This window comes from Macaca fascicularis, chromosome 5 (genome assembly GCF_037993035.2).
Source record: "Macaca fascicularis isolate 582-1 chromosome 5, T2T-MFA8v1.1".
Taxonomy (NCBI): domain Eukaryota; kingdom Metazoa; phylum Chordata; class Mammalia; order Primates; family Cercopithecidae; genus Macaca; species Macaca fascicularis.
In genome coordinates, this window is record NC_088379.1 from 104034529 (window position 1) to 104322886 (window position 288358).

Here is a 288358-nt window from a genome sequence, read left to right on the forward strand (position 1 = left end):
ATTTTAACAAAAGCATCCTAAAATCATATTCGTGAGAGAAGTTACCATCTAGGCCAGCTACCAGCCATCGATTTGCTAATATGCTAGGAACTCCCATCTCCAACAAAATAAAGTGCAATTCAAAGTACTCATCATTGTATAGAAAGACCAGAAGGCTGTGATGGGGGCTACCAAATTATATGGTACACTGATGTGCCATTGCAGTGGATGGGAGAGTCTGTAGACTGTACTCTCCCTTATCTCCTACTAAATCTTAGTCCTAGAGACCACTATTAAGTTAGTTTGCTACCCACTAAGAGTACATTCCAAGGGAGACGACGGGAGGAAAGAATAGCACAACAAAGCTCTAACTGTCCATCTTGAGCCAGTACTAGAACATAGATGAAAAGCGCAGGAATTCAAGCAAAGAAGATGCCTGAGTGCAATGCACTAGAATACCCCTTTTCCCCCAGCCCTGTTAGCAACTTGGAGTCATGTCAACCCACCCGACTAGACTGTAACCTCATTGTGCTCAAAGCAAACACTAGCCCATAATCCAGTGTTTTCCTTGATTAAAAAAAACATGTTTTGAGCATACTGTCTGATAAGAATGGAGACACAGAAGAAAACTTTTTCATTTAAAATGATTTCTTGAATGGAATAGAATGCAGTTCTCATATGCAAGCATTAGTCTGAAGGGTTCTGAAAAATGCTACATGTGAAGAATTCAAAAAGAAATGCTCTTTGGTATAATTAGGAGGCTTATTATCTAATTCTCTTGAACATACTGGGTGAGGATATCTAGATGTTAAGACATTTACTTAGGTGAGCATTACCCTTTGTATCCAGCTGTTACTGGAATCAGTAAGCTTAAAAGCCAGTTAACATTAGGACACTATAACATTTGTATTATACAAGTGTCTATTAAAAAGCATGTAATAATATTTGGGATGAATCTTTATAGCTGTAGCCAGGAAAACTGAGGTCTTTTTTCACAGGTGTGATCTCTAACTTTGCCTACATACATACATACATATAAATAATATGCCATGTAACTTCGCTCTGTTGTCCAGGCTGGAGTGCAGTGGCACAATCTCGGCTCACTGCAACCTCTGCTTTCCAGGTTCAAGCGATTCTCCTGTCCCAGCCTCCCAAGTAGCTGGGATTACAGGCGTGCGCCCTGACGCCTGGTTAACTTTTGTATTTTTAGTGGAGACAGGGTTTCACCACGTTGACCAGGCTGGTCTTGAACTCCTGACCTCAAGTGATCCACCTGCCTCGGCCTCCCAAAGTGTTGGGAGGTGTATGTTTTATAGGTGTGTCCGACTCAAGTGTTACGTACTTTAAAAGAATGATACAGTGCGAAGAGTACTGTCTTATCTATAGTCATATCCTGGGTCTGTTACATACCAGCTGTGTGACCATAGCCAAGTAAACTTAAACTCTTTGGGCCTGATTCTCAATACGACAAGTTTAATAATCCCTACTTCCCTTAGGATTTTCATGACAATTGAAACTTTTAGACATTCAAGACAAGGTGAGATGGAATTGTGATATCTTAGGGCCTAACCTGTATACTCCTCTCTCACTGCTGCAGGATTCCCAACTAAAAGGATTCAAAAAACAACCCTCAAACAGAAAATAGTATACCTATTAATAGTTTGTAATGTAGAAACAAAACAACTCACGCCTGTAATCCCATCTACTTGGGAGTCTGGGACAGGAGAATCGCTTGAACCTGGAAAGTGGAGGTTGCAGTGGGCCGAGATTGTGCCACTGCACTCCAGCCTGGATGACAGAGGGAGACTCCGTCCCAAAATAAAAATTAAAAAAAACTTTTAATGAAATTGAGCTTTTTAGCTGTAGCCACAGAGATTCTGTCTAACACTTTGAAAATGGACAATACACATCTGTCTCCTATTTATAACACTGAACAGGAACTTAATATGATGACAATTCATTTTTATATATTGGAACCAAAGTATCAAATCAAACTTAAGCCAGGTAGGTACTGCTGCCTGCGGTTCTTCTGACCTTTGCTCTCTTGATCTGGTGGTCTTCTCTGGTCTACCAGCAGGAAGCCCAGAGAAGGTCAGCACCTCTGACCTTGACCTCCCTTCAGGGAGGTTCTGCTCAGCATGTTGGTGCTTAGTTCCTTTATGTCTAGCATAGGCACATCAGACAGATACCTAAAACACTTAGAACTTAGGAAGGAAGGGATGATTGAATACAATTATAAGATGATATGAGAAAATATTAACCAGAGGAGCTTTGACTTCAGACTCATCTTTGGAGGAACCCAAAATAGTTCCTAATTTCAGTTAAAGCCAACTATCGGTAGACAGTTCCGTTGCCCCACCCTCCCTTTTCTCAAGTTTCCAGAATGCAACCCACTCTCCACCATGCTTCTCCTACCATGACTTCCTTTTTTGTGTAGGTAAGAAAAGTAGAAGACGTGTTAATGAATCATATTCTGCTCTTTTCACCCACACAGCCTCATCCCCTAGTACCCAGCAGAAGTTAGAGGAAGTAACACAGCAGAGTGTCCATGTAGATACATCATATCCCAAAGTAATAACTATTAAGTCCTCTGCTTCCCACTTGCCTATTTCTTGTCCTCTTGTTACCCTATCACGATTGTGAAACGCAGCGACTTCCCCTAAGCCACAAGTGAGAACAAGATGTTCACTGACCCGAGAAAACCATCTGACAAAAATTCATTTCCTGTTAATAAGAAAACAGCCTGGCATTTGTGTTATAATATGATCTGACAGTTAGTTCATAGAAAGCATGCTTTGTTGTACCTGTGCCTAACGTCTGATGCAAAGTTTCAGAATGATGTTCTGGCATGCTTTCCCACAGCATTTGGCCAGTGTGTATTTTACATGGTTGAAGCATTGTGCCATGTGTAGCTATATCCTTTTGTTCCCCGACTTAAGAATTTCTCATGTTACTAAGAACTCAAGTTTTTATAAACCTCTTTTTTAATGGCTGCATATATTTTGTTCTTTGTTGTGTTCTTTGTGGTTTTGAGACGGGGTCTTGCCCAGGCTGGAGTGTAGTGGTGCAATCTTGGCTGACCACAGCCACAACCTTCTGGGTTCAACTGATACACCTCAGCCTCCCTAGTAACTGGGAACACAGGCATCACCACTATGCCCAGCTGCTTTTTTTTGTTGTTGTTGTTTTAATGTTGCAGAGATGAAGTCTCGCTTTGTTGCCCGGGCTAGCCTTGAATTCCCAGACTCAAGCGATCCTCCCAAAGTGCTAGAATTATAGGCATGAGTCACCATAATCCCATATTCTTTAATTATATGGCTGTACCAGAATCTTACTTAACCTTTTCCTGCATCTAGACATTCAAGATATATTCTGAGTTTTAAAAAAACAAACCCCAAATGCTAGGTTGTGTGTGTTTTCAGGTGCTAGGGTAGTTCCTCAACTAAAAACTATCTGACCTGCCAGTCCCTCTATTTTCTGCCCCTAATTGTTAAATCGAAGGCCCCAGTCCTTTCTTCCTCAGGGATCCTGATCAATTCCTCAGTGTGGCAGAGCTGCCCTGCCCTGCCCAGCCTCTGTGCAACCCTTCCTGATGCACCCTTACTTTTCGTCACCTCTTTAACACTCTACTCCAGCCAAGCCCTCCCCACTCTCCCAAGGGAACCCACAACAGCACCTCCTGGTGGGCAACCAAGCGTTACATCACTTATATTCACTCAACATCTACCACCAGCCCGTTACCAAATGTATCAGAGTGGGTCCAGAGTGTATCAGAAGAGGTATAGAGCACACCTACAAGTACCTATGAAACTGATGGTTACCTAATTGGAGTCTAATTGCCTCTTAGCACTGCCATCAACTGCTAGCGACATATTTGCACCTCTAACCAAACCTGTGAACCACCACTGATTTCTTCCAAGCTGATAAACACTCTCCAGGCACCACTCACAAGGAGAGGGGAGGGAAGGAGTGGAGAGCCTTTTCTTCCAAAAGAGTCATAATGAAACACTCTTCATGCTCTTCATGATTCTATCACCTGGCCAACCCGTTTCTTCCTCTATAGACTAGGGATGGCAAACTAGGGGCCCTCGCATGTGTTTTGTTTGGGCCACATGGTTATTTTTGGTTTTTTTTGAGACGGAGTCTTGTTCTGTCACCCAGGCTGGAGTGCAGTGGTGCCATCTCAGCTCACTGCAAGCTCTGCCTCCCGGGTTCACGCCATTCTCCTGCCTCAGCCTCCCAAGTACCTGGAACTACGGGTGCCTGCCACCATGCCTGGCTAACTTTTTGTATTTTTAGTAGAGACGGGCTTTCACCATGTTAGCCAGGATGGTCTTGATCTCCTGACCTCGTGATCCGCCCACCTCGGCCTCCCAAAGTGCTGGGATTACAGGCGTGAGCCACCACACCCAGCCTGGTATTTTTTTTTTTTTACAAAAAGGAAGAAGAAAAGGAGAAAAGATGAATAGCTTTAAACATTTATAATTTAAGTGATTTTGAATAAAAATCCATTTCTCTGGCTTTTCTTTTAAAATGAGGAGATCTGGCAACCAGGGACTCTACATTTCAGGAGAAGAGCATGTGGCTGGGGCCCCCTTGGGACAGAATACGTCTCTCTACCGGATTAGATCCCCACCTGGTCATTCAGCTAAACTGCATAGCCCCTGGAAGCCTATGCATCTGTGACCCTGTGGATAGAGGCTGTCTGCTTCCAGAGCAGGAGACAGGGAAATGGATTTTTAGGGACAGAGAACAGCACTATGGGAAAGGCCATGTTTAAAGGAGGTCCAAATATTTGACTGACGGTCATTTGTATGACCTGTACAAACTTGCACTGCCTTTAGCCCCCAGAGAAAAGACTTGCCATCCTGATAGTCAGTGACAGCTGCAGTCTGACAAGTGGCAGGAACATGAAAACAGCTGCAAGCCATGCCCAAGCCTGCACTCACCACATCCTGCTGATAGGAGGGAGCTGGTGCTGGCCCTCCTGTCCCTCTCCTCTCACAGGGCTGGCAGTAGCTTGTGGTGACTGCAGGAATTTAGAAAGTCCCTTAGCTGGGTCAGAAATGTAGCGCTTCTCCTGAGGCCAAAGGCATCTTCACCATCTTCTTTATCCCATGTGTCAGGGGATCTTATGCAATATGGAACCCTGCTCACCCAAGCTTACTGCACTCTGCTCTTGGAGGCCTCCCTTTGGAGAATTCCTAACACGATTCTACCTGCCAACCTCCCAGGCTAACCTATCAACCACAATTTCCTCTGTGTAGCCAACCCCACAGAAATGAGCCTCCTCATTTTAAAGGGCTCATACAATTAGAAGTTCTGCTCCATTCCAGCTAAGATTCCAGTGAAAAGAAACATTCTGCTCCTAAATGTTTCAACAACAGCATGTACCAAAGAACAGTATGTTCCCTATATACCCCGAGTGAGTAAGCCCCAACAGGCTCAAAGAAAGACCAGATAATTCTCCATGACTTAAGCCAACAAGGGTTACATAGACCAGGAGCTAGAGCATGACAATGGCAGAGGAATAGTTACCAAACCTTGCCTTCGCTCGGGGTGGCCAACCCATAGCCAAAAACATGTCAGAACTCCTACATCCCTGCCATATTTGAAAAAGAATATAGTATCAAAAAGTGTTAAAAATGTCTTTGTGGAGTGTCCTCGGGGCATAGGGGCCGACCGCACGCAGTCGCGCAGCGCTGCCTCCGCCTGCCAGTCTCGCCCGCAATCCCGGCCCGGGGCTGTGGCGTCGACTCCGACCCAGGCAGCCAGCAGCCCGCGCGGGAGCCGGACCGCCGCTGGAGGAGCTCGGGCGGCAGGCTGAGCTCCCCGCTCCTTGGCTGAAGCCCGAGTGCGGAGAAGCCCGGGCAAACGCAGGCTAAGGAGACCAAAGCGGCGAAGTCGCGAGACAGCGGACTAGCAGCGGAGAAGGAGGAGGAAGTGAACCCAGAGAGGGGCAGCAAAAGAAGCGGTGGTGATGGGCGTCGTGGCCATGGCGGCGGCTATCGCCAGCTCGCTCATCCGTCAGAAGAGGCAAGGCCGCGAGCGCGAGAAATCCAACGCCTGCAAGTGCAGTCCCAGCAAAGGCAAGACCAGCTGCGACAAAAACAAGTTAAATGTCTTTTCCCGGGTCAAACTCTTCGGCTCCAAGAAGAGGCCCCGAAGAAGACCAGAGACTCAGCTTAAGGGTATAGTTACCAAGCTATACAGCCGACAAGGCTACCACTTGCAGCTGCAGGCGGATGGAACCATTGATGGCACCAAAGATGAGGACAGCACTTACACTCTGTTTAACCTCATCCCTGTGGGTCTGCGAGTGGTGGCTATGCAAGGAGTTCAAACCAAGCTGTACTTGGCAATGAACAGTGAGGGATCCTTGTACACTTCGGAACTTTTCACACCTGAGTGCAAATTCAAAGAATCAGTGTTTGAAAATTATTATGTGACATATTCATCAATGATATACCGTCAGCAGCAGTCAGGCCGAGGGTGGTATCTGGGTCTGAACAAAGAAGGAGAGATCATGAAAGGCAACCATGTGAAGAAGAACAAGCCTGCAGCTCATTTTCTGCCCAAACCACTAAAAGTGGCCATGTACAAGGAGCCATCACTGCACGACCTCACGGAGTTCTCCCGATCTGGAAGCGGGACCCCAACCAAGAGCAGAAGTGTCTCTGGCGTGCTGAACGGAGGCAAATCCATGAGCCACAATGAATCAACGTAGCCAGTGAGGGCAAAAGAAGGGCTCTGTAACAGAACCTTACCTCCAGGTGCTGTTGAATTCTTCTAGCAGTCCTTCGCCCAAAAGTTCAAATTTGTCAGTGACATTTACCAAACAAACAAGCAGAGTTCACTATTCTATCTGCCATTAGACCTTCTTATCATCCATACTAAAGCCCCATTATTTAGATTGAGCTTGTGCAAAAGAATGCCAAGCATTTCAGTGAACTAAATCTGGGAGAAGGACTGCCAAATTTTCTCATGATCTCACCTGTACTTTGGGGATGATAATCCAAAAAGATTTTACAGCACTAATGCTGATCAAAATTTGCTCTCCCACCAAGAAAATTTCAAAGACCACAATTGTTCTTCAAAAACAAACAAAACATAACAAAATTAACTGCTTAAATGTTTTGTCGGGGCAAACAAAATTATGTGAATTGTGTTGTTTTCTTGGCTTGATGTTTTCTATCTACACTCGATTCACATGTACTCTTTTCTTTGGCATAGTGCAACTTTATGATTTCTGAAATTCAATGGTTCTATTGACTTTTTGCGTCACTTAATCCAAATCAACCAAATTCAGGGTTGAATCTGAATTGCCTTCTCAGGCTCAAGGTAACAGTGTTCTTGTGATTTTACCAATTTTTTTTTTTTTTTTTTTTTTTTTAGATTTGTAGTATTCTGGTCAAGTTATCGTGCTGTACTTTGTGTGTAGAAATTGAGTTGTATTGTCAACCCCAGTCAGTAAAGATATCTTCAAAAAATTATCCTCAAGTGTAGATTTCTCTTAATTCCATTTGTGTATCATGTTAAACTATTGTTGTGGCTTCTTGTGTAAAGACGGGAACTGTGGAACTGTGATGTTGTCTTTTGTGTTGTTAAAACAAGAAGTGTCTTACCTATATATGTATGAGTCCTCCTGTCATTGTATTTGGCATATGAATATTGTGTGCAAGGAATTGTTAAGACTGGTTTTCCCTCAACAACATATATTATACTTGCTACTGGAAAAGTGTTTAAGACTTAGCTAGGTTTCCATTTAGATCTTCATATCTGTTGCATGGAAGAAAGTTGGGTTCTTGGCATAGAGTTGCATGATATGTAAGTTTTGTGCATTAATAGTTGTTAAAAATCTGTGTTCCAAAAGTGGACATAGCATGTACAGGCAGTTTTCTGTCCTGTGCACAAAAAGTTTAAAAAAGTTGTGTAATATTTGTTGTTGTATACCCAAATACGCACCAAATAAACTCTTTATATTCATTCAAAAAAAAAGTCTTTGTGGCAAATATGAATTATTTCTTCAATATCCAGCTCTCCTTATTAACAGAACCCCGATTTTCTTCAGGGACTAGTATGCCAAGCTTCAAATAGTCCAATTTTCCAGCTTTCCAAGCTAGTGCTAAAGTTCTATAGAAATCCCCGGATATGGCATCCTTTAGTGAATAGAAAGGAAAAGACCTGCTGGACAAACACTGTTTGCCCCTTCACCTTTTCCTTTTTTTCCCTCCTTCTTGTCTCAGATAGGGACCCAAGAAGTACAGCAGCCCTTTAGCAACCATTAGGTAGAAACGTGAGGATGAAGGCCTGTACCTTAAGGACAGTGGAGCAGAAAGGTACAAAGAGCCTGGGCCCACAGGAGCATCAACGAGCTGGAGTAGCAGCCCTATGCTGAGAACCCTCATGCTGATGGCAGGAGACACACACCGGCCTGTTGAAATCCCTCAAGCAGGGTTTTCCATTATTTCAAATGGAATGAAATTTTGATTTATGAAGCTAGTTGTTAATGTATCAAAATCTCCCCCAGGACAATTTGTTCTGCTTAAAGGCCATGGCCACAGAACTCATGACAACAGAATCCAAAGGATTTAAACAACTGGGGCTACCAGTTTTAACCCTCAAAGTTCAAAAATACCCCAAACAGCCTGACTCTCTAAGTCAACAGCCTTCCTCACCACCCAAAGATTTACTGAACACTTACTATGTCAGGCACTGTGTTGGAAGAAGATAAACATGAACCTGACTATTGAGCAAACAAGTAAGGGCTTTAACCAAGGCATGAACAGAGTTATGGGGTTCTGTAGAGGTGACTATGGGTGCTCTGGGCATCCTGGGGCAGAGGGTACATAGGAAGGAAGGGTGGAAGCAAAAGAAAAGGCTGGGAAAATAGAGCAGCAGAGATGGCGGGGGCAGGGAGTGGGCATTCGCCATTTTAACTTTGTATTATATAATGGAAAAACCAAGGTTTCTACATAAAAGATGTGTATATTTGCTTTATGTTTTGTTCTAGAATCAGAATTATTACTAATGAGGGTGGGGCAGGCTAGCTTTCTGCTAATTTTCTTTCTGGAAATTAATAGGTAATTGTGATGAATTCCTAATGTTGAGAGACAATTCTCGATGGGTGTCTTGTGTTTCTATACCTCTGTGAAAGACAGCTTCAGCTTTTGTCTTTTTAACTACCTTTTCAAGGATGTTTACATACCAAATAGCCTTGTAAGATAGAGACAGTGTCTCCCTGGGACAGGCATTTATTTTTACTGTACAGAAATAAAGATAAGGTCTCCCTCGGGGGCAAAGGTTGGTCAGGATCGCTTGCAGGCCCCTTTATGAGACTGGGGTTTCCTAAACTCAGGGTTCCTTTGCTGGGTCATAAACCTGCTGTGTGTGTAGTATCCATCTGGGTCACTGTTCCCTGTGGGACTTGGGAAGCAAGAGAAACTACTGCAAATATGAGATTCATTTTACCAGAGGTGCATGCATAATAAAGTCCTTTTAGTCTGACCCAGGAGTCTCAAGCCTTCTCTCAGCATCTATGTACCTGTGGCAGGCTAACTTGTTAGCTTGCAAGGAGGGTAAAATCTCAAACACTTCACAATTTTTGATGCTTAAACTAAGATTTTTAGAGAGGAATGGTCTGGGATACTTTTATGGGGCTAGAGATTGGAAAAGAAGGTAATTCTGAAGTATCTGAGTTGGGTGACTGGGCAGAAGATGGTGGTGGTGTTAAAAGGAGGAACACAGAAAGGAAAGCAGGTTCCTGGAAAATGAGTTGGCTTTGACACATTTGGTTGGAGATGCCTAGAGGATCTTGAGGACAAGATAGGCAGGTGGGCAGGTTCTTATTCCAGCTGAACCATGAGTACAGGGGATGCTCCATAAACAAACTGAGCCCCCCAGGCCTCAGTGCTCCCCTTGGCACTTCCTAAACTCACACGTCATTGTGTTGTCTCAGGGTCCCCAGAACACACCAACAACAGATCCACTTTTTTAAAAAAGTATGCTTAAATCAGTCAGACATGGTGGTGTGCACCTGTAGTCACAGCTATATGAAAGGTTGAGGTGGTCGGATTGCTTGAGCCTGAAAGGTAGAGGTTGCAGTGAGCCGTGATCATGCCACTGCACTCCAGACTGGGTGACAGAGCAAGACCTTGTCTTAAAAGAAAAAAAACAAGGCGTGCTTTTCCCAACACTTAGGGAATCAAATTCCCGGAGCTGGAGCCTGGGCATCTGAATTTTTTTAAAGCTCCAAAGGTGATTCTGATCTGCAGCCAGAGTAGAAAAACGCCAACTATTAGAACCAAGGGCAATGACACTTTCCCTAAAGTCCTCAGAGTGTGGCCTGGCCAACAAGAGTCCTCACCTTGTTTGGTCAAGTAGGTGGCCGTTTCCTGAATTGGTAGCCCAGGATTTCTGTTCAACCTCCATCTTTTTTGAGGCCACTGAGTTCTGACTCAGGGACCAATTATCACTTGCCAAGTAAAGCACTGTACTTAAAGAGATCAGATATCCTGAGCCAGCCAGCTCCTAGATGCTGCTCTAAAGTAGACATTATCTCCCAGAATGGTTCAGAGATGTTTCTGCTCCCCTAAACTTTCTGGAATCCTGCCTGACACATCCTCTGGATTAATCATCAGGATACCCTCATGCCCAGCATATGGGGCATAGCCCCAGATACAACCATTCCCTACCCCCATCATCCTTATGAAAAGCCATGTTCTCTCAGACTTCTGAAGTCTTTTGCTGATAGTTTGAGACTTTGAGCTTTTAGAGAAGGCAGAGGGGATGGTTGTGTGCTTGGTTAGCTCATGGCCTTTCTCCTTAGCTTTCCGCGTGCCCATGTGTACCTCGTAGCCCTTCCATGTGCTGGCATGACTTCTTCCTGTCTTGGAAAGGCTTTTTTCTCTATATGATCATGTCATCAGCAAACAGCAACAGTGTGGCTTCCTCTTTACCAATTTGGATGCCGTTTATTTCTTTCTCTTGCCTAATTGCTCTGGCTAGGATTTCTAGCACTATGTTGAATAGAAGTACTGAAAGTAGGCATCCTTGTCTTGTTCCAGTTCTCAGGAAGAATACTTTTAACTTTTTCCCATTCAGTATAATGTTGACTGTGGGTTTGTCATGGATGGCTTTTATTATCTTAAGGTATTTCCCTTCTATGCCAATTTTGCTGAGGGTTGTAATCATAAAGTGAGGCTGGATTTTGTCAAATGCTTTTTCTGCATCTATTGAGATGACCATGTGATTTTTGTTTTTAATTCTGTTTATGTGGTGTATCACACTTTCTGATTTGCACATGTTAAGTATGCAGGGATGCAGAACACATCCCTGGTATGAAAAGCACTTGATCATGCTGGATTATCCTTCTGATACGCTGTTGAATTTGGTTAGCTAGTATTTTCTTGAGGATTTTTGTATCTACATTTATCAGGGATATTGGTCTGTAGTTTCCTTTTTTGTTATGTCCTTTCTTGGTTTTGCTATTGGGTTGATACTGGCTTCATAGAATGACCTAGGGAGGATTCCCTGTTTCTCTGTCTTTTGAAATAGTGTCAATAGAATTGGTACCAAATCAATCTTTGAATGTCTGATAGAATTCAGCTATGAACCTGTCTGGTCCTGGACTTTTTTTTTCTTGGTAACTTTTTTTACCATTTCAATATCACTGCTTGTAATTGGTCTGTTCAGAGTTTTTATTTCTTCCTGGTTTAATCTAGGTAGGTTGTATATTTCCAGAAATTTACCTATCTCCTCTAGGTTTTCTAGTTTATGTGCGTAAAGGTGTTCTTGGTAGCCTTGAATGTTTCTTTTGTATTTCTGTGGTATGGATTATAATATCTCCTGTTTCATTTCTAAGTGAGCTTATTTGGATCTTCTCTCTTCTTTTCATGGTTAATATCACTAATGGGCTATCAACTTCATTCATCTTTTCAAAGAATCAGCTTTTTGTTTCATTTACCTTTTGTATTTTTTTGTTTCACTTTCATTTAGTTCCAGCTCTTTGTTATTTCCTTTCTTCTGCTGAGTTGGGGTTTGGTTTGTTCTTGTTTCTCTAGCTCCTTGAGGTGAGACCTTAGATTTTCTATTTGTGCTCTTTCAGATTTTTTGATATAAGCATTTAATGCTATGAACTTTCCTCTTATCACCCACCACCTCTGCTGTATCCCAGAGATTTTGATAGGTTATGTCACTATTATCACTGAGTTCAAAGAACTTTTTTTTTTGTTTGTTTTTTGAGACAGAGTCTCACTCTGTTGCCCAGGCTGGAGTGCAGTGGCATGATCTTACAAGCTCCACCTCCTAGGTTCACGCCATTCTCCTGCCTCAGCCTCCTGAGTAGCTGGGACTACAGGCACCAACCACCACACCCAGCTAATGTTTTGTATTTTGTACAGACAAGGTTTCACCGTGTTAGCCAGGATGGTCTCGATCTCCTGACCTTGTGATCTGCCTGCCTCAGCCTCCCAAAGTGCTGGGATTACAGGTGTGAGCCACCGCACCTAGCCGAGTTCAAATAACTTTTAAATTTCCATCTTGATTTAATTGTTGACCCAATGGTCGTTCAGGAGCAGGTTATTTAATTTCCATGTATTTGCATGGTTTTGAGGGTTCCTTTTGGAGTTGATTTCCAATTTTATTCTACTGTGGTCTGACAGAGTACTTGTCATAATTCTGATTTTCTTAAATTTGTTGAGACTTGTTTATTGGCCTGTCATATGGTCTATCTTGGAGAATGTTCCATGTGCTGATGAACAGAATGTATATTCTGCAGTTGTTGTGTAGAATGTTCTGTAAATATCTGTTAAGTTCATTTATTCTAGGGTATAGTTTAAGTCCATTGTTTCTTTGTTGACTTTCTTTCTTGATGACCTGTCCAGTGCTGTCAGTGGAGTACTGAAGTCCCCCAATATTATTGTGCTGCTGTCTATCTCATTTCTTAGGTCTAGTAAGAATTGTTTTCTAAATCTGGGAGCTCCAGTTTTAGGTGAATATGTATCTAGGATTGTGATATTTTCCTGTGGGACTAGTCCTTTTATCATTATACAATGTCCTTCTTTGTCTTTTTTAACTGCTGTTGCTTTAAAGTTTGTTTCGTGTGATATAAGGATAGCTATTCCCTCTCATTTTTGGTTTCTATTTGCATGGAATATCTTTTTCTACAACTTTACTTTAAGTTTATTTGAGTCGGCCGGGCGCGGTGGCTCAAGCCTGTAATCCCAGCACTTTGGGAGGCCGAGACGGGCGGATCATGAGGTCAGGAGATCGAGACCATCCTGGCTAATACGGTGAAACCCCGTCTCTACTAAAAAATACAAAAAACTAGCCGGGTGAAGTGGCGGGTGCCTGTAGTCCCAGCTACTCGGGAGGCTGAGGCAGGAGAATGGCGTGAACCCGAGAGGAGGAGCTTGCAGTGAGCTGAGATCCGGCCACTGCACTCCAGCCTGGGTGACAGAGCAAGACTCCGTCTCAAAAAAAAAAAAAAAAAAAAAAAAAAAAAAAAAAAAAGTTTATTTGAGTCCTTATGTATGAAAGACTTCATAACCAAGAATCCAAAAGCAAATGCAACAAAAATAGAGACAAATAGATGCAACTTAATTAAACTAAAAAGCTTCTGCACAGTGAAAGAAATAATTAGTGAACAGATGACTTACAGAGTGGAAGAAAATATTTATAACTTATACACCTGACAAAGGACTAATATCCAGAATCTACAGGGAACTCAAACAAACCAGCAAGGAAAAAAAAAAAAAAAAAAAAAACGATCAAAAAGTAGGCTAAGGACATGAATAGACAATTCTCAAAAGATGATATATAAATAGCCAACAAGCATATGGAAAAATGTTCATCACCTATGATCAGGAAAATGCAAATAAAAACCACAATGCTATACCATGTTACTCCTGCAAGAACGGCCATAATCAAAAAATAACAGATGTTGGCATAGATATGGTGAAAAGGGAACACTTTTACACTGTTGGTAGGAATGTAAATAAACTAATGCCACTATGGAAAACAGTGTGGCGATTCCTTAAAGAAGTAAAAGTAGATCTACCATTCCTGGGTATCTACCCAGAGGAGAATAAGTCAGTATATGAAAAAGATACTTGCACATGCATGTTTACAGCAGCACAATCCACAATTGCAAAAATATGAAACCAGCTCAAATGCTCATCAATTAGTAAAGAAAATGTGGTGTATAGACATACACACACACACACGTATGTAAACATACATACCATGAAATACTACTCAGCCATAAAGAGGAATGAAATGATGGCATTTGCAGCAAACTGGATAAAATTGGAGACCATTATTCTAAGTGAAGTAACTCAGGAATGGAAAACCAAACATTGTATGTTTTCATTCACAAGTGGGAGGTGAGCTATGAGGATGCAAAGGCATAAGAATAATACAATGGACTTTGCGGACTTGGAGGGAAAGGGTGGAACAGGGTGAGAGATAAGACTACACATTGGGTCCAGCGTACACTGCTCGGGAGATGGGTGCACCAAAATCGCAGAAATCACCACTAGGCCAGGCGCAGTGGCTCAAGCCTGTAATCCCAGCACTTTGGGAGGCCCAGACGGGCGGATCACAAGGTCAGGAGATTGAGACCATCCTGGCTAACACGGTGAAACCCCGTCTCTACTAAAAAATACAAAAACCTAGCCGGGCGAGGTGGCGGGCGTCTGTAGTCCCAGCTACTCGGGAGGCTGAGGCAGGAGAATGCCATGAACCCGGGAGGCGGAGCTTGCAGTGAGCTGAGATCCGGCCACTGCACTCCAGTCTGGGCGACAAAGCGAGACTCTGTCTCAACAAAAAAAAAAAAAAAAGAAATCACCACTAAAGAACTTATTCATGTAACTAAACACCACCTCTTCCTTAAAAACCTGTTGAAATTTTTAAAAATGAAAAAAAAAAAGTTTGTTATCTCAAAAAACCAAATACCACATGTTCTTACTTATAAGTGGGAGCTAAATGATGAGAACTCATGAATATTGAAGGGAACAACAGACACTGGGGTCTACTTGAGAGTGGAGGCTGGGAGGAGGAAAGCAGCAGAAAAATAACTATTGGGTACTATGTTTAATACTTGGATGACAAAATAATCTATACAACAAACCCCCATGACACAAGTTTACCTGTGTAAGAAACCTTCACATGTACCCCAAAACCTAAAACAAAAGTTTTAAAAAGAAAAGGTTGTTCTCCCTTTCCCTTGCAGGGCCCTTGATGGCTAGCCATGTAGTTCAGCACACATATTCTTACTACCATTTGAACCTAAACTAATGAGATTCATAAGAATCTCTATTGGCAATATCACAAGAGTTTTCTCAGCTTATCCTTGATCCCACCTTCTAGTAACATAACTATTCCAAAATATGGTCAGTTAAGGAATCCGTCAAGCCTGGGAGAAACTCAGAATTTATTAGCAAAATAGTTTATTCAAAGGCTGAATCTTTATGCACATTTGTTTTTTCTATTTGATGCTTAAACATAATTGGGGAGGTGTAGGAAGGTGGATGTGCCCTAGGAGGGTGTATTAATCTGTTTTTACACTGCTTTAAAGAACTACCTGAGACTGGGTAATTTATGAAGAAGTGAGGTTTAATTGACTTGCAGTTCTACAGGCTGCACAGGAAGCGTGACTGGGAGGCCTCCGGAAACTTACAATCATGACAGAAGGTGAAGGGGAAGTGAGCACCTTCTTCACATGGCGGCAGGAGAGAGAAAGGGAGGTAAGTGGCAAGTGCCACACACTTTTAAACCATCATGAGAACTATCACGGGAACAGCAAGGGGGAAATCTGCCCCCCCGATCCAATCAACTCCCACCAGGCCCCTCCTCCAATTTGACACGAGGTTTGGGTGGGGACACAAATCCAAACCAGATCAGAGGGTTAAACATTTGCTATACTCAGGATGTAGGCCTGAGCTCATCCAGTGTTTGACTGACAGTTGCCAGGCTCAGTTCCGCTTTAAAAAATACATCTTGGTGGTTGGGCACAGTGGCTCACCCCCTGTAATCCTAGCACTTTGGGAGGCCGAGGTGGGTGGATCACCTGAGATCAGGAGTTTGAGACCAGCCTGGCCAACATGGTGAAACCCCTTCTCTACTAAAAATACAAAAATTAGCTGGGTGGGGTGGCACATGCTTGTAATCTGCTACTCAGGAGGCTGAGGCATGAGAATTGCTTGTACCTGGGAGGTAGAGGTTGCAGTGAGCCGAAACCATGCCACTGCATTCCAGCCTGGGTGATAGGGCAAGATTCCATCTCAAACAAACAAACCAAAAAAAAACAACAACAACTATAAACAAAAACCACATACACATCTAAAACATCTTACAGGCAGGTAGAAACACTGTTTTTTTGTTTTTCTTCGAGACAGAGTCTCACTGTGTCACCAGGCTGGAGTGCAATGGCGCAATCTTGGCTCACTGCAACCTCCGCCTCCTGGGTTCAAGCAATTCTCCTGCCTCAGCCTTGTGAGTAGCTGAGACTACACGCACGTGCCACCATGCCCGGCTAATTTTTATATATTTTATAGAGATAGGGTTTCACCATGTTGGCCAGGATGCTTGCTATCTCCTGACCTCATGATCTGCCTGCCTCAGCCTCCCAAAGTGCTGGTATTACAGGCATGAGCCACTGCGCTTGGCCAGAAATAGTTCTATTTTACAAAATAGAAGTCTGTCTTTTAGGTGAGCATATGCTCTCTATCCAGAACAAAGTTATTCTCAATATCTTGTAACATGCTCAAAGAAACAGCCTAGCTGTCTTACTTTAGGCTACTATAACAAATTACCATAGACTGGGTGGGTTAAACAAGAAACATTTTTCATGGTTCTGGAGGCTGGGAAGTCCAAGATTAGGGAGCCAGCATTGTTGGGTTTTTCATGAGGCCCCTCTTCCTGGTTATGACCTCAATGGCCTCCTTGGTGGGTACATAGAGAGGAGAGAGAGAAGAGAGAGAGAAGACAGAGAGAAGACAGAAGAGAAAGAGAGATCCCATCATACGGGCTCTACCCTCATGACTTTGTCTAATCCTAATTACATCCCAAAGGTCCCACCTCCAAATACCATCACATTAGGTACTGGGGCTTCAACATATGATTTTAGGGGGGACACAAACATTCAGTCCATAGTGCTACCAAGCATCTGGGTGCTAGAGACATAGAGGTTAACAACACAGGCCACTTCCATGGAGCTTGCATTTTAACAGAAAAGATGCCATTCAAGTTAGTTCAAATGTGATGAGTTCTTCTAAAGAGAAAGCTGCAGGAGCACATCTTAGTTGGGTGGAGAGGAGCTGAGTTCTGAGAGGACCTCCCTCAAAGTCAGCTCAGGTGAAATCTGAGGAATAAATGAGATTTAGAGAAAAGCATTTCAACCCTTGTAATCTTAGCAACACCCCTATAATATAGATATTACCATCTCTACCTTATAACACACTACATCTTATAAGGGAGGGCATCAAGGATGGGAAAGATAAAGTAACTTGTCTAAGGCCATGAAGTAAGCAGTGGTCAAGCTCTAAGTGTCACTCAGGTCTAACTGGCACACAGACTAGTCTGAGACTTTCTTAGGACCAGAACTGTTTTGGATTATTTTGAATTTTGGAATACAGCTGACCCTTGAACAACATGGGTTTGAACTGAATGAGTCCATGTGTACATGAATTTTCTTTCTTCTCTGCCATCCCTGAAACAGCAAGATCAATTCTCCCTCTTTCTCCCCCTCCTCAGCCTCCTCTACATGAAAATGAGGAGGATGAAGATCTTTATGATGATCCATCTATTTTTACCTAATGAATCCAATGTGTACTTAAAGTAAGTTAGAGAGAAGAAAATGTTATTAAGAAAATCATAAGGAACAGGAAAATGAATTATTCATTAGGTGGAAATGAATAATCGTGAGATGATCTTTCCTAAAAAGCCATGACATATACTTTAGAGTCATTTTCTTTTTTTTCTTTTTGAGATGGAGTCTCGCTCTGTCACCCAGGTTGGAGTGCAATGGTGCAATCTCAGCTCACTGCAGCCTCTGCCTCCCAGGTTCAAGAGATTCTCCTGCCTCAGCCTCCTGAGTAGCTGGGACTACAGGAGCGTGCCACCACGCCTGGCTAATTTTTTGTATCTTTAGTAGAGATGGGGACTCACCATGTTGGCCAGGCTGGTCTTGAACTCCTGACCTCGTGATCCACCTGCCTCAGCCTCCCAAAGTGCTGGGATTACAGGCATGTGCCACCATGCCCAGCTGAGAGTCATTTTCTTATTTCATTCCCTTTAATCAAGTTATTGTGGGGGAGGTTTTGGGTAGGGGTACTTCCCTGCTCTAAATGTCTCAGCAGCGATTAAATACCTCCATCACTACAGATTTTGGTTTCTGTAACTGGCATTTTAATATCTTATTAAGTTAGCAGAAATGGTAATAAAGACATTAATGAGGTTTTTTCCTCTTTTAATCTAGGCACAAATCTTGACTTAAAATTAACAATTTTCAATTTAAAACCTAAGTATCAATGATAAAGCATTAATTTTGCACAGCTTTAAATAAGGCTTAACTCTAGGTGTCACAAATTAAATGTTTTTAATCCTTGATCCAGTTATTCCATTATTAACAATCTATCTTAAGGAAATAACTAGAGTTATGTGCAAAGTATAGGAAATGCATAAGAAAGGTCATTGCAAGGATTTCCTATTTAATAAATGGTGTTGGGAAAACTGGCTAGTCATATGCAGAAAGCTGAAACCGGATCCCTTCTTTACACCTTATACAAAAATTAACTCAAGATGGATTAAAGACTTAAATGTAAGACCTAAACCATAAAAACTCTAGAAGAAAACCTAGGCAATACCATTCAGGACGCAGGCATGGACAAAGACTTCATGACTAAAACACCAAAGCATTGGCAACAAAAGCCAAAATAGACAAATGGGACTTAATTAAACTAAATAGCTTCTGCACAGCAAAAGAAACTACCATCAGAGTGAACAGGCAACATGCAGAATGGGAGAAGATTTTTGCAATCTATCCATCTGACAAAGGGCTAATATCCAGAATCTACAAAGAACTTAAATTTACAAGAAAAAAAACAAACAACCCCATCAAAAAGTGGGCAAAGGATATGAACAGACACTTCTCAAAAGAAGACATTTATGCGGCCAAGAAACATAGGAAAAAAAGCTCATCCTCACTAGTCATTGGAGAAATGCAAATCAAAACCACGATGAGATACTATCTCACACCAGTTAGAATGGCGATCATTAAAAGTCAGGAAACAATAGATGCTGGAGAGGATGTGGAGAAATAGGAACACTTTTACACTGTTCGTTGGAGTGTAAATTAGTTCAACCATTGTGGAAGACAGTGTGGCAATTCCTCAAGGATCTAGAACTAGAAATACCATTTGACCCAGCAATTCCATTATTGGGTATATACCCAGAGGACTAGAAATCATTCTACTATAAAGACACATGCACACGTATGTTTGAGGCACTGTTCACAATAGCAAAGTCTTGGAACCAACCCAAATGCCCATCAATGATAGAATGGATTAAGAAAATGTGGCACATATACACCATGGAATACTATGCAGCCATAAAAAAGGATGAGTTCATGTCCTTTGCAGGGACATGGATGAAGCTGGAGACCATCATTCTCAGCAAACTAACAAAAGAACAGAAAACCAAACACTGCATGTTCTCACTCATAAGTGGGAGGTGAACAAGAACACATGGTCACAGTAAGGGGAACATCACACACCAGGACCTGTTAGGGGTTAGGGGAGGGATAGCATTAGGAGTAATACCTAATGTAAATGATGGGTTGATGGGTGCAGCAAACCACCATGGCATGTGTATGCCTATGTAACAAACCTGCACGTTCTGCACATGTACTCCAGAACTTACAGTATAATTAAAAAAAAAAAAAAAAAGATCATTGCAACTGTATTTTAATTCAAGACAGCCCAAATTTCTAACAGTGATTGTATTAATCCATTCTCACACTGCTATAAAGAACTATCTGAGACTGGGTAGTTTATAAAGAAAATAAGAGGTTTAATTGACTCACAGTTCCACATGGCTGGGGAGGCCTCAGGAAACCTACAATTGTGGCAGAAGACAAAGGAGAAGCAACAACGTCTTCACAAGGCAGCAGGAAAGAGAGCAAGTGAGGGGGGAAGTGCCACAGTTTTAAACCATCAGATCTTCTGAGAACTCACTACCATGAGAACAGCATGGGGGGAAACACCCCCATGATCCAATCATGGTGTTAGGTGATTAGGGGTTAGGTTAGATCCCTCCCCTAACACACGGGGATTACAATTCGAGATGAGATTTGGGTAGGGACACAGAGCCAAACCATTTCAGTGATGAACTGGCTAGTAAAATTATGGTTTATCTATACCAGCAGCTCTCAAACTTTGTGGTCTCAAGACCCCATTACACTTTTAAGAATGTTTGAGCCCCTTGAAGAGCTTTTGTTTATGTGGGTTATCTATGTGAATATTACCATATTAGAAATGAAAAGGGAGAAAAGTTTAAGACAGAAATACACAAGCCCACATTCCATTAGCTGTCAGAGTGATGACATCACATCATGTAGCTGTCAGAGTGATGACATCACCACATCAGCATATCCAAAATTAAGAACAAAATGGGAAATAATGTCTTAGTATTAAGAAATAGTTTTGACCTTGTGAACCCTTGGCATCTTAGGAAACCCTTGAATCTATAAAATAGAATAAGATGCCACCAAAAAAATGTTGTATAAAACATTCACTGACACTGAAAAATGCTGATTTTAAAAAAGCAGACCACAGAACAGTACGAACAGGATTATACAATTTAAAACAAATTTAAAAAGCAATGGAAAGACACACTGTAACATTTTACAAGTATATACCTCTAGCTGGTGAAAATACTAGCTATTTTTTTCTGCATTGAGGTTTTTATTTATTTATTTTGAGACAGTCTTTCTTCGTTGATTAGGCTGGTATGATGGTTGATACTGTGTGTCAACTTGATTGGATGGAAGGATGCAAAGTATTGATCCTGGGTGTGTCTGTGGGGGTGTTGCCAAAGGAGATTAACATTTGAGTCAGTAGGCTGGGAAAGGCAGATCCACCCTCAATCTGGGTAGGCACCATCTGCTCAGCTGCCAGCGTGGCTACAATATAAGCAGGCAGAAAAATGTGAAAAGAGAGATTGGCCTAACCTTCCAGCCTACATCTTTCTCCCATGTTGGATGCTTCCTGCCCTTGACCATCAAACTCCAAGTTCTTCAGTTTTGGAACTCGGACTGGCTCTCCTTGCTCCTCAGCCTACAGATGGCCTGTTGTGGGACCTTGTGATCATATGAGTTAATACTTAATAGACTCCCCATATATATCTATATCCCATTAGTCCTGTCCCTCTAAAGAACCCTAACTAATACAGCTGGTATCCAACTCCTGGGCTCAAGTGATCCTCTCACCTCAGCCTCCCAAAGTACTGGGATTACAGGTGTGAGCCACTGTGCCTGGCCGAGATTTTTTTATAATCAGAATAAAATGCATTTAACAAACATATACTTAATGCCTATTTACAGTCACCTGTATTTTCCTTCCCAGACCCGAAAATTTCAGCTTAGTAGCTTTAGGAAAGGTATCACTAAAAAATATCATACAAGGTATTAGTTTTGCACAGCTGTAAACAGGGCCTACTTCTTAAAGTGTGGTCTGCAGACCACAGCATCAGTGTCACCTGGGAGCATGCTAGAACCATGGATTCTTCAGCCTCACTCAACACTACAGAATCAGGACCTGCATTAAGACCCAGATGATTTGTGTGCACAACAGAATCTGAGAAACCATGGAGGCACGTTAGAATGACCTGGGAGTTTTGGAAACAGTGTGGAAGAGAGCACGTGTTTTTTGTCTTTTCTTTTTTTTTTTTTTTTTTTGGAAACGGGGTCTCGCTGTCACCCAGGCTGGAGTGCAGTGGCAAGATCTCAGCTCACTTCAAACACTGCCTCCCAGGTTCAAGCGATTCTCCTGCCTCAGTCTCCCTAGTAGCTGGGACTAGAGGTCTGTGCCACCACACCCAGCTAATTTTTTGTTTCTTTTTTTAATAGAGACGGGGTTTCACTACGTTGGCCAGGCTGGTCTCCAACTCCTGACCTCAAGTGATCCGCCCACCTTGGCCTCCTAAAGTGCTGGGATTACAGGCATGAGCCACCACGCCTAGCCGTTTTTTGTCTTTTCTAATGCTCTCAGGCGATTCTAATGTGCATCTAGGGCTGAGAAAGTGCTGCGCTAATGCGGGGGCCTGGCTTGAATCTTAAAAAGAACAAGATTGTTACCCCAGTCTCTACCTACTTTAATACAACGTCCTCCCACTGCAACATGTAGTGACCTCCCTGCCAGCTCCCAGGGCCTAGAATTTCACAGGAACAGCAGAACTAGACGGAGAAAACAGCTGGTGTTTTAATTTGCTCAGGGTACTATAACAAAATACCGTAAACCGGGTAGTTCATAAACAGTTGAAATTTGCTCACAGTTCTGGAGGCTAGGAAGTCTAAGATCAGGGTGTCAGCACAACTGGAGTCCACGGACAACCCTTCCGGGTCACAGACCGCCTCCTTCTCGCTGTGTCCTCACATGGTGGACGAGGGCAAACGAGTTCCCACAGGCCTCTTTTATAAGGGCACTAACTCCGTTAATGAGGGCCCTGCAGTCATGATCTAACCACCTACTAAAGGCCCCACCTGTTAATGCTATCACGGTGGGGATTAGGTTTCAACCCTGACAGCACAGAGCTTGTACCTACATTGTCCAGTTTTACAAGAAATTCTACTTTTCACGTCACCTTCTGATATGGTTTGGCTGTGTCCCCATCCAAATCTTACCTTGAGTTGTAATAATCCCCATAGGTCAAGGGCAGGGCCAGGTGGAGATCATTGAACCATGGGGGTGGTTTCTCTCATACTGTTCTGGTAACGAATTAGTCTCATGAGATCTGATGGTTTTATAAATGGGAGTTCCCCTGCAAAAGTTCTCTTGCCTGCTGCTATGTAAGATGTGACTTTGCTCCTCATTCACCTTCTGCCATGATGGTGAGGTCTCCTCAGCCATGTGGAACTGTGAGTCCATTAAACCTCTTTCCTTTATAAATTACCCAGTCTTGGGTATGTCTTTGTTAGCAGCGTGAGGACAGACTAACACACCTTCACTGTAGATGAGGTAGTTACTAATCGCCTCAATTACCACTGCTGTCATTCAGCAAGCTTTCGAGTGCCTGGCGTATGCCAAGGACTGGGCCACAATTCCAAGACTCTCTATACTGGACCTTCTTACTGCTTACCTGAGCTTTTCCCCACTCTTTCGTCTGGAGGTTCTGGGCCCTCTCCAACCTCCCCAGCGGCATAGGCTTTATTATGGCCCCCTCCACCCTCCCCAGGGGCCCAGATCAAACCTCTCCTCCTTCTTGAGACCATCTTCCATTAACCCCTGTGTTCTTCCCGTAGCTCAACCAGGCACCATTTTGAGGAATGTCAGTTTAGTTCTTGAAGTGGATTTTCCACGTGTGGGGTTTTCCCCTCCATCAGTTGACATTTCCTTAGGAACTTATGCAGCATGCTTATAACACAGTGCCTGGAACACTTCTAGTCAATAAATGTGACCTGTTATTTCAAGGGATAGATGATATATTCACCCCTAGTACCCAGCCTGCAGCAGGCAGTCAGAGAACTAGTGGGCTGATTCAGTTGCAAAGTAACAAGACTAAAGACAGCACAAGTGTGGAAATAGGCTATTTTCTTTATAAAACTTGAATCACTCTAACAAGTTGAATTTAAGATAATTTACTTCAAATAAATACAGAATACAGACCATGACTTAATCATAATAAAGCATTCTTTATGTTTAAAATGTCCCACAAAATGTCGATTTTTTGTTTGTTTGTTTTTTTGAGATGGAGTCTCACTCTGTCATCCAGGCTGGAGTGCAGTGGTGTGATCTCGGCTCACTGCAAGCTCTGCCTCCTGGGTTCACACCATTCTCCTGCCTCAGCCTCCCAAGTAGCTGGGACTACAGGTGCCCGCCACCACACCCGGCTAATTTTTTGTATTTTTAGTAGAGACGAGGTTTCACTGTGTTAGCCAGAATGGTCTCAATCTCCTGACCTCATGATCCGCCCACCTCAGCCTCCCAAAGTGCTGGGATTACAAGCGTGAGCCACCGCACCGGCTGATTTCTTTTTTATGGTTTTTGTTTGTTTGAGTCAGGATCTTGCTCTGTTGCTCGGGCTGGAATGCAGCAGTGCAATCATGGCCCACTGCAGCCTCCCATCTCCTAGGCTCAAGCAATCTTCCCATCTCAGCCTCCCACATAGCTGGAATTATAGGCTCATGTCACCGTGTCCACCAATCAGAATATTTTTTTTTGTAGGGACAGGGTCTCACTATGTTGTCCAGGCTGGTCTCAAACTCCTGGGCTCAAGCCATTCTCAGGGTGAGTCTATAAAGTGAAAGCAAATTTATTCAGAAAATAAAGGAATAAAAGAATGGCTACTCCATAGACAGAAGAGTCCTGAGGGTTGCTAATTGCCCATTTTTATGGTTATTTTTTGATGATGTGCTAGATGAGGGGTGGATTAGTCATGTCTCCCCTTTTTAGACCATGTAGGGTAACTTCCTGATATTGCCATGGCATTTGTAAACTGTCATGGCACTGGTGGGAGTGTAGCAGTGAGGACGACCAGAGGTCACTCTCATTGCCATCTTGGTTTTGGTAGGCTTCTTTACTGCAACCTGTCTTATCAGCAAGGTCTTGATGACCCGTGTCATGTGCCAACCTTCTATCTCATCCTGTGACTTAGAATGCCTAGCCATCTGGGAATATAGCCCAGTAGGCTTCAGCCTCATGTTACCGAGGTCCTATTCACAATGGAGTTGTTGTGGTTCAAATGCTTCTGACAAGACCAAAGCAAAATCCAGGTGATTCACACCGGTGGTATGTATGCATGTATGTGTGTACTTCTAAGTACAGTGTGTAGAAGTAACACACTGGTGGTTCTAGAAGAAATATAAAGATGTTCTATTCCTTGTTTCTGGAGAGTTGCTTATGTTGAAGAGGAACTGAAGTGCAAACCAGGGTCCTGGGGCCTTTTGTCACAAAAACCTGTGAAGTTCCGATGGAGGGTGGTGTTCCCTGGGAGGGAGGGTGCAGAGCATTGCCCTCCCAGCCCCACTGAGGACTCCGTTAGGACAATGCCTCCCCTGGAAGATGAGCAGCTTTAGACAGTCACCATCATCATCTAGAAACCACATTTGGAAACTGGTGGGAGGGCAGGGCCCAGCTCCATCCTGCCTGATCAACTCCCAGCAGCAAGATCCCAAGCAGGATGGATGGTGATGGGAGCAAAACGTCCTGTTCTCTTATCTTTCCAAAACAAGCCTTGCCATTTTTCAGGAGCGTGTAAAGGAAATAAAACACCTACTCGCCCTAAGCAGGCAACATAAGCTGTGTACCTTCAAGTTTCTCCAAAGCACAAGCGCCTCTGAACATAGTGTTTTTATCCCTGAACTATTCCAACTCCAGTCCGGAGTGGTTTTACGCATTCGACACTAGAGGGCAGGCCATTAAAACGTTCCCGTTCAAACGAGTTGCTCTGCAAATGCAAGAGCTGACACTGCACCTGACGGTCCGCTCCACATCTGAAAAGTAGCTTTCCCCCACTGAGAATGTGTTCGGTGAGGGGCAAGAGCGTGGGAAGCCTGCTACTGCTTTCCTTTCGGGGCATATTTACAGTGAAAGCCCGTGAACTCGCCTGCTCTTCCCTTAGATTTACTTTACTTGGGAGTTCCTAGAAGTGGAGAAATAAATCACAATGGCCAGTGCGGGTCCCCAGAGGTTTAGCCTCGGCTAATGGATAACAGGAAGGGACTAAATCAGCGTCCTCTCGCTAGTGGCAAGTTTACAAGAGAACCACTCAGCATGAAAACTCCACAACAAGCTGTACTTAATCCCTCAAGAAGTCCTAAAAACTGTAGTTTTATTTTTATTAAGTTAGAGACGGGGTCTTGCTCTGCCACCCAGGATGGAGTACAGTGCTGCTATCATACATCACTCCTGGGTTCAAGCTGTCCTCCTGCCCCAGCCCCCAGAGTAGCTGGGAGTGCAGGTGCATGACGCCAGGTCCAGCTAATTAAAAAAAAAAAATTTTTTTTTTTTTAGACATGGGGTCTTGCTATGTTGCCCAGGCTAGTCTTGAACTCCTGTCCTCAAGCAATCCTCCTGCTCTGGCCTCCCAAGGTGCTGGGATTACAGGTGTGAGCCACCTTGTCTGGCCTAAAACTGTAATATTATAAACTCTGTGTGGCAAACCCCTCCAAACAAAAAGTCTAAGGATGGCTCTGCTCCAAGTTCACAGTTTGGCTTCTCTGCCCTGCTCCCTGCTGCCACACACCCCCCACCCCCCACCATCTGACTGCCTTGTCTGTTATCATGTGTAGATTTTTCTATGGATTTTATTGTGTCATCATGATAAAGCCAATGTTAATGTATTTTTCAGGCAAATGCTGTGTTTTCCTCCTCACTCAAAGACTAGGCTTCTCACTCCAGAAGCGGGCAGCACCTAGAAGCAGCCCCATGGCCTCACGGGAGAGCGCGCTGGCCATGAAACCCTGCTGACCAGTGTTTATGGAGGGCTTCCCAGTTCTTCATTGGAGGTCTAAACAGGATTTCCCTAGAGAAGGAGGGCTTCGTGGAATAAATGACAAGGAGAGCTGGGGTGGCCTGCCAGGTCACTGGGCTCCAGCTCCTCATTGTTCAGCCCACAGGCTTCCCAGGGCGCCTGTCCAAGTCAGCCAGAAACAGACGAAACTGCAAAATCACTCCATTCCTGCCCACACAAACACAGGGAAATGAATGATCACTTTGCATAAGAAACCTCCAAGAGACACTTTAAGGATCCCCTTGAGGAAAGGACAACTGGGACCTGTGGCAGGAGGAAGGCTGAAAGAAAAGTCCGGGTTTATTATTCCCTGGGAGAAGGAAGAGGAAGAACAAAGGAAATGCACTTAAGTACTTCATGATGCAAAATTCTGTTTAATTTCTGAGTTCACATTTAAAAACTGTTTATTTTTAAATTATAGAAGAAATGATGTTAGTGGTAGCCAGTCCAACAACAGAAATAGGGAAATTTAATAAGCTTCCCCTAAAGTCTACCTTCTACACACTGAAGAAGCTTCCTCCAAGTTTTTGAGTTTTATAGACAACGCATCCTTTTACTTCTGAGCTGTCATTTTTTCTCCTTTGTTAGCTTATAGTTTGCAACAAGCAAAGCGGGCCAATGTAGACAATAAGAAAACTCAAGAAGCAGGGATTGGCCATCTCCAATCATCACTGATAAATTTCCTTAAAATCAAAATAACATTGTTGTTTCAAATAGATGAGAAATGAGGCAAAATATTTCTTGAACAAGTCTGACACTATGCTGTCAGGATCTAAGTGTGCTATATGAACCTTAACATTTGTTTTCATTTGATCTTTGAAAAAAGTCTTTAATCAGTTCTAACGACAGAAGTCTTCTTCTGCAGTGATAATTCACAATGAAAGACATTTAAGCTGACATTCCTCTAATGGGTTTTTAAGATTCCAGCTCCAAGGGACTGTGAGAAATTATTTTCTTATAAAAAAGGTTGTGAATATTATCAACATTTATCTAAGCCCATAAGTCATAAATCCCACCAGGCATTAAATTTTCAAGGGAGCTTTTAAAACATATATACCCTGTCTCCCACTCCAGAACTGCTAGGGGTGAGGTCGGGGGAATCTGTATTTCACACGGTCCCCAAGTGATTGTAACCAGCAGATGACCTCATGGGCAGAGATTTCCTACATACAGGGCTCTCATCTCTGTGTCTTGTCAGTCAGCATTTGTAAGTACAAAGGAACCTTTCCCTTCCCAACTACAAAATCTTACCTTTCTGTTTTCCCTCCTAGAAAACCGGATCAGAACAATGCTTCTCAAAATGTAGTTCCCAAACAAGCCGCAAACAGCATCACCTACGATCTTACCAGAATACAAATTCTCCAGCCCCACCCCAGACCTACTAAGTTACAAATTATGGGCATGGAGCAAATGCACTCATGTGTTTTAACAAGTCCTCCCAGTGATTCTGACACCTGCTCAAGTTTGAGAACCACTGGATTCGAAAATTTCACAATTTCAAGAAAGAAGTAATGAAGAAAGACACAACTCCATGTAAGGTAGAACCAAGTTTATTAATGACAGCCTTTATTACAATCACTCTCAAGTGTAAAAAATAAAGGGTGATTAATTAATATTTAAAACTCACTCGGACTTGCTGTTTGGCCTTTCAGTGAATGTGCCAAAGGGCAGGGATCTTGCCTGATTCTGAATCAACTGGCCAGATGGAGTTCACTGGAGAATGAGGCAATCAACAAAAAAAGACAAACGATGCCAACTGGAGAGCTTGTGTCTTCTCCATGTTGGAAGGACATTACAAAATGGCAACTGTGGTGGGGGCAGAGATGAAGTCAGACAGCCTTACAGTCGGAGTAAGACGTGAACACCTCTACCTATACAGAGACAAAAACACACACATGCAGAGCCATACACACACCCAAACTGTGAACACAGTTTTGAAAAGAATTTCCTTTCTGTCCTTTCTCTGAGCAGACTGACACATTCATCAGCCACCACCACGCACCATGGGGCTGAAATGGAAAACCTCGCTTAATTTCCACAAAGTATGCTAGCTGGCTGCCCAGTTATGTGCTGGCAATTCTGTCCGCACCGAAAAATGTGCCTGTGGTTTTCCCAGCGTTCCACAGACTGATATCTGCTCCCCAGGAGGGCAACATCCGGTGGACACCAGCTGGGTTAAAATCTAGAGGGCAAAACTCGTTCCTCCCACCTAAAGTGGGGGCAGGAGCGGCAGCACCAGGAAGTGGTTTTCCACTTTGTGTTACACAGTACTTGCCCCAGTTCAACGCATTCCCCTCCAAAGTATTTGTGCTTTGATACCATCCTGATGGTTAGTCTGCAATAAGAGAACTGAAGGAGCTATGGCCATGCACTATTTTCTTTTTTTAATAAAAGCAAACTAAAGAGGAAGAAAAAGAAATCATTAGGAGCTTTTGACTGGGTCCATGTTGTTTCAAAATTGGGTTTAATTCCATTCAAAGAGAAAGAAGGGGAGGGTGCAGAAGAGGCCACTCAGATCGACTCTGGAAGAGATCACTGAGACCAAGGAAGCATTTGGATGGTACAGCTGGGCTCTTCCCAGCCAGGCTGGGAGGACATGCCACAACCTCCCAAGGCTGTGAACCTAGGAAATAAGTGTTGACCAAATAACATATTACAATGTTTGTAGAAAAGCCGGCAGGAAAGGGAGATGATAGATTCAGATTCACAGGTCATGCAGGTTAAGATTTTATCAAAAATTAATGCTTGAGCTGAGTAAGAAAACACTAAAATTTAAGTGGAACCATATCATAGCTTTCACCTTTGGAAGACGAAAAACAACAAACATACAAAACAAAATGACCCAGAGTATTCCAGAGTTTCCAAAAATTCAACTGCTAATTTTGGCAGGGTGAGAAGAAGCGGGTATTTAACTGATACCTCCTTCATTAACCTCATTTTCTCCTTGAATTTCACTGATAAAGCTCAGGCCTACTTAGAAAAAAGAGCAGTCCTGCTAGAATACAGCCTCATGAGGTCTTCCGATGCCCTTGCTCGGTGCACATGAAATACACAACTTCTGTTATAAGGAGACTTTCCAGGATAGACCAAGTGCGCTCGCCCGAGTGACTTGAATACCATCACAAAATCTGAACCCAAGACGAATTGTTTTCTTCTTCAGATCAGAGTGGCACGTGTTTCCTAAAACGTACATGGAGGGATGCCGACAAACCACTGCCCTCCCAGGTGAGGGGCTGGGTCTTTGAGGAGATGCACTCCTTCAGACCATGGAACAGAAGGTGGTCCGTCCAAGGTGTGGCGAAGAGCAAAGCTGCCTTCCCAGCCCTCCAGTTACGGAAGATGAGGACAAGACTGCATTTTCTGCACATTCAAGTACATCTGGGTCCCCCACCCTCCCTTTTTTTCTTTTTTGGTAAGCATCCAACTGTCCATAAATTCATGGCTACAGTAGAGATTCACGGCGCAACGACTTTCATACTGGTTATTTTTGTTTTTTAATTCTGTCAGTGAGCAGCATTTCCCAGTTTTACCCCACGAATGGCAGCTCCATTAGGCGAGACTGCGGGCTGCATCTGTGATTAGGTCCGTGCAGCTTGAAGATGAGTTCGGCACGTGGGAGGGTCCCAAAAGCTGGGTCTGTCCAGTGTCTTGCAGCAGCGGCTGCAGGGGCTCTACCAGCTCGCCCTGACAGCTTCGATATCGCTAACCAAATTCTGGGCCAGGCATATCCCAAAAATCTGAGAAAGGAAGAAAATGTGAGTCAAACAGTGACACTTGTAACTTTTACTCCTGGCCACTGTGTCCCATTTTTTAAAAATTGTTGATTTTTGAAATTTAAGATGTAATTCATATGTGGTAAAGAGCATCCTTGCAATGTGTATAATTCAGTGGCTCTTACTACATTCACAAAGCTATGCAACTATCACCACTAGCTAATCACAGAACATTTCATGACCCCAAAAAGAAACCCAGTACCGGTGAGCAGTCATTCCCATCCCACCATCCCTACAGACCTGGCAACCACTATTCCACTTCCCATTCCCATCCCACCATCCCTACAGACCTGGCAACCACTATTCCACTTCCTGCCTCCATGGATTTGCCTCTTCGGGACATTTCATATCAAGGGAATCATATCATATGGGGCTTTTGTGACTGTCTTTTTCATGTAGCAAAATATTTTCAAGGTTCATACACATGTACTATTAATTTATTCCTTTGGATGGCTGAATGATATTCCACGACATGGATATGCCACATTTTGTTTACTCCTCAGTTGATGGGTATTTGCATTGCTCTCACATTTTGGCAATTATGAATAATTCTGCTATGAACACGAGCATACGAGTTTTTGGGAAAATATGTTCTCAAATCTTTTGGGTACACTCCTAGGAGTAGAATTGCTGACTCATATGGTATCTCTATATTTAACTTTTGAGAAACTGCTAAATTGTTTCCCAAAGAGGTTGCAACATTTTCATTTCCATCAGCAACATATGAGGGTTTCCTTTTCTCCACATCCTTGCCAATACTTTGTTATTGTCCGTCTTTTTCATTCTAACCACTTCAAAGAGTATGAAGTATGTGGCTTTGAATTGCATTTCCTTAATGACTACTGACATGGGCATCTTTTCATGTGCTTATTAGCCATTTAAATCTTTTTTTTTTTTTTTTTTTTTTTTTTTTTTTTTTTTTTTGAGACGGAGTCTCACGCTGTTGCCCAGGCTGGAGTGCAGTGGCGCAATCTCGGCTCACTGCAAGCTCCGCCTCCCGGGTTCCCGCCATTCTCCTGCCTCAGCCTCCTGAGTAGCTGGGACTACAGGCGCCCGCCACCGCGCCCGGCTAATTTTTTGTATTTTTAGTAGAGACGGGGTTTCACTGTGGTCTCGATCTCCTGACCTTGTGATCCGCCCGCCTCGGCCTCCCAAAGTGCTGGGATTACAGGCTTGAGCCACCGCGCCCGGCCTTTTTTTTTTTTTTAGATGGAGTCTCCCTCTGTCCCCCAGGCTGCTGGAGTGCAGTGGCACGATCTCAGCTCACAGCAAGCTCTGCCTCCCGGGTTCACGCAATTCTCCTGCCTCAGCCTCCGGAGTAGCTGGGACTACAGGTGCCCGCCACCACGCCCAGATAATTTTTTTTGCATTTTTAGTAGAGACAGGGTTTCACCATGTTAGCCAGGATGGTCTCGATCTCCTGACCTCATGATCCGCTCGCCTCAGCCTCCCAAAGTGCTGGGATTACAGGCGTGAGCCACTGTGCCCGGCCTTTTTTATTGTTGAGTTTGAAAAGTTATTTATATTTTATAGACACTAGGAGTTATCTTTTCACGTTCTCGATGGTATCATTTTCAGCAGAGTTTTTAATTTTGAAGTTCCATTTATTTACATTTGTGTCGCTGCTTATGCTTTTGATGTCATATCTAAGAAGACACTGCTTAATCCAAAGTCACAAATATTTATGCCTACGTTTTCCTCTGGAGTTCTATAGTGTTAGCTCTTATATTTAGGTCTTTGCTTTGAGTTAATTTTTACATATGGCGTGAGTTAGGAGTCTAAATTCATAATTTTGCATATCCAGTTTTCCCAGTACCATTTGTTGAAATGACTGCTCCTTCCCTATTGAATGGTTTTGGTTCCCTTGTCAAAAATCAACTGACCATACATGTATGAGCTTATTTCTTCTTCTTTTTTATTTTTTATTTTTGAGACAGGATCTTGCTCTGTCACCCAGGCTAAGGTGCAATGGTGTAATCTCAGCTCACGGCAACCTCCCAGGCTCAAGTGGTCCTCCCTTCTCAGCCCCCCAAGTAGCTGGGACCACAGGCATGTGCCACCACATTGGGCTCATTTTTTTATTTTTACTTTTTGTAGAGACAAGGTCTTGCTATGTTGCTCAGGCTGGTCTTGAACTCCTGGGCTCAAGTCATCCTCCTGCCTTGGTCTCTTGAAGTGCGGGATTACATCCATGAGATACCACACCTGGCCTGGTTTTATTTCTTGATTTTTGAATTTTATTCCACTTATCTATATGGCTAATCTTACTCAAGTACACACTATGTTGATTACTGTATAGCTTTGTACTAAGTTTTTAATTGAGTAGTGCGAATTCTCCAACTCTGTTTTACTTTTGCAAATTTGTTTTGGCTATTATGGGTCCCTTGCTTTTCCACAGGAATTTTAGGATCAGCTTGTCCATTTTTGCTAAAAAGTGGTTACAATTTTGATAGGGATTACACTGAATCTGTAGATCAACTTGAGGAGTGTTGTTACCTTAATAATATGAAGTGTTGCAATTGTGAACACAGGATATCTTTATATTTACTTAGGTCTTCTTTAATTCGTTTCAACTATGTGCTCTTAGGAAAGGATCACACCAACAACATGAAGAGTCCAGCTCTTGAGACTGGCCAGGAGGAAAAGTTGGTGCTCCCTTCCTTCACTAGCACTTTGGCAAGGTGGTTCAGGGAGAGAAAGGGTTATGACATCTCTGTGAAACTCCCCAAAACCTTCACGTCACCACTGAGATCTACTTCTAATTATGCATGTTTGACTCAGTTGCCACAATGCAGTATTATTGAACCCATGTAAACGATGGAATGCCTGCAGGCAACTACTGATCTAATTAATGTCTCCATCTTAGAAAAAGACAAGCTTTCCTAAAGTATTTCATGATAGTAGCATCTAAACTCAGAGCTTTAATAAAACACAAACCAGGCCGGGCATGGTGGCTCATGCCTGTAATCCCAGCACTTTGGGAGACCGAGGCGGGCAGATCACAAGGTCAGGAGATCGAGACCATCCTGGCTAACATGGTGAAACCCCATCTCTACTAAAAATACAAAAAATTAGCCGGGTGTGGTGGCAGGCGCCTGTAGTCCCAGCTACTCTGGAGGCTGAGGCAGGAGAATGGCGTGAACCCGGGGGTGGAGCTTGCAGTGAGCCGAGATCATGCCACTGTACTCCAGCCTGGGCAACAGAGTTAGACTCCGTCTCATTCATAAATAAATAAAAACACAATGCCCACCAAATCGTTTAGGTCTGTTCCTCAGCCCTCCAATGTGTCTTAAATACTATGACAACCAAGGTTTTTAAGCAAAGCTCCGATCCTGGCAAGGGCTCTCCCAGGGCATTATTTCCCTGTGATATCCATAAAGGACCCTTATCTTACCTGCAGCAATGCAATGCCTATGAAAATACCAGCAACGATGGTTAAATTGTCCTGCAACCACTTCTCAAACTGGGGCACACAGCCTTTCGTGTAGATTACAATCTGCTGGTCAACTTCCTTCACAAGGGAAGAGAGCACACTGTCACAGATAGAGCACCAGGCACAGGCCAAAGCTCCTCCAACACCCTTTGTGCTAAGCAACAAGATGATATTCCACTTACTGGTTTTTGCCTGGCATCGTAGCCACACTGAGTGTTGATGACATCTTCCTGGTGAAGAAAGGAAAGAGAAAAGTGAAATTTACTCATTAGACAGAAAGTCCACCTAGAAATTAGCAGAAGACTCCTGTTACGCATTAGTAATAAAATGTGCATCTGAGCACAAAAACTGCAGCACTGTGCTAAACACTTTATATACATGACCCCATGTCATTATTGCAACAATCTTCAGAAGTAGGTATTAAAATATGCCCTATTTTACAAATAAGGAAAACTAAGGCTTGGGGAATATCAGAAAAGACAGCAAGTCTATCACACAGGAGGCTCAAGTTTCAAAGTGGTGCCAACCTCAAGAAGATTTAGGGAACTGGAGACACAGATAAAAAACGTAACTTAAAGGGCACCGTAAATCTTCATGTATGCTCTTTTGGATGGACTGCTACTTTTAATCTGTATACTTCTACGTTACCTAAATGGTTTTTCAATGAGCTTTTAATAATTAAAAAAACAAAACAATGCCCTGATTACATAATCACATGGACTTCACATCTAACAAGGGTCTGATCAGAAACATGTTTCCACTTTTTCGGGTTAGTTCATTTTCCTCCTCTGCAGGGTGTGGGGCAGATTTTATTAGCTTAGAGCGCAAGGAATGAACTAGCTCTACCCAGAGGATCTGTAGGTGAAAAGGGAAGCATTAATGCCTCTGAGAACACAGAATTCTCCCAAGGGGATGTTCACACGGGACAGGGACTGGCGACAGGAAGCGCGCTGTGCGGCACCCGCTGGCCAGTGCGAGGCCACCGGGATGAGCCCCTCAAGCTCTGAGCGGGCACTCTGCCTCCATGTGGCTCTCCTCAGAAGGGAGAGGAGGTTTGAGCTGGTGGGAAAGGGCAGCTGGCGGGGCAGCACAGTCCTTAGTGACTTTGTCTCCCCTTTCAGACCAAGAGAAACAGCCGAGGTGGTCCCGCGGCAGCAGCCTGCAGGGAAGTTCTGCTTTTCCACTCCAAGACCACAGCTCCTTTTAAGAGCTCCACAGCCTCCATCATAAGGAGGAGCAACCCCACTGAGCTCATCAGCACCCACTTGCCTCTGCTTCTGGGGGGTAAGGGCGAGCCTTGGGGAGTACATTTGGAGACCGCAGGGCCAGAGAACCGTTGAGGAGTCCCAGAAGGGCTCTGCAGTTAGAAGCACATACAGATGCACGGAGTAACCTCTCATGCTTGTCATTCTAACACTACATAGTTACTTTTTTTTTTTTTTTTTTTTAAAGAAATGTGGTCTCACTGTGTCACCAGGATGGAGTGCAGTGGCATGATCATGGCTCACTGCAGCCTCAAACTCCTGGGTTCAAGTGATCCTCTCGTTTCAGCCTCCAGAGTAGATGGGACCACGGGTGTGTGCCACTACACATGGCTAATTTTTAAATTTTTGTGTAGAGATGGGGTCTCACTATGCTGCTCAGGCTGGTCTTTAACTCCTGGGCTCAAGGGATCCTCCACCTCAGCCTCCCAAAGGGCTGGGATTCCAGGTGTGAACTACTACGCCGGGCTTAAGAATTGCATTTTAAGTCATTCTATATACCAGGCACGATTTGACCCAAAATATAATTAAACCTGTGGCAAAAGTGAAAGATTTATAGATTTTATATTTTATTCTTTTTTATAATAAAATGCAAACTGCATGACTGTAGTCATGATGGCATTCAGGAGTCCGGGCAGCTATGGTCTTCCCACACAGCAATCCAGCCCTATCTTGTCTCGAACTCTCCTCCTACTTCTAATAGTTTCCCTAGAACTAAGCCAAAAAGAAAAGGGTTACTAACCCCAAACCAATGCAGAGAGTTCTCATATGAGCCTGCCCCTCTCATAAAGAAAGGCTAACAGATGATACAGGCAGGTTGCCTGGGTCTCATATTCCACTCCATTGCCTGCTAGCAGTGCAAGCTTGGGAAAGTCACTTACACCTCATGTGCCTTGATTTCTTCCCCCTGAAAAGGGAGGATATTGGTGGTATCTGCCAGTAGGAATGTGCCCAACTTAAATGAGCCAACGCACATAAAGGCTTAGAATAGAAACCAGTGCACACTGCTAAATTAATGCCAGCAATTATTACTCCTACTAGGAAGATTTGAGCACTATACCCCCTACAGGAGCTACAAATAGGAGTAACCAGGTAAGAAAAGGTTTCAACAAAAAAATCACTCTGCTCGTCCCATGCACACTCTCAGCATGATGTACAGAGTAGGCCAATAGTTCGCTGGCATTCACTTACTGCGGGATCTTTAGTGCAGCAGGAGAATGGAACGCCACATCGCTCTCGACTTGCATTGGAATCTGTGCAATTGAAGTAAATATTTAGGTTCCAATCATCAGCTCCAAAAGCCCCACAGCACTGCCACTAGAGCAAACAGGAAAGAATTAGAACATCCCACCTTGGAGGCAAGCAGGTGCCTACACTCACACCCGCCGAACGACACCCAGCTTCTGCCAGCTCGGACCTTTTTTTCTGTCCCAGACTTTATTTTTAAGCCAAATGGAACCTAAATGGCCCATATAAAAGCTTCCAAATTAATTAAGGCTGAAGGTTTGTAGGGATGTGTTGGCACATGATTTAGACAACTGATGAGACCCGTGGTGTTAGGTGGAAGAAGGGCAGAGCAGCTATACAGCAGGGCTGAGTTAGAACAAGATCTGCTTGGCTTGGGCACGTCATTCTAGAAGGAGAAACAAGAACATTCTAGAAGGGTAAATAAGACACGAACAACAGTGGTAGTGACTGAAGGAGGCAACTGGGGTTATGGGTGGGCTACCTATAGGCTTACTTTTTCAAAGTTTTGATCTCCACATTCTAATAATTTTTTAAAGATCTGTTTTGTTTTATGGAGGTATAACTGACATACAATAAATTGCACATTTTAAAGTATACAATTTGATAAATTTTGACATCTGTATACGTCACAAAACCATCACCACAATCAATGGATATATAGTTGATATATCCATTACCACCAAAAATTTTAGAGGTTAACTTTTCATCATATTTGTTTCTACTCTGAATTTTTTTAAAAACAAGAGAATGTGTCTCACATTTTCAACTTTAAAAAGTCAGTCTTCCAATTAAAATATCATAAAACAAGCAGTTAAATTCAGTGGTTCTTAAATGGGGCCTGAGTGGTAGGGTTCTACAAACTTGCAGGTCTTTATATACCTGCACTGAAAAGTCGGGTAGGCTGAGCTTGGACTTGGACAGTGGTGTCTGTGGCATTTATGTATAAGGCAGTACCAGAGGGCAAACAGAAGCCCAGTGAATGGCAGCCTACAGATGCCCCTTCCTCACTTCCCTGGGATGCACTTTCTCTACTTCTCCGAGTTAAATAAATATCAACCCTCAACCATTTGAAGACCTTCTGGGCCAATAGCTACTTCTAAACATTACATTCCATGATGCAAAGAGAAAGTCACATGAAACTGTAGTATTTCCATATAAAGCACACAGCGTTCCAAGACAACATGGTCCCTCCAGGGCTTGGGTTGTGCATTTCAAGGTGTGCCCACAAAGCTCCATCAATGTGCCATGCAATCCAGTCAGGAATAATGCCTGGAAAAGGATTATTAGGGAGCCCGCACCCATTAGGACCTAATAAAACAGTGAAGTCAGCTGAGGACATGAATCAGGGCTTAACTTCCCACTTAAGGTACAGCTTACTCCAACGAAATGTTGCTGCCACTGAACAAAACCACATAACCCAGCTCAGTCCTGAGTGCCTAAGGAAGGGGTTGGCCTCCCTCATGACGCATGTCGACATGGCTGCTGCCTCCCGTCATCACAGGCAGAAAACTGTCCAACCCCAAGAAGGCTACCATTCACTGGGCTTCCGCTTGCCCTCCGGCCCTGCCACATACATAAATGCCACAGACACCGCTGTCCAAGTCCAAGCTCAGCCTACCCGGCTTTTCAGGGCAGGTATATAAAGACCTGCAAGTTTGTAGAACCCTACCACCCTAAGCCGAATATAAACACATGTATGTCTCATGAGTGTCATAATATCCCTGTGAGTCAGATAGTAGCTAGTAGTATTTCCATTTTACTATTCGGGAAATAGGTCAAGGTCCTGTGAGCCCAGGGTCGCTTATCAGATTTTGGCACTAGACCTGTGTCTTTTGGTCCCTTGCATTCTGAGTGAAACAGGACATCTGCTGCTTTGCTGGCACTGAAGGAGCCATTTCACAGGCATGCTCAGGGACCAGAGGGAGTGGCTTGGACTCCAATGCTCAGGGACCAGAGGGAGTGGCTTGGACTCCAATGCTCAGGGACCAGAGGGAGTGGCCGGGATTCCACCGTGCACATTCTTCACTTGTTAGAAGCTACTAGGACTTAGGAGTTTCTAAGCTTTTGCTTTTAACTGCATGTGGGATAATATTTGGAAAGGCACATTTTAGGAACTCTGTGGCAGATTATTCTGTTGATAAGTAGATTATTATGAGCTGTGAAATATCAAGGATTACCAAAAAAGGGGGCAAGGGATAAGAAAGAATCCATATTTGATAACCAAATAAAACTTTAAACCTGGAGCAAAACAATGTTCCTCAAATGCAAATAGGAAAGGACAGCCGTGATTAGAACTTTTTGCTCAAGCGTTTTCTTCTTTGTTCCTCTAACTTAACAGAAGTTGACACAAGCGAAAATAGGACATTTCCATTTAGAATACAAATCTTGTAAGTCATAGAGCAAGTTGGAAAATAATAAACAAACAAACACCCATGCAGAATAGTCAGGTAGTTTCCAGCTGGCAGATGCAGAAACCAGGAGGGATATTCACTGGGGTCATCGTTCAGAGAACTTTCAACTGGAAAACAAACCACTTTAAACTTACATATTCCTGGGTGAAATCTATGAGGTTTTGCAAATCAATGTCATCCCGATATGCTCTGATGTTGTTGTTTATAAAGAAATACAGCTGGTCTTTGATCCAGTCTTTGAAAACAAATGCTAGTACTCCGGCAGTGAGCTCCAGGAAGAAAATAATTCCCAGGAACACAGAAAACTAAGATGAAAGACACACAGAGAACAGTTATAAGGCTATTTTGATCATATATAGCTAAATGGTTACTCTCTAAACAGGTTTGTAATTACATTGGATTGTTATACATCTCCAAAGCAGATAATCTTCAGTTTCTGCTGATTCATTAATAGAATATTACACTCTAAGAAAGGACTTTTAAAAATCATTTCATAATCACATTTTAGGGTCTCTAGTGGTCCATTTGGTAATTAACCAACAAAGCCCATAAGCAAACATGGATAAGAATTTCTCATTAGACCCACATTAAGGCCTAATGAATTTCTCATGATTAATGTACTGCCAGATGCTTGAACAATGACCTGCCATCATCTCTAGTAAGCTTCTGTAACTTGAAAGATAGATTATTCCAATATTTTAAGATCGCCTGTCATTTGTTACTGTGGCCTTGATTCTCTATGCAATATATTTCTTTTATGGATTCAGACACCATTTTAATTCTCTTTTGCACCTACTATACAGGGTAAAGTAACAGATATGTTCATCTTAGATGAAGGGGTCAAAGAGGAAGTAGTGGGATGGGCAGTGACTGTGAAATGAAAGTTATTTCCCATCATAAAATCAAAATGAAACCCTCAGTTGAGGGCTTTCCTGGGAATGCTAGCTGGGCTTGCCTTCCTCTAGGAAGCATGGGCCCCAGCAACCTTTTAAGTGACATCAAAATGCAGCCAAAGGGAGACTCTGCTTAATGCAGACAACAAGAGGTCTGAAAGAAGGGCTCAAGACCATGAGGCAATGTGGTAACTGCCCGTAACTCTGGAGAAATTTCCCTTCCATCTAGAAGACTCAGAAGAGTCTCAGCTTAGTCATATCGACTTACTGCTCACGCCCACTGTTTTTTCCACCTCCTACCATCCTGTATTCTTAACCTTTTCAAAATTTGTTGTTAAAATAGATTATGAGAAATGAGCTGTGAAGGGTACACTGAACAGAGAAGGTACAATGAACAGAGGGTACACTGCGGGTAAACTTCTGGTGACAACAGCAGAGAGGGTGACATGGTGCCACAACTGCTGGGCAGAGGTCCTCAAGGCCACATGCAGAACAGTGAGCAGCTGAGGAGGCAGGGGGTGCTCAGGTGACCTGCGGCTCTACCTTCAGCAAGCAGACAAGGAGCTACCAGCCAAGAGAAAAACGTATTGGGGAGGGGTGCAAAGGAAACAACAGTTACTCATTAAAAGAACAAAAGACAAAAAACATTTATTCATTCAACAAACATCTACTGAATGACCCACAATGGGTCAGGCCCCGAGGGAGGTGGGCTTTGCAGAAGCAAGGATGAATAAGACCATACCCTTGCCTTCAAAGATGTCCCAGTCTTACATGATTAGGAAGGCTCGGACAGGGAGTGGGTATCTGCAGACATTAGATGTCTGCAGATCTCACAGTGTTTGTCTAGGGTGCCGAGTACTGCTCTGTGAGGGTGGGCATGGGAGGAGGGGTGGAAGGTGGAAATAAGCGCTTGGCAAAGTTTTTGGACTCCCAGGTTTAGGCCCCAATTCTAGACCCTCCGGCTCAGCCCTTCAAGTTTCCCTAGAGTTCCTGGTTATATATCCTTCATGAACTCACCAGAAATGGAATTTAAACAGTTCTTAATTATCATCGGTGATGCCAATAATTTCAATTTAAACTTTCCCCAATCTAGAAAAATGACCAGAAAAAATATCACACCATTCTGCTCAATGCCTACCCTACAGTGTAAATAACTCCTTGCCCTGTATTAGGTACCACCTTAAGCATGTAAATATGAATTATGAATTATCACAGTACAGAAATGACAAAATTATAGCTAGCATGCATGAGCACACGCAGGAAACACCAAGTCAGGGAAAGATTTTAATTTGCTTTTTGTTCTCACCTCCATAAAGGTTAATTGCATTTTACAGTTCCCCTGGTAAATTTTCTCTTCAAGTTACATAATATACATACCGAAAGTTGGGTCCAAATTCAATTCATATAAAATATTTGGCAGATACCTACACGCCCCAGGCCCTGTTGAGCTAATTTCCTCTATTTCCAAAGGTGCAGAGACTGACTCACAGGCTTCATCCTAGAGCCTCGGTCAGCTAAGAAGGTCTATTTCCATTTTGCAGTATCTTAGTTCCTGGATTTTCCCTCAGCAGTTCTCCTAGGGGCATCAGATCTTTGGAGCTATTTGGAGTCCTGTGGACATTTACTTACTACTTATCTCATACCTCCTGTTCGAAGATTATTCCAGGCCAGTTTTTATTGTTTATACTAAATGGAGAGAGGCCTTTTAAGATATTTTCCAAGTCTCAAAAGCCAAGAAACAACACAATTCTCTTCATTTCCAACATGAGACTTTATAAATTAAGGTGTTGATTTAGAGAAATGTGTAGTTTTCTGCCTATTCAGTCAACACTGGACATTTCAATTATAAGAAATGATTAAACTATATTAAAGGGGTTACCACTATAAATGAAACTATATTAAAGTAAATCACAATTAACGGGACTGAGCAGGTGCAGTGGCTCATGCCTGTAATCCCAGCACTCCGGGAAGCTGAGCCAGGTGGATCACTTGAGGTCCAGAGTTCAAGACCAGCCTGGCCAACATGGTGAAATGCCATCCCTACTAAAAATAAAAAAATTATCCAGGGATGGTGGTAGGCTCCTGTAATCCCAGCTACTCGGGAGGTTGAGGCAGGAGAATCACTTGAATCCAGGAGGCAGAGGTTGCGGTGAGCCAAGATCATGCCACTGTACTCCAGCCTGGGCAGCAAGAGTGAAACTCCATCTCAAAAAAAAAAAAAGGATCCCACATTTTGGGGCGTGGAGGCTGAAACCAATAAAATACTGGCAACAGATGAGTATGACCAGGACCCAATGAGGCTACAGGAAAGGTGGCAAGGTAAGCTGGCAAGGTGAGCACTGAGATGCCTCATGCCAAGAAGACTGGCAGGTTGGCAGGTGGCGATCAGGGACAGAGCTCTCCTGGGGGCTCCCCAGGTTTCTGACTAGGTGAAGAATGAAGCATTTGGTTGTGTGTGTATGTGTATGTGTGAGAGAGAAAGAGAGAGCGAGAGAGACAGAGAGAGAGAGAAAGAGAGAGAGAGAGTGTGTGTGTGTATGTGTGTGTGTAGCAAAGGAGGTATCTGGCAGATAAGGCAGATAGAGTCTTAGGAAACTAGCTACAGCCACTGTGGTCCAGTGTATTCACAAGAGAGAACCAGCTGCTTGTGAACTTATCTGTAAGACCAGGTACCCCTCGGTTTTCCTTGTTAGAATGAGTCATGCTAATTTTCAGGTTAAATAGCCTCCAAAAGCTTCTCTGAGCCAGAGCTGCTCAGAAATGGGCTGCCCTGGGTGGGGCACAGCATGTACCCTCTTCTCAGGGATGTTTAAGAAAAGATGCTGGAGGATGATGTGTGCTGGGGAAGACAATCACACATTACATGACTATTGGACTACTTCTTGGATTTTTTTTTTTTTTTTTTTAATGAAAATGTCCCTGGATGATGATGTGTCAATAAAAGTTGGGAATAATTCTGGTAACAGGAAATATTACACTGCAACCGTTCTCCAGAAATGTCTACCATCCTTCCTCAGCAAATGAAGGTGGGTGCTTTGGATCCTTTCTCTGTTCTTAGAAAGGGGAATGGATGCTTCATATAGAGGGCTATGATTCAGACGCCCACCAGACTGCCAAGCTCCATGCTGACAGGCACATTTGGCTACATTCAACAACCCTATTTAAGATACATAAATGGCACATGCCATTTTCTTCTCCTTTGAAAGGAGTCTCCAACACAAAGGCTTTCACTTTTCATTCTCTATTTTAACTTTAAATACCAATGAACCCCCTGGTGAAACTTCTCCTCTACAAACATTCACTCAAGACAGTGATCACACCAACCACACCACATCTAAAAATTACAAAGGAGAACTTTGTACCAGCTAACGACAAAGGAGCTTTACCTTTTAGTGTTTTGCCATATTTAGCAAAACCTACTGCTTAACAGATTTAATCTGGACAGGCCACAGTCACTGTGCTTTTTGCCTGGTTTCTCCAAACCAACGACCTGCACAGTTCCCCACTTACTATGTGCATTAAAACGGTGGGGAGGAATCACTTAGAAGAAAAATATATACACCTACCTTAGTCCTGAAGATATCTTAGGGAATAGAATCTAAGTCTGTGATATATATGCACGAAATCTCCATGGATGGCACGGTGTGGTCGTGGGGGTGGTGGTGTACTTATTAAGGAGGCACGACTGGGAGTCAGGGCTAGAGAGCTCTCTCAAAAGAAAATAATGACCTGGGCCCTACTTTTGCCAGTGCCTTTGGTACAGCTCACTGTCTTGCCTGTAGATAGGGTGACCCCCTGATGGAAGGTGACGTTTTGGCTCTCAGTCTGAGAGCAGACAGTGGGATACTTACAAACTTGAGAAGGAAAGTGTTTTCCCGTAGCGCTCCAATGCACCCTGCAAATCCCAAAATGAACATCACTCCTCCCACCACAAGGAAGAGCCAAACTGGGTCAAAGCCGCCGAGATCGGTGATGGAAGAGATGTTGGACAGAACTCCCTGGGAGCAGAAAAGAACACACAACAAGGCACCAGGATGTGGGGTCAGTTTTCCAACATGTAAAGACTATCGCATTTGTCCTTTCCCCTCCCAAAGAAAACCTGCAGAGGGCATCTGATTATCAGGTATGTGATTAATACTCAAGAGAGGAAAGGAAGAGAGAAAGAGAAAGAGAAAGACAAAGAGAGGGAAAGAAAGGGAGAGAAAGAGAGAGAAAGAAAGATAGAGAAAAGAGAGAAACAAAGAAAAGGAAGGAAAGGAGGAAGGCAGGAAGGGGTGGAGGGAGGGAAACTGCTTTCTTTCCAACGTCTAAATGTGTTCATACTTTCAGGAAAACTATATGTAGAAAAAAAGTTGCCAAGAAACAGTCCTCAGACCCTGTAAGGAGAAGATGTGGTGTTACCTTTGGTTTCAATGTCTGCAAATATAAGTGGTCTTCAGTAAAAACAAGCAAAAAAAGACAGATGCATAAAAAACACACATACCCCATGACCCCCCAGAAAGCGGGAGGTCATCTTTAAGACCCAGGACACGCAAAAGTTAGACAAATGCCTACTGCAAAGCCCTTGGCATTTCTCTGGAAATAGGGTTGAGCTAGAAGCTGAAAACTAACACAGCAGCCAGTCCCGATTACAAACACCTACAAATTGTTTTTGTTTTTGTTTTTTTTCCAAGAAAAAAATTGTACCTCAGGATCTACTCTTGAGCTTCATGGGAGACCTTTATTAGCCTGAGATCCCAAAAGCCTTGTGTGGTTTGCTCTGGTGGCTGTTCTGAAGCTTGCTGTTGGGGTATTTCTTACCACCTTCCTTTGAGTTGAAATTTAAAAGATTTACAAATCAAAGTTTACTTCCTCACTTTCAACTCTTATTCTTCTGCCACAAGAACACCAAACAGACCCCGAGTAATTTCACTTTTCCACAAACAATGACATTTCTTTACTGAAATCCCCTCTTCCCTTATGTGTGATACCACACCAAATACCACCCAGAACCTATGTTACAAGATTATTTTGAAACTGTGGATGTGCATGGGCCTTAAACAGCCAATATCACCAATATTTTAATTTTATTAAAGTTGTTTGGTACTCTCAAATCAAAATATCTCCAGAGCATCATAGTATAGTTTGCTGTAAAGCCTTAATAATTTAAAAAATTGTTTTCAAAGCACTCCCAATAACCTGTAAGAACAGGAAGCAATCATCTGATTTTATACTTGAGGAAAATGGAACTCAGAGTAGTTTGGTGACTGGCTGAAGGTGACAGACGCCATTGCTTCTTTGAAACCAGTACACAATGTCTATTTCAGTACCAAGCAGGGGCCATACACTTGCTTCCCAGTACATCCCAGTCAGCACTAATCAACATCTGAACTTAGGAGTTTTAAGTTTTAATCCATTTAAAGGTTGCAGGTAGGAACATTTGGAGAAGCATATTTCATTTGTTCTATTTTTCTGCCTGTTTCTTCCTTTAGGGGGGTGTCAACTTACGAACAATAGGATATTAAGAACAGAATGCATATGGGGAATAAAGAACTCTTAAAATGTAAAACTTAAACCTAATTTTAAAAACTCTAAGGTTTAATGTCACAGACAAATGGCTGAAAGGCTATTAAAGCAGTTGGGATTGAGGGTGTATTCATTAACTTCTCAGGTGACATCAAAGAAGGCAACCACACCCTTCACGAGGCTGCATAGACCCAAGGTTTGATCCAGTTTTGTTTCTTGGGTTTCCAAGCAGCGAACTATGAATATTTACTCCAGGGGGAAAAGGCTGAAGGAAAACACAGAAATACCTATACACATGATGCTGAGAAAAAACTTGCCAGAGAAGTCAGACAAAACCCAACCAACAGGCTGGGTGGAGTGGCTCACACCTGTAATCCCAACACTTTGGGAGGCTGAAGTGGGAGGATCGCTTAAAGCCAGGAGTTTGAGACCAGCCTGGGCAGTAGAGTGAGACCCTTTCTCTATAAAAATAAACTTAAAATAAAAAATCCAAGCAACAGTGGTAAAGGCCCAGGATTGTTAGGATACCAGCCTCTCCCCCAAGAATGCCTTTAACCACAGATGTTAGTACCTGAAGTTTTCATGTTATGGACCTTCTCAGTCACGGGAAGAGAGAGAAGACTTTGGGGATACATGAAAACATTCTTAAAAGATTTTAAGTTTAATTATGGGAGAATAAGACACAGTTAACTTGGCACCAGAAAGAAGAGGTGGCAGTAGTAGAATTGACAGAAATGTCAGTTCCATCATAAAGAGGCATTTCTAATACTGAGAGATAGGACTAGCTGGATTTCCTAAGCCAACTAAGAATTCCTAAGCCAAGCTGGGAAAGGTGACCGCACCCACCTTTAAAAACGGGGCTTGTAACTCAGCTCACACCAACCAATCAGGTAGAAAAGAGCGCTCACTAAAATACAAATTAGGCTAAAGCAGGAGGTAAACAAATAGTGAAATCCTATATCGTCTGAGAGCACAGGGGGAGGGACTGTGATCCTGATATAAACTCAGGCATTTGAGCTGGGAGTGGGCAACCCCCTTTCAGTCCCCTCCCATTGTATGGGAGCTCTCTTTTCACTCTATTAAATCTTGCAACTGCACACTCTCTGGTCCCTGTTTGTTCTGGTTTGAACTGAGCTTTCGCTCGCCCTCCACCACTGCTGATTGCCGTCATTGTAGACGCTACAGCTGACTTCCACCCCTCCGGATCCGGCAGGGTGTCCACTGTGCTCCTGATCCAGCAAGGCGCCCATTGCCGCTCCCAATCGGGCTAGAGGATCGCCATTGTTCCTGCATGGGCTAAGCGCCCGGGGTTCATCCCAAGCAAGTTGAAGAGAGTTATAACACGCACCACATGGCCCAAGATTCCATTCCTTGGAATCCCTGAGGCCAAGAACCCCAGGTCAGAGAACAAGAGGCTTGCCACCATCTTGGAAGTGGCGGCCACCATCTTGGGAGCTCTAAGAACAAGGACCCCCTTAACAATATCACCAAGTCTGTTCAATGCACCAAAGAAGGCTGCCCTGAGAAATACGAGATTCCCCAACAGGGGAGCTGATGCTGTGAACCTTTGTCAACAGCGTTCTAGGAAAGATTCCCAAAGTGGATGGGAAATTAGGCCTTAATGACCTTTAAGATTCCTTTCAACTTTAAGAGTGTTCTATGATTTCATCCATTTTTAATGGGCTTTTTAGTTGCAGCTCACAAGTCTGAACAAAGATCAGATTGCTCCCAAACCCTCGCCCATGATCCATGGTTGTACACGAAGAGCTCCGCGGGTAAGACAATGATCTGCGCAACTCAGCAAAGCAAGCAGCAAGCTAGCAAACATACCTATGCCCGAAATATCAAAATAATCCCTGCCCCAAAGACAAAGAAGTATGATCCCAACTGTCAGGAGATTCCTAGATCATTTGCACTCTCTGAGTTTAATTTGGAGGATTAAAATTGCCTACTCAGACAAACTCATTTTAATACTTACTCTCCCTAGTCTGCAGAGGCAGTTTTAATTGAGAGGCCTTCAACTGTTTCCACGGAAACAACAATCATTTGGGGACTGAGCTGGACTGCAGGTTCGACTTATTTAATCCTAAATTCTGGCAAACATAGAGCTGCAAACAGATACTACAGAGTGGGAAGGGGAACTAATCTCCCACAAAGCATAGGAAAGACTACCAAGAACTGTATTTTTAATGAATCCAGAATAGACCCATGTAGTTATCAGTTGAAAACTAACTCAAATCTTTTTTTTTTCCTGGGTGGAAAGAATATATCCTTTATCTATCTATTTAAATTATTTTAAATTTTTAAAAAACTGAAATGGACGTAAAATTGTATGTATTGGCTGGGCGCGGTGGCTCATGCCTGTAATCCCAGCACTTTGGGAGGCCAAGGTGGGCGGATCATGAGGTCAGGAGATCGAGACCATCCTGGCTAACACGGTGAAACCCGGTCTCTGTTGACAATGCAAAAAATTAGCGGGACGTGGTGGTGGGCGCCTGTAGTCCCAGCTACTCGGGAGGCTGAGGCAGGAGAATGGCGTGAACCTGGAAGCAGAGCTTGCAGTGAGCCGAGATCCTACCACTGCTCTCCAGCCTGGGCGACAGAGGGAGACTCCATCTCAAAAGAAAAAAAAGAAAATTGTGTGTATTGTACATGTCCATGTTTTGAGGTGCGTGTATATATAAATAGTGGAATGACTAAATCTGGCTAGTTAGCACATGCATTATCTCACATAGTTACCATTTTTGTGGTGAGAACACTTGACATCCACTCAGCATTTTTCAAGAATATATTATTAACCGTCATCACTACCTCAAATCTTGAAACACAAGAAGTGAATGTGGAAGTCAATGCCCAACAGCCAGTATTTTTTCCCCTTGGGATTAGGCTTACTTACCTAGCAGGAGAGAAAAAACAGACTTATTCTTTCATCTGTGCACAATTTCCCAACATTCCCTGAAGAGCAGCAGTTTTATTGCTTTTGACTACATGGAGGGATTGGGAGGCCAAGGTGGGCGGATCATCAGGTCAAGAGATGGAGACCATCCTGGCCAACACAGTGAAACCCCGTCTCAACTAAAAATACAAAAATGATCTGGGCATGGTGGTGCGCGCCTGTAATCCCAGCTACTCGGGAGGCTGAGGCAGGATAATCGCTTGAACCCGGGAGGCAGAGGTCACAGTGAGCTGAGACTGAGCCACTGCACTCCAGCCTAGCGACAGAGCAAGACTCTGTCAAAAAAAACAAAACAAAAAACAAAAAAGCTGAACATAATCCTGACAACAGTGATTTGGATTACAAAAATGATGGGGAGTTGACTGTTCAGTCTTCTGTTGTCCTAAAGATGGGGTCTCTCTCTGGACTTTTTCATTTCATTAAGCTCAATTTGACAGATGAGTAAGAAGTGCTAGTATATGCCTGCTGAAGAGTAATTATAATTAAACCTTGTTGTTGACAAGAAGCTGTAAGAAAAAAAAATCTAAGATTACAATTAAGTCTGCCAAGTAATTTAAAACAGGCACTCAGATTCATGGTAAATCCTTAGGAATGTGCAAGAACACCACCAGCAGACACCTAGTCTTCTGGGAACCTGAGGCCCCCCGCTTCTTCTTCTGGGAACAGCACCACCTCCTCCTTGTAAGGATGCCTTTGCCCCTCCTTTCACTCCATGGCCCCTCAGAGCTGCCAGGATCTCATACGATCCCACTGGCCTGGTGAGGCCTGAGAAGCCTGGATTCCCTTCCTGAAGTGCCAGGATTTAGAACAGGCACCTTTCTCTAGTGGTTGAGACTCTAAAATGCCAAACTCCAGAGCCTTGTGAAGCATGTCATATTTCTTACCACGTGAAGAAAGTCAGATTGCAGTGAGAAGTAGAAAACCAGTGCTCAGGAAGAAACAAAGAACAAGAGTAGGGAGGGAAAATCCAGATGGCATTATAAATTCCCAGACCAGTGGTTCCTGAGGCCTGCCCTAGAGCTCCGTGTGTCACTCCAGGAGCCTTAGATACACTCCCTTGATGGCTTACACCCCTTCTCTTTGGGTCTTCATTTGCATCTGAGAAGTCCTGCACAACACAAAAGCTTTGAATAAACTATGCTTCAGTCCTCCATGCATGTAAACACACACACACAGGCATGTAAACATGTACACACAGACATGCACATAGACACACAGAAACACACACACGTGGCCAAAGCTGGGAAAAAATGTGGGTATAGGGAGCAAAGGGATACACCGGGTTTTAAACGGTCATTTTCCCCAGCTGGCTGATATTTCAAGTCAACGTAGTAATTAAGCCAGTGTAAACAGTCTTCATTCATGTTAACTCACTATGAATTCAGCGTCATCAATGAAATGAGCAGTTCTGGGGAACCTGTGTGGAACTTTTAGGTGCTTTGTCTGTGTTACTGACAAATAATGCATAACATGGTTTAACCTCCAGTTCTGCATGTAAACTTGAATGTTCAGCCCTTGAGTTTAAATACCAACTTTTAAAATCTCAAACACGGAAAAAAATCAATACATTGGGAGGCTGAGGTAGGGGGATTGCCTGACGCCAGAAGTTCGAGACCAGCGTGGGCAATAAAACAAGACCCCATCTCTAGAAAAAATTTAAAAATAAGTCAGGTGCACTGGTGTGTGCCTGTAGTCCTAACTACTCGGGAGGCTGAGGCAGAAAGATCACTTAGGCCCAGGAGTTGGAGGCTGCAGTGAGCTATGATCACGTCACTGTACTCCAGCCTGGGCAACAGAGTGCAATCGCATCTCAAAAAGTAATAAAACATAAATAAGCAAATAAATACAAAATGTTATCCGACTACTCTCTTCTGTACCTGTTTATGCCACAAGGGCACACACAGAGCTTGGCATCTATATTCCATAGGAAGTTCTCATCCTTCTCCTACCTGAATCCTAAAAGCAGAGCAAGCCCTGGGGGCTAAAGATGTCAAGGGTACTAGACTTTGCACATAACGTCAGAAAATAGCCCATGAAGCTGAATCTAACTGGAACAAGGATAAATGAGCAAGAAGCAGAGTAATGGGCCACACAGTTATTTCCATCTGTTTTATTTGACATACGAAAGTGAGATTCTGAACAGTAGTAGCAGAAAGAGAAAGATTCAGAAAGAGAGAGAGAGAGCCAGAGACCAAGACTGCAGGTGATGAGAAAAATATATTCAAGATGATCGATTCAGAATGCTGTGTGGGAAGAATTCCTATACATATATCTTATTAATACATTAAGATTTTGTTAGTAAGAACTGATATAAATGAATGTATTCATAAGAATTCTTTATATGCAGACTATATGCTATGTCAATATTCTTCTTAGGATCCTTAATCTTCTCTTCTCCTGCCTCTAAAGTCTACAGCTGTTGTTGCAGCAGGCAGCAGAGGCAAAAAACAAATTGACCATAACATAAAATGCTGCTATAAAGACAATATGAATAGCAGTCAATTTAAAAAGTTGAAAGAAAAAATATATTCAACAAATTGTCCATTCTGCAAATTAGCTCTTGGACAACTAGCTCTGGCTTATCCATTTGAAGCCTTTAAGAGATGATTCTGCAGTAGGAGATTTCCATTATCCACTAGGAACCAGACAGCATCTCTCCTAACTTAGCAAAAAGACCAGTATATGTCTAAGAAGAAGAAATAAGACACATTAGTGGTCCATGTCTGAGGCAATAGCATTATAACAGAAGTTTAGAGAGCCAACAAGCAACAGTGTATCCATTTGCACCCATCATGGTACAAGGGAGACTGTGATATTCCAGCCACTTAAGACTAGCCTGCTCTAGAGTGGCGCAGAGAGAGCATTCCAGAGTCAACCTCCTACTGAACTGTACTTAAGCCAGTGTGGCTCACCTCCAGTATCCCCTGGGATCCAAGTAAATCCAAAACTCAGTGGGGTAGCCTGGACGATGAGGAAGACAGACAAACAGACAGACACTATAATACAGACTAGCTTGTCTTGAAACCCAATCCTAGGCTCCACTGAGGCTTAGGCAGATGAAGTAACCTGGCTAAGATCACACTTACTACCCGTGTCATCTTAGGCAGATTACCTCATCTGCCTAAGCCTCAATTTCTATATCTGTGAAAACCGTACTCTACGTTCTAAGGTTATAATGAAGATGATAGAGACAATCCAAGTAAATCCAAACACGATGTGAAGTGCTTCGAACATAGTAAGAATTCAATAAAAGTGTATTGCCATCATCAGTTATCACTATTATATTAATAATATAATTATTAGAACAAGAGGAAGACACCAGACACTGTAGAAGCACCCAGGAGGAGTGTCTAACCCAACTGCTCTGGAGAAGAAACTGTTTTGCTTTGGGTCCTTGCCCTGCCTGACCCCCTCTAAGGAAAGCCATGGCCACACCTGATGATCATGCCTAACAGAGGTGACCATCACTGACTTGTTAATAAGATCTTTTTGGGGGGAGAATTGGAAATAATCTAAGACATGGAGAGAAAAGGCAGAAGGGGGAGGCCATGAAGAAGCTGAAGCCAGGAGTAGGCAGAAGTCATGAGTGGTGGAAGCTTAGGGTACTGAGAAGTGGTGCAGCAGAGAAGAGAGCAGGGAGGAGTCAGTGACTGCAGTAAGACAGCAGTGGTGTTGCCAATTAGCAGTTGTGTTGCCCCGATGGTGGCACATGGAACCAGGAGAAAGGACACCTCTGTTGCTGAGGTGCTGACTGGCACACTGGTTGTCAGTCACCACTCCGGAGTGACCTTCCAGTGGCTAAACTATGTTCTATCCCCTTTAGATCTGGCTGTTCAGTGGTTTGATGAACATAGTATGTCTCAGTAAAAATGTGAAAAACCAGACAACTGGCCAGGCGCAGTGGCTCATGTCTGTAATCCCAGCACTTTGGGAGGCCGAGGCAGGCGGATCACGAGGTCAGGAGATTGAGACCATCCTGGCTAACATGGTTAAACCCCGTCTCTACTAAAAATACAAAAAATTAGCCAGGCATGGTGGCGGGTGCCTGTAGTCCCAGCTACTCGGGAAGCTGAGGCAGGAGAATGGCGTGAACCCAGGAGGCAGAGCTTGCAGTGAGCCAAGACCATGCCGCTGTACTCCAGCCTGGGTGACAGAGATAGACTTTGTCTCAAAAAAAAAAAAAAAAAAAAGACAAACCAGCCAAGCTTCCCTCTCCTCATTACTGCCTTATTCATTCAGCTGTCTCTGGAATTTAAGCAGCTTCTTCCCCATGCTTCTGCAATTAAAGGAATATGTTATGAGCAACTATTTCTTCTTGAAAGAGGTTTCTATGCACATGCAGAAATGAAAAGGCAAACAAAACTCCAGAAGGGTTCCACACCAATAAACTTCAGGAGTGTCTGTGGTTTTTTTTCATCACCAGCACAGAGGAGCCTCAGTGTGCCACCTGGCAAGCTTCTTCTCTCAACCCACACAGAAAAGAAATACAAAAATAGCATTAATAAACCCCAAGGTCTGGGACTCTTCTGCTTTTGCATATACAAGCACATTCCTTCCAACTGCTGGATAAGAAAGAGAGAGAGAGACAGGCCTATGAAATGTGCACCCAAAGCTAGGCCAGATGGACCCCTCTGAGATTTATGAGACTGGCTCTTGATTCACCCATCCCTCCATGAACCAGATCCTCCTGACAACAGCTTTCCTAGAGTAAGAGATAGAGAAGCATTTCCCTAGCGAGAAAGGGTAACAAGGAATGACATTTCAAAGGAAATACAGCTACTCAGAGAGGGGTGGTCCTGGAGAGTTGGAAATGTGGTTCTAAACAGTATACACAGGAAGACCAAATAGAGACCACAGGGCCACAGAGGAACCTGTCCCTATAAAAACTTGTCAAAGATGCTCCGCCGCTCTGTAAAACTCCAAACATCCGTCTATCTAAGGAACTGCTGCAGAGGCCAGAGCGACGACTAGGAATGAGAAGAAAGCTTGTCAGGCCCTGAACAGTCCAGGGAGATGTAAGGGAGCAAGAGCAGCTTAGTTCATGCCTGACAAAGAGATACGAGGATAAAAGACGACTAGCAGTTTCAAAGATGCATGGCTCCTTCCCATTTTTTCTTGTCAAAAAAGGTCATCAGTGAAACTCAAGTAATGCTTTTTTTGCAGATTAAAAAGTGGCCATGACCTGCCTTTGAGGAGAGGAGGAGGAGGAGGGGCGGTCATCTTTCAGGTCTCTATAAAATCCTGCAATCAAGTAGCTGTTGGGGAGGCCGGCGGTACCAAGTTCCATCAGCTGGCACTGCTCACAGGCAGGGAAACCACCATCCCTACTCACTCTGGTGGGAGCGACTGCCCCATCAACACGGAAACAGCCACATGCAAAAGGGCAGCCTTTCAGAAATCACCCCTGCTCTCAGCCATTCCAGATAGTTTCATTTACATTCAGAAGACGGGAGACATACCTAGAAACATTCCTGCCTAGGTGTAAAGTTTAAGCTGAAAGATTTAATAGAGGCTCTGGTATGGACTGAATGTTCATGTCTCCCCCAAATTCACATTTTGATACCCTAAGCCCCAGTATGGTAGTATTTTGAGGTGGGGCCTTTGGGAGGTAATTAGGTTTGGAAGATGTCATGAGGGTGGGACCCCCATGATGGGATTCATGTCTTTATAAGAAAAGGAAGAGGCCGGGCGCAGTGGCTCACGCCTGTAATCTCAGCACTTTGGGAGGCCGAGGCGGGCAGATTATGAGGTCAGGAGTTTGAGACCGGCCTGGACAACACAGTGAAACCCCGTCTCTATTAAAAATACCAAAATTAGCCAGGCATGTGCCTTGTAGTCCCAGCTACTTGGAAGGCTGAGCAGGATAACTGCTTGAACTCAGGAGGCGGAGGTTGCAGTGAGCCGAGATCGCGCCACTGCACTCCAGCTTGGGCGACAGAGACAGACTCCATCTCAAAAAAAAAAGAAAAGAAAAGAAAAGAAAGAGACCAGGGCCCTCCCTCTCTCACTCTACCATGCCAGTACACAGCAAAAAGGTGGCTGCAAACCAAGGGCCCTCGCTAGGAACTGAATCTGTCACCACCTTGATCTTGGACGTCCCAGCCTGGCGAACTGTGAGGAAGAAATATTTGTGATTTAGGCCACCCAGTCTATAGTATTTTGTTACAGCAGCCTGAGCTAAAACAGCATCTGATCATGGTGCCCCAAAACTCAAGTGAAGAAAGGTGAAGTCTGGACTAGCGGCAGGTGATCCTCTATTCTAGGACCTCAAAGATACGCGACTCGTTCATTTATTGAGCAAATACTTTCATGAGGATCACCTGTGAGTAGCCAGGTATTATGTTAGTCAAGGGTATTTCTAGCAAAACATACAGCGGCACCCTCAGGAGCTGAGTCTAGAGGGGAGACGGTTAAGAACAGAGTGCACAGAGCAGAGGCACAAGCAGTGGGTGTTATGGGGGTGCATGGGGAGGGACAGAAGGTCCTACCAGCAAGACTGGAGACAAAGTGACAGGATCTGGCCCAGTGGGGCCTCTACATGACAAGCGGTGAGAGGAGATGAAGAGGCTGATTGGGCGAGGCTGGGTTTGCATCTGAAGGCGTTTGGAGCAGAGGAAGCTCCAGGCCATTCTGAACTTAGAAGCCCACTCACGTGACAGGTGCTATGGAAGCAGCTGTCAGGCTCTGGGGTGATCCAGGTGAGATCTGCTGAAGGCCCGAACAAAAGCGGCACCAAAAGAGCTATACTGCTTAGCAGTGACTCCAGCCAGGCACTGGGCTACGTGGACTATTTCACCCTCACCAGAAACCAGCCAGGCAGGCACTCTTACCCATGTTAGGAGACAGACACAGAGAGGAACTAACACGCCCAGGTAGCCCAGGTCAGGAAGTGACAGAGCAGGGATCTGAGCCTGGGCCACCTGACCCCAGAGCAGGGTTCACACCACTCCCTGTGATCTACTGCAGGAAGATGGGGTAGCAGCGGGCAGGAGGATTCTTATTTCCAACGTAACATCATACATGTGTTTCCAAAATTTTAAGAAAAATACACAATATGATGTTAGAACATTCTTGCCTCCAATTTCACTGATCACTATCTGAAAACCAAAGTGAGTAGGAGTCAAGACCTCCCCTCCATACCCCACCTCCACCACCACCGGCAAAGGACATCTTTCTTTTGTGTGCCTCGGTGAAATATGGCAGGGACAAAGGGGTCAGAGGAGGACTGAGAGGGGAGGCAAGGTTTCTCTGGAGAAGTAGTTGCTGTGTTGTGACAGCACTGCCGGGGGCCTCGGGGTGGGGTGTGGACAGCCTCTTTCTCACCCTAAACCTCAGGAGGAGTTCCAAGGGCACCTCCCAGGAGCTCTGAAGTAGTTCTCTGCACTTTACCCACACAGCCATTAGGGCCCGACTCTGCCTAGGAAGGGCCTGTGGGCTGCTGCCTCCTGCCCTGGCAACCTACAGAGAGAAGGGCCGGCCGGCTGCTCTGGTATCAGAGGCAGGCGAGGACAGGCACGGGCTGTTCTGGGGGGACTGACCTCGCTCCCAGATGAGTATGTCCCGGAGAGAACACGGGGGCAGCATGGAAGAGGTGGCCTGAGGTCATCCTGGACGCTGTCACATAGGGCTGCCCGCAGGTATGTGAAGAAGTGACCTCAGAGGGCAGAGCTCAGAGGTGCACTGGCTGAGGAAGGTGGCCAGGTACGAGCAGGGCTGCCAGGCGGTCACCTAGAATTGAGACAGCCACCAAGCTCAAGGAAACCACTAGGCACAGGGACTCAGCAGGGGAGCTTCACAAAGACCAGAACATCCTCCTCTTTAACTTCCACCAGGCCCAGAGAGCACAGCCCACCCCAGCTTCTGCCCGGGCAGGCGGTGGGCAGAGGCATCTGGGGAGGGCCAGGGGCCAGTAGGAGGATACAGAGGGCAAGGGCCCATGTTCCCTCCCCTCCTCAGGGGCCAAGGCACATGGGTTTGGCAGGGAGCACATTTTAATGCAAAGTTAGGTTTGGAGTTTTATTATCCAGCCTGTCTAATCACTGGGCCTGGATCTGTGCCTCACAGTGAGAGGAGGACTGTGATATCTGAGAGTGAACAACAAAGTCATTGAAATTTTGACCCAACTAAATTGGCATCCCTGAGAAATACCACTGAATACAGTTTAAAGGGGAATACACAGAGAAACATTAAATTTTCTTCCCATATACTTCATGTGTGTGTGAAACATTACTGATTAGAACACATCAGATCACATAGCTTCCAGGTACTGACCATGAGCTGTTTGGTTTCCAGCTCTTTGTTTTTTTTTGAGACGGAGTCTAGATCTGTCGCCAAGGCTGGAGTGCAGTGGTGCGATCTCGGCTCATTGCAAGCTCCGCCTCCTGGGTTCACACCCTGCCTCAGCCTCCCCAGCAGCTGGGACTACAGGCGTCCACGACCACACCCGGCTGATTTTTTTTTTTTTTTTTTTTTTTTTTGAGACGGAGTCTCGCTCTGTAGCCCAGGCTGGAGTGCAGTGGCCGGATCTCAGCTCACTGCAAGCTCCGCCTCCCGGGTTCACGCCATTCTCCGGCCTCAGCCTCCCGAGTAGCTGCGACTACAGGCGCCCGCCACCTCGCCCGGCTAGTTTTTTTGTATTTCTTAGTAGAGACGGGGTTTCACCGTGTTAGCCAGGATGGTCTCGATCTCCTGACCTCGTGATCCGCCCATCTCGGCCTCCCAAAGTGCTGGGATTACAGGCTTGAGCCACCGCGCCCGGCCCGCACCCGGCTGATTTTTTTGTATTTTTAGTAGAGACGGGGTTTCGCCGTGTTAGCCAGGATGGTCTCGATCTCCTGACCTTATGATCCGCCTGCCTCAGTCTCCCAAAGTGCTGGGATTCCAGGCGTGAGCCACCGTGCCTGGCCGGTTTCCAGCTCTTTAGATACAACAGAGAACTTGAGGGAATCACTGGGATAATTGAGGAAGACAATCGCAATCTACTTTCAGTCGATAAAACCAAGTCTTCTAGAAGTATTTTCAGCATCTCAGAAATGTCTCCTTAAATAAGTTTCAATGCTAAGAAATCCATTTTTTTTTCTGCTCAAGTCATCGGAGTAACCATTTTCCTCTATTGCCTCCCTCTGGCTATAGAAACTGGCCTGTACTGCTATGACATTCCTGAATCAATGAATTTCACTGAGTTTTCCTTTCTGGGCAAATAAGCAAAGGCTTTCCAAGATGAGTCTCCTGTATAATTGTGACAGGAAGAACTGGAGGGTTCTGCATTGAGACCTAAAATCAGACAGTGGGCTGGGAAAAGCCCTCCAGGAAGAAGAATCGTTATCTACAGCAAAGCAAAGCCAAGGAGAAAAGCAATATGGCAGCTAGAGCTCCTCAAATTTCCCATTCTCCCTACTGGGATCAGCAATGGGCACCAGCTCTTTCCTTTCAACCAATCCTAGAGAACCCAGCCTAGGGAGTGCAGTGGAGGATGATGGGGGACTGGCCAGAGGACTGGGAGGGAGAGGGCCAGAATTCCAGTTTAACATCTCTGCGCTTTGGTTTCCCGCCTATGAAACAGAATGTCATTCTCTTAAACTTAACTCGAGGGGATCCAGAAGTCAGGGAAGTGCAAATGCAACTCCTTTATAAAAAGCAGTATTTTTTTCCTGTGTAGCATTTTACAATGTATAAAGCTCTTTTTGCATATTCTCATTGGCTTAGTCACAAACAGTTTCTGGGCATCCATTGTGTAGGAGGCACTGTGCTAGGAACTGAGAATAAAGGGCAAAGACAGGCTCCTGTCCTCAAGGAGTTTCCAGGCCAGATAAGCCAGGAGTAGGTATCTGCTCTGCCTAGTGGGCTAAGTGCTGTATTAGGGAGGCAGGGGCAGAATGGGAACATTCAATTCACACTAAGGATCAGGGAAAGGCGTTTTCCCTCCTCTGAAAAGCTGAGTCCTCCCTTGCCCCAATACCTTTACTTCTAATTGTGAGTGATCACTCTCCCTCTTGCTCCCACTTAAGAACTAAGTAATAAGCATAAGAGTAGGGCAAAATGGAAAAGGAAGGCATCCCTAATTTTTCCATGAAATGAGATAATCGTATATAGATTTCCACTTTTGCAACAGAAGTAATTTTTTTCTTTTCTGATATAGACAATATATGTATTTTGTTTCTAACCCCGTATTATTCTCAAGTCAGACTCTGGAAACCACACGTATTCACCTCCTTTTATTCCGTAAGTATCGCTAATATAGTATGCTTACTGGAGATGTGAGGCAAGTACTGACTTCTATAACTCCATGATAGAGCCAGTGTTTTAAAGAATGCTGTCATTGCTCACTTGCTCATTCATTCTTTCATAAGTAATACCTCTTGAATACTTGCTACGTGCCATCTAACGTTCTAGATACTAGAGTGTAGGGGTAAACAAAAGTCCAGGCAGTAAACTTGTTAGCATCTAAGTGATGAGTCCCATGAGATGGAAAAACACAAGGAAGGGGAAGAAAGGGTTTGGTCAAAGGTGACATTTGAGAAGAAACCAGGAAGTAAAAGACAGCACTGATGTGGTTTTCTGGGGAACAGCATGCCCAGCAGGGGCAAGTGCAAAGGCCCTGGAGTGGTGGGGTATTTTTAGGATGCAGGAGGAATAGTAAGTTGATAAGTAGGACCAGAGGACACAGTGAGGAAGGACACAGTATAAAAGCAAATGTCACACAGGCCATGGGCACCATATATGGCTTTGAGCGAGAAGATAAGCTCACTGGAGGGCTAGAAGCAGAGAAGTAACAGGATCTGTCTTACATTTCCAAAGGATTGCTCCAGCTGCTGCATGGAAACAGCCCTAGGGTGAGGATTGGGGTGCAAGAGCAGAGGCAGGGAGATAATTGGAAGGCTTCTGCACAAATGCAGGCAAGATGTGGTGGCCACTTAGACCAGGGTATAACAGCGGAGGTGGTAGAAGAAATCAGATTTTCAATATAGTTTCAAAGACAGTATTTGCTGATGGGCTGAATGTGGTATGAGAAGAAAGCAGCGTGTCGGGAATGAGCAAGTAGAAGACTGGAGTTGTTTCTTTACTGCAATTGGGAAGAGCAGGTTGGGAGGGCACGAGAATCAGGTGTGTTGTTTTGAATGCGTTAAGTTTCAGAAGCCCACTAGGCATTTAAGTGTGGATGCTGGGTAGGCTACTGGCTATGCGAGTCTAGAATTCAGATGAGGTTGGAAGCAAAAATATTAATTTGGACGTCATCAGTGACAGATGGCATGTAAAGCTCCAAGTCTAGATGAGATTTCTTAAGATGAGTGAAGGCTCAGACTGAGCCTTGGGCACTCCAAAATTTAGAGGTCAGGGAAATGAGGTGGAACTAGCAAATGCATGTGAGAAGGCACCACCTGCGAGGTATGGAAACCAGGAGAGTGTGATATCCTGGAAGCCAAGTGAGGAAAATGCTTCTAGAATTGAGGAGTGATGCATTATGCCTTAGTCCTTGCTTTGCTGATAAAGGTTCCCAAGTACCTGGATAAGAAAATGATGTGCTTCAGGACCCAGCATGGGTTCAATAAGAAAGTGTTAGGTTCAGTTAAGTGCCTAGGCCAGTTAATCAGTGAAAAAGTGAAAGATACCATCTATCTACAAAGACAAGACACAGAAATATAGTCTGATGTAATGAAAAGTAGATGGATTAGAAACTGCTTGACTGATGACACCCAAGGGCACACATAAGTGAATGAGTGTCAACCCCAAAGGAAATTTCTAGTGACATGTCATTGGGCTCTGTCCTTGGCCTGCTCAGAGGCATATCACTGGCTTTTATCAATGATAACTAAACTTGACTGCAATCACAACAATCTAGGAGGTTTGTTAAAATAGAGCATCCCAGTGCCTATCCTGGACCTACTGAATCAGAATTTTCCCAGGTGGCATGGTGGGGCAAATGGACAGTCTGCCTTAGCAGAAGGAATAGAGAGAGGAGGTTGATCAAAATGTACAGCTGAAACCAAGCTGGGCGGAATGGGGAAGATGCTAGATGGAGGCTCTGGAGTGATCTCAGCAGGTGGACAGGTGGGCTGAAATATCACTGTGTCATCGTGGCATCCTGCGACTGCCTCTGAAAATCAGCCATAGGTGGGGTGGATGGGGTAACCAGTTGGGTCTGCAACCAACTTGGGATTCTCAGTGAGCTGCAGACACCGTAATCTACAGTGGATCCCAAGCTAGATTGATCAGGGGAGAAAGGACGCAATCCAGCCACACAATCTACAGCCCCTAAAGCTTCCTCTCCATTGTGCAGAAAACACACCAGAGTGGGGCCAGATGAGCACCAACAAAATGGACAAGGGGCTCCAGCCCACATCCTGCAAGGACCACCTAGAGAGAAGCAGATGTTTAGCCTGGAAACTCAGAAGGAACCAGGACTTCACCCTGACATACTTCCCGGGTTAACATGTGGAAAGACTTATTCTGTGGGATCCAACAGGGTAGATCCAGAATCAGTGAGTGAAAACTAGTGGGACATGATTCTAATTTGGTGGAACGAAGGTCTTTCCAACAGGAAGGGCAACCTAAAGAGACGGAAATGGTAAGCACTTTGCTGTGGGAACCATTAAACATATATACACCCCTAAGTAGCATTTATTGCAATGTATTATTTTATATATATGCACATACCCTTCCTACAACTGGATAAACTCCATGAGGACTGAAACTATGTCACTTCATCCACATTTCCCTAGAATTCAGCACAAGCCCTGCCCATGCTATGTGCTCAATAAATGTTATTTGAATGAATGAGCTGACTATCACTGGATGTTGTCAAGGATGTTGTGGAGGTGATTCATGTCACATAATTATTAATGATCCTTCCAAACAGCAGATCCTATGATCACTGAACAATTGCACATAAATCGGCTTCCCGTGGAGACAGTCATCCTTTGCATCTTTACAGTTGATTTAAAACTCAGACAAAATGAATTCTTTAAATTATTATGTTTAATGTTGAACTGCAATATTAGCCCTAGGTTTAAAACTCAGACTGATATTAAGTGTGGGGTAATCATTTTTGCTTTCAATGCTTCTGTACTTCACATGAATATGTTGAAAGTCCTATCTGTTAAGAAAATGTGTTTCTTCTAGTGGAAATCTCATCCTTCCAGCTATGATCTGGTTTGGGGATTTACCCTCCAGGCCTCTTATAAGTAAATGTCGCCACATCTGGGTCTGGGGGATGTACTGATTCATGGGCTGGTGGTGTCAGCTCAGCAGGTGCACAGTGTCCACCACACTGTCTACCAGGCTGGGGTACACCTTGAAAACTCACTCCAGCAGAGGCCTGGCCCAACTCAGAAATTAACCCAAAGGGCTTTGAGAGAGCAGTCACTGCAGTTACCAACGAGATCAACACACTTCACATCCTCCTCAAGAGACCACAAAACAAAACCAATTCACTGGTCCATGGATTGGAGTCTGAAACTCTCCCAAAATTTGAGGCCGCTTTCAAAACTACCTTTGTGTTCTTGCCCCATATTAAGAGTGGACAGCCTATGGTCATGTGTCCAGGGAAGGAAGCCATGTCTCCAGTGGGCATCTGCCTTACAGCAGACACTGTGTTGAGGGAGGTCTCATTTAATCTTCACAACAATCCTATAAGGTGAGAATAGTATACCTATTGCCAAACAAGGAAAGGGCATCTCAGAGAAGTTAACTCAGTTGGCCAACATCACACAGATGAGATGTGTGGGTTCCACACATCTCAAATACTGGAGGAGCCAGTATTTGAACTCAGGTCTGTTTACCCCTGTCTTAGTCGGCTGTATAACACTGATCACAGACTGGGTGACTTAAACAACAAACATCTGCTTCTCATAGTTCTGGATGCTGGGAAGTCCATGATCAAGGTGCTAGCAGATTCGGTGTCTAGTGAGGGCTTTCTTCCTGGTTATGTCCTTGCCTGGCAGACAGAGAAATAATCTCTCTTGTCTCTTCTGTTATCAGAAGGGCATTAATAATCCTATTCATGATGGCTCCACCCTCATGACCTAATTACCTCCCCCCTAAAGCTTCACCTCCAAATATCATCACACTGGGGATGAGGGCCTCAGCAAATTAATTTGGCAGGGTGGGGAGTCACAAACATTCAGTCCATAGCAAAGCCGCAAAGCTGTGCTCTTTTCCCACCTAGCAACCAGAGTGGTCTTAAAACAAAAGTTTTATTAGACTTTTCAAAATGCACTAGTGGCTTCCTCTTGTACCTAGAATATATACAAACTTCTTGCAGGGCTCTGCCCAGTCCGGCCTCTGTCTGGCAACACACCCCACCTCTTCTTGTCCTTGCTCTCTCCCTTCCAGGCCTACTGGCCTTCCTGCTGTTCCCTGGAGTCACCAAAGTCCCTGCCTCAGGGCCACAGCACTTGCTATTCCCTCTTCCTAGAATGTTCTTCCCCCGGTACCATGCAGATCCTTCTTCCTTCATCCAGGTCTCTGCTCCAATGCCACCTCCTCAGAGAGGCTGTTAGCAACTACTTCATCTAAAAGACTCCTTTTCCCACCACTCTCTAACTTGATGTTTCCTGCCCTCACTCACCAGTACCTGGACAAACATACTTGGGCAGTGACTGCTTCTCATTAGTGACCCAATAGAATGCAAGCTCCATGAGACAGGGACTCTGCATCCCTCATTGTATTCCCCACACTCAGGCCCCACATGGCCAGCACTCACCAAACTGGGCTAGTGCATGGCTAACACCGGCTTCACCCTCTGCTGCCTCTATTTGCTCCCTGCTTATGGAGTTCTGCTACACACAGGTGGGTAACCTTGGCCAGGTTAACTTCGGATCTCAAGAGAAATCTTCTATTGGCTGATGGTGGCCCTTACAAAAAAGGAACTGCTATTTCATCCGTCCCTAAAGACCACAACATCCCCTTGCTCTGATATTTGTATGACACTGCCAGTTTTAGAAGTTTGTGATTTTATCAGAGAAGAGGCATTTGAGGCAACTGATGAAACAAAAAGATAATTATATTTCATAAAGAGAAAATTTTAAAAACTTCAAAATTACCAACTGCTGTTTATTGCTAGAACAGACAATTAGTTCATTTAATGCCTTCCAGCATTTTTTCAAAGCAGATAGAAATGGACTCTTATTGAAGGAGTTATAAAAAGCTATGTTATCTGGCATCTAACCAACTTCCCAGATTCCACAAATTTCCAAGCTCACAATAGGCTTGAGGCAAAAGGTAACCATAATCCAAGACAAGACCAACCGTTATTCAATGTAAAAGTTTCTAGAGATGAAATTATCTCGGTTTTGGGAGCTTAATTTGTCTCATCTCATACGTAATTACTGCCCTGCCTCAAAATTCCAGGTAGCCCCAGTTACTCTTGTTGCTAAGAAGTGGTTCATTTTCCATAAAACATTTTACATTCTGTAGAAGAATTCTGTACATAAATACAGGATGGTTCATTTGCAAAACTCAGGATTTGCTTTGAGTTTTGTTTTATGTGGTCTGTCCGAACATTATTTCAGTTGTGGAAATGCCTACTGGCCTCTGAGGGGCTTTTGTTCACTGGACCTTCCCAGTTTTTCTCTCCTTTCTTAATGCACTTGCCACTTCAAAGGAACTCTCAGCTTCAGACCAGGGTCAGACTAGAGGGTGAAATACCTATGGGATCAAAGAATGGTCTTCTGGGAAAATTTAAGCTAAATTTTAGTTTATGGCAACTTTTAACCAGTCTATCCCTCCCCTTGCCCTTAGGGTGGGAGATAATAAAGCTTTTGTGTATAGCCAGATACAAGGATAGATAAAATGCTGCAGGTGATTTCATTTGCAAAGAAGGAAGGAAAAAGGGGAGGGCGGTTTATATTCATTGCTGAATTCCAGTGGTGGCCTCAGTAGGGGAAGCTGTAGAGAAAAATCGAAGGTGCGATGGGAAGAGAGGTATGGACACAGGCGATGTCTGCATGAGTGTATTTCTTAGAGCAGAAACTGCCCAGAACACTGTATCTTCACTGTCACGTAGATTACTCTGTATTTCCAGATTTCTCTTTTATTATACTGTATTTTATCATAAACTGTATATTTCTTAATACTTGCCACCAGCAGCTATTATTTACATTAGCGATGAGTGTATCTGATACTCAAACATGAAGTTATATCCCACTTCCTTCAATCCACATGCTAATAGTTTATCATGTAACATACTAAAAAAATCGTTTTTTAGGGCTTGAGTTATCTTCCAAAGGGTTAAAGAGAAAAAGCAGAAGAGAAAAAAAGGCTACAGGTGGTTTAGTGATATTTATAATCATTACTGGAATTCTTGTGCCTGAGTGAGAAAATATCCCATAGGAACATCGATCTTTGGCTAACTGATCAAATTCCAAGGTACATTCTCTGTTGAGCACTTGTATTGTTACTTCAGTAATTATTTTGATGCAGTCATCAATTTAGGCACAATTCCTAAAGTGTCTTTGAGAATATGACATTAATCTTCCACCAACACTTTTTCTCGTTAAAGAGCCATGTTTATACTCTGTGGCTGTCAAAGAGAAACGGGGATAATACATAATATGGTGTGCAGCCTCTAACAACCACAATGTGTGCATTTTCATATTCAACTTACTTTTTCATTCCATGCCCACAGTCCAATTCCAAGAAACGTTATTCCCAAAAACTGAAAAAGAAAGAAAGCAGTGTAAATATAAGGGAAAATGCCGCTAATATAAAGAAGAAATTTTTCAATCAATTCTTTTGTCGCTCTACCTGGCTGGGAAATAGCTTTTCCTAAAGTGTGGGCACTCATCTTTACCAGGAAAATAAATACCATAATCCCTCTGCTTAAAATTTTTACAGCACTAGGGCTGGAGACACACAGTTGGTTAGAAGTCATTCAGATTATGAAGAATAATAATTAGGTAGAATCCTGAATACAATGAAATTATCAATAACATTTAACATGCTGCCTTTTAGGGTAGGGGAGGAAACGGATTCCCCATGGATCTGAGGCCTGCGGTCACTGGAAAACGGATAAGCAGAGGCATGAACTTAGAAGAGGTGGCACGTTCTCTTCAGCACTGAGCCATTACAAACGGGTCAGGTCAGGGAGGGGCATGCAGAGCCTCAGATGTCCCTCTTTGATCATGCCTTCAAAAGGTAACAAGAATCTTATCAATGTAACGCAAAGAAAATTCCTAAGTTCTGTTTTCAGAAACTTCGATTGTGTAAAATTTTAGTTCAGAGGACCTCCCACCACCCTTCTTGGTTTCAACTCAGTTCCACAACTTCATATATACACAGAGTATACAACACATGGGACTGAGCTACACATTCAGCCCCAAGGCAGAGGCACATCTCATACATACCCACACCTCTCACCATTCTGTCAATTAGCTGTGTTGAGGACTCGGGGGATGCCAGGAGAGGAACAGGTGATAACCAGGAGGACTTTCCATTTTACTGTTTTTCTTTTTCTTTTTCTTTTGAGATGGGGTTTTACTCTGTCGCACAGGCTGGAGAGCAGTGGCTCGATCACAGTTCACTGCAGCCTCAACTACCCAGGCTTAAGCGATCCTCCTGCCTCAGCCTTCCAAGTAGCTGGGACCATAGGTGCAAGCCACCATGCCTGGCTAATTTTTTAATTATTTGTAGAGACAAGGTCTCACTATATTGCCCAGGCTAGTCTCACACTCCTGGGCTCAAGCAATCCTCCCGCCTCGGCCTCGTAAAGTGCTGGGATTATAGGTGTGAGCCACCACTCCCGGCCTAGGGCTTTCCATTTTAATTAATTCTCACTGTATTCCATCTGCTATAAGATACACATATTTTCCCCACATTTGAACACATCTGAAATTGGGATGTATCTTAAAATCCATGGTATCTCATAATTTGTTTTCTCCCCCTTGATATAGAAAACAATGGAGTGTTTTGTAACTGGGGTGACACAGACTTGATGACACATTGTACAGGGCTGTCCACCCACTAAAAATTCAATGATCAGGACTCTGTGTAATTGGCCATGAGTAAAGATATGCTTCATGTTTATTATCAATAGCAACTCTCAATTTCCTTTCTGAACACTGAAAAGAGACAAGAAGTTTCAGTCTGATGGCAGCACACTGTTTATTTTACTAACATCTTGATTAAGTTAATGTGGAGAAAGTGGTCCACTGAGAGGGGTATGCAAGAAAAACATGAGCGAGAGGGGTTATTTTTTACAGTTCCAGGGAAATCTGAGACGTGCCCACTGGGCGAGGGTTTCATGGTTCTCAGCAGGGAGTTCCTGATACTTTGTAAGCAATGACTAATAAATCCAAATGGGACTTGGACAGATGGCAGAGCAGAAAGAAAAGGGGACTGACAAAAGACAACCAGCTACTCCGAAAACATAGTGGTGTTTTCAAAAGCAGACCTTCCCAAAGCTCTGGACACTCATCTGACATTGAAGCAAGGCAACACACAATACAATCTGAGCCCTATACAGAAAAGCATGTCCTTGATTTGGCAAGAACTGAAGACCCCTTTCTTCCTACCCCTTGCTCTTATAGCGGACTCTTTGGAAAGTGTTCAGAAAAATTTCTCGTTTCACTATCCCAACAGAAAAATCATGCTCAGCCCTGGTCGGAGTGCTATTTCATTTTACATTTCAGATCCAAAACAAGTGAATCCCCAAATGACTCAAAGGTACTTAGGGCTCTGTAGTACAAAAATAAAACAATTCAGCATGTTCTTCTCATATTTATAGGTGCCAGGCAAAAGAGAACGACCACTGACAAGTGAGTGTCCAGGCTCCCATGAGACCTAGGAAGCACAGAAGCACAGAGTTAAGGCTTTGACTTCAACGCACTGACATCAAACACAACCCAGTGAAATGGCTGACTTTCCAATGCTGAAGCTCCTCATGGATAAATGTTTGGTTATTTTCCCTGATGCAGTATTCACTGTCCCTCCCACTGCTGATGGGGTGGACACGTTCCTGCCGAAGACCTGTGCCTGATCGCTAAGAACTGTTTTTATTACTTTCCAGGCATTGCGCTTAGTGCTTTGTGTGCAATGTCTCTGTTAAGCGTCACAACAGTTTTACTCTGAAATAGGCGCTATTATTATCCCCTTTTTAGGAAAGAGGAAAATGAGGCTTAGAGAGTTTAAATAACTTGCTCAGAGGCACATAGCTTCTAAGTAGAGGAGCAGAGACTTGAACGAGAGAAATACATATGCTTACCAGTCCTGATAAATTCCCCTTTGCCCCCATGATATAAAAAGTTGAGGCATTCAGGCTGGAATTACATGGTACATGATCAGCATATCATATATTCCGCCCCCAGCAAGCAAAGGGGTGTGGAAAAGGTAAAGAGAGACAACAATCTTGCCTTCACATAAGCATTGGCTGTGGAACTTCTGTTCCCTACTTTGGTGTCAGCAATGGAGTTAAGCAGAAGAACAGAGAAATTCAGTGGTGGGTCCACATTCTCCTTTTTAAATAAAGTTTTCCTCTCTCCTCTTGGCACTTTGAGACAACTTTTTTCATTCACGAGCCATATAAATAGCTTGGAAACCAATGGTTTTCCATAAAGAGGAGAGAGAAAAAAAGTAGGGGATTTAAAGAAGACTCACAATTTCCTTTACAATCTTGCTCCTGTATTTCCTGCTTTCACTGTGACTTTCCAAACAAGGGTTTAAGAACTGGGAAAGAACACAATTTGAAGTGAAGGAAAATACTCAATACCTAAGCAAGCAAGTGGTGCAAGCCTGGGCCTCAACTTGATACATACCTTCAGTGCTACATCACTAGCAAATGTCCTCCCAATTACTCTCAGACCATATGTTTTGTTTTAAAATCAAGTTGTTCCAGTTCCAAATAATTAAACAGAGAAGAGCCAAAAACAGAGACAGGCACGCAATACTTGAGGCACATTCAGTTTCCCTTCCCACCTCCCAAAGAAAAGACGACCATAAACCACCAAACTGACCTCATTCTGAAACCCAGGGAGGCCCACTTGCAGGAAATAGCTGAGAACTCTTAAAGTCAACCCCTTACTCTTTTGAAATAGAAAAAAATGTATCTGAGGCATCTTATCTGAGGTATCTTCCCACATGGCAATATACGCAAATGTGCAGTACAAATGTTTGTCAACCCAAATTTTGATGTTTTAAAATAAATAACAATAATCTTGCCAGCATTTGTTGAATGCTAAGTATGGCTAAACTACAGCCACGTGTTGCTTAATAAAGGGAATATGTTCTGAGAAATGTGTAGTCATGCAAACATCATAGTGTACTTACACAAGCCTAGATGGTATAGCCTACTACGCACCTAGGTTATATGGTATAGCCTATTGTTCCTAGGCTACAAACCTATACTGCATGTCACTGTACTGAATAGGGTAGGCAACTGTAATACAATGGTAAGTATCTGGCATCCAAACATATCTAAACATAGAAAAGGCATAGTAAAAACACAGTATAAAAATCTTATGGGACCACCACTGTACATGCAGTTGGTTGTTAACTGAAACATCATTACATGGCACATGACTATTGTTTCAAACTGAGCTGTGCCGTTAAGTGTAAAGTGCAGGCTGAATTTTGAAAACTTAATATGAATAAAAAGAATGTAAAATATCTCACTAATATTTATTATTGATTTCATGTTGACGTGATAACATTTTGGATATTCTGGGTCAAATAAGATACATTAAAATTAATTTCATTTCACCTTTTAAAGATAGCTATGGAAAACAAACTACATAAGTGGTTTGCATTATATTTTTATAGAATAATGTTGGTACAAAGTATCCCACAACAATATCCCAGGCACTAGATATTGTTTTAATCCCCATTTTATAGATAAGGAAACTGAGACTTAGAACTTTTAAGGTCAGGTGCGGTGGTTCATGCCTGTAATCCCAGCACTTTGGGAGGCCAAGGTGGGCAGATCACCACATCAAGAGATCAAGACCATCCTGGCCAACGTGGTGAAACCCTGTCTCTACTAAAAATACAAAAATTAGCTGGACGTGTTGGTGCGCACCTGTAGTCCCAGCTACTTGGGAGGCTGAGGCAGGAGAATCACTTGAACCTGGGAGGCGGAGGTTGCAGTGAGCCGAGATCGCGCCACTGCACTACAGCCTAGTGACAGAGTGAGACTCCATCTCAAACAAAAAAGAAAAAAAAAAAGAATTTTAAGTATTTCTCCCAAGATCATAAAGGTGCCTGAGCTACATTGCTCAGAAAATCTCAATCCTTAGCCCAAGATCAAAACTATTATACTTTCCTAATATGCATAGAATGTTTGTCCATAGAGCAAGCTCAGGGATGGAGAACTATAATGAAACTCATGCCCTAAGACTCTAAATTACTCTTTTAATTTCTAGGCATCAAAGGTACGTTTTTCCCACCTGGGAGTGAGAACGGCCCTCGAGCAGGCTGACAGCGGAAGGAGAGGCAGCAGAGTTGACCCTTGGGAACAGCTGGAGAGGAAAATGGCCCCAGGGTGTGATGAGGGTGATTAGTTAATTCTGGAGGGACACATCTGCCCCACTTTTCTCTGAGTTCTACAAGAGGAAGATCCTTTCCTCCCTATCTGGTGGTTTTCATCCTTGCTGAACCTCCAACATTTTGAAATTAGTACAGTGCCTTATTCTAACTGGTATAAAAATGGATACTTCAAGAAGCCATTCATCCATTCATTTATAATCTGCAACAAATATTCTTCAGTTCCTATTTTGTACTAGACACTACTTTTCTCTTGGGATAAATGAAGGTAAGAAAACAGAAACAGTTCCTGCCTACAATGGGCGTACAGTCCAGTAAGAGAGAGAGAGACAGCCATCAAATAAAGAGTAAAATGTAAAATCATTCCTGATGGTGCTACAAAGGAGAAACAAATAAGGCCAAAGAAACTATAACAGGGGGATTTGACCCGGAAGGGCATCTGAAGTTTTCCCTGAGTGAGAAATGCGCACAGGGAGTCCAAAGGATGAGAAGGAGTTAATGAGCAAAGAAAGGAGGAAGAGTGTTTCAGGCAGAGAATGTACAAAGTCCCAGTGGAGAGAAAAGCATGACAAGTAAACAGGTCTAAAAGGCAATTGGTATGGCTGGTGCACAGAGAATGGGGGAAGTGGGGAAGGTACAGCAGGTTTGCAATTAGAGACACGAGCATGGATCAGCCCATGCAGGCCTTGTAGCCCACCTTAAGGAATCCAGTCATTCCCCTACAAGTGCCAGGAAGCCATTTAAAGGCCAGCTATATGTGGTGAGCAGGGGTGGATTAGGCAGGCAGGTCTTTGCAGATCTGGGCTTTGGAAAAATGAGGATCTGGGCTGCAGAAAAGATTAGAGTCTGAGTGGATCTACAGGGACCAAAAGGAGGTGACTTTGGTAATACAGGCAAGATCTGATCATGTCCCGGGCTGAAACATGATGAAATGGATGGAATTGAGAGCTACTGAGAAGTAAAACTGACATTTTCAGTGGGGGTGGGAGAAAGGGGAAGGAAAAGGAGGTGTTAAGGATAATGCCTACATTTCTGGCATCTTCTACAGAGACTATGGCTCTTCAAAATTCCGAAGACTTACATCCTCTCTGACAGAAGTTATTCTCAGGTGCCAATTTCATAACTAGCTTGATCTAGTGGCACTTCTGAAGGGCAGTTTTCTTCTCTGGGTATTTTGGCTGCTATCTGAATTCTCTCTGAAATAAATTTCAGTTTGTATACTTTTTAAAAATAAATTATTTTAAAATCTACATATAATTCCAACACCCCTGCTTTTATTCATAAAAAGTTTATATACATATATAGTATACATCAAGCTCCCAGACAATTCTTAAATTGACACTTTAAATCCTCTTTGCTTAAAAATACAGCAATTACATCGATGGCATCTGCCCAGGATCCTGTGAACAGACTCAAAATAACAGCACACAAGGTAAATATGATAGAGGAAAATAAAGATCAAGTTAATCTTCTCACCTAAATTGGAGTCGCAAAAATATCATCCTAAATAACAATGAATGGAAAAAAACCCAACATTCTGATGAAGTCTTTAAGAAAGTTTTAATCTCTGCCTGAATAAACAGGAGAAATGCATTTAAAAATTTGGCACGAAAAGGAGGAAAGGGGGGAAGTACCATTAGGAAAGATGTATTTTCCTGAAACTGCAGCACCTGTACTTTCTATTATATATTTTCTGACACTTTAGTCTGAACAACACTCCAGTTTTAGCAGGGGTCCACACAAATGTGCTAAATACTTATAATAACAAAATAAGTGTCTTTATAGAGGAGGGACTTGTTTCAGGAATAAAAAACCTCTGGGCACAATTCTGGACATGTCAAAGGAGTAACTAACTGTGGGCTGGTGGAAAATTCAATATGCAGAAAGTCAATCCCAGTTTTCCCACTGGGTCTCCATGTCCCAGTTTGTGCATTCAAACTGTCCGGAGTCCTCATGGTAAGATGGCGTGACTGATAAAGCTCAAACTGTAAACAGGACATGTCCCATCCGGGCCAGGGTCACCATCTCTCACGTCACTTAGTCCTGATGGCCTCCTTTCAGTGTGGCCCGAGTGCACCCTGCCTGCTGAACCCTGACTCCAGTGCTTCGTAGTTTCATGATCTTGGGGAAGGGTCTTCGTTCATTTGGCAAATATTTATTGATCATCTACCACGAGCAAGGAGGTCATCTAGGGGCTTTGGACAAACTGGGAAACAAAACAAAGTGACTGGTCTTCTGGGGTAGACATTCTAGTTGAAGTGCGCTGGAAGAGAAAGGCAATATAAAGAAACATAAGTGAGTAGATGCAGGGAATTTTTAAAAATGGGAAGTGCTGTGGAAAGAGATCAATGTCAGAGGCTTGTCATGTGGCAGAAGACAGAGGAGACACTACAATACGAAAGTAGAGAAAACAAGGGAGGTCTTCACTAAGAAAGTGACATATAAGCAAAAACACAAAAGACGTGAAGGAGTGAACGGTGGGTGTCGGGGGAACAGCATCACAGGGAAAGTCTGGAGGCGCAGCCACAACAGAGGATGATAGGAACCAGGCTGGGTCGGGCTTTGCAGCTGTGGTGAGGACTCTGGTTTCACCTGAGACAAACAATCACTGGAGGGTTTCTTGAATTCCTAGAGCTCTGGTGTCCTTACCTGTCACATGGAGATAAGAAGGGCACCTCAGAACTGCACAAAGCAATTGTGTGTGTTGATGTGACCATGTAAGCACTGAGTGCTTGGCACAGTATTTTCATTAACATCAGTTCCTGCCTCTTTCCTGACACGTTTCTCAACCTGCCCCTCCATCCCTGCCATCTACAACTGGTCAATATGAAATGCAGCTTCACATCCTGCCTCCTCCAAGTACAAGAAAATATACTAGTTCACAGTGATCAGAGACTCTCTCTCTCTCTCTCCCTCTCCTGAACTTCGGTATCACTCGCTGCATGTGCTGTTATTTGACATTTACACATACACACACCCAAACACAGAGGATTATGAAAGAGTGATGTGACCTGGGATCAGATAACAGGGATCAGTGATGCGGCCTGTGCTAACCAGAGAGCATGTGCTCATAGGAAGTGGCAGCATCCGGCCTCCCATTCATCCTCTCCTCAATTTCAGCTTGAGGGTCCTTCCAGGAAAAATGTATACAGTATCCCATGCGTTTAAAAGAAACTAACACACTCTAGTCAGATATTCATATGGTACTTAATTTTACATCTTTTCCATTTCTTTTCTTAGCAACCTAGTTCATGAATTCTGGGTGACTAGTCTTAGAACTTTTAAATCCACTAATTTTGATTAATTTAATTTCCGCATTAAAGAAGTTTCTCTCCATCAGGGCTTTTAGATGCATCTTTCTTCTCCCTAACCTTATTGCTCCTGGTTTTTGCATGATATCCTATGTGAATGGGTTTGGTTTCATTGTACCTATTTTTTACAGAATCCTTTCAGAAGAATGTGGGATACAAATAACAACCAATATTAATCGAGTTAGCTCCTCCATCCACATCCCCCTTTATGAAAACTGGCCCTGCCCCATCGGGGGCTCCCGTAGGCATATTTGTGGAGGATGGGCCTTCTCCCACTCTCTGGACAGATGAGTCATTAGGGTCAGACACATGACTCAGGAAAAGCTGTTCCAATGAATACCAGGCTGGGCCAGAGTCTCCCTTTTCCCAAGTGTCTGGTATTGGATAAAGTGATTTTTGTCAACCTTCCTCATGCTAGAATAGACTGGGGGATATTATGTAGACATAGACAGTAGAAAAGAGACCCAAAGAAGCTTATGTTCCTGACTGCTTCCGGATTCTTATCCTGGGACCTGTGGCTGCACTCCTTGTGCTGGGTTCCATACAATCCCCTGGGGTCCTATTTTAAGTAAGTGCCTCTCATCTTAGCTAAAGCTACTTTGGGGGCTTTCTGTTACATGCAGCCAAAAGTATACTGCCATGGTTTGGACATGGTTTGTCTGCCCTCACCAAAATGCACATTGAAATTTGATCCCCAATGTGGTGGCGTCAGAAGGTGGGGCTTAGCGGGAGGTGTTTGGGTCATGGGGGCAGAGCTCTCATGAATGGCTTGCAGTTATTCTAGAGGTAAATGAACACTTGTATTTACAGTAGTGAGTTCTCGCTCTCCTGAGACTGGATTAGTTCTCTCGGAATGAATTATTTCCCAGAAGAGTTGGCTGGCATTAAGTGAGATTCCTTCTCCTGTTTGATCCCTCTTTGCACGTGTCTGTCTCCCCTTTGTGCATCTCTGGCATGTTATGATGCAGCACGGAAGCCCTCGCCAGAAACCAGGGCCATGCGTTTGAACTTCCCAGCCTGCAGAACCGTGAGCTAAGTCTCTTCTTTATAAATCACCCAGTCTCAGGTATTCTATTGTAGCAACACCACAAAACAGATTAAGACTGGTCCTAAGACATAAATAAGAGACCAGATTAATTGCTTTCATGCTTTAATCCTGTGACAGGCTTACAGTGAACTACAAGACATGCAAAACAGGCATGAGACTGATGGTGCTCAGAGACTAATCGTGCTCTGGCAGAGGGAAATTTCTTTCCAAATAACTGAATGGAGATACCAGTTGTTCTGAACTACTGGACAAGACGTTGTTACTTGCTGTGTGAGAAATATATAATTCAGCCACACATCCACCTGCAGGAAAGAGCTGCCCGCTGCTTGCTTGTTGAATTATGGAAACAGAACGACATGGCTAAAATCCAATGGTTCTTGAAAAACACCACACAGCAGAGCCTGGGAAAGGGGTGAGGCAGGGGAGGAGGTCTCTTTGGAGGTATCCAAGCATTTTTGGAACTGTGTTCTCTGTTTTCCCAGAGGATGAAAGGGCTCTTTGCCTTTGAACTTGCACTACACCAGAAGAAGGCCGGGGCACCCCTTGAAGAAGTGTCTACAATCCAGGGACAGTCTTGTTTGGAAACTCCTTTGTTAGGGTTTGGAGCTTGACATTTTGGCAGGAACTAGTCATCTGAGATGGGGAGGGGAGAAAAGGGAGGGCTGTGCAAGCAATCAAACTGATACTCTTCTTGGAAATTACCCAGGCAATGCAGGCACGTAAAAGGGAAAGTGAGGGATGAGACATCCTCTTTTGGATGGAAACATGGAGGCTGCAAGTTTACAGCCCACTAATCTTTGCTTGTCTCAGTAAAAGAACGGCTTGCACTATTCCATCTGTAACTCCCTGATTAGATAAATCCAAGGCTGAAAAACATACCAGAGAAACGTTCTGAAGGCTGAGAAGGACTGAGGAATTACTCAAGCACTTCAAATCAGAGGCATGAGAAGTAAGTTATCTATAGACAAACATCAGCCTTTGTAGGAATAAACTGCTGTTTGCATTAGAGAGTTGAGCTATAAGCTCTCTCTAATGGCAGCCTCTAACGTTTAATACTGTCAGATGCACACTGTTTTTATGTTGAAACATCTTGACTTTTTTTTTTTTTAACTTTTCCTAGGCTCAAGTGATCCTCCCCCCTTAGCTTCCCAAAGTGTTGAGATTACAGGCATGAGCCACACCACGCTCAGCCTATCTTGACATTTAAAAACAAGGTATGATAAAGGTGGACACAAATAAAATCCAAAATGGAATTATTTTTTTAAGGTAAAAGCAGGATTATATCATTCCATTTATTTAATGAATATCTGCAGTATATACCAGCCACCATGCTAGGTGCCAGGGATAGAAGGGTGAAGAAGAAAATAGATATCTTTTCTTAAAGAGCTAATGTTCTGGTGGGAGTGGGTGGGAGATACATAAATGACAACTCAATTACAGAAGTGGAGCATTCCTAGAGATGCACACGGGTTGCCACAGAAACTACGAGATCACTGCAGGGGTCAGAGGAAGCTTCCTAGGAAGTGACACTTGAACTGTATTTTAAAGAGAAGGCGATAGAAAGACTATCTCCTGTAGAGGCAACAGCTTATCCAAAAGGATCAAAGCCTGAAACAGCATGTCCCTTCAGGAACCAGCATGTGGTTCCAGGGCTGGAGCAGAGAGAGCCAGACAAGGCACTAGGCAGGCTATGGTCCCCACACCAGTGGTAGCACCAGGGAACTTGTCAGAAATGCAAATTCTGAGGCAGCTCCAGACCTACTGCATCAGAAACTCTGGGGGCGGAGCCCAGCAAGTTCTGTCTTATTAACAAGCCCTGCAGGTAATTGTGACATGTGGTAAAGTTTGAGAACCTCTGGGCTAGAAGGGCTAAGTGGGGGCCTGATCAGCATGGCTGTATGTGTTATGGGTACCAAGGGACCAGCAAGCCATGGGAAGCCAACCAAGGATTTTAAGCAAAATAGTTATCAGATTTGCATTTCAGAAACATCATTCCAGCACAGTACAAAGAATGAATTGAAGAGAGATGAGACTGCAGGTAGCAAGACAAATTGGGAGGCTACTAATTTGGTGAGAATGACACCAGCTGAAAAAGGAAGAGGCAGCCGCAGCAAGATGGAAACAGCAGATGAAAAGGCGGAGACTCTATGGACTCAGTGGCAGGAAGCAGCAGGGTGCAAGGTTAAAACGATGGGCCTTTAGGTCCAGGTGCAATGGCTCAGCCTGTAGTCCCAGCACTTTGGGAGGCCAATGTGGGAGGATTGCTTGAGTCCAGGAGTTTGAGACCAGCCTGGGCAACACAGTGAAAATAAAAAATAAATATAAAAATAAAATTTAAAAAATCAGCCAGGCGTGGTGGTATGTGTCTGTGGTCACAGCTACTCGGGAAGCTGAGGTGGGAGGATTGCTTGAGCCCAGGAGTTCAAGGTTACACTGAGGTATGATCACGTCACTGCATTCTAGCCTGAGTGAGACGGTGAGTCTGTTAGAAAGGAAAGGAAAGGAAAAGCAAGAGAAAAGGAAAGGAAAAAAATGAATGGATGAAGGGGAATGTCCTGGGAGGTGAAGAAAAGAGTGCAGTCTAAGAAAACGTCCTAGTTTTTAGCTTAAACAACTTGGTAGGCTTTTGGTGTCACTTACAAAGTTAGGAATACTAGAAGTGGAGAATATTTTGAGAGAAATTTCAGTTTTAGGCATTATTACCAAGACAGATGTCAGACACTGATGTGGAAAGATTCTGACTCTTGCACAAGGAAATTTGGGGGATGGACAGCAGTTGGCTTCAGAGTCAAACTTAGCTTAGCATTCAGGTTCCACCACTTACTGGCTCTGTGACCTTAGACAAGTAATTTAACTTGTCAGTCCTCTATTTCTTCCTCTACAAAACACAGAGATAAGTGGAATCTATGTCGTGGGGTCATTGTGAAGACTAAATGAGATAATGCATGTGCTGAAAGTGTGTGGCACATGAAAAGGTGCCTGGCACATGCCTGGCTCAATAAATAACTGATTGTGGTTATCACTAAGGCCACGTACAGTCTGGAGGAAAGAGAATCAAGGCATTGTCTTAGAGAGCATGAAGATTTATGTGGCAGTGCACAGAGGGGACCCAAAGGGGAGATTCAGAAGAATTAGATAAAAGAGCAGCAGGAAACCAAGAAAGAGGTGACACCAAAGCCCACAGAGCAATTATGCATTAAGGAGAGAAAGGGGCCAGCTCTACTAAGCAAAGGGGTGGTAACAGTGGAGGCTGTGTTCCATTAAGTGGACATTAAAATATAGAGCAACAAGAAAGCATTTAGAAAAGTAACTTCTCTCAATTCAAATGAGTCCATCATGACCACCAGACACTGTGCATGATGTGGCTGGGTAAGATGAGTTGGGAGGCATGGAAACTGCCAAGAAGGAACTCAGGACTGGCCTGGGGGCACTTCTGTAATATCTAGAAATATCCTTTACCTTATGTAGGAGACAAAAAGGAGGCAGAGTTACACAATGTGTTCCAACGACCATCAGATGGGGAGTCAGGAGCCCCCAGGTGTAGTGGCGAGCTGCAGAGTAACTGTGTGTGACCTTGGTCAAGTCACTGAATGATAGTCTGTCTCCTCAAGTGTAAATGGGTAATAACTCCCGCTGCAATGTCACAAGACTGTGATTGTCAAACACAGGGAAGACATCTGGAAAAGAATATGTTGCATAGATACAGGATAAATTAAAATACCACCTTTTACCCATCAGTTAAAATAACAGAGATACAATGCTGCAGTTATGGCTGTGTCATCTGGTACCTGCACTGCCTTTAGAAGGCAGCGCAGATCAGCCATTCATGGAATCGGTACTTATCTGGTGCCTATTTGCAGAACAGTTCATGTGGGGAGACAATTCTCACATCTACACTTTTTTGGGGGGTGGGGGGAGAATTGAGTCTCGCTCTGTTGCCTAGGCTGGAGGGCAGTGGCGCAATCTCGGCTCATTGCAACCTCCATCTCCCTGGTTCAAGCGATTCTCCTGCCTCAGCCTCCTGAGTAGCTGGGATTACAGGTGTGCACCACCACGCCTGGCTAATTTTTGTATTTTTAGTAGAGACGGGGTTTCACCATGTTGGTCAGGCTGGTCTCGAACTCCTGACCTCGTGATCCACCTGCCTCAGCCTCCCAAAGCGCTGAGATTACAGGTGTGAGCCACCTTATCAGCAAGGCACTGACTGACATTACAAGTGAGTCCTTCATTACTATCTTTTCAAGAAAAATTGAACAGCAGATAGCCTTGAAAGATACAGTATTTCTTTACAGAGCAAGGGTCAGGGAGGCTTACTGCCCATTATAAAAGATCGGAGTTCCTTAAGTTCAGGGTTCCTCTCCTAGAATACAACTCACTATGTATCACCTGGCCCTCTCTGCACCACCCTGTAAGAATTAGGGCTCAGGGAAAGTGTACAAAAATATTGATCCTCTGGTTCCTGGCATTGCTGTGATGAATAAAGTCCTATGTCTCTGCCCCAGCAGTGTGATGCCTTCTGCCGGGACTTGTGACACTGTGGCAGGATAACTTGTTTGCCGGCATGCAGGGTGAAATCTCAGACCCTTCACAGTCCTTGACACTCAGTGTTATTGTACCACAGGAGAGTCTGTGTCTTAGATTGTTCTCCAACTCCCTGGCTTGCTTCGGTTTGCCCTGTGGGATGTCAGCGCCATCAGAGCTGAGGGGGCTGCTGAGATATTAATAGCTATGTTTAAAACACTTACCACAAATGCTCTCTCTCTGTCTACATATCTGTGTGTGTTTTTGAATTTTATTTTGTTTTTGTGGGTTCTGGTTTTTTTTTTGTTTGTTTCACTGATGAAATCTTTCTAAGAAATATAGGACATTTATACATTTACAGAGGGGAAAAGTGACCATTTTTAAACAGATGTCTGTGCTACAGCCAATGTATCATTCTTTCACTTTAAAGTATCCTAATTTAACTGTCAATATTAAAAGTTCCTAAGAAATAACTGCATGTTGCAGGTACATTTTAGTAAACATCTTGCCTTTGAAATAATTTAAATGCCAGGAGAATGTAACTTCAAAGCTTCAACAGAATGAGCTGAATGGTGTTTTCTACACTTACAGGCTCCCGTGGCCTACGTGCCCCACCTCCCACATGAGGCAAATCCACTACAGAAAACTAGACTGAGAGCACACTGGCTTCTTGTCAGAATTCGGAAAGCTTCTTTAAAAGGAAACCTGATTGATAACATTAGCAACAAAGTCATCCAAGAAGTCATCTGTGAGAACCTCAAGTGCACGCTGAAACAGGAACTGAATTTTCTCCTGGTGGGCCTTTTGAAATAAATGCTCCATCCTGACCTTCTTCATAGCTATCACAGTGGTTATACCTCTGATCAAATCAACATTTACAAAAAGAATGATGACAGGTGCCTTCACTTCAAGCTCTGTTTTCATATTTCCATACTCCTGTTTAACATTCCCTTAATAGTTGCACTGAACTGATGTCATCTTTCTGATGCTTTATAAATTCAATCAAAACCTAAAACATCTTGAGAGATGAATGCAGGATGCGTGGGACACAATCAAGAGATCCCAATCCATTGATTATCATGTGAAAGAAGGCACAGAGGCAATTAGTCCTTTGTTGTGGATGACAAATAACCTCCACATAAAATGTTCTATCCACTGAGGCATCTTTGATCCGTCTTACTGGCTCAGTGACTCACAAAGGAGGAAGGAGGGGGGATGTCTGAAAACAAAAGGGCAGCCTGATGGCACCATTTAGTTATTTATTCTGTATGTTCAGCTCAGTTTTTCCTCTTTCCAACTTTTCATGACACTATAAAAAGAAATGGAATGGATTCCTTTCAACCAAGAACATCAGCACTGCATACTAAGAAGTAAAGTACTGGCTTAACGCAGAGCCCACAGAAGCCACCGAATATCAACCTCTCTCCTTAGTTAGGTATTTTTAACAAGGAAAATGGGTTTTGACAAATCATTCCTTTATATGTTCTTTTATATAAGACTTTATTGCACAGACTCTTGGAAATTAATTTACATATAAGACAAACTATTCACAGCTTCAGGAGAGAAGGCTGGGTTCTCAACAAGCACTGCCTTGGAAACTATCCATGTGTATGCACTCTGGAATTTTCCTTTTCTGTTAGAATTGTTTAGAAGAGTCTCTTGATGAACAACAGCATGAGGGATGTGAATAAGCTTCCCTTATTTCCTCTGGTTTAAAGACATCCATAATTTTTTGTTCTCTGAATAAACGTGGCATGACATTAAAGTGATTTGAAGACATAAAAGGATGTGCTAGAGATCAACAAGCTTCTAAAATGATTTGTTAATTCAGATGAACATTAAAAAATCAACATGGAAATAAAAATTATGTCTTTTTTTTCTGAGACGGAGTCTCCATCTGTGGCCCAGGCTGGAATACAGAGGCGTGAGCTCGGCTCACTGCAATCTCTGCCTCCCAGGTTCAAGCGATTCTTTTACCTCAGCCTCTTGAGTAGTTGGGATTGCAGGTGTGCACCACCACCCCTGGTTAATTTTTGTATTTTTTAGTAGAGACAAGGTTTCACCATGTTTGCCAGGCTGGTCTTGAACTCCTGGCCTCAAGTGATCCACCTGCCTCGGTCTCCCAAAGTGCTGGGATTACAGGCATAAGCCACCTCACCCAGCCTTTATCTTTAAAAATTAAGAGGACTGCTGATTTCCTGAAGTTAAAACAGAAAGTACAAAGGGATCATACAAAGTATAAATAGTGACACAGCCAAATGAGCCTGACCTCTGATGACAAACCTTGGCTCAAATCTGGGCCCCAGCATTTAATGCATGTGGCCTGGGCAAGTTGACACCCTCAATTTTCTCACCCATAAATACAGACTATTGCCTAGCATTCACACAGCACTGATATGAGGATTAATGAGTTAAGGTATGTGTGTTATATATAGTAGGCACTCAATAAACACACTATTATTGCCATTAAAAGTGTAATTAAAAAGGCTCTTACCTAAGCACAACATAAGGTCACTTTTCAGATAACAAAAAGAAACTATCACGTCATCTGTGCGCTATTCAGCTAATCTAGCAGATTTTTATCAGAACTGAAATAGCACATACTGTGGGGAAAAAAGATTGCAAAGAGGACTTAAAATTCTTTTTTCCTTTTGCAAGAAACTTCTTTTCATTTTTGATACAAGATTTCATTTAAAGCTGTTTAACTAGAGAGGGTCGCCCTGGGAAAGTAAACCGCTGACAGAATATATTAGGTTCACATTAATTTATAGCGGTAGCATAATGCTTATGAAAAATAAGCTGGCTGCAAGCCCACGGTTTGCCCTTGAGCCTCAGTCAGCAGGGAAGTTTTGTGCAATGTGATTAGTAAATGAGGAGACCCTAGGTGATTAATTAGTCTCCATGTCATCCTATCAGACAGGCTTTCAGCCAGTAATGTAAATAAGCCACCTGATTTTAAACTTCCTCCTCTCAAAACTGACATCCATGTGAGCATGACTTTGCCAGACACTTAAATATTGAAGGAAGATTTTCTCCAAATCGCCTTTAAGACAAATCCTGCTTCCTTTGACACACACTTTAGCTCTGGTAAATGGCAGACTAGATGGGAAAGAATCTAAATAAGGAAGCTTGTCTGTGAATTCTGAGTACTGAATTAAACAAAACTCATTTCATAAGTCCTTGTAACTGTTCAACACTCAAAAGAGAAAAATTTGACTATGAATAGATTTACTGCCTACACCTGTGTACCAGTAACTTTTCCCAGACTTTACTATGCAGTTATGTTTTTAAAAATCTTTTTACTGTTTGTATCATTAAATTGTTAAAGATGTTTTTTATCTATAATTTCCTAGATATTTCTGATGCGCATTTTACAAAGGTATTGTCCCAAGATAGATGTTTCTATGGCCAGGTTTGTTAGTCTATGGAGCTGCACAGTCACTTTTCTGGTATCTATTACTATTTCAGTCGAGCTTCTTAAATTAGATTAAAAAGAGAAAGAAACAGCTTTCCTAAATTAAATCAGTTCCTTAAAATGAGGTTGACCCTTGAGTAGGTAATTTGTGTAAACATAAAATGGGTCCTGCTCTTCTTGAAATCTTATCATTAGGTTCTCAAAACTGGGATCTAAATGTGAGATGTGGTGTACAGCAGGTCTTCGAGAAATGTCATTTTGTTCAACGTCGTTTCCTTCAGTAACACTGATGAGAGGCCAGGGCCATTGTCTGTGTAGAGTTTGCACATTTGCCCCATGTCTGCACGGGTTTTCTCTGGGTACTCTGGTTTCCTCCCACATCGCAAAGATGTGTGCATTAGGTGAACTGAAGTGTCCACACAGTCCCTGTCTGAGTGAGTGTGGATGTGTGATGGAATGGTGGGTCCAATGCCTTGTGCCCTGATATACCAGGACAGATTCCGACCACTCTCAACCATGAACTAAAATCATTGAATCACTGAGTAAATAACTATTTTGCTTTTATTAATCCTTTCTCTTTTTTTTTGAGACAGAGTCTTGCTCCGTCACCCAGGCTGGAGTGCAGTGGTGAGATCTCGGCTCACTGCAGCCTTCACCTCCTGAGTTCTGTATACATAGCTCACATTTATTTCAAAGTTTAATATTAAAAGTGTTTTGAATCTCTACTTAGAAGTTTGCTGATGTTTTTGTGACCAGAAATATGTCCTAGCAACTTAACTTTTGTTTATATCAATTAGCCTACGGTAAAATTAGATTTCTTATATATACATGTCATTTTGCTTAAAGTCACAGTTTCCAAATGGATGATATTAAGTGAGGACTTACTGTATCTGTATAATTAAGATATAAATATTCCATTCTGGTCTGTATACTATTTTCTCATTGTAGATGAATGGTTCTATATGAATAAAATACCATATGTAAATATCCTCACATATAGAATCTACAGATCACCGTGTACATACACAGACACATCAAAAGGTGTCCTAGGCTATAAAGTGCAGGTCTCATAGGCTAAAATCATTAACTGGTACATGCTGCAAAGGTTCAAGGTTTAAAGATATCAGGCTGGGCCTCATCAGAAAGGAGGCTGATTTTTGCTCAAACACTGTTAGAACTGAAAGGAGCCTCTGAGGCCCAACAAAGTCAAGTCAGGAAACAGGAAAATTGAGAATCTCCATTTAGAAGCTAGAATACCAATCTCAACCTAATGTCATTCTTTTTCACATACACAAGAAATCCAAGGCAGACCCGGTGAAAACGTCCAAACTAGATAGTATTCATGGCGAGAGGGAACCTGCTCCCAAGGGTAAACACACTAACTCTAATTCTATGACTTTCAAATGTCAGCACAAAGGTAAGGAAGCATCCCAGACACCAGGCAATTTCCTAACAAATACTCTGAGGGCTTCAGTGGGCAGGATATCCTGCTTTGTTCAAAGGTTGATAAATGACGGCACAATGGAGTTCATGCCCTGATGGTACTTATCATCTCACCATAGAGGTAAGTTATGAATCAATAATGAACATTAACACCAATTTGCAGTTAATGCCATAAATGAGACTGAGAAAAAATAAGTTCAGAGAAGGCCACCAGATGCCAAGATGAGGGAAGATTTCATGAGGGGGTACAGGTCTCAAGGGAGGCAGGGGGTAGAATTCTAAGAAATGGAGATGCAGGGCCTTCTAGACCACTGTTTTTTAAACAGGTTGCAACTTGCTTGATATCACAGTTTAATGGCCATTTGCTTCCTCAATGAAACGGAACAGAATGCTATAGCATGTGGCAAGATAAAGTACTACTTCATGAAGCTTTTTAGCTTCATGTAAATTGTATTGGTCGTTCTGCTTCATGAAAAATGAAGAGTGAGGTTTTGTCTTTGGCTGGAAATTAAGAACTCAGTTATGAGGTGATTTCAAGCCAGCATCTAAAACATAGCATCAAAGAATCTGGATTTTGTACTGTTTTTCGCCTTTTTAAAGCTTTATTGACATCAACTGTGCTTAGTATCTCACACACATGATCTCACTTAATTGTAACCACCACACTTTGAGTTGGGTATTATTACCTCCATTATAGAGGAGGTAAGCGAGAATCAGACAGGTTATATAACTAGCCCATGAAATGAAGTCAGGTCTTTTGAATCCAAAGCTCATAGTGTTAAAAAAGACACAAAAGAAAATTATGAACTGATCAGAGCTGGGCTTTAGGAATATTAATCTTGCACCTTCAAAGAGTTACACTGAATAGATGTTAGACAACTATATCATTAGAGAGGTTTCTTTTGATCACTCAATCTCAGAATTTAAAACCAATTTAAATATACTCCAAATTCTAGGCAAAAATCACACCCAAACCAAGAGTTAAAGCTGCTCTGAACGACCCTAAAAATGTTTCAGTGAAGGTTCTTATTTCTCAATAGCTACATTAATATCCCCTTACTTCATTCTGCAGCCATGAAGCTAATGACTTATCACTTGAAAAATGCTTTGAAGAAAATATGAAAATAGGTGGAAATGCAGAAGTCTGCCTAAAGCAGAAATGCTAACATAAAAGAAGTAACCTACTGCTTTTCTCAGATTCACTCGCCCCAGCCCTCTGTTCTCACCCCTGCACGCTCTGTGTGATCCTACCTACCTCCGGGAACAACTGTGAGGACTAATGGTGTAATCTGTGAAGTGCACAGAGCTCCCTGGAAAAGCAAGGCTGTAAAAAGCCCGGATGTTATCACTAGAGGCAGCTGAGAGAACATGCCAACAGTCGATTGCTAATATAAAAGTGTAAAAAAGAAATAACAGTAGATGGCATAATGTTGTGTCTAATTTAAAGAAGGAAAAATAATTTGGAAGTAGCTATTTCTGATGAATATGAAATATCTGGGTATTGAGCAATGAAAGACAAATATCCTTCCTCCCTTTTCTGCTGAAAGCATCCCTCACAACAAGAATCAAAAAAAGCTCCTCCACATACCCAGAATAACCCGATTGCCCAACGGGCAGACACCAGGAGGGTAAAGTGTTCCACCATCCGGCATATGAGCTGGATAGAGAAATGCACACTAAATACCCAGCAAATCAGAAAAGCCAGCTGTGCACAGGATTCTGCTCTTCTTCATACACTCTGAACGATCTATTCAATGGTTATGGACTAATGTATGAACTTTCTTTAAAAGAAAAAAGTCATAGATCCTCAAGGTTGATTTATTATTTATTAAAATATTCCTTAAATATGCAGAAATAGAAAACTGGCATAAAATCCCAAGCAAATTCATATGTCAACGAAAAAGAATACTATCAAACCAACAGAACTCAAACTGGCCAAAATAATTAAATGTAACAGATGATGGGTTTTTTGTTTGTTTGTTTGTTTATTTTTGCTGTCACTAAAACACTGATGTAGGCATCCAGTCTAGTTCTATATTTAATCTGCTTCGGTACTTTAACTTTCACAAATGTTTACATAGAGAATACCTGTTTACATAATTATGTTGAACAAAACAGCAAAAAATTTAGTGGACAGACTGGGATGATTAGACCTCACACTTAAACCCAAAGTTAGCCATACTTAACCCACGTGTCACAATAACTCTACAAAGCTCTCTTACTAAATTGAACAGAGTTAGTACCAGAGCATTATTGAAATTTGCATTAAATGGGTGTCTCATCCAATCAGGTAGAAATGAGGAACAGGAACTTTTTTCATTGTACATTTACTAGCTATGCTCACTACTATAAACTATTCTGCAAGTTGTATGTGCAAGGGCTAGATCTGCCCACCACTCCGCTGGAAATGGGGGTACGATACTGACTGCTCCCATTTTAGTATGACCATACTGCAAACAGTTTTTCATTTATCTCATTCAGCCTTCACAAAAAAAGAGAGATACTATTATTATTCACATTTAACAGGTGAGCAAACAGTTAAGTGACTCACCCAAGGTCACACAGATTGATAATCGTAGAGCCAGGATGCAAAACAAGGAAGCCTTACTCCAAACTCCAAGCTCTGTACCACAAATGCTTCTTGACCACCGTAAATCCCTGCGTGGCATGCTGTGATACCACGTGGCCCCCTCCACCCACTGAAAACACACACACAGATGCAGGTCTGCCCTTACATCCAAGCATTCATTTATAATGTGGTTGACCACATGATCCCAAAGATGCTAAAACTTCTAACTGCCTACTACATATCTCCATTTGGTTATTACTCATTCAACTAAGGCATGCACCCTCGAAGATCAATGAAATTAGAGACTTTTCTTTCCAGCCAGAAGGGTGTAGGAAGCCTGATTTGAAAATGATTACAACTGCTTCTACAGGGTAAAAAACTGCCCGAAGTGGGCAATGAGTTTAAAAATTATATACTCGTCATTAATAAAAACAAGAGCTAGCATTTATTGCATCCTTACAATGGAACTGGCACAGTTACATACTTGTGTCATTTCAATAAAGTTTCACAACAACCACTGAAGTAAACTCCATATTGTCACTTTCCAATTGTGGAAAATGAACTTATGAGACATTAAGTAGCCCGGACTAGAGTGGCTACCTACCTAGTGACTAGGAAAACCCCGATTCAAACCCAGGCATCTGACTCCAGAATCCCAACCACTCCAAATGCAGGATGAGAAGATCTACTGGCAATATGGTTTCTCCTCACTACGTCTCAGAACTTAGGGATTCATTTTCATTTAGACTTCTGCAGCCAGTTTAATCTCTAACCTACTCATCTTGTTTGGTTGGTTAAGAGATGTTACATTGCCACAAAATAACACAAGATCTGTAATAATTCAGAATCTTTTGGCTTTGACACCAAAAACTGCTGTAATCCTAAAAAGAATCACCAATTAAAAACTAAGATTTTGGGTATGTTCAAGCAAAAGAATCTACACTGCCATAAAAGCACAAAACGCAGCTTTGGTCAGAAAGCTAGACTACAGTTTCTGCAGCCTCGACTTCAGACTGAGTTCCTTGATGTAGGTGTTGTATCTTGGACATGGCACCTGGCAGGAAAAAGATGGCGAAATGATTAAGCATCAGGCATGGGCCTACTCTGCTGCTGTTCATCAGGCCATCCCCTAACTGGGGAGGCAGAAGGGCCTGCATGCACATAGCCAGGAGCTAACAAGGTCACTGGAACCAGAGCAAATGAGAGACGCTGAGCACATCCTGAAATGGCCAGAGATGCTCAGGGATGAAATGTCCCCTTGATACTGAGAGAGTGATAATGGTGAACTTTTGTTGCTCACCAGCCTGTGCCAGGAGCTGTAGGTGCCTTCTGTATACGACTAACTATCATCACCCTGTGAAGGAGACAATGATATCCCCATCATACAAATGAGGAAACAGGCTCAGAGGCAACACAACTCCAGGAAGCAGCTTGATTGAGGCCAGGGCTCCCTGAAGCCACAACCGTTTCCACTTTCCAAAAGGCACACTCCACCCCACCTGCACTTCTGCCATGAAAGTTGAAACAAAGAGACGGGATGTGCATTGGACTTGGGAATAAGGGAATGGGAGCTAAACTGAGGCAGAGATACTTAGAACCAACAAAGATTTCAGAGGTTGTCTAGTCTAACCTTTTCATTTGCAGAGTAAACTAGAGCAGTTATTAGATTCACTTAAGATTACACAGCATATACACACACATTACACACACACACACACACACGTGTATATTTACAAACAGGATCTCACTCCATGGTCCAGACTGGAATGCAGTGGCAAGATCACAGCTCACTGCTGCTACAAACCCCTGAGCTCAAGCCATCCTCCTGCTTCAGCCTCCAGAGTAGCTGGGACTAGTGGCATGCGCCACCACACCTGGCTAATGTTTTAAATTTTTTTAAAAGACAGTCTCACTATGTCACCCAGGCTGGAGTACACCGGCATGACCATAGCTCACTGCTGCCTTGAACTCCTGGTCTTATATAATCTTTCTGCCTCAGTTTCCTGAGTAGCTGGGATTACAGGTACACTTTCCTATTTTTATTTATTCTTTTTAAAATTATACTTTAAATTCTGGGGTACATGTGTAGAACTTGCAGTTTTGTTAGATAGGTATACACGTGCTTTGCTGCACCCATCAACCTGTCACCTACATTAGGTATTTCTCCTAATGATATCCCTCCCCTAGGCCCCCACCCCATGACAGGCCCCAGTATGTGATGTTCCCTTCCCTGTGTCCATGTGTTCTCCTTGTTCGATTCCCACTTATGAGTGAGAACATGCAGTGTTTGGTTTTCTGTTCTTGTGATAGTTTGCTGAGAATGATGGTTTCAAGCTTCATCCATGCCCCTGCAAAGGACATAAACTCATCCTTTTTTATGGCTGCATAGTGTTCCATGGTGTATATGTGCCACATTTTCTTTATCCAGTCTGTCACTGATGGACATTTGGGTTGGTTCATTGTGAACAGTGCTGCAATAAACATACATACATGTGTCTTCATACAGTGATTTATAATCCTTTGGGTATATACCCAGTAATGGCATTGTTGGGTCAAATGGTATTTCTAGTTCTAGATCCTTGAGGAATCGCCACACTGTCTTCCACAATGGCTGACACTTCCCACCACAGTGTAAAAGTGTTCCTGTTTCTCCACATCCTCTTCGGCATCTGTTGTTTCCCGACTTTTTAATGATCGCCATTCTAACTGGTGTGAGATGGTTATCTCATTGTGGTTTTGATTTGTGGTCTAATGACCAATAACGATGAGCTTTTTTTCATGTTGTTTGGCTGCATAAATGTCTTCTTTTGAGAAGCGTCTGTTCATATCCTTTGTTCACTTTTTGATGGGGTTGTTTTCTTCTTGTAAACTTGTTTAAGTTCTTCGTAGATTCTAGATACTAGCCCTTTGTCAGATGGAGAGATTGCAAAAATTTTCTCCCATTCTGTAGGTTGCCTGTTCACTATTATGATAGTTTCTTTTGCTGTGCAGAAGCTCTTTAGTTTAATTAGATCCCATTTGTCTATTTTGGCTTTTGTTGTTTTAGTTACGAAGTCTTTGCCCATGCCTATGTCCTGAATGGTATTGCCCAGGTTTTCTTCTAGAATTTTTACGGTTCCATGCGAAGTTTAAAGTAGGTTTTTCCAGTTCTGTGAAGAAAGTCAGTGGTAGCTTGATGGGGATAGCACCGAATCTACAAATTACCTCGGGCAGTATGGCCATTTTCACGATATTGATTCATCCTATCCATGAGGATGGAACATTTTTCCATTTGTTTGTGTCCTCTCTTATTTCCTTGAGCAGTGGTTTGTAGTTCTCCTTGAAGAGGTCCTTCACACCCACATCCCTTGTAAGTTGTATTCCTAAGTATTTTATTATTTTAGTAACAATTGTAAATGGGAGTTCACTCATGATTTGGCTCTCTGTTTGTCTGTTATTGGTGTATAGGAATGCTTGTGATTTTTGAACATTGATTTTGTATCCTGAGACTTTGCTGAAGTTGCTTATCAGCTTAAGGAGATTTTGAGCTGAGATGATGGGGTTTTCTAAACATACAATCATGTCATCTGCAAACAGAGACAATTTGGCTTCCTCTTTTCCTATTTGAATACACTTTATTTCTTTCTCTTACCTGACTGCCCTGGCCAGAACTTCCAATACTATGTTGAATAGGAGTGGTAAGAGAGGGCATCCTTGTCTTGTGCCCGTTTTCAAAGGAAATGCTTCCAGTGTTACCTCATTCAGTACGATATCGGCTGTGGGTTTGTCATTAATAACTCTTATTTTGAGATATGTTCCATTGATACCTAGTTTATTGAGAGTTTTTAGCATGAAGGGGTGTTGAATTTTGTCGAAGGCCTTTTCTGCATCTATTGGAGTAATCATGTGATTTTCGTCTTTGGTTCTGTTTATGTGATGGATTATGTTTATTGATTTTCGTACGTTGAACCAGCCTTGCATCCCAGGGATGAAGCTGACTTGATCGTGGTGAATAAGCTTTTTCACGTGCTGCTGGATTCGGTTTGCCAGTATTTTATTGAGGATTTTTGCATCAATGTTCATCAGAGATAATGGACTGAAATTTTCCTTTCTTATTGTGTCTCGGCCAGGTTTTGGTATCAGGATGATGCGGGCCTCGTAAAATGAGTTAGGGAGGATTCCCTTTTTTTCTATTGTTTGGAATAGTTTCTGAAGAAATGGTATCAGCTCCTCTTTGTACCTCTGGTAGAATTCGGCTGTGAATCCATCTGGTCCTGGACTTTTTGTCAGTAGGCTATTAATTACTGCCTCAATTTCAGAACTTGTTATTGGTCTATTCGGGGATTCAACTTCTTCCTGGTTTAGACTTGGGACGATGTATGTGTCCAGGAATTTATCCATTATTACAGGTTTTCTAGTTTATTTGCATAGAGGTGTTTATAGTATTCTCTGATGGTAGTTTGTATTTCTGTGAGATGAGTAGTGATATCCCCTATATCATTTTTTATTGTGTCTATTTGATTCTTCTCTCTTTTCTTCTTTATTAGTCTGGCTAGCGGTCTATCCATTTTGTGTGTGTGTTGTTTTATTTTTTAAACTTATTTCTTGTCTTCTGCTAGGTTTTGAATTTGCTGTTGCTTCTCTAGTTCTTCTAATTTTGATGTTAGGGTGTCAATTTTAGATCTTTCCTGCTTTCTCTTATGGGAATTTAGTGCTATAAATTTCCCTCTACACACTGCTTTAAATGTGTCCCAGAGATTCTGGTACATTGTGTCTTCCTTCTCGTTAGTTTCAAAGAACATCCTTATTTCTGCCTTCATTTCGTTATTTACCCCATAGTCATTCAGGAGCAAGTTGTTCAGTTTCCATGTAGTTTTGCAGTTTTGAGTGAGTTTCTTAATCCTAAATTCTCATTTGATTGCACTGTGGTCTGACAGACTGTTGTGATTTCCGTTCCTTTGCATTTGCGGAGGAGTGTTTTACCTCCAATTACATGGTAAATTTTAGAGTAAGTGTGATGAGTTGCTGAAAAGAATGTATATTCTGTTGATGTGGGGTGGGGAGTTCTGTAGATGTCTATCAGGTTCCCTTGGTCCAGAGCTGAGTTCAAGTCCTGTATATCCTTGTTAATTTTCTGTCTCATTGATCTAATATTGACAGTGGGGTGTTAAAGTCTCCAACTATTATTGTGTGGGAGTCTAAGTCTCTTTGTAGATCTCTAAGAACTTGCTTTATGAATCTGGGTGCTCCTGTATTGGATGCATATATATTCAGGATAGTTAACTCTTCTTGCTGCATTGATCCCTCTACCATTATGTAATGCCCTTGTTTTCTCTTTTGATCTTTGTTGGTTTAAAGTCTTTTTTATCCGAGGTTAGGACTGCAATTCCTGTTACATTTGTTTGTTTGTTGTTGTTTAGTTTTTGCTTGGTAAAGATTCCTCCATCCCTTTATTTTGAGCCTATGTGTCTTTGCACATGACTTGGATCTCCAGCACACTGATGGGTCTTGACTCTAAATAATTTGCCAGTCTGTGTCTCCTAATTGGGGCATTTAGCCCATTTACACTTAAGGTTAATACTGTTATGTGTGAATTTGATCCTGTCATTATGAAACTAGCTGGGGTTTTTTTGCCCATTATGTTGATGCAGTTTCTTCATAGTGTTGATGTTCTTTACAATTTGGCACGTTTTTGCAGTGACTGGTAACAGCTGTTCCTGTCCATGTTTAGTGCTTCCTTCAGGAGCTCTTGTAAGGCATGCCTGGTGGTGACAAAATCTCTCAGCATTTGCTTGTCTATAAAGGATTTTATTTTTCCTCCACTTATGAAGCTTAGTTTAGCTAGATATGAAATTCCGGGTTGAAAATTCTTTTCCTTAAGAATGTTGAATATTGGCCCCCACTCTCTTCTGGCTTGTCGGGTTTCTGCAGAGAGATCAGCTGTTACACTGATGGGTTTCCCTTTGTGGGTAACCTGACCTTTTTCTATGGCTGCCCTTAAAATTTTTTCCTTCATTTCAATCTTGGTGAATCTGATGATTATGTGTCTTGGGATTGCTCTTCTCAAGGAGTATCTTTGTGGTGTTCACTGCATTTCCTGAATTTGAATGTTGGCCTATCTTGCTAGGTTGGGAAAGTTCTCCTAGATAATATCCTGAAGAGTGTTTTCCAACTTGGTTCCATTCTTCTTGTCACTTACAGGTACACCAATCAAACGCAGATTTGGTCTTTTCACATAGTCCCATATTTGTTGGAGGTTTTGCTTGTTCCTTTTTATTCTTTTTTCTCTAATCTTGTCTTCTCTCTTTATTTCCTTAAGTTGATCTTCAATCACTGATATCCTGTCTTCTGCTTGATCGATTCGACTATTGATACTTGTGTGTGCTTCATGAAGTTCTCATACTGTTTTTTCAGCACCATCAGGTCATTTATGTTCTTCTTTAAACTGGTTATTCTAGTTAGCAATTCGTCTAACGTTTTTTCAAGGTTCTTAGCTTCCTTGCATTGGGTTAGAACATGCTCCTTTAGCTCAGAGGACTCTGTTATTACCCACCTTCTGAAGCCTACTTCTGTCAATTCGTCAAATTCATTCTCCATCCAATTTTGTTCCCTTGCTGGCGAGGAGTTGTGATCCTTTGGAGGAGAAGAGGTGTTCTGGTTTTTGGTATTTTCAGCCTTTTTGCACTGGTTTCTCCCCATCTTTGTGGATTTATCCATCTTTGGTCTTTGATGTTGGTGATCTTTGGATGGGGTCTTTGAGTGGACCTGCTATTCCTTTCTGTTTGTTAGTTTTCCTTTTGACAGGCCCCTCTGCTGCTGGTCTGCTGGAGTTTGCTGGAGGTCCACTCCTGGCCCTGTTTGCCTGGGTATCACCAGCGGAAGCTGCAGAACAGCAAAGATTCCTGCCTAATCTTTCCTCAGGAAGCTTTGTCCCAGAGGGGCACCTGCCAGATGCCAGCCAGAGCTCTCCTGTATGAGGTGTCTGTTGGCTCCTACTGGGCGGTGTCTCCCAGTCAGGATACACAGGGGTCAGGGACCCACTTAAGGAGGCAGGCTGACCCTTAGCAGAGCTCAAACGCTGTGCTGGGAGGTCCGCTGCTCTCTTCAGAGCTGTCAGGCTCTGACAGCCTGGGTTGAAAATTCTTTAAGAATGTTGAATATTGCTGAAGCTGAGCCCATAGCTGCCCCTTTCGCCAGGTGCTCTGTCCCAGGGAGATGGAGGTTTTATCTATAAGTCCCTGACTGGGGCTGCTGTCTTTTTTTCAGCGATCCCCTGCCCAGAGAAGAGAAGTCTGGCAGTCTGGCCCTAGCAGCCTTTCTGAGCTGCAGTGGGCTCTGCCCAGTTCCAACTTCCCAGTGCCTTTGTTTAAACTGTGAGCGTAAAACCGCCTACTCAAGCCTCAGCAATGGCGGACGCCCCTCCCCGAACCAAGCTCTAGCGCCCCAGGTGGAGCTCAGACTGCTGCTGCGCCGAAAGCAAGAATTTCAAGCCAGTGGATCTTAGTTTGCTGGGCTCTGTGGGGGTGGGACCCGCTGAGCCAGACCACTTGGCTCCCTGGCTTCAGCACCCCTTTCTAGGAAAGTGAAATGGTTCTGTTTCTCTGGTGTTCCAGGTGCTACTGGGGTATGGTAAAAAAGAACTCCTGCAGCTAGTTCGGTGTCTGCCCAAAGGGCCGCCCAGATTTGTGCTTGAAACCCAGGGCCCTGGTGGGGCAGGCACCAGAGGGAATCTCCTGGTTTGTGGGTTGTGAAGACCGTGGTACACGCGCAATATCTTCGCCAGAGTTCCTCAGGCTCAGTCCCTCATGGCTTCCTTTGGCTAGGGGACAAAATTCCCCAACCCCTTGTGCTTCCCGGGTGAGGTAGCACTCCACCCTGCTTCGGCTGGCCCTCTATGGGCTGCACCCACTGTCCAACCAGTCCCAATGAGATGAACCGGGCACCTCAGTTGGAGATGCAGAAATCACCCGCCTTCTGAGTCCATCTCGCTGGGAGCTGCAGACTGGCGCTGTTCCTATTCGGCCATCTTGCCAGCCAGGAGCCACTTTTCTATTTTTAACTAGAATTACTGAACCCTGACATTGTGCCAGAAACAGCCCTAGTACCTTTAAATATGCTAATTTTCACAACACCCTCATTAGGCAGGTGCCCCATTTTACAGATGAGGAATCTAAGGTGTAATGAGCTCAGGTAATTCACTGAAGATCTGTCTGCTGGCAATTCCCATGCTCTCAACATATGCCTCACCGCCCTCCCAGAGAGCTACTTCAAGAGCTGATGCTCAGGCCTCCAGTGTTCGCTGTCTGCATTAGGAGGTGGCAAGGACCTGGCCCAGAGGTCTGCGACAAGCCAAGCTAGGCCATGGCTTCCATCCACATCCCTCTGCACTTAAATGCACTGATCTTAACAATGAAGAGCTGGCAAGGTCATCCTGGTTTTGCTCCATTTTCTCTGTGGCACTGTCATTTGAGGTGCTGCTCCCCATGGTAGGTGGTGGGGTTCATCTTCTTCCATGCTGAGCTAGGCTGGACACATTCCAGCCAACAGCAGGACAAAGGGTGGTGTGACCACCTATGAGGGACTCAGCCCCATGTTCTGTGATCAGGGTCTGGGGACTTTGGCACCTGAGGTGCTGGATGATGTCACTACTGGGCACAGTTTTCCCTGCATCAGCAGCAATAGGGGAATATATGCACACAGGAAGGCTCAGGTTCCCCAAACTCATATAGCGTCTGGACTGAAAGGGAGGATTTGTGCAGGGCTCTAGAGGTTAACTGTCGGTTATGTAGTTGCTCCACTTTAGAACAATGACTTTGGACACTTCAGGGCATAGCCAAAGAGCAAAGCAGTTACTTTGTGGCTGTCCTACCTGCTCCTCACTCTTGGCCATCAATAAGTCTGGCTTAGGATGGAGAAATCCAAAGGTCTCCTCTGGCTGAGGGAGGCAGGTCCAGAAAGCCACATACCAGCTGCACCAGTTAACTGCATCAGCTCCTCAGTCTGCAAAAAGGTCCACAGGATGGACAGGGACAGAGATCAACGGCCACTCTGCCACCAGAGTAGGGCCATTCCTCTGACATCTAAGAGTCACATCCATATGACTACTGCAACCTGTGGCTCAAAGTCAGCTGAAAAATGGTTATACACATTAGGTTAGAGCCGTTTTGTGAAAACTAATTCAGTTTTTTTCCCGTTGCTTGGTACACACACATTATTCAGTGAAATATTAGCTTTTATTCAAGGCATGACATAGGAATTCCTTCAAAATTAATATTTTATGTTATACTTTGTATCAGTTTATGCTGAAACATTTATCAACATGTACTGTGATTGCCTGTGCAGGAATTTATTCAAATTTATTCCATTTTGCTGTTTGTTTTGTACTGATTTTCACTGATAAATTCCCTTTGACTGTAGGTACTATAGAAGAATTCATTCAAATTTATTTGATATTACAGTTTGCCTCTGCATTACCTTTATTCACCAAAATATCATACAGGTATGTGCTTTTCAAAAAAAGCTCTGCCGTGTCTGATATAAAAATGTTCCCTATCTATAAATGCTTATATTACCTACTACTTATTTACCCACAAGTTTCCTCTGTTATCTGGAACAGTTGAGGGTGGGAGGCTGGGGATTACTACTGCTTGTCCAGATGTTAAGATCTCCTTCTAGATCTCTGTATCCTGTATTTGCAAAAACAAAATGCTTCTCCCCCTTACCCCTACCCAAAACAAACAAAAAAAACCTTTTACGTCACTTTCAGTGCTTGCATGTTTGAAGTAGTCAAATCTTTTTCCTCAAATGATTATTAGTAAAAATTAGAATATCATTTACAAATCTCTGCTTCTTATCTGCATCTAAAAACAGAATAAGGAGGTCCAGGAGCCATGAGCTTCTCCCAAGTTTCAGCCTGGACCGAATCCTAAACTCCTTATCTTTTCTCAGAGGCAGTGGGGCTGTAGGTTCACCAAAACACAAATGACGTCAGGACCACAGCGCATCCACATGCTTCTATCCACTCTATTGCCCTTACTCTCCTCTTTCCCAAACCACACATTTTGACATGGCAGACTTGGAATAAAATCAAGAAGCTCCTTTAGAATGAGAGCAATAAACAGCTTATTGGGACATTCATGGCTCAACATTGCATTCCCTTCAGATTTTTTTTTTTTTCCTGGTGATCTTCTGTATTTTGCAATACTCTAGGGGGGAAAATAGGAGAACTGTGGGCAAAAACTTATGTAATTTTACTGCAACATAATTTTGATTTACACACTGTGGTAGGCAACCTTCAGTATGGCCTTCAATGATTCCCATCCCTGGTACTCACACCTTTGTGTAGTCCACTCCTATAATATTATACCAGGGTTGGTTGTGTGACCAACAGAATATAGCAGAAGTGCAGGAGCATCCTTTCTAAGATCAGTGCAGAAAAGATTGTGGCTGCATCTTGGTTGCTCTCTAGTGAGTGTTCTCTCTCTCATCAACCCGGCCGTGTGGGAAGCCATGCTGAGGGCAGCTCCATGAGGCAGACCATATGGCAAGAACTGAAGCCTCTTGCCAACACTCACGTGAATTTGAAAGGAGACCCTGCAGCCCCAGACAAAGCTCCAGATGATTAGAGCCTCAGCTCACAGCTTGACTGCAACTCCATGAGAGAACTACCCAGCTAAGCCACTCCCAGAGTGCTGACTCTCAAACTATGGGAGATAAAAGTTTGTTTTAAGCTGCTAAATTCTGGGGTAACTTGTTATATAGCAATAGATAACTCATACATATAGATTTTCAAATTCTTTCTTGAGCTTTCTTCAGTGATCATGAGTTTTCTTCAGTGATCAAAGTTTCTACTATAAACATGAATTACTTTTGCAAACAGAAATCAAAGATGGCATACGTGTGTATGACTTCCTGGGGCGAAGATGGGATGGGCTAAGATGGTGACTTCCCTCTTTTTTTTTTTTTTTTTTTTTTTTTGAGATGGAGTCTCACTCTTGTAGCCCAGGCTGGAGTGCAGTGGCGCGATCTCGGCTCACTACAACCTCTGCCTCCCGGATTCAAGCTATTCTCCTGTCTTAGCCTCCTGAGTAGCTGAGATTACAGGCGCATGCCACCATGCCCAACAATTTTTGGACTTTTAGTAGAGATGGGGTTTCACCATGTTGGCCCAGCTGGTCTCGAACTCCTGACCTCAGGTGATCCGCCTGCCTCAGCCTCCCAAAGTCCTGGGATTACAGACGTGAGCCACTGTGCCCGGGCCCCTCTTTCTTATTTCTCTTAATTTCTGGACTGAAAACTACCCAGCACAGGCTTGGTGGAGATGCTACAGGGCAAATGTGAGCAGGGATAATGGGAGAGTTGAACAAAATTCCTTCTATCCTGGGATTATTTGATGAGTACTACTGACATTCAAACACTGCCAATCTGTGTCTTCTTATACCCTCTCAAATAGGCTGATCAATCGCTTCTTTTGTTGACTAAGGACTACAGAAGGATAAACATTTAAATTCAAGAGATATTTAGGGTTAACCTTAGTAAGAATTTCTAGCCAAGAAAACTGTGGTTAAACAACTGCACAGGATGAACAATTAGCATGGCATAAAGATCACGGGCCTTAGCTTTAGCAAGACCAGGCTTATGTCCTGGTTCCATTTCTTTCTAGCAGCATGACTTTGGATAAATCATTTTCTCTCTCTAAAGCTCAACTTCCTTACCCATAAAATAGTGACAAAACCATCTACCTTATTGGTGCTCAGCTGGCCTCATTCCCTCCTTCCCTAGACAGGGGTGGATAAAACCACATTGCTAGACCCTTTCCAGTCCTAAGATTCCCTGGTCCAAGCTTTACTCTGACTGGAGGAGAGATATGTGGATTTGGTAACACTAAGGTGGTCCTTATCCACCAACCTTCTTGCTCTCTTGGCACACTCTGGGAGGCTCATTTCCTGAATGTTTCTCTCAGAAGATTATACATACACTACAATGCATCCTTTTCTTCCATAAGAAAATGTGGGACAGGCTGGACACGGTGGCTCATGCCTGTAATTCCAGCACTTTGGGAGGCTGAGGCAGGCAGATCACTTAAGGCCAGCAGATCGAGACCAGCCTGGGCAACATGGTGAAGCCCCATCTCTACTAAAAATACAAAAAAAATTAGCCAGGTATGGTGGCACGCCTGTGATCCCAGCTACTCAGGAGGCTGAGGCATAAGAATTGCTTGGGCCGGGCGCGGTGGCTCAAGCCTGTAATCCCAGCACTTTGGGAGGCCGAGGCGGGCGGATCACGAGGTCAGGAGATCGAGACCATCCTGGCTAACACGGTGAAACCCCGTCTCTACTAAAAATACAAAAAACTAGCCGGGCGCGGTGGCGGGCGCCTGTAGTCCCAGCTACTGGGGAGGCTGAGGCAGGAGAATGGCGTAAACCCGGGAGGCGGAGCTTGCAGTGAGCTGAGATCCGGCCACTGCACTCCAGCCTGGGTGACAGAGCAAGACTCCGTCTCAAAAAAAAAAAAAAAAAAAAAAAAAAAAAAAAAAAAAAAAAAAAAAAAAAAAAAGAATTGCTTGAACCCCGGAGGTAGAGGGTACAGTGAGCTGAGATCATGCTACTACACTCCAGCCTGGTTGACAGAGCAAGACTCTGTCTCAAAAAAAAAAAAAGAGAGAGAAGGAAAACGGGGGATAAGTCAGGAAACTAAACTTTATGCCATACTTTCTTGGGTGCCTGTGAAGGAAATCACCTCACCTGTCTGGGTCTTGGTTATCCTGTTGGGATATGCAGGGATATGTTAAGGTCATTTCTACCTCTAAAAGCCTAGACTCTAATTTTAGAGAGATATGGAGAATATTTCAGAAGTCTTTATGTGTTATGGTGGGGTTTTTTAAGGGATTATCTCTATATAGTGTCTCTGTGCTCTTAATTTACCTCCACACAAAATGCTCTCATTTCCTTCACAAAACATATTGTCGAAAGCCCAATGCAGGCTGAACGCTGGCAGCTAGTAAGTTACTCTGAAGCAAATCTCTTGTCCTCTCTGTACGTAATTTCCATCATCTGTGTAATGGGATAATAATACCTTACCTGACGGGGTACTGTGAAGATGAAATGAGTCAATGTATATAAAGAACTTAGAAAACACAGCCCCACCTAAGTGTGAGCTACCAGTGGTCCTAGTGCCAACACATTTGCTCACATCCTTTCCATCCATGGAGCTGTGTGCTTATTCCAGGTGAGCTGTGTTTCCTTTCAAATATTTGTGCCAAATGTACTTGCTTTGCATGTATACTGTGCAAGCATTATATAAAATCAATTAAATATGGAAGTCAAGAAATAGTTGTTTCTATAAAAACTAAGCTAAATGCCTTATAAAGACTCCATGAAGGCAGACTGGGCATAGTGGCTCATTCCTGTCATCCCAACACTTTGAGAGGTAGAGGTGGGAGGATCGCTTAAGGCCAGGAATTCAAGACCAGCCAAGGCAACAGAGCAAGACCTCCATTCTCTACAAAAAAACTTAAAAATTAGCTAGGCACAGTAGTACATGCCTATAGTCCTAGCTACTCAGGAGACTGAGGCAGGAGGATTGTTTGAGCCCAGGAGCTCAAGATTACAATTAGCTATGATCGTGCCACTGCACTTTAGCCTGGGTGACAGTGAGACCTCATCTCTTAAAAAAAAAAAAAAAGACTTCATGAAGGCAAACCATAACAAGTTTGCCGCTGAATGAGGTGTGACAGAGACAACTGTATAACACTGGAAAAATTCTGGAAAGACCTCCCAACTTAGATTACTTTGCAAGTATTGCTGAGTTCTAGGTCCACCTTAAAAAAATGTAAATGGAAGTTGTGGCTGATAAATTATGGCTCATGTTTACACAGGAAGATACTTCAGTCAGAGGACACTTAGACAAGAAAAAGGTCTTGGGCCTAACTCAAAACATTCCTAGAACTCAAAATTTTACAGCAAGTGACAGATCACTGGGGGAAATATATCAGGGTCTCTATGCACACAGCACGAGCAGGGAAAAACTCAAAATGCTAGACAACATGCTACTTCAAAATCATATTTTCATTTTAAATAAAATGTGTAAAGTATGTGTCATTTTACACACACCCTCATCATTTTCACTGACTCTTTGAGCTAACTGACCAATTATCAGTCTTGATTTAGTTTGGCAACAGCGTTTCAACTCTGTGTGAGCCTGTGTTCTCATATGGTGGATGTGCCTATGGGGTCAGGGGTTAGAAAGCTTCCATTAGATAACATGTGTAAATCCCATCTGCACTTTGACTAGCATTTCTTAATATACATACGTATACATCCATCCATAAATACATACATAAAAATTCTGATACTTTAGTTTTTTTTTTTTTTTTTTGAGATGGAGTCTCCCTCTGTCTCCCAGGCTAGAGTGCAGTGGCGTGATCTCGGCTCACTGCAACCTCCGCCTCCCTGGTTCAAGAGAATTCTCCTGCTTCAGCCTCTCGAGTAGCTGGGATTACAGGCTCCCGACACCATGCCAGGCTAATTTTTTTATTTTTTATTTTTTTGTATTTTTAGTAGAGACAGGGTTTCACCATGTTAGCCAGGCTGGTCTTGTACTCCTGATCTCAAGTGATCTATCTGCCTTGGTCTCCCAAAGTGCTGGGATTACAGGCATGAGCCACTGCACCCAGCCTACTTTAGAATTTTTTTAATGTCTGTAGGGAATTTCCTAATTTTCCCCCAAATAATGCATACATTGAGACTACCTGAATCCAAACCTTTGTCTATATGTGAACTTCACAACATTTGATTTATCCATCCTATACAGTTATAGAGTATTAGATCACAATATTGGGCTTAAAAAATGTCAGCTAGGTGCAGTGGTGCACACCTGTAATCCCAAATACTTTGGGAGGCCAAGGCAGGAGGATTGCCTGGGGCCAGGAGTTCAAGACCAAAGTGGGCAACATAGTGAGACCTTGTCTCTGTAAGAAATTTTTAAAAATTAGCCAAGTGTGGTAGTGCACGCCTGTAGTCCTAGCTACTCGGGAGGCTGAGGAAGGATTCCTTAAGCCCAGGAGTTTAGGGCTACAGTGAGCTATGATCACACCACTGCACTCTGAGTGACAGAGCAAGACCCTGTCTCTGAATGAATGAATGAATGAATGAATGAATGAATGAACAAGCAAGTACTCACCTTGTTCCTAATTTAATTAGCAAGCTAAACATATCTTGCACATGGCAGATGTAAGGCTCTGGAACGTGCCCTCAACTTCACTGGCTCCAGACCCACAATTCTATTTAACTCCCTGGCAGACACACTTCACCATCTGGAGTCCCTACTGCAACCAAACTGTCCACTGTCAACCATTCCATCTGTGTGTGTGTGTGTGTGTGTGTGTGTGTGTGTGTGTGTGTGTGTGTGTACAGGGGAAGCCATGGCCTGTCCAACAACTCACAGTCCCAACCTCATGTAGTCTGGAATCAGGGACCCTCATTCACAGCCAGAGAATAAAGAAGAGCTGCAGAATGCAGTTCTGACCCCTGGGCTGGCTAGAGCACAAAATGAAAAGGAGAGACTGCTGAGGAGGTGGGGTGTCACATCTCTGTATTTTGCTGTTCATAACAATGGCAACAAGTACTAAAAGTGTGGAAAAGCAGATTAGAGAGGGAGGGATAAAATGAGATAGAAGGAAATGATGACTGTTAAGTGGCAATACAAAGATGGGGTGACTAAAAAGAACATTTTAGCAGTGATCGGGAAGGAAAGGATGACACATCTTTGAACATAGCTGTAACATAAATTAAGAGTGGAAATGAGGTATAGCTTGGAATAAGAACTATCTAGGTGTTAACACTACTCTCAGTTGAATTATTCAAAGAAAACATCTATGTAGGAAGTCTATGTTCAGGGGAGGGATGGTGGAGGTGTGTGATGGGCATCTGCTGAGATGCCCCCATGGAGCAGCCCTCCTCCATTCTGACCATGTGGCTTGAAAGGGGCTGAGCCCACAAGGCAAGTACATGACCCAGGACATCCAATGACCAGTGCCTCTCATGGCTCCGTGACCAACAGTGGCAAAGAGTCAGGAGGGGTGAGCTGAGCTTAGCCCATCAAAGTCCATGTCCATCAGATGTAAGACTAAGCTGAAACTACCAGAGAAGAGGGTTTTTCTTCCTGCTAGTGGAACAGAAAACTAGAGCAGCTGGTGGCTGTTTCTGCCACTGCTTGGGGGCAAGCTTGCCTGAAAAAGAAGCCAACAGAGAAAGGCAGAGCAAGAAACAAACAGAAAAACTGCTGATATCTTCAGAGCAACTGGAAATGGCCAATGCCAAAAGCAATATCCCTAGATGTTTCTGTTATGTCGATCAGTTAATTCCTATTTTTGCCTAAGTCAGTTTGATTGGGGTTTCCATCACTTAGAGCTGAAAATGTTCTAATTCAAAATCTAGCTATCTAGCTGCAGTATTTTTTTTTTCATTTAACCACATTGCTTATAGTTCATGGTTTTGAACATAGGGGTTATTTCTACACATACGACAACTTTTTTGTTTTTGTTTTTGTTTTGAGACAGGGTCTTGCTCTGTCACCCAGGCTGGAGTCTAACGGTATGATATTGGCTCATTACAACCTCTGCTTCCTGGGCTCAAGTGATCCTCCCACCCCAGCCTCTCAAGTAGCTGTGACTACTGGTACGTGCCACCATACCCGGCTAATTTCTTTGCATTTTTTGTAGGGGCAGGGTTTCACCATGTTGCCTAGGCTGGTCTAGAACTCCTGGCCTCAAGCGATATGCCCGCCTCGGCCTCCCAAAGTGCTAGGATTACAGATGTGAACCAGCATACCCAACCCACATATTCTTAACAGGCTCAATATAAGTTATTTCAAAGGGCAAAAGGAAAATGTAATCCAACTGGGGATACATATAAATATTAAGATACAGTATTAATAATGTTAATAGCAAACATTTGTTAAATTTACCACAGACACATAGCAGCATTGAACAAATGTTTGCTATTAATATTAATTCTGTATTAATGTGTATTAAAATAAATGTGCATTAGGATATATTAATAATGTATTAATAATATGCATCTCAATCTTCACAATGTTTCGCTGTAAGTATTCGACTTTTGTCTATTTTAAAGAAGGGCAAACTGATTCAGAGAGACTGAGAAACTTGCCCAACACCACAGCAGGTGGTAGGTCAGAGACCCAGGACCAAGCGCGCATTCTAACTAGAACATTCGCTCTTAAACCACTATGCTCTACTCCCTCCAGAATATCAGAAGTATTACTGAAAATACATAAAGTTGGTTCTGCTGTGCCACATAAAGAGGTTCAGCCATTATACGGTGCCCTGAGCCATCCCTCACCACAGTGATAGAAAGGATAGATCCCTGAGTATCCCTGAGAGGTGTTTTCCAAGTGCAGGGTGCAAACCATTAGTGAGCCATGAAAATGATTTAATGAGTGAAGACCAGCAGTATTCCCCCACAGAATAGAAAATACCAGAATATGGTATATAAGGATAAATATTGCCTTGGAAAACCCTTTTGCTTATATATATATATACATATACATACATATTAATATCCCAGGTCATGACATGAAATATACTTTCCTATAAATCAGCAAGTTTTAAGGCCACAAATGTAGAGCAGAAAGTTGTGTGAAGGCTGGCTGTAAAATCCCCTAAACCTGGACTCACAGGGTTGAGATGGGGAAAGAGAGAGAGGGAGAAGTCAAAACTAAATGGCCTCAGGAATTGAGGAAAATTAGAACTGACCCATGCTGCAATGCATTTTCAGGAGGAAATCCTTTCAGCCAATCTATCTGATTCCCTAAGAGGGCTTTTTTCCTTAACTAAATATTAGAGACTAAGGATCCTTTCACAAAACCCCCAATATCTGATGTTTACGTGGTAACTCAAAACTGAAAAGGGTGAAGCAATATGAAAGCAATATGAAAGCAATCTGCTGGGTGAGGGCTAATGAGGTCCATGCAGCAGACAGCACCAGAGCCCAAGCTCGGGGCAGCTCCCCAGGCACACGGCTGATGTGGGAACTCACAGGACAGCTTGAGTTTGCTGGGGAAAAGTCAAATTGGCAAGCATAACAGTAGCCTTGCCTGGACTAAAAGAAACACCAGGCTCGCTGGCTCTCCCTTGCTCTTCTCTTGTGTGGCAGCGTCAGGTGGCCCCAGGAGATGCTGAGGGGCTTAACATCCCACGTGGTGCTCCCACTGAGGCTCCTCGGCTCCTCTCCCCACCCAGGGAGAGGACATTTCTTAAGCTTTTATTAAACTGTTGTCATAAATTGCTTATGAGAGCAAAGTAACAAACTATCACTTTCCCTTTCCTTCCAAGTGGCGAGAACTGGGCCTGTGCCTGCTCCAAAGCACTGAGCCAAAATCAGCCGGCAGCAAATTGCCAGCCATCATTAACTGTCGGACTCGCAGGGCCGAGGAAGTCCATTTTTATTAGAGGCTCATCCATAATATATTTTGTTTGAACCCTGTACAGACTGAATTCATTAACATAGACTAACAATTCATCCTTGAGCTCCAATTCCTTTGTGCTTCTCCTAAGTGGCATCACTCTTTTAGCTCCTCCCACTCACAATAAATTATTTAATCGCAAAATTCAGGAACTATTTTCTGTCAGTGTTAGATATTTTCTATCAGTGGCTATGACCTTCTGTGGATTAAGGATCTCTTTTGAGCATTTAATGAAAGCTACAGATCCTTTCTCAAGAAAAATGCACAAACAAACCGGGTGTGGTGGCTCATGCCTATAATCTCAGCACTTTGGGAAGCCGAGGTAGAAGGATCACTTGAGTCCAGGAGTTTGAGACTAGCCTGGTGAAACATGGTGAAACCCCGTCTCTACTAAAAATACAAAAATATGCTGGGCGTGGTGGTGGGTGTCTGTAATCCCAGCTACTCAGGAGGCTGAGGCAGGAGAATCGCCTGAACCCTGGAGGTAGAGGCTGCAGTGAGCTGAAAGCCGAGATCATGCCACTACACTCCAGCCTGGGCGACAGAGTGAGACTCTGTCTCAAAAAAAAAGAAAAAGAAAAATGCAGAAAAGTGTGCACACACGCATAATTTTGCTAGGATTTTAGGGGTGCAGAGGTACCCAGAAACTCTCCCACGGTCTCTTAGAAAGCATATGAATTCCCAGTGAAGATCCTCAGTTCTAGTATGTATCACCTTTCCTAGTGCTGAACACATTCATGGCAAAAACACTAGTCCACTTACGGAGTTAAGTGTTTCTCTCAAACACCTACTGAAAAACAAAACCAGCAAACAAGCAAAACAATGATATTAACATTTCCTACTTATCTGTATTGTACACTTCAGAAATGAACAATCAGTTAAGTGTTTAGGGTCCCGTTATTTGCTTAGTGCTGAGAGGAATATAAAAAAAGTAAAAGACAGTCCCTCATCATAACAAAACGAATGTGATGAAGCAATGATGGAGAAAAGAGATCCATACACAGTTAAATGCTAAATTACATGGTACCAGGTAATGGCATAGTGGCAATTTTTTTTTTAATTTTTAAAATTTTAAAAATATATGTAGGGAGTTCAAATGCAGATTTCTTACATGCATATATTGCCTATTGGTAAAGTCTGGGCTTTTAATGTACCCATCACCCAAACAGTAAACATCGTACCCAATACATAATTTTTCAATCCTCACCTCCCTCCCATCCTCCCACCATTTTTAGTCTCCAATGTCCATTATTTTACTGTCTGTCCATGTGTACCCATCATTTGGCCCCCATTTACAAGCGAGAATGTGTGGCATTTGCCTTTCTGTTTCTGAGTTATTTTACTGATGATAAAGGCCTCCAGTTCCATCCATGTTGCTGCAAAAGACAAGATACCATTCCTTTTTATGGCTGCATAGTATTCCAAGGTGTATATGTGTATGTGTGTGAGTATGTATGTATGTATATATATATTTCCTGTTTCCAATGATTCTTCACCGATTAACACTTAGGTTGATTTCATATCTTTGTTATTGTGAACAGTGGTGTGGTGAACATATGACTTGAGGTGTTTTTAAATATAATTCCTTTTCCTTTGGTTAGATACCAGAAGTGGGATTGCTAGATCCAACGGTAGTCCTATTTTTAGTTAAGAAATCCCCATACCATTTTCCACTGAGGTTGTACTAATGTATATTCCCACCAACAGTGTATAACCGTTCCCTTTTCTCCACGTGCTCAACAACATCTGTTATTTTTAGTCTTTTGAATAACAACCATTCTGACCGGTGAGAGAAGGTATCTCATTGGTTTTTTTGTTTTTTGTTTTTTTTTTCCCTTGAGACAGGATGGAGTGCAGTGGTGTGATTTTGGCTCACTGCAACCTCCGCCTCTTGGGTTTAAGCAATTCTCCTGCCTCAGCCTCCCGTGTAACTGGGACTACAGGGGCCCTACGCCCGGCTTTTTTTTTTTTTTTTTTTTTTTTTTGTATTTTTAGTAGAGACAGGGTTTCACCATATTGGTCAGACTGGTCTCAAACTCCTGACCTTGTGATCCGCCCACCTCAGCCTCCCAAAGTGCTGAGGTTACAGGTATGAGCCACCACACCTGGCCTCATTGTGGTTTTAATTTGCATTTCTCTAATAATTTGTGATGCTGAGCATTTTTTTCATGTTTGTTGGCCATTTGTATGTCTTCTTTCGAAAAATGTGTGTTCATGTTTTTTGCTCACTTTTTAATGGGGTTATTCGGGGTTTTTTTCTTGTTGAGTTGTTTGAGTTTCTTGTAGATTCTGCATGTCAGCAATTAGCTGGATGCATACTTTGGGAATTTTTTTTTTCCTCATTCTGTAGGTTTACTCTCCTGATTTTTTCTTTTGCTGTGCAGAATCTTTTTAATTTAATTAAATGCCATTTCTCCATTTTTATTTTCATTGTGTTTAGTTTTAAGGACTTAGTCATAAATTCTTTGCCTGGGCCAATGTCCAGAAGAGTTTTTCCTAGGTTTCTTCTAGGATTTTTATAGTTTTAGGTCTTCTGTTTAGGTCTTTAATCCATCTTGAGTTTTTTTTTTGTATATGATAAGAGGTATGGGTTCAGTTTCATTTTTCTACTACATACATCCAATTTTCCCAGCACCATTTATTGAATAGGGTGTCATTTCCCCAGTGTACATTTTTGTTGAATTTGTTGAAAATCAGTTGTAGATATGTGGCTTTATTTTTGGCTTCTCTATTCTATCCCACTGATCTATGTGTCTATTTTTATACCAGTACCATGTTGTTTTGGTTACTATAGCTTTGTATATAATTCAAGTCAGGTAATGTGATGTCTCCAGATTTTTTCTTTTTGCTTAGGATTGCTTTGGCTATTCTGGCTTTTTTGGTTCCATATGAATTTTAGGATTGTTTTTAATTCTGTGAAAAATAATGTTGGTAAGTTTGATAAGGATTGTATTGAATCTGTAGATTGCTTTGGGGAGATGGTCATTTTAACAATGTTGATTCTTCTAATCCATGAGCATGGGATATTTTTCGATTTGTTTGTGTTGTCTATGATTACTTTCGTCAGTGTTTTGTAGTTCACCTCCCTGGTTAAGTGCATTCCCTGCTGGGTTTTTTCTTTTTCTTTCTTTTTTTTTGGTAGCTGTTATAAATGGGGTTGACTTCTTGATTTGGTCCTCGGCTAGATCATTACTGGTGTACAGAAATGCTACTGATTTCTATATGTTAATTTAGTATCCTGAAACCTTACTGAATTGATTTATCAAATCTAAGAGTTTTTTGGTGTAGTCTTTAAGGTTTTCTAGATATAAGATCATATCATCAGTGAACAGGGATAATTTGACTTCCTCCTTTCCCATTTGGATGTCTTTTATTATTCTCTCTTGCCTGACTGCTCTGGTGAGAACTTCCAGTGCCATGTTGAATAAGAAGTCATGAAAGTGGGCATGCTTCTCTTGTTCCAGTTCTTTAGGGGAATGCTTTCAACTTTTTCCTATTAAGTATGATGTTGACTGTACATTTGTCATATATGGCCTTTATTATGTTGAGGTATATTCCTTCTCTGTCTAGTATGTTGAGGACTTTTATCATGCAGAGATGCTGAATTTTACTGAATGCTTTTTTCTGCATCTATTAAGATGATCATATGGTTTTTGTCCTTAATTCTGTCTGTATGATGTATCACATTTCTTCATTTGCACATGTTGAATCATCCTTGCATCCTTAGGATAAATCCCATCTGATTATGGTGTAGTATCTTTTTGATGTGCTGCTGGATTCAATTTGCTAGTATTTTGTTGAGAATTTTTACATATATTTTCATCAGGATATTGGCCTCTAGTTTTCTTTTTTTAGTTGTATCCTTGTCTGGTTTTGGTATCAGGGTGATACTAGCCTTGTAGAATGAGGTGGGGAGAATCCTCTCATCGGGTTTTTTTTTGTTTTTTGTTTTTTGTTTTTTTTTTTGGAATAGTTTCAGGAGGATTGGTATTAGTTCTCCTTTGTATGGTTCTCTTTTTGTTTTGTTTTGAGATGGAGTCTTGCTCTGTCACCCAGGCTGGAGTGCAGTGGCACAATCTTGGCTCACGGCAACCTCCACCTCCTAGGTTCAAGGAATTCTCCTGCCTCAGCCTCCCAAGTAGCTGGGACTACAGGTGGGTGCCACCATGCCCGGCTTTTTTTTTTTTTTTTTTTTTTTTGTATTTTTAGTTGAGATGGGGTTTCACCTGTTAGCCAGGATAGTCTTGATCTCCCGACCTCGTGATCCACACACGATGGCCTCCCAAAGTGCTGGGATTACAGGCATGAGCCACTGCACCCGGCCTTCTTTGTATGTTTGGTAGAATTTGCCTGTGACTGCATCTGGTCCTGGGCTTTTTTTGTTTTGAGATTTTTATTACTGATTCGATTTCACTACTCATTAGTCTGTGCAGGGCTTCTATTTCTTCAGTCTCAGGAGGTTGTGTACCCAGGAGTTTATCCATTTCTTCCAGCTTTGCTAGTTTTGAGCATATAGTTGTTAATAATAATAGTCTCTGATGATCTTTTGCATTTCCATGACCACTTATAATGTCTCCTTTTTCATTTCTAATTGTGTTTATTTCAATCTTCTCTCTTCTTTTCTTGGTTAGTCTAGCTAGTGGTTTATCAATTTTGTTTATCTTTTAAAAAAATCAACTTTTCATTTCACTCATGTTTTTTGGTCTCTAGTTCATGTAGTTTCGCTCTGATCTTTGTCACTTATTTTCTTATAACTTTGGATTTGGTTTGTTCTTATTTTTCTAGTTCCTTCATGTATGATGTTAGGTAACTTGTGATCTACTTTTTTGATGTAGGCATTTAGTGCTATAAACTTCCCTCTTGGTACTGCTTTTGCAGTATCTCACAGGTTTCGGTATGCTGCATTTTCATTTTCATTCAAGGAGTTATGCTTCATTCGTCATTGACCTTTTTAGTGAACACCCAGGAGATTTTCCTGTATGCTTGGAGTCTGCCTCCCTTTTTCCCATTACAACACCTTGGTCTTTCTTTGGGCAACACGCTGGTGTTCTAGAGTAAGATGGTAAGGATGTGACCCAATCCTGGCAATCACAGCATTCCACCTATCTCACAATAACAACTGATTTGGGAATAGTGGGTGCTTAAGGCCTGTCCAGTGAAACTCATTCCTGGGATTTCTACTCAAGTATTTTGAAAGAGAGATTCATTTACTACAGTTATTAAACTCATGGGAAAGGCAATAGGAGCTTCTAGTAGCTACCTTGAAACCACATGAGGACACCCTAAGAATGAAGCCAGTCCAAGAGAAAGCACAGGCAAGAAATGGACAGATCCCTATGACATGGTTTGGTCACTGGATATGTTTTTAGGTATATGAAGCTAATGACCTCAATCTCACGGAGCACATGACTACCCACAGTAAGTTTAGGGTTCTGTGCTTCTCCATCCCTTCTCCATAACTAGTTTACCTCTCAAAGGGTATCTGGAATTTCAGTTGTCATGTAACATGAAAGATTTGAAATGATGAATGGCCCATTTACTGTTAATTTTCTTGACACCTCTATGATGCTAGCCAACAATGGTCTTTAATTAAAGTCACACATTTTCAACATTTTATATTTATTTAAATTAAAAGCTTTTTTGTGAGCTAACATCTTAAAATGGAAGTTAGCAAAACATATTGTTAGATAACACTAGTATAAAGTTAGATAACACTAGTATAAAATTTGCTGTCTAAAAGTATTGGAGTAAATTAAGCAAGAGTTGAAACAAGAAGATAGCACTTTAGCATCAACCTAAATCTCCAAGAGGAAGGAAAACTAAAGTTCAAGGCTAAAATGCTAAATTGCATCTTAAAGGAAGTGAAAACAATACATTAAATATCAGACAGCTTAAAAACTACTATCTCTAGGTGGTGGTATTACAGAAAATTAGAACAAAAATAATCGTATGCATTTCCCAAATTGTCCGTCTAGAATATGTTATCTTGATAATGGGGAAAAATGAGCTTTTAAAAATAAAAGACAAGGAAGTAACACAATTTGAAGATAATGATAATGTTTCTCCATTAAAACTTCCTAAGAATGGTCTCCCTCCATGAAAAATTACCCAGAGGCCTTTACTGAAAGAACCTTTAAATGGTAAGTTACATCTCTTATGTGTTTTCAGGTATGTTTACAGAATGTTTCTTAGAATCAACCAATCAGAAAGTCACAATGACCAACTACCAGCTTGGGCAAGACCATGCAAAACCAAACTTCAGATCTCAGCTAATTGTACCCCCAGAAACCTCCTGAAGAAAATGTGAAAAGCAGCTGGGCACAGTGGCTCATGCCTGTAATCCCAGCACTTTGGGAGGCTGAGGCAGGCGGATCACTTGAGGTGAGGAGTTCGAGACCAGCCTGGACAACATGCCAAAACCCTGTCTCTACTAAAAATATAAAAATTAGCTGGGCGTGATGGCAGGCGCCTGTATCCCGGCTACTCAGGAGGCTGAGGCAGGAGAATGGCTTGAACCGGGAAGGCAGAGGTTGCAGTGAGCCAAGATCGTGCCATTGCACTCCATCCTGGGTGACAGAGTGAGACTCTGTCTCAAAAAAAAAAAAAAAAAAAGTCAAAAGCATTCTTGATGAGGTGTTAAATCCTAATAAGGTCTTGCAATCAAGTTTTTCTCAAAGCATAACTTTAATTCCATTTTATACTTGATCCTTTCAACAATAAAATTTTCCTTTTATTATAAAAATAAAACATGCTCTTCCAAATCCTCAAAAGAATATAAGATATCTGGTTATATAGCTGTCTCTTAACTTTTTAGTGGTATTTTTAAAAATAGGAAACTATTTGAAAACATTAACCTACTGACTCCAAAAGCCCTGCAATGATTTAGTGAAGCTCAGTGTCTCATAATTTGTTTGTTCATAGCATGAACCATTATGGAGAAAGCTTATTAAAAATTTCTCATTTCACATTATAAATCCATAATCTAACACACTAATCATGCTCATTCAATTGTTGCACATCCATAAATGCCATTGTACACAATCAGTAAAATTCACTGTGGAATAATAACTTTTAAAATCTCATCTTGAACACAAAGCTATTTGAAATTACCATATTATCTTTATTTCTAGCTTAAATTTCATTAAATGCCTCTGCAGGCTTTTTAATATACGAATCTAAATATAATGGGGAAACAACCCCTAAAATATTCCATTATCACAGAAAATATAAACTGTTAATACACGCATAAATTCCAAAAGAAAACAAAAGCTTCAGCTTAGACCTGAAGTCCAGATCCACAAATATTATAAGAATTTTCTGAAAGGACAAGCTTTGCTTTCTAAAGGAGAGAGTATGAGCCAAGCAAACTTGGAAAACAAATTTGCATCCTATTTACCAAAAAATTCCATGTATAATACATATCCAAGGTGGCGGTTGGGGAGAGGAAGTGACATGAGTATAAAAATCCCACAGAAAGATACTCTGCACAGAGCTGGAAGTGTTAGGCCTTGGATGGGAATAGAAGAAACAGCGTGAGAACACCAGAAGTTTTCCTGAAATGTGAATGGATCATACACACAAGAGAGTTAACAGCGTGGGTGGTTACTGCTTCCAGCAGCCCCAAACTGTACTCCCAATGGTACTGAACACGTCCAGCTTCATGATCTGGGTGCTGGTTATGCAGTTTCTTCTGTTTGTGAAAATCCATCAGTATGTGCACCATACGATACTTCATAACCCCTAAGGGTCTCTGTGCTCTCCTTCCTACCACCTCTCCAATTTCATGTCATACTACTCTCTCCAGTCACACGGGCCTACTTTCTATTCCTTGACTATCTCAAGCAATTTTTCACCTCAATCATCCTGCTAATTGCATCTCTTCCTTCTCTCCTTTATAAAGATGGGGTACTCTTACTCTAAGGGTTCATTTCAGATGATAACTCAGTGAAGTCTTTTCTGGCCACCTTTGCGAATTTATTCCCCCCCATATTACTAACCACACTTCCTGAAATTATTCCTTCTAATTATATTTGTAGTTTTTCTCAGCTCTCTCCCCTAGTAGGCTGTATGCATCATGAGACTGGAGACCATGTCCATCTTACCCACTTGTGTTTCCCCAGCACAGTGCCTTAAATACAGAAGGTATTTTTAAAAATTGGCTGTACGAATGATATTTCCCAACCCCCAAAGTTTCAGGTATTATGCTAAAAAGGTAAATATAGAAATAAGTAAACAAGTAGTTAAAAATTTAAAATTAGCTTGAATACAAATTTTCAGACTGCTTTCATGTGCCTTGCTTTACCCACAACCAGCGGTAGCAGCTTTATAGCACTGATGACAAAACAATAAACGAACAGAGCTCGTCAGTAATCTGACCTACCCTGTTAAACAAAAAGGATCCACCACACTATTAGGATATCCTTAGCAAAAGCGAAGCTACTGATTCATTCTTTTCTCCTCCCTGAAAAAAGACTGAAAAATCACTCCACACGTGTGTGCACACACACGCGTGCACATGCACCCCCTCTCCCCCTCCACGCACATACTCGGGCAGGAATGGCTCTCCAGCACTGAACTGGCAGCTCCACCTACTACCCAACCCACGGGGACTTCACAGTCCTTACACACTGTCTTGGCCCCAGATGCAGACATTTTATGCCAAATTTGTGGGTGGGAAAGTCAATTCCATCCTTCCTGTAGAAGGATACACAGATGATTGTTACACCACTTTAGGATGACCTTCCTGTCTCAGGAAGCTCCCAGAGACTCCCTAACTGCGTCTTATTCACCCACGTGGTGGGTTTCAAAGTTGCTCTGATGATAAAGCACTGGCAAGAAGTGCTGCCCATTGAGGAAAAATATGAAACACTGAGATACTGTGTTTCTTTTCATGAACCAGGAATAATTTTCCTGGCAGAAATGGCAGTATATGAATGCCACCTAAAACCACAGCTTATACTTACCTGGCAGGAGAGATTATTTCAGCCCCAATAAAGAATAAAAAAAACCATAGCTTAAACTTGCGTGTTCTCAATAAAGTAATAGAGTCATTAAACTAACTGGCTGTGTCCGAATTTTTCTGTTAACATTCTTTTAGTACTTATCCATTCATTTTCACTAATACTCACCAAAAAAGATGTGGTAGCAAATGCCAAACACTTATGAAATGTTGACAGGAGAAAAACATGAAACTGGAAAAGTTTCTATTAGCCCATTTTATTTTCCTTCTGTGGACTGAGATAGGCCATTATTCATTTTTAGCAGTGGGACTACTGGGCTGGGTCTTTTGAAGTCCAATTATTATCATTCTTTGCCAAAGATAAGGAAAATAGATTCCCATATTTTAAAGAAGTTTCTAATTCTCACTAAGTTTATACTCATCAAAAAGTGAAATGATTATTTTAAAATAAATTTAAGAATTATACCAATATTTTGAAAGAGCCAAGAAGCAAAATGACCCTTATTACCACATTGTATTATAATATGCATAAATGTTAAACATGAAGTAGTTTAAACATTGACTAAACAGAAAATCTGGAATCATATACTTTTATTGACAGCAACCAAGTCAAAGCCAATTATGAGACACTAAAGGATGCCTTTGATAGTAACGCTTTAAAAATAAAGATATTAAAATAGCACATTTTATCATAATAGCATTTTTATTTTTCTAAACAGAATACACACTGTATAGTAACATATAAAATATAAACAGGTCTGTGGTCTCCAAAAATGACACTAAATCAACTGAAGCGGAAGAAAACGCACAAACGGTATTAAATCATGACACAGAAAAAGAGAGGGTAGCATCTGGCACTTCTGGCGTGCTACTAAGAACACACTCGGGCAGGAATACAAATTCTACAGTCTCTGAACTAGGTTGGGTGGCTGCAATTTGGGACGCCGTTTTTTTTCCTTAGGTAGAATAAAATGTCCATCAGACCACATTTGTAAGTATTCACTCAATAATGAATACAACCGTAACCATTTTAACATCCAAGTAGTTTTTAAAATCACACACTTAGAAATACAACTGAGAATTCCAAATAATTTATGTAAATATTCTGCCCACAATTGGGAAGGGCAAAATTCCCCATTCCTTATGCAAGGGCTGTACGTAGTGGCTTCCTTCCAAAGGAGGTGGGCGGAGTCACTTTACAGTAGAGAAATCTGGCAGCGAGTACATTGGCCACATGATCAATATTATGTTGACGTGATCGTGTCAGTGATAAGTCATGTTGACAGGATGTACCCCTGATATAACAAAAATGGCACTTAACCTCTGTGGGCCTTCCCTTAGTCTAATCATGAGAAAAACACCAGACAAATCTAACTGAGGAACGTTCCACAAAATACCTAAACAGTATTCCTCACAATTGTTAAGATCATTGAAAACAAAAAGGTCTATGAAACTGTCACAGACAAGAAACCGTTAATGTAATGTAGTGCCCAGGGTGAGATCCTGGAACAGAAAAGGACATTAGGTAAAACTTAAGGAAGTCTGAATAAGGTACAAACTTCAGTTAATAATAATATATCAATATTGGCTCATTAGTTGTAACAAATGCAGTATATTAACATGTAAGGTGTTAGAAATGCTTGTTCCCCACTGACGCAAAGAAATAGCACTTGAACATCAATTTAATTCTCTTAGCAAGGCCGTTTTTATTAAATTTATGTTCGAGTGCTATTTCTCTGCAGCACCAGGGAACAAGCATTTCTAACATAAGGTGTTAGTAACAGGGGAAAGTGGGTGCACAGTAAATGGAAACTACTATCTTTGCAACTTTTCTGTAAATATAAAACTCTTCTAAGTCTCACACTGTCCCCCTGGATCTCAATCTGCTGGCTAAGTAAATCTATACTGAATTTAGAACAGAGATTATTAAGCAATAAGTTTTTAAAGTTGCAGAGAAGGGAGGGTAAATGGCTTGTGCACCACTGCTAGCTAATATGCACAGCTTCCCCGGGGACTTTAATGCGGTGGCACTTTAAGAGATGAGTTTGCCAATCGATGGGCTGCTTTTGAGGCTCCTGCTTAACATATGTAGAGTTCCAAAGTGCTTTGAAAGCTTTGTATTATCTCAGTACTCAAAATGCGGTTTCTAAATGCTGATATTCAGTTTCAGCTTTTTCCAGTTTCTTCTTCAGCCTTCCATATTCATGATCACCTGTTCACCCTTAGCGAGCCTCAGGGTAGAGTGGAGTTGCTTGAAACCCATGTGGGCAAGCTGACCTGACTGTGGAGAGGCCAGAGTCTAACTGAGAGACAGCAAGATTTTCAGATGGTCTTTAGACAACAAATTGAACACGGCAATTCCTTTTCTTTAGCAGCAGGGCATAACCTGTGAATGTCTTCTTATTTAATCTCCCAGCACTCTATGATGTAGGTCCTGTAAATGCCCCCACTTAAATAACAAAGACACGGAATAAGCAAGAAGAAATAACTCCCTCCAGAGTGGCAGAGCAGAATCCTAACCCATGCCTCTTTGCCTAAAACCTATATCCTCTCTGGCTTGCATGTTGCCTTCCATGAATATAATGCAGTAAAACACCATGGGAAACAAGCCCTTCAAGAATTCAAACAGTAAGCAGTAACGACAATGAGACAATATCCCTCACATGTTTTCTACAGCAAAAAGGCATCACTATTCTCGTAAAAATTTCCATCAGGCTGGGATCTTCCTTTCCAGCATTTCAAATCTGAAAATCAAAAAATAACTTCAAACACAATACAAATGGCTAAACATGACTGGATATTCAATATGAATATTACTGGCATAACAAGCTAATGGGGTGATACAATGAGGGGGAAAAGTTGTTATCTTTATTTATCTCTGTCCTTTTGCAGAAAGGAAGGAAAATTTATAAATCTGAGTAAGAAGAGGATAATAAAGAAATTGTTAAGTAGGAGTTCACAAGAGGGTTTAAGCCTTTCTACGTGCTAAAATACTACATACACACTCTATTTTCTTGAACACTATTTGAAGGCAACTATTTTACTATCATTCGTTACTGATTTTCCTTGAATTACTTTAATAATCACTATTGGAAATACTCCATAACATAAGTAGGCTCCAAAAGCTTTTCTGCATTTGCAAAAGCTGTAACCATAGACAAACCATAGCCCCTGTATCTTCAGACAGAATCTGAACATTTTTAGCCCCTGTGTCTTCAGACAGAGTCTGAACATCCAGGTGCTCCTCCAAATTAAGGCTTAATTTTCACAATTGGTAGAAAGCAGAAATTTGAGTCAACCAGCTGTTACAGTCCACAGAAAACCAGCAAGCAGTTTTAGTTATTTTTTCCTTAGTGTAGAATAAATTGACTGACTGTATTGAGCTGTTTTTGTGTTTCCCTCTCCAGAGATGTCACTTCCCTGAAGAATTTCCACCAACATATAACCAATCCTTTCAAAAAACAGGCATTCTCTTAAAATTAATTCTTATCATTTTCTAATCCACCACATCTTAAAGTTGTGCAATTTTTCTAAGCAGAAGCATGTTTCTGTTTGTCTCCAAGTAGATTCTAACTTCCAATCAGATTTAGTCCAAATGCCACTTAATGACTTTGTGTTCCAACCCAGATAACAAGACAAGCTGCTAACTTACCATTTGGTGACAAATACCGCTTTCTTCAAGTTTCCCCACTGGTGTTATTATTAGCAATGAAGAGAGTGGCTTATAAGTAGACTTTTTCAAAAGCTAAAGCAGAGCAGGGTAAATTTTCATCCCTCATGTTTTCCCCATAATTCGTAAAATATTTCACTTAGATTATCATGATTTTCTCAAAACTTTAATATATTTGCTACAGTGAGATTTTCTAAATATGCTGTTAATTAGTTTGTTCATTCCACAAACACATATTTAATTGCTTCTAAATGCTAAGCACAGAGAAATAAAATTGAATAAGACTGAAGAGACTAATATCTTCAATCGAGGAAGGCAGGGTGCGTGTTTTCCTTGTTCAGGATGTGCCTCCAAGGCCTGTCTAGCATGAGGCTCTGCTCAGCAAATATTCACTGAAATGTGAACAACAAAGCTCTGCCTTCAAGATGTAGATAATCTTTGAAGACAAGTGCCAGGCACTCTTCTAGATTCTGTAGATAAAGCAATAAGCAAAACAAATGCTGTGCCATTGTGACACTTACATTCCTGTGCAGGGGAGCACAATAAACTATATATATAATAAAATGTGTGACAAGGGCTCTAAAGAAAAAAAGGCAGTGTAAGAGGATGGGGAGCTTTTCCAGACTGAGTGTTCTTACACTTGGAAGAAGTTTCACATGAACTGAGATTTAAATGAAGTGAATGGCAAATGTTGCAAATATTCTAGATAAAAGTGTTCTAAGCAGAAAGAACTAATTAATATGCAGGCAACTAACGATAACACAGCTTGCAGGTAGTATAATGAGGTATGTGGCTGAGTTTGGTAGCTGTCTACCAAAACTCCGTTTTGTCTTTCTCATCACCCAGCTAGACCACATGTCTCAGTTTGAGTGGCTTTGTGACTTGTCTTTACCAACGAACTGTGAGAGATAAGGTACATGTCACTTCTGAGGCAAGGCTTTAAGAAACAAATACGTCTGCTCCATGCTCTTTTTCCCCTTTTCACAAAATATGGAACACAATGGGGTTAGCAGGGCCACAACATGGAAAGCGCCCGGGCCTATACAACATTGCATAAAGGATAGCCATCCAGGCCAGGTGCAGAGGCTCACACGTATAATCCCAGCACTTTGGGAGGCCGAGGCGGGTGGATCACCTGAGGTGGGAGTTCAAGACCAGCCTGATCCAAAGTGGAGAAACCCTGTTTCTACTAAAAATACAATATTAGCAGATCTTTTTCCATTGTCATATCTCTAGGACCTGGTACAAATCCTGGAAAATGGTAGATATTCAGTATTTATTGAATAAATGCTAGTGAAAGCATGAAAAAAGCAAGTAGGTCAATAAGTAATTGAGGAAAGGGAAGGGTTCAGCAAGTGTTCATGACAGCGGCACTTTAAAGAATGGGGCAAGTGGCTTATAAGGGCCTGGTAGGATGGCTGGGGTGGATATTCCTGGCAGTGGAAAGAGCATAAGCAAAGAAAGGAAGAAAATACATGACACGTTTGAGGGACACGAATCCCAAAGTGTTTCCATGCTTGTGTGCTTTTCATTCAATAAACATTTAGAAGCATCTGTCCTGTGCTGAGCACTACTATAGGTGCTAGAAACACAAAGCTTGGTAAGGCTAGGCCCTAGTGAAGAGGAAGCTTGAAGCACACAACACAAGGAAGACATAAAAAAAAGAGTGGTAATGCCAGCGGGGTCACTACACTGTCACTGCGTCCTGAAATTCCAGCAGACACTGTCCAGGAAGCTTAGCTGTGGGCAGGCACATTCCAGCAAAGGTATGAAACAGCGTGGCAGTTCACAGAACTGCGATAGTCCAGTCCCCTCGAAAGTAGGCTCCATGATGGCAATGACTTTGTTTTATTCATTGCTGAGTCTCCAGTGCCCAGAATAGGCCCTGCACTTGGCAGATTTTGAATGCCTAGACATTTGAGGGGAGGGAATGAGGTTATAAATAAGGATATAAAGGAGGCATAAACTATTGCATAACAGAAGGAATTCAAAGAGCTCTGATGGGAAACAGTAAGGCCAGATTTGTGTTTCACAGGAGCATTCTAGTTGAAACATGCTTGAAGGGGTGTGATACCTGGACAGGAAAAGCAGGTAGTAGATGACTGCAATGGCCCAGGCCTCAGGAGAGAGGAGACGAAAACTGAAATAAGACAACAGGAGGAAAGCAGGGGTAGAAAGAAAATCACAGGCCAGGCGTGTTGGCTCATGCCTGTAATCCCAACACTTTGGGAGGCCGAGGCGGGCAGATCACAAGGCCAAGAGTTCGAGACCATCCTGGCCAACATGGTGAAACCCTATCTCTACTAAAAATACAAAAATTAATTGGGCATGGTGGCACATGCCTGTAGTCTCAGCTACTCAGGAGGCTGAGGCAGGAAAATTGCCTGAACCCGGGAGGGTGGAAGTTACAGTAAGCCGAGATCACACCACTGCACTCCAGCCTGGCAACAGAGCGAGACTCCGTCTCAAAAAAAAAAAAAAAAAAAAAAATCACAGGATTTAAAAACTATACGGGGAGGACTGAGAAGGCTTGTGATACACGCATGTGTATATGTATATTGTGTATGTATATAAGTATATAAAAAGGGAGACTAAGATGACTCCTAAATTTAAGAAAAACCAGGCTTGGGAGAACAGTAATTCAATTTTGCATATGTTACATTTGAGATGCTTTAGAGTATTCTAGGAACAATATGTCCAAAAGGTAGCTTGCATAGGCATGATGTTCCCAGAAAAGGTTTGGTCTAGGGTCAAAAATAGAACCAACAGCATTCAGGTGAAAACTAGTATCATGGGAGGGAATGAAACTGACCAAACATAGCCACCACTTACTGCTGTGCAAGCTGCGCACTGCACAGCTCCTGGGGCTCCAGTTACCCTGGGTCACCGCAGTTTTGTACAGGTATTATGACCATTTTTTGGTAGATGACTATAATGTATCTTGAAAGAGTGGTACCTTTTTGTAATTCATCAAAGTCATCACATAGCAATATGTTTGTTAAAGGACCTGCCAGAGCAAGCAGAGATGAGAGGAGGGAAAGAGAAGAAACCGGGAGAAGGTAGGTGAGGGTGAAGAGGGGCAAATCTATTTCATTTTTGCCTGGGCTTCATTTTAAAGCCGATCTATAAAAAATCTTACATCCTCTACATTTAAGATCTCAACGATTTTATTAAGCCCTAAGCTTTCAGGGTCTTAACAGATTCTGTTAATACAAGGAATATCAGGAACTTCCTGAAAGCAGTCCTCACCCTGCTTTCTCATGGGCATCTCAGTGTTTGTCCTTTGGCTCGTACGTTTGAGGCCTCCATTTTCTTCATAAAATAATGATGACAAAGATGAAAACAGCCCTACACATACACATGTACACAGACAGTTAACAGACAGAACAGTTAACAGTTCTCCTCTGCCTTCCACACACTTTTCAAGAATTATGAGAAAGGAATAAAAATCACTTCAGGGCATTTTCAAATGGCTTTTCCAAAACTAGAAATAAGCATAAGTAACTGAACAGCTGTAATGGCAAAGAATGCTAGTGAGTTTCTATAGCAAGACGTGCTGTGTCAAACCAGTGGTTCCAAAATGGAGGCAATTCTGTGCCTCCCTGAGAGGACATTTGATAACATCTGCAGACACTTCGGTTGTCACACTACTGGGGAGGGGTACAGTGGCATCTAGTGGGTAGAGGTTGGGGAAGTCGCTAGATGTTCTACAATATACAAGACAGTCCCTACCACAAAGAATTACCTGGCCCACAATGTCAACAGTGCTGAGACTGAGAAAATCTGTGCTAACTCAAAAGCTCCTTGAGGCCTAGAACCAGTAAGTACTTCTTGGCAAAAGCAGACACTAAAAAAAAAATGTGTGATGAGACAAAATTAAATGGGAGACAGTTATCACACTATATTGAAGAAATGGGTAACAATTTCACTTCCCCCCGCCCCAACTCCTGTTATCACTGCCTTCCTTCTAGACTCCCAATCCAAATTACATGAAAGCCAATAACAGGCATTAGAAACCTAAATGATACATACAGTTTACGTGCTTTTCTATAAACCAAATCCCAGCATTTCTATCAAATTCTTACCCCAAATGAGTAAGATCTTTGAAAAGTAAAAGTATCTTTTCCTGTGTAAAATCCATTATTTTCCAAGAATCACATAACAACAATATAGCCTCCTACGAATACAAACAAAAATACTTCTTGATTATTGTTCTCCTACATACTAATAAATGCAATTCTGGCAGTTAATTTAGACTAATGAAAAAAGCAAACAGAATGAAGTAAAATCAGAAGCTAAATACAGGTGACCTAAGTTAATCTCACTGAGTCCTTTTACCCCATTACTAATTAATGCTTCCCATGCCTAACCTAAATAGCCATTCATTTGTTGCCCCCCAAATTTAAATGAGGGTAAATAACTTTCACACATTTTTTAACAAGGCATCTGATTTAACAGCCGAGGCTTGGGTCCTGACATTGAAATTGACTGTGTTACTAATTTTTAAGGCTCTACTTTAATTTCTACTGTCACTAAATAAAAAAAGAACAAAAGCTTTTTCTTTTAAAAACCCTAGACGTCATGTTCCTGCTTTTACTGGAAAAGGAGACAGGATATCACCATCTCAAACCAGCACCTTTCAGCAACTGAAGCCTTTTTGTCCTCACCCTGAGTGTTAAGACAATGGCTCCCTTACGCGTCACATGCCCTGGAAGTGCTACAACAGCTGAATGGGTTTTCATGGGACATAAATCACTTTCCCACTACCTGCCACTTACAAACCTGCTTCTCATGAACCTTGGAACCTGCACAATATGGCTTGTCATGTCCTTTGTGACGGCTATGAACAAGGGGACTATTTGCATGAGTAGATAAAGGGCATTTTTCCTTTTGACACTTGGTGGGTTTTTTTTCCCCTTGTTCCTTGAATTTTTTTTCCATTAAAATCACAGAAACATTCAATGTCCACATGTCAGTTAAATTTTCAACTTATACTTGCATGTTTCATATAACTGTTGAGCATTTTAGTCGGATTCTTGAAAGCATATTTATCTATTTGTTTCCTAATATAGCTCCATATTCTTATAATTTTGCATGAGAGCTTTTGAGCAACTTTTCATCCCATTTTGGGGGCCTTGAACTGAGGAGAAAATATACACAGTAGACTGCACATTTACTGATAGACAATGTTTCCCATATACAAATTTCCTAAATTCACTTATTCCTCTTGAAACGGAATTGTTGAAAAGAATGATGATTAAAGATATTCTTGTGGATGTGACACCACCCACATACATCTCATCCCATTGCTCTGTATTAAATTTGGACTGCTTAAAGTAGGAATTATATATACTTGTTATGGGGACCAAAAAGCTGCCTAGAATTTTGTACCTTTTATCACAAACAGCTGAGGGGCTGTCTGAGCGTCACATAAGCAACCACCCCTGCTGAGTAGATCACAGCTGCCAATGGTCAGTCCAGGTGCCTGTGTTCCCTCGTTTTTCAGTGGCCCAGAGCAAATGCTTCACCTGCATGCCCCACTCAGACAAGAACAGATGCTGTTGCAACAAAATGGTCCAATCACAACAAACTACACTTCCCTGTGAGCCATGTTACGCCAAAGCCTCTCCAGGCACAGATCATGGAGCAATTTCACACAAGCTTAGATAAAAAGCCAGGTGAACAATCTAGAAGCCAAAAGAAAACACAAGGGAAAGTTCCTTAGTTTTAGCGAGGAGAAGAAACAGGCAGAGCACATCTCCAGGGGAAATGAGAGGAAAGGGGAGGGGAGGCAATAGCTGTCCACCAGGTCTATTTCAGGGAACCGGTGAAAACGTATTTCCCTCACTCTGGCAACTGAGATTATGAGTCCTTATAATCCGTGCTTATAATTCTCAACTCTTTCTAGCGTCAGGAGAAGCAAGTGACATTGAACAGAACCCAAGCAGAACAAGAGTTACGTGTGCTGACTGTGCTAAACACGAAGTGGAGCCCCAGCATTTTTCTGAAAGTGGCTGGAAAGCAATCTCTAGCTTGGCCTGTAAAAACCTTATGGCAGGTGGGGGTGGGGAGATGAGGGATGCGTCTCTCCCCTAAACAAGTCTCCTAGGAAAAAATATCCATTAATGAAAAGACCTTTGCATTAGAAAAAGGTGGCAGTGGGGATGTGTGCTGACAACCTCGAGAATAATACCAAAGGCTAGAGCCAAAACATGTGATTCCAGTGTCAGGCCAGAGCCCAGCTGGAGCGGCCATGGGAAAAAAAAAGATACCATACAGAGGAGAAGCAGGGGCCAGGGCTGAGTGAAGTGGGTGACAAATTGGTGCTAAGGCACCACAAGCGGCAGGCTTGTTTTCTCCCGCCTGATGTTGTAAGAGGCTTTTACACTGGAAGCCTGGATGCTGTGGAGGAGGGCGGGTGGCATCTATGCAGCTGAGCTTTACTCTGAGACAGCAGGATGCTGTCACCACCAGCAGAGCAGGGAAAACATGACGCAAACACCCATCTGGGACAGGTGAGTGCACAGCCCTTGGCAGGGGCACAGCACGCAGGACAGGAGATTCAAACCCAACACAACACATTCCCTGGGGCCAACGAACAAGCCTTGGCCTCAAGAGGAGGAATACAAATACTGGAGCTCATTGTAGCAGAAACAGCTGTGCTGCAGCCTACACGGCCAAGTGCAGGAGACGCTGGCATGATGTCTTCGAGAGGGTGCAGGCTCCCGAGTAGTGCAGCGACAAAGCTGCCCCCAGGGTTTTACTGGCCAATTCTTGCAAAGGGGCACTCAATAAATAATTTGAAATGTGCATAAGTCTCTCCATCCTGCCTATTTCCAGCACAAAATCCATCAACAGACTGAATCTTCTCATAACCTGTTAGGCCTATGAGGACACAGAAGTGCAAAATACATTCCCTGCCCTCAATGGGTTTATTGTCATCTGGACCCGATGTTTTCTTCCAAATTGTGGGTAGCCTCCTATAGTGGATAGTCAAAGTCAATTCAATGGGTCAAAATAAACACTGTTTTTTAACACACACAAAAAAAGAAGAAAATGTACCTGTGGAACTCTTCATTAAAATGTATGTGCCCATCACAACATTAAAATATATTCCTTACTATGGGACAAATTAAAAATAAGTTCAAAAATAACTGATTACTGAAGAAGCCAGGAACATCTAACCATTTACAAAGAACTTTTACACAATTGGTTTTATGGAATCCAGAAATCCCAGGATCCAGCTGTCATTATTATGCTTTTTTTTTTTCAGTGGTTCGGAGAGGTGGCTGCCTTGTTCAAAGCAACACAGTGTGGTTGGGATGTAACTGCAGATGGGTCTGCCTCCAGTATGTCCTCAAGTAGCACAGGAGGTCAGAGATGATGGTGAACAATGAGGGCTAGACACAAAAGGAGAGAGAGGAAACCTGAAAGGGGCCTGGAAAGGTGGGGAGGACTTTGGTCAGGGCAGTGGGTCAGAGAAGTAGAAGCGAGTTAAGTTAGTTGTGGGCGGGGGGTCAGGCAAGTGTTCAGTCTAATATAGCAGTAGGTACTAGAAGTTCAGAGCAGACTATAGGGATTAGACAGACCCATCCGGTCTCCATCAGTCCTGAGACTTCTCTAGCCTCTTTATGAGTTTCCCTTTCTTCATCTGTAAAATGGGGATGACAACAGGATCTCCTTGAAAGGACTAAATGAAATAATATATGCAAACTGCTTGGGCTCAATATATAATAGCTTAAAAAAAAGGAGTCACATCACCTATGCAGAATCTTGCACCAATAGAGAAAATGAACACTTGCCACTGTATTTGGCCCTCACAACAATCCGATGAGATAGGCAAGATGGGTTTTTAGAGCTCAGGAAACTCCAGCAGACAGACAGAATGACTTACACTGGGGCTTCTGACCCCTACTTGTTCCACAGGGAAACAAGTAGAAAATAAGTCTGGAAGCCAGGCATGGTGGTTCCTGCCTGTAATCCCAGCACTTTGGGAGGCCAAGGCGGGCAGATCACGAGGTCAGGAGATCGAGACCATCCTGGCTAACAAGGTGAAACCCCGTCTCTACTAAAAATACATAAAATTAGCCAGGCTTGGTGGCACGTGCCTGTAGTCCCAGCTACTCGGGAGGCTGAGGCAGGAGAATTGCTTGAACCTGGGAGGCAGAGGTTGCAGTGACCTGAGATCGTGCCACTGCGCTCCAGCCTAGGTGACAGTCCCCCCCCCCCCCCCCCAATAAAAAGAAAATAAGTCTGGATCACTCAGGGAAGCAGACAGAGGACCTCCGAGGCTAGGCAAAGAAAGTTAGACTCCCACCAACAAGAGTCAGGGCTTAAAAGGGGTTTGAGGAAGAGATGGTGAGTGAGGGAGAGAAAATATAAAGGCTTTGAAATAAAGACAACATACTGCTCTTAAACTTTAAAAAGCCAAGACATACAAAGTCATCCTAGAGAAACAGCTCCAAGCGCTAAAGAATTGAAAGTGTTATATCTAAGGGTAAAGAATGTCAATCAGAAGTGCTTGGTCAGATTTGAAAGTGGAGGAAAGCAGATATTCAAAGAGAACAGCAATGGCCTTGCCACTCCCAGCAATGTGTAGTGAGAAAGGGCCTGAGGCAACCTCCTGAGCCATAGAGGGTCAGGACCCACTGGCAAAGTCAGCCTCACTGTGGAAAAGGATGCAGGCAGCCGAAGCCAACTCACTTTGGGTATTCCCACTGGCAAGCCTCCTGACTGTGAAATGGATGCCTCGGACTTAACCTGATGCCATCTGACACTTCTCTTCTCTTTGTTTTATTCCATACCAGCCAAGTAAGCATCTGATTATGATTTGGCTTCCCACGCAGGCCTGACTACAGGAAGAAAACGTGTACTAGTTGTTCCCACACCAGAATCCCAGGCCATGAAATGGAAATAGAAACAGTTCTATTCTCATTTTAAGGCAGTAAGCAGACAATCTAGTTTTATATATCCACTTCCTGAACTGGGATAACACGATGGAGAGATTAGCTCTGGCTATGCTCATAAAATCAGTTTCTGAGCCTTGGTCCTCAGGGGACCAAGGATGTCCACTGGAACACACTGCCCTGTAGAACTCCTTGGGAAAACCCACTCGGACCATCTGCAAGGACGTCCTGCTAGAAGGGATGTGGGAGGCAGTCTGATCTGGCTGTGGCAGAGTGCAGGATGGCTGGGGGTGCTCGTGTCAGCAAGCTAGCTCACAGGCTACAGACATAAGGTGACCAACAGTGTAAACTAGAGTGGAGGCAGTAGGAATGGAGAAAAACAGAGGAAAATACAAGAGACACCAAGGAGGTAAAAGATATGCAAAGATGACTGAGTTTCTATCTCTGGGACTCAGAGTGGGGCCCCCACCTCGGCAAGACAGAGAAGAAAATTTGTTGAACCCGGATGTGATTCGAGATATGTTCATTAGAGATGACACTATCATAACTATACTCAATCCAATGACCGGTTGGGACCATGATAGGACCATATTCATTAGATTGCTTGGTCACTCTATTCATTTGACAAACATTTACTGAGTGTCTACAACATACCAGATATTACTCTGCCAGTCACTAGGGACCCCTGCCTTCAAGGAACTTACACAGTCCAGTTGTGTTGGCAGAGAGGTTGATCTACTATTTTAGTAAATATAGTAGGTGCTATGATGGGGAGGTGCACAGAGTCCAAAGGGTACATCTAAAATAATGAACACCCAGAGACAGAACAAAACTTTGTCAGCCAAAGGAAATCAATTGTCTTTAAACAGAAGAATCACTGGTATCCTTTCATCTTCTTGAATTTTTGAATTCATGGAAATGTTGATTTTTAAATCAAACATCAAAATCCTATCTAATTTTACTTCCTTTCACCCTATAAGTGGTAAAAAAACAAATAGCAAGAGGACTGAAAAATACTCTTAGCTGAGAGATTGCAGCAACACATGTAGAAACTCCCAATAAAATAAAGGTACATGCCAGATCTGTGACAGCCCACAGAAAGGCAAACATCTAGTACATGGGCCAAAAACCAAACCATATGTAAGGCACTACCTACGTAAAGACCACACATTCATTCAGTTTCATCATCTGGCACAAAGTTTCCAAACCGCAATTCATATTAACAATTATTTTCCATTGACCGAAAATGTAAAAGACCACAAAATGACAAGAAAGGTAAAATTAGAGAAATTTGTATTTAGGGCATATATAAATGCTGACTGCAAATTTCAGCCCTAGCAAGGTGGAGGGAAAAAAGAAAAATGTCATGTGAAAAGACACAAACGCAGTGTCTGAACCAGCTTAGAGCCAGGATAGGTTAGGCAGAGGGAGGAACAGAAACAGAGAGGGATGGACTCAAGAAAGTATCCACATGAAGCTGGGTTTGCCTTTGAGTACCTGATATGACCTACGCCCTTGACCAGGTAAATGCTCTCCCATTTTTTCCTCTTTCATATTCCACCCCGCTTATGTCCACATCCCACCTCCTACAGACCTAAGCCAAATTGGCTGTGAGCAATGCATGCTGGGGCGTCACCTACCAGTACCCTGAGGAGGCCTGAGAACCAGGCCTCTCAGGGCGCCTGAGAAGCAGAGGTTGTAGCAAGTCAAGATCGTGCCACTGCACTCCAACATAGGTGACAGAGAAGACTCGTCTCAAAACAACAACAACAACAAAAAGGAATCCATGTAGTAAAAGTTACTGCAGCTCACTCAGTGGGCAATAGACCACCTGTCTCTTTTCCTCATTCTAGCAAGTTCTAGCATCCCTGATCATCTGGCTTTCAGACCAAAGGCTTATTATAAAACAGTAAATTCGAAATGGAGATGGGCTGGCCACTAGCTATACTGACCAAAGCAAAACCAGACAGCCAAAGAGGGGACACACATCATATAAAGGGCGGTGTGAAGAACCGCTTGGACCCCGAAGTCCATGGCCACTCATGGAGGGCAGGCTGCATGGGGGAGCACAGAAAGGGCTGCTGGCGGGGAGGAGGGAAGTCTGAGGAAAGGGGGAGTGCACAGGCTTACTGTAGGGGGGCTGGCAAACCTCAGGTAGACTGAAGCACTGCAATCAACAAGAAGTTCTCCCACACACTGTTCCGGCTTTTTATTTTTATTTTTTTTTTCAAATTTACAATGTTAGTATAATGATTAAAAACAGTAATTAAAAGCACTACTAAACTGATAATAGCATTTTTATTATACCATTCTGGATGAGTTAAGTAAAAAATACACATACTATGCAAGGTCAGGAAAATTTGACACCAAAAAGGGGGCCCTTGTGTGTGTAAAGGTGAGAAGCTACCCATACGGTGGAACGTAATCCTTGAGGCTGACAAACCTGGATGCAAATCACGGCTGCTGCTCTCAGCTGTGTGTCTGTAAAATGGGCATGAAACTATCTACATCATATGATTTTGTAAAGGAAAAGACCCAGGGCAGTGATCATTTCCTTTGGTGAATTAGTTTGTTCACACATTCAAGAAACAAGTAATAATATGTACTACCAGACATTGTGGATATAACAGTGAACCTCCAAAATTTCTGCTGTCAATGATGTTACAGTCCGGTGATGGAGAGAGACAAGAAAAGGCAATTACAATATAATGAGAGGGACATTTTATTTATTTGTTTATTTTGAGACACAGTCTCAACTCTGTCACCCAGGCTGGAGTACAGTGGTGCGATCTTGGCTCACTACAACCTCTTCCTCCCGGGTTCAAGTGACTCTCATGCCTCCGCCTCCCAAGTAGCTGAGATTACAGGTGCGTGCCACCACACCTGGTTAATTTTTGTATTTTTAGTAGAGATGGGGTTTCACCATTAACAATTTTTTCCAGGCTGGTCTAGAACTCCTGACCTCAAGTGATCCGCTGGTCTTGGCCTCCAAAAGTGCTGGGATTACAGCCATGAGCAACTACACCGGGGCAGAGGGACATTAAGACCGTAAGCATAGGAACAATGCACTCTAGGGTCCCTGACCAGTTTACAAACATGGAGAACAAAGCCTGGACAGTGATACAGTTGTGAAGATTAAAGAGCTTTAATTAATTCCCACTTACTTCAGCAAATATTTAACGCTGCTGCGTGCAAGCACTGTTCCAGGGGCCAGGGTCACAGCAGAGAACAGACTGTTGCCTCTACCTTCATGAAGCTTACGTTTGGGACAGGAGGTAAAGTAAGATAATAAACACTATAAAGCCTACTGCGTCTCAGACATTCTGTTTTCAGAGGGCAAGGAAGACTTCAGAAAGAGTTCAAAGTGATTACAAGAAAAACGTTTATGCTTAATGGGGGAACCCCTCAGCTATCGGAAAAGTTAGCTGTCCAAAGTAACACAATCCTAGCACTAGCTGAGGTTTTAGTGTGCTCCCCTTTTAACTTCTTGACTTCCTTTTCTCTTTTAGCCATTAAAGTAAATATGGAGATGAAAAGATGTTGTAAATACATTTCCCTCACGTAGCACCTCTTCCTCATTCACCTGGAACATGTTTACCTACTGTGACAATAAACAGTCCAGATTGTCTAACTCATGAGAAAGGGCCATGTCACAATCACAGTGATTTGTTTAAAGAATCTTGCCCACTGCATAATTAGCCTATAGGTCACCATCTGTCTCGAAGTCCTCATAAAACTAACCATATGTTGTTTTCATCAAGGGCTGAACTAAAGTAACATAGACCCTTCTCCAAGGAAAATGCTACACGTTTCTTATGGAGAAAGAGGGTATTGAGAGAATGCTTGGCTTCTCAGTTATTACCATAGTTCCTTTATATTTAGACAACTTTTATTTTGTTCTGTTTATGCTTTGACCATGGCTATAACCCAAGCAACACTAACAACTGCTACAAGTTTCTAAAGGGGGCTCTTCTAGGAGACATTGGATAAATAGGCTTAGAGCCCCCAAATTTTATTTTTCCTCTGTGGTTTAACCTGGTAATACGAAGAAAAAAACATACAAGCAAATATGTCTTATAAACAATTCTATCTATTGTCCATTGCATTTAAAAATGCAAACTCATGAAATACCAACTTTTAAAATTTTTTATTTTGTACAGATAGAGTCCACGTTGCCTAGGGTGGTCTTGAACTCCTGGGCTCAAGTGATCCTCCCATCTTGGCCTCCCAAAGTGTTGGGATTACAGGCTTGAGTCACCATGGCCCAGCCAAAATACCAACTTTTAAATCATAGTAACACTATTCTAAAGTAGATAACAACTACTAGAGAATCTAAATCAAGTTTCATCTAAATGAAACTGTTTGAAAACTGTCAATGAATACTATTTTGATTTATGAGAGTAAGAATTCTCAAACTGTTAAGTACTGATCTTCTCACATCACCCACCAAGGACTAAACAATCTTAATAAGAAGCAGAAGTACAAAATGTTATGAATTTTAGTTTAGTTTAGCTCATTTTTTAAACAAAATATGGATAAAAATTATCCCAAAAATGTGCATACAGCTTAAAATTATATGGCAGGGAACACTGAAACATTTAGGTAACTCAAGAATGTTAGAATCTCATCGTACAAGTGGGTCATTAACACTGCTCTTAGGACGCAGAGAAACCAGTTCATCAGCTGCCTTCCCTGAGGGCATTATAAAATTAATTTGATCCATGGTCTACAGATTCACGCATCAACTAAATTTACAAAACTGGCCACAATGTCATCATTTTAAAAAGGCCAAGAGTTTCATACAAGGCTAATGATTCCATTTGGCCTGGGAAAGTATTTGTTGAACTGAATTGAATGGTTCAGAGAAGGGAAAGTTTAACTTTCCATATATCCTGACTTATTAATCCTCAAGTTAACCCTTGTTAACCAAAAATAGCCAACCTCTCAAACCTTTAAAGGTTTATGCATACATCATATTTCACCTCCTTACTGACCTTGAATTGCATCTCTTTATTTTTTCTAAACTTACCGACAGTTGATGGGCAGGGTTCCTCCTCATAGTTTCATTAAAGGTTTATTTTACCCCCTGCCCTGAGAGCACTTACCTTTCTCATGTGTATAATTTAAGCCTAATTCTTACAGGATTTTTAACAGTTATCCCTCAGAGATCTTGAGCATTCTCCTAGAGACCTCTTTGCCTTACAGCACTAGGTCTTACAATGGATGTTTCCAGTCTAACAGGGCCTTGATCATTTTTAGCATAAGCTGCAGTTCTTCATCCAAGCGCCCTATCAAGGTTTCTCCCCTTCCCTCCATGGCAATGTCCTAGGGATTCACAAAGAAAAGTAACAGCAGAGTGATCTAAGGACAGAGAGACAGACCTGGCTTCCCATCCCAGTTCTTACACTACTTGCAATCCTGGTTTCAACTTTTCTAAATGGGAATGCCATCGCCTCACCCTTATTCAGGGTAGCTATAAACTATTACGTAAAAGCATGAAGGGTGCCTAGCGACGGATCTGATCCCAACAGACACATGGTAAATGGCAACATTACTGAAGACATTAGAGACCGCTCTGCCCAGTCAAGTCTGCTTTTTGCAATCCAGTTAAAATGGTTTTTGTCCACTGTCCAATGCATTTAAGTCCTCCTAAATAAGAAAAGGGCACCACGAAGATTAACAGCTAGCCAGGTGAAAAGGGTGGAAGCTGGAATGTTCTGGGCCAGAGGAAAAGCACAGACTCTGGAGTAGGAGTAGGAGCTGAGAGGTGCAGACAAGGGCCAGAGCCGGAGCCGGAGCCGGAGCCAGCGCGCTGAGTGGAGAAGGAAACAGTCTTGCGAATCCCCTCTGCAAAGAACACCTCATGACCCAGGGAAAGCTTACGAAGTGGCGGCAAATTTTTAAAAATAAAGTACAAACTCAACATGAACAAAGTGGATCCATATATACAAATATCCGGAAAACAAAAAAATAGAGAAAATTATTTAAAATAGGTAAGTCATCAGAGATAATGACTACTCACACACACATTCTCTCTCAGATTTATACATAGACTTTCTAAATTTTCACAAAAGTGTGTGAGCACATAGTAGATCTCTAATGGGCTGGGGGACTTTTTTTTTTTTTTTTTTTTTTAAAGCCCATACTGTCAGTCTCTTTTCAACGAGACAATATAACTCCTAATCTTTCAGATCCAAGCTCTTCAATACACATAATACCTGAGGAGTTTGAAAGCCCCCAGTGAACCTTGTTCCCCAGCTCTTTCTGCTGATTCTCTTCTCTTTCTGCTAATGAGATGTCTATGATTATTTACTGGGTGATTTCACCAGCCAGAGTCACTGGGGCTAATCCAAGGGTTTCTTTTCCTCAGAAACAAAAACAGCAGCAGCAAAATCTCCTTATTTATAATATTCAACACCTCACACAACAGTCACATAATATTCTAGAAACCTTCCCTCTTTCATCTACAATATTCTGAATGTTGTATTCAATGCCATTCCCATCCACCTCCGTGGAATGGGTGTGGTGGCTCACGCCTGTAATCCCAACACTTTGGGAGGCTGAGACGGGCAGATCACAAGGTCAGGAGATCAAGACCATCTGGCCAACATGGTGAAACCCCATCTCTACTAAACATACAAAAAATAGCTGGGTGTGGTGGTGTGTGCCTGTAATCCCAGCTACTTGGGAAGCTGAGACAGGAGAATTGCTTGAACCTGGGAGGTGGAGATTGCAGTGAGCCAAGATGGCGCCACTGCACTCCAGCGTGGTGGACAGAGTGAGACTCCATCTAAAAAAAATAAATAAATAAAGCTTATTTGATGTCCTTTCTCAGCCTCTGATGACTTAGGTTATTCTGTTGCCTTTGGATATTTACATTATTTACAAGAAAATTTAAAAAACATCAAACAGTATTAATTTCTTCTTTCCCCCTCAATTCATGTACACAATCCACTTTGCCAATGATTTAAACTTCAAATGTTTCAATTAACTCAAAATCAACTTGCAATGTTACAAAACTTAAACTTTTGCCAAGTCTACAATCGCCACAAATGTTGCCTTTTTCAAAACCGGAAAATCTAAAAACACATAGTTCTATATCGACCAAATTAGATTGTCTGAATATGTTGATTATTTTTTATTATCTAGACATTTTGATTTAAAAAATGTCATGGGCCATGAGAAGTGGCTCACACCTGTAATCCCAGCCAACACATTTTGGGAGGTCGAGATGGGAAGATCACTTGAGGTCAGAAGTTCGAGACCAGCCTGGGCAAAAAAAAAAAAAACCAAAGAATTAGCCAGGCATTGTGGCATGTGCCTACAGTCCCAGCTATTTGGAAAACTGAGGATAGAGGATCACCTGGGCCCAGGAAGTCAAGGCTGCAGTGAGCTGTGATCATGCCTAGGCAACAAAGGAAGACCCTGTCTCAAAAAAAAAAAGCCAGGACTAAGAATGATTTTTCTTTCAGCATACACCTATTTATTACTTTATTCTGTTTGTTTGTTTTGAGACAGTGTCTTGCTCTGTCACCCAGGCTGGAGTGCAGTGATGCGATCGCAGTTCACTACAACCTCCACCTCCCAGGTTCAAGTGATTCTCTTGCCTCAGCCTCCCGAGTAGTTGGGACTACAGGTAGCCGCCACCACATCTGGCTAATTTTGTGTATTTTTAGTAGAAATGAGGTTTTGCTATGTTGACCAGGCTGGTCTTGAACTCCTGACCTCAGGTGATCCACCCACCTTGGCCTACCAAAGTGCTGGGATTGCAAGCATGAGCCACCGCACCCGGCCATATTTATTGCATTTTATAAGTCTCCCCTCCCGGTATTCATGGAAATAGAAAGTAACTTTTTTATTCTGCTGAAAAATGAAACCCCAAATCTAAAACCCAATTTGAGAAAAAATTATTTGTACTTCTTTCTCATATTTCTGTTACCAGAGAAGTCAGAAGCAGTGCCATCCCTGCTTTCGACCCTAAGGCTCACACATTATATTTAAGTTTTGTGAAGTACCTGGCACTTCTCATGCAGAAGTTACTGATGTACTGATTTAAAATGTTTACCACCCTTACAATTTGCCAAGAAACTTGCCAACCAGAATCTTTATTGTTTTCCCCTCTGAAACTCCAAGTCCCCTCATCGTTTGCCTTCTCCCAGCCCAGAGACGTCTATCTACCTTTCCCTCACGGCATCGCTCCACAACTGACCTCCAGCGCAGCACCTACCATTACACGGGCGATGTCATTTGCCAACAACTTTACCTTTGGTACCTATCAGGGTCCATTTATTTTGGACCTGTACTGTATCAATTTTCGCTGTTTATCACATTTGACAAGAGTGCCAGCAGGTAGAAAGCAGCAATGACGAGGCCCTGAGGAAAACTGGAACACCCCAGAGAAAGAAAAGAGAAGCAATGTCACATGGCCTTTAGGAGCACTGGCTCCAGAGCCTGACTCTTTCAGACCAAATCCAGTTCTACTATTCACTGGCTGTGTCAACTGGCTGTGTGAGTGACTTTACCTCTCTAAAAATGGAGATACCCATAATACTAATTCTCAGGGTGTCTGTGATAATGAAAACAGATCAAGGAGGTAAACTGGGTAAAGTCCTCAGCACAGTGCCTGGCACATGGTAAACATGATAAGGATTAGCTACTTTCAGAGATCTGTCTACCAATTCAGGAATTAAGAATTCCCTCAGAGATTCAGCATTATTAATTATACCTTAAATCTGTGTGAGTTGGCAGCATCACATTAGATCACAAGATTCAACACACATCCTATTTTTTGGCACTTATTAATTCTGGAGAGTTAATTAGAAAGTGAAATTTATTTTAGGAAAGGAATGCAAGCAGCTATGCAGAATTAATCAATTATGCAAAGCTGTGTGGTCAGAACACAGTCCAAGTCTCACAGAACTTCCCCTTGAGACATGAACTTGCAACATGAACTGGAAACCCCATCACCTTTATCCCTGCAGAGCCAACACATCTGTGAAGGAATTCATTCACAGTACCCTCAAATACACTTAAAATGAAAGTAATCGTGGGATGATATTCTGTTTGCCTATTCACAGATGAATTCCTCTTAGCTCTTTCCCAAATAACTCCCTTAGACTTTTTTCCTTCTTTCAATCAGTATTTATGAGTACTTATTTTACTTTTTTGAGACAGAGTCTTGCTCTGTTGCCCAGGCTGGAGTGCAGAGGCACAATCTCGGCTCACTGCAACCTCCGTCTCCTGGGTTCAAGAGATTCTCCTGTCTCAGCCTCCCTAGTAGCTGGGATTACAGGCACGCATAACCACGCCCAGCTAATTTTGTATTCCTTCATCAGAAATGCCTTCAGTCTCCATCACAGGAAGAGAAACAATACTCAACCTCTACAAACCTATGCCCAAGTGCAGCATTTTACCTATAAACCAGAGCAAGGTACATTGCTAGAGCCCTGTACTGTTCTTTTAGGTGGACAGTGAATAAGCTGAGAGAGAGTTAATATTAACCCATGCAACTGTACAGGAAGGATTCACGGTTCTGTGTTTTAAAAATAGAGAGAGAGCTGAGTAAATGATTGTTTAACCAAAGGACAGGGCTCCGCTTTCTATTAAGTTTGACTATTTTTTAACCATTTCTTTGAAATAACATTGTTATTATTTTTCCCAATAAAATTGTAAGATAACAAGGCAGACAAGGAAATTGCATTACAAGAATGCACTTCAGCATTAAGGCTTTCACACACAGCTATCACTTCCTATTACCAATCCTGCTTTTCAAGAGCTTCTCTAATCCCAGCTGTCTTATGCAGCATCAGGAAAGATAGGCTTAGCTATGGAAGGTGAAAGCTCCTGACTTGTTTATCCAAGTCAGGTCTTTATAAACAATGTGAAAGAGACAAAAGACAGCAAACAATTTGGTGGCAATTACTATGTGAAAATTTATGTGAAATTTTTCACACATTCATATTAGACGCCGAATAGATTTTTTTAAAACCCTATGTACCCAAAATAATGTTTAAATTATCCTTTAAAAGAATGAACATATCATATATATGACTATAATAGTAACTGTTTTGTGATATTTTAACAGTACACAACAGCTTTCTCTTCTTATTAGTGATTCTCTCCAGGTTTTCATCTAGGAGAAAACCTTCCATACTCATTAGTGGAGAGAAAATAGATGTGTTAGTTGAAATCAAAATTTCCATTATCTTCTTTAAGCAAAATAAGCTCTTGCTCATCAAAATTATAAACATGAACACATTTATATGTAGATTTCACACACAAAAGTCTCTGAGAAACTATTTTAGGATGTGGCCACCCACCATATCAGGTCAGTGCAGATGGGGGCAGACGACGTGGGCTGCGCAGTTGAGTCCATCTGACCCCAACGAAACAGTTCATGGAAACATCATCTGACTCTGACCGCTCGATCCCAGCGAGGCCAGTTGTCCAGCTGACCTTTTTTACTCTCATACACACTGTGGAAAGATGAGGGTAAAGTTACTCTTGGCTCAGACTTCCAGGGCAGGCAGGAAGCCCCATCTACACCAGCTTCAATCTTCCTTCACAGGGAGGTGGGGGATAGTGGAACAAGCCGACCTGGAGAAGGCTCCCCAGAGAGAAGCCAGTGAGAGACAAGCAGACAGCAGAACACCAAGTTGATGGCCGTGAAGTCCAAGATGAGGAAGGGGGAGAACAAATAATTAAAAGGAAACTAGGAAGGGTGTCTAATCCATTCATAAAGAGAGTTATTTATTTGATTTTAAAGCCAAACCACAGACTGTTTAATAATTTAGCATGAAAGCCTGTTTTTTGATTCAAAAATGAGAAACCTGCCACTAAGAATGCTTATAATGTCAGCCAGTTGGAGACTCGTACAGGAAGAAGACAGTTTCCTCTTTGCTGCCTTGGTAGGGGCTACAAAGGACAAGGCCAACAGAGTCTGATTCCTATAGTCTTTTCCATCTCTAATTTTTGTGGAAAACAAACGATTCTGGCTAGATCTCCACTTTCTCCTCTCTACTGCCTCTTCTCAAACCACTCCTGTTTTGGTCAAAGTTAATAATTCCAATCTGAAAGCACAGACTGACCATTAGAAACCCCAGAGTCAATACAAAGGGCAAAAAAAAAAAAATTAACTGGAACAATCTGTTGGCACTGAGAGGCCCACCATGCTCTGATATAAAAACAAGTACTCATTTGGGGGAATCCCTCCTTATTTTGCTTTCCTTTTCTAGGATTTGTGCAGAATAAATGACCAAAAGACCTCTGAATAACACATAATAAAAAGTAAGTAAATTACAGAGGTGAAAAAGCCATTCTGAACACACAGCAAAGCACCAATCGAGGACTGATGGCTTGGCTGGAAACCAAGCTTAAAGGGAAAAATCTGATCCACCTCAGAACTCCATCACTTCTATTAATAATATGTTTTACCTATACCCAGTTGAGTATCACTACTCGATGCAAAAATGTATAATTAGAGTCAGAAAAGGTAAAAAAAAAAAAAATCACCTTAAGCAAACTCTAAGCCTCAGCACTTTCTAAACGCCCCTGTCTTCTAGGCAACTCTGCTCTTGTCTCCTTGTTCTTTTATCTCAATCTTGACGGTTAATCCCTCTGCAGGGTATTAATTACTCTGTCACAATTACATCATTCCACAAACAAGAAAAACACAATACAATGAAATCCAAAATGGATTAACTTTTTATCTATTGTATTAACAACTTAATATTCTGTGATTGCACCATTAGTGCATATTTTGCTGCACATTAAAAAGGGTAATTCCTTCCCTTTGTCTCTGATCAGCTTAACTGACTTTTTAAAAAAACACCAGAAATATTTCAAAGTAACCTATGCAGCCAGTAATTTGCATGCAGATACAATTTTTGTCTAAGAGACCCTCTGCATGAAATCAAATTTCATTAGACTAAGTTGAAGCCACTTAGGAGTGTATGGTAAACGCACCTGATAGCAGTAACTTAAGCGTACTCTTAAGAATGATTCCGTATGGCAGACGCCCCTGAATGTGTTCAAAGTTCTGAGCTAGGGATCTGGAAGTGGCCACCCTGGAGATTTGTTCCTTGTCTATGAGGAACATCTGAGCTCCCAGCCCATCGTATGGGACATGGGCTGTAGGGAAATGGAGGCCCTGAGTTCTGGCATGAATGAAGGTTGCCAAGTGGAAGTCGTTAAACAAAGAGTGCTAAGTAAAAATGCAATATAAACTACATACCTTTTGCAAGTGATTGCACTTCTCTTGTCCAGCCCACAGCTGCTGGGCCCTCTCCCCTGTATGTAAGCCCCCAGCACAACCCCATGTTGCATCTGCTGGCTCTGGGTCTCTTCTTCAGCCTCCTGAACCTAGTGCCATCCCCACTGGAGCTGATGGCACAACAGTGGCCCAGAGGACAGCAGCTCAGGTGCTGACCAGGATGCTGAGCCCTATACCTAACCACTCGAACTCAGATTCTGTCTAGGACTAAGTTCACACAAAACTGCAAGGAGAAGAAATGCTCGTGACATGTGCACTAATAGAGAAAATGAGATAGAAAATCATGCAAAGAGATTTGCTTTCCATTTTGACAGTCAGTGCAAGAAGGCATTCACCACACGTTGACTTACTACAGATGTGAGCATAAATCTCATCTCCAAAAAGCTCACTGTGATCTAAACACTAGACTTCAAGTCACAAATATCATGGCAAATAAGTCTGCAGAACAATTTTTTGGGGAGTTCAAGCTGCTTGAAAAACGAAGTCCAAGGTATCTTTCTAATAGCTTATTTTCCACATCACTGAAGTTCGGAGATGGATTCATACACTAAGTTCTTCCTCAATGCCTCCCCAGCCCTGACCCTACGATATTGTAATCATGTGCCCCCCTCATTAAACTGCAAGCTCCCTGGAGGCAAGGATTATGTTGACTTTATTCTATTAAGGCACACCATAGAACACTGGATTTATCCATACATCACTCACCTCCTACCCCCATCCCCTCAACCCAACTTCAACTTGTCAACTGAAATAACTTAAGGCAAAGTGGGTTAGAAGTCAAACTTATGTATGTGATTCCTTTATTTTCTACTTCATTTTATGATTTTAGTCCGACATCTTCACTTTTATTCTTAAGGCTCCAGAATGATTTTCCTTCATTTTATCTCCCCTTTTTAGGCCTACTTATTTACTGATATAAAGTCTTTCTTTTTTTTTAAAGTGCAGGTTTGTTACATAGGTAAACTTGTGTCATGGAGGTCTGTTGTGCAGATTGTTTAATCACTCAGGTATTCAGCCTAGTACCCAATCGTTGTTTCTTAATCCTCTCCCTCCTCCCACCCTCCACCCTCCACCAGACCCCAGGGTGTGGCTGTTCCCCTCTATGTGTCCGTGTTCTCAGCATTTAACTCCCAGCCTTTCTTGTATCAATAATCTCTAACAGGCAAAACAGAGATTCCCATTTGATGATTAACAGGAGGAAGAAAATTAACTTCATGGTCCTGACCCATGTTCAACTTGATATGAGAGGAGACAGCACTGTGTGAAGGCAAGAGCTGGTGAGCTCAGACAACAGAGAGACCAGGACTGACTCCTGCTCATCACTTCACTACACAGCCTTGGCCATGTCACTGATCTTCACAGCATCAGGTTCCTCATGGGTGATTTGGGAATAGCAACTGGACCAAGCCTCACAGGGTAAGAAAGAAGAAGTGAGAGAACGCATGCAAAGTGCCCAGGAGGAGACGTGGCTCCTGCACCTGTGATTGCTATTATTAATTGCTTCCCCACTCCCTCTTCATCTGACATCCACTACACAGTCAATGTAGGGTTTTGTGACTTTCACACACATACAGAGAATCTGGAACTTTGCCATGCTTGTCCCTGACTCCCCCTCCCTCTCCCACTCCCATCTTCCAGTTTCAAATAACTCCCCTCCCCGACCCCCCTTCCAAAGGCCAGGGGACCCTACTATATACCCTATATACCCTAAGGCACCAGAGCTTGTTTTGAGGAAAATAAGAGGTGAGATTTTTATGGAGACCTTCTGAATTATTTTTTCAAAGAGATACGGTCTTGCTTTGTGGCCCAGGCTGGAATCCAGCTCCTGGGCTCAAAGGATCCTCCTGCCTCTGCCTCCTGAGTAGCTGGGACTACAGGTGTGTGCCACCACACCTGGCCTGAAATACTCTTACTAAAATAAGGACACTTGAACTAATGCCATCTTATGGGAAGGTTATTCAATCATTCCCATTATATGCAAGCAGTGAAAATACTCACTTCTTTTTATTTTAAAATGTCCAGTTACTGAATAAGCATATATGCCTAAGTATTACTGAGGTCAGAGATTGTGTACAATACTCAACTCTGTTTCCCAAGCACCTTCACAGTACACAGTTGAACGAGCAAACAAATACACTGTCAGTGCTTGAGTCAGCAGGTAAGAAAACATATTTACAAATGAGGAATGAATACACAAAAGTATTTGCAAAGGTATTAAACACCATTTTCTACTTCTATATGTAAACTTTCCAGTTCAAAGTCATGCCCCAAATCCTGTACTATATTTGAAAAATCATTCCCTTGCTAAAAGTCTCTTTATAAAGACTCCATGACTGCCTCAGGCTAACTTGTCCTTATCCCAAGTTTTTAAGAGGAAAAAGCCTAAAGGACATTTTATCTCTTCATGCAATAGGTCTATCGCCACTGCAAAGCATGGTAAAAGGAACTTCAGAAAAAATGGAGCGACCAAGAGAATTGAATGTGTCTTCAATGAGAAGGTGCAATTTATCCTCAGAGTGCTCAAAGTTCCATACTCATTCTAATTCCTTTTTTTTTTTTTTGAGACGGAGTCTCGCTCTGTAGCCCAGGCTGGAGTGCAGTGGCCGGATCTCAGCTCACTGCAAGCTCCGCCTCCCGGGTTCACGCCATTCTCCGGCCTCAGCCTCCCGAGTAGCTGGGACTACAGGCGCTGCCACTTCACCCGGCTATTTTTTTGTATTTCTTAGTAGAGACGGGGTTTCACCGTGTTAGCCAGGATGGTCTCGATCTCCTGACCTCGTGATCCGCCCATCTCGGCCTCCCAAAGTGCTGGGATTACAGGCTTGAGCCACTGTGCCCGGCCTCATTCTAATTCCTTCTATCCACAACAAATACCACTAAGAAGGGATTTCATATTTGAGGATGTACTGTGTCCTCCTTCCACTGCTTCCCAAGTAAGCTGGCTGGTGGTTGGCTTAAAGAGAATAGCATTTTTCTCACAATTTCTTCACCCAACTTTACCTCTAACAGAACTCAAAGCAAGTGACTTATCTGTGTCAGGACTAATGTTGAAAGAGCACTAGATTTGGAATGAAGAAACCTATTTTTTTTTAAAGTTTTTTCAAAATGTGTATACATTTAGGGGTACAAGTGCAGATTTTCTGGTGTGCATATATTGCATAGCAACGAACTCTAGGCTTGTAGTATACCCATTACCCGAATGGTGAACACTGTAACCAACAAGCAATATTTCAACCTTCACCCTCCCACCTTTCGTAGTCTCCAATGTCTATTATTCCACTCTCTCTTTTTTTTTTTTTTTGAGGCAGAGTTTTGGTCTGTCACACAGGCTGGAGTGCAGTGGCGCGATCTTGGCTTACTGCAACCTCTGCCTCTGGGGTTCAAGCGATTTCCTGCCTCAGCCTCCCAAGTACCTGGGATTACAGGCATGCACCGCCACACCTGGTCATTTTTTGTATTTTTAGTAGAGACAGGTTTTCACCATGTTGGCCAGGCTGGTCTCGAACTCCTGATCTGAAGTGATCCGCCTGCCTCAGCTCCCAAAGTGCTGAGATTACAGGCGTGAGCCACTGCGCCTGGCCAATTATTCCACTCTCTATGCCCATGTGTATCCATTGTTTAGCTTCCACTTGTAAGTGGGAAACATGTAGTATTTTACTTTCTGTTTCTGAGTTATTTCACTTAGGATAATAGCCTCCAGTTCCATCCATGATGCTGCAAGACATGTTAAGAAGTCTGTTTTCTAGTCTAGACCGCCCCAAACCAGATGGATGCCCTTGGCAATTTATTTCACCTCTCTGGGTACCAATCTCCTCCACTGTGAAATGAGACACTGTAGAAGATCAGTAAAGTTCCTTGCTCTCCCAGGACTTGCAGGCTACATATTCAGGTGGGAAGATGGGTTGAAATTTTGCTCTCTAGCTGCTGACTAAATCCTATTTTATAATTCTGCTTCTCAGACTCTTGAAAAGTTGGCCTGAGAACGTAAGACACCACCAAACAATCTGGAAGAACTAGTGCTATTACAACAAAGCAACGAGAGAGTCAAGATTCCTTAAAGGTAGGGTTGGAATTCAATGTCAATTGACAGCTGATCCTTTTCATGCCAGTGCTGCCAAATGCACCAGGAAAGTTCTTTAAAAGCAGACTGAAGTTGTAAGAGGCCACACTATTATTTTCTTCTTAAATCTAGGTAAAATCCCTTCCAATTAGTTTAAAAGTAGTATTTTGAAAATGTTACCAAAATAATACATGTTTTTCACTTTTTCTCCTTCCTCTCCTTTTTCTACTAACCACTGAAGACATTTTGGGAAAATCTAACCTTTCCCCATTAACTAACTTGTCCATGTGAAGAAACCAGACTGCAGATTTGCTGTTGGCCTTGTGTTAATTTCTGAGCCAGGGCATCGTTTCCAAGGTAACAAGTTCCCAAAAAAAAGAAGGCACAAATAGGTCTAGCACATTTAATATGTAAATGAACTAGGTCACTCAGTAGTATTTCACTAACAGGCAAGATGATAGATTAAACCCTTCTATTCTTTTTCCTCCATTTACCCTAGGAGGAATTTATTTGGGGCTTTTCCAGCAGACATAATGATTTTCCTTTGGCAATGCAGTTTCCAAAATACAAAACTCCAAAGAGAGTTTGTTATAGTTAATCAAGCGAAAAGCAGCTTCTGTTGAGGAATCTAAATGGAGAAAGGAGAGGGGGTCCTGAAGCACTGAATCTAATTCTAGACACTTCTTTTTGCAGTTCTCTTACAGATAACACACAATGGCGCAGCACATGCACCCTTGCCAACTCTTCACACAGCGAGAGTTAGAATTCCCATTCTCATATCCCACCAAGCCAGCGGCATGCACAAGAAACTCATAGTTCTCAAGCTGGGGGAGTGACTTTGGCTTCCCAAGGGAAAAGGGGAGCCAAAGTGGTCGTGCCCTGTCCTGCCCCTTGGACAAAGGCAGGGAATTGAATGCACTGGCAGCTGGGAGGCAGAGTGGGGCAAAAGCCAAGGGTGAGAACTAAGGGAGAGCAGCTTTTCCTGGGATGGACATCCTTCGATGGCCAGCATGCGGCGCAGCCATCACACATGCCAAGGGCTGCTTCTTAGCCTGCCTTCAGGAAAAGTGGAGGGTGCCAAAGAAGGGCATTTATAACAATGCAGTAACAAAAGCAGATAGATGCTCTGGGGAACATGGTGCAGAGAAGAAGCAACAGCACTGTGTGTGCCAGCGATCCAATTAGAAAGCCCAGCTTCCACACACAGGCTGAGGCTCCCACAGCTCAAACCCCGTGGTACCCAGACACCATGATTTCTAGAGTTCTTAGTTGCAGACAAAGGCCCATTGTGTTTTCCTGGGGGACCATGCTGCCAATTTGTCTCACACCTTCCAAAGAAGCCTAATTATTAGCCTCTTCCTCGGCTGTCTGCCTTTTTCTCAGCTCCATGAAGACTGAACATGTATTTCACTGCTCTAAAGAAGGTAGGCAGGGTTGGGGAAGACAAGCAAGTCTGGAACAGAAACTCCGCCCATCCATACCCCAGTGAAGCAGGGCACACCGCCATCTCCATAAAGACCAAGGTGCTGGCCTGGCGCGGTGGCTCATGCCTGTAATCCCAGCACTGTGGGAGGCTGAGGTGGGCAGATAATGAGGTCAGGAGATCGAGACCATCCTGACCAACACGGTGGAACCTCGTCTCTACTAAAATACAAAAAAATTAGCCGGGCGTGGTGATGCGCACACGTAGTCCCAGCTTCTCGGGAGGCTGAGGCAGGGGAATTGCTTGAACCCAGAAGGCAGAGGTGGCAGTGAGCCGAGATCACACCACTGCACTCCAGCCTGGCGACGGAACAACACTCCGTCTCAAAAAAAAAAAAAAAAAGGATCAAGGTGCTTGGACCTGGGGCCCCAAAACCTATCCAAGTTTTCAAATAACAGTTGGTCTCTTCGGCATTTCCCTGAAGGTGTTCACTACACTTCTTGCCCTGTCCTTTCACTTTGAGTTCCTAAATGAAACCCACCGTCAGCCGTCCTCCCGCCCTGCACAGTCTATTCTGCAAACTGGATATTCTGTGTCACACTTTTCAGAGTCCTTTCATTTTCCTGTTTTGTAAAAGTGGTTGTGTCTCGGAAAGTTAAAACGAATTAACTTCATCATGGCCTGCAGGATGAAAGAGATAACATGAAAAGGCATTAGGCTTTCAAGACATCACTGAGAAGCCTTTTAAATGAGCCAACTGTGCCGATGTCACATGAATGGGGTGGCCAGTAACAGAGACCGCAGAGGATCACAGAAATCTGTTTCCACCATATGTCTCACTAAGTAAAGAAAGGACGGTGTTGGGTGCTAACTTCGATTCAAAAAAAAACAGTTAACAACATCCCTCTTCTGTTCCCAAGTCTATTACTTATAAAAAAAATTTTTTTAACTTTTCACTACTTTTTGAAGAATGTCTTTTCTCAACTTTTGCTTTGAATACACTTAATATAATTTATTCTCTCTTCCCATAGGTCCTTCATATTATTTCCACTCATTATTGTTGAAATCTTCCAGTTTTCTCATTATTCCCAATGCTCCAAAATAAAAGAGAAATTTAGTAAGATTAAATAATGGAAAAAGGAAGCCAGAGAATATCCAGTTATGATGTTCAAAGAGATAAGCTGGCCCTGAGGCATATTTACCTATCCTAAAAGAGTTTCACCAAAGAGAAATTTAAGCTCTACAATAACTTGTGTGTGGCCTAGAAGACTTCAAATGTTGTTTCCCTAATGTGAATGTTAAAATAATGTCATTGAGTTTACATTTAATAGCATCTTAATGTTTGTAGAGTGCTTTGTTTTTTAAGGTGTCTTCATCTATAATGTATCATTTTATCCTTTTGATAAAAGGATAGATTAACAACCCTAGAAAGCTGGCTAGAAATTAAGCTACGATTACTGCATTCTATACATGAGAAAACTGAGGCCCAGCACAGGTTAAGGGCCTGGAAAGGGACACACAGCAGAAAGGTGACAGTGTTGGGAGCAGACTCCACACTTCTGACCCCTAATCCAGGGCTCCTTTTTCAACACCTTTGATGCTCTCTACGTGTGAAGAAAGTTCACCCTAGATTAGTGCATGCTGGAAACAAGTGGAAACAAGACCTAGGTTATCCTTAATGCCAGACAGTTGCATTCTCCCACACTGTGAATTCCAGGACAGCAAGCACTGGTCAGCAAATTGGCGCAAACATGTATTTGCATTATAATATTTCTTATGGGTCAATTAATCTCCTGGAACTAAGACCAATCCTGGTCTGGAAGCATGACTGATAACCCAGATGTTGGTGCTTAACAGCTGCATTACTGGCCTGACTTAGAGAAGAGGCTGGAAACACTCCCAGAGTTGTTCACTTAAGGCCTGTGATGATGGCCCTAGCAGATAAAGGAAAGAGAAGGAGGGCAATTACCAGAGAACTTAATTTGCTGTAAACACCAATTGGAGTGACTGATGAGGGCATGAGGGGCACCTTTCTTTCCTCCTTAGCAGGATTCTTTACATTAGCTGGATAATTGCTTCTTTTCTCCAACTGCCTAGACCCACAACTGGCTCACCAGCTACACGCAGACTACCAGAATTAGGCTCAAAACAGAAACAGCAATAATGTAATTAAGCTTTTTACAAACATGATACCATGGCACACAATTTTTCATTACCTTGTGTAAATGAAAACCATTTTCTCTGACCAACGGGTAAAATGTTGGAGCAAAATAAACTGAATTGTCTATCTGCTGTTGCGGTGTCAGTGCAGGCCTAGCCTGGGAATGTCTCTGTGGCAGGTGGTGGGGTTTTCCTCCCCTTTTACTCTTAAGAATCTGCTGAGTTATTTCAATAGCACTTCTAGCTCTATTTACATGGTCACACTGCCTCTCTCCTGTGCTGCAATTACAGGTAAGGTGCCACCAATGATCAGATTTACTTTCAGTATCCCATCCTACTGTATGCAATTCCAGTCACATCACTGCATATCGCAAAGACATGTTGCAAAGGTACACAACACAGACTATGAAATCAAACGGCATCACCCCCACTTCAAAAGGTACCTTTAACAAACACTTAGCAGATGGTCCCAAACTCTTATCATCTGATTCTCATATTCAATTTACAAAATGAATAGGGTGCTGCTAGGCATACAATTTATGTGAAATATGGACCTGAGCCAGGAAGTTGCCCAATAAAAGAAAGAAATGAACTCAGGTTTACCAAGTGCCTATGATGTGCCAGGCGCAACACCTATCACTCTCACTTATTTCATCTCATCCAATTTTCCAGAAAACTCTGTAACGTGGATATTCCCATCTTACAGGTAAGGAAACTAAGGCTCAAGAGATGAATTGGCCAGGCGTGGTGGCTCACACCTGTAATCCCAGCACTTTGGGAGGCCAAGGTGGGCAGATCACGAGGTCAGGAGATTGAGACCATCCTGACTAACACGCTGAAATCCCATCTCTACTAAAAATACAAAAAATTAGCCAGGTGTGGTGGTGGGCGACTGTAGTCCCAGCTACTCCAGAGGCTGAGGCAGGAGAATCATTTGAACCCGGGAGACGGAGGTTGCAGTGAGCTAAGGTTGTACCACTGCACTCCAGCCTGGGCAACAGAGCAAGACTCCGTCTCAAAAAGAAAAAAAATAACCAGAGAGATTAATTAACTTGTCCAAGGCCACAGTGCTGATCAGTGTCATGTTCTGAACACAGCTCAACTGAACTCCAAGTCTACTCTATTCAATATCTCAGTAAGACCCCACAAGGGTGAAATGGCTCCTTTAGCCTAACTACCAGCATTAAGATAACCATGCATCCACACAGGAATCTGAGAAGGCAAGCAGGAACACACACTTTGGGTACCTGTAATCAGGAAACCTCAAAGACTGCTGTGGACATCAAGTAGGAAACCAACTTCTCTACCTCTTTGTTCTCAGTCATAGCTCAACAGAAATGAGCAACTTTGCCCTGCCGTGCCTTTCCTTTTTCTTTTTTTTTTTTTTTTTTTGAGACAGTGTTTCTTTTCACTCCTGTCGCCCAGACTGTAGTGCAGTGGCGCAGTCTGTGCTCACTGCAACCTCCTCCCGGGCTCAAGTGATTCTCCCACCTCAGCCTCACGAATAGCTGGCACTACAGGTGTGTGCCACTATACCCAGCTAATTTTTGTTTTTGTAGAGATGGGGTTTTACCACGTTGCCCAGGCTGGTCTCGAACTGCTGAGCTCAAGCGATCCATCCGCCTCAGCCTCAGTCTCCCAAAGTACTGGAATTACAGGCATGAGCCACCATGCCGGCCCCTCCTAAATTTTTTTTTTTTTTTTTGCCTTAGTTTCAGGTATATGAGAGGGAGTCTCATTTTCTATGTTCAAAGGCAGGAATAACAGGAACTTAAGAGTTATTGAACATAAAAGACTCAGGACAAGAGGAAAATGCATCAGAAAGTAATTCTGTTCTGTTGTTATTTATACTCCTTAAACAATAAAAGGACAAAGTTTGCCAAAGAGCAACAGGAAAATCCTGTTAAAACATACACTTCAAAAAATCTCCAAGAGCTTTCTGAAAATAACACACAATCCAGAGGCTATTTAGAAAGAAGTAAAATGGACTAATAATATAAAAGTGCAAAACACCACCCAATTTCATATACATTACAATCTAAAAAGCCATTTTAATTTTTAATTTTTGTTTTTAAGAGACAGGGTCTCACAGTGTCACCCAAGCTGGAGTGCAGTGGCATAATCATAGCTCACTGTAGCCTCCAACTCCTGGGCCCAAGGGCCCCTCCTGCATCAGCCTCCTGAGTGTGGAAGACTACATGCACATGCCACCATGCCCAGCAAAAGTCATTTTTAAACTGGTCTTTTCAAACTTGGAAAGTCAAATCTATAGAAACAAGCTCATAGTCGGCAGTAAAATGTACAAGAAGTGCCACAAATGTCTTTAGTTTTTAAAATAAACTTTTTTTAAAAAAATTCAACTTTGAGGTATAATTTACATTAAATAAATATATTCGTTTTGCATTACCATTAAGTGTGTTTTGACAAATGCATCCAACCATATAACCATCCCCACAATCAAAATATAGAGCATTCCCACTACCCCAAAAAGTTCCCTTGTTAGTACCCCCATGCCAAACTCCAGAAAACCACTGGTTTGCTTTCTGTACCTACAACCTAGTTTTGCCTGTTCCAGAACTTCATATAAATGAACATTGTATGTGGTCTTTTGAGTTTTATTCCTTTGACTGCACAATTTTTCTGAAATTCATGCACGCTGTTGCATGTATCTGTAAATTTGTTTCCTTTTGTTGCTGAGTAGTATTCCACTTTATGGATATACCACAATTTAACCATTCACTAGGTGATAGATTCTTGGGTTGTTTCCAGTTTTTGGCTACTGTGAATAATGTTGCTATGAACATTCACATACAAGTCTTTTTTGTGGATATGTTTTAACTTATCTTGGGTAACTGCTAAACAGTTTTCCAAAATAATCACACTATAGATATACCCTGGAGATATGCAGGTTCCATTCTAGACCACACAGTAATAAAGCAAATAAAGTGCAAAAAAATTGCAATAAAGTGAGTCACACAATTTTGTTATTCAGTATACATGAAAGTTATATCTATACTATACTGCATCTAGTAAGTGTGCAATGCCATCATGTCTAAAAAAGTATATACCTTAATTTAAAAATACTTTATAGCCAAAAAATGCTAACAATCATTTAAGCCTTTAGCAAATAGTAATCTTTTCACTGGCGGGGGGCCTTGCCTCAATGTTGATGGCTGCTGACTGATGACGGTGGTGGTTGCTGAAGGTTGGGGTGGCTGTGGCAATTTCTTAAAATAAGACAACAATGAAGTTTGCAGCATTGACTGACTACTACTTTCACAAAAGATTTCTCTGTAGCATGTCAGATAGCATTTTACCCACAGTAGAACGTCTTTTGAAACTGGAGTCAATCTTCTCAAACCCTGTTTTATCAACTAAGTTTATGGAATATTCTAAATCCTTTGCTGTCATTTCAACAATGTTCACAGCATCTTCACCAGGAGTAGACTGCATCTCAGGAAAGCACTTTCTTTGTTCCTCCATAAGATGCAACTCCTTATCCATTCAAGTTTTATCACGAGATTGTGGCAATTCAGGTCCATCTTCAGGTTCCACTTCTAATTCTAGTTCTCTTGCTATTTGTATCCCATCTGCTATAGCACATCCACTAAAGTCTTGGATCCCTCAAAGACATCCATGAGGACTGGAATCAACTTATTCCCAACACCAGTTAATATTTATATTTCTACCTCTTCCCATGGATCATGAAGGATCTTAATGGCATCTAGAATGACGAATCCTTTCCCGGTTTTCAATTTACTTTGCCCATATCAATCAGAGGAATCACTATATATTCTATGGCAGCATTAGATAATGTATTTCTTAAATAATAAGACTTGAAAGTCAAATTCCTCCTTGATTCATGGACTACAAAATGGATGTTTTGTTAGCAGGCATGAAAGTAACATTAATCTCCTTGTACTATCCATCTCCATAGGAGCTCTTGGGTAACCAGGTACATTATCAATGAGCAGTAATATTTTGGAAGGGATCTTTTTTTTAAATAAGCAATTAAGTCTCAACAGTGGCCTTAAAATATTCAGTAAACCAAGCTATAAACAGATGTGCTGTCATCTGGGCTTTGTTGTTCCATTTATAGAATCAGCATCATTCTTAAAGGCCCTAGGATTCTCAGAATGGCAAATGATCATTGGCTTCAACTTAAAGACATCAGCTGCATTAGCCCCTGACGAGGAAGTCAGCCTGTCATTTGAAGACAGGCACTGACTTCTCCTCTCTAGCTATGAAAGTCTTGGATGGCATCTTCTTCCAATAGAAGGTTGTTTCATCTACATCAGAAATTTGTTGTTTAGTGTAGCCACCTTCATCAGTTATCTTAGCTAGATCTTCTGGACAACTTGCTGAAGCTTCTACATGAGCAGGTGCTGCTTCACCTTGCACTTCTATGTTATGAAGATGGCTTCTTTCCTTAAACCTCATGAATCAACTTTGGCTAGCTTCCTTCTGTAGTTTTTTCTCCTCTCTCAACCTTCACAGAATTGAAGACAGTTAGGGCCTTGCTCTGGATTAGTCTGTGGCTTAAGGGAGTATTGTGGCTGGTTTGATCTTCTACTTAAAACTTTCTCCAAATCAGCAATAAGACTGTTTTGCTTTCTTAGCATTCATGGGTTCACTGGAATAGCACTTTGAATTTCCTTCGATAACTTTTCCTTTGTATTCACAACTTGGCTAATGGTTTGGCACAAGTTTTTGGTCTATCTCAGCTCTCACCATGCCTTCCTCACTAAGCTTAATCATTTCTAGCTTTTGATTTAAAGTGAGAGACATGTGACTCTTCCTTTCACTTAAACACGGAGAAACCATTATTCATCAGCCTAGTGTCAATACTGTTGTGTCTCAGGGAATAGGGAGGCCTGAGGAGAAGGAGAGAGACAAGAATGGCCAGTCGGTGGAGCAGTGAGAACACACACAACATTTATTAAGTTTGCCTTCTTACACAGGTGTGGTTGGTGTCACACCAAAACAATTACAATAGTAACATCAAAGATCACTGATCGCAGATCATCATAACAGATATAGTAACAATGAAAAAGCATGGAATGTCGTGAGAATTACCAAAATGTGACACAGAGACATGAAGTGAGCGCATGCGATTGTTAAAGTGGCACTGATACTCCTGCTCGATGCAGGGTTGCCACAAACCTTCCATTTGCTAGGAAGCAAAAACCCAAAAACCAGAACACAGTATGTGTGAAGAGCAATAAAGTGAAGCAGAATAAAACAAAGCATTCCTGTGATTAATGGTAAAGATTAAAGGTTGACCCACAAATGTCTTTTTAATCTGCAGCATGTCTGATACTATCACTATTGGTCTGATAAGGAGGAAGCTGGTGGTATAAGAAGGTTATTGAGAATTTCCTCTCCTTTTTTGCCAAAACCAGAAACACTTTGAGCATTCCAAAATTTCTTTTTGACAAAGCCCCACTTACCTCTCTTCCACTCCCTCATCTCCATAGATGCCTAGGTACTCACAGCCCTCATATTAACCCTACTCCAAATCCCTGAGGAAGCCACAGAACCTGGCCCACCCTCATTTGAAGTGTTCTGTTTCCAAAACTACATTTTTCTCCTTTCCTTCTCTTCCCCTACAATCAACACTTTTGCCCCACAACAGAATTGCTCACGCAGAAGATTAGGAAGGCAAGCTGATTAAATGGACCTTTATGCAAGGGATTGGCAACCCCTTTCAATGAAGATGCTCAAACACGGGTGCAAGAGATGGCTGACTTATTATTCTACAATGCTGCTCTTCTTCCAAACGGGCTCCTAACACATATGACATACAGCAATGCAATAAAGTGAAGTGAAATAATACCAGGTATAATAGCAATGAAAAAGTATGGAATATGGTGAGAAGGTGGCTGTATGTTGTAAAGTGGGGAAAGATTTATTTTACCATTGCAGTGTGGGAAGCTTACTATATTTACAGTCTAGACCTACCTAGCTAAATTCTCTGTCCCTCAATGTTATGTCTGCTTTTCACAGCTTCTTTCCTTCTTCCATATCTTTGAACTCAAATATTCTCAGTCTCAGGTTCTTTTCATTAGAACCCATAGTAACAGTGGTGGCAAGGAGATGTCATTTGTAGACTGCATATCACCATCTGTACTACAGTAAGCTCTCTAATCATTTTACCTACTAGTTCCTTTAGACTTCCACCTACCCTTCCAAAGGGTACCCATCACCCTTCCAAAGGCACTTTGCTTTACAGCATTCTCAATCCTAGGAACAAATACAGACATCCTTTGCTGAGGAACATTTCCCCATCATATCACTGATACCACATGTGTTCATGATGTTGCTAAAGGACATTTACCCTGGGCCTTTTATAAAAGATCAGATTTCTCAAGTATAAAAGCAATTTTGCTATCAAAACAAGTATGTTGTCAATACATTTTGAGGCTAGGTTGGCCAGCTCAAACTAGGGCATGGAAGAAAAACAAAATTAGTGCCTTGGATACACCAATGCCACTGCGGTGTTTGTCTTCTGCTATCTCAATTCATGTGAATAAAGTTACCCAGAGAGCTTACCCATCAGGCAGGAACTGGACAGAACAGTTCTGGCCTATGCAACCGTCTTAGAGTGTTAGTGGAACACACTCTTTCAAGTGGATCACAACTGTCTCAATTAAACAATATAAAGTGAACGTACCATAAGAGTCCAATTTAATGCAATGGTTGATCTTGCTGCGGGTTACAGATGCTCATCTCCTTCACAATGGAAAATACAATTGATGTCCACTTCAGCACCTCAGCATTTCTTATCTTACTCTCTGGCTACTTACTGTGAAGCTTGAAACCAGCTCCAGTCATCACAGAACAGAAAAGCCACAAGACCCCTCTAATCACTTCCGAGTTATGCAGGCTCTAAGGCAGCCCAATCCTAATGCGCACTTGAGAAACAATTACTTTCTTGAATTTCTGGAATTACTTTGGTCATTTTCAACGACCGCTCTATTGGACTGCCATTTCCTTTTCCCTGTTTGATGCTTACTGAACCTTTGGAGCTGTATGAAAATAGGCTGAACTAGCATGGAAAAAAAAAAAAAAAAAAGAATATCAGTCATTTCAATCACGCAGCACTGCACTGAGGTCTTGGCACTCTGTGATCTCGTAGTACTGCGGCACCCGGTAAACTCATTACCATCACTCTGGGAAATGAAGGCAAAACTCAGTTCATATAACTTTCCCCATCACCAATCATCCAGGCTTCAAATATGTTCTATTCTTTATACCAAACCCCTAAAAAGGGGGTGGTTATTCTAGTCAATTCCTGGGCTTCGTGAAGACTTCTTTCCACAAAAATGAATGCTTTGTAATGCTAAGCAGATTCTTACACTGAAAACTGTTCTAACATCTCGTCACCAAAATGACAGAGCCACTGCATCCTTGACACGGTGCCGTTCTGAAACTGAATTGTTGAGATGAATCAGCAATGAACTGTCTTATAAAACAGCTAACATGACATGATATGTATTAATGGGAACAAGGCATGCAAGGACTATAAAGTAATCTCTTTACCATTATCTAGGCAGTAGTGGGATTTATACTTGAATACTATATTTAGTCTGAGGTTTCAATTTTTAAGATGTATGAACAAACTAGAATAAGCCCAGGGGGCTTACATTTAGAGAAATAACTGTTCCTGAAGTGGGGAAGAAAATTTTACAACTACAACTACCTTCATACCTCAAAAAGAGGGAGAGAGAAGAGAGAATATTTACTGAGCACGTACTACAGTCTTGGTACTCCTTACATGACTATTTAATCTCTAATACAACCCTGAAGAGCAGGTCTCATGCCATTCTTCAGATGCGAAAACCAAGGCTCAGAGGTATTATGCAGCTTGCTCTGGGACACTCAGCTGAGATTCTTCAACCCTTTTCTCCCGCTCAGACTTCACTCTTCCAACATCCAACTGCTACCAGGTGCTATGACTCAGTAGATCCAAAACTGAATTCACTCCCCATTCATCTACATTTTAAATTATATAAGAAATTAAATGTAAAATAAATATTTAAGTATTTACACGAAAGCAGTTTGTGAAGGTTTAAAAAACAATAATGGTAAGTTATTGCTTATGTGTTATCTCTTTTCTTTTCTTTCTTTTTTTTTTTTTGTTGTCATTGTTGAAACAAAGAACTATTTTCAGAAAGTCTGGTGACCTACTGACATATCAAAAACCGTAAGGTTTGAAAGAGTCAAATATTTTAATCCAAACTTGAAGCAGTAACTGGATTATCAGCATATCAGAAAAAATGTGCCAATTATCAACCAACAACTTGGCTAAGGGTGCACTGCGGGGGCACTAATCAGCTCACTGAGCATAATATCGCATCACCCTTCCAAAGTTGGTGCCAGAACTGTTTGGTGGACAAAGTAACCAACACACAACTGGTCAGCTGAGAAGAGCAGAAAAATACCTCTGCCCTGCCCTACCTCCTAATTCAGCAGGTCACATTCTTTGGGTGACCTCCTGCATGAATCACTTGAGTCTCCGACCCAAAGAATGTCCCAAAGATGACAAGCATACAATTTTTAAGAAAAATACTCTATAGGATACTGAAGTTCATTTATAAGACTAATTTAAAATACCCAGTTTATACAGCCTTTTAAATAGCTCAGCCCCAAACTGTCAGTCCCTCAGAATACTTCATCCCTGTGAATAATCACACAGGAGGAACTAATTTTTAATGGCTTCTAAACAGTCTAAAAATTAAGATGTACATGTGGCTATTTAAAATTCACCCATTTATAGTTAATGTGTTTTTGATGCTATATCTTAGCTGCCCATTCAGCATTGCTCAAAAAAATCATGAACCACTGTGAAATAAACACCTCCTTGTAGCTCCTCTCTGCTGTGTGAACTTCACGGAGTTGTCCCCACACAACCCTGCCTCTGGAATCCAGCTTGTCCTGGTTACCTGAGGTGGGACTCATGTTGACACCACCATTTGCTTTCTCTGTCTATGGCATCTGTATGCACACGGCACACTTCTCTCAAAGGGACACTGAACACATGTTTCTGCACAGCAGTCACAGCTGCTCTGGGCAATCAAGACCATCTAAAATTATGCACATCACAAGAGCCTACATTTTAAATCAGACCACCCTAAACAAACTCCAATCGAGTGAAAATCTACCTAACCATTTTCATGTGATGCAGTCACAGAGCAAAAGAAGCTTGATTTTATTTCTGCAGATTACCTTTATCTTTGAAGCCGTCTTTGCTACATAAGGCAACTCATCAAGTTCAATTCTAGTCTTAACCCATTCTGAAAGGTTTGCCCTTGGATCTGTACTTTTCAAAAGAAAACAGGACAAACACAAAACACTCAGACCATAAAGATGTCCAAAGCATTCTTAGGTTTACCTCATAAGCTGCTCCAGGAAGGTTAAGGAAACATCTTTCCACAGTACATGTTATTTCTGGATAAAACTATAATGATATACAGGTAGATAATTCTCAAACATAAACTATGTAAGTGTCCAAATATTTGACTTCCCCTCATCCTCCACCCTACATCAAACACCATTATTAAGAAAACATACTTTGAAGTATTGATGTATTAGGATACTTGTTTATAGTTTTCCAAAACAACAAAAAAGCTATTATTAGCAATAGCTTAAGTGAGACAGCGTATGCAATTATCGAACATATATGAAAGGCAATGAGGAATTAAATGCAGAGGTTTTTTAAATTCCTGAATTTTTGTGACTCTTTCTGAAGAAAAGGAGCAGAAAAGAAAGCTCTGCAGTTTGGTAAAGAAACGTCATTTGGTTCTATAAAGGCTTTACTGTGATTCTCACTCCAACTTTTAAAATATGTTTTCATCTTTAGGGGGCATTTATGAGTAATCACAAAGTAAATTATGTGCAAGAAGGTGAAAGAAAGAGTACTTCCTAAAGGGGCGAGGTGCAGACGGATGGCTGCAAAGGGCCTCCTCAGCTCAACTCCCCCATGGCGGGGCGGGGGGTGGGGGACGGGGCGGGGAGGGGAGGGCGAGCGGGCAGTCGGGGTACCTGCCATCCCAGCAGACATTCTGGTCAGCATCCTCCATTTCCATAGCAAAAAACCATCACTGCGTTTGTTAAGTTGTCATTTCCTGAAGGAAAGCACCTGTCGCCCTCCTCATTTGCCCTGCTCTGGGCAGTTCCACAGAGTGTAATCTTGCACTGCGATTCCCGGCAGCTAAGATAACTGAGTTTTCAGAAAACCAGGGGAGAGAGTTCATCAAAGAACCACACATCCGGAGATGGGTATTCCACACAACTAGTTTTGTGGAAGTGGAAAGCAGTCACAAGACAGGCATTTCTGTAGGTTTGGGGAGTGTTGAGGAATGTGACACACGATAAAGTCTTAGACGTGAACCCCAGAAAGAGTGTCTCACCTAACAAAAGAATTTGCTTTCTTTAAGTAGAAATTCTAACACCCACTGTGTTTCTCCTTTTAATTTGGTTTCCAGGAAGCTCATTATAAATGTAATGCTCAAATAATCTCAGTAGCCTAAGTTATTTGGCATGATTGCCCCCTTCCTCCATATAGTTTTTGTGATTTATTTGTATTTTATCAGTCCTATTGCCTACATATACATTTTGTTACAACCTTCCTTACATGCTTTTTGCCTGTATTTAGAGTACAGTTGGGGAAAAAAAAGAAACAATCTGTGATGCCTTAAATGATTTTTTTTTTGAGACAGAGTCTCACTCTTATCACCCAGGCTGGAGTGCAAAGGCGTGATCTCAGCTCACTGCAACCTCCGCCTTCCAGGTTCAAGCGATTCTCCTGCCTCAGCCTCCTGAGTAGCTGGGATTACAAGTGCCCGCCACCACACCCAGCTAATTTTTGTATTTTTAGTAGAGACAGGGTTTCACCATGTTGGCCAGGCTGGTCTCGAACTCCTGACCTCAAGTGATCCGCCTGCCTTGGGCTCCCAAAGTGCTGGGATTACAGGTGTGAGCCACTGCGCCAGGCCATGAAATTTATATATACTATACCTATTCATAAGATGGTATTTCTTCCTGAAGATTTCTCAAAAAATAAGTTTAATGTTGGAACCCTATTCGTTACAGCATAACACGCTAGACATAAGCTGCGGGAGTGTGAATGAACAAAGTATCTATTTGAATTCACAGGATTCTAGACTACATTAGGCAGCCATTGCCGTTCCCTATGACAGATAAAGATACTTATGATAGGAATTCTTCACTTCCTTTTTTTAGTCACTGGGATCCTTTAGGACTCTGCTTTTTAAAAGCCATGAAACTTCTTCCCCAGAAAAGGATGTGTACTCTCACACAACGTTTGACGTATATTTTCCGGGCATTCACAGATCCCTGGCCCCATCTAGGTTCCTTCTTGCTACAGAAATGGCAGGTAAAATAAGTCTCCTCTGGAGTCAACCACATGGAATCCCTTCTGAGCCCAGCACAGGGAGCTACAGGTTCCTAACCCCCTTGTCTCTCCCCAGTCAATCACCACGGAGAGGAACAGTCTTCTGTGACAATCCCAACCCTGGGAGGTGGCAGTGGAAGAACAAAGCCCAGGTCTCCTGATCCCAACGAGGATGCTGATGATTTTCATCCTCTCCACCGTTCAAAGGCAGCATGCTTCTCTCCAGGAAAAAGAAAAAAAAAAAAAAAATCCACAACATGTTGCCACCGTTAGGGGGGAAACAGATTATGCAAATGCAGTGCTGTGTTTTTAACTACTATAAACCTCACTGTGCCTTCTTCATCAGTCTCTCTCCTCGACGGTTCTCTCTGACTTGAAGTTGAGGACTTTTCCCACTAAGTCCACAACCTTCTACTCACCCTCAGAGAGATGTTAGTTTCTTCTTTTCCCCACCACACCCTCTAAATTCTTTTCTGTCACTCGCCCGGGGGAAAAAAAAAAACAAAAAAAAACAAAAAACCTGCAGTTACTAACGCATGGCACTTATTTCTGCTTACTGAGCAAGGCATCTCTTATCATAAAAACCAAACTTTACCTCTCACTGCCTTGCACAAGACTTACCTACATTTAGAGGGTTTTAGGTAGCAAGTCAGGATTAGACTAAGAAACCACAGTGGTCTAGAGGGTAATAACAGGAATGGAAGCAAAAAAAAACGAAAAGAAAAAACCCAACAGCTACCACCACTAGACTAAGATTTTGAATCCCAACTGTAACATTGAAATTCAACTAAAAAACCTTAAAAATACATACACCCTGCTGCCCAAGCCCCATGCCTGACTATTTAGGTCAGATTTGCTGGGTGTGAGCTCTGGGTGTTGGAGTTTTTAAAGCTCCCGCGTTACTCTGTTGTGCAGCCACAGTGGGGCACACCCAACCCCGACCACTGGCTAGGGGAGAGGGCCAGGGTACTGCTGGGAACGCTGGAGGGAAAACCAGAGGGCATCGCTGCTTGTCCCTTTTTGCTGGTCCTCCTGGGTAGACATGATCACCCAAGTCAGGTGTGTACAGGCAGCCTATTCTCTGAAAAACAGTGGCAACAGCCAGCAGCCCCTGTAACACAGCACGCAAGAGCGGGGCAGTGAAGGAAGCTCCCCGTGAGCACTGCCCCAAATCCAGTCTCCATCCTCTCGTGTCCAGGTGCACGTCTACTCTGCTCAGGCTTTCCTTTGCAACGTAATGAAGGGCAACGTCTCTAGGCGCTTGATTACTCTCATCGCCACCACCTCTCAGTTCAGGGGTAACGTCCCAAACTCCCCTTCCCTGGGTGGTCAAGGCATTATCTGTCCCTTACCTACGGAGGCAAGAAGACCCCAACCCCAGAAAGGCAGGTCTGGGAGAGACCAGGGGAGGCAGGGCTGAGCCTGAGGGACAGTGAGTTGAAGAATTCTGAGCAGAAGGGGAGGACAAAGGTAAGTCAGAGGCTGCCTGACTGATTTCTCTGGCTTCATGAGCACCATGCCTTGCCTCTTTCAAGCAGGAGGGCTCCTCATTTAACACAAACAGGCTAATATACTTCACAGAGGCATTAGCCCAGCCGCTGTACAGGAGACGCCCCGGGCCTACACAGCCCTCTCCCCCTCTGAGCTCGTCTTAGTCCACTCTGTGTCACTGTGACCGAATACCACAGACTGGGCAAGCTGTAAAGAAATCAACTCATTTCTCACAGTTGTGAAGGCCGGGAAGCCCAATCCTGAGGAGCTGGCATTTGCAAAGGGCCTTCTTGTTGCATCATCCCATAGTGAAAGGCAAAAGAGGAGAGGCAGCAAGAGATCGAACCCAGCCTCAAGCCCTTTTATAATCAGCACTAATCCCCTCATGAGGGGGAGCCCTGACGACCTAAATACCTCCCACTAGGTTCCACCTCCCATCACAGTTGCACTGGGGAGTAAGTTTCCAACATATGCTCTTTGGGGGACACATTCAAACCATAGGAGAGCTCCATTCAGTTGCTACCAGTAGGAAAAATCTTTCTTTAACAACTTAATGACAGGTAAATCAACTCCAACTTCCTTCCTATTTGAGGTTCAAAATTATCTACATAAGTAGGCCCTTCATGGTGAGCAGGGCTGGCCCTGGCCATCTTACAGGTACCTTCAATTACTACCCCACACAGCACTCAGGCGAAGAGCTGGCGCTCAGCACGTATCTGTCAAGTGAATGAACTGGTTCCAAGAAGCATATTCAAGCGTATGTACAAAGAGAGGCCTATTCATTGAGGGCTACAGTAGGAATATAAAATGCTCTGCGGTGGCCCTTCATTATACATCTCTGTTAGCTAACAACTCACTTAGGGCCGCTAACCCACCCTAATGCTGTTCAGGGAGGAACAAGGACTAATGTGGTAGGCAGTACCTTGGCATCTTCCCCCATGCTCTTTTTAGTACTAAACTCCCCCAGTTCTAGTCAGGCATGTGATTCCCCCTACCCTGCTCCCCAGGTATAGACCATATTTCCTAGGCTCCCTGGGAACTAGGTTTGTTCCTCTGACTATACCGTGATGTGATATGACTCGACGTGATGTGTCCAACTTCGAGGTCACTCTCTTAAAGACATAGCCACTTGCACCACTGGCTGAGACATGGTGACAAATGGAGCCATCTGGACAGCCAGGCATGGAGGAAGGCAGAGGAACTCCCCCAACCCTGACTTCTTACCTCTGGACTATGATCTGAGGACTCACTGTACTACTCAGGGATGCCCTTGTCACAGGAGAGATTAGTCCACACCCTAACATATTCCAGAAGGAATATGAGAACCTGTTTTCCAACCCTGAAACAAGCCTCTCATTTGTCTAGGGCAAGTGAGTTAGCATCCCCCTTGCACAGTTTCCTCCTTTATAAACTGGAGATGAAAGCACCCGGTCAATTTTATTAATACTAAGAATCAACTATTAAAGCACAAATGCATTGAAATGTGATGTGAGGCAGCCTCTGTGAATGAAACTATATCCAGGCAGCACACACTGGTGGGAAGTACTGCCCCAGAAGGAAACCTGCCCTACAGGAATATTACTATTCTTGACAAGAAGCTGAAATGTGAGCTCAGCATAGCATTATTCTAAAATAATGAAAACATGCCAGATGCTTACCAACATGAATTGTACACACTGATTGCACAAATATGTCCATTAAAACTAATAACACACCAGGGGAGAAAATAGGCTGCCTCGTCTGTGAAGTGGACCAATCATGGTTTCAGTTGTGCTTTACCAGGTAAGAACAGGGCCTTCCCAGGCAAGAACGTGGGACCCAGGAGTCACTGAGGTTTGTCCCAGGCAGGGCTATCACCAGCCCTTTTGGCACCTCTGAAGGAAGGAGTCGAGAAACGGGCCTGGTGATTTGCTTGCATAAAAAACAGAAAAGAACACCGTCGTCCTCCAGACTGACCCAGCTCCATCCCCTGGGCTGGGCTGTGGAGGGTGAAGAGGGGGCTGCATTTCAGTGGATTCCACCCTCACTTGCCCTTCAGCCAGGAGCCCTTGTGTAGGGAACCACCTCACAACTGCATGCAGGGCCTGGTCCCAAATTTACAATGCACGTGGCATTATTATCAATAATGTAGTTAGAACTAATGTTTCCTAGGAATCCTAATTCTACAGAGACACTGTCACCTGTCAGTAAATCTGCCAGAATTCCCTCACTGGACACTGAGGTATATTTTATTCCAAAGAATAACTAAGTGAACGCTCTTTCCCATCTCTCTTCCATCTGAAGAGAGGAGAAGCAGGAGGAAGAGGAGGGGGAGGAGGATGGGGAGGGGAAGGGAGGAGTAGGGAAGAGGAGGAGGAGGAAGAAGAAAGCAAGTTCCAAGAAATACAAAAGGGTTGTAGGTGAATGAAGGCTTACAGCCCAGTCCTACAAGCAGCAGACAGGGTGAAAAGGCTGGAAGACAACAGCCAAACATCAAGGGATTTGCAAGAACAATGATATACCCTTCAATTAAATTCTTTTGCTTAAACTAATCTTTCAGTTCTTGTCGTGTTCTCAAATGAAATCCGTTTACAACTCCCAACGCAAAGCCATCAGACACCCTAGAATTTGCTTAGCAGACCTAAACAGTGGCACTGCTGTAACTGGCAAGGACCCCTTTTCTTTTAAAGGGACATTTTGGCAAGTCATTTCACAACCATGACACTAAGGAGCACAGAATAGACACAGCAGGCCACCTGCCATCTCTGCTAGGAGCACCACCCTCTCCCGCTCCCTGCGGGGCTCCCCCGCTTCCCCATCTCTGGCCACAAGTCCCAATCATCTCAGCTCTTCAAACCCACCAAGCCCTTCCCACATCAGGCCTCCCCTGCTCTGTCCCCTCAGCCTGAAATGCTCCTCCCTCCCCTCACAGGGATAACCTCTCCACCCCTGAGTTTTCAGCTGCAGTCTCACCTCCTCAGAGCAGCCTTCCCGTCCATCAGAACTCCATTCTTCCTGCCAGTCTCTTGCCCCGTGTTTTATTTTTTCTCCATAGCACTTATCACAATTCACAATTATGGTTTTTTCCCCTGCAGTGTTTATCATCTGGCTTCCTCACAGACGTACACACCAAGAAGTCAAAAATCATTTCTGTCCTCTTCACTATTTTAGACAGGTGCCCAGGCCCAGAACTGGAGATTAAGTCACATACACATCTGAGCTGAGGTCAAAATCTCTTTTTTTTTTTTTTTTTTTAATTCCACAGGTGATTCAGATGCACAATGCCCTTTTGAGATGAGTACTAACTTGACATTTTCCTAGCAAATTAATATACTGAAATACCGAGTAAATCACTCCCTATGAAAGAAAAAATTTACAGTAATGCTACAATTTCTGATAAGCACAATCTCTTCATAAAGCAGCAGGCTTACAAATGTTGCCTCTGCTCTCTCTTACGGTATTTCCAGATATGTTTACTAGACCATAAATTATTGTAATAAAACCTACCCAGGATATTATGGTTTCAACAAGCACACAGAAAAGGTATTTTACAAATGAACAAGAATCCATATATACTAAGGTAGTTTAGTAGTTGCAACCATTTTATCCATAATCCTGTGCTCTCTAATTATGCAAATATGGCCTCTGCAAAACAACAAGGTCCAAAATCCCTTCCCTTATAATGCAGCAGGGTCCCAGACTGCTTACTTCAATGAGTGTTCATATGCCAACCTTGCCCCATAAAATTTTCTAGTCCCTACTGTAAACATCAAAGTATCTGACAAACAACCAAAAAAAAACAAAAAAAAAAAAACAAAAAAAAGGTGACTGATGCAATCCAGTCCTAAGCTACCCCTCGGTGGTGGTTACAGCATAAATTATTACAGGTTGATATTGAGGGTGGGGAAGAGAGATGCTGGTTGATGGATTTTAAAATGCACGGTCGCTGTTACTACTAAATACCAGTTTTCCATTTCAAAGATTCCCCGCCAAAATGACTCACGCTGTATTTTCACATTGCTTTCCAATTTTATCCCTCCCTAAGTACAACCAATTATCACTTCCTTCCTTTATCTAGTTGGCTAAATGGCCCCTTGCATCACTTTATCCTCTCCTTATTTCTGGAACTCTTTTTCTACCAGAGCCCTTCACTCTGAAATTTTTCCAAACCACCACCAACTGCCTAAACAATGATTTCATTTTCAAGAAAGTAGTTTAGCAGTGGCTTGATATCTCAAAGCACAAATGAGTTTTACAGTCTTCAGAGTTTTCAAAAGTCATTTGGTGTTATTCATCTGCAGTTTGTAAGTGTAGATGCAGAAAACGGAAAAGAACTGCCTAAGACTGTGGCGTCTCATGTCTAAATCAAGAATTCTGCCTGGGGCCTTACTCTTTAGTCCCATAAGTCAGATTCCCAGGCTCCCCTTCTTCAATTCAGTCATCAGCCTGCCACACCCACAGCACTTTCTGAGAGAAATGGACCCAGGCTGTTCTACATATGGGGGACAAAGGTTTCCACACCTTGTGAAACCCTAGGCCCAGCCAACTGGACCCAAAGTGAACACATAACCCAGAACAGCCAATGCAAACCCAGCTTAGCAGGGCCCTCCAAGAGGTCAAGAGGGGCTTGAGCCACTCTTGTTTCTTAAAGTTCCCAATAATGTTAGAAATGAGAAAATGACAAAACATTTTAATGCCTATATTGAACAAATTAACATTTCTACCATCCAAACACTTATAACTAATTATGCTCTTCATAAGGCAGTTACAAGATTTATAAAACGTATTAATTCATAGTGCACTGCTGGCAGAATGTCTATTAATAAGAAACATATTTAAATCTGGATGATGAATGCCATCTTCTTTCAATCTTGCCAGTTTGTCTCTGTGACTAAATGTACAAGTTCATGTGGAAACAACATGAAGGAATAAATCTGAGGTCCTTCATGAATGTGAGGCCCAAGCTAAAGACCATCACAGCCAACAGCTGCCACCATCCTCCCTGATATATACACTATGCCCTGTTGGCCAACAACATAGGGTAACATATTTAATTCAAACGTCTACTTCAACAGAGATGATGGCAATTAGCTAGGCCCATCACAGTCACTGTAGCAGAAATTTCAAGGAGGAAAGAGTCACCAACCCGCCAGCATTGCCTTGGATCTGGAACCACCTGACAGCCCATACCTGTGTGGTCCAGCCATGAGCCACAGTTCATATCCTCAGATATTCTCAAGATTCTCATCTGCCTTGCCACATGTAACCTGCTATGAAAACCCCCGCTACAGAGTTTTTGTGCCTTGGGACCAAGAGAGCCTAATGCCACAACCTTCCTACAACTGGAGAGGCTGCCCCTGTGCAAAATTCACACAAGCCTGGAAACCTCAGGGACAATGACGATACAGTACTTTTCCCTCTCTCTTAGCAAACTCTTCCCACCTTTATGGTTGTCATCGCCCCTTCTTTCCAATCATTTTGTTCTCAATCCCTCAGCTTATCGTCACTAAAAGTGTCCCATGTTTGACTATCGTTATTTCTGGATCCTCAAATGCAGAGATTTCCGAACAATGCTTTTAGGGAAAAGAAAAAACCTGGCATTAAACACACACGTTGATGGCCAGGTGCATGGTGGCCCATGCCTGTAATTCTAGCACTTTGGGAGGCCAAGGCAGGCAGATCACTTGAGGTCAGGAGTTCGAGACTAGCCTGGCCAACATAGCGAAACCCCATCTCTACTAAAAATACCAAAATTAGCAGGGCGTAGTAATGTACACCTGTAATCCCAGCTACTCAGGAGGTTGAGGCAGAATTGCTTGAACCCAGGGAGCGGAGGCTACAGTAAGCTGAGATCGCGCCACTGCACTCCAGCCTTGGCAACAGAGCAAGACTCCGTCTCAATGTGTGTGTGTGTGTGTGTGTGTGTGTGTGTGTGTGTGTGTTGTGTGTGTGTATTGATTGTTAGACTCATCGGAATTCCAGTCATGTTTAGTTAATGCCTTAGAATGAACCAAAGAAGGTAAGTGTGTCACACTTACAATGAGGGGGAACAGGTGGAATTAAAGGAGAAATGGCCAAATCTGGATGGCAACAAAGTTCTGCGAAATGTCAGGGCACACAGCAACCACAGCAAGAAAAGAAGCAGAACAAATGAAATCAAAAGGAAACGACGAAGATGCTAAGATTCAACTGCCAGCGCACACACCACCCCAGAGAGTGTTTCCAATTTCCCAGGGCTCTGCAGAAGAATCTTATCCAAGCACCAGGTGGTTCTGCAAGGCCCTTCCTTCTGTTTGCCCTTTTCCCTCACTATGGTTTCTCAGTCCCACATTAGCTCAACCCACTTGGCCCTGGCTTCCCTTGCATTCCCCGGAATCCACATCACTCCTCAGAACCATACCTCTGCTTCCCTCTTGGAGATTAAAACCTCAGAGAAAAGGAATTGTGGGGGCAGAGATAAGAGGTGACCTCTTATGAAGAAAACTTCTGGGGCTTCAGCCCGCCTCTGAGAAACAACCCATGTTTACACAGACCACGATGAAAAGGAAACCCACGGCTCCTGGAGTTTGTGCTATCTTGAAATAATGCTTTGAAACATGGGTGATGGCATTTCAGCATCGAACAGGTCAAGGGGAAGTTAAAGTGAGATCTTTACCTAGTGTCACTCTGACAAGAGCTGTTTAAAAACAAAACAAAACAAAACCAGCCCAAGAGGCGCTGGATGTCAAGATGAACAAGGCAGAGCCTACACTCTCAAGGGGAGCATAGCGCACAGCTTCAGACTCACCCTGAAACATTTTTGGGCCTCAATCTCCTCCTCTTAGTATGAACGGCCTCTAGTGCCACTGTAATAATATGTTTCTATAATTCGACACCACGCTTTTCATACTTTACCTCTCAAACAACAGTTGCAACCAGTATTTGTTCCAACAACAAATGGGACAAGATCATTTACAAGAGGGAGGGAAAATATGGGTCCTTCTCTCCATAAAATAACGACACACTCTAATTCCCAAATTCTTGAATACTAGATATTGAGAAGTTCCATCTAATTTTTTTTTTTTTTTTTTTGAAACAGAGTCTTGTTCTGCAGCCTCAACCTCCTGGGTTCAAGCCATCTTCCCACCTCGACCTCCCGAGTAGCTGGGACTACAAGTGTGCGCCATCATGCCTGGCTAATTCTTCTTATTTTTTGTAGAGACTGGGTTTCACCATGTTGCCCAGTTTAGTCTTGAACTCCTAAGCTCAAGTAATCCACCTGCCTTGGCCTCCCAAAATACTGGGATTAGAGTTCACATATATCTTTAAGAAAGAATTTATGAACAAAAGAAAGGGTGTAAGTTTCGCTTACACAGAAGTAAAATTTGGGGGACTCACTATTCAAAAAAAAAACAAATACCAAAATACATGTATACCTAAAAATGATTTAATCAGATTTGGACATCAGAGATCATCTCACATCTATGGTATCATCTAGTCTGGCCTCTTCATTTTATACATAACGAAAGCTAGGCACAAAGAGATTAAGTAATTCGTCCAAGGACACCCAGCTAGTAAGAGGCAGGACAAACAGCAGAACCTAGCCAAGAATGATTTAATCATTCCAAAAAGGTATCAGAGGATGTTAGCAAAGTCTGGGATAAGCTCCTAGTCTTTGGAGGCTAATGTCAAAGAGGACAGCCAAGGCCTCCCACAAAGCACGGCTTACTGCTCTATACAAGCCAGAACTCAGGCTGATCAGTGTAGGATACATGTATCTTTGGCTCCCACATTCATGCATTTCCATCATGCCAAAGGTGGCACAAGTCCTGCAAGGCACAGTAGCTGTGACACCCCTTCTAAAATAGGCCAGCAGCTCCAAAGTGGTCACAGCCTTCTCAGATTGCAGGCCCCGTTTCCCACCTCACTGTTGTTATTGTACCACACAAAATCACCTCACCAAACCATAGGAAGCCAAAGCTAGTGGTGCCAGCCCACCAGCTGAGCAGCAGCAGCTGCCCCAAAGACATCACCCCAGGACCTCACTTCCTGTTCTGGCACTCAAGCCTGTATCCATGCCAATTCAGGGTCTGGCCCATCATTTTCAAAGCTAGAGCTGGACAGGCCCCAGATATCCAAGAAACCATCTGTTCTAGAATTCTCCCTCCTCCAACTTCACTTCACAACAGGCCATGGCATCTGCCACTGTCCTTGGTCTTCTGAACAGAGGGTGTGGAGCTCTTGTACACAACCTTGGAGAGGACCCAGCTCATTCTGAACCTGTCCAGAAAGGGAAGAACCACTGTTTTAAATCAAACATCCTGAAACAAACAGGTCCATGCATTCTATCTGGCAACTTTAACCACCACAGATGTTAGAAAAATGTAGAAAAGTGCATTCAACTTTCCAAAGTCCGAGAATTCTGAACCATTTCTCCTTTACAATTTATATTTATTCTTTAATAAATGCTTTTCAAAAAAAAAGTCACCAATATAAAACAAAGACAAGGTAGGAATAATCACACTATTAATGTACTAATACCTCAGACCTAAAGCACTGTGAACTTACTTTCCAATTAAGAGCAAAACCAGAAAAAAATCAAGCATTCTTTGAAAGCCATTCAAGTATTACTATATACAAATTCTAAGTAAACCCCTAGCAATTACATTTGTATAATACCAGTCGTAATAACTAATATTGATTGAGCTTCGCTATGTGGCAAACTGTACTAGGCTCTTTGTATGTATGATTCACTAAATTCTTCTAACACCTCTGTTATTACCCCCTCCTTTTTTTAAGCAAAGGAGGCCTATGGAGGATAACTAACTTGCCTAAGGTCATATCAATAAACGGTGTCAGGGTCAAGGTTCAAACCTAGGTCCACGGGACTCCAAAGCCAGTGTTTTTCATATTATACCACACTGCCTTGAGGTCTGCAGTGTGTAGGAGCAAAAACTAAAACTGCATTTTAATTTAGTGAGCAGCATCACCTTCCATTTTAAGAGGTTCTGTGTAACTGACTACCCTGAAAATTTACAGGCAAAGATGGGGAAATTGGCCCTCATCTAACAAGTCTATAGCATAGCTATAAAGCAGCTGTGCAGAAGCCAGGGGGGACAAGTGAATCGTGTGCTTGGCAAGGCTATACGTGCCTCTGCCTCAGACTTGAAATTTTTTTAAAAAAATGGGGAGCCAAGGAGACGGGAGAGATAATCTTTTTCTAAATTCTAGAGGGAGTATTAAATAAACATGATCAGCTCCATAAAGCTCTGATAAAGTCAGTCGTTAAAAATAAGAAACAGTATCTCCTACTACCTCCCATTCTTCACCCAACAAGTATAAAAATCCATGAGCACACATGCAAACTCTATTAGTATTAGCCTATTTAAACCTTAATTTTTAATTCTGCTTATTCTCTTTTGGGAAGTTCATTCAGGAAACATTTGGCTTTGCTTATACTTCTGTTGCTGTACTTTATTGCATTGGGTGGCAGCTCTCAGACATCTTGTGCAGTATCAATAATCACAAGGCAGCCTCAGATTTACTGCTAAACTGAGATCATGAGCATGAAACAATAAACCTACAGGCCATTGGGCATATTTGCTGTTGATCATGCTTGGATCAGCTGCACAAGCTTGCGATGTTTATGTATAAGCAAATGGCTTTCCTTGATGCTCTACCTTTTCTAATTCTTCCCAGTCAACTTTCACTTCAAAGTCTTACAAACCATCTATGAGCCAGCTACTGTGCTAGCTGCTGGCAATACTGTAGTGAGCAAAATAAACTTACTGCCTATTTAAAAAGGCAGAAGTCAATCAAATAATGATGCAAAGGAGTGAGTAATTAGAAAAGGGTACCGTGAAGGAACACAGATTGACGAGTGTCCATCTGTTCAGGCTGCTATAATAAAAACACTATAAACTATGTAACTTACAAACAACAAAAATGTATTTCTCACAGTTCTGGAGGCGGGGAGGTCCAAAATCAAGGCTCCAGGAGACTGAGGGTCTGGTGAGGGTCATCTCTGCTTTTCAGATGGCACCCTCTCACTGCGTCCTCACATGTTGGAAGGGGCAAACAAGCTTCCTCAGCCTCGGTTATAAAGGCACTAATCCAATTTCACCCTTAAGATCTAATCACCTCCTAAAAGCCTCATATTATTGCATTGAATACTAGGTTTCAACACATGAATTCCGGGAGACACAAACATTCAGACATAGCATGGAGAACTTGGGCAGTTTTAAAACATGGCTGCAAATTCTGAAACTCCTCCTGCTGAGAGGTGAGGTCTATGTCCCCTAACTCATGAATATAGGCAGCCTTATGACAGCTTCAACCAACAGAACATGTTGGAAATGATGCTATGTAACTTCAACGCTAGGTCATAAGAGGCCACGCAGCTTCTTTAGCTCACTCTTGGAGCCCTGAACTTCCCTGTGAGAAGCCCGACCACCCGGAGGCCGCCCAGCTGTGAGGAAGTCTAAGCCACATGAAGGAACCACAGTAGGAGCCATGGTCAACAGTCCCGGCTGAGGCTGGTCTTGGAATCATCCCAGTCCAGACACCAGGCATACACGCCTGAGGAAGCTCCCTTATGATTCCGGCCTCCAGCTGTTCACATTTTCCCGTCATGGAGCACAGACAAGCCTTCTTCACTAGGCCGTCTCTATTCCTGACCTGCCGAGTCCACGAGCGTAACAGAGTGGTTGCTGTTTAACACCACGGTGTTTAGGAGTGCTTTGTCACACAGCAGTCGACAACGAGAACAAAAGTGCTGCATATAACAGAGGCTGCCTTGTGCCGGGAAGTCACGCGAGCACTCTCCATGAAAGTAGCATTAGGGCTGCGATCTGAAGGGTGAAAAGACCTCCATCAATAGAAAGAGAGGGAGAAGCAGGCTGTAGGCACAGGCCCTGCAATCAGAGGGAGTGTGGCTGGCACAGAAAAAGCAGCACAGAGGGAGGGGAGAGTAAAAAGGCTGACAAGGTAGGCAGGGGTCAGACCACATTGGGTGCTTTGCTGGTCTGATGCTTGACAGCACTTAGAAGTCCCTGGAGGGGTTGTCTATATTTTTTTTTTATTGAAAATTCATATAACATAAAAGTCACTATTCTGGGTTGAACTGCATATCCCCAAAATTCATATGTTGAAGTCATTACCAGCACCTCAAAATGTGACTTTATTTGGAAATAGAGTCATTGCAGGTATACTTAACTAAGAGATCGTTCAGGGCAGATCCTAATCCAGTATGACTGTGTCCTTATAAAAAGATGAAATTTGGACCACATACACACACACACACACACACACACACAGGGAGACCACCATGTGAAAATGAAGACAGAGGTCAGGTGACAGGTTTATACACCACAGAATGCCAAAGATGGCCAGCAAACCACTATAAGCTAGGCGAGAGCCACGGAGCTGGTTCTCCCTGCAACCCTCAACCCTCAGCAGGAACCAACCCTGTGACACCCTCATCTCAGAGCTGCAGTCTCTAGAGCTGGGAGGCAATACATTTCTGTAGTTTATGCCACCTAGTTTGCAGAACTTCGTTACAACAACCCTAGGGAACCAATATGCCACTTTTTAATTTAATTTAATTTTATTTTGAGACAGAGTCTCACTCTGTCTCCCAGGCTGGAATGCAGTGGGGCGTGATCTCCACTTACTGCAAGCTCTGCCTCCCAGGTTCACGCCATTCTCCTGCCTCAGCCTCCCGTGTAGCTGGGACTACAGGCGCCTGCCACCACGCCCAGCTAATTTTATTATTTTTAGTAGAGATGGGGTTTCACCATGTTCACCAGGATGGTCTTGATCTCCTGACCTCGTGATCCACACGCCTCGGCCTCCCAAAGTGCTGGGATTACAGGCGTGAGCCACTGCACCCGGCCAGATGTCACCATTTTAAAGTGCACAGTTCAGTGGCTTTTAGTACCTTCATAATATAGTGCAGCCAGCACTACTGTCTGATTGTAGAACTTCTTCATATCCCAAAAGGAAACCTCATTTCCACCCCCCGCAGCCCCCAGCAACCATTAATCTTTCCGTCCCTATGAATTTGCCTATTCTGGGTGTTTCATATAAACAGAATCATACAATATGTGGCCTTTTGTGTACGGCTTGTCATTTAGCATAATGTTTTCCTTGTTCATCCATGTTGTAGCATGTATCATTACTTCATTCCTTTCTATTCCATTGTATGGGTACACCACAATTTGTTTACCTATTCATCAGGGACAATTATCTGAGCTGTTTTACTTTGGGGCTATTATGAGTAATGTTGCTATTGAACATTATGCACACTTTCGTTTTTTGAGACAGAGTCTCACTCTGTTGCCCAGGCTGGAATGCAGTGGCACGATCTTGGCTCACTGCAACCTCTGCCTCCTGGGTTCAAATGATTCTCATGCCTCAGTCTCCCAAGTAGCTGGGATTACAGGCGCCCACTCCTACGCCTGGCTAATTTCTGTATTTTTCGTAGAGACGGGGGTTTCGCCATGTTGCCCAGGCTGGTCTCGAACTGCTGGCCTTAAGTGATCCACCCGCCTTAGATCCCCAAAGTGCTGAGATTACAGGCATAAGCCACTATATCCAGCCTCATGCACACATTTTATTTGAACATCTGTTTTCAATTCTTTCGGAAATGTATATCTAGGAGTAAAACTGATGAGTCATATGGTAATTCTTTAACTTTTTTGGGGGTCCACCAAAACATTTTCCACAGTGGTTGCGCCATTTGCATTCCCATCAGCAATGTCTGAGGGTTCTCTGGAGGGCTTCAAGCAAATGAGGTAAAGAGTTGTGGTTAGAAAAAAAAGTCATAGAAACCAGCATTCATGAGAGAACATGAGTTCAGTTTTGAACCGATGGGTCTGACATGACTTTTACAACATTCAAGTGGGCATGTCAGGTAGGACAGTCAGTCTGAGGCTTAAAAATGAGGTCAGTCAGCTCTAGAGTTAAACTTTGAGACTCAGCAGGTCATGGGCATGGAAGAGATTCCATGAGAGAAAGAGCAAAGTATAGAAAAGAGGGGCTTCTGAACTTTTAGGAGCTCTGAAAATGAGTGGTGGGGCAGAAGAAAATGTGTCTGCAGGAAGGAGTGTGATAAGCAGAATTTAACAAAATTATAAAATTGGTGGACTAAGAGGAAGGAGACTGAGCAAAGACAAAAGCGATTCATCACTCTGTAATAAGAAACAGATCTGTAAACGGTCTAAATCGTGACATTTTAACAGAAAAGGATAAGCACCATTTTACTTCTTTCTACATTTTTTCTTTTGAAAATTCCTTTCCTTTTTTAGGGGAGAGGAGGGTAGTACCGGTGGAAAGGAAAGGTTTTAATTCCTTTAGTTGTATGTGTAAGAGGTTAAACTACTTGACCTGTTATCAGAACTGGTGAATAAATGCTTTTCAGACTGGACATCAAACCTATCTAACTTAAAATAGACCTCCCCCAAGGGAACTGCATGCAAAGAATCTGGTTATGTACTTAACAAATTTCTATTGTTTCATCAAAGCGTCTGAAAGCTGGAGAAGACAGTTGGACACCACTTCAAAGTATCACTAAGAAATCAACAATGATTAAAGCAGGAGAATCATAATTCCTCCACACACCCTCCCCGCTGACAAGAAGGTATTTAATTACAGAGTCCAATCAAAAGATGAGAATCCTATGAATAAACCTGTAATAATATCCTCTGTCCCACTTCAAAATTATAGCTTAAATTATTTTGTTCCTCAAAAGCCATAGTTCCAGACATTATAAAACTCTCTTTACATATCAGTCATGAGTGTAGCTAATCCTTTCAAGTGTACAATGCAAATAATTAAATTTTAACTTTGTAATCATGAGAACAAAGGACTCTTGGGATTAAATAAACATTGCCTTTAGAAGAGTACAGGAAACAGTTTTAGCTCAGGCCCATGGCCTTTTTGGGATACAACCCATCCCTTATTCCTTTGGTGGCTTTCAACATTAATACAAAATTAGGAAATTTAAAATTCACTGTAATTCATTACAGTGAGTTACTTTATTTGAAAATAACACATGCGGGTGAGGGGAGGAGGGAGGGACAGCATTAGGAGATACACCTAATGTAAATGACGAGTTAATGGGTGCAGCACACCAACATGGCACATATATACATATGTAACAAACCTGCACATTGCACACATGTACCCTAGAACTTAAAGTATTATAATGACAATAATAAAAAGAAAACAACACATGCATACATGCATATATACAATTCCATGTTCCCTCTGTATTCACATACTTTGAAAAGTTCACTTTTACCCACTGACAGAAGAGGTGTCCTCCCAGAGCAAGTTTGGAAATTAGTTATCTAAGGTAAGCCTATGTCAGGTGGAAATACCATTGATATTAGGGCTCTATAAATACCTTCTTTTGCTTTATATGAAACTATGAAATTGGTTCTAATTACATTATCAAGTTGAATCATATTGAAAAAAGTAATAAAATCATTGCATTAGTCACAATCAGCCACATTTGCTGGTATTCGTGCCTGGTATTTGACATATATGTTATTCCAAAGCCTTACAAAAACCCGAACAGAAGATATTACTGTCCCTGTTTTACAGACAAAAGTTCAGGGGCAGAAGATCCAAATCTTATCTCTAGAAACACAGAATCGAAATATAAACCTTTAAAAAAAAAAAAAAAAAAAAACACCACAATGCTAGGACTGCCTCTACCACACTATGCCTTCATAGAACTGTTATGAGAGCTTTTAGAACATAATTGCCAGGTATAGACGTAAGTGCAGCGTAATGATGAGGAGATAAAGTGAAGAATGAAAGATAATTGTTTCCCAGAGGAAAAAAAAAATACTTATTAACATAAGTAACATTTCATTACTAAGAGCTCCGTAAGAAGTTATTTGATTTAATCTAGGTTGGGTTTTTCTGTGTTTTTTTGTTTGTTTGTTTTGTAGAGGAGGTATAAAATTTTAGATACAGGAGTGATACTCATGTTGTAAAAGTAAGAGCAAATGTTTTACAAAACACTGCTTCCCCACAGTACATGAGAAAAAGTCTTCTCAATCAATATCCCCGTTCCTAGTTCAGAGAATCGGTGTGACGATAGTACTTGGAGAACTAGAAGAGCAGTAACTTACATTAATTAGTAATTAATGGTGTAGAGCCACAAACATTAACTTATTCATTAATTCTCAACATACTTCCCTGAAGCAAGTCTAAGCATTCCTCTTTGATAGAGGGAAAGAAAGTCAATGTTACGTAAGTGATGGCAGCCTACTTCCAGAAAGTGATCATAAACACACAGGACTAATGCCACACTTAAGACTTTAGATACCTCCTATACAGAGAGGCATTCGTGAACATATTTTCAGACACAACCAATCCCAAAAAACAATCATTAAAAATTTGCAGGATTCCAGAAGGCAAAATATGATTCGAAAGCACTGAAACATAATAATGATAATAACAACAATAATAATAGGAGAGGGAGGAGGAGAAAAAGCTAATAACTGTTAAGTGCTTATAATACACCAGACAACTTTGTTAGTGCCTTATGGGCAGTAGCTATTTATGCCTAGTGTTCCATTATTGGAACACTAAGCATGTGAGAGTTATATATATCTTTCTGCTACAGGTTGTTGCCAAGGTCTGATTGCAAAAATTCAAAAAATTGCAACCTCAGGCATAAATGGGTTAACTCTCAATCCTTACAATGAGCTTGTGAAGCAGGTATTATTTCCCGCCTATGAGGAAATGAAGGTGATGTGAGTTGCCCAGTCACACTGATAGTTTCGAGCACTTTGGTTCCAAAGCCCATGAAACTGACCAAGACATTACCTAGTTAATCAAAGTAAGACTTGTTTTCATGTTCAACTCAAGATTACTCATGCAAGATTGAAGTTACTTCACCAAGGAGAAAAAACAAAAATCTGTTAATGTTTTGCCCTTTACATATTTCCAGGGCCAGAGGGCCAAACCGCTTCCTTCCTGTGAACCTCTGGTGCAATGAAATGTCAAGCCAGATCTGGTCCACTCTAAAATACGACTCACTTGCTATTACTATCTTTAATGGCTTCATCCAACCTACTCCCTGAAACCAATTTCCTCTTGAATACATTCAATAGCTTCTTTATGAATGAACCCTATTAGTAGCATTTATTCATTCCTTCTGAAAACCACATGTTTAAAAGCAAGAAAATAGAATGTCAGAGTATTATGTTTATTTCATCAAATACACATCTTCTCTCGGGAAAAAAAAATCACTTTGACTATTAGATCCTTCTGTGCCAGATAAGTTTTTAAGAGAAAATTTATACTACCACATATTTTTAAGTTGAGTACTATGTTTATAAGAAATAAAGCAATGAGTGGAAACACTTCATAACTAAGTATCTCTAAAGGATTTTCCATAAACCAATTATTCACTCATTCCTCACTTGTTACTATATTTATCAACATCAATATGTGGTTCAAGCACCATCCACATGAGAATCACCTGGGGCTGGCTGTTGACAATACAGGTGAGACCTCATGACTGCTAGTTTCCCAGTGAAGAAATCTGCATCACTCACAAACAGCCCAGGTACATCTTATGTATTCTAAAGGTTGAAGACCACTGAGTCCCCTTTATGTGCTAATAGGACAAACAGATACACAAACGGCTTATAACCTCCCGTAATTGGTCTTAAATTGGTCTCTCTGCTTCTACCCTTGACCCCATCCCTACATACCCGCTGATTCTGTATACAACAAGGGGATGTTTAAGGCATAAGTCAGATCATGTAACTTCTCTGCTCAAAATTCCCCAAGTGTTTCTCATCTCCCTCAATGGCAACAAGCCTAGAATAATCTCCCTGCTCTGCCTTTCTGACTCATTTCCTACCACTCTCCTCTCCCCTCCTGCTTGGCTCCAGCCACCAGGCTGCCTCCTCCTCACCCGTGGCCCACCTGGTGCAGCAGAGCCTTTGCCCCTACAGGCTCCCTCTGCCGGGACCGCTTTCCTGCAGCTAGCCACACAGCCTGTTCCTTCCCTTCCTTGGGTTTCCTGCTCCACAATCACTAGTGTGGGAGGCCTTCCCTGGCCACTATCAAGAACCCACCCATCCCTTTTCCTGCCTGATTTGATCCTCTTTAGCATTTATCACTATCTAATGTACTTGCTGTTTACTTATTTTCTTGTTGGTTATCTGTTACCCTCCACTAAAATGTAAGCTTCATGAGAGCAGGGATATTTTCTTTTTAATCTGCTTTGTTCTTAAATATATCCCATTTGGTACATAATAGACATCAAAAAGTATTTACTGGCTAAAAGGATGAATGAATATCATCAATGCTCCAAAAAAGGGTACTTGATTAATAAGACCTTTAAGAGAGAGCAACCAGCTTGGGGTAGGGGGCAGGGCGTCTAGCTCTCCTTATGGCAGGTAACACTCGTGGGGTTTTCAAGGAAGGATAGAGAGCATCTTCTAAGAAAAGGAAGAACATTCTACACATCAGCTGGCCTGTAATTAAAAATGTCGGTGTCATGAAAGATGAGGGAAGAATGAAGAACGCTTCTAGACTGAAGGAGACTAGAAAGACAGGACAGTTGGGTATGAGTGATCCTGAACCAGATCCTTTGGCTATAAAGGACATTACTGGGATAACTGGAGAAATCTGAAGGGATTTTATCAGTGAAGGTTTATAGGAGTTCTTATTTTAGTATTTTTGCCATTTTCTTATAAGTCTGAAGTTGTTTCAAAAAAAAAAAACACACAAAAGGAACCAGAGTAACACGAGTAAATGCAATGCATCAAATGATCTGTGAATAAAATGCCCACTGAACAAAACAGGGAAAAACAAAAACTATTTCTTCCAAATGTTCCTATTCCCCTTACTCCCCCATTCCTCCATGAAAAACTTTGGGCCTGTATCATCTTGGTTTAGAGTCAGTCAAATATGGTCATTCTTCTTTAAGCATAAACGCAAATAAACCCCCTGGATTTCAGTGGGAACACAGCATGCAGCAGAACATTTGTCTGTATAAACTCTGTAGTAAATGACCTCTCTCTTCTCCCTACAGAGTAGAAGCTTGATCTCCATGAATTGCTGTAACTCAAAACATACTTTTTACACAAAAATAATGACGGGGTTGAAAATAGAAAAAGTAAATCTTTGGACTGGACTGCTGTTGTGAGCCAAAGAGAATGATTAAATATAAAACAAGGGGGAAAAAAGCAACAGCACTAGGTTATAAAAGAACAGATTGACATAGATTTTTTGAAACTGGAAGTTACAGGCAACATGCCTAGAATTTAGATACCAGTATTAAGGACTGAACACTCATCCAAGCATCTACAGCTCCCCTGACAGGTCAAATTCCATTACAACAAACACCAGTGCAATAATAATCTGAGTGATCCAAAGCATTCCTGGTTAATGACCTCCTTAACTCAAGCAGTATGCAATACCTAACACCATTCCCCATTTTAAACACAAAAGTACAAACATAAATGCAGCAAGTGATTGTTTACTGAACAAAAGAACTCATCAGAAGGCTCCATAATAAGGTATAAGGCTTTTTTCTTCCAATATCTAGACTAGTGTTTGTGGGGCCATTTTTTAAATACGGAAAAAAAAATTAACTTACATGCAACTTTTGAAGGACATGTCTAGATACAGTGGACCCAAAATGTTAACAGCAACTGAAAGCAAGCACAAGTTCAACATGACAACAGGAGCATCTATAGATTGACTCATGTACCTCCCAAGTCCCCTACTTTCCTCTGTAATGTGGGGTACACCACATTGCCTGATATTGGTTTAATTTGAATTTTCTTCCAAATTATTAAAGTCAACAGATTCTCATTTTTTTAAATATGAAGTTCCAGCCTCTCCTGGAAAATGGTTAAATCTGGCAACACAGGTACAGATTCCTGGGTCAACCATCAGCTAATGGAAGCCAGCTCCCTAAGAGGCACACTCCCCATCACTCCCTATTGCATTCCCAGCATGCTTAATGGCTTGTTTTCTGCCTGGTCCTTCTAAGCATAGGAATCTGCAACACCAGCTTTTAAAACAACTAAAACAAACAAACAAAAATTACTACTCAACTTGTTAATATATCAAAACTGAGCTGTATCATACATCATCCTATGATACATTGTCCATTGCAGAGAGAAGGCATGCTAAGATAATATTATGGATAAATTACTTTAAGATTTCTCTAAATGACATTCTCACAAGCATCCCTGGCAAAAGGCAACATTTATTTTTTTTTAATTTATTTATTATTATTATACTTTAAGTTGTAGGGTACATGTGCATAACGTGCAGGTTTGTTACATATGTATACTTGTGCCATGTTGCTGTGCTGCACCCATCAACTCGTCATTTACATCAGGTATAACTCCCAGTGCAATCCCTCCCCCCTCCCCCCTCCCCATGATAGGCCCCGGTGTGTGATGTTCCCCTTCCTGAGTCCAAGTGATCTCATTGTTCAGTTCCCACCTATGAGTGAGAACATGCGGTGTTTGGTTTTCTGTTCTTGTGATAGTTTGCTAAGAATGATGGTTTCCAGCTGCATCCATGTCCCTACAAAGGACACAAACTCATCCTTTTTTATGGCTGCGTAGTATTCCATGGTGTATATGTGCCACATTTTCTTAATCCAGTCTGTCACTGATGGACATTTGGGTTGATTCCAAGTCTTTGCTATTGTGAATAGTGCTGCAATAAACATACGTGTGCATGTGTCTTTAGAGCAGCATAATTTATAATCCTTTGGGTATATACCCAGTAATGGGATGGCTGGGTCATATGGTACATCTAGTTCTAGATCCTTGAGGAATCGCCATACTGTTTTCCATAATGGTTGAACTAGTTTACAATCCCACCAACAGTGTAAAAGTGTTCCTATTTCTCCACATCCTCTCCAGCACCTGTTGTTTCCTGACTTTTGAATGATCGCCATTCTAACTGGTGTGAGATGGTATCTCATTGTGGTTTTGATTTGCATTTCTCTGATGGCCAGTGATGATGAGCATTTTTTCATGTGTCTGTTGGCTGTATGAATGTCTTCTTTTGAGAAATGTCTGTTCATATCCTTTGCCCACTTTTTGATGGGGTTGTTTTTTTCTTGTAAATTTGTTTGAGTTCTTTGTAGGTTCTGGATATTAGCCCTTTGTCAGATGAGTAGATTGCAAAAATTTTCTCCCATTCTGTAGGTTGCCTGTTCACTCTGATGGTAGTTTCTTTTGCTGTGCAGAAGCTCTTTAGTTTAATGAGATCCCATTTGTCAATTTTGGCTTTTGCTGCTGTTGCTTTTGGTGTTTTAGACATGAAGTCTTTGCCCATGCCTATGTCCTGAATGGTACTACCTAGGTTTTCCTCTAGGATTTTTATGGTATTAGGTCTAACATTTAAGTCTCTAATCCATCTTGAATTAATTTTCGTATAAGGAGTAAGGAAAGGATCCAGTTTCAGCTTTCTACTTATGGCTAGCCAATTTTCCCAGCACCATTTATTAAATAGGGAATCCTTTCCCCATTTCTTGTTTCTCTCAGGTTTGTCAAAGATCAGATGGCTGTAGATGTGTGGTATTATTTCTGAGGACTCTGTTCTGTTCCATTGGTCTATATCTCTGTTTTGGTACCAGTACCATGCTGTTTTAGTTACTGTAGAAAAGGCAACATTTATAATCTTTAACTGAAAACATTTTGCTTTGGAAATCGGAATGCTTTGAATGTACCTTAGCTTATCAAAGCATAAAGTTACTTGTTTTTAAAAATGAGTTCAAAACTAGCCATCATAGTTATTTATGTATATATTACTACAATTAAATAAAAAGAAAAACACTTATAGACACACATATATTATCCTAAAACAGAAATAAGCATAATTACTCTAAAGTAGCAAAGAATGGATATTATAATTTGTCTACAAACTATTTCACAGTCTTTGAGTTGTACTGTGTATTACACATAACCAGAATATCTTCAGTCTCAAAGAGACAATTTCTGAGCACACAACCAAGATTGCAGGCAAGTCACACAACCCCTCTGTGCCTTGATGTCCTCATCTGAACAATGTGAAGAATAATATTGCAGACATCTTAAAGGATTACTGAGAGGATTAAATGAGCTGATATATACAAACAGCACTTACAACACTGCCTACCACTGTTGCCCAGCCTTGTATTAATTGACACACTAGCCTAAAATGCTGATAAATTACATTCTCCTAATGCAAACATTCTCATCTCTGCTCTGGTTTGCAGAATGAAGCACTGTCTCCTGGTCTTTAATCCAAAGCACACTCCATTATTATCAATTTAAGTTGCTGCTAAATCTCAAAAGTCATTAATAAAATGTGGTGATTTCTCAAATGGTGTATGGTCAGCCACTCTAAGAGATACTCAATAGAAAAGAATTAGCTCAAAGCTGTTATCCAAATGATTTATCAAAACAACTATCAGGTTTAAAGAAAATCCCCAGGGCAGTAAAAATGCAGCATTCAAAAAACACCAATGAAGAAAAAGACTGTTGCTATTCACAAAGGTACAGACTGTTAGTGAATGAATAAATGAATAAATGAATGAAGATCATTTATTTGCTGCTGACCACAAACTTACGCTTTCTTTTTTTAAAAAAATGTTTTTAATCAGATACTCTGCTTATATTTGTGTCTTTGTTAAACTCTCTTGTCATACTTTACATAACCAGGTAATAATAATCTATGAAAATACTCGACTAACCAACCCAAACGCTTTCCCTAAATCTTGACATATGCACTGACTGCATTTGGTGTGGTGGAAGATGGGCCCTGTCCTGAATTCACACTCGAGTTGGGGAACAAAACTAACAAACAGGGATTAAGTGGTAACCTCTGAGTATCTACTAAACAGCATCAGAGTTCCTGGAGGGTTATGCCCAGGGTAGGCTGCAAGGGTGCTCAAAGTGAATGAGAACAGGGCAAAGGCAAGGCAGAGGAGGCACCAAAGGAAAAGCACTGCACCTGTTCCAGCCACGAGGCCTGATGGAGAAAACAACATGGCACACGTTCTGCTCAGCAAATCCCTACCTGCCTCCAACACACACAGCAGCACCACCTCCTCTGAAACATTCCCTCATTACGCGATCCTTAGGTTTATACACCACTTCTCGCCTATGTGTGTATTTATTTATATGTTTTTCTTCCATTGGACTGAGAGTTCTCAAAGCACAAGAATCATCTTAATCCATCTTGTATTGTCATCCGAGGCATGCATATTCCCTAAACACCCCTGGATTGAATGAAGATGCCTTAGCAAGGGGAGGGATTCTCTCAACCCAGGAGACTGTGCATATAACTAGAAAGGAGGGTCCCACGGAATCCAACGCCAAGCTTCCTGTGCATTGGTGCTATCCAGGAGAAAGGAGTGCCCCTGTCCTCAAGAAACTTAAGTCCACTTAGATCGCAAACAGTTATCTGAGAAAGTATGTGAAGGGTTCTATTTAGACAGTCATTTATTACTCGGAATTTGAAGCCCTCTCCGCCTTGAAATAAGGCCTAGTGGCTTAAGGGCACTGCAGAGCTAAAGATGTGAGGGTAACTTACCACTGGTGCTTAGCACAAATAGCAAATGAGAGTTCGCTGGGAAGTACAAACGAAGGGAATCAACTTACTCATAAATCTCAACACCCTTTCTTTCGCTCACTGGCTGAGAAACTGCCATCTGGAAGGCTCAGCAGAGAGATGAAAGGCATTATCACAGTTCTACTGGAATATTTCTGGTTGGCAAAGAACACAAGATGCCAGAACCTGAAAAAAATCATGTAATTCTGATGACCTCGTTTCACCTTTCTTTTCAGCCAAACCAAATTCAGCCTGTTACAGATATTTAACAATTAGAGAAACCTTGGAATTACTTTGCTGAATCGCTCAACTGGCAGAACGTCCACAAGGCCTGCACATCTCCTACATTCTAATGCTCTGGTGGCTGAGACCCACGGCAAGCACGGAGAGCACCCCTTACAGACAACATTCACCCTGAGAAGTGGCAGGGAAGTGAGGAAGACAATTCCAGGTCACTGAGTCCACCACCAGACTCTCATCAAGTTCACCCCAATATCTGGGAAGCATGTAGCCTTCACTGCACGTGTTCCATCCCTGACTCCGGGTGGGTGCACCTGTACCTGTGAAACGAACACACCCACACACAGGCAAACACAGCATTCCATCTTTTTTTTTTTTTTGGCATTTGTTTTGTTTTCTGGCATCCCTCCAGACTGCCTGGGCCTCCACAAGTCTTAGATGCCTGACCCTGCAGGGCCAACATGAAGGGAGCCACCACTTCAAGGTCCATCCAACTGCTGTACAGAAGCCAGGCCTGAGAGGGCCTTTTTACTGTTGTTCTAAGACCTCAGGCTATAAGATCTGATAAAAGTTATCTTCAGACTAGTGTGATAAAAACCCCTTTTCCCCTGAAGGGACCCAGCCATTTGAAAGTGCCTTGCAAAGCATGTTCTCCTAGATTCTTCAGAGCCTTTCCTGAGGCAGACGAGCATCTGCTCCAAGTCAGACAGGAGGTAACTTTGTCTTTGGGGACTCGGCCATAATAGGCCTTAGAAACTAAGATCTTAGGCCACTTTTTAGTTTTTCACTGTTAGTAATTCAACAAGATTCCCCTGGCACCGTGCCCACTACCTTCTTTGAGTCTTTACATCAGTAGAGAAACGGATGCACAGCTCATCTGTGTGCCTCTCACCGAGCTCCCGCTAAACACACGACTAAAACCGGCTTTCCCCAAGAATGCATTTTGTTTGGCCAAACACAATGCAACAGTGTCCTTGACCCCTTCTAATCGAAAGTTTGTCTGCCTCTGACTGGCAGAAGTACCTACCCTCTGTCACCCTGCGTTCATTTTCCATTTCTGTAACAGTCTTGGTGCCTCCCACTATCATCTTCCAAAATCCCAGGTGCACGGGGAATGTTCTTACCTCTTAAAATGTTAAAAACAGGCACATCGGTATCTGCTGCCAGAGTTTCAAGAAGACACATTATCTTCAGCCAGAATCAAAATTCAGCAACAGCTCCCCTCTGACTCCCCCACGCTGGAACCAGGCCCTCCCACTCTGGCAGCCTGACAATAAAACCTTTTACCTGAATGACTACATATCACTGGGCTTTAGAAAGGATCATCATATATGCTGTCATTCAAAATGAGAGTAACTTTGAAAGTGAAAGGGGACACTATTAATAAATTACATGGGGACTTCGGGTATATACCAGCACTGTCACGGAAAACCAGGACCTATGGAGCACTTAGAAAACCCTGCCCTGAGTGTGGGTGCTACCATCAATGCTGCATTAAAAAGACAGCCACTCCCCTCTGCAAGTTGTCTGCCTAGCACAAGATATAGACAATCAAATAATCACCCAAATATGCAAAATAATGACCTCACCTAATTATGATGTATGCTCTCAAGGAAAAGTCCTGGGTGGTATGACAGAATATTCCAAGGGTTAACTTGACTGGGGACGGGGAGGACGACTGGAGTGGAAGAGAAGGAAGAGGAGAAAGGAATAAGTCCGCAGGTGGGCCCTAAAGGAGAAAGCACAGACCGGGAGGATTTGAGGCTGCACCAAAAGCAGTAGAAGCTGTGGAGGTCACTAATAGCATGAGGTGTCATGATCAGACAGACATGAAGGACCATTGAGGCCCAGGGCAAAGCATGAACCACAGGCAGGAACGTGGAAGGCAGACAGCAAGAAGCCGGGAGGATGGAGGCTCAGACCAGGGTACTGGTTGGACTCGTGAGGGCAAAGGGAGAGCTGAAAAGGTAATACCCAAAGGTGATGGGTGAAAGGGTTACCAAGATTCTGGCTTAGCCAGAAAATAAAAGGGCCGGTACATAAAACAGCAAAGCCAGTTCCTTATATAACCCTAAAACGCCTTAGGGTGGCCTTGTAATCTCCTTAGTACAGCATGAAAAATCCCTCGCAAGGTAATGTTAAAATGAAATGCAAACACTAAAACTATGCTACAACAGTTTTCCCTCACCACAAATCAATGAACCTTTCAACAGTCTAAACAAGACAGACTCACCTCAACAACTCAATAATTCTCAGTGTTTGCAGCGACCTATTCAGTTGTGTCACCCAGTAATACAACTGCAGATGAAGTTATGAGTTCTGAATGATATAGGAAGTTTGCCTTGAGTCTACAGAGAAGGTATTCAAATCTCAAATCCTCTTCAGGATTCAAAATCTCTAAAATCATATCTGGCCCCCATTTATTTCATCATTTGGATGAACAATTTTGTTTTTAAACAGAATTTAAAATGATCAGCAATCACCCTTTGAGAAAATCTGATAAATAAACACACAGGAATGGTTTAGGTTACAGTGGTTACACTACCCTGAACCACTGCCCCCAAAGACTGGATTTTCATGAAATATATCACAGACAGGAAAAGGAACGCTGCCCATCCTCTTTTGTATGTCATGCCAAGAATTCTCATGTACTTGAAAGTGATCAATCACCGCCAGGCACAGTGGCTCATGCCTCTAATCCCAGCACTTTGGGAGGCCGAGGCGGGAGGATCCCACCTGAGGTCAGGAGTTCAAGACCAACCTGACCAACATAGAGAAACCTTGTCTCTACAAAAAATACAAAATTAGCCAGGTATGGCGGTGCATGCCTGTAATTCCAGCTACTCAGGAACCTGAGGCAGGAGAATCACTTGAACCCAGGAGGCAGAGGTTGCAGTGAGTGGAGACTGTACCATTGCACTCCAGCCTGGGCAATGAGAGCAAAACTCCATCTAAAGAAAAAAAAAAGGAAAGAAAAGAAAAAAAAAGTGATCAATCACAATAAAGATTACTAACAACTTTTATATCATACTCTTCAATTCACAAAGCACTGATCTTTTTCAGTGGCCTTGGCAGCACAAGCAGGCAAATACACATGGGAGTATCAAGATTCATCACAAGGGCCTGACTGGCAAGGAGTGGGAGGGCTCTTTCATATGCTATCTCTATAGCAGACGGGTACAATGGGCCTTTTGCCTTGCCCTACCTAAGCCACCAAAGGAAATCTGTCTGCGACGAATGTCTGGATTATAGCATATAAAGTTTCCTTTCCTGAGACTGTCACCTCCCAAATTTTCTAGAAAAATTTTCATTTCAAATACTGTTAATTGACATGCACCAAAATGTACTTTTTGGGGGTAAATGTATTATTTTCAATAAAACCCATCAAATGTGGTTTGCTTTGCATGCTATTATAAAACACTTGCTATAAGTCCACACATAAGGAGAAAAAAATGCTTTGTCAGATGCTTTGACCGAAATTAAATTGTGTATAATATATACCACCTCCTTTTCTTGTAAGACATATTCCCAACTCACTGAAAAAAGGGTTCCAGGAGGTATCCATGAAACACGAAGGAAGGATCTGAGAAAAGATAGCATCCTGAATACCCAAAATGGTGACAGATAAATTTCTACAGATGAAGACCAGAATAGAGGTGGGAACAATGAGGAGAAGATAATGAAAGGGATTATAAACCTAACTGGACAGAGTGGGAGAAGAGACAAAAGATGTCCATTCTTTAGAAAGTCCTTTGGGTTGGAACTGAAATGGATCACAGAAGTGTGGACCCTATACTACTTAGGATTTCTCCACAGACAGACCTGTGAGTGATCTGACAGACCGCAGCCTTTCAGGGTGAGAGGCAAGAGAGCTGGACAGAAGCACCGGTAAGGAGGCAGCCAATATATAACAGGCACTTTCCATTCGCCCCAGTCTCCACCATCAGCTGCCCACTCCTGCACCTGCATATCTTTCCACATCATAAAAGGGAAAAAATATTAGTTGACATTTAGCTAATTTTACAGTTAACTAAGCACTCTCACATTTTCTTAGTTAGTCATTCATGCATTCAAAACAATTTATGGAATGCCTTCCAGAAGCCAGGCCCTGGCAAAGCTTGGGATAAAACCCACTTCAGGTCCTATCCCATGGGGAACTCAAAGACCAGTGAGAAATGGGTCCTCTAACTGACTCAACACCAAAGGGGTCACGGTGACAAGCTTGGGCCTGATAGTACACCCTGTGGAGGTACTATCCCAACGATGAATCCCTACATGAGGAAGGGATTTATTGACTGATGTCTTTTATCTTTTCACCATGGCTTAGAATAGTTCCAATGGTGGATCTAGCTAGATAGAACTCAGCCCATATGATTTGACAGCTTGTAAAACTCACAGTTTAATAGCCAGCTTGTATTTGAACCATTTAAACCCACCTTTGATTTATCCTTTAGAAAACAAACAATTTGCTGTGAATCAAAGACCATCAGGTGGAAAATAAGGTGCTGAACAGTGGGGAAAAAAGAGACTACAGCAAAACAGATTGCCTAGAGCCATTCAAACTGAAAAAGCACAACATGCCAGACTAGCACTCTTTGGCTGAGAGCATTCCACAGCCCCCTCTCTATAGATGCCATCCAACTGGCCAGAAGAAAATTTAACAAATACTCCTTCTTTTTAGTATCATTATAGATTCAGGTATTCTTTATGATTTTAAAAGTATTTCCAAAAAAAGAGCTATAAGGAATATATAAAGACTGAACAGCTAAATAGGGTCTCCCTAAACAATAGGGTAGGGATAGAAGAACTGTAGGGAAGAGTACCCAAAGGGTATAATTCTGGAACCAAGTCTTGTAAGAGTAACAATAATAGCAGCAGCAGCTAATCAAGCCCTGAGGTAAGTGCTTTGTATTCATTACCTCTTTATTCTTTACAATCTTTTATTGTAAAGGTAGACACCATACCTTTGATGGAAGGTAGATAGAAATGGCAGAAATGTAACTTAAAGCAGAGGTTAAATGCAAAGTTACAGAGTCAAGACACGTAAATAAGTACGTAATGTGGCAGTTCTCCAAGTCCCAATTCCCACAGGATGGTGGAGAAAGGACCGACACCTGCATACATAGTGGACTGCTTTACAGCGGAGGACCCTTGAACCCAGGGAGCCTGAATATTTTATAATGGACATCAAATATGCCCTACACCTTTGCTCCCTACAGGTAAGACTGTGGAACAGAATATGGATGAGAAAATATGAGAAGTGACAAGTAGGCAAGGTTCCTATAATGGTGCCGGGCTTTAATCTTTTCCAAATTAAGAATATTTAGCTATTTAAAGCAGGGGAGTATGACACAATCAGAATTGCCACTAGAGAAACCTCCTGCAGTAGAGTGGGGAGAGTGGCACTTTGGGGAAGGATGGGAGGTATTATAACAAATGCAAGTGAGAAATTACTCCTAGAGGTATGCAATAAAAATAACTTTACATATAAAATTTATCTCTATTAATCTGTGCACTTAAACTAACACCTTGTACATAAAATTAAAAGAAAGTAAAGTAAAACTGCTGGAAAAAAACGTGGCTGGCAGCTTCTTCATGACAAATATACTGGACTGAAGTGTCAAATGTAATTATAGCCAGACTATTAATTCACAAACAAGAGTTAACTATTTTGAACATGAATGATCAAGCTTATTCTTTAACACAAGTGAACAAATGGTTTACTTGGCTTCACAGGTACAATAACAGAGGTTCAGCAACTGCAGGGTCTTTTGGTCTCCCTAGGCCCAGTGGAGACCAGCTGGAGAGTGGACCCTGGTGTGAGGTTTCTTAGCCCAGTCTACAGGATACCAAAGTACCCGATGAGCAGTCCTTGTCAGGCTTAGGAACCCTCCCCCTTGGCAGGGAGCTTCCTAGCTCCTTCTCCCCCTGAGAAGCCCTATCATCAGCCAGTTCTTCTTCAAAGAGTGAGAGGCACAGGCAGTACTTACCACACTAACAGAAAAGTCTGAAGCCACGCAACTTAAAAGGACTGTCCACTTTCTATGCCACTTACTTAAGTCTTTGAAGGACTGCCGTTGCTCCTGCCCTTGATGCACACAGCACTGCCACACTGCACAACTCCAGGGAGTATCACACACATTCCAGGGAGTTGTGCAGTTCACCTCCTGTGTAGCTGTACATGGCAGCCCTCAGGGATAAGAGGTTACTCTCCCACAGATACTTCCCCATTAAAATCTATTTATTGATCCATTCTTTTTTCAATCCCTGTATCCCTGGATTCCAGCAGTAATCATGGGTCTCAACTGATGACCACAAGCAGTTAATAATTTTCACATATTATTAAATATTATTTAGAATTTGGTTTTAACTAAATGTCAATAAGATTCATTTTGCAAACAACAGGAGTGGCGCTTCAACATCTTGTCTCCTATATTTGAGCCCTGGGAGTCCTCTTTAAATCCAGAATCTTAATTTCAGGCCTAATTACTAGATAGATATGTTATTCTTTTGAGGGGAGAAGGAGAAAATCTTGTTGAAGTTAACAAGTAAACACACTTTTACAGCTCTATCACAAAGAAAAGGCACAAAAATAATTGTTCTGAACAAACGTTCTTACTTGGCTTTCATCAACTGTATAACTTAATTATAAATGCTTCTCTAGCCCAAAGTAGCATCAAGGTGATCTAAGTGTCACTCTCCAATAGGCTGGTTAACTGCTTGAAAGCATTTTATCCTATAAATATCAAAAAGTAAACTTAGAAATTATCTTTCCTTCAAGTCCAACAGAGCTGAAAGGTCAAAAGAAACAGAAAGACAGAAATTATCTGCCTCGGTCCAATTCCCACAGAGCCAGCCTGTTTCTGAGATTGGCTCTTCCTGCTCCTCCTTAACTGTGCTCCATGGTCTTGGCATGGACTTTCCCACCTGTCTCTTCTTCTTTCAGGGCCAGATGTCTGACCACCCTTGCGCCTTGCCTCTGCCTGAGCTGTAATTCGTGCCCAGTGGGGCTATCTAGACTCCTGATGCCATGAGTTCTCCTGCCCCTGCCACCAATAACACTGGACCCTGTTGCTCCACACGCTCAAAAATCAAGCACTTCCATGTGTCAGTTTTACATCTTGCCTCACTCAAGATACAACAATGTCAGTAAAGATGCCTTGGTCTCCCTTGGCACTCAGTTCCCTGGAGATATACTGGCCAGAGGCCAGATATGAAATGCCCGTGAAGCCTTCATCAAGTCTAAGAGAGCTGAGATGCTCTGAGGAGCCACCCACCATGACCCTTTGAACCACACTTTGTGGGGGAGGCTGGGTGATTATCTCCTAAACAGGACACATCTGAACGCATTTAACTGGCTAGGTATCAACTTACATGTAATACACTGGCATCTGGTTTCTTTGTTTTGGTTATTTTACATTTACTAGTTTATTATTTGTAAAAAATTACAATGGATACAGATGAAGAGATTCACAGGTAAAGGTATGGGGCAAGGGACATGGCGCTTCCATGCCCTTTCTAGAGCGCCACTCTCCAGGCACCGCCACGTGTTCAGCTCACCTGGTAGCTCCACCTGTATCTGGTCTTGATTTGATTTGACCCTACTCACAAGGTAATAAGTTAGCCTGTTACTGTTTCATGGAAGCTGGCAGAAGACACGAGATTCCTGGGTCAAGGACAAAGGACTTTATTATTCACAGCATGATTCAGACAACACCAGCATCATGTTTACATCAGTCCAGTGGAGATAGTGTTGAGGGGCCCCGATGGCAGCTGCATAAGCAGTGAGTGTTTGTCCCAGAAAAAGACATTACTTCATCCCTCAAGGCTGCTCACTGCAAACACAACACTAAGAAATGGCCCAGGTAAAGAACATTCTTGGTGTACTCAGTAAGACATGCAGGAGCACAAGAGACCCATGCAGAAGTGTCTCCCAACAATCTGTGTGTATTCCCAAACTTAGATGACTATCCTTACGGGGTTCATGGTCTCAGCAGCTCCTCCACATGAACCCCCTGCTACACTCTCCACGTCATGGATTACAAAAGCAGCAGCACAGGCCTCTCACTGGAAAGGAATTTTGAAACACTGATCTTATCTATTTTATCTATCTATCTATCTAATCTAATCTATCAAGACAAGGTTTTGCTCTGTCGCCCAGGCCAGAGTGCACTGGCACACTCATAACTTACTGCAGCCTTGAACTTCTGGGCTCAAGTAATCCTCCTGCCTCAGCGTCCAGAGTAGCTGAGAAAACAGGCACACCCCACCGTGACTGGCTAATTTTTTTCTTTTTTGTACAGACAGGGTCTCACTTTGTTGCCCAGACTGTTCTTGAACTCCTGGCCTAAAGCAATCCTCCCACCTCAGCTTCTCAAAGTGCTGGGATCACAGGCATAAGCCATCTCACTTGACCTCACCCCATAATTTAACTGTTTACTCCAACATCACAGTCTAAGATTCCCCACAAGCATATCCTTCCCTCAATATGGTGACCCAACCCAGCTTTTGCTTCTTTCCTTCCTTTCTGTTTCACCTTCTTCACCACTGGAAACTGATCTATGTTTAGAAATACACCAGAAATCAAGAAATGAATGAATAGTGGATAGGACAGAAGCTGGTCTCAATCTGGTCAAAACATTGTTACAGAAATCTTAGTTAAGGGAAGAAAAACCACTTATGATAGTTAAAGGAAGAGAAAGCACTTATAATAGCTCAGAAAATGAAAAAGGATCAGACAGAATTCCACTTGACAACTGCTCACACTCTGAAAGGCACTAACTTGGGGAAGGGAGGGAGCGTTCCTTTACTATAACATCAGTGATTTTTTTACACAAATTTTTACTTCTCAGACAGTGAGAACAATTTAAAATGCCAGATTCCTTAAAGTTCAGTAGCCCATAAAAATCGTTTGCCACAACAACAAAAAAAAACGGTAATCATGCAAATATAAATTCAATTAGAGAATCTGTAATTGCCATAAAAATGAAGTATATATTAATAAATTAAGCAACTTCCTAAACATGCCTATTTTTACACATTACAAATTTTTGCAGAGACCCAGATGGATGCTAATTCTGTTCCCAAGCTAAGAAAATGACTTTAGATTCAACTAACGTATTTCAATTAGTAATTATGGGACAGCTGCTATATTTCAGGTAGTTTTCTAGGCGTATTGATATACATGATTTTATGGAAACTGTAATGTTCCGTACATACTACCATTTTTAAAAAAAACAAAACAGGTAGGTTTGTGGCCTCAAAATGATCCCCGAGGTAAGACATAAGAAATGTTGGCATTGTTATCCAGAAAGAAAGGACTGGCCAGGCCACACCAGGAATGGACATGGTGGACAGCTGTGGCTACACAGGAGAGGAAATTATGGTCCAGGAGGAGAGGAACATGGTAGCTGCCCGGATGAGAAAACCGTCAGATCCAGTTGCCAAAAGAAAGCATGGAGATACACTCTCCTCCAATGGGTGGGGGAGAAAGGAAACGAAGCATGGCATTAGTGACAAGTTCTATTATACAGGGTACACTTTCCTAATAAGGAAAGTTGAGGGTCCGGACACTGACAACACCTTTTCCCAGGTGACAGTGAACTCCCCTGAGTGGTCACCTACTAGTTCCTTAATTATCACGTCAGCATTCACTGAGTGCTCAGGGTTGGATGTACATCATCTCATGGAATCTTTGCAATGATCCTAGAGGTTGCCACTAATATTACCCACTTTTTGCCCAAAAGGAATAGTTCAAAGTGATGAAGTAACCATCCACGGTCACACAGCCTGGACACATCAAGGTCCATGTTTGAACCCAGGCAGTCTCACCCTTAACCACTGTCTTACACGTTGTAATATTCTCTGCCTAGCATTGGGAAGAGGAGGGGAGAAAAAGCTAAATCACAGAAGTAAAAAGTAAATATCCCCTCTTTTTATACAATCTCCTACTATCTGGAGCTCATCAGTACAAAACAATAAAATAAATTCCATGGATATCTGCATTCTGTAATAAAAAACCAAACAGGACATATGTGAATGTGTAGGTGATATTCATCACCACAGAACCTTCAAACACCTAATAGCTTGTTTAAATGAAATATAAACAATATTAAAGATGACAAAGAATTTCAAATAATGCCTATGCCATCAAGCTTAATTTACTCAATATGCAACTTTATGTGCAAATTAATTGGAAACCTTTGTGTTTCTGCTAACTTAAAGGCCACATATGGAATCCATATGAAGCAGAGGTTTTTGAGTCTGCTCATTCCAAAGCATGAGAGTAATGCATAATAAATAACCTCAATAGTTTCTTAACATAAGCAAGGTTGATGTTAATCAAAACGACTGCGCCAAAACCATTTAGCGGAACCAAATGGAGTCAAAGTGCTGGGACTTGGCAACTTGGGCAATTCAGCGTGCACACATCCTACAAAGAACATAGGTCAAGTGCCAACTTCATCCTAATTCAACATATAAACAGTAAGCAGATGCCTTATCCACCAGTCTCAGCTCAAACTCCACCCATGGGTAAAATCCACAAGGACTCCCCCTGTCCCCTCTGCACACTGTTCCTACACAGTGATACCAAGAACAGCTGAGGCACCTAAGATGCTGGGTTCCCAGAATAGAAGCTCTGTTCCTTGTTTTATAAACTGGGGTCTTTGCTTAAAATTTTGGTTAGGAAAACAAAGGATTCCACTATGAAAAGGGTAGGCAAAGTGATGAAGAGTAGTAAAAACTAGGACCCAAATAATTTGTAAGGTCTCTTTCGACATGTAAGTCCTAAGATTATACAATCAGGGCTGCAAAAGACCAATTAAAGCATAGTTTTAATACTTGGGTGCTAAAAAGATTTGCCAAAGAACAATGAAATAAGCATTTGCACAGCTATTCCTGCTCAAAAGAAGTCCAACCTTCTGTTCTTTATCAGTAGGTCAACCTTTTTAGAGCAAGAAAGAGATTGAGCTTCCCTAAAGGTAAAAAGCTCTGTCTTCTCAATTTGTAATTAGAATCACAGAAAGAAGGGGGCAGGTGAGGGAAAAAATTCCAAAGAAACAACACTTAAACTTTAAAACTGGATTTTAAAAGATTCTTAGCAATAATTAATGATTTGTTGGGGTCTCTAGCTAAGACTTAGTAATTTCATAGTTCAAAGAGTTGCTTTTCTAGCCTCCAACTAATAACCACAAAAAAAAATTTTTTTCTGCTTATGTGTTAGATTCTAAAACAGATCTCTAGCTTTTAACTTTAAAACAACTTTCCTTTAGTTTGCATATTCATAGTATACTATGGTAAGGAAATTTTAGTCTCTTATGAATGAAAATATTTAGAGATGATATGGTCATTTGGGTAGTTTCTCTTCTTTTTTCCTCCAGAGAGTGCATATTTACAGTCCCACACTACATAATGATTTTTTTTTTTTTTTTTTTTTGAGACGGAGTCTCGCTCTGTGTCCCAGGCTGGAGTGCAGTGGCGCGATCTTGGCTCACTGCGAGCTCCGCCTCCCAGGTTCACGCCCTTCTCCTGCCTCAGCCTCCCGAGTAGCTGGGACTACAGGCGCCCGCCACCTCGCCCGGCTAGTTTTTTGTATTTTTTTTTAGTAGAGACGGGGTTTCACCGTGTTCGCCAGGATGGTCTCGATCTCCTGACCGCGTGATCCGCCCGTCTCGGCCTCCCAAAGTGCTGGGATTACAGGCGTGAGCCACCGCGCCCGGCCTACGTAATGATATTTTAATCAATGACGGAACAACTGTGGCCCTATAGGATTCTAATGGAACTGAAAAATTCCTATTGTCTAGTGATGTCTCGATGATCTTGATCCTGTGTAGGTCTAGGTTAACGTGTGTGTTTTTGTCTTCGTTTTTAACAAAAAAGTTTTAAAAATAAAAATTTTTTTAAAAAAAAAGGCTTACAGACTAAGGATATAAAGAAAATCTTTCTATACAGCTGTACAATGTGTTAAGCTAAGTGTTATTACAAGAGTAAAAAAGCTAAAAAAAGGTTAATAAAATAAAATGTGACAGTAAGCTGACGTTAATTATTGAAGAAAGACATTTTTTGTAAATTTAATGTAGCCTAAGTATAGTGTTAATGAAGTCTGCATTTGTGTACAGTAATGTTCTAGGCCTTCCCTTTCACTCACCAACTCACTGACTCACCCTGAGCAATTTCCAGTCCTGCAAACTCCATTCATGGTAAGTGCCCTACATTGGTGTACCATTTTTTTATCCTTTGTATTTTTACTGTACCTTCTGTATATTTAGATACACAAATGCCATCGTGTTGTAATTGCCTACAGTATTCATTACCGTAACATGCTATACAAGTCTGTGGTCCAGGAGCAACAAGCTACGCCATACAGCCTAGGTGTGTAGTAGGCTTCACACCGTGTATGTTTGTGTCATATACTCTACGATGTTTGCACAATGATGAAATCTCATAACGACTCACTTCTCAGACCATATCCCTGTTGTTAAGTGATACATGACTGTACTTTTTTTAAAAAGTCCAAGGACAAAGAACAGTATTTAATAAGCATCAAGGATATATATTGATAATATATATTTCAAAAACCAACTATATCAATATTTAAGTGGAATACATATGTATGTATTTCACAAAATAGATTTCAATTTGTTTTGAGACTCCTATCCCTTCACTTCTAAAATAATGATTCTGTATCTTTAAAAATGACAAGTAAAACACCATTTTCAAATTTTGTGCAATTGTTTCAAATCTTCGCTGGACAGCAAAACTCTCAAAGCATATAGTGAGAATATTAGGGATTATTAATCTTGCAGGGTCAGGAAAAAATATGAAAATGCCACATAACAGTTGTATCATCTAGATAGCTCTTCATTCAATTTATTCTTCCAAAACCCAATAGACGAAGCCAAAAGAACTTGGTACCAAAGAAAACACTATTTTCACTAGGATTCCAGTTATGAGATTAAAAACAAAAACAGAGTAGGCTTTCTCACAGGAGTTGCCCTGTGGGCAGCTGTTGCTCATCCTTGGATAAGTAGGGCACCAATAACGAAACAGGTCCTCAGCAAGTTCCCAGCCCCAGTCTTCTGCCTCTGTAAGGTCATGCTGAAAAACATCTAAAACTAACAGCCTGGTTTCTTCGGGCTTAGTTTTCCTGTTACTGATTTATAACTCCTCCCTTTAAAAGTACAGTGTTTCAAATGCCTAAAGGAGATTTATTGATTTTTTTTTTTTCTGGTTGTGTGAAATTGATGTTTATTCACAAGGTATTTGCTCTGTATGTTGAAAACACTTATTTTAAATGTTGTCCTAAGGGGGAAAGGCCGGTAAAGTCAGAAGAAATGCTTAAAAGCCACTAATGTAACAGAACATTTTTCCTTTCACAAGTTAATTAACTAAGGTTTGCTAACTTCAAGTCCTCATAGGGGAATACAACTGAAACTCTAAAATATTTTTTTCATTTTAAAGTGTTTGTTCACTGTTCTCGGAGCACTTGACGAAGAGTTTCCACTTTCAACACAGTTGAACCGAAAGAAAACATTGTGGTAAGTTTCCTTTAAAAAAGCAATATTGATGTTGCCTTATTGTTTTTGTAATAAAAAGCACCCTATTTTAAAAATGCATTACATAAATAGACTCATTCCAAAGCTGACCATAAGCAATACCTATAGCAACTTGGAAAAGGAGAGGAGGAAGCCCACTGAGATACAGTTCCTAAGCATTTAAAATTGACTTCCTGCTAGCCTGAGATACAATCTCCCAAAGCATTTTCTTTCTCATAACTAAGATGTAACTACTCACTGGGCCTAGAGTTAGCAACTTTTCAGAAATGGGGGATGCCCCTCTTCTTTCCCACACTCCCAACAGAAAACAGAACACGGAGTATGCAAACATTTAAACACATTCCCCAACAATTTTACCTCTAGGGATCCATCCATCTCACTAATAGGTTTCAGTTTATAAATGCACGCCTTGCTGCAAATTACTCAAACACAAGTGTTCCCCAAAGTGAGATTCCCTAGTGACGTGGGGTACCAGAAGAGACAGTTTTAGAACGTGACATTAAATATCCTTCAATATAAAGTCACTGCTTTTCAATTATCTTTGAATCTCTGGACTAGTTAAGGAGAAGGTCTCCATTTGATGCCAGAATGTTGAACACCTGGTACACTTGTTAACCTCCACTATAACAAAAGAAAAGAGGCCTCTGACTCAGGCTTACCAGCAGGCACCAACAGCTACCTAGAAGTTAATAAGTCATATTATTGTCATTATATGCATTTGAATAGTGATACTCTTTACGTTCCTTTTGAAATATATGTATTTAAGATTTCAAATCAGAGTCAATTTAAAAGAAAAGATTGTTTCAGACAGACTATATCTTTGCTATTCAAAGTGAGATCAGTGGGCCAGAGCCATCGGCATCACCTGGGCATTTGTTAAAGATACTGGATCTTTGGCCCCTCTCACTCCTAGTGAACCAGAATCCGCATTTGAACAACATATCCCATGCTACTTATATGCATAATAAAATCTGAGAAACTATGGGGTGACACAAGAGTTTGTCCAAAACCATGCAGGTAGTTTACGAATGGCTGAACTTTTGGACTTGTTGCTTTAGATCATCAGGTAGCGACCTAAGTCCTGATACTCGCTGAAATCAACTAGTGGAGGTCAGGAGGACCAGGAGGTAACATGGTTGGTGTTTACGCAACAGGGAGTCACAATCCATCTGAGGACTGTAAGGTTGATTAATGAATCTAAACCAGCAGTTTTAGGGGTGTTTCTGGTAAGCTAGAGATGACTTTAAATATGCTTCTGTTCCTACGGTGCTACGTACATCATTCTTTTTTACTAATAAAAACTATAGTAAAAATTCTACTTAGACTTCTCCCTTTATCCCCCACTTCCCCTTGAAGGGCTGGGGTTTTCAGCATGCCTTCTGCATGGGAATGAGTGACAAGGCTCCCTGTACCTACTAATTTAGCATGCCCTGGCGTTCCTCTCAATGCTGAGCCCAGTTATATGGAAGATGAAACTTGGAAATGTGACAGCCTGCGTCTTCTGTATCAGAGGACAGTACAGGCGGCAAAAAAAGCACAAGCTCTCATTGCATCTCATTATGCCCTAGAGGAGAAGCCAGTGAGTCTCTCATTCACCAAGATGATGAGTCAATGATCCAGGTAGTTCAATCCAAAAATCCTAGCTCTGCATCAGCTGGAAGGAATATAAGGGGAAAACCCAAGTTATCTGGATCACTGACTCAAGTTTCACCTTCATAATCTAAAGAATTTGTCTGAAATACAGAGTAAAAAAAAATGACCCAAATATGCAGGATTTATGATACCATAAAGAACTAAAGACACTTACTTACAGCCCATCTAGATAGTTCCAGAATGCCCAGACTTAACAGATGTTGATAAAGGTTTCTATCCTCCCCACCCCACCCAGGTGTTGAGCCTAACACCACAGTTATCCATCAGAAACTCAACTTCCCAGTACAAAATACTAATAGGAGACACTTTGATTTTGCAAAGAAAATAGTGAACGTAACTGGGTAAAGAAAAAAGGGAAAATTAACAACAAACAATAGTTGCGAATTCATGGTCTGGTATCCATGATAAGAACTGCGTGCCACTCATTACAATGAAAAGAACACTGTGAACATTTGTTAGATCTTTTTTTCCTTTTAGTTATTTTGAGAATGCACTTATGTAGGCAGAATATTACAGAGAACAAAAAATATATGTTACAATGTAAGATTATTTTAATGATTCTGAAAGGGAAAATAACCAAAAGAAATTATGAGGAAAACAGTATAATAATTGCTAATACCTATTGACTATTCCAAGCAGTTTACACACATTAACTCCTCAAATCCTCATGATTCCAAGATAGACGTTATCTTAATACTACTATTAATAATATTAATACTACTAAACGTGCCATTTTGCAGATGAAAGGGAGACTTAACTGCAAGGTGGGCAAGTAATGTCTAAGGTCACAAGCCTGGGAACGTAGCTGGGTAAAAATCCAGACACACTCCAAGTCTAAACTTCTTAACAGCAGACTTTCTGTTCTCCCACCACAAGGGTACCAGAATGCCCACGTTAGGATGAATCTTTCAATACTCTCTCATACTGAACCACACAAAGAATTCTTCTAAAAGGTCAGTGACCTATGGAGTCTCCAGTTCAAAGGCTGGGCCATATTGATACAACTATACCTTAAAACAGAACTAATTTTGGCATTAAATGCATCATCAGTGATTAGACTACTTACTTGGTAGAATTAAATTTTAAGGCTGCTTAGGGGGAAATATCAACAGTTGAGGAAATTTTTGTTGGAAGCAGAACATTATGCTTTGAGAAATGCTTAAGTATTCCTCTTTTATTAGGACTACTTAATTGAGTACAACACATTAAAATAGCTGGCCTGAATATTTATTAGAGCACCAGCTGTTCCCTCCAGATTTTTAGAAATTCAAGCCTTAGTGCCAAGTGTAATTTAGAAAAATTTTCCAACAAGTAAAAAGAGCCCTATGCCTTGTAATACCTATCAAAATAGTAAATAGTAGCTGGAAGTGGTATAGAACATCACTTTCCCCTTCCAATGAAGAGAGCCAAAATGTTTTGCCATTTGTAGATGTTTTGCCATCCACAAAAATTCCATTTTGTAATTGGGCTTAGTGATTACATTACTTAAAAATTATACCTTGTGATTCATAATTAACAATCTTCTATGTACATATGGATAATATCACAGTGCTAACCATAGGGTTTGTATACCATTCTGCTTTGGTTTTGTTTGGTTGGCTTTTCTGTTTTGTTTTTTTGTGTTTTTGTTTGTTTGTTTGTTTGTTTTTCTGTTTTTAAAAAGGACTGGTGTTAGACCCAGTAAAACAGCTCAGAGAAATAATATAGGGTTTTATTCAAAATTGTATTTTTCAAGATTTCTACTTTAGGAACCCAGCCATAATCAAAGATCTAACTTTCTTTTAAAGGGGGTGAAGGAAAAAAAGAAAGTTAAGAAAATAACAGGAAAACACTACACATAACCCGGATATTCCACACTGAAGCTTTCTAAAGAACACTGGTGGTGGCCGGACCGGTGGCTCACGCCTGTAATCCTAGCACTTTGGGAGGCCGAGGTGGGCAGATCACGAGGTCAGGAGATTGAGACCATCCTGGCTAACACAGTGAAACCCCGTCTCTACTAAAAATATTTTAAAAATTAGCTGGGCGTGGTGGTGGGCGCCTGTAGTCCCAGCTACTCGGGAGGCTGAGGCAGGAGAATGGCGTGAACCTGGGAGGTGGAGTTTGCACTGAGCCGAGATGACGCCACTGCACTCCAGCCTGGGTGGAGGTGGAGTTTGCAGTGAGCCGAGTTCGTGCCACTGCACTCCAGCCTGGGTGACAGAGCGAGACTCCGTCTCAAAAGAAAAAAAAAAAAAAAGAACACTAGCAAATATCATGTCTGGGTCTTCTGCATTTGCTTTACCGTCACCTGTCTTCATGACAGTGCTGCAAGTTTGGATATGGGAAAAGAAATGTCCCCTCTACAGCATTATAGCAGAGGGAATTCAACGACCTGTCATGCAGACCTTGACGCAGAAACCAATTCCCCTCCCACAAACTGAGCACAGTCAGGGCTGGAGGCCAACGAGAAAGCCCCAGAAAATGGAGGCTGAAAGGAACAGGGACAGTGGACGGGGAGGCTGATTTTTTTTGAAGGAGAGGGGTGGTCTGCTCTTGATAAGTGTCTGTAGTTAGAGCTACTCAACTGCATTGACACACGCAGAGTGGTCCAGGAGAAGCAGGGCAAAGGAACCAGAAGTCTAGCTCTTCACTGTGCCTATCGAATAAATGGCTAGCTTCTAGCCCTATATGATGTTAACTGTTAGCATACTAATTGCAGCACTAGAGGTTCTCTTTCAAGAGATTTTTCTCATTTTGTTTTTAGGGCTTTCAGGTTTAAAAATAAACTGGCATTTTGGGATTAATAAAAAATTCCCTGAGGGATAAAATGGGTCACCTTTTTTTTCCTCATAAGCAAATAACGGTAGCTTCGAGTGCTGGTGAAATGGTCACCGCTCTACATCACCCACGCCCAGCTCTCCCCACACATCCCCTCCAGGGAGCAACGGGAAGGAGAGGCCACATCTTCCCAACAAAAATAAGCTAGAGCGTCTCAAACTAGGTTGGGCATCACAATGACTTGCAGGAAGTTTTGATTTTTTTCTTAACAGAAATTCCAGGGCCCCATCCTGGACAGACCTACTGAACCAGATCTCCCAGTGAGAAGAATTTCCTAACTTACTAATTTCCTAACTTACTAATCAGGCTGCCACACTACATGCATAAAGGGGTGAAATATCAACTAATCCTTGTTGGGGTCTGCGTGTTTCCTAAACAAAGGAATGAACACACAAGACAACACAAGACAAGACAAACATGGCGGCCACCCCAAATGGTACGCTCCGCTTTATTTTATATAGTCGTTTGTGGAATGTTGCCAAGTCACAAGACACATTGTTGTTTTTCTGACCTTTCCTTGACTTTCTGGATTTTCAAGATGTTTACACATAAACAAACCCCCAGGGTCTGCTGTTTGCAGCTGGCTCCTTTGTCCTCCCTGTTTGCAGGGAAGGAACGCCCAGCTTCGTTTGCAAGAGCAGGACTTATCCGGAACGTCTGGTTTGCCAGCAGGTAGTCCTCTACAAATCCTGCAGAAGTGGCCCCTAGTTAATGAGAGGGACTTCCCAGGCATGAAGAAATTCCAAGAGATAGAAACCCACACGAGCAGTAATTTCTTTTTTTAAACGTACTTTGGCCATCAAGACTCAAAAATATCTAAAGGCTAGAATACTGGTTCTTTTCTTTCTTAAGTGGTGGGACCCCTTTTCTCAAGCAAAATCTTTCTTAGTATTCCAAAATATCAAACTAATAACCAAGCTTTTCTTGGGGGAAAGAGAGGTACTGCTCAGTCCACACCCCACCAGTACAGACCCACCCACCCACATACACCTCAAGGAAGCCTAGGATTGCTGGTAGCAAGTGTGAAATCCAATGGGCCAGAATAAGACATTTAAATGGGAGAAATAAACAGAACTAAATCTAAATTCAAATAATTAACTGGAGGGTTAGGGCACATCGCTTAGGGGGATGGTTTAATAGAGTTCACTTGAAAAAGTGAAAGTTTTATTTCACTAAAAAGTCAATCCAAGCCAACAGTGTGCCTTGGCTGCCAGGAAAAGCAAGTGCAGTTTAGCCTGGGTTAATAACTAGTATTTGTATTTAGAGATTTACCCTTTATGAAGCACTTTGATATGCATGATCTCTCATAATACTGGGTAAAAACTTTGCAGAAAATTATTTTCCCAGTTCTTTTAGATGAGCAACTGAGGAGCTAATCTGTAAAAGTAACTTACTCAAAGTCAATTCCAGACAGTAGCAGAGGCTTCTGCCACCAGACACAGCATAGCCTAGGGACTGAAGGGAGAGTTCAAGAGCCTGCTGCTCTTCAGATGGTTAAAAAGCCTGTGAACAACGTGTTTCATTCTGGTTGCTGCATTAATACAGGTGTGTCCAAATGGGACCCCAGGCAGAGCACCATGACCAGGGCAAAGAACAATCTGGAAACAGCATATGTAGACCTAACACTCTAAAACCAAACCCTGACATGCTCTTCGACACCTCAAAAGTTACTCCACATCTCTGAACTCCAATTTCTTCATCTGTCACAAAGATATAATATGTTTGGAAGACTCTTTGAGATGCTTACAATAAAAACATCATTAGTGTAAACACAAGGAGGAACTAGGAGCTTTTAAAGGTGGAAAACAGAATGTTTAGGAATGATATAATGGCTATTTTAAAATAATGAAGGACCATCGGGAAGGAAGGTAAGTCTTATTTTATATCATTCAAGAGTAGCCTAGGCTCTTCACCTTCTCCTTCCTGAAAATTCAAAGCCATTAGGTAAGTCAGTCCAATCCGGTAGGCCTCTGTTTACAAAAAGGTAGGAAGAGGAATGCTGTGGAAGTCCCGAGCAGGGTATCTCAGGGAGAAAGGTATCCATATGGGTATGGGGTGGTGGCACAGGATGCTAGAGCACTAACAGCTGAGGAGGGCAGCCCCAGGAGGAAAAGTGGTGGCAGCTGCAGAAGACTGGTTACATATGGGGAGATTTACCAAATAAGTAAACTGTTAAGAATAATGGGAACCAGGAATCTCACTGTCAAAGAAAGCATTTATAAAATATGGAGAGGAAAAAATAAACCCTGTGGTTTCAGACAGGAATTTCAGGTATGACTATAAACTCATGGTTTTAAAAGTACATAGATACAGAAATACAGATGTACATGTGTATATACATACATGGAGTAGCAACCCCTAATAGCAATGAGCACACCAAGCAACCAGATCTTGGCTTCTAAATTCCATTCTCCATTCAAAAGCTCCTTGGAGAAATGGCTGATACAAAAGATGACACCAATAAATCACAAAATAAGTTTGGAACATCTTATTCCGCCAGAGAGCAAGATGGTGCTCAAAGACTGATGGGAGTTAAAAGAGCACAGGAGCCAATGTGAAAAGACTGCACTGGCCAAACCTAGGGCCATTTTAAATAAAGTGATGAGAGTAACATTAAAACACACTGAAAAAATGAAGACCATAAGTTCTTACTGATATAAATAAGTAACAGATTAAAAATTTGATGAGGAATAGGCCATTTACATAGTTTCAATGTAATTTGCCATAAAATATTTATAAATTACAAACAAGGTGTTGCCTGGCAGACAACACCTTGATCAAGTGACCATCATCAGTAATGGGACAAACAGAAATCAATGCCACCTTGATAGGGTACAATGAGAACACAGCACCATTTCTGTACAATTCCTACCAAAGATGCACAGCCTGAATCTAAGCTTGTGGAAATGGCACAAACACAAACTGAGGGGCATTCTACAAAATAACTGGCTTATAATTGTCAAAAGTGTCAACAGCATGATAGTGAAGGACTGAAAGAGACTAAAAAGATGGAACTAAATACAAAGTGTGGTTCTGACCTGGATTCTTTTGCTTTAAAACATTACTGGAGCAACTGGTAAACTTGGATGAAGTCTAAGGATTAAATGGTTTAATGTATCATTGGTAATTCCCTGGCTTTCATGGTTGCACTGTGGTGATCTAGGAGAATAGTTCAGTTTACAGAAAATACATACTAAACTGTTTGTGTGATAGCCAACATGCTGGCAACTTTTTCTCAAACAGGATTAAAAACAAGTTCTCTCTACCACTTGCAATTTTCCTATAGGTTTGATGTTTCCAAATAAAAATTTAAAATGAACAGTAAATTAGGAGGATGGAAATTATGAGGAGACAGATTACATCTAGTTTGAAAACACATGAAACTCTACAATTAAAGCGGTCCAAAAACAGATCCATGCTTAGAAAGGTCGGCAGGATACAACGGAGAATGCTTCACTAGGAAGTTAGAGGAGATGATTCCTACGTACTTTGATGATTTGTAATTCTTTCCTTCAACACACTTTTTTTTTTTTTTTTTTTGAGACAGGGTCTTGTTCTGTCACCCTGGAGTGCAGCTGCAGCCTCAACCTCCTAGGCTCAAGTGATCCTCCCACCTCAGCCTCCCAAGTAGCTGGGACTACAGGCATGCATCACCACACCCAGCTAATTTTTAAATGTTTTCTTTTTTTTTTTTCTTTGTAGAGATAGGGTCTCACTATGTTACCCAGGCTGGTTTCAAACTCCTGGGCGCAAGCCATTCTCCAGCCTCAGCCTCCTAAAATGTTGGGATTACAGATGTGAGCCACCATGCCTGGCCCAAACGTTTATTACAACATCTACTGTGTTTCAGACAATGTGCAAGAAACTGGGCTTATGAAAGTGAGACAGCCCCCACACTTGAAGCCCTTATAATCCAGTGGAGTATGATGATTTGGAAGTTACAAATTTTAAGACAGTCATCAGTATTACACACAGAAAAAAACATGTGATTCAAGAATGCTGTCTATAATACTCCAATTTTCGTTTATGAATTTTCAATAGGCTACAATTATTCCACCATATTCTTGAAGAACATTTTCATCCTAACTCTTTTGTGCTTGTGGGTGGTGGTAATCGTGGCATATGCAAAAACTTTATCACTTTTCGATTATGAACAGATGTAAATGACTTACTTGATGTTTTATTTTAGAATAACAAGCATCTTCTAAAATAAGTCTCCACCCAAAAAGCTGAGGCTATCATTACGGAAGAGACTTAACACTCTAAAACTAAACCTTGACATGCTCTTCAACACCTCAAAAGTTACTCCACATCTCTGTACTCCAATTTCTTCATCTGTCACAAAGATATAATATGCTTGGAAGACTCTGTGGGGTGCTTACAAGAAAAACATCATTAGTGAAAAGCTCTGTTAAAAATGCAGATTGCTTTCACCTTTTGCCAGGGACTACCTATTACTGTGGACATTAAAACAAAGTGACCCATCTAAATAAGTGAAACGTTTTGGCAATTTTATGGTGGGTGAAACATTATTTGGTTTTCCAACTTCTCCCCACTTGGCTTCATTTCAGTCTGTGGAGTATATCATCAAGTGAGAACGCTTCTGCGCCTTCATACTGCCCCACAGGGGGAGTGGCCAGCCTAAGCAAGCCTATATTCAATTACTTTCCCCACTTTATACCTTTCTTACACTTTTCCCATATGACACTTTCATAACCATACTTAGCTTTCTTCCTACCATCTCCCTGTAATTCAAAAGGCAATTTAGATTCCCATATGGTTGCTATCGAAGCTAACAGATGTCTAGCAAATTAAAACAAAAATTATGACTTATAAACTGCTGATGTATCATCATTCCAGAACATCTTGCAATTTATAGTGAATCATAAGATAAGGCTTCCTACTTGATGCCCGCCCCCCCTCCCCACCAAAGTTTCCTGAGTCTCCCTCCTCTCTGAATTAAGCCCCGTGGAAGCAAATTAGAGGCAAGATCCTGCCATCAACCCTGAATAAACCTGCACTTAAAGACACAATGTAACATCTGAAGGCATATCAAAAGAGAAATTTGGCCTCAAGTATCTGAAGCTTTTCTAATCCTTTGTAGCAAAGAAAATAGAAAAATGACTTGGTTCTCCCAAATCATTCCACGGCTTCCATCGAGTTTTTTCCTAACAAGTCACTATAAAATCTATTGAATCCATTTGCCTCATCCTCTTGCCAGACCTTAAAGGTATTATCATTACCTAGTAGTAATGATGCCAAAGTACTAGACTAAGGCATTCTAGAAGTTCTATAGCCCTGTATGGAACCAGTATAAAATCTGGAGAGAATAACAATAATGATATTCACCATTTGTTAAATATTGAAATATTATGCTGAGTAAAACATGATCTCACTGAATCTTTGAAACTACACCATTAATGTTATCTTTCCTTTATAAACAAGAAATTAAGGCTCAGTGCCTTAATACAGTAGACTATATTTTTCAAAGACAGCCACAACCTACATGACCTTCTGCAATGTGACCTTGACACTTCTCCATCAAAAGGTGGCTTCTAATTCTTCACCCTTTGAAATTGAGCAATCTGCATGAGTGCTTTAACCAGTGGAATAGATAAAAGTGGCACTGACAGTTCTCAGTGCAACCTTAACTGGCTGGAAGCTTCTTTAAGACTTAGAGACAGGAAGAAGCCACATGTAGGTGCTCCAGCAACAACTCTGGCTAAGCTCCCAGCAAGCATCAGTTGCCAGTCATATGAGTATACCATCTTGGGCATCCTGCCCCAAAGGGCCTTCAGATAAGTCCAACTCCAACTACATCGCACCGCAACTGTGTGAGGCCCCAAGTGAGAACTGTCCAGATGAGCCTGGCCAAATCACAGAACTGTGAGCTATAATAAAAAACAACTGTGTATTAAACAACTAAGCTTGGAGGTTATGTAGCAATAAATAACCAGAATATTGAGATCAATTTACTTGCCTAGAACAGTTAAGTATCCAGAATCCAAAACAGTCAAGAGCCAGAATCCAAAAGGGCAAAGTATCTATTAATGATGAGTGATGGGATGTGAGGTTCAGTACCCAAAAGAAATGACTTTAAAACAAAACCCTCTTTCTCCTCCCTCCCCTACACCCAAAGCAGTCTCAGGGTTTTCTGACAAATGTCCCAGTACGGTGACACCCTCAATAAAATCAATCCCCTTCTGTCTTGAGTTGTTCCAACATATAACACAGAAAACAAGTTTTTCCCCCACCACCCTGTGATAACTAATGAGAAAGGAATCTGTACAAGATGTTGACTTTGTTACTCAGAACATCATTACAACTGTTATATAAAAGGATTCAGATTTTATACATGAAGCTGTAATTCTAATAATAAAAATATATTTAATGACTCCCAGGACTACATCTGAGATTCACAGTAGGGAGAGAAAAGCACGGATACTATACCAGGAACTGAACAATCCAAGAAGAAATTAGTGAAAGGTTTTTTGTTTTGTTTTTTTGAGACGGAGTCTTGCTCTGTTGCCAGGCTGGAGTACAGTGGCGCGATCTCGGCTCACTGCAGTCTCCACCTCCCGGGTTCAAGTGATTCCCCTGCCTCAGCCTCCCGAGTAGCTGGGACTACAGGCACCCATCACCACGCCCGGCTAATTTTTTGTATTTTCACAGGGACGAGGTTTCACCATGTTGGCCAGGATGGTCTTGATTTCCTGACCTTGTGATCCATCCGCCTCAGCCTCCCAAAGTGCTGGGATTACAGGTGCGAGCCACTATGCCCAGCTTGGTTTGTTTTTTTTTTAAATGAAAGGATCTTTGAGGAAGAAATGAAAGCAATAAAACTAGTCTTCAGACACGTCTCCCTAACAGAAAATGTCTATAATTTATCAAATGTCCTGGGAGTCATATACTACTTCTGTTATATATTCATGGCCAAACTCTATTTTTCTTCTCCAGCATACTGGAACTCAAGAAACTCATTCTGTGTAAGAACTAGAAAGAACGTTATAACTTGTCCAGTTCCTTCAGTTTAACAGCTGAGAAACTGAGGCCCAGGCAGTTAACTAACAAAGAGCCAAACTGTTGATCAGAAAAAGAACCAAGCTCTCAGTGCTGGTGCCACCATATGTTCAATTTTATTTTACCAGAACTATACCTGTAAATGTCACCAGTGTGTATGTCAAATGTAGTCTAGCAGTTCAGTGTGAAAATGAACAATTAGGAAACCATGCTGTTGGCAATCTCCTCTTCATAACTGTATTGGAGTAGCACCGAGTCTGCTGTTTTTGGCAATCACAGACAGGTTGGTGACTCTGTAGAGAGCAGAAGTGTGCAACTTTTCAGAAGCAAGCTGCTAAGCTACTGACCCCGGCTTTTCAGTCACTAACATCTTAGTCTGAATTACTTTAACCAAAACCATATGGTTGCCTTTCTGTTGATCATCACTAGAGACCATGGTATTAAAAAGCAGGAAATTTAAATATGGGGTAATTTTGGAGCAGAGAGCAGGATAGGAAAGGTATGAGGGAGTATCTGAGAGAAAGGCTTTGGGCACAGAGAGGAGAAGAAGGGAAGGCAAGAGGCAGGCTAAGTGAACGGCCCTCATAACGAAGATATCCACTTAACAGTTCTGCCTGGGGCAGCTGGTTTAGTCCCATAGCCTAGGTCTCCTTTCAGGCTTCCCATACTCACTCACCCACTTATGAAGACCTTCACAATCAGAAAAGATGCGGCTCTATTCTGAACTTCTCCATGCAAGCACTCTGCAATTCTTTGAAGCTCTCTACAATTCCAGGGGTTTTGCTGCAACCTAATCCATAGAAAGGGCTAAATTTGTCTCTGTGCACTCTACAAAATTACAGCAAACTATGAGGGAAACAGGCCCAAATCCTTTTACTTCCTTACCACTCCCTGCTAGGAAACGGCAGAGAAAGTCCCTGGGTGCTTTTTGTTGCTGGGTAGCTAAAATGTGCAACTTTTAGAAATGTTCAAGTAGAAACAAGAGGCCTGAACTCACTATCCCAAAAAGAATCAGTACCAGTTCGGTAGTCCGTGCCTCTCCAAGTCACAAAGTTTCAAGTTCCAATCAAATCAGATGATCTTATTCAAAAACGTGACTACCCACCACTTTAAAACATTTTCACAAACGGAGAAGGGGTAAAGAAAGAAAATAATTTCTTCTTCCTGTATTTGTAGCAGTGTTTAATTGCAAGGAGGTGGGTGACTGCTCCCGGCAATCATGCACAACGCTGGCAAAAAACTGCCTGTGGAATGATCGGATATGACATCCATTCATGTATCCCCTCATTATCTTTATTAGTCCTGAAGACAGATGACATGCTGCCACGGAAAGTGGTCTCCAATCCCTTCCATTTCCCCATCACAAAGCATACATGACCAATGCAAGGTACTATTATGGAAAACAGAAAATAAAATAACCTGGAAAGAGTGCGGTACAAGAAAAAGAATATGAAGAGCCGTATTGACAACTATTCTCACAGATGTATATATGTACAGCAAACAGCCCAAACGAAAGGAGAATCCAAATAAATACATTCCGTGTTCAAACTGCTGTGGATAATTATTGATCCTGCAGTTGGATCATTGTTTACCTCACACTGAACAGCAACTTAGAGAATCCCCCACCCAGACAGCCACCATCTTTACTTTCCATGGAAAACGGGGTGCCCATTGAGGAAGAGGATGAGATGGGATGAGAAGGGGAAGAAAAATAACATGGTCTTCGAACCAACGTTTTCCCCTTGTCCTGGAGAACTCTTTGTCTGGCTGCTGAACACGTTTGCCAGATCAAAGAAAAGAATCAAAACAAACAAAAAGAGCAGGCGTCCCAGCCTAATTACAATAGGTGCCCAACACATTGCAGTCCCAAGCAGAGCATAATTTGAATCTTGTGTTAAAGCATTTGCTCTCTCGGTTCCCCAGTGAAACATGCCTCGCACACCTTCTCCTTCTCCAAAGGTTTTCCCAAAACGGCCCGCTCTGTGTCACTCCTGTAAAAATGAGGACGTGGGGCACGAGCACGTTGAAATATGTGTTGACGGTGACTTGTTATTATCCTGACAATGATATATACATATAAATAAATCTCCCTACCCCGCACGCCCACTGGCCAGTCCATTACGCACAAGGAGCGCTTTCCAGCTAAAGAGGAGAGCGTGCAGGAAACGTTATTTACGTGCACATTACAGAACCATATACCACGGCATCTGCATCCTACACAAAGCCCGAGATGGTGCTAGAAGATACACGCTGAGCATGGCACAGACCAGCCGCGGCAACACAGAGCCAAGCCCTCGTCCAATCAGATCGTTGTTAGAAGGTGGACCTCAGGGTCGGCTGCGCCCGATTAGCCTTCCCTATTATGACACCACGCTCTGCCCAACATCCATATCCCACCCGGAGCAAATCCAATTCGTGCGGTTGCTCATTTCTCAAACTGCCGAACCCTTTCTTTTATCTGCATCCCTGCTATTCGTTCCTTAAAAAGCCACCAGAAGGCCTCGGTGCCCCCTTTCCGCCTCGGTTTCTCTTTTTACCTCTTCCCATTCCTCGAAAGGATTAAATGTTTATCTCTCCAACGCGCAAGCTGGAAAGGCGGAAGGCGAATGCCTCTACGCTGCTCCGGCAAGCGCCTGCGGGGCTGCGAAAAGTAAAGGCAACGAGCAACGTGGGGGAAATCGTCGCGAATCGATCGGCCACAATAGTTGGAATCCCAGGAGCGCTCCAACTTACCCAAAATATGACATTGAAGCCAAATATGAAGTATTTGATGCAACAACTGACTTCAGGACCCTTGTAGTGCTTCCCGGACATCCTCTGGGTTCATGAAGACACTTGCCCCGGCAGCCCGAGTTTGGAGCCCCGAAGCACCGTTGCTCGGAGCAGCCCGGCGGGAAGCAGGAGCTCAGGGACGCCGCAGGGGGCCGCAGCGCTGGCGGCCCAGGCTCAGCCGCGCGGGGACCGACCGGCGGAGAGCGGCTCCCGCACCTCCAGCTCCTCGCGCGCCGAGGCCGCTGGAGCCGGGGTGGCCGCGAGCGAGCGGGGAAGCCGCGCGCTGCAAGCCCAAGCCTCGCCGAAGCTAGCCCCGAACACAAAGCAAGCGCCCGCGTCCGTGCGCCAAGCGGTCGGTCCGTCGGTTAGTCCCTGGGCTTCGGGCAAAGGCAGCCGCTGCAGATGCTGGCTGAGGCGCCGCTCGCTTGCTTGCTGGCCCGCTCGCGCGCGCCCTCCCACCCCTCGCTCCGCCCGCCGCTCGCTCCGCCCGCCCTGCCGGCTGCTCCTCCGCCCGCGCCGCCCGCAGCTCCGCCCGCCGCCCAAGCCTTGGCTAGGCGCGCGCGCGCACGGGGTCGGGCGCTCCCGGGCGGCAGTGGCACCACGTAGCCGCCTCCTTCCACCGCTCGTTTTATCCCCGCCCCTTCTCGGGCCAACCCCGAGCACCGCCGACCCCGAGCGCCGCTGCGGAGTAGGTAGAGGGTGGGAGGGTGGAGGACCGCAGGAGAGAGGGAGAAGGAAAGGGCGCCCGGGGAGCAGCCTGGCAGAGTGACCGGGATTGATGAGCGGCCGCAGCTCTGGAGGGACGCGGGCGAGAGAGTCGCTCCTCGGGGAGAGGGCTGGGTGAGTGAGGACCTGCGAGCTCCCCCCTCACATCCCTTCCGGGGTAGCCACACTCGCGCCCCCTCCTCCACAACAGGCTTCTGCGGCTAGAGAAGATGCGGTGCCACTGGACAGGGAAGGAAAGTAGTCGTGGACTTCGCTGAATAGAAAAGGGGGTAGTTGGGGAAGGTGGAGAAAAGAGCCACGGGAAGTGGGAGGAAAGGATGAAGGGATGGGACGTTGCAAAGAAAAGCTTCCTTAATCCGTGTGACTCTAACCCAGCCTCCCCACCTACCGGAGAAATGGGTTTTATCCTAGAAATGGGGAGGAGGAAAAAGAGATGGCCCAAGGGAGTCCTGGCCTGGGATACAATCCTCGCCCTAGGGTCTGTTGCAACCACACAAACCCGAACAGCGCACGCTCCCCCCTACCCCGACAGAATAGTGCCTAAGAAACCTGCCTGCCTCCTAACTCTAGGAAAGAATCCACAACGGATTCCAGGAAGCTCTTCTGGGGAATCTGAATTGGGTTTTTGGATCACGAACCATTAAGCTTTTGAACTCTGGAGAATAGAACGGGTGGCTGGAAATTGTTTTGGAACCCTACCTGAGCAGATGTGCTCATTAGTTGCTTCTTCGCCCTCCTCCTGGAGCACTTTCATAGGTGTTGGCAAAGCAGGTACCGGTATTTCATGGAAGGAGAAGAACTGCCCAGGACTGTGTGTAAATGTCTATGGGAATATTTTTAAGGATTCAAAAGGCTAGAAGGAGGTGAGATCAAAAACTTTTTCCAGCACCACCCAGTGCAACCCGGTCCTGGACACAGAAATGTAAAACGCTCCCCAGATGATACTTAAATACTTGAGTTTGAGAGCCTCTAGTTATAAGGTTTCCCTACGTAACAGCCTCTCACTTTTCTCGAAAACTGGCTAGTTGACAACCGGCAGTCAAGTTTTGTCTAGTCAAGAAGCTACCTTTTCCTGCAATAAACCACACTTAGAGATAGTCCTGGGCTTCAGCAGGATTGAGGCTATAGTAAGGTCACAAGTATGAACCAGGTACCCACAGAGATGGGAGGACCAGGAGATCCTACTCATTCAGTACCTCAGAAGCTATGACACGGGATAACAGTGACTTCAGCCTTTTGGATGAAATAATCCTCTCTCCCTCAAAAGTGCTCTCCACCCACTCGAAACACAGGCCATACTACCACCAATCTGGTAGACTTCAAAAGTAAGGTCTTTCAGCAGCAGATTTCCTCGTTCACAGGAAGGCACTGACAAGCTTTACCTAAGCCTATTGGAGCTGTGTTGTAATTCTGTATATAAATAGAACAGTCGCTGCAGGAATACTGGATGAGTCAGAAGAAAGGTCTGTCCTAAGCTGATGTGACACATTTCAAAAGGACCAGAAATTAGATGGAATTGATGACTGAGTTGATCTCTAAGTGGATTTATCTTTGAAATAAAAATCGCTGGATATCCCATGTACCTCACCCCACACCCTCCCCCATTGTCAACATCCCCAACCAAAGTAGCACATTTGCTACAAATAGTGAACCTACATTGACAGATCATTATCACCTAAAGTCCATAGTTTACATTAGGGTTCACTCTTGGGGCTGTATATTCTATAGGGTTGGACAAATGTAGAATAACATGTACCCACCCTTATAGTATCACAGAGTATTTTCACTGCCCTAAAAGTCCTCTGTCCACCACCTATTCATCCCTTCCTCCCCCCAGTCTCTGGCAACCACTGATGTTAACTGTCCCCCTGTCTCTGTAGTTTTGTCTTTTCCGGAATGCCATATATAAGGAATCATACAGTATGCAGTCCTTCTTTCAATTTTGCTGTGAAACTAAAACTGCTAAGAAAATAAAGTCTTAAAAAGAAAAATCAGTGGAGAAGGGAAAGGTAAGATAACTAATCGGTAATTTGGAGGGGTGTGGAAAAACTAATTGAATTATCTAATTTCATATATCCAAAATAAGTTCTAGGAGGATTAAGGAGTTAAATATATTTTAAAGCAGACCAGAAGAAAAAATATTTGTCAAACCTCTGAATAGAAGTACTTCTCAACTTAGAGGCAATAGAAGGAAATAATCAATGAATATGATTGGGTAATATCTTAAACACTTCTACATGTCCAACTTTTTTTAGTGTAAGCTAAACCAGAAAAAAATATTGGCAGCAAACATGAAAAATAAAAACTTGAATATCTATATTATAAGTAGGGCTCATAGAGCTAAAGTAAAATTTAGAATCACAGTGATTGAGTATAAACAGAAAACAAACCATATAAGAAGAAATCAAAATAACATATGGGGAAATTAGTAATCAAAGAAGTATACATTAAAACTAATAAAGATACAAAAATAATGAGCACTGGTTAGCACATATATTGTTGGTGTCTTTATGAAACAGTATGTCCATTTGGAAAGCATTTTGGCCGTCTACAGCAGGTCAGAGTGCTCCTACATTTTGACTCAGCAGTCCCTCTTCCGGGAATCTACCCAAAGAAATACCCCAGCAGATGGAAAAAGTTACATACTGCAAGATGTATATCATAGCATTATTTATATTGAAGACTTGGCCAGAAATTAAAGATCAGAGAGTAGGGGTGATATCCAATTCCTTGTAGTTACTTGGACCACAGTGTTTCTTCACATTCTGTGCCTCTGCACATGTCATTTGGAGTTTCTGCCTGGGGCATTCTCCTTGTCTCTTGTCTGTGAGCTGATTCCTCTTACTCTTTACTACTTGTGTTCAGTGTCTGGGAGGCTCCTTCTTTATTCCCTCAATACCCGCTGTGTTCTTCCATCCCGGCACTTAAAGGCTGCCTGTAAGAACTTGTTTACCTACCTGTCTCCTCAATCTGCTGTGACTCCTTCTAGGGTGTGACTTAACTCTTGGTAATCTTAGAATCACCAGAGCTCTGCAGATATGGCAGGTGGTTGATAAATATTTATTAAAGGAATGAATGAGTCATTTGCTCATACTTTTTACAGCTCTTGAAGATACTACTTATAGAGGATGTGGCATATATGAATACATTATAATGTTAATTTTTTTTTTTTTTTTTTTTTTTTTTTTTTGAGACGGAGTCTCGCTCTGTCGCCCAGGCTGGAGTGCAGTGGTGCAATCTCGGCTCACTGCAAGCTCCGCCTCCCGGGTTCACGCCATTCTCCTGCCTCAGCCTCCCGAGTAGCTGGGACTACAGGCGCCCGCCCCTGCACCCGGCAAATTTTTTCTATTTTTAGTAGAGACGGGGTTTCACCATGGTCTCGATCTCCTGACCTTGTGATCCGCCCACCTCGGCCTCCCAAAGTGCTGGGATTACAGGCGTGAGCCACCACGCCCGGCCTATAATGTTAAATTTTAAAGGCACTATATATGGAATTACCTCCAGTAATATTGTTAAATTTTAAAAGGAACAAAAACAGTGTACACAGTAGGCTATTATTTTGTGAAAAGATAAGGTCTGTTGGCAAAAGAATATCCATACACATATTTCCTTGTTAATGGGTATGCTATATATGGAAGAAAACAAAATAAACTGGTAACAGTGAGTTAGCGTGGAATGGGAGGCAAACTGGGGGACTAAAGATATTGATGGGAAAGAGACCTGTTTTATTTTTATATAATCCCTTTAGTTTGTTTTTGAAATTTGTAACATGTATATGATATACATGTTTTCAAAAATAAAGCAATCTACAAAATGGTATGCAATTGTATGAAAAAAAGTTAGGAGTTAATTTTTGCCAAATAATAACAGTTATAAGACTGTGGGTGATTTTGTTTGCATGTTTCTGGTTTGCAATGTTTAAATGTGCTTATATTGCTTTTACAATTAAGAAGATAAAATTATACATAAAGATGTAAGAAAGTAAGTAATCATATTCATTTCACACAACTCCTTCACAACTCAATAAATGCTGATCTATTTTAAGGAGAAAAGGAGAGAAATTTTCTGTCTGAATACTGCTAAGGCCACCTCCCTTATAACTCTGAGGTTGAAAAATGCTTAATAAATTTACCTACTGACAAGTTAATCAGCCCTTCAAGTGGCAGTGAAAACAGGTAAAGCGTGTTCTTCTAATAGTTGCCTGGCTGAGGAGCAAGATATGACAACAGTGTTTTAACCTAAGACACCAAACTTAACGAGCTTGTCTGTCTCCACCTGTGCTTTATGGTTCCCGCCCACCTTCCTGCCTCCCTCCTCTTGGGCTCTGTCATTGTCTGCCTCTCTGCTCCTCTGTTTTTCTTTTGCTTCTCTGTAGCCGCCCTGCTGGTTGCCTCCCCACCCCTCCTGCCACCTTCCTCTCCGAGCCCTAGCAGCTGTGTTCAGTGTCCCCCTCTTAAAGCAGTCACTTGCTCTGGGAAGACTGGCCCTCTGCATCACACCTGGCAGTCCCATTCCTCTCACTAATGTGTGGTTCAGGAATGGGCAGGTGGCCCAATTCTGATCAACAAGCCATGAGAAGAATCTGCTAGAGGTTTCCTTGCATCTAAGAAATGATCTCTTTCGCCCTTGGACTTGGTTGGGTTTGGATGTGATGCCTGGATCCTCTACAGCCTGATGACAAAGACCACACCAAGGATGGCAGACTGGAAGGATGAAAAGAACCGGGGCCTTCCAGCCTTTGTTGTATGGTTGACTTAACCAACCTTGAAGGTCGCCTTACCTCACGACTTCCTGTGAGATGAGACAAATTTCTTGGTTAAGATACTTTGACAGGGGTTTTCCGTTTCGTACAACTGAAAGTATCCTGACTTAAACACCTTTTGAGGCTCTCCCCCAAGCCTTTATTGATTTTCTCCTCTTGAATCACCACCAGCATTTCTGCATTTCTCTCAGTACCACGTTTTTTCTATTCCCCGCACCCCCCACCCCCTTTCTTCCCCAGCTGTTTCTGTCTCAGACAATACAGGGAAACATTTTAGGGTGTCTGACAGATCACACCCACCCCTTTCTCAGACCTTCGCAACCACAAGGTGCTCTCCCACCTCCAGCCAGGTTTGTACTTCACAGCTGATGGGGTCCTGGTAGATTCCGGCTGGGCCAACCTGAGGGTCTGTCTCAGTAACAAAGGGAACCTGCCATCGGCTGAAGTGCAGGCAGTGTTTACCCGAGAGCTGGGGGTGGGCCCGCATTTCCAGGAGGAAGCCAAGACTCTCCCTCATCCTCTGCAGAAAGAGGAAGGAAACCTAAACAGAGAAAAACAGTAGCAGAGTCTGACAGCCTGGGTGCCGTGTATGGTTGTGCATTTTGTGCTATGAAAGGCTCCTTTCCCTGCTAAATTTCAAGAGGCTTCTAGATTTCAAGAGGACTCTGTCTTTGAGGTCTATGAGATTTTTAGATGGAATCATTCATCACATCCCATTTGGGCTTTAGCTACTTTGAAGTGAGTATCTCAGATTTTCAAATCAAAGAACCTTGATTAAAACAAAAGATCTCACCTCAAATCCTTTATGAAATGAGGTCAACTTAAAATACTTTTTAGTTAGCTATGATATAAAATTAAACTATATTTTTGCTATAGTTAATGAATTAAATACTGTACCTTCTGTTCCTTGGTCGAAAAGTGAGCAATTAAATGGTCTCTTTCTCTAACAAAACAATTAACTGATTGCTCAGGATTTACCACCTACTGTGACCCTCTTGCCCTGTGCCCACACATACCTACTAAAGACCAGTTTTCAGATCCCCAGGAACAACATAAAATAGGGCATATCTGTCTCGTAAATATGATTGAACAAGCATATGTAGAGCACAGTTGTTTCACTTTTAAAAATCAATTATAATCATTTGTACAATAAAATGAATTCTGTCTTTCACACAATATGACAGAGCAGTAATTGATTTTTTTTTAATTCTGCCATTCCACCTTCTGGTAATAGCACCTCAGCTTCCTACTGCTTTGGAGATAGCTAGACCTGTGTGGATCAAGGCACTAGGCCCTGATGTTACCTTACCAGGGGCCAAGCACATGACACAAGTTCAGCCAATTAGAAGCTTACTTCCTGATACTGAGCAGAGCAAAGAAAGAGACCAAAAGCCACCTGGAGTTCATTTCTTGCAGCCCCTGGACAAGCCTGAAGCTGCCCTTGAGACCTTTGGGAACCTCCTGATTCTTCTGCCTTCCCTCTGGTCCCATAAGCTAGCTGTCAGGTTCTAACTGAGGCCCAAGTTCCCATAAGCTAGCTGCCAGGTTCTAACTGAGTTCCAGTGGGAATCAGTGGGCGAGTGGTGGGTAGCTGGAAAAACACTAAAGGGATTACAGACAGTTTTGACATGGCTTTACCCTCTCTTTGGGTGTGAACAAGCCATATGTATAGCATTAGCAGGGTAATTGTACCTTTTACAGACAGTAGTGGCTCCAAGCCCAGCACGAGCTCACATGGGTGATCACCTAATGTGCCTCTCATGGCTTGGTTACATAATTTGTGGAGCTATGTGCCTGCGCTCCAAACCCACTGAGTTATGCTGCGCCGGAAGGCTGCCTCAGCCTACTCCTGACTAAAGCACAGCCATTTCCCTTACACTCCACCCCCTATGCCTAGGGCATCCTCCAGGCAGGAACACGTGCCCATAGGGCAGAGCCCTGAATCCATAACCCACAACAATACAGAGAGCAACACCTCACTACTAGGATCCCAGCTATGCCACTTATGACTATTAGGGCCCAACGTAGGCCAGAGCCTAGGGATACCCACCGTCTCTGCAGGGGATCATCAGTAAGGCTCTCGGCTGCCTTAATCTGCCATGAGACCCCTTGCAGAGCTGCTGTTACGTTCTACCAATTGTCAGGGATAAAGGTACAACATTGTGTTCCTAAAAGGGCACAGGTGCCTCCTTGGGCAGCAGTTTCTATGTCTAAGGTCATTTAATTTTGCAATACCACCTTTCTGATCTGATCAACTTCATCTGTTAACAGGAGGAGGGCCACTCAAGTGTAATTCAGAGCCCAAGTGGCGTGCTGTGCAAGAGTGGTAACTTCTGCTTCTACAGTTATGACACCCGCTCCAGGGATAGTCATTGCCAAGAGGTAGAGCCACCAGGGGGCTCGTTGCACTTGCACAAACTGAGAGCATAGCACCTCCCAGTTATGCGGGCTATCTGGGCAACTTGGGGAGAACAGTGGCAGGTAAGGCCACCTCCAGGTACAATGTCCAGTCCAGTTCACTGGTAGGTAAGGCCAAGGCTACTCTGTGTCCCCACAGACCCCAGGGGACACAAAAGCCATTGGGGCCCAACCTTGGTGGGCCCACTTGTTCCATCATACCTTCAGTGTGGTGACATGTATTATGTTTGCACAGGCCATGACGGGTACGCATCCCACAGGGGTGTTGCCCCAATGTTGCTCTATGTACCACAGCACCTGGGCTTGGGGTACTACATGTTCCCCCACTAGCCAGCCCCACCCGTCATAAATGCTACAGGCCAGCCAGGGGGTGGGCGTGCTGTGGGTCTGACAGCATCCTTTTCCAAAGCTTGCCGTGTTGCCTTACAGGCATCAGCCATGGGACCCCAGGTCTCCAGCCATGTCCAGTTCTCCGCAGATGCTGAATATATGTGCCAAGGCAAGCCATCTGCAGCTGCTGATGGAAGGGCAGTGCAGATCCAACAGATGAAAACATTGGTCACCTCAGCGTAGGTGTGGATCCAGTTCAAATGCAGTTAGAGCATGTTAACCTACAGTTGAAATGAAAGAGCAGGTACAGATACTAACAGAGGTAAATCATATCCCTCAGGCAAAATACAGGCTAACCTTTCATCCCTGGATAACAATGCAGCCACCAAGGGCTTTTGCCCTGAGCGATGGTACCACGTCTTCTCAACTCCCCATGGTTCCTTTGAGTCCTGTATCTGTGCTAAAGTCACAGGGGAGCTCACAATAGGCCAGATACGCATACGTCCCCCAGAGGAGGGTTCCTTCCCTGACTGTTCCCCTATGAACAGTCAACTGTAGGGGCCATGTATTGAACACCCAAGGAGTGACGTGTGAGTCATACTGTAGGCCCTCCCCCCAGGGAGCTCTGATAGCCAACCACCAGCAGTGGGGGTGCTTGGAGGGTCCATGGCCACAGCCAGGTTTTCTGTTCCCCTGCCTTCAGGGGTGTTGGGGCAGGCAATAACAGGTTACCTTTCATCCCCATACCTGGTTGGAGGAGGTCATCCTTGGTATATATCTGCAACTGAATGGGGGTGGTGGCTTAGTGTAACAAAACCTCCACCAGGGCTGGGCTACCTTTCCATGGTCATTCATTCAAGGTTTGGAGCACCAGGTCCAGCCTGGAACTCCAGCCCCACAAAGACCGTGGTACGACATGCAAGTGTAACCCTTCAACAGCCCATTATATTACTCAATTATACCCGCAGCTTGTGGTTTGTATGGCACATAGAATCCCTACTTTATGTCCATTTGTTGTGCCCATTGTGGTACCTGTTGTCCAATGAAATGTGTTCCCCTATCACTCTCAATGGACAGAGGGCAACCATGCAGAGCACATAAGTGTTGCAGTGCCCCAGTGGTGTGCTGTTGGTCGGCCACCCTGCAAGGGTAGGCAAACAACAGGCCTGTGGGCCTTGTCCATAGCTGTTAATGCATGCGTATACTCTTGTGACTTCAGCAGCAGCCTGATGTAGTCTACCAGCCACCTGGTCAAGGGCACTGCAGCCTCCACCTTCTGGGCTCAAGCAATTATCCTGTCTCAGCCTCCCAAGTCCTGGGATTACAGGCCTGTGCCACCATACCCAGCTAATTTTGTATTTTTAGTAGAGATAGGGTTTCACGATGTTGACCAGGCTGGTCTCGAACTGCTGACCTCAGATGATCCACCCACCTTGGCCTCCCAAAGTGCTGGGATTACAGGCGTGAGCCACCATGCCTGGCCTGTTTCATTCTTGTAAGGCAAAAGTACTTGCATGTTCCCTTACATTCCTACCTCTAAACAATTTCAGAATGCCATTCCCCAGTCCACAAACTCCACACTTCCATCTGTCACCAAAATCTAAGTATTTTGCAGAGTTAAGCATAATTCAGCTCCTTATGAAATCTGCCCCATTTAACACTGGGCATGCTAATCATATCCAATAATTTCTCCTGTCACCGTTTGGTTTCTTTTACCTTCTAAAAGCTTTGCTTCTGTGATATATGCCTTTCTGATGGAACTATAATTACTGGAACATTGAATTTAATGTCCAGAAACAGGAATAGATATTAGCAGATTAATCAGATATTCATTTAGGTTTTATTATAAAGAATCAATTGATTCAACAACAAAAACTTACACATCTTACACACACAAAAAAAACACATCTGTTAACACACTTGTTTCCATGGTTCCTGCCCTAAGATTGTACCTGGAAAAAAGTAGACAAACAGAAGTAAGAACATGGGTTAGAATGGATTCAGTGCTACAGTTCCAAAAAAGTGTGATATGTGTATAATATTCAAAATGGGATTGTGAAAAAACACCTGTTCCAATTAATTCTTTTTTATTTTTTCATTTTTCTTTTCTATACTAGTAGCGTTTACCAAGTGCAGTTAGTAGAAATAAAAATTAGTTAAATTAACCAAGTCTTAATGCCTTATATCTGAATCATTTATTTGAATGACATCAAGACCGAGAGAATAAGTTTTAAAATTTAAACACAATGGCGCATCCACTGTGGAAAAGTTTGGTGGTTCCTTACAGTATTAACTAACCATAGAATTACTATATGATCCAGCAATTCTACTCCTAGGCCTATGCCCCAAAGAATTGAAAGCAGGGACCCAAACAGATACTTGTATACCAATGCTCATAGCAACACAATAGCCAAAAGGTGGAAAGAACCCAAGTGGCCATCAACGTATTTCACATTTTGTTTGAATGGATAAACAAAATATGATATACAGATACAGTGGAATGTTATTTAGCCTTAAAAAGGAACGAGATTCTGATAGTTGCTACAACATGGATGAACCTCAAAAACACTATGCCAAGTGAAATAAACCAGACACAAAGGGACAAATACTGTATGATTCCACTTATATGAGGTACCTGGAGTCAGATTGATGACTGCTGCTTCATGAATCTGACTGCTCCAGGTACCTCATATAAGTTGAATCGTGAACCCTCAAATCTAAAATAAAATTAAAAGAAAATCTAATATAATTGTAAAAATAAAGACATTATCACATATAAAAGGATCTACTTTGCTGAGGAACCTATCCAAGCATCCCCTTTAAACAGGGAGCTGCTTCCCTAGTAAACTTAATTGTTCACTAATGGATCATTAACACCCCAGCAAAAGCTGTTGAGAACAGAAACACTATTTGGATTTAACCTATAAATTAACTTTGACAAAGTTATGTAATAATTTTACTAATATGTTATCGAGAGAGTCAGGAGGTTATGGGACTGGCTTGAAACCAGTTTCTGGTCTAATTGGAAGGAGGTACAAAGAAGCTCTAGAGAAGCAGCTCAGGAAGCTGGAAGACTGTCTAGCACACACAGTCTTGGGCAAGAAATCAGCCCACCTTCACTTCTGTCCTCTTACAGGAGGCACTGGCCCCCCTCAAGCCTCACATGAGAATTCAACACAGCTGAGGTGAGGTGGGCTGTGATGGTGGGAGAGCGAGAGAGAGCACAGCTGCCTTCCAGGCTGATGACCCGAGCTTTCATTAATAGTTCAGCTACCTTTTCTAGTAAACAGTAAACCCTTTGAGGTCAAAGATCAAGTTTTCTTTGTAGCGTGCTGCCTTGCAAGTATTTCACACATGCTTGGTGAATAATATTATTTTATAAAAAGTGAATAAATGAATGACTAATAAAAAATAGCAATGGAAGGTCCAACAAAATGGTTATAAATCAGCTCTGAATTTTTAATATTTAGGAGATCTTTGAGTCATAAAAGTTCAAATGACCCACACGATTTTATAGAAACACTCCTCAAACCATAAAGTGAGAAAAAATTGTGTTTAAGTTTATTCTATCTTCTGCTACAAAAGGGACATATTTTCTATTGCTTTTGTAACTCTGCCTTGTACCCAAATGTACCACATTCATAATAAGTACTGTTGACAGAATGAATGACAAGGCAAAAAATAGCTTGCAGTACTTTTCATTTTTTGCAAGTGTGGAAAGCATATTAAACCATTTGCTGATTAAAAATATGCGTGTTTTGACTTGCATATGAATCAAATTAACATACATAAATCCAACATCTTCACATCACTAGATTCACAGCCATAACCAATATAATTTTCCATGTTTCTTCAAATTCATCAATTCCAGAGTGACATAATTAAGTTATTGGGCATAAAATACACAGTAATGATTTATAACTGAAAACTAACTTTTGATTTAATTCAATGATCATTTATCTTCTAAAAGTAAAAAAGGTACAAGATCATTGAAAATGTAAGGGTTTTTGTTTTGTTTTGTTTTTTGTTTTTTGTTTTTTAAATAAAATAGGGATGGGGTTTCACTATGTTGGCCAGGCTGGTCTCATTGAACTCCTGACCTCAAGTGATCCTCCCGCCTAGGCCTCCCAAAGTGCTGGAATTACAGGCGTGAGCCACTGCCTGGCCAAAAATCTAAGATTTTATGTTGAATTTAGCTCTATAAATGCTTACTACCACTAAGGGAAAGTAAAGTTTGAGGTATAGAACAAGAACTCTTATCCCTCAGTATGATTAATTCCTATAAATGAAAGTACTATGTTGAATCCTAGCACCTTGCTGAGTTATATAGCCCCAGAAATGTGCAAGTTTCTTAGTTGCAGTTTCCATAACTTCACCTCCTACCTGCCTCTTTACTCTAGCCGGTCCATCCCCACCTTCTTTTCTCCAAGACTCTGGTTCAGGGCAGGGAAGACTCTCTGGGAACCAGACACACACTCTGTACACTGTTACACTAACGGACAAGCAACGTTCCCGGGAGGAAGAACATATCCAAGCTGCAAACCTGGGTCAGACTACCAGACTATACCAGGTCTGGGCCAAGCCAATTAAGAGGGCCCAAGGGCTGTTATTAAAAGACACCCTGTCCCTTCCTCTTAGCTCCGCAGTCCCTTAGGATTCACCACCACCTGGAGTACCTCTCTAGGATCAAGAAAGTAGCCTGACACATGTATACACATGTAACAAACCTGCACGTTGTGCACATGTACCCTAGAACTTAAATTAAAAGAAAAAAAAAAAAAAGAAAGTAGCCTAAGTAGAATCTTGCACCCAGCCTCCCCTTACACCCTGCTATTGATATACATCTGACACTATAAATCTGGCACCATTTAAATGCCCAGCACTTTGGTCACTGAGTCCTTCCAGAGCTGTTAGCACTGAGCCTATGAGAGCAACAGGCGTCTTTCTAGCAGAATGTTTTCTAACCTTGTCTTGTGATATGAATTCTCCAGTGCTGTTGATATCAACATAGATCCCAGGACCTTTCTCTAAGCATTCATATTTATAGTGGGTCTATTTGGGATCCAGGAATCTGAATGTTTAACAAGTGCCCAGGTAATACTCTTCACCTGGGAATATTGGAAAATACTGTGTTCAAGCACTCTTCAAAGTGCTCACCCTAGTCTCTTGGTGAGGGGAGTTGCTGCTTATGGATTTAAACCTTGTCCTCTATGAGATGATAAAAGTGAGAATGCTGGGAAGTCTGTGTAAATCCAAGGCATGCTACCATTACCATGATTACATACCTTTAGCCACAGCCACCAGGACACTAAGCACAGCCTGGGTGAGGCTCTTCTCAATACACAGAGCTAAGTGACTGAGAGCCTAGAAGATGGAGTAAGACAAGGAGTGGCCAAAGGCAGTGGAGAGAGGGAGGAGGAGCAAAGCCTGAAATCTGGAAATCAATGCATATGGATTTCAATCTACAATTGCTTTGGCTGCTGATATAAATCAAAGGAAGAAGGAGGGAGATGCAGGGAGAAAATGTAAACAGCTAGGTAAGTGCAGTCTTCTGTTAAACATGAATTTTCAGATAATAAAGAATGAATATCTTAGCAAAGTTATTCATTTATTTATTGAACTTCCAATTTTATTTTTTAGTACTGCTATGTAAATGAATCTGAGTTGGATTCCTTAACTCAACTAGGTGCTAAGATAAGCGTCTGTATGAAGGGATACTCGTGAGTTTTACTGATTGCCACTCTGGGAAAAGTTTTCTATCCTGCCAATTTTGCTGCTGACTTACACCATGAATTACAGAGGGATGTAGTTAGAGCATGTTCCCCTCACAGACACGAATATCAGGACCTTCCCTACAATATGAATGAAGAAAATTTGCAGTGATGCCAGAAATGAAAGAAATGAGTATTGTTGCAGGGTGCTGGAAGATAATTTGGAGATAACAACTACTCTCTTCTTGAGACTTGAGCAAGAAGTTGTGAGCTAAATAGTAGCCTGCAGAATTGCCTGGCATTAATACAAGGAAAACCTTGCTCCGTGTCTCCTTAAAAAAAAGATGAACACAGTCTTCTGTGATTGAAATATGTGCCTGCATAGTAACAAGGCAATGGACTAGCTTTTTACAATCCTATCTAGACCTGTGATTATACAGTGAAATATTAACAATGAATGCAACCTCAGCAAAGGCACATTGTGCAAGAAAATAGCATGTATGAGAAACAAGGTTAAATCTTCTAAATGCAATTATTTAGGAAGAATCCTTCAAGTCTCTAAATAACTTTTTTCTTAAATATAGGAATTTAAAGTTAAGTATCCTCGTGTCAGAAATTCATCTCACCCTCTTTAGAAGTTGTGGTTCCTTCTATTGTGACAAACATACCCAAAGAGTTGGATGCAGCTAGGACAAAGCTTTGGGACAACTAGGGAGTATACTAGATGCCAAAAGTATCTTAGGGCCAAATATGCCTCATAGTAGCCTCCCTTGACAGTCACATAAAATATGCAAAAAGATACTTAACAACTCTCATTTTCAATTATAATGCCTTAGGTCTCATTACTTTTTCCTCAGATCAGTATAAGGAAAAAAGTTTTTCCATGCTCATCCTGCTGATAAAACTTCAATCACTGAAACTTTCCCTTTAAAACTAACAAGGCTTTTTATCTCCCTGCATTGTCCAGATAACGATTTTACAGGCCACTCAGAATTACCAGAGAGAGCTGAAACTGGAGCAGCAGAGATAAATGAGATCCCTGTAGATAAACCACATAATTCAGGGCAGTCAGGAGTTGCAGCCTCTTCCCTCACTTAACCTTGTACCAAGGCTGCCATGGGTAATTTGATTCCCTGCGCACCTTTCTGTCGGAATGGAGAGTGAATTTTAGGGAGATGTCAGACTGGCAGAAGGGAAGACAACATCCCATGAAGGAAGGAAAACTGCATAAGGATTTAGGAGATTTAACTGAATTATGCCACCTAAGATCGATTATTTCACTACTCAAAAATCTTAATTTCCTTACCTGAAAGAGAGAAGGTGGCACTGAACCTATGAGATAGAGATCCTGAAATCTGCAAGGACTGTCTAAAGTCCTTGCTTGGGGCAAGTGGGGAAGTAAGTGGGCTCGGGGTGTGGTTCTCTCAGAATGGTTCTGCTTTGGTTTGTTTACACATTGGGATTTCATGTAAGATTTCATTTTCTGAAAGGTATCCAATGCTAAAGAAAGTTAAAACATCTGTTTCCTTCTAGCTCTAACCACCCTCTGATTTTTTTTTAACAGTCTACAATAAGAGGAGATGAATGCCTGCTAAAGTGACCAGAAGGCTCTCAGTAAAAAGTATTAACTAGATATCAATAGAATCTGCAAAACGAAGAGGTGCTTGAAAGATGTGAAAGAGGAAACTTAAAGAGAAACCCAGATGGCACATCTCTCTTCCTGGCTAGGTACTAGAGGCTGTCTCAATCTTGCTTTCTCACAGCAACATTTCTACCCTTTCTCCAGTGGTGCTCAACTCTGGCTGCCCAGCGGATCCCCTGTGGTGGTATTAAATGATAGAAGGGTCTGATCTCCCACTCTGGGGATTCTCATTCAACAGATGTGGTTTTTAAGATCCAGAGGTGGTTTTGACCTGTAACTAGGATTGAGAATTTCTGCCTGGCTTCAAGCTCTTCGACCTTTAGTAAAACTGCTCTCTTAAAAGACATAGATGGTTGGGCGCGGTGACTCACGCCTGTAATCCCAGCACTTTGGGAGGCCGAGGCGGGCGGATCACGAAGTCAGGAGATTGAGACCATCCTGGCTAACACGGTGAAATCCCGTCTCTACTAAAAACAAAAAATACGAAAAATTAGCCGGACACGGTGGCGGGCGCCTGTAGTCCCAGCTACTCGGGAGGCTGAGGCAGGAGAATGGCGTGAACCCGGGAGGCGGAGCTTGCAGTGAGCTGAGATCACGTCACTGCACTCCAGCCTGGGCGACAGAGCGAGACTCCGTCTCGGGAAAAAAAAAAAAAAAAAAAAAAAAAAAAAAAACACATGGATGACACCCCACAATGTCAGTTATCATTTTTAGGTAGATGACTCCAAATCCAATCCTCTATAAACAACCACCTTCTATCTGGGTGTCTCATCAACTTTTTTTCCAACAACCAGTCTTGCCTTCCAAGGTCCTCTTATCTGTAGTGGCCCAACCCTTCTTCCAGTGACTCAGGCTCCCAGTGACTTGAAGGTATCCACGACTGCCATTCCCTGTGCTCCAGAATCCCATCTGCACAAACATAGTAAATCTACCCTTGTATCTGATCCTAAACCAGGTCCTTGCTTTCCATTCCTCCTGCCACTCTTCAAACCAGGCTCCCTTTATTACTTGATAAATTGTTTACAGTCATGTGATCCGAGTGTCATTCTCCCATCTTTACCCACCATGATCCACCCCAATCTGACTTCTTAGCCCCTTATTCAAAACGGCAATGGCTCCCCGCTGACTACCTTTTAAAAACAAATCCCTTCATCTGTCTCTTAGATTTCACAATACGAACCCAATCTAAGTTTCCAGGCTTATCTTGATTACTAGCACCCTGAACACAATCCACCATCTAAAGAGCATTACCCTTTCTTGTGCGAACATGTCCTAGGCTTTTCAGATCCTATGCCTTCGCCCTTACTCCTCTCTCCACCTGAAATACCCTCCTCTCCATTCTAAGCCACCTCCTTCCCAATGGCTCTCCAGCTCTTTCCAAATGAATCTGAATGGCAGTAACATTGTGCTTGACTCTTCTGCAGCAGTCATAACATCCTGTCTTGCAGCATGCTTATCTTCCGTCTCCTCATTTGCTGAGGTGTTGCTTCTTCAGAGCACTGCCCTGTGAGTCTTGTTGTTGTATGGAAAGAGAGTAGGCTTTGAAGCCAGTGATCCCTGTGTTTAAATTTCAGCTCTACCAACAAACAGCCGTTTGAACTGTTAAATTATTTGAACTGTTCAAATTATTTAACCCTTTCCTGCCTTAGTTTCTCCGTCTGTAAAATGGGAATATTAATATTCGATTCCTGGAATTAAGATGAAGCCTGAGATAATGCATGTAAAGTGCCTGACACACACACAAAAGGCTTTCAACAAATGGCAGTTCCCATTAACAAATGTCAAACGGAGGCTTGACAGGCTTTTATCTATATTGGAAGGTGACACCCTACTAATCCAGCTTGATGGAACCATTTCCTGTAGATATTCACCACCTGGTCCTTCTTACCCATTAAGAAGATTACAGGGCTATTTTTATTTTTGAGACAATACTCTGAAGCAGAGAAGTAATAGCTTCCTCCCTATTATCTGTCTGCTTGCCAGTAATAATAAAGATTGGTGGTAATAGTGAAATGACAGGTAGACAAGAACAGGAAGAAAGAGCAGCAAGAAAACTCTGAATTAAAATATTCAGCACTTACTGAGAGACATAAAATGCCCACAACTGGCTGGCTGTGGTGGCTCACACATGTAATCCCAGCACTTTGGGAGGCCAAGGCAGAGAGATCGCTTGAGCCCAGGAGTTTGAGACCACCCTGGGCAACATGGTAAAACCTCATCTCTACAAAAAATACAAAAATTAGCTGGGGGTGGTGGCATTCACCTGTAGTCCCAGCTACTCCAGAGGCTGAGGTGGGAAGATCGTCTGCACCTGGGGAGGTCAAGGCTGCAGTGAGCCAAGATTGTACCCCTGCGCTGTAGCCTGGCTGATAGAGTGAGACCTTGTCTCAAAAAAAAAAAAAAAAGAAAAAGAAAAAACCGCTGAAAACCTTCCAAAATAAATATCATCAAGTTGCAAATGTAGTATATAAAACAGTAATTCACCACAGTCAGCTAGTTTATTTCAGAGAGGTAGAAGTTACTAAATAATAGGAAGGTCATTAACATAATACATCCAATCATTATGTCAAATACAAAAGAGTAGACTTGCTTCTATACATGCTTAAAATGTATTTGGTAAGAATCAACAGGCATCCCTGATAATATTATTTTAAGAGGAGAAACAGAAAAAATATTTACTCAGCATAAGAAAAAGTATTTGATTAAAACCAATAGCTATCATTATATTTAATAGCAAAACATTAGTGATATTCCCATTAAAATATGCACAAAAAAGGAATATTGTTTAATATCGTTCTAAAAGCTGTGATCGATGCAATAACATGTGATTCAAAAGATATACTATTAACAAAGAGATAAAATGATACTTATTTTGTGACAGTTAATAAGTCCAACTAAATAGTTTTAAAATTGTTTAAGCACAAGAGGCTGAATGTAAGATAGGCAGAAATCAAAAGCACTCCAATATAATTTTAATAATCAGCTAGAAACTTTTAAATGTACATATGTGTATATATATAGTTTACCTTTTCTAAAAAAGATTTGAGATGGTTTTAAAAAAATAAAGCCCATATAGTAGTAAGAAGAAAAAATATATAAAACATCTAGAAGTAGCTTTAATGCATAATGTCTTTCAAATAGCCAAAGAACAAAATTTTATTGATCTATATTTATTAAAGTTTGAGAAAATGGAAAAATACACTATGTTCCTGGGCAGAAAGATGTTGATATAAATACTTAAATATTTTCCAAATAATGCAGGTTTAATCGAGACGTTCAACAAGTATTTCTTGAGCACCCACTGTATACCAAGCAAAATGCTAGGTACTAGGGATATGGTCGTGAACAACACAAAGCCTCTGCCCTCCTGGTGTTTCAATTCCTGTGGACTTGGCACAACAAACAAAGAAAGCCTTAATATAATACAGCGTCAGGTAATGATATGTGCATTGAATAAAGATAAAATAGGGTTAAGGGATAGAGAATGAAAGAAGGGGGATGTGGTCAGGGAAGGTCTTTGAGGGAGTAACATTGGAACAGATACTTGAATAAAGTGTAGGGGAGAGCCATGTGACTATCTGGGAGAGCAGTACTTCTTGCAGAGGGAACAGCAAATGCAAAGGCCCCAACATGCTACCAACTTGATATAGTCCAGAAACTGCAAGAAATGTAGTGTTGCGCTGGGCGCAGCAGCTAGAGCCTATAATCCCAGCACTTTGGGAGGCTGAGGTGGGAGGATCACCTGAGGTCAGGAGTTCAAGACCAGCCTGACCAACATGAAGAAATCCCATCTCTATTAAAAATACAAAAAAATTAGCCAGGTATGGTGGTGCATGTCTGTAATCCCAGCTACTCGGGAGGCTGAGGTAGGAGAATCGCTTGAACCTGGGAGGCGGAGGTTGCGGTGAGCCGAGATCACACCACTGCACTCCAGCCTGGGCAACAAGAGCGAACTCCATCTAAAAAAAAAAAAAAAAGAAAGAAAAAGAAAAGAAAAAAAAAGAAATGCAGCATTGCTAAAGCAGAGTGAGTAAAGTGGAGACCTGTGGGAGATGAAGATGGAGGTAATGTGAGGGCAGATTGTGTAGGCCCTTGTAGAATAGGACTTTGGGGTATAAGTCTTGTGGTAGCTATTTTGACCAGGTGAGGATGTGATCTAATAAAGTTTTTTTTAAAGAGCTGTCTGGTCTTGATGCTGAGAATAGACAGGGTAGAAGTGAGAGGAAAATAGAGTAGTAAGAACAGTTAGGAGGTTATTTCAGTAATTCAGTCTGGAAAAGATGGGCTTGTACTTGTGTAGTAAGGGTGGAAAGAACCAGAATCAGATTTCAGATAGATTTTGGAGCTAGACATAAAAGATTTACTGGTGGGTTGGGTATGAAGGGTGGTACCAAGAGAGGAATCCAGGTTGGTCCCTTGGTTTTTGTTCTGAAGCTACTGGTTAGATCACGGTGCTAATTATTTCACTGGGGAAGACTGGGAAAGGAGCAGGAGCTGCAGATTGAAACCAGGAGTCTTAAGACATGTTAAGTTTGAAATGTCTAATAGACTCCAAGTGGAGATGTTGAGTAGACAGTTGCTAAAAAAGAACATGAAACTGACAGAAACATGTTGGGCCATCAACAGATAGATGGAATGTACAGCCAGAGGGTTGAATGAGGTCATCCGCGGAGAGAATGCAGAGAAAATCCTGGGGCTCAGCAACATGAAGAATTTGGGACAAGAAAGAAGATCCAGCAGAGAAGACTGAAAGGCAGCTAATAAAATAGGAGAGAACCTGGAGAGCATAGAATCATAGAGGCCAAGAAAGTGGTTTAATATAATCCCTATCAAAGCATTCATGGTTTATTTTTAACTGACAAAATGATTCTAAAACATACCTGAAAAGTATAATTCACACCTAGGATAATGGACCATTCTGCCACATTGTTCCTTTTTCACAACTGATATGAACATGATATTTTCATGACTTTGTAAAATAAAAATGGAATCTATTTTTTTAAAAAAACTGCTTGCTTATGTAAGCCTTCTGTCTCTCACTGTTTAACCCCTCCACTTTTATACGGGCACACGTATTTCTGTCACTTTCCTGGAGCCCTTGTAGCAATTAATAAAATGTAGCACATGCTTGAAGAAAAATTTGTCTAGGACATTGTGTTTTTGAGATTCATAAATTGACTCTATTTTGCATAAGAATCTATTATGCCATAGGAAGCTTATTAAACCTTGAGCAGAGACAAATTATTCAATAAATGGTGATGAGATGAATGTCTAGAAATATGACAACTTTGATTTCTCACTTCATTCCACACACCAAAGTGAAATCTAGATTGGTTAAAAATTAAAATATTTAAAAATTTAACAGTAGAAACATTTGAAGAAAACATGGATATTTATTTATAAAACTTCTTAAAGGGAGAAGTTTTCCTATACTAGAAATAACAGAAAAACCTATAAAGATCAGCAGAGCTATAAAAATGAGAAATTCTATACACAAAACAACTATTAGGCAAATATTAAAATGGAAAAATGTTTTCCATAAAATGTCAAAGTTAATGTAGTTTCTATGTAAAGACCTCAGGCAAACAGATATGAAAACCCGTAGGGTCTCTGTTGATAGCTGGCCAATGGAATATTTATCAAAGAGATCATTACCCAAAAGAGAAAATTCATCTAGTCAACTCATATATGCAAGCATGTTGATCCTTGATAGTAACCAAAGAAACAACACAAAAAAATTGTGCTCATTTTTCACTAACACTATTACTAAAGGTTAGTTTTTGTGTTGTTTTTGTTTTGTTTTTGACACAGGGTCTCACTCTGTTGCTTAGGCTAGAGTACAGTGGCACAATCATAGCTCACTTCATTCCTGAATTCCTCAGTTCAAGAGATCTTCCTACCTAAGCCTCCTGAGTAGCTGGGACTACAGGCACCTGCCACCATTCCCTGATAAGTTTAAACATTTGTTTTGGCCGGGCACAGTGGCTCACACCTGTAATCCCAGTACTCTGGGAGGCCAAGGCAGGTGGATCTCGAGGTCAGGAATTCAAGACCAACCTGGTTAAGATGGTGAAACCCTGTATCTACTAAAAATACAAAAAAATTAGCCAGTTGTGGTGGCAGTCACCTGTAATCCCAGCTACTCAGGAGGCTGAGGCAGGAGAATCGCTTGAACCCAGGTGGCAGAGATTGCAGTGAGCCGAGATGGCACCACTGCTCTCCAGCCTGGGCAACAGGCTGAGACTCCATCTCAAAAAACAAACAAACAAACAAATTTTTTTGTAGAAATGGGGTCTGCTATGTTGCCCAGGCTGGTCTTGAACTCCTGACTTCAAGGAATCCTCCCACCTCAGTATCCCAAAATGCTGGATTACCAGTGTGAGCCACTGCACTCAGCCCTAAAGATTTGTTTATAAAAATAATAATATACAACCTTGGGAAAGGTTCAGTTAAGGGGACTCTCTTTTGTACTGATGATATAAATTTAGACAAGCGATTTGAATTTGTATCAAAATTCTTCAAAAAGAAAAAGTGTGTTCAGCGGATGACTTGGCATCTCTACTTGTAGACTATCTTAAAGAAATATAAAGCTTTTCATAAAAATATATATCTCATTATTTATAATTGCCTACAAATGGAAATACACATTTCGCAGATACAGTGGACCTGAAACGGTTAAATTAGAAAACAGTCTTTCCTGTTGCATCCAGAAAATAATTCCTAATAATGTTACAAAGGAAGCTTCACTGCAGGCATTCTTTTGCCCAGTGGGGATCTCTTTGTAGCCCTGACCCCAATCAGTAAGTTACTTCATCCACCAAAAGAAGAATTGAGCTTCCATCCACACAATGTGGGCACAACCTAGAGGCTGCTGACCAGGGAACACGGAGAACCAGATTAAAGGGCTGGAAAACGACAGGGTCATGCAAATAGAAAGGGAAGCTTCCTCTGATAACAAACAAGTAGCAACAGGCATTCTTGCAGAGTTTATTGAAAGAAAACGTCTCCTTTGCAGTAAAATTGATACAGGCTATTATTTTGAGCAAACTCAAAGACAGAATTTCTGCAGAGAAATTAGGGTGAAAAATGAAAGAAAATGACATTCCTGAAAATACTGCCTTAGGACAAGTCTATTGAGGAAGATCATCAGCAGATTTTAGGTAAAGTCCAAAGCAGGGGAATCAGACTCAGACTTCATACTCCAAGCATGCATTCATTTATTCACTCATTCATTCTTTCAGTAATTTATGTGTTGACTTAGCAAATATTTATTGAGCAGCAAATACATGCTAGATACTAAGCAAATATTGGAGGTTAAATTACCTTAGTGAAAAAGACAAGAAAAGTATACTTTCATGGATTTTATAATAGCGGCAAAGCTAGGCATTAAAACCATTAAAAAAACATGATTTAAGTTCAAATTGATAAGTACTAACAACAAGGAAGTTTTGAAATCTGTGAGAGTGAGTGACAGGAGAACCTAACCTAACTCAGGGGATCAGATAATTCATTTTGGGGTTTCTATGAGATTTGAATTTTTTTTTTTTTTTTTTTTTTTTGAGACGGAGTCTCGCTCTGTCGCCCAGGCTGGAGTGCAGTGGCCGGATCTCAGCTCACTGCAAGCTCCGCCTCCCGGGTTCACGCCATTCTCCTGCCTCAGCCTCCCGAGTAGCTGGGACTACAGGCGCCCGCCACCTCGCCCGGCTAGTTTTTTGTAGTTTTAGTAGAGACGGGGTTTCACTGTGTTCACCAGGATGGTCTCGATCTCCTGACCTCGTGATCCACCCGTCTCGGCCTCCCAAAGTGCTGGGATTACAGGCTTGAGCCACATTTAATGAAATGTTAAAGGTGAAAGATATTTACCTAGGGTAATCATTTTTACCAATTCCTTACTGGGGACAGAAATGGAAACTTACCTATTTGTGGTTTACTGAATATACAATATACACATATTTTCTATAGGGCTAAATATTAACTATATTAACTATAGGTTTTATACCATTGTATGAATTCCAGCAAACACATTCTATTATTTCTATAAAGACCTAAATTATTCTTTTGAATAGATATTTAGGCTGAGAGGAACCTTCCCATCTATTTAGTAAAGAGTATGGTATTTAACATCATTTTCTTCTGTTTAGTTATTCTAACCAATGCCAAACCATAACCATTTAGTATAGGCATTTCAAGATAATACATCAATTCAAAACAAGCATGCATCGAGTGTGTGTTGTGTGCTAAGCTGTGTTTTTGCAGCTGAGATGACAGTGGTGAGGAAAACAGACAAGTCCCTGACTTTCTGGAATTTACATCTTAAAATGAACCTAAATTATTTGTTTCTAATGTTCTAATTGACATTTCCAATAGCAATGGGAATAACCACTTTACTGCGCATTGTATTCTCATCAACAGTGAGTACTCTCAATACTTGCTTTCATAGAAGGAAAGTACAAAAAAATGAAGGCATTGTTATGGGTTGAATTGTGTCCCCCCAAAAAAGGTATGTTGAAGTCTTAAGCCCTACTACCTCAGAAATGTGACCTTATTTGGAAACAGGGCTTATGCAGTTGTAGACAAGTTAAGATGAAATCATTAAAGTGGGCCCAACTCCAACGTGACTGTTCTCCCTGTGAATGCCATGTGAAGAGAAGGCAGAAATCAGGGTCATGCAACTATAAGCCAAGAAACATCGATTGCCAGCAACCACCAGTAGCTAGGAGAGAGGCACTGAACAGATTCTCCCTCACGTTCTCAGAAGGAACCAGCCCTGCCAACTCCTCGATCTCCAACTTCTACTGTCCACACTGATACAATACACTTGTTGGTTAAGCCACCCAGTTTGTGGTACTTTGTGATGTTAGCCCTATTAAACCGATACAGGTATGTTTCTTAATTTGGGTTCCACTGGAAACAGAGATTGACAAATGACTTGGGTGGTAATTGATGTTTGACACGTGCTCGGGATATAAATCTCACTCTCAAAAGTATCATGATGTTTTGTTTGTTTTCTCCTATTTTCCTTGTGGGTTTAGACATAAAAGATAACGAAGCAGGTGGTGGCATGTCTGTAATACCAGTACTTTGATAAGCCAAGGTGAGAAGATTGCTTGAGATCAGGAGTTTGAGACCAGCCTGGGCAACATAGTGAGACCCTATACAAAATTTTTTTTAAAAAATAGCCTGCCATGGTGGCATGTGCCTGTAGCCCTACCTACACTGGAGGCTGAGGCAAGGGGACCGCATAAGTCTAAGAATTCAAGGCCATAGTGAGCTAGGATCTTGCAATTGCATTCCAGCCTGGGTGGCAGACAGAGACCCTGTCTCTAATTTAAAACAAAGAAAGATAACCAAGCCATCCAGAAACTGCCAATGGGCAATAAAGGCCTTTAGCATGAATTAACAAATTTGGGTAATCAGTGATTAGAATTGGATGCAGGAGGAGTAGATCTAACTTTTGGGAGGCTTGAAGTTTATTTAATCTACTCTTTAAGAAAAAGAGTATAAGATTATAAATGTAAAATCAGATACAAAAGTAAATATTTAGAATAAAAATAAAAAATTTCAAACATTAGAAAGATGATAAATACTATGAATACCCATACATTTAGAACTTTTTGTTTTTTAATTCTCTGACAGCTTTTTATAATATATTTTTCTACATATATTGGCTTCATATTCTTTGATCACCTCTTTAACATCAGTTTTGTAACACGGCTTTCTATAGATAGAAAATGGCCTTCCTCTAGCATGGTTGGTCTAAATTTGTGTTTTATTATTGATAGATGGGATGCATAAAACATGCAACCTCACACATAGATGTGTTCACTGCCACAGGATTATGCATCAAAAACCCAAGAATTCTGATAAAATCTACTTTAGATGATTTTCATGAAAATGTATTTTGGGTTTATAATTATGTATAATGTATTATCAAGTATATTCCTGAACAGGAGAGAATTTCTGTCTTGATGGGGCATTGAGGAGAATCAGATTCTTTGTTTACAAGTTTACATATCTGATGTTCGAAAGGAATTTTCCACAGAATTTCTTCTGGCTCTGCACATTGCAGACCTTGCTTATCTCTCTCCACACATACTCCTACTACAGGGCAGGTTCATATCCTGATATGGCCTCTGGCCCTAGTCCTTCAACATCATGCCTGGTATGTTGGCTCAAGGGCAGAAGGAGAATCCGGAAGCCATTTATATGCCAGATCAGCCAGTAATAGCTTAACTATATAAGGAAGTGACTTGACCCTCATAAATATATCCTACTAAAATCACAATTTATTTAATATATTCCCCAATTCAACTTCCCCTTAGCCAGCTCCCCAAAACACTTAAGTCCCCAGTAATACCACCTGACTGCAATGTAATAGATGAGAAGTCAAAGTGGAAAGAGACAAGGGTCATAACCAATTGCAATAGAAATATTTTACTTTTGAGCCAGGTGCAGTGGCTCAACCCTATAATCCCAGTGACTTGGGAGGCTGAGCCAGGTGTTTAAGGCTGCAGTGAGCTATGACGATGGCATTGCACTCCAGCATGGGCCACAGAGCAAAATCCTATTTCTAAAAAAAAAAAAGAAAAGAAAAGAAAAGAAAAAAGAAAAAAATTTACTTTTCTGAATTTTACAAAAATCTACAAGTATGTGAATGTATGTGCCAGGATCCTTCCTGGGACCTTGTAAGGAGCCCAGGCATGAGAGGACCCACTACGTGAGGGACCTGAAGCTTAACCTTCATTCATACATCAGAGTAACCTGCCTTTCACAGTACTAAACGAATGATCTGAAGCTTTATCACAGGTTTGGTTTTGTTTTGTTTTTGAGACGGAGTTTTGCTCACTGCCCAGGCTGGAATGCAGTGGCACAGTCTCAGCTCACTGCAACCCCGACCTCCCAGGTTCAGGCGATTCTCCTACCTCAGCCTCCTGAGTAGCTGGGATTACAGGTGCCTGACACCATGCCTGGCCACGTTTTTGTATTTCTAGCAAAGACAGGGTTTCGTCATGTTGGCCAGGCTGGTCTTGGACTCCTGACCTCAGGTGATCCATCTGCCTTGGTCTCCCAAAGTGTTGGGATTACAGGTGTGAGCCACTGTGCCCAGCCAGGTAAGTTCTTTATATATTTAATTATTTATCATTTAGGCTTTGGCAACAGGGAATGAAATTTAGACCATCCCTCTGGGGTAAGGGGAGGCTGTGATGAGTGGGAAAGAGAGTGAGTAAATGACAGAGGAATGTTTATAAGAGTTGGAAAGTGGTAATATGGATGGAAATAATAAGCCATGAGTGTAAAATGTAAGTATTTTTTTCTGACTCTTCCACTTCTGACATAAAAGGATAGAAGATAATCTTCAAAGAGGAGATATTGTTAGTCTGGCTTATGTAACAAAGAGAGTCAGAAAACTTGGTTTTGTTAAAACCACAAAGGTCTGTGACTGAAGACCTACCCACTGAAAGTTAATTTGAGTTATTACTTTATACCTTATTTATAGGTGGGCCTAAGACCAAATGCTTTTAATTAAAATGTTTATAAATGGAATGTGCACAAGGGTTGTTTTGAGCAATAGTGATAAATATATTTGAATATGCCCAAGTTTTGTTATTTGTCATAATGATAATAATGATAATATTAGTTTGTGGGCCCAGTGAATACTGTTTGGTTTGATATTGTTTGGTCCAACTGAAGCCATTGGTGTTAAGGTAAAAATCATCCTTGGCTGTAGGGTAGATTTCTTTACAGTAAAAGAGGTGCTCTTTTGATTAATAATTAAATGTAGGCCTTCAGATAGCGGAAAGGCAAAGAAATGATCTTAAAGACATTAATATACGATTCATATCCTTTAGTGAGTATAAAAACAAAATCACAATCTAATAGATCAGTAAAAGTAACAAGGACTTTGACAGGCTTTGACTTTGGTCTAAGAAGCTAGAAATTACTTAGGTGTTCTCCCTAACCACGACAGGTCCATTGCCTAGTTTAACATGGAGCAGTAGGGAGAAAGGACGTGCTGATGAAAAGCCTCAGGCTCTGTAATTACCTTGACTTGGTCTCTCCTGTATTAGTTTTCTGTTGCTGTTTTACGAAATTACCATAAACTTGGTGGCTTTAAACTACACAAAAATATATTATTTTATAGCTCTTATACCGGAAGTCGAACATCGATCTGGCTGGGCTAAAATCGAGCTGTCAGCAGGGCTGCACTCCTTTCTGGAGGCTCTAGGCAGGGAATTCCTTTTCGTGCCTTTCCTGGCTTGTGAAGGATGCCCACACTCACGGCCCTTACTCTCCATCTTCACGTCAGCAACGTAGCATCACTCTGACCCTTCTTCCATTGTCACAACTTTTTCTAACCGCAGCTGGAAAAGGTCCTTCACTTTTCAGGACTCATGTGATTAGATTGGGCCTGCCAGGCTAATCCAAGATAATCTCTCCATCTCAAGGTTCTTAATTTAATTACTTCTGCAAAGTCCCTTTTGCCATGTAAGGTAGCATATTCATGGGTTCTAGAGATTGAAATGTGGACATCTTTGAAGCTCCATTATACTGTCTACCACATTTCCCCAGCCTAAAACAGAGTTGAGGGAGGCACAGTGGTCAGCAGCCTTCCCCGGCTCCTTCCTACTCTACTGCCAGGGACATTTTATGGAATATCACCAATGTGTAGCCTTCTGGAGAGGTTTTCCAACATGGTAATGTGAGTGAGGAGGATGAGAATGGCTCCTGTCCTTAAAATTAATAATAATAAAGATTATTGGTAAAATCTCTCCTTTTAAGAACTTCGAGTGTTGTGTTTTGTATGAGTTGAGTGACTATCTAGCCTGAACACACAACCAAGAGATAAAATACTACTATTTTTGTTATTATTTGTCTTGGCCTGATTTAAACTGCTGATTCCACAATAAAATGAAAGGGCATCAAAGTCCATTTCCAGATTCCTGAGAGGTTCATTTCCTTTCATTGCTACTTTGCTATTTTGTGCTTTCCTGATTTTGCGCAAATATTTGCAATTTGGGTGGAGGCCACAGTTTACCAGTCAACCCAGAATTCTTTTCACCTGCATGCTATCATTCAACTTGTCTAACAATCTTCTTTGAACTTTACATATCAAAGAAAAAATCACTCTTTCTTAGACTAACATCTAAAGCAGCTCAGCGTGCACAAAGAAAGAGGTGCCACTGCTGCAATTGACTTCAAGACCTAACAGATCTTCTGGCAGACCATTCCCTATTGACTGGAGATCTTTGATTTTTAAAATTATTGTTTTTATGTAGATGTTACTCTCTGCTAAGTAATCCTATCCTTTTTATGCTTTTCCATTAAAACTATTTACAACCAAGACATTAACCTCTATCCTGTTCTTTGTTTTGCTAATTATGATACACAAATGCTGTCCCACAATCGAGGCAGTTCTTTGTATACTACAATAATGAATGAATAGATGAATGAATGAACAAAAGGTACGATGTTTTGTGGCGGATAAGCCCAAGTCTATCAAGTCCTGGCTCCATCTACTATACCTCTATGGCTTTGGGCCACTTAGCTTCTCTGGACCTCAGTTTCCTCATCTAGAAAATGTGGGTAATAATGCTTATCTTGTAAGTTTATCATAAGTATTTGGGATAATATATGTAAAATCCCTGAAGCACAGAAACAGGCAGTAAATCTCTCTCTCTCAATAGGAATCAGTAATCAGTGTTTTGCTCTTTGGGGATTACACAGCTAACCCTCAATAATCCACATGTGGGTTATTCTCTTTGCAAATTAGCTCCAGTACATTTTTGAAGTAAGTAGATTTTCCCATGAACTCCTCGTTTACTCTTGGCTGACTTCCCACCACCAATCTCATGTGTGTTTATATAATGCAAACAATTTAATATTAAGCTATGTGTTACTTTTGTAGAAAGGTAAATTTACATCCACAAAAAAGATACATTAAAAAAAACCAAACGTGTATGACATTTGAAATTCTCTAACTCGCAGTGACTTGCCAAGTTGCTGAATAAGCCAGATGTAAAATTTTTAATTTTATTGTGTTAGAAGGGGGAACAGGATTGTGTGGCCAAATAATTGTGTGGTTTTGTAAATTTTAATTTTTCTTTTTACTTGCAACTCTCAGACCACGTCTGTGTATAAACAACAATATTAATTTTCACCCAGCACCTCTTCTGACATCTAAAATGTTTGCTGTCACTGGTTCAGTTGAGATAATCAGATCAGTAATGTCTAACCTCAGACCCATTCCTGGGCCCCTGGAGAGAAGAGTTAATGGAATCAAGGCTGGCTCATGAGTTATCAGCTACTCCACAAAGCTGAGTCTCATAGATTAATGCAGAACTGGCAAGCTCAAAGTCATGGGGAAAAGGCTGAAATGATACATGGGGATGGTTAAAAACAGTGGTAAACATTTGAAAATGAAGGTCTTAGGTACGGTATAGAGGGTAAAGCATCACAATTTCGAACAAAATGAAAGATACTGTACCTCTAATACATCACCAGAGACTAGCAAATAAAGTTTAAAAAGAAGGAAAAAATAGAACACCTAAGTATTCCTGATGTTTATTGAGGATGAAGAAAAAAATGAATAGAAAGAAAAGAAGGCAAAGACCAAAGAACCTTCTCTGGAAGAGCAGGGCTGTGCTTTGGCATCAGGAGCCAAACCTCATACCCACCTGTGCTTGTGGGCTCCACTACCTAGCTAGGAAGGACAGGGTGCTTGTTGTGTGCTCGTTTCAACAGCTTCATTGAGATAAAGTTCACATGCCAGAAGAGTCACCCATTTAAAGTATGCAATTTAGTGGTTTTTCGCATATTCCCAGATACGTGCAGTCATCATAATTTTAGAACATTTCCTTCAGCTCAGAAAGAAACCTTGTACCCTTGAGCTCTCACTCTCATCCATCCTCCTGTTCATCACCCAACTCATGCAGTCACTAATCTACTTTCTGTATCTATAGATTTTCCTATTCTGAACATTTCCTATAAATGAAAATGTGACTTTTGTGACTTACTGCACTTAGCCTCATGTTTTCAAGGTCCATCCATGCTGCAGTGTCTATCAGTACTTCATTTCTTTTATAGCTGAATAATATTCTGTTGTGTAACTGTGCCACATTTTGCTTATCCATTCAGCAGCTGAAGGACATTTGGGTTGTTTTCACTTTGGGACTATTGTGGATATTTTGAATAAACATTCATGTGGAGGTTTTGGTGTGGACATATGTTTCCATTTCTCTTGTGTATGTACCTAGCAGTGGAATTGTTGGGTCACGTGGCAATTCTGTGCCTGTTTGAGAAACTGCCAGACTGTTTTCCAAAGTGCCTGCACCATTTTACATTCCAGCAGCAGTGCATAAGGTTTCTCCACAACCTCATCTATCATGTGTGCTCATCTTTTGGCTTTGCATAGCTTCTTCTATGTGACAAGAGAAATGAGATAAAAATATAGGATTTGCTTTCTAGGCAAAAGAACTCACTGTTATTAATATTCTAAGAAATGCTTATTTTCTACTTTATAGTTCTAGTACAAATGTGAGCTGACTTTTTTTTCAGGATGTACTATAGTAATTTGAGTGATGAAGAGAAAATCCAATGTTGAATGTGAAATATGTAAAAAATATTTCCTGTGTTACCATTTAAACAGTAAACAGCCCAAAGCCTCCCCCAATACCCCAACACCTCACCACCTTGAACTGGCCAATTCTTACTCATCTTTGAGCTCTCTGGATGCCTTCCCCAAGTCACTGGCTTGAGCTAGGTCACCTTGGGGTGAAGCTCCCATGGCACCTCTACTTCCTCTGACAAAACATGCCTCAGAGTTTTGTTTTGTTTTTTATCATTATTCCATATCCGCCTTGTCCTCTCGTCTGTAAGTCACCGGGGCAGAGTGACCTTGGCTATCTTTCCTACAGTATCTCCAGCATCTAGCCATGTGTGTACTCCACAAGTATTTGCCGAATGAAGACGCAAAAAAGGTTTTCCACTAAGAAGTTTTCCTGATTACTAAACTTTTCAGTGAATGTGTATAAATTAGGCTTCACTAAAGTGTTTGCTTTGTTTATGAAAAACCCAAGCTGCATCTTAGTTCTTTGGCACACTCCGAGAGCATGCTTATTTTACCAGCAAATTCCTCCCTGAGTCAGCTAATGCTAAGGTATGTTCAATACTTTTCTGAAAACTAACCTAATCTCCCCTAACAGAGGCCAGAGTGTAGCTGAAACAGCTCTTCTGACATTTGGGAAGCTCTGATTCTCTCAGTCATTTTCTGTTCTTTATCACGTTTTTTTAAAGGAAAAAGCTGTTTTCCTGTATGTGAGAACATTCTCTCCTATCTAATAATGCTCAATTGTCTTTCTGTTCCATTAGTGTGCAGGAAACCACCTGTCCAATTGAGATCAGAGCTACAGATGTCAAAGTGTCTCATTTTATATAGATGTGCAGCTGTCAGATCAGAGATCAAAGGTTTCTCTTTAATGAAAACAAGTCATCTTTACCAACATGACTGTAGAATTTATATGAATACAGTTATCTGGATCGAATGATTGGCATTCATGTTTTTCAAGCTCCCGTCATTTTAACAATGACTTGGCTCTGCCGACTTCCTCAAGTAAAAGAACGAGGGAGACATCCTAACCTCTGCTCCCTCACCTCTAATCCTGCTCCTGTTTCTCTGGTCCCTGTACCAGAGGATTCATAATGGTCTTGATGGATTATGCTTGAGAGAGTTTTATTTGACCAAATACATATAAAAAAAATTGTTGGGATTAAGGGCCAGTAGTTTCAAATTGGAAGATTTCACATAAAAATCAGATCTCCAATTTTTCTTGAAAAATCAGGCAGGCCCAACACTGAGTTGTATTCTCAAAGGTGAATATTGTAGTGTAGTCATTAAGGTGGTTTCCAGTGATGCTTACCTCCTGGTTTGCATGCCTTTGTCAAATCTCCTCAAGTGTGGGGTGAACTTGGCTCACTTCTAATTAATAGAATCCAGCAATAATGATAGGATGTCACTTCTGAGATTGGGTTACAAAAAGACTGCCTTCCATCTTTCTTCTTCACTTGCTCTGGAGGGGTGTTGACCTTCCTAAGGAGAGACCCACATGAAAAGGAACCAATGCCACCAGCCACCGGCCACCAAGGACCTAAGGCCTGCCAACAACCACATGAATGAGTTCAGAAGTAGATCCTCCCTCAGTTGAACCTTAAGCCAAGACCACAGACACAGCTGACACCTTGATTACTGTCTTGTGAGAGACCGTGGATTACAGGACCCAGTTAAACCATGCCTGGATTCCTGGCCCACAAAAACTGTGAGAAAATATGTTTGTGTTTTAAGTCAATACGTGTTGGGGTAATTTGTTACCCAGCAATAGATAACCATTGCAGTAACCATTAGTGATCAGCTGGAGCTGAGCACAGCTGTGCCCTTTGGAAGGAATGCATTCTCTCTGCTTGCACTTGTCCAGCCCACCTGTGGTCACTGAGACCCTGCTCTATGTTGTGTATTAATCCACTGTTCATTCAGTCACCCCATCAGGACCTAGAGTCCTCCCTCGATCCACCAGTTACTAACTGCTACAGGAGATACCTCTGGTTTTCATTCTTTCTTCTTTGTTCTGCATGTCCTAATCATGGTTCGATCCCTCCTGTTGTCTTGCTTGGACTTTGGCAGCTGTCTCCTAATTCCTCTCGGTTTCTGGTCCCGCCTGCCTCCAATTCATCCCTCCATGCTGCTGCCAGACAGCTCTTTCTAAATGCTCTCCAGGATGAAATCTAAACTTTTGGCTTGGTTTCCAAGGCCCTCCAGGATGACCAAGCCCGCCTCATGCTCCAGCCACATCTCTCCCATACCTCCCTTTGCTGCTGATGGGAACTATGCACTCTAGTCACCCAAAACTCCTCACTCCTCCTCAAATGCACCTACCTGCACCATACTTCTGGGCCTTTGCCCACCCTGATCCGTTGGCCTACAATGAAATGCCCTTCTCTGCCTCCCTGCCTCGTGACCACACCTCAACTTACTAGCATCACCTCCTCTGTGAAGCCATTGCTAAATCATGCCCCCAAGTAACCAGCTGCTGCTTGCTGGTGCCCCTGCAGTCATCTGTTCATGCTGCTCTCTTGGTGTCTGGATCACCCAATCACACTTGCTGCCTCATCTGTCATTATCTCACCTGGAGGGAAGGGTGGCAAGATCACCACCTTGTACCTGCATTGTCCAGCATAGTGCCCAGCACAGGGAGGGGACTCGACTCACAACAGTGTTTCTACAAGAAAACAACAACAATGTTTCCATTGTTTCCCCTAATGCCACCACTTGACAGTTCCCCTACCTGGAATAGAAGCTACCCGACTTTCCTTCTATTTATTCTTCAGGTCACAGCTTAAGCGACATTCTCTGAGACCATTCCCTAAGCCCTTAGATCACACTGACATCACCTTTAATAAGATTCGACACTGCTGTAATCATTTACACGGCATCTCAGTGATTTGATTATATATTTGTTCATTTAATGCCTGCAACAATCCTATCAGGGTTCTCCCAGTTGACAGACAAAGACACTGAGGCATTTGAACCCAGGCAGTCTGACTCAGGGTCTGTATGCCTGAATAGGCACTCTTACAGCATCTGTGTATCAGCTACCCTCCTACCTCCCACACAAACAAACCATTAGACAGTAGGCTCCAACAGGGTCAAGCCTGACTTGTCCCTAACATTCCCCAACCCAGTGGCTGCTACAAAGTAGGTGTATGGATGGATGAACTCTGAATTCCTGAGAACAGATGGACAATGAATTTTGAAATTCAGTAATCTGTACCTGGCCGCCTGGGTCAAGAGATGCAACTCTAAATAGCCCACCTCGTAGAGCCAGGTGGAGTTCGCCACATTTCATCACAAGGCCAGGTGTCTAAAGTTTGATAATGCAGAGATTCCAGAGCTGGTTGCAGCCTTCTCAGGAAACAGGAGATATCCGAGCTCCGTATTTGGTTGTGAGTGCCCTGGTAACTGGTCTGACTCTGCCCGTTGAGTGGGCTCAGGAATTCTTGAGTGGACCCTCAAGAATGCATCGACTTCTCATAGAGAAGGAGCTAATGTCTGTTAAGCCCTCCTACAGTGCTCCGGGAACTCCCTGACAGAAGTTCAGAGCCTCGCAATTCTCCAGGGACACTTTGCTGTGAGGGTTTGAGCTCTGACATGGATGCTCCATGAGGCCAGGGCTCTCTATTCCCAGCACCTAGAACAGCTCATGGTGGCTCAGGGTGGGTGTTGAATAAGTATTTGTTGAGTGAACTTCAGAGAAGAGGACACAGGCTTGGGAAGTTCAAGCATCCTACCTGTCACCACACAGCTGGTAAGTTGTACAGTCAGGATCCCCATGCAAGGCTCTCTGGAAATAAATTCATGCTTCTCCCACTGTTTCATACTTATTTCACATAATTACCCATTCCCAAGAAACTTCTCAGTATTGTTAGGGTCTTGAGGCTTCTAGGGTGAGGGCCATGTTACCCAAGGCCCAAAATGCGGCTCTTAAAATTTGCACTTATGTGAATTGAGCTGGCTGTGGATATCGGAGAACTTCAGAAACTCTTCAGCCTTAAAGCAGATTGCAGCTATGGGAAAGTGGAAACCATATTCTAAGGGGCTAGTGAATTCTCTTCCCCCACAGTCCTCAAACCAATCTTCCCTTCATTATCACGGTTTGCAAAAAAAAAAAAAAAAAAAGTCGGAAAGGCTCTTTTTGCACTTTCTTTCCTGAACATTCATGTCAGCAGGCTCTCTTCTTTTCCTGAACATTCATGAGCCACTGATGGTTCCTGTTAAATGCATTGCTTTCAGGGCTGACTCTCAGGCTGGATTAAAAGGTATGCAGTCCTGTACAAGCATTAACTCGTGGCCGTGCGCTGCATTTTTAAAGGCCCAGAGAGCTGCTGAAGTATGAAATGAAATATCTTTACAAATGACTGGCCTCATTTAGTCTATAAATATGCTGGGCTTGTTATTTATGTGGAATACCTATCCCCTCATTATAAATCTTGGAGAGAAATTTCTATCTTCACCCTTTCATATTTTTGAGATTCTATTTGTTATCTGCAAAGAAAAATTTAGCTTCCAGATGAAGTATTATGGTAACCCTGGAAAAAAATTAATTTTAACTAGTTATTAATTATTAATTATTATTAATAACTAGTTATTCTAACTAGTTATAGAATAAGTGCTATTGGATATGAATTCATCAACCTCCTTGCCTACTATGCCCTTTCTTGTTTGGTGTGTGTGTAAGAACCAGAACATAATGATGGGTTTGCTAGACAACTCATGTGTAGGGAAGCTCTGTTAACATCTGATTTGGAGAGCTGTGGCTCTCAATTTACAAATTTGAAAACCGGTAGCAGACACAGAAAATATGTGTCTATGTGAGAAACTGATACAACTAGCCTTATATATAGTTACTGAGTGAGGCAATTGGTCACTAGGTGGCATAATTTGAGGCTAAGTATTAATATTGTTAGTGTTAGATTTGCTACTCCAGCTCACAGTGTTATTAATCTGAGGGTTTAGTGGTAGGGAAAAATCAAATATAGACTAGACCATACTGAAGAGGTAATATCCTGAGATGAAAACTGTATGGGATTTAGAATCTAAGTTCTGCCACTGTTTGCCATGTGTCCTGCAGCAAGTCACTTGCCCTCTCTGATTCCCACATTTCCCATTTATTTTTGTTTTTGTTTTTTTAATTGAGACAGAGTCTCGCTCTGTCTCCCAGGCTGGAGTGCAGTGGCGCGATCTCAGCTCACTGCAAGCTCCGCCACCCGGATTCACTCCATTCTCCTGCCTCAGCCTCCCGAGTGGGGACTACAGGCACCCGCCACCATGCCTGGCTAATTTTTTTGTATTTTTAGTAGAGACGGGGTTTTCGCCATGTTAGCCAGGATGATCTCGATCTCCTGACCTCGTGATCTGCTCACCTTGGCCTCCCAAAGTGCTGGGATTACAGGTGTGAGCCACCGCGCCCGGCCTCACATTTCCCATTTCTAAAAAATATTTGGGCTAGGTGCAGTGTCTCATGCCTGTAATCCCAGCACTTTGGGAGGCCAAGGAGGGTGGTTTACCTGAGGTCAGGAGTTCGAGACCAGCCTGGCCAACATGGCAAAACTCCGTCTCTACTAAAAACAACAACAAAAAATTAGCTGGGCACTTGTAGTCCCAGCTACTTGGAAAGCTGAGGCAGGAGAATCGCTTGAACCCAGGAGGCAGAGGTGGCAGTGAGCTGAGATGGTGCCACTGTCCTCCCGCCTGGGCAACAGAGTAAGACTCCGTTTCAAAAAAATAAAGTAAAATAAATTTATTAATATTCACTTCACAGGATTGTGGGAAGGGTCAAATTCAAGACTGTTGGTGAAAGCACTGATGCCTCCACCTAGCTCCCTTAAACCGGGGCTGTGATCTCACTTTAGCCTGCTAAGGCAAGCTGCATCCCACTCAGCTTTCCTCTGCCTTTCTCTGAGCCTAGGGTATTTTACAGTTTGTAGTTCCCTCTTATTCTCAATGTTCTTGAGTTATCTTGTGTTTGCTAGTCAGATTATGGGTAGAAAATTAATAAACATGGCTGAAAAATGTAAATGTTGGGAGCAGGAGTCAAACGTTCAGGCTGGTTTTGCCAATCATTCACCTATGCATGTTAGTATCTCAATGTGGCCTCTGACTTGCTGTGCAGGATAGGAGTCTTGACACTGGTTCTCCTCAGCACCCTGTGACCAGTCATCAGAGAAGAGCCACACCTGAGACCTCCAGCCTAGAGTGTGAGGAATCACAAAGATGAGGGTGGGGCGCCATCTGCATTCAGGTGAAGCGCTCCGTCGCAGAGCAAGACTGCCCGTGTGAGAATCCTGCCCTGCACTTGCCAGCCATACAATGTTTGGTACGTCAGTACCAAACATTCTTATGCTGCAGTGGCCTCGTTGTGAAATGGAGACATGAATAATACTTCCTTGTTGTTAAGCATTTGTGTTAATATTCAAAGCATTTGTGTTAATATTCATATCAGTATTAGAATTATTTCAGCTGTTTTAGTTTTCGGAAATGAACTCGTTCAGATCAGATTCTGTTGGTTACAAAGAACAGACATCACCCAAACAAGGTCAAGTAAAAGGGGATTATGAAGAGGTATGAGAGATCTTCAGGTTAATGAATTGTGAGAAGTATAGCCAAGCCTCATGGAGACTAGACGGGATCTTTTTCTCTCTCCACGCATGCAAGCATGCACATGCAACGCACACACACACATACGGAGTGAGAGAGAATTCTTCACATTTCTCTCTCTGCATTTGCCCCATTCTCCATGGCAGATCAGCATCCTCTATTTCCCACGGTTTCTGCTCCTCTACACAACTTCAACTTGCATGTGGTGTGAGCCAGCCAGGGGCCTTGAATATGTAATTTTCACGGTCATGTAATCACAGGCACTGCATTTCTTCTGTCAAATTCTAGAGAGAAACTGATGGAATTTTGGCCAGATTATGGATTGATTTTTTGGGAGGCTCAGATGTGGTGCTCCCTGGCTCAATTTGCTGTGATTGGTGAGTGTGGGTCACATGATACTGGAATCACTGTGCAAGGGAGGCAGGAAGGGCTCAGTAAGCTAAAAACAGGACTTCTACCACAAAAAACTTTAGAACACAAATTTTACCTTAACTATGGAAACTGCTACATTTTAAATTTCATAGAAAAATCTTTTCATTATACATGACTCATTTTTTCATGTTTCATAAAACCACTTTTTTCTGATAAAGGTAATATATACATATTTTATACCTTTGGAAAATATACACAAAGAATATTAAAAGAGCCAAACTTATTTTTCCAATTTAGAGATTAACTGGATTAAAATTTTTATATTTTTCTCTAGTCTTTTTTCATTATTGAGGTTATAGCTATTATTTTGTAACCATTTTTCTTGGTTTGAATTCTCCAGGAACAAATTCTGAAATGAGGCTTCAAGGCTGGGCACAATCACACCTATAATCCTAGCACTTTGGGAGGCTGAGGCAGGCAGATTGCTTGAGGCCAGGAGTTTGAGACCAGCCTGGGCAACATGGTGAAACTCCGTCTCTATTAAAAATACAAAAAAGTTAACTGGGCATGATTGTGTGTGCTCGTAGTCCCAGCTACTCAGGAGGCTGAGATGAGAGAATCACCTGAGCTTCGGAGGTTGAGGCTGCGGTGAGATGAGATCATGCCACACACGGCCTGGGCAACTGGAGTGAGACCCTGTCTCAAAAAAAATAAAAATAAATAATTCAAGAGCACATAATTTATATTTAAAACCATCCCAGGAAACACCAGTAGGAAAGTGGAGAAGAGATATAAGGAAGGGAAATGTTACAATCATTATAGCTATGTAACAAATTACTCCTGAGTGATATAAAACAACCACAGTGTTATTTTGCATAAGATTTTGTGCATCAGGAACTCAAGAAGGGCTCAGCTATAGAAGTCCACCAGGGCTGCAGGCATCTGAAAATTCTATTGGGCTGGATGTTCAAGATGGCCATTTCCGTGACTGGCAGGAGATCCTGAGGGATCCAGATCTTTGCATGGGGGACCCCAGCATAGCAACTTCTGTTTAGTCAGACTTCTTTCTCTGTGACTAGTTTCCCCAAGAGTGAATATCCACGAGAAGTAGATGGAAGCCAATGGCCTTTTATGGTCTATCATTGAAAATCATACAGTGTCACTTCTGCCATCTTCTTTTACGAAAGCAGTTGCAAGCCCATGAGGGAAGAGACATAGACCCTACCCCTTTATGGGAGGAGTGCTGTAGAACTTGAAGCCTATTAAAAAAAATCACCACAGAAAGGAAGCCAATAAATTGTATGTAGTTAATCCAGTTGGCACTGTATTGCAGCAGGAGCTGAGTTCTGCTGGAGAAATCTAGAAAATTTTGAGTATAAAAAACATCTCAAATTGTCCCAATGGAAGGCTGTGAAAACTAAGGTGTTTAATCATCAATTTCCCATTAATAATTGGTCAGGCTAGGGAGTGGGAAGAGGGAGCATTAATTGCCCTGGGAATGGAGAAGTTCCCTGGCATTGATTTCTAGCATACTGCTGGCCAGAGAAAAGCCTCAGGCGGAGAGTTTCAGGTCCTCACAGCAAGCAGCCTTTCAGGAACAGAGCTCTGCATAGAGATGAATGCCGTGGGGTTCTGAGGAAGGTACCAATAGTAACTGGCACAAATATCTTAAGCATTTTTCTTTGTCATTAAATTGTCTCTGTGACAACTTTTAATGGTTAGATATTTTATTTTGTTTAACTAACATCTCTGAGCATCAAGCTGAGAGCTAGGGGGAGAAAAAAATCACACCGCGGTGTCAGTTAATGTCATTGCATGTTCTCTAACTTTGGGCCACCAGTTGTTCATCTTTCTAATTTTCTTTAGTCGGTTCCTTCTCTTGACACTAAACTTTCACCTCTTTCTCCAAACCTCTTTTCAACTTGCATCCTATTTACTCTTAGCCGATGAGCTAATCTGCTTCAGTGAGAAAATGGAGGTCAGCAGACCATCAGCCTCAACTTCATGTTCTCCTACTGTAAACCAAAAATAAAATTTTAAGCCCTCAAATGACTGAATGGACTCCCCTCTTGGCCAAGGGGCTCCTAAAGAAACCTGAAAAATGAGTTCAGGCCATGACAGGAAGGGGAGGGGCTGGACATGCCTCATTATACACTTCTGTCTTTGGAGTTTAGGGAACTGACCAGCATTAACATTAAAACAGAGACCTTAAGACTGAGCAAAACTCTTTGTAGCAATAAGATACAAAATTCCAAACTGACTCTGGTACAGCATCATACGGCAGATTGTTGGAGGCTGAAAGAGTGAGGGTCGTGATCAACTCAGTATACCACTGGAGGCTGTATGAGTAAACAGCAAACTGTTCTCATAAATGCAGAATGCTGGCAAATTGACAAACTGTGTCTGCTGCCCAGAAGGAATGCTGAGGGCAGTCATGACCCAGGCACAAGTGTTTCTTGTGATTAGGCAAATCTGAAGCCTGTTAGCAATAATGTGATCAATCAGGCAGCTGACCAATTATCACCTCCTCCTCCCTGCTCTTGCTACCCAATAAATACAAAGGGCTGTAGAAGCTCAAGGCTGCTGCCTTTGCTCACTAGAAGCAAGGAGCCCTCTTCTTCTTCCTGTGGCCCCTTTCTTTAAAACAGTTTCTTTTAAGTTTTAATTTCTGCGTTCGTCCACCTTCGTTCAGTCTGACACTGAGACTAATGTCAGTCTCAACTAGTAACAATAGTAATTGTCGTAGTGAGAGTCTCAAGTAGTAATTGTGGCAGTCTGTCACAGCAGATACCAGACCCTGAAAAAAATCAAAGTATTTTGCCCCTAAACATATTTCTTTGACATATTTTGAAATGGCTCTGCAAAGCTGTCTCTTGTGGGGGAAATTTGCATTCTATAGAGAATTTCCATCCCTTTTTAAGGTCTGATAAGAGACCTACACCAACTATTCTCTCTGAAGCCCGTTACCTGGAGGCGACATAAACATGACAAGAACCTTGGCTTCCACAACCCCCTTTATCTTTCTTTTTTTTTTTTATGAGTTGTAGTTCTTTTTATTGTTCTTAAGAATGACACAAAGATAATCCAGCTTTGCTGTTGTCTAGGTGGATACTCTCAGCTTCTCTTTTTCTACTTTTAATACCTGGGTAATAAAATCAAAGAGGACCTCTTCCAGAGAGTTCAAGGGAACGTTTTCTGATATTTATTTAAAGTTCTGGGGTAAATGTGCAGGATGTGCAGATTTGTTATGTAGGTAAATGTGTGCCATGGTGGTTTGCTGCACCTATCAACCCATCACCTAATAAGCCCAGCATGTGTTAGCTACTTTTCCTGATGCTCTTCCCAACTCCACAGGCCCCAGTGTGTGTTATTCCCATTTCTGTGTCCATGTGTTCTTATCGTTCAGCTCTATGAGTGAGAACATGTGGTGCTTTCCTGTTCTGCATTAGTTAACTGAGGATAATGGCTTCCAGCTCCATCCATGTTCCTGCAAAGGACATGATATCAACCCTTTTTATGGCTGCGTAGTATTCCATGGTGTATATGTACCACATTTTCCTTATCCAGTCTATCATTGATGGGCATTTGGGTTGATTCCACGTCTTTGCTATTGTGAATAGCACAGCAATAAATATATGAGTGCATGTATCTTTATAATAGAATGATTTATATTCCTTTGGGTATATACCAGTAATGTGATTGCTGGGTCAAATGGTGTTTCTGGTCTAGGTCTTTGAGGAATCACCACACTGTCTTCCACAATGGTTGAACTGATTTACATTTCCACCAACAGTGTAAAAGCATTCCTTTCTCTCCACAGCCTTGCTAGCATCTGTTGTTTCCTGACTTTTTAGTAATTGCCATTTTGACTGGGGTGAGATGGTATCTCATTGTGGTTTTGATTTACATTTCTCTAATGATCAGTGATACAACTCCCTTTATCTTAACTCAAGCTGACTTCAACTCTTCAGGCAGAGCTTAATTCTTTGGACCAATTGCCAATCAGGAAATCTTTGAATCCATCTATGACCTGGAAGCCCCCACTTCTAGATGTCCCACCTTTCCAAGTCAAACCAATGTATACCTTAAATATATTGATTTATGTCTTTGCCTATAACTTCTGTCTCACCAAAATTATATAACCAAGTGGTAGCCCTACCACCTTGGGCCCATGTTCTCAGGACCTCCTGAGGCTGTGTCATGGGCTATGGTTCTTCACCTTGGCAAAATAAACCTCTCAACTGATTGAGACCTATCTCAGATACATGGTTTACACTACCTAACCATTTTCTCTATCTAATCCCTTTCTGATCTCTTTTCTCCCAATCTTAGAAGATAAGGAGTTCCTCCAATTCGAGACTAGCCCCCAACATCCCCATCTGTACTTGGATCCCAACCTCATGCACTCCTGAGTTGTCTCTGCCTCCCCCTGGATCTTATCTCATTAGCTTGCCTCACTTTCTGCTTTATCTTCAGTCTTTCATTCTTTGCTTCTCCCTGCCTCCCTATAAACACACTCAAGGCTTTCTTCAGGCTAAAACAACATGCCCTTCTCCATCTAACAACTATATAATCTCTCTCCTCATTTCCCATTCATTTCACAGTCCACTGCATTGGAGTGGATCACATTCTGTTCCTACCTTTCCTCGGAACTGCTCTCACCAAGATCATCCATCAACCACCAATTGCCAACTCTGGAGGATAAGTTCTACTTCCAAGCTCTTAGACCCCTGCTGTACTTGAGTCCATGGATCATCCTCCTCCTTAAAGCTCTCTGTTCTCTGGGCCTCCAGGACTCTGCACTCCTGATTGGCCATACCTTATGAACATTCCTTCTCTCTCTTTGATTGGTCACCCTTCCTGTGTCTAGTCCAAAATGCTGCTGTTATCTCTCTATTGCTTGCATTTTGTCTATACTTTCTCTCTAGGTAATCTTATTCTTTATCATGCTCCCAATTACAGATCTATATTTTATCAGAAACTCTTGGAGCCAGATGGCTTCAGAGTTTAGGAGTTTTAGATTTTGGAAAGGTAATATAACATATAGTAAAAATTACATACTGGTCCCAGTAGAGTTTGGGACAGCACCCATAGTTAAACAAATGGATATTTCTATAGCAAAACACAGAAATATTCACACTAAGTAGGATTTTTCAAAGCGGCTGCAAATAGTCCTCTCATAGTCATGTTTTGGGGTCAAAGGGGCTCAAATCTGATCAGGCTTTGCCACCAAATAAGTTTTTTAAAAACTGTTGTTTTTTAGATTTTCTTTTGAATTTGGAAACTACAGGTAAAGGATTATAGACAAATACTACTGGTGTGCTGATAACTCCCAAATCTTCTATTTCCAGATAATAGTTCTCCCTGGAGCTTTAGGTTTAGGTAAAAGCCAGCTGGATACCTCAACCTAGAAGTCTTATGGATATATCCAGCTCAATTCACCCAAAACTTGAATGTCTTCCCATCTAAGGTCTGGTCCTCTGAGAAACAGACTCTGAAGCACGTATCTGTGTGCAAGACATTTATCAATGGGACACCATTTATCAGCTCCTCCCTTGGAGCTCTGGGGCTGGAATGACCCATCAGAGTTTTCCTGAATTAAGGAAAGCAGCCTGGCTTTTGTGACCCTATGTGGACCAGCCATCGAATGTGGGCTGCCCCTGTCAAGGCAGTATAACCTTGAGCAAAGCAGCTCCCCAGACTACAGAGGGCTCAACTGTAAGCCATCAGTAACCATCCTTCCTGGAGGCTGGGGAAATGATGGCTTCTGTCTTGAAGCAGGGCAGCACAGCATCTACTTCAAGTTCTCCTTCTAGTTCGTGTGTGTGCCATCCAGCCAGACACCCAAGTCAATAGCTTCTAGTCATCCCTGACTCCTGTTTCTTAGCACTTCTACATCTGATAACTCATCATGTCCTGCCAATTTACTCTTCTAAAAATACTTAAAAATCTGCCTCATCTCCTCCATCCTTATGTCCAATGTCCTAATTCAGATTCACACTGTCTTTCTTGCCTTGTTTACTGCAGTTGCCTCCTACCTGTTCTCCTTTCTTTCACTCTTTCCCCAGTTACACTGATTTCCCATGTATGTAACAGAATGAACTATGTAAAACTCAAATTTGAACACGATGTTCTGCTACTAGAAATGTTCTAATAGTTAGCCATTGCTTACAGGGTAAACTCCAAGTTCCTTAGTCTATTATAAAAGGCCTCTCTGATCTGGGACCTGTCTAGCCTTCCTCAGCCACTTAGCTGGCTCACAACACTTAACATACTAGCCTCCTCCTCTACCTGCCTCTTGTTCCCCTTACACTCTGCTGCTGCTTGCCTCCATGCTGAAGCTCACGTGGTCCTCTCTGTGTAGATGCCCTTCAATCCACACACAACTTATCCTATAAAACTTGACTCAGTTGTCACTTGCTTTATGGACCTTCCCTAACTCCCCATCCTCAGTCTTGGTTGGGTGCCTATTCTCTTTGCATTTATGATACCCTATCCATACATCTACCAATGCACTTAGCACACTGTGTTATAATTAGATGTGTTTGTGTTGTTGCTTCTTGAAAGCCAGGACAGTGTTCTCATGTTTTCAGAAGTAGGGACATAATAGGCCCTTAGTAAAAGCTTGCTGAATGAATGAATGAATATGAGTTTTTTTAACTCCAAAATCCATACATTTTCCTTTAAACTATGTTTCTATGCTGCAATGTCAATGCCTTCAGCATCCCTTGCTGCTCTGGTAATCATAGTGGCTGAGGTTTTTTAGACTTTAGTGTGCACTAGGTACCATGTTAAGGAACTCGTACACATTTTCTCATTTTATGCTTAACCAGTTTGGTAAGGAAAGCACCATTATTCTCTCCTTTTCCTGAGGAAGAAACTGAAAATCTGAGGGCTTGGGTGACTTGCTCAAAGTCACAGAGCTAGTAGGCAGTAGAGCTGGAATTTGAATCAAAGTATGCCTGACCTCAGAGCATGAGTTCTTAACCACTGTGCAACAAGGCTTCTAGGAACCCCTGAAGCCTTGTTGAGCTTCTGATCTGCAGACTTGAAGCTGCAAAGGAGCTCTTGAGAAGATACTTATTAAACTGAGGCTTAAAAGATCTGGTTAGTCCAGAGTTCAGAACACGCCATTCTCCCAAATAAAACTCTTCACTGACTTCCTACAGAACATTGAATAAAACGCAGATCTGAAAAATGGCTCATAAGGCTTTGAACACCAAGGCCCCTGCCTTTCTCTCCATCCTTATACCCTCCTGCTACACTCTTTCCAGACCCACTGTAGTTCTCTCTGCAGTTGGAACACCCCAGCTCTTTCTAGCCCCAAGGCCTTGCATGTTCTTTGCCCCTGCAGGACTGCCCATTTCTACAATCTTTTCCTTCCATTTAGCTAGCTCTTTCATAACTATATAAATGTGGCTTCATAAAAGGTTTTCAAAGTAGTTCCCATTATCATCAGCCTCATCTCCTTATTTCCTTCATAGCATTTATCATGATTTGTAAGTATTTTATTTCTCTTTTGTTGTTTTTATCTGTTCCACTAAAGCAGGGTCTGTTTCTTGTATTCCCAGAGCCTCGTTCCGTGAATGGAGGAATAGGTGTTAAATGAAACAACTTTGTTGAAAGTTGTTTACCTATAAGATGTCTACCATTTAAAAAACAGAAAATAACAAGCTTTGGTGAGGATGTAGAGACATTGGAATCCCGCTGGTGGGAAAGTAAAATGGTGCAGCTGCTGTGGAATACAATAGGTGGTTCCTCAAAAAATTAAAAATAGAATTACCATATGATCTAGAAATTCCGCTTCTGGGTATATATCTAAAAGAATTAAAACTAGGGTCTTGAAAATCTATTTGTACCCCCATATTTATAGCAGCATTATTCAAAATAGACAAAAAGTGGAACCAGCCCAGTATCCATTAACAGATGATTGGGTAAGCAAAATGTGATATACACATACAATAGAATATTATTTTGCCTTAAAAAGAAGGAAATTCTGACACGCCCTCAAGGATGAACCTAGAGGACATTATGCTAAGTGAAATAAGCCAGTTGCATAAAAGCAAAAATATGTCATTCCACTTATATGAGGTACCTACAGTAGGAAAATTTATAAACACAGAAAGAACAGTGGTTCCCACAAGCTGAGGGGAGGGAGAATAAGGAGTTATTGTTTAATGGGTACAGAGTTTTAGTTTCGTAAAATGAAAAAAGTTATATAGGTGGTGGTGATGGTATGAAATACTTAATACCACTGAACTATATACTTGAAAATTGTTAAAATGGTAAATTTTATGTTACGTGTATTTTACCACAGTTTTAAAAGAAGGAAAGGAAGTGTATTAGTCCATTCTCACACTGCTATGAAGAACTGCCTGAGACTGGGTAATTTACAAAGGAAAGAGGTTTAATTAACTCATAGTTCAGCAAGGTTTGGGAGGCCTCAGGAAACTCACAATTATGGAAGAAGGGGAAGCAAACACACCCTTTCTCACATGGCAGCAAGATAGAGAAGAATGAGTGCACAGTGAAGGGGGAATCCTCTTATAAAACCATCATATGTCATGAGAACTTACTATCACAAGAATAGCATGGGAGAGACCACTTCCATTGATATAGTTTGGCTCTGTGTCCCCACCCAAATCTCACCTTGAATTGTACTTCCATAATTACCATGTGTTGTGGTAGGGACCCGGTGGGAGATAACTTAATCATGGGGAAGTTTCCCCCATACTATTCTCAGGTAGTGAATAAGTCTCATGAGATATGATGGTTTCTTCAGGGGTTTCCTCTTTTGCATCTTCCTCACTCTGTCTTTGCCTGCTGCCATCTGCGTAAAATGAAACCCGCTCCTCCCTGCCCTTTGCCATGATTGTGAGGCTTTCCTAGCCATGTAGAACTGTAAGTCCAATTAATCCTTTCTTTTGTAAATTGCCCAGTCTCAGGTATGTATTTATCAACAGCATGAAAATGGACTAATACAGTAAATTGGTACCAGTAGAGTGGGGCATTGCTGAAAAGATACCCAAAAATGTGGAAGCAATTTTGGAATTGGGTAATAGGCAGAGGTCAGAACAGTTTGGAGGGCTCAGAAGAAGACAGGAAAATGTGGGAAAGTTTGGAACTTCCCAGAGACTTATTTAATGGCTTTGACAAAAAATACTGATGATATGGACAATGAAATCCAGGCTGAGGTGGTCTAAAATGGAGATGAGCAACTTGTTGGGAACTGGAGCAAAGGCGACTCTTGTTACTTACATTTTAGCAAAAAGACTGGCAGCATTTTGCCCCTGCCCTAGAGATTTGTGAAACTTTGAACTTGAGAGAGATGATTTAGGGTATCTGGTAGAAGACATTTCTAAGCAGCAAAGCATTCAAGAGGTGACTTGGGTACCATTAAAGGCATTCAGTTTTAAAAGGGAAGCAGAGTATAAAAGTTTGGAAAATTTGCAGCCTGACAATATGATAGAAAAGAAAATCCCATTTTCTGAGGAAAAATTCAAGCTGCCTGCAGATATTTGCATAAGTAACGAGGAGCCAAATGTTAATCACTGAGACAATAGGGAAAATGTCTCCAGGGCATGTCAGAGACTTTTGTGGCAGTCTCTCCCATCACAGACCCAGAGGTCTAGGAGGAAAAAATGGTTTTCTGGGAAGGGCCCAGGATCCCTGGGCTGTATGTAGTCTAGCGACTTGGTTCTCTGTGTCCTAACCACTCTAGTCATGGCTGAAAGGGGCCAATGTAGAGCTTGGGCCATGGCTTCAGAGGGTGCAAGCCACAAGCATTGTCAGCTTCCATGTGGTGTTGAGCCTATGGGTGCACAAAAGTCAAGAATTGAGGTTTGGGAACCTTCACCTAGATTTCAGAGGATGTATGGAAATGCCTGGATGTCCAGGCATAAGTTTACTGCAGGAATGGGGCTCTCATGGAGAACCTCTGCTAGGACAGTGTAGAAGGGAAATGTGGGGTGGACCCCCCCACACAGAGTTCCTACAGGGGCACCACCTAGTGGAGCTGTGAGAAGAGGACCACCATCCTCCAGACCCCAGAATGGTAGATCCACCTACAGCTGCACCATGTCCCTGAGAAAGCTGCAGACACTCAATTCCAGCCCATGAAAGCAGCTTGGGTGGGGAGGCTCTACCCTGTAAAGCCACAAGGATGGAGCTGCCCAAGACCATGGGAACTCACCTCTTGCATCAATGTGACCTGGATGTGAGATCTGGAGGTCAAAGGAGATCATTTTGGAGCTTCAAAATTTGATTGTTCTATTGAATTTTGGACTTGCATGGGCACTGTAACCCCTCTGTTTTGGCCAATTTCTCCTATTTGGAATTGTTGTATTTACCCAATGTCTGTATCTCCATTGTATCTAGGAAATAACTACTTTGCTTTTGATTTTACAGACTCATAGGCAGAATAGACTTGCCTTGTCTAAGATAAGATGTTGGACTGTGGCCTTTTGAGTTAATGCTGAAATAAGTTAAGACTTTTGGGGACTATTGGAAGAGCATGATTGGTTTTGAAATGTAAGGACGTGAGATTTGAGAGGGGTAAGGGGTAGAATGATATGGTTTGGCTCCGTGTCCCCACCCAAATCTCATCTTGAATTGTATTCCCATAATTTCCATGTGTTGTGGGAGCGACCCAGTTGGAGATAATTTAATCATGGCAGAAGTTTCACCCACACTGTTCTTGTGGTGGTGAATAAGTCACACTAAAGCTGATGGTCTGCTTTTGCATCTTCCTCATTCTGTCTTTGCCTGCTGCCCATCCATGTAAGATGCGACTTGCTCTTCTTTGCCTTCCACCATGATTGTGAGGCTTCTCCAGCCACGTGGAACTGTAAGTCCAGCTAACCTCTTTTTTTGTAAATTGCCCAGTCTCAGGTATGTCTTTATCAGCAGTGTGAAAATGGACTAATAGACCCATGATTCAATTACCTACCAGGTCCTTCCCATGACACTTGGGGATTATGGGAACTACAATTCAAGATGAGATTTGGGTGGGGACACAGCCAAACCATATTGGGAGAAAGTTATCTAACTACTTAGTAGCACTGCTGATCTCCTGCCTCCCAGTCCGGTTTCCTCTCATTTACACATGCTGGCTTCTCTCAGAGTATCATTTATTGGCTAAGCATTATAATAATGTGCTCTCCCAGCAGAGAATACCTTTCTAGGACATATCAAAAAGGTAAACTTTAGAGTTTACTTAAACTCATATCTTCTGTATCAGTCAGGGTGAAGATAGGGTTAAGATAGGCAGGAAGCCACTGCTGCTGTTTGAGAGGAAGGGGAGGAAGTGGTCACTGGAACTCGAAGAGCTGTGGTTGTATGAGAGGCACTGACCTTTGGTAGAGAAATGTTGCTGTGCATTTACTGCTAACAAGAAGGTATCTGGTCAAGTAAGTGTACCTTCTTCTGGTCTTCTGTTGCTGATGCCTCCCATTGGCTGAACCCAACTGGAAGTCAGAGGGCAAGAAAACCTGTTGATGCAGTTCATAGGACCCAAAAACATTGAGTAGAGGGAAAGGGTAGAGAATAGGTTTGAAGGTGGCATTATACCAAACTTCATTTTAAAAGTGAAAGCACTCAGACTCTGTATTAGTCATAGTTCTCTAAAGAAATAGAACTAATAGAATATAGATAAACAGATAGACAGAGATATAGATATTTCAGAAGGGATTTACTACGGGGATTGGCTCACTTGATTATGGAGGCTGAGAAGTCCCACAATATCCTGTCTGCAAGATGAACAAGGGAAGATGGTAGCATGGCTCAGTCCAAGTCCAAGGGCCCGAGGACCAGAGGAGCCAACGGTGTAACTCTCAGTCCTAAGCTGATGGCTTGAAAACTGGGGAGTATCTGATACAACTCCTGGAGTCCAGAGGCCTGGAAGTTCTGATGTCCAAGGGCAGGAGAAGATGGGTGTCCCAGTTCCAGAAGAGAGTGAGCAAATTTGCCTTTCTTCTGCCTTTTTGTTCTGTCAGGCCCTGAGCCAACTGGATGGTATGGGCCTTCACTGGGTGAGGGGGGAATCTTCCTAGTCCAGTTATTCAAATGCCAGTCTCTTCTGGAACACCCTCACAGACATACCTAGAAACAATGCTTCACCAGCAGTTATCTGCATGTCCCTGAATCCAGTCAAATTGACACCTGAAATGAACCATCCCAGACCCAAAGAATTAAATGACTTGTTTCATGTCATTGATAGATTAAGATTCTCACTGTATTTATGACCTAATAATTGGGTTGTATTCAAATGGTGATAAAGAATGAGAATACAAGTCTAAACTTGGAAAATCTGCCACAAACAGAACACCTAAAAAAGTTTTGTTTTTGAAAGAGAGTGATATGCACATCTTCCACAGAATGAGCATTCATTAGGAGTTTTTATGCTTTGAACTTTGCAAGTCTGATTCATCACATGTTACAAAGAAAATAATCTTAAGACATTGAGTTTTCTTCCTGCTTCTGCCCTAATGATTATCACAGTTTATGGGACATTTAGGAGAAGCTGAAGCAGAGTATTAAATTATAGATGTTTAGTTAAATAAAACAAGATAGCTAACTCAAAGAACCTTGTTGAAGAGAGTCACAGAGTTGCATCCTCAAACATGGATTTTTCATAATTAAAGGACTTTGAGACAACTTTTCAGGCTCATAGAAGTTCACGAGATGGTTCTTAAAAGAAAATTGATGTGACAAGACTTTTGAGCATAAAATACTGAAACTTTAGGGGAATAAAGCAAAAATTGTACTTTTCTTTCTTTAAAGGAAGTGATGCAGTATAGTAATTAAGTAATTAAGTCCATGTTCAAGAATCATAATTCTTGAGCCCTCTGTTCATGGTTTCCTTTACTGTTATTTGAGAAATAAAGGCAAATCTTCTTGTACCATCAAGGTTACAGTTTTCTAATTCCTTTGGCTGAGATTTGAATGGATTCACTAAGTTCTGTTTCCTTCTTTGCCCACCTTTTCTATGCCACAAATATTGCTTGTTCCAAGGCTTAGAGAAATTTTGTTATTTTTCTGGTAGGTTTCTTGTGGTTCTTGTATGAGCAGCATTCTGCAAATGGGCATAACTTATTTATGTAGTATGTGCCTTATGTGAAGGAACTTAATATTCCTTTGAAGGAAACCAGTTAGAAACTTAAAAAATCTGAATTCTAATATGCTCAAGGATAGCTGATCTAAGCAAGAATCTATAGAGTGCCAAGACTATGTGTTTGCTTAGCTGGTTTTAAAATAATCTAACAAATTGGGGGATTTGATTCATTTAAAAGAATGCTACATGAAATAAGCATTTAATATTAGACTCTATATTGTTTTAAGTTACACCCTACGTGCCATGCAGCCACCAGTAAAATAAAAGGTAAGTAGCTTAGATTAAGTTCACCATTATTCTGTGAAAAGAGATAAAAAGTATAACCTAAAACTTCAGAGAGTTAATATGGTCATTTTAGTAATTGGTTACAAAGGGGAAGATTATAGAGAAGTGCTATCACAATAATGAGAGATTACTTGAAGCTTATGTTTCACAGTGAGAGGAGAAGGGAACACACATTAAGTGCTTGCTAGGTGACTGAACATTGCTGAGTGCTTTATGTATGTTGTTTTATACAATATTGTCAAAATGCAGTTGGGTATGGTGGCTCATGCCTATAATCCCAACACTTTGGGAGGCCAAGGAGGGTGGATCACTTGAAGTCAGGAGTTCGAGACCAGCCTGGCCAACATGAGGAAATCTAGTCTCTACTAAAGCTACAAAAATTAGCTGGGTGTGGTGGCACACACTTGTTGTCCCAGCTACTCAGGAGGCTGAGGCAGAGGAATCACTTGAATCCAGGAGGCAGAGGTTGCGGTGGGCCAAGATCGCACCACTGCACTCCAGCCTGGGTGACAAGGCAAGACTCCATCTAAAAAAAAAAAAAAAAAAAGTGCTATGAAGCCTTCCATTATCATGACCTGTTTATAAAAAAAGGAAGTAGAGGCCGGGCGCGGTGGCTCAAGCCTGTAATCCCAGCACTTTGGGAGGCCGAGACGGGTGGATCACGAGGTCAGGAGATCGAGACCATCCTGGCTAACACGGTGAAACCCCGTCTCTACTAAAAAAAATACAAAAAAATAGCCGGGCGAGGTGGTGGGCGCCTGTAGTCCCAGCTACTCGGGAGGCTGAGGCAGGAGAATGGCGTGAATCCGGGAGGCGGAGCTTGCAGTGAGCTGAGATCCAGCCACTGCACTCCAGCCTGGGCGACAGAGCGAGACTCCATCTCAAAAAAAAAAAAAAAAAAAAAGGAAGTAGAGAGGTTAAATAATTGGCTGAAAGCCAAGTGCCTAGGAAGTGATGGAGCTTGGATCCTTTACAGTCAGATTCCTACATTTATCTTTTTGCCACTGAACCATCTGATATGTATTGTTTTTCTTATATTAAAACTTGCTTGCATTGGATAATAGATAACTCAGTGTCAAAATGGATTGGCTTTATCACCTTGATGGAGCACAGAACTCATTTTAGGATGAAAATGACAGGCAGAATGGAAAGCTTGCACTGTTTATTCTTCACTGAAGAGCCCTAGCCTTGTGCTTTCTATGTAGTGTTTGCTTCATGAATAAATAAAATCTAAGCAGATCCTCTGTTTAAATTATTACTTCCTGAGCTGAGTGAAAATAGATTAAAAGAAATACTAAAATATTTGTAGTTGTTATTATTTATGAAGTTCATTGATCAACTAGGTTATGAAAATCTTTCGTAATTCACATTGACTCCCCTTTTAGAACACAGATGTATTAAAGGGGTGGCTCTGGGATCTCCTTCATGCCAAAAAGGGCCTGTGGAAACTGTGTGACCTTAAGAAAGTCGCTTAACCTCTCCAAACCTTATTCCTTCTTTAGCCAAATAGGGACAATTCCTTATCAGCCAAAGGTGGAAAGTCTAGGTAGTTATGTTTTTTTCTCATTGTTAAAAACATTCATTTTGATACATAAGTCAGTAGAGTTTCCACTCTGCCACAGAAGCCTCTATGAAGAGCCCTGTGCCATCCAACCAGGAAACATATTTATTTATTTATTTGAGATAGGGTCTTGCTCTGTCACTCAGGCTAGGTGCCTGTGTGCAGTGGTGCCATCATAGCTCACTGCAGTCTCAACCTCCCAGTGTCAAGCAATCTTTCCATCTCAGCCTCTGGAGTAACTAGAACTATAGGCTCAGCTAATTTTTGTATATTTTGTAGAGTTTGGGTTTTGCCTTGCTGCCCAGGCTGATCTCTAATCCTGGGCTCAAGTGATCCACCTGCCTCGACCTCCCAAAGTGCTGGGATTATAGGTGTGAGCCACCATGCCTGGCCAACTAGGGAACATTTGAATGATGCCCCATTTCTTATCCCCATCAGAGTGCACACCTCCATGTTGTTCCTGCCCACTGATGGCTTCCAAATCCAGATGATCAAATAGTCCTTTATCTCCAAAGCAGGCTCAAAACGATTGGCTCAGACATCCCAGGCTCTATACCCTTCTTTAGTTCCAGGTAAGTCATGAGACGAATAAAGCCCCAGCAGATGGAAAATTGGCTGCCCTCGAAAAGCTACTGCAGCCTCTGCTTGGCCTCTTTGCCCAGCGTCACCATGGAGATGGCCAGGGTGGTATGGTGAGGTAATATTTGCTTTCTGATGCCCCTTGTGATAGGATTTGTGACATGAAAATTCTAACTCCTGAACTCATGATATTGTCCCACCTTACTCTCCAGCCTTCTCTCTTTTACTCTCCTTTCTGTTGCTTTCTTATACTCTCCTTTTTGCCGCAGGTCCCAGTACTCCCTCTTGAAGCTGTCTTACACTAGAATCCCTTCCACCCACATCCACTCTGCAACCCTCTCTCACACAGCTCTGACGTTTCTTCAAGGCCTAGGCTATGCCTTGCAGCCTCCGCATTGCCCTACATCAACCAGGCAGCCCAGTATATTAAATGAGCTCAACAAACATTTTTTGGAATAAACCAGAAATGGACTGTATTAGTCTGTTCTCACGCTGCCATGAAGAACTACTGGAGACTGGGTAATTTATGGAGAAAAGAGGTTTAATTGACTCACCATTCTGTAGGCTATATAGGAAGCACGGCTGGGAGGCCTCAGGAAACTTACATGGTGGAAGGTGAGGGGAAGCAAGAATGTCTTACGTGAAGCAGGAGGAAGAGAGTAAAGGGGGAAGTGCCACACACTTTTAAATCATCAGATCTCATAAGAACTCACTCACTATCCACTATCATGAGAACAACAAGAGAGAAATCTACCCCTATGATCCAATCACCTCCCACCAGGTGCCTCCCCCAACAATAGGAATGACAAACATGAGGTTTGGGTGGTGACACAGAGTCAAACCATATCATGGACAAAAAGAAAAACCTAGTGAATGAATAGGGTAATATCACCAACTGGTGCCAAAATATCAGTGCTGCTTCTTTACCTGGTTTTCCCCTTCCACACTCGATCCACATTCAAGTGACACTTGCCCTTAAATGTCATCTTATCACTTTTTTCTCCCTTTCAAATTCATTCTTTCATGATTTCTCCTAAACCAAAAGTTTAGGGCACGGGCGCACTTTCTCCTGACTCCTCTTTACCCCATAGCTCCTTTGGAATAGTCTTTTTTTTTTTTTTTTGAGACGGAGTCTTGCTCTGTCACCCAGGTTGGAGTGCAGTGGCCGGATCTCAGCTCACTGCAAGCTCCTCCTCTCAGGTTCACGCCATTCTCCTGCCTCAGCCTCCTGAGTAGCTGGGACTACAGGCACCCGCCACTTCGCCCGGCTAGTTTTTTGTATTTTTTAGTAGAGACGGGGTTTCACCGTGTTAGCCAGGATGGTCTCGATCTCCTGACCTCGTGATCCGCCCGTCTCGGCCTCCCAAAGTGCTGGGATTACAGGCTTGAGCCACTGCGCCCAGCCGGAATAGTCTTAATTGAGAAAAAAGATTAGTATATGATGGAAATGACACACAATAATAGTTATTGATGTGAAATAAAATTTAGCTTAAGAAAAATTATGATAAAATAAATCTTTTTGGGCGTAGTTAGTAAACCAAAGAAATGCCTTGTAGTCCTGACTGTGCAGAACTCTGTGTCCAAGGAAATTCTTAAGAAGAATGAGTTTGTAGAAATACCTATGGAAGCAGAACTGCCAAGAGTTCAGGTGTGAACCACCAAACCTGACGGTCTGGAATGTGTGTCTAATCTAATCCCAAGTATACATTATTGAGTAGTCACTGTGTGGGGGACACCATGCTAGGCTGGTAATAACTATAGCCTCTGTCTATTAAACCTGACATGGTGCCAGGCAAATAATAAATATCATCTCATTTAATCCTTCCAGTAACCCCAGTAAGGTAAGTATCACTATCCTCATTTTACAAATAAGTAAGTTGAGTCTCATAGAAGGTAATTCAGTTGCATAAGATCCCACATGTTTTAGTGGCAGAACCAGGCTTTGAATCTAGGTTTTTCAAATTTTAAAACCATCTCTTATCTACCTTATTTCACAGGGAAAATTTGGCAATATAACTGAAGAAATTATTCTCAAAAAACAATCAAAGGGCAAGATAATATACAAAAAGTGCTAGTCTTAAGCATTGATAAATGATGCTGATTTCTAATAGCTCTCTAAAGCAGTAACTACAATCAAGTCACCCATATCTGAAAATTAACAATGAATAAATATTAAGTGGTACTTTTGGCCAAATCCTATGCAAGTTGCCTTTAGATACATGAAGCACATTTTCCTTACAGTGATCTGTGAAATATGTATTATTATTACCCACAACTTCCAGAAAAGGAAACTGACACTCAGGTCAATAATTTCTGGGGGCCGTGTTTTGCAACATGTGGTTTGAAATGTGGCTAGACTTTTGGGATAGGATCTCTTTCCAGCAGGTTGCTAAGATAATAAGATGTTAGTTGGAGTCCTGATGTTCATTGCTGTCCCATTTAGTGACAGTATGTCTGAATATGGGCAATGTGGAGACAAGCACTGTGGAGAGGTGGGGAGGGACACGCTCCTGATAATGTCGTTTGAGTAGCAAGGTTACTCTGTATTGAGAAGAGACTACTCTGAGGAGCAGTGTGGAGAATGGAAGGAAGCCAATTCAGAGACTATAGCAATAATATCCAAGAGGAAGATTATGGTGACTAGGACCAGGGTGGTAGCAATGGACACAGTGGGTAGTGGTCTGATTCTGGATATATTTAGAAGGAAAATCATTAGAATTTGATGACAAATTAGATGTAGAATATGAAAAAAAAAATGGGAGAGTCAATAACTTCAAGGATTTGTGACTTAATTGCGCAGGTATCTCTTTCTTCTCCATAAACTGGCTTGTTTAGGGGTAATATCTTCCTTGCCAGCTATTGATTTAGGAACAGGAATGTGACTTGATTATAGCCAATGGGATATAACAAGGCATCTGCTGGGAGCTTCTCTATAAAAGAACCACTGGTAGAAGAGAGTCACTCTTTTTTTCCCCCTTTAGATGTGGTTGTGCCTGGGTGTGATACCCAGAGCATCTGCAATTATCTTGTTACCAGCTTACGAATGAACCAACAGAGAGGTTGGCAGAGCCGAGAGATGGAAGGAACCAGGGTCCTAGGTGACATCACTGAGCCACTGAAGCAACCAAGCCTGTCTATGAACTCTCTCACTGTGGGATACTGTATTTCTGTATTATTTAGGATAGCTGGTGATGGGATGTCTGTTTCTTGCACCGTGAACCATCCTACTCCAGGATGCTCTTTTATAGGTTTTATCACTTGCCATTTTTAGAATGAAGTATCAAAGAATTTAGAAATGTTTCCAAAGTTTCCAAAACAACAGATCCTATACTATAACACTCTTAGTTGAAGGAAAACAAGGCCGGATAGGAAAACAATTCCATGGTGATAGTAGGCAATACATTATATGTATGTTGATTTATGACATGGAAGGAAACAGATTAGTTGTGGAACTGTGAGTGCAAAGCTATGGTGCCCTAAGGAAGTGTTTTTCCAACTGCAGTTTGTGACCTACTAGTAGGTCACAGAAACAATCTAGTGAGTCTAGACTAGCATTTTTAAAAAAGAATAGAACAAATAAGATAGAATAAATAGAATAGAAAATGTCAGAGTACAAAGCACAGCATGTAGGAAGGATTATTATCTTGTGGAACTTTTGTATCAGTTATATATGTATGTATGTGTCTACTGAGTCATTGTGTAAGATGTATGTCTTCTTGTGGGTCAATCATGGTCAAAAGGGCTTGAGAAACACTGTCTAAGAATAAATTGAAGCACTGACCATCTCTCTTTACACATAGTGACACTCTAAATCACCAGCACTGCTCTGGTTGATTTCCTTTAATAATATAAGTAAATCTAACATCTTTTCTAATAAACATTATTCTCACTGAGTGATGTAATAAAATATTCCTTCTCAAGTAAAAATAATGCCCCAGACGTATGAATCAACAGGGGCCGGAGGACACTAAGCTGAGCCCCCGTGGGCTCCTTGGGTCCTGGAGCCCCTGTTGTTTGGGTAGTTTACCCTCGGGTTCTTTCCCAGGGTCTCTTTGGAAAGCTGTATTTGGTTTCTGCCTGAATTTTGCTTTTTATGCTAACTTTGGGGGAGGAGAAAAAAAGAGATTTATTTCCATGGCCTTGCTGGTGTAAGTAATCTGGTATTGGTGTGGCTTCTTATTAAAGATGATTTTTTTAATTCCAAAGAGATTAGAAATTGCTCCCAAATTCCAATTTTCAGTGTAACTAGTTGTTCACAAGGAGGCCAATCATGAGCTGTGCTTGTTCTGAGGGCTCTTATGAATCATATATGTTTACAATATGAAAGCTTAAGGTAAGGGGTCTATTCTCCATGCCACATTCCCTCATCTCACTTTTAATCGCACGGCAAGGGTAATGGACAGTTCTGTGCAGTCTTAGGCCTCCCCTCAGGTACCTGCCTGTGATTTCTTTACATTTTCAGCCTCAGGGCCTGTCCCAATGCCTGCCACAATTGTCTGCCTATGCAGAAGGAAGACCAGAAATGTCAGAGACTTAACATCTCTCGGAGCAATCCTCAAGTAAGGAAGGATGCGAACTGATGGACACAAGCTCTGGCCTCCTGTCCTTCAGGGGACAGTGCTGGGAGGAACACCATATGCTTCTCAGAGCTCGGGGTGAAATTGAATTCCCACTGTCCATGGCTAGATCTTGGTACTATATTTGCTTTTCCTCCTTCACCTTCTCATTCTTCCTTTTCCCTTTTTTTTTTTTTTTTTTTTTTTTTTTGAGACAAAGTCTCGCTTTGTCACCCAGGCTGGAGTGCAGTGGTGCAATCTTGGCTCACTGCAACCTCTGCCTTCCAGGTTAGAGTGATTCTCCTGCCTCAGCCTCCCAAGTATCAGGGATTACAGGCACCCACCATCATGCCCGGCTAGTTTTTGCATTTTTAGTAGAGACCGGGTTTTACAATATTGGCCAGGCTGGTCTGGAACTCCTGACCCCAAGTGATCTACTGGCCTCGGCCTCTCAAAGTGCTGGGATTACAAGCATGAGCCACTGCACCCGGACTCTTCCCCTCCTTCTTAATCTTTGAGATAACCTCTCAAACAGAATATCTGCACCCAAGTCCTTGTATGCAATTTGGCTTTTAAGAAAACTACTAAATAAAAGAGAATCTAAACAGAATCTGATTTAGGAAAAAACATAACTAAATAATTTCATGAATCCATATTTCAATATGATATATACAAATGTTTCTAAAAGAATAAGAAGGAGTTTGATAAAAGAACTACTTGGGGAAGTACAGCTAGTCCTTGGAGGAACAAAAGAAATTCAGATCAAAACTTACGAATTAGGCCAGGCGCGGTGGCTCAAGCCTGTAATCCCAGCACTTCGGGAGGCCGAGACAGGCGGATCATGAGGTCAGGAGATCGAGAACATCCTGGCTAACATGGTGAAACCCCATCTCCACTAAAAAATACAAAAAAACTAGCTGGGTGAGGTGGCGGGCCCCTGTAGTCCCAGCTACTCGGGAGGCTGAGGCAGGAGAATGATGTGAACCCAGGAGGCAGAGCTTGCAGTGAGCCGAGATTCGGCCACTGCACTCCAGTCTGGGCGACAAAGCAAGACTCCATCTCAAAAAAACAAAAAACAAAAAACAAACAAAAAAAAACCCCTACGAATTAATAAGGAAATTTAGCAGTCTTATAGAACAGAGGGTGGTTGTTTCTGAACCCATTTCTCGCCTGCCTGGCAGCTGGAAAAGTCAAAAGTGGGTGAGCAGCAACTGAACATGGAAAGGAAACCAGGGACACCCTAAGAGCCAACCTTCTTTTCAGAGAGGTGCCAACAACTGCTAGCAACGCTATTGCACTACAGCATATTTCCGGGTAAAACGGGAACAGAGAATGTGAAAATCTGTTCTGGGGAACAGTGTTTCACAAATAAAAACTTAAAAGGAGACAGAAAACAAAAATCAATTAGAAATAGTTATTGGCTGGGTGTGGTGGCTCATGCCTGCAATCCCAGCACTTTGGGAGGCCAAGGTGGGAGGATCACTTGACACCAGGAGTTCAAGACCAGCTGAGGCAACATTGTGAGACCCATCTCTACAAAAAATTTAAAAATTAGCTGTGTGTGGTGGCATGCACCTATCATCCTAGCTACCCAACAGACTGAGGCAGGAGGATCACTTGAGCCCAGGAGTTTGAGGCTGCAGTGATCTATGATCATGTCTCTACATTTCAACCTGGATGACAGAGCAAGACTGTTTCAGTCTCTAAAAAAATTAAAATAAAAAAAAAACAGTGATTTTAGAAATATGTCATTATTATTTTTAAAATACAGAAAAATACTAAATTTGAGAAACTTAGGAGGCAATTGAATAAAAGCTCTAATGAACAAAATGTATTTCAGTGTCAAAATGCAGCATCATTTTCAAATACCCACAGAAATACAATCTGATTTACTAAACCAATCTTTAAAAGAATTCCGTAGGCAAACTGGTCTAGTAAAAAGTTAAAAACAGCTTATAAGGTGTGATACTGGTTATTTTCACTTATAAATTCCTGAAATAGTATATTGTTATAAGCATTTCAAATATTTTCCTGAGCTTCTCTTTATTGTATTTATGGAGATTATTTTTAAAGTAGTAAATCCTTATTCAGCCTTGTTTTAGGATATCACAAATGATGCTTTAGTAATGTCTAGATTAATGGCATTCTCCACCCTGACATGTACTGACAGAGCATGGCACACAAGCTGAGAACCTATAATTTTTTCTATATTTAACTTTGGTCAGCTGCTTATTAATGTTGAGTCAAGTTTTGGTTTCTGAATTTCTAGAGAGTGGCAGAGAAGTTGGAAAAGATCCAGAGAGAAATGACAAAAACCATTAAGAGGATGAAGGATAAGACCCAGGAGGAAAGGTGAAAGAAGTTGAACTACCTTCACCTTGAAAATTACAGGCCAAGGACTGATTTAATAACTTTCTTCAAGAACAGGATGGTTTATTTTGAGGAGGATGCTAGCTGGCTTTTCTCTGTCTCTATAGAGATGAAAACCAGACAAAATTGGATTAGAATGCAACAAGAGAATTCTCTTTGACCTGAGGCAGAACTCAGCTGCAAAGGTGATTACACTCTGTCATTACCATCACTGGAGAGCTTTGAAAATGTGTTCAGCAACCATTAGTTATGGGTAGTTTAGGCAAGTCACTGGAGGAGGAAGTCCCTTTCAACTCTATGTCTCCATGTATTTGATTTCTCAAAAGCCACATTAATAGGTTTAGTCAGTGCATAGGAGAGAACAGATTTCCCAAAGAGGAATCTGGTACAAGGTGACCAGAATATATCATCTTTCATTCTGAAGCTAGAAAGTTTCAACACAAAATGAGTATTAGCCATATGCCAAAGTCATGCAACTCTAAGAGATGGTTTGCAAAAGCTATTAATAAAGCTGGTATTTCCCAAATGTCATAAATGGACTAATAGAAACCATGTTGCAACAAATCTAAGAGAAACTGAAATTTAATAAGATTCATTACACATCTATTGAACACCTGCTATGTTTCAAACAGTGTTCCAGGCACTGGGGATTCCAAGCCTAATACAACATGTCATTGCCCCTGGGAGCTGACAATCTAGGGAGGAACGAGACACGTTACTGGCAAATCTTGTGATAAAGAGAAACACAGCGTGCTATGGGAGCACCTGAGTGGGACCCCTAGTCCGAAAGGGGCATTCAGGGAAGGCTCCCGAAAACAGATGCTGGAGATGAGCTTCAGAGATAGATTAGGTATAAAATTGGCACAGGAGGGATTTGTTGTAGAGAAGGTATATGCTGAATAAAAGTACAAAGAATAAATATGTTTTCAGTGCTGACTAAGTACTGGACACTGTATCAAGTGCTTAGTCAGCATAAATTATTTTATCATCAGGCCATCTCTAGTTTATTCATTCATCAGATATTTGAGCATCTTCTATGTTCTAGGAACTGTGCGTACAACAGTGAGGCAAACACAGATTCTGCTCACTGAGAGCTTAGTGCAGTGAGGGACGCTATTCAATAATAAAGCAATTGTATATGAATATTATAAAATTATAAGTTGCTGAAAATATGTGACGTTTATCTAAAACAAAAGTACCTCCAAACTGTATGTTTCTAAATGCACATGCATTATGTCAATGTACTTTTAAAATATTGACAACTCAACTTTTAAAATTATTAGTATACAAAACAGGTCACCTGGTTAAACCTTAGAGATGGGGACGAAAATGTCCACTGAGCCCAGGCCTTGTGTAACTCCTTAGCTAAGTCCAAAATAGTCTGGTACTAAAATGTCTTAAGGGTTAGACTACTTAGCATCTCCATCTTTTTTCTCTGCCTTATCAAAGACTTCCAGAACTGCCACCACTTGACAGAGCTGTTTGTTGTTTTTTTTTAAAGAATCTCTTTTACTTACTTTTACCAGGACCCCTCTTTCATTAATCTACTTTGTTATGGCCCAGAAAACAAGAGAATCGATGGAAGAGAAACCTGCCACGTCTGATTGTAACAAACATGTTTTTACATACTGACAGGGAAATGTTTAAACAGTCACATCAAAATATTCTGCTTCAATGGTATTACAGGTAATCAGTACAAAAATTTAATTTTACTTTTACAACCTAGATCTGAGCACTCCTCATTTGTCAGGTCTGGCTAGAAACAGACATTCTGAAAGAATCGATTCTATTCTTAAATGGTTTCTTACTTGTTTGTACATCATTACCCTATGAAGACAAAATCCAGCCATATGTGCACCAGGGGAAGAGGAAAGAGGGCTTTGCAAAACAAAATCCCCAAACACACACCTTCACATGGTTTTATTAAAACATGTGCACACACACACGTGTTTATATATTATGATTAAAACATGTTTGCATTTATGTAATTAAAATAATTTTTGTTTACAATTTGATAGTAAATTGGTCTGGATGGAAGTTTTGGAATTGTTTGGGAATACCAACCTTGAAGTGACAATTTAAAGGATGATCCTGTGTCTACAAATATGCACATAATATTACATATATGTGTTTGTTTATATACATACACACACTAAACTTAAATGTGTATATTGAAAATTCAAGTGACCTTATAAGAATAATGTCCAACTTTTTCTTTTCCTTAAACAATAAAAATGTATTTTCTCACAGTTATGAAGGCTAGAAGTCTGGATGAAGCTGTTGTCAAAGTTAGTTTCTTCTCAAATCTCTCTCCTTGGCATGCAGATGGCTGCCTTCCATGTCTTTAAATGGTTTTTCCTCTGTAAGTGTCTGTGTCTTAATATCCTCTTCTTACAAAGGGCACCCATCACTGGGTTAGGACCCACCTATGTGACGTCATTTAACCTTAATTACCTCCTTTAAAGGCCCTATCTCCAAATAATGTCCAACATTTATTGAGCAACTACTGACAGGAACTGCTTTTAATGCTTACACTGCTAATTCAATCTCCACAGCAATCGTATGAGACAGGTTCTATTACTGTTTTCCACATCACGCATCTCAAATTTAACATCTCCAAAACTGACCTCCTGCTTGCCCAACCACAATCCTTCTAATCTTACCTTTCTTAGTTTGTGGAAGTATCTTTCCTGTTACTCATGCCAAAAATCCGAGTCATCTTTGATTCCTTGCTCTCTCCCTCTCCCTTCTTCTTTCTCAGGACCAGCACATATGGTTATGCAGGTTGTGCACTGAACAAATAAGAAGTTGCCATTTATATTGTAGGCACCATAGATTTATGTTCTAAGTACAGTAATTTTCCAGCAGCTGACAATTCTAATAAAATAAGTATATTAATGACAATATTTTCTGTGGGATGGAAGGGAAATGTCTTGATTTCGGGACGTGAGGGTACGTTTCACCACCCACACTGAATTATTGCCATGGCCTCCTTGCCTCCATCCTGGTCCTCAAAAAATAAAACAATTAGTTGGGCATGGTTGCATGAGCTTGTAATTCCAGTTACTCCAGAGGTTGAAGCAGGAGGTTTGCTTGAGCCCAGGAGTTTGAGGTGACAGTGAGCTACAATTGTGCCACTGCACTCCAGCCTGGGTGGCAGAGTGAGACCCTGTGTTCCAAGTTAATCTTGGTCAAGAGATTCCTCATTCTCTGACTGACCCGAGAAGGGGATTCATGACAGCTGAGCTCCTTCTAGACGATCTGTCTTTAGGTAGATAAGGGGAGCTCAGAGAAAGCCTCTGCCTGTCTTCTGTTCCCCGAGTGCCCCCCAGTTTGAAATAATCAGCAAACCAAAGCAGCAGGCATATTCTGGGGTGGCATTTGTTGAACTCCTTCAGGCCAATAACTTTGTTTTTACTTACAACTAAAATCATCCTAATTGATATACTCTCTCCAGCTTCCCTCCCAATGCATAATCTGAATCCCAAAAATAAATTGAACATTTTGTGGAAGCCCATAAAAGCAGAGGTTTTTGAGATTTTTCTAAGGAAAATAGAAACATCAATTAAAGCACTTAGTAACATTTATTAACCAAAACTAAATTATTGCTAAAATCATAACGGCAAGGGAGTAACCAGAAATTTAGAGGTGTAGCTCTTGCAAAATACAAGGAAATTCACAGAGAAGGAGCAGGATGCTTGTTGCATATTAATGGCTCTTTCTGAGCTAGGAACCTGCAGTAAAGAGCCTCCTGGCTATACGTGGCTTATCTGTAAGATGTTGTCGAATACTCGAAACCTCGCTCTACCCCTAACCCCAGCTCCAATCTCCACCCCTTCCCTGAGCTTCATCCTAGATGCAGGAGCTGGCATGAGGTGAGGTTCTGTGATGAGGTGAGATAAGTGTTTTGCACGTGACTTGGTAATTTTTAGGAGTTGAAAATTAAATTACTTTCAGGCCACCTCAAAATATCCCCAAGTCAAAACACCTGTATCCAAGTAGCAGCTTCAAAATGCCAGGTATTTTTTGCCTTTTTCTGGCTGGCCTTGCCTCATTAACTTAGTTTCCATTCAGCCTCCTGAGGAATTTTTATAAGATCTGATCTAATCATGAATTTGTTTAAAAATCCTTCTGGCTTCTGTTTTTCTTCCTCCCACGCTGTCCGCTGGCTTCCTAGCTCTGGTTATACCAAGCTACACACAGTTGCCCAGATGAGCATGAGTCACGCCTCCACGCCTGTGCAAACCCCTTCCTCTGTGCAGAGGTTCATTTCCTGCACCCTGCCTGATGAAGCCCTGATCTTGGGTGGTATCCTCTGGGAAGTACTCCGTGTCTCGCAGGCAGGGGTTAGCCATTTCCTGCTCTGGGCTCCCACAGCATTCTGTGCTGATCCTCTAATATCACACTTATGCCTTCAGTGAAATTACTTACTCTATTTGTCTCTCTCACTAGGCTGTGAGTTCCTCAAGGGCAGAAGATGTGTCTTCTTTATCTTTATAGCCCTTGAACTTGGCATGGTACATCACAGGGCAAGTATTCAATAAAGGTTTGTCGAATGAGTGAATGCATGAATGAAGAAATGAATAATAAATTGAGTAGAAGAAGCCAACTATAATAGGATGACAACACTGGGGCCTCTCTCATAGCTACACAATTTTCAATTTGTTCATGTGAAATTTGATGTTGCTATGGTTTTCTGCCTTCTACTCGAGGAAAAGGGAAGTTTGTGTTGCCCTTTAGGGTTTGGGAAGAAAGTTCTGATCTTTAGTTGTACTTGTATGGCTTGATAGGTCATTGCCAAAACTTTAAGGATTTCAATCTGATTTAGATGGAAATTTCCTGGATACTAAATGAGAGAATCCATGGAAAGTGCATGCCACATATAGGCATTAGAAACATTAGCTATTATTGGCCAGGCGTGGAGTGGTTCACGCCCATAATCCCAGCCCTTTGGGAGGCCAAGGCAGGCGGATCACGAGGTCAGGAGATAGAGACCATCCTAACCAACACGGTGAAACCCAGTCTCTACTAAAAATACAAAAAATTAGCTGGGAGTGGTGGCGGGCACCTGTAGTCCCAGCTACTCGGGAGGCCGAGGCAGGACAGTGGTGTTAACCCGGGAGGCAGACCTTGCAGTGAGCCGAGATCGTGCCACTGCACTCCAGCCTGGGTGACAGAGTGAGACTCTGTATCAAAAAAAAAAAGAAAAAGAAAAAAAAAAGAAAGAAACATTAGTTATTATCTGGCTGGGCATGGTGGCTCATGCCTATAATCCTAGCACTTTGTGAGGCCAAGGGGGGTGGATTGCCTGAGCTCAGGAGTTGGAGACCAGCCTGGGCAACAAGGCAAAACCCTGTCTCTACCAAAAATACAAAAAAATTAGCCGGGTATGGTGGCGCACACCTATGGTACCAGCTACTTGGGAGGCTGTCGTGGGAGGATTGCTCGAGTCCAGGAGGTTGAGGCTGCAGTGAGTCGCGATCTCGCCACTGCACTCCAGCCTGGGTGACAAAAGGAGATCCAGTCTCAAAACAAAAACAAAAACAAAGACATTAGCTATTATGGTCATCATCATCATCATGATTAAAGAATCACATTGATTAGGTATATAGCGGTAGAGCATGGAGATGAGAGGACGCAGGGTTTGGAGTTAAACCACCTGGGTTTGTATTCTGTTTACATCACTTACTGGATGTTGGCCTCCAAAAAGTGACAGAATTTCCTGAGTTTTAGTTACCTAATCAGTAAAATGAAGACATATTCACTTAGCAAGTATTTATTGAGTGCTTCTGCTCTATCAGAACTTGTTCTAGGTGCCTGAGATTCACACTGAACAAAACAAAAATCTCTGCCTTCATGAGATTTACATTCATAAAAATAAAGAAACGTTTATTAATTTTGGATGGTGAAAATGCCATGATTTAAAGTTGGGGAAGGGGATAGGGAGTGACTGGGCAGGCTGTGATTTTATACGGGATGGCCAGTGAAGGCCACACAGAGGAGTTAGCATTTGAAAAAGGATCTGAAAGTGGAAAGGGAGTGAGCTGAGGGGGAATATGAGCAAAGGGACAGAGGTGGAAGTTTGCTTAGCACAGGAAGGAGGCAGACATGGCAGAGTGAGGGAGTGGGAAGGGGAGTGGAGATGAAATCAGAACACTATCAGGCACAGGGCTCCTAGGACTGTTGTAAGGACTTTGTGTTTTCTGAGTGAAAGCTCATCGGAGGCACTTGAGTAGAGGCGTGACTTTATATCAACCTATGGGGCCGTGCTGACTCCTGTGCTGAGGTTTAGTTTTGGTTAATTAATGTTACTAAGTGCTTTAATTGATGTTTCTATTTTCCTTAGAAAAATCTCAAAAACCTCTGCTTTTATGGGCTTCCATAAAATGTTCAATTTTATTTTTGGGATTCAGATTATGCATTGGGAGGGAAGCCGGAGAGAGAGTATATCAATTAGGATGATTTTAGTTGTAAGTAAAAACAAAGTTATTGGCCTGAAGGAGTTCAACAAATGCCACCCCAGAATATGCCTGCTGCTTTGGTTTGCTGATTACTTCAAACTGGGGGGCACTCGGGGAACAGAAGACAGGCAGAGGCTTTCTCTGAGCTCCCCTTATCTACCTAAAGACAGATCGTCTAGAAGGAGCTCAGCTGTCATGAATCCCCTTCTCGGGTCAGTCAGAGAATGAGGAATCTCTTGACCAAGATTAACTTGGAACACAGGGTCTCACTCTGCCACCCAGGCTGGAGTGCAGTGGCACAATTGTAGCTCACTGTCACCTCAAACTCCTGGGCTCAAGCAAACCTCCTGCCTCAGCCTCTGGAGTAGCTGGAATTACAAGCTCATGCAACCATGCCTAACTAATTGTTTTATTTTTTGTGGAGATGGGGTCTTGCCATGTTACCTAGGTTGCTCTTAAGCTCCTGGCCTCAAATGATCCTCCCTCATTGGCCTCCCAAAGTGCTGGGATTGCACAGACATGAGCCGCTATACACAACGCAAAAGTCATCTTTTAGAAGAACTCATGAAAAATAATATTAAATAATACAGATGTGACTGAGGTATGAAGTGACAGTTTTTATAATTGGGAAATTGTGAAATACATAATAAATGTCAGGGATATTTTTGGTAACATAGAAAAAATGAATTTATATTTGTCCAGACTGTTTTGACTCAGAGGCTTGGGAACTGATTAGGAAATAATCCCAGGAGTCCGAGGGTGAAGTAACTGGTCAGGGCCTAAAGTTGTGGTTGGGGGCTTTGGAAAGGAGGGAACTGAACTGAGAGATGTATTTAACAAATGGGACCCAGGACTCAGTGATTGGACCTGAAAGTGCAAAGGAGAGATTAACTTCCAGGTTTCTGGATCAGGTAGCTCACTAGGGAGAAAGACCTATCATAGAAATAAGAACTAGAGGAAGAAAAGGAAAATTGAAAGACGTGGGAAAAAAGTTGTTCCAAACTCTTTCTGGGTCTGACTTAATTTACAACCTCATTCTGGGAAGAAATATATGCATTATCTGATAAAAATGGATAAGCAATTATCTGATAAACTTTAATAAAGACTCATTCTAGGAAGCAGTCATGATGACTTCGTCATGTCTAGATAGAGATGATGACTGATATCCCTACCTAGTTGACTGTCAGTGAAGAGTCTTGTGGCCATTAACCAAATCTTCTCTTGCCCTTCCTTGTTTAACAATGAGGATTTAACATTCTCTTTACCTACAAGAAGCACTACCAAGAGTTAGTTTTTGAAGTAACTCCTATAGGGCTTTTCTTTTGCAGCAAGACTATGACAAAACTTCAACAGATGCTTGTAACTGCAGGATTGTAGAGGAGGATCATGTCTTCTTCATTTATAGCTATTTTAAGTCCTAGTTCTATGGAAATAATAATCTAAAAATAATTGTTAAAGTAACACATGTTCACAGAAAGTTTGGAAAAATCCATAGAAGTAGAAAGCATAGGAAACTTATTTGTACATCATCCTTATGCATTCATTTTTTTCACTATATTTCCTTCTACACATTTTGTGTCCAAAGCCTTTAATTCTTTTTCTGTGGATGATTGTCTTTATAATGAAATTGTTGGAACTTTTTATAAATTAAGAATATGACCCCAAATCAGTTGACTTTTTAAGGTGGGGAGTTCATTTTGTGGTGAAGATCCCTGCTTAAAGTTGGATTTCTTAGTAACTCCTCTCATTGTGTTGTTTATTATCAAAAGCTAATTGTTCTTCAGCACTTGCTACTCACCAGACACTAGTCAGCTTGGCTTCTTGAGAAGAACCATGTCTACCCTTAGCTGCAATCCTGATGGTGAATGCAGTGTCTAGCACACCAGAGGGAATAAGAACTTGATGAATATGACAATAGTAACATTCTTGAATAACTATTTGCCAGGAGTTACTAAACATGTTATATACATTATCTCATTTAAATCCTCATAATAACTCTATGAGGTAAGTACAATTATTGTCACCATTTTATGGATGAAGAAACCGAGCACATGAAGAAGTTAAACATCTCATCTGAGATCCCACAGTTAGAGTTGAGGTTAAAACCCAGTTCCATTTACTTTGAAGCTCAAGCTTTTGATTGTGACGCTATCTAGAGGATTATTTCTAGAAGAGGAATTTTAGATGTGAGATATGAACACTTAATTCTTTAAACATCCAGTCTTTATGTGATCTCATGTCACAAAATTTATCCCTCAAAGTTTTTTGGAACTTTTTTTAGAGGAAATGTGAGGGTTATCATTATATAACTAAAATAATCTCAGATCACAAATTTCAGTTTCTCAAAGCTTTTGAATTATAATACCGGGCAGAGCTTTCGGGAAAGTTATCCAGTGGAGGGTAAGAAGACCTCACAGGTAATAAAGTGAGCTAATGATCCAGACTAGTGTCATGAAACTGCCCAGAAGTACACAAAGACAAAGTTAATTTCATGGAAGTTGTTCTTTCTTTAAATTTCACAGTAGCTCAGATTAAAACCTTAGTTTCACGTTATATCCAGTTTCTGTTCACAAGTTAATTGAGATCATTTTCCACTGCTGATGTGTAAAATCTGCTCCCTACTGGTAAAATCAGAGATTCCTAGTTGACTTGACCAATTTAGATTAAGTTTGATTCACATCTGCAAGTAGAGAGCCACCTTCATGGTCATGGAGGAAGAAGGCATCCTGTGCAGCCTTCCCGCCATCTTCTCAGCTCAGCCCAGACGGACTTGCTGCTGGGGTTAAGCAGAGAGAGGCCTTTACCATTGTACTGACTACTACTTTTCTCTGGGATGTTTATGAGAATGGCTCAGTTTACAGGCATTGCAGCCCAGGGGTAGGCAAATGACAGGCCAGACTGGACCTACAAGTGTAGTCAAGAGTAGGAGCGTGCTTGGATGACGGGCATTTTACCCATCTTTCTTTTAATCCATTTCTTCTATTGGTTGTTTAGCATTTTTTTAAACATGATTTTGTGGAAAGGGCATAGGATTGTGAATCAGAAGATAAATGTCCCTATTCTGTGTGATTTAGGACAAAGCACTTCCATTTCTGAGCCTCAGTTTCTTCAACTGTAAATTAGCGATATCTTCCTCCTGGGATAACTGCAAGGAATAAATGAGCTAATGTATTAGAAAATGCATTATAAAACTCAGTGCACTTTATAAGTATTTTTTTTTTTTTTTTTTGAGACGGAGTCTCGCTGTGTCGCCCAGGCTGGAGTGCAGTGGCCAGATTTCAGCTCACTGCAAGCTCTGCCTCCCGGGTTTTTACGCCATTCTCCTGCCTCAGCCTCCCGAGTAGCCGGGACTACAGGCGCCCGCCACCTCGCCCGGCTAGGTTTTTTTGTATTTTTTAGTAGAGACAGGGTTTCACCGTGTTAGCCAGGATAGTCTCGAACTCCTGACCTCGTGATCCGCCCGTCTCGGCCTCCCAAAGTGCTGGGATTACAGGCTTGAGCCACCGCGCCCGGCCTATAAGTATTTTTTATACATAATTTTATTCCAGTTTTATAGCTGAGAAGCCTGAAATTCATAGAGATTAAAGCTACATTTCTAATAAGAAAGTGAAGATCTGAAACACGGCTAGTTCCAGATTCTTTTCACATGTTGTCTCCTTAAACTCAAGTTGCTACTGTGAATATATTTTTTTTCATAACTTATGCTAGTAATTTTTAACCCTGATTTCAGGAGCCCCGCGTAACACTCCAGAGGACTTTGTGCCATCCCTAGTGCCTAGCAAAGAGAAGAGTACCCAGGTCCATATCTCCCAGTTACACACAGATTTCTCATAGACCTGAAAATGGGGCACAACATAAAAGTATAAATTCCTATTACTGAAGGACCAGCTGCTATTATTTAGTGTGCTATTTTAACACTAAACAATTCAGAGTGAAGCAAACATCCTGTGTTTATTCTTCGTCCATTGCACTCCTTTGCCGTATATATCAAGGTCATACAACACCGTATCATTGCAAGTGGCTTTAGAGAATCCTTTTTACCCAGACCATGGAATACAAAGGCACAAACTAGTGACCCTAACAAATAAGACAATGCTTGTTGACCATTTGATGAAGTTACTAATTAAAAATATCTTCTAGGAAAACAAACAAACAAACAAAAAAATACTTCCTAGGGGGAGGAAAAGTGTGGATATTTTCCTGCTTATTACCTGAGAAATCTCCTCTAAAAGTTGGTATATATCTTGACTTTGAGTAATCAGTTTCTTTACAAGTAATAAACACTTCTTTGTTGATTTGCAGTTTCTCATTCAGTATTTTTTCTTCAGCTAGTTATATAAATTCTATTAATTAACTGACTCTAATAATTCTTCATTTGCTACAGTGTGAAAGGTTCTGCCTGCAATATCTATAAATAACAGGGCAGGCAAGCAGGCATAGATTTTAAACATACAATTTCCAAAATGTGAAGGCCTAAAGTAGGGCAATCTGTCATCTTTGTGCAGGTGTCTGAAGGCGCTTCTTGTGCTTGATTGTCTCTGTTGTCAAGACTAACTCTCCATCAGGCCAAGCACCTCGTGCATGCAATAGAGGAGAGTCACCCACATCTCCTGGAAAGGGATCTGGAGATAACAGAGAGCTCAAAGAGGAAAGGAGAACAGGGCCCTGTGATAAGCTCAAGAACTTACCTTTGATTTCTAAGCTGTTTAAATTTATAGTCTAAAATAACTATGGGATCTCTAGTGTACTTCTGACTAGTTGGCTAGTGTACTGAACTGGGGTTACTTTGTTCCTTTTTATTATTACTAAAAATTATCTTTTCTTTCTACTATGTAATATATGCTCAGTGCAGACAAAATTTCAGAAAGGAACAGCAAAAGATAATCAAAAGAAATCAAGTTCACTATCAGGAAAAGCTTTGTTGTATATGCTGCAGCATACACACAAGAATGTATTTCATAACGTCACACCTCACATAAAATGTGTAGCCTTCACAATAAGTTGAACATTTTTCATGCCAATAAGTATTTGTCTGCAATGTGATTTGTAACAACTAGTGTTTTAGTCTATAGATATCAAATTATTAGTGTAACCAGTTTTCTCTTTAGGCATTTATTTCCATTTTTTCACTATTTTAAATCATGATGTAATAGTGATCTTTACATAAATCTTATTTTACTGTTTTCTAATTGTTTCTATAATGTAAATCCACAAAAGTGAAATTCCCAGGTCAAAGTATATTTTAAGCTTGTCGGTTTATACCACCTAACTTCCATCCAGAAAGGTACCCATCTTGCTCCTGCCTATCGTATAGATGAATGCTGTCCATCTCAGAAACTGATCAAACTATGGCACACTGGCATAATGTGTATTTTAAGCTGAAGGAAATCATGAAAACCACAGAAGCAGAAAGGTCTGACTTTCTTTCACCTGAAGACCCTCAAGTGACAGGTGTCCTCCCTATACTCACAGGGAAGAAATGTTACACAAGAGGCCAAGAAGAATCTGAACAAATAGACTTTGCTAAACTCCCCCCACCAGCTTATTACCATTAGATCATAGCCCCTTTTGCCAAATGATACTTTTATACACTGTCCACTCTTCACTGAGCCTAGGCATAAACATAGGCAGACTAAGTTTCCCTGGGTCTTTGGGTCTTCATTACAGAAAGATCCTGTGTCATATAAAACTTTGGTTAAATAAATTCATTGTAATCTTCTCTTATTAATCTATCTTTTTTAATATCCTAGATTTATTTTTGGTTTTTGGGGTACATTATATTTGTACATATTTATTGGGTATGGGTGACATTTTGTTACATGCAAAGAATGTGTAATGATAAAGTCAGGGTATTTAAGGGTATCCATTACCTGAGTGTTTATCATTACTATGTGTTGGGCACATTTCAGATCCTCTCTATTTTGAAAAAACGTTGTTCAACTATTGTTGTTAACTCCAGTTACCCTACTTAGCTATCAAACATTATAACTTATTCTTTCTACCTAACTGTATATTTGTGATCTGTCTTTTGTTACAAGAATATCACCCATGGGGGCCTATTATGGGGACGGGGGAGGGGGGAGGGATGGCACTGGGAGTTATACCTGATGTAAATGACGAGTTGATGGGTGCAGCACACCAACATGGCACAAGTATACATATGTAACAAACCTGCACATTGTGCACATGTACCCTAGAACTTAAATAAGAAAGAAAAAGAAGCACCTGAAAGAAAAAAAGAATATCACCCATGAACTTTGCAATAGGTGAGGAAAAGACATTACTTTTTCTCTCCTATAATGCCAGTTTTCCCATATTCTTGCCACTGACATATTATTCTTTTTACTGTTAGTCAGTGTGTTGGGTTTGAAAATGGTAGCTCACTGAAATACTCAAAAAAAAAAAAATTATTCTAGAGTGACACCAGCAAGGTGGTGGAATAAGACTTTCTAGCATTCATCCTTCACAAGAAACATCAACTTGGACAACTATTCCTACATAAAAATAGCATCACATGAGTTAAAGAATGCAGGTGAGAGGTTATAGCACCTGGGTATAACACAAATATAAGAAAAGATGCCTTGAAGAAGGTAAAAAGGACAGTTTCACATTTCCTGTGTCGCCTCTCCCTCAAGCCTGGGCAGCACAACACTGACAGAGAGACCCTCCACGAGGGCAAGGAAGTGAACTCTGAACTGTGTCCTAGAGCCCAGCACCAGGCCCACCTCAGGGAAGTCTGGTGCCAGACTGGGTCCCACAGTCCCAGCTGCTAGGCCAGCCCCTGCGGCTCAAGGCCCACTACCACAGACCCAGGGCCAGGATCACCCCTGCAGACCCTGACACTGGTCAGCCCCCATGGACCCAGGCTTGAGACCAGTCCCCACCGCCCCAGGCTCCAGAGGACCCCGTGTACACAAGATAAGGCCATGTATGACAAGCCTACAGCTAACATCGCAGTCAATGATAAAAATCTGAAAGCTTTTCCTCTGAAATCAGGAATAAGACAAGGAGGCCCACTCTCTCCGCTTCTCTTCAATATAGTACCGGAAGTCCTAGCCAGAGAAATTGGGCAAGAAAAAGAAATAAAAGGCATCAAGATTGGAAAGGAAAAAGTAAAATTGTCTCCGGTTGCAGATGACATGGTGTTTTGTATAGAAAACCTGGCCAGGCATGGTGGCTCATGCCTGTGATCCCAGCACTTTGGGAGGCTGAGGAACAAGGATCAATTGAGTCCAAGAGTTCAAGACCAGTCTGGCCAACATAGTGAGACCTGTCTTTATTAAAAAATAAATAAAATTAGCCAGGCTTGGAGGCACATGCCTATAGTCCCAGCTACTCAGGAGGCTGAGGTGGGAGGATTGCTTGAGCCCAGGAGATTGAGGCTGCAGTGAGCCATGATCACTCCACATCTCTCCAGCTTGGGTGGGTGACAGAATGAGACAGACAGAAAGAGGAAATAAAATAAAGAGGGAAAGAAAGAAAGAGAAAGAGAAAGGAAAGGAGAGAAAGAGAGCAAGAAAGAGGAAAACAAAGAAAAACCTAAAGACTTGCCCCTGCCCCCCACCCTAAACACACACACACGAACTGTCAGAGCTAATAAACAAAGTCAGTATAGTTGCAGGATACAAAAATCAACATATAAAAATCAGTGACATTTCTGTACGGTAACAACAAACCATAAGAAAACAATCCCTTTTACAATAGCATCAAAAATAATAAAATACTTAGGAAAAAGTGTTATCAAGAAAGTAAAAGAGTTGTACACTGAAAACTATAAAATAGTGATTAAAGAAATTCAAGATGCAAATAAATGAAATTATATCCTGTGTTTACAGATTGGAAGAACATTGTTTAACTGATCATACCACCCAAAGCAATCTACAGATTCATTGTAATCCCTATCTAAATTCCAAAGGCATTTTTTAAAATTACATTTTTATTTTTAAGTTACGGGGTACATGTGCAAGATGTGTATGTTTGTTACATAAGTAAATGTGTGCCATGGTGGTTTGCTGCACCTATCAACCCATCACCTAGGTATTAAGCCAAGCATGCATTAACTATTTTTCCTAATGCTCTGCCTACCCCTACCCTGCTCCCTGACAGGTCCCAGTGTATTTTGTTCCCCTGCATGTGTCCACGTGTTCTCATTGTTCAGCTCCCACTTATAAGTGAGAGCATGCAGTATGTGGTTTTCTGTTACTGTGTTAGTTTGCTGAAGAGAGTGGCTTCCAGCTCCATCCATGTTCCTGCAAAGGACACGATCTCATTCCTTTTTATGGCTGCACAGTATTCGGTGGTGTATATGTACCATATTTTCTTTATCCAGTCTATCATTGATGGGCATTTGGGTTGATTCCATGTTTCCAAAGATATTTTTCAAGAAATAGAAGAAACAATCCTAAAATTCTTATGGAACCACAAAAAAACCCCAAGGAGCCAAACCAATCTGGAGAAAAAAGAGTAAAGCTGAAAACATCTCACTCCCTGACTTCAAAATATACTACAAAGAGATAAGAATCAAAACAGCATGCTACTGGCATAAAAACAGACCCATAGACCAATGGAATAGAATGGAGAACCCAGAAATAAATCCACACATTTACGGTCAATTGACCTTTGGCAAAGATAGTAAGAACACACAATGGGGAAAGGACTGTCTCTTCAGTAAGTAGTGTTGTGAAAACTAGGTATCCACAGGCAGTAGAATAAAACTGAACCATTATCTCACACCATATATAAAAATCAACTCAAAACAGATTAAAGACTTAAATGTAAGACCTGAAACTGTAAAACTACTAGAAACCAATATGGAGACAAAGCTTCTTGACATTGGTCTGGGCAAAGATTTTTTAGATATGGCTCCAAAAGCACAGAAAACACAGCCAAAAAGGACAAATGGGATTGCATCAAATGAAGAAAGAAAACCAACAACTCCTGCATAGCTAAGGAAATGATCAACAGAGTGAAAAAAAGTCCTACAGAATTGAAGAAAATATTTGCAAACAATACATCTGATAAGGGGTTAATATAAAAAATATATAAGAAACTCAAACAATTCAAGAGCAAGAAAACAACTCAATTAAAACAATGGTCAAAGGACCTGAATAAATACTCTGTTTTAATGTGTCCCCCAAAATTCACATGTTGAAAACGTAATCCCCTATGCAACAGTGTTGAGAGATGGGACACAATGAAGGTGACTGGTATAATGACAGAGCCTCAGGAATGAATTAGTGTAGTCACAGGAGTAAGTCAATTATCAAGAGAGCAGGTTGTTATAAAAGTGAGCCTGGCCCCTCTTGCTTTCTCAGTCTTGTGTGCTTGCTTCTATCTTCTGCTGTTTCACCAGGGATATTGCAGCACAAAGCCCTCATCAAATGCCAGCAGCATGCTCTTAGATTTGTTAGCCTGCAGAACCATGAGCCAAGCAAACTTATATTGTTTATAATTTACCCAGTTTGTGGTATTCTGTTGTAGCAACAGAGAATAGGCTAAGACAATAGATATTTCTCACAAGACGACATACAAATGGCCAGCAGGTATTTGAAAAAATGCTCAACATTAAGAATGACCAGGGAGGCCGGGCGCGGTGGCTCAAGCCTGTAATCCCAGCACTTTGGGAGGCCGAGACGGGTGGATCACGAGGTCAGGAGATCGAGACCATCCTGGCTAACACGATGAAACCCCGTCTCTACTAAAAAATACAAAAAAATAGCCGGGCGAGGTGGCAGGCGCCTATAGTCCCAGCTACTCGGGAGGCTGAGGCAGGAGAATGGCGTAAACCCGGGAGGTGGAGCTTGCAGTGAGCTGAGATCCGGCCACTGCACTCCAGCCTGGGCGACAGAGCAAGACTCCGTCTCAAAAAAAAAAAAAAAAAAAAAAAAAAAAGAATGAACAGGGAAATGCAACAGAAAGCACAATAAGATGTTGCCTCATATCTGTTAGAATGGCTATTAACAACAAGTGTTAAAAAGGATGTGGAGAAAAGGGAGCTCTTGTACACTGCTGGTAGAAATGCAAATTAGTACATCCATTATAGAAAAACAGTATGTTCTTTAAAAATTAAAAAGATAAAGAAAATGTGGCACATATATACCATGGAATACTACGCAGCCATAAAAAAGGATGAATTCATGTCCTTTGCAGGCACATGGATGAAGCTGGAAACCATCATTCTTAGCAAACTAACACAGGAACAGAAAACCATACACATGCTCTCACTCATAAGTGGGAGCTGAAAAAGGAGAACACATGGACACAGGGAAGGGAACATCACACACAGGGCCTGTCGGGGGGTGGGGGCTCAGGGGAGGGATAGCATTAGGAGAAATACCTAATGTAGATGATGGGTTAATGGGTGTTGCAAACCACCATGGCACGTGTATACTATGTAACAAACCCGCACGTTCTGCACATGTATTCCAGAACTTAAAGTATAATAAAAAAAATTAAAAATAGAACTACCATGTGATCCAGCAATGTCGCTTCTGTGTATATACCCAAATGAAATGAAATCAGTGTATTTAAGAGATCTCTGCACTCCCATGTTTATTGCAGCACTATTCACAACAGCCAAGAAGTGGAAACAACCTAAGTGTCCATCAACAGATGACTGAAGAAAATATGATATATATACAATGGAATCTGATTCAGAAATCTGATTGTGATAAACAGGTGACAAGGGAAATAAACCAGAAAGACAAATACTGCATAATCTCACTCCTTAAAAAAAGCAAGCTTTTTAAGGAATGGAAACAACTGATCGTTAAAGTTGGAGACATACCGGTGATGATATGATCTATCTATAGCTTCCCCTGGAGGTGTTTTGTTTATAGACAAAGATAATTTGATTACAACCAGGAACAGAGTCCGAAAGTCTGAGCTTCCCTTAGAACGTGGCTTTTTTTTTTCTTTTGAGAAGTGAGTCTTGAATTGCAGTGTGCTTTTTTTTTTTTAAATTTTATCTTAGGTTGGGGCCACATGTGCAGGTTTGTTATACAGGTAAACTCGTGTGATGGGAGTTTGTTGTACAGATTATTTCATCATCCAGTTACTAAGCCTCGTATCCAATAGTCATTTTTTCTGCTCCTCTCCCTCCTCCCACCCTCCGCCCTCAAGTAGGCCCCAGTGTCTGTTGTTTCCTTCTTTGTGTTTATGAGTTCTCATCATTTAGCTCCTACTGAGAACACGCAGCATTTGGTTTTCTGTTCCTGTGTTAGTTTGCTAAGGCTAATGGCCTCCAGCTCCATGCGTGTTCCCACAAAGAACATGATCTCACTCAAAACACAAACTTGTAAAAGCAGAGAGTAGAACAATAGTTTCCAAGGGCTGGAGGTCAGGTAGAAGAGTGAGAAGGATGTTGGCTAAAGGGTACGTAGTTTTGGTTAGACAGGATGAATAAGTTTTGGAGATCTATTGTACAGCATGATGATGATAATAATAATGTATTATATACTTGAAAATTGCTGAGAGTAGATCTTAAATGTTCTCACCACAAAAAAGGTATAAGAGGTGATAGGTATGTTAATTAGCTTGACTTAATCATTTCACAATGTATACATATATCAAAATATCACACCATATATAATTTGTATTTGTCAATTATGCCTTTGTAAAGGAACAAATTTTTATAAATAGTGAGGCTGAACATTTTTTCATATTTTTATTCATCCTTTGACATTCTTTCTCTGAGAACTGTCCATTTATGCCTTTTGTCCATTTTCTGGTTGGTAAGTTCCTTCTTTCCTTATAAATCTGAAAGATCCTCCCTCTAGCTGCCATCTCGCATCCCCGAGTGTGTGTGCCTAATCTCAGCTGGTCCACCCCAGATACCTGAGCACCAACCCTAGTCCCCCTAGCAGCCCCT

General features: G+C 42.0%; 1 protein-coding gene and 3 pseudogenes across 6 annotated transcripts; 2 read left to right on the forward strand and 2 right to left on the reverse strand.

The window, feature by feature from the left end:
- The first annotated feature begins 5719 nt into the window (after window positions 1–5719).
- LOC102147163 (fibroblast growth factor 13 pseudogene) lies at window positions 5720–7977 on the forward strand (annotated as a pseudogene).
- Window positions 7978–28240: 20263 nt separating this feature from the next.
- On the reverse strand, window positions 28241–209828 carry TSPAN5 (tetraspanin 5). 6 transcript variants are annotated; one of them, XR_012434969.1, is made up of 8 exons: window positions 209363–209828; window positions 64791–64841; window positions 43578–43724; window positions 38968–39138; window positions 36366–36427; window positions 34095–34142; window positions 33874–33990; window positions 28241–30443 (listed from the first exon to the last, which is right to left on the reverse strand). XR_012434969.1 is itself a non-coding variant. In XM_015450499.3 (8 exons), exons 1-8 carry the CDS (start codon window positions 209441–209443, stop codon window positions 30378–30380), a joined length of 807 nt encoding a protein of 268 aa, XP_015305985.1. In that variant the 5' UTR covers window positions 209444–209828; the 3' UTR covers window positions 28241–30377. The 6 variants fall into 6 exon arrangements, 4 of the variants coding, with proteins under 4 accessions (XP_015305985.1, XP_065401332.1, XP_015305986.1 ...); XM_015450499.3 differs by having other exon boundaries at window positions 36366–36491; XM_065545260.2 differs by lacking the exon at window positions 209363–209828 and adding an exon at window positions 136282–136438 and having other exon boundaries at window positions 36366–36491.
- A 53030-nt stretch (window positions 209829–262858) lies between these two features.
- On the reverse strand, window positions 262859–263194 carry LOC107129765 (mitochondrial import receptor subunit TOM7 homolog pseudogene; annotated as a pseudogene).
- A 25017-nt stretch (window positions 263195–288211) lies between these two features.
- The window catches only part of LOC102116022 (transcription factor BTF3 pseudogene), a 663-nt pseudogene continuing 516 nt past the window's right edge, over window positions 288212–288358 (forward strand).

Bases quoted from the DNA above. Each gene is read 5' to 3' on its own strand.
- TSPAN5 (XM_015450499.3), bottom strand. From the start codon at position 209,443: ATGTCCGGGAAGCACTACAAGGGTCCTGAAGTCAGTTGTTGCATCAAA. The intron at 64,842-209,362 runs GTAAGTTGGAGC...TTTCTTTTTCAG, and splicing joins GCTTCAATGTCATATTTTGG to TTTTTGGGAATAACGTTTCT. The intron at 36,492-38,967 runs GTAAGTTTAAAG...TGTTTGCTCTAG, and splicing joins TAGATTTCACCCAGGAATAT to TGGCAGTGCTGTGGGGCTTT.